This window comes from Podarcis gaigeae, assembly GCF_964106915.1.
Source record: "Podarcis gaigeae genome assembly, chromosome: 13".
NCBI classification, from domain to species: Eukaryota; Metazoa; Chordata; class Lepidosauria; order Squamata; family Lacertidae; genus Podarcis; species Podarcis gaigeae.
The window spans coordinates 17,637,402-17,886,089 of record NC_139689.1 but is presented as its reverse complement, the minus strand read 5'-3'; the positions used below and the strand labels follow the sequence as shown (position 1 = coordinate 17,886,089).

Below are 248,688 nucleotides of genomic sequence, written 5' to 3'. Positions count from 1 at the left end.
CTTGTTAGTCTGTTGCAGCAAATACAACAGAAGAGGTCTGTGGCCCCTTAAGAGAATAATGGTGTCTTGTGGCTTACGCTGTCATGTACAGATGAATCAAGTGATAACCTGAGTTTGCAGGCTCATCTAAATGGCGGGGTGAGGAGTGAGGTCAGAGCGAAACATAATGCAAAAATTTCAGATTATGACAATGACAGAAAATGTAGGTAAACTAGTTGGCAAGCCAAATGTAGGTAAACTAGTTGGTAAGCCAATTAATACACGTAGCTTACCAATGCCAGGATGCAGGTGTTACCATCAACACAGCTTTGATGATGCATTTATATGGGAATTGACAGCTGTCACAGTCTGTACTTTTTCAGCAGATTTCCCTCCAATCTTGCTCATCTTTGTCCACCCTGTCCTGTCTCCCAATTATGTATACTCCATTCATCTGATAAGGTAGACTCTAGTCTACAGAAGCTTATGCAGCAATAAATGAGTCTTCAAGGTGAGACAATGCTCAGCTGTGTTTACATTTTCAGAGAAGCGGGGATGCCTACACATGGCATTTTGAAGTGAATTTGATACACCATGGGCATGGGCATGGTTTTTGTGTGATTTTCATGATGCCCTTATCCAATGGGCATCCTGTTTGTCCCTAGCCCCCATTCCCTGTGTTTCTTCTCAAACCCACCTTAACGTGGTAAAAGAAAAAAGCACCATAAATAATAAAGTTGTTTTGTTGCTTTTGCTGCAAAAGACTAAGGGCCTTGTGGCACCTTAAAGGCCATCAAATGTCATGGCATAAACTCCCACGAACTACATTTATGCCATAATACATTGGTTAGTCTTTAAGCTATTTTGGTGTTTGTCATGTTGGGATATGTGGCTTTTAAGGGGAAGCGAAGTTTGGCCGAACACAGATTAAGAGAAACTGAAAGTATCCGGTTGGGGTGGGAGTCAGCTGAGACGTTTGCTTATTTATATCCTGCCTTTATCCCAAGTTGGCATGGATTTAGGGCAGCAACAGGGCAGACTGGAGCACACACAAGAGGCAATGTAGGCAATTAGGAGGGCATAGAAAGCTGTTTAGGCCAAGCCCTTTGGCATTAAGTTCCCTGGCCACACCAGGAAATCTGAATGTGTTTGCTCAGTTCTGGCACGAGGCCATTTTTGAAAGGCAGAATGGATAGGGGAGGTCAGCAATCGCACACTCGTGACAAAAGAAACAGAGCAGGAACTAAGGAGTGAGAAAACACTGAGGCCAGGAAGAGAGGTTCAAAGCAGAAACGTGTGAGTGAGAGAGAGACTGAGAGAGATGTGTGATAAGACAACCCCTCCCCCCGAAAACAAGTTGAAAAACTGCTTTATAGGGAAAGTTATATACAAAGAATTACAGAATGAAAGGCTAATGAATGAGATCAACTGGTGGTGCGAGAGAGAGTGTGGAATGGGCAAAGGAAGCACCGAAGGCTACAAACTCCCTCTGGATGTGAAAATGATGACCCAGGCCAGTTTAAAATCCACTGGAAGAGGAACTCTGTGTGTGTTGGGTGTCCTGCGAAGGGGAGCAGATAAGAGCAAGCCCTGCGGAGCGAAAGGCTGGAGAAGAGTGTTAAGATCACACTGGAAAGCGGAGCAACAGAACACGAAAGGGGCACCGGTAGAGGAGAGTCAAACTGTACTTCACTAACGGAGGAATACACAAGAGAGCATACACTCCATACCAAACAACAACAACAACAACTATTTTTAAAGGGCCTGATGGACAACTGTGTATGCTACTGGACAGAGACAACTGGGTGGGTGGGGTGGGGTGGGGGAAGGGCACCAGCAAAGAATTGTGTGTGTGTCAGACACGAATTTTCACCCGGCACAATGTGACTAATTTTTTGCTTTGTTTCTCAGACTGTTATTCAATGGGGCTGGGGAGGGGGGAGGGAATATGGGGGAAGGGGTGGTATAATGGCCTCCTCCTTTAAAATCTGTGCTCGGAGGATGTCACAGGGCTTTATTTAGGGTGAGGGGGTGACCTTAAACTCCCCCCTGTTAATCCCATCTGCACGAATTATTAACCTCTGACCTTCCCTCAACTATCCCTCAGAAAAATAATAATTTTGCTCTCCCTTTGAAGGGTGCATGGTGTAGAAGGCAGGGCAATTTTGTTGTTTTTCTCCCGCTTCCTGGAGACTGTAACTCTCTAAGGTGGGAAGGGATGGCAGGGGAAAGCTGTTGTATTTTGATGTTGAAATGCAAGTATTCTAATCTGCATGTTTTTATATGCTTATATTTGGGGGGAGGGAAAGTTGAGGGGTGAATCAGAAACTTGGAAGGGAGGAGAGAGCTCAGAGTGTATTATGGTGTGAAAGTCAATAGGAAGCACGGCTTTGAGGGGGAAAGGGGTCAGGAAAGTGGTGAGGGGGCTGACAGGTGAATGGCGGTCTCTTAGAGGAGGGGAAATAGGGTTCGGTTTGGTGGGAGATGGAATACCAGCGGGACCAAAATGGAAGGAGAGGCGGGTTCAGCGGTATTCAGGAAACCCAAATCTCAAACAGGACAGGGTCAGGAACAAGGAATTGTTTTGGGATGGATTGCAAATAACAGTGAGGGAAGAATTAGAACTTCTCACAGGGATCAGTAACTGGGGCCTGTTTAGTTATAGCCAGCCCACCGAGAGGGAGGTATCCAGTCCTCTCTTTAGCAAGAAGGGCAGTGGATTGGCCCACAGTCCATTTGGAGAGAAGGACCATCATCCTGCAACCGCCATCCTGTAGCAGCTAACTCCAAATGACCTGCTAAGTAGAATCGACTGCTGATCTGAGACTTCAAGTCAAAGTTGGGGTCCACGATGCAATCTGAAAGGAGAGGTTCCATTGCAGCAGATGTTCTCTCAAAGCTACCTTACCCGTTGCCCCTTCCCACCCACCCACCCCCGGTCTACAAAATAATCTGTTGCCTTGTTTTACACTCAAAACCATGCTTTAAACCACCACCAGACCCTGGGGGGCAGGAGAGGGTGGGGCACGAAGGGGGGTTAAAAACAGAATTTGAGGAGGCGCCTATGGAACGATAGGAGAGACTGTTTGTTGGGGGAGAGGGGTTTTACATTTACACGTATCCGTTATTGAATGAAAAACCACATAACCTATATCTTTGACATGATGCTTGATAGATGTTTTCATATTTGGGGTGGGGCAAAATTTTGGATGCTGAAGAATGAAGTTTGCTTTACTATTATAAAATTCAGGGCAGGGTGAGGTTTTTAGGGGGGAAAGAACAAGAGGGAGATTTTATTTTGTATTTCCTTTCCCCCCCTGTTTTTGAGACGTAGTTTAGTTTTTCACTTTGTGGAGCACTAAGCGTGCCTTCATATGTAGCGGCGTTGAGGAGGGAACAGGAAATGTCACAGCCTGACACTTCCTATCCCTCTGCAACACTGTCTCAGTGAAAATATAAATTTCCACCATCTTTCCTGATGGGGAGATGTGGAAACAGGTCTATTTCCGCCAGGAGAACCGATTTCTATCATGCCATCATTCCAAAAAAACAAATCACATATTGTTTTCCATATAGCGCTCGTAACATAATGTTGAGCAAAAATGGGTAAGCACTTTTATTCACTAGATTTGCTTATTTTGTAACTTATTTGTTCCTGTTCATTTTTCTGCTCGGTTCTGCATTATTTGTGCCTGCTAATTAAAATTATTATATTAAAAACAGGAAAGGGTGGGGTCTTCCTGAGTCTGGGACCAATCAAATCCTTTCATAAGATTCAGAATTTTGTTTTGGTTTTTTTGTGTGTGGGGTGGGGGTGGGGAGTTCCAAGAAATATTACAAATCCTATTATGAGTTTGTATAAAGAAATGGTGGGTGGGGTGGGGCGGGAGAAGGTCAAATTATAAACTGCTACAGATTTTTGTATCAACGCATGAATCGAGTAAATAAACTCAGATGCATGAAGGCCGTGTCTGTCCCTGTTTCCTGCAAAGCTTTTGTGTCTGTGCCAATTCTCTACCCAACAGGAAAACTCACAAGGAAAACTGAATTTAATTCAGGGTGGTCCAACACATAGTCCTCAGTGTATTTTCTGGTGGCCCTCTGCAACATTTGCACACACACACACCCTGCCACAAACCCTTGCATTGCCTTCCCAAAGCCAGGTAAGGCGGCATGAGACTCTGGCAGCATCCTAGAGCCTCTTGCCTCCTTCCCAAAGACTCAAACTGCCCACATAATGAAGATTGTGCAGTTTGATCAACCTCATCCATGAGATTAGGATCCAGGACCAAATCTAAGCATACAGAGCACTGTGAGCACTTGACCATATTGACTTTCTCAACCCTTTCAGAATGCAGTTAAATTCAGAGCTGGGAACTGTGGCTGAGCAACCCGCCCCCAACAATCCAGTTATTCTTCAAGATCCTTATATAAAACCTCCCACCAAATTAAAAACACACACAATCAGATGGTTACACAGTTGTCTTTATTACAGCAACTCCCACTCCGTTGAGAGAGGGGGTGTCTTATTGCACCACGTCTTAATTTTTAAAAACCTACATACAAATTACACACCACTGGGGGTTGTGAGGGTGTGGCAGTGACGCTGCGAAGGAGAGGAGAGGACATGGCAAGGTAACAACTGCTCCCCCTCTGGCAGGAGACAGCGCGCGACAATCCACAGAAGCAATAATTACCCTCAGCACCTGTGCGTCCCTCTGCCCCCACCGCACCATTTGGATGAGGGAAGTTTCTAGCAAATAATAATCTAATTTGGCTCAAAATATGAAGACATGGGGCAGGTTTCCTGAAGTTGGTTTGCTCCAATACAGCTGCCAAGTCCTTAGTGTCACTTCAGGTCCTTAAGGTGGTTTTTCTAAGATGGCCGCCAAATCCCATCTCCACAGTCCCCTTCACCAGACACCTCTATCTCCTCTTGTCAAAAGAAGAACTGGCTTTTGTGGGGAGCTGAGAGAAGGAAGCTTTAAAGTGGACCTTTAGCCCTCTAGATCAGTGTTTCCCAACCTTGTGCCTCCAGATGTTTTTGGCCTACAACTCCCATCATCCCTGACCACTGGTCTTGCTAGCTAGGGATGATGGGAGTTGTAGGCCAAAAACATCTGGAGGCACAAGGTTGGGAAACACTGCTCTAGATGATGCTGAACTACAACTCCCATAATCCCAGGCCATGCTTGCTGGGGCTGATGGGAGTTGCAGTTCAGCAACATCTGGAGGGCCAAAGGCCCTACTTAGTCTTAGGAGTGGCTAGGATGGCTACCATGTCACTGTAAACCTAGCCATCACTGATAACAACAACAACAACAAAAATCACATGGAGGAAAACAGAACTGTGGTGTGATATGGCAACTTATGTTCATGCACAAATGATTGAGGAAAGGGAAAAGAGGAAGACAGGTGTGCAAGGACAGGACCCAGAATATCTCAGGGAACTACCAAGAGCTCAGAAATAGGGGGAGAAACCCACAAATAATTGCCCTGCCTTCAGAAGAAGAAAGGACAGAGAAGCCAGACTGGGCAAGATGGCTGCTAAACTGCCCAATGTTTACCTCACATTCGAATTCTACTGCACTCTTTCAAAATTGCACATGCATGATTGAGGGGGAAAGAACAGCCAATCTCAACTATGGTCAGTCCGAAACTGTGTGCAAAAAAGGTGGGGAAAGTTGTGTGAAGAAACAGCGGGCCAAGGTAATGTTCAATAGAAATGCTACAAAATGGCTCCTCTATGCCCTGTGCTCCTCCAGGGTATTTAGAAGCCTACAGCTCCATGTAGCAAAAACAGCCAAGAACAGCAGAAAAAGGAATGCAGATGCTCTCACAAGCAAAGCATTGTGAGAAGAAAAGAGAATCTGGGAGCAGGATCCAAATGGCTGTTTACGGCCAAGCATGTCTAAGCAACATGGACCATTGGCTAAAGTAGATGCAGAAATTTACAGCCAGAGATAATCTTAAAATGGATAATACTGCACACAGAACTCAAGCCTCAATGGGGCTTCTTTCCTAAGAACCTAGGATAGTCATTTTCAAATGCTCTTCTTAGTATAATCCAAATCAAATGGCCACCAACTGGCCAATTCATTCACTGCCCAGGCCTAGATATATTTGGGGATTTTGGGAATGATATGGCCTCCTAACTCAAGAGCAATACTTCCACGCACTTTTGGGAAACGAAAAGGTACTTCTTTTGTGGCTGAATTTTGTCCTGCCCCACCCAAATATACAGCAAGTTTTGAAGCACAGAACCAAAAAGCTGGAAACGAAGGTCTATTTAGCTGCCCTCAAAATGGTTGATCCAATCCCTCCATTTCAGCCCACAGGCGAAGTCAATATTCCGCCCTACCAGCCAATCTTCTCCTAAGTGCAAAGCATCATGGGAATGCAGGAGGGAGCCGGCAGGAGCAGGACGTATTCCCATCATCCTATACATTCGTGGGAAGGTGGGGTCATCGCATCAGGCAAGAGCTGTGCAAGTGGAGTGGCTAACCCTGTCACGGCGAGGGATGGTAAGCTGGTCCCACTGCAAGCGTGAAAGGGAGTGATGCTCCTGCCCCTCCGCTGGGGTCGTTTGACGCTACTTCCTCTTTGCGCGTTCCGCGACATCCAGAGCAGCCATATTGCACGAGGCGCAGATCAGGTGGACCAGGCTGATGAGGCTCTTGGTGATGGCGATGGGGGCAGAAACCCACAGGACTAGGCGGTAGAGACCAGCCTGTCCGGGCAGGACTGGAAAAAGAAAAAATGGGGTTGGGGTAAGGAAGGAGTCCTTTGAAATGCCCTTTGACCCCTAGGCATCGTCCCTCTGGCTTAGGATACTCACTTTCTGGTCCTTCCCCAAAACACAGCAAATAGAGCATGCAGTAGAAGAGCTCATTCCCAGCGCACATGATGAAGAGGACAGTCTGGAAGGAGGAAGAGGAGGAGAAAGCATGTCAAACCAGGCCAGAGAAAAAAGAGCAAAGAGAAGCTACCTGAGTTGTCCCCTGCACACATAAGAATGTCAGCTCTGTTTGGCTGCTAGCTTATTCAAAAACGTATGCAGACTGCAATCGCCACTAAATCAGCTTACAAGCATGCAGTACAGCATCATGTATGTATTGTATTTTTTGCTCTATAAGACTCACTTTTTCCCTCCTAAAAAGTAAGGGGAAATGTGTGCGTCTTATGGAGCGAATGCAGGCTGTGCAGCTATCCCAGAAGCCAGAACAGCAAGAGGGATTGCTGCTTTCACTGCACAGTGATCCCTCTTGCTGTTCTGGCTTCTGAGATTCAGAATATTTTTTTTTCTTGTTTTCCTCCTCCAAAAACTAGGTGCGTCTTGTGGTCTGGTGCATCTTATAGAGCGAAAAATACGGTAAGTACCACTGGTACTACTAATACTACAATCCAAGAGGGCATAGCTGTCAACTTTTCCCTTTTCTTGCAAGGAATCCTATTCAGAATAAGGGATTTCCCTTAAAAAAAGGGAAACTATGTCAAGAGGGAAACAAAGTTAATATAAGTAGCAGGCACATTATCCCAGTGGTCGGATACTCCCAACACTTTGCAGAAAAGGGCAGCCTTGGCCTGCCGTCTGATGACCAACAATGAAGGAGTCAGGTGGGTTCTCTAGGAAGAGAGCTCTATTGCTTTGATGCCATCATAGAGAAGTCCCGAGGGGGATCTTAAGATACAGACAACCTCATATGGGAAGCTGGACTTGGAGGTGCATGACAACTACTGCCCAGCTGCAAATATCCCCTTTCTGCGCAAATTTCAAGATGCTCAGGAGGGGGATGATCATGCAGCTCCAGATGTTTCAGGAGGAAATGGATTATCTAGACATCTTCCAGCTTGGTTTCAGGCCTCATTTGGGGAATGAAGCTGCGTTTGGTCAACTTCTGTTGTTTTTCCAGCTACAGCCATTTCTGGGTAGAGATAACCTGGCTACAGCAACACTAATAACCTTCTGACTGGATTACTGTAATGCACTCTATGTGGGGCTGCTGTTGAAGACTACTCAGAAACAACTTTGATTTTGTTTTTGCACTAGCTTAAGACCTGGTTAATTTGCTCAGGCATTCTGGAATTGTTACCCTTATCAACTTAATAGTGTAGCAACTGGCCCCTGTGTTTTAATTTTATTTACTGTCTTTATCCACTCTTGATTTGCAACTGGGATTGCTTTAATGATCCGCATATCCCGTCCTGAGATCATTTGATATAAAGTGCATTGCAAACAATCCTGGAACCAGATGACTTAGGGCTTTAAAAGATCCAAAAGAGCCCTTTAAAAAAATCAGGCCTTGAAACTGACTGGAAGCCAATGGAGACACTGCAGAAGTGAAATATGAAACACTCTCCCAAACACTTTCCAGACTTTTAAAATATGATATAATGGCCACAAACCCTCTTCGAGCAGACAGCTAAATCTGCAGGCGACCGAGTGGAAACTAAATCCCCCATAGTTCATTGCGTACTCCGGTATATTTTTTAATGACAATGAATGGACCCTCCCTTTCTGTTCATACTTTTCAAGAAGGCTTCCAAATACAAGATTTGGAGTGGAGAGTGGGGCAGAACTAGGAGAGAGGGAGGGATCTCCCAATATTGCGAGACTCTCTGATGGTGGAGGGGAATGAATGGGGCAGTATTTTGCCTTTGAGGAAATGGGATAGCAAGCAATATTTCTATTTTGATTCCAAGGGGAAAGGGCCCGTAGGAAGCAGTGAAAATAGAAAATTATTCAATTACACCAGCCTTGCACCAACAATTCTGATTTCTTTTGCCTTTACTGAAAGATCTGGGTGGGGTTTTTCCGCAGCTTATCACACTACGCCCCCCCCAATCTTCTTGCTTTATTTGTTTTGTCATTTGTTCAATAAAGCTTTTGAACATACTTTTTTTTAAAAGGGATGGAAGCCTGGAGAAATGTAGTAGGAACAGTTCAGAGAGAGGGAGAGGGAGTTCAGAGAGAGGGAGCGGGAGAGAGAGAGACAGTTCAGAGAGAAGGAGAGAGAGCTCAGAGAGAGGGAGAGTTCTAAATAAATTATCACTCACCCGGGAGCTGTAATACACCCGCAGGATTGGATTCCCTGACAAGTCGATGGTCTTGTGGCTCTCCCCACCTTTTACCACAGTGCTGGTGGGAGCAGAGAAGGTAGTTAAAATGGGAGCCAGGAGTGCTCAGCCCCTCTTGCCTTCCACGCCTCTCTATCCCAGCAGGGGAGGCACCATAGCTGAGCGGCAGAGGATCTGGGTTGTCTGCAGAAGACCCCAGGTTTGGTCTCCGGCACCTCCAGTTAAAAGAAATAGGCAGATGGGCGATACAAAAGGCTCCCTTTCAGCCCGAGACCCTGCCGCGAGTCACAGCAGGCGAGGCTGAGCCAGACCTGGACATCATTGTCCAATATTGTACAAGGCAACTTCTGATGCCGCCATCGAGGGCAGAGTCCCTCCTTTCCCCAGCTGGTACCTGTGGAGATGGAGCCAGTGGGAGGCGATGTCAAGGCTCATGCTGAGTTGGAACCAAAGGGCAGATTCAGGGTAGAGCATAGCAAGGTTCACCAGCAGGCACATGGTGGCACAGCGGTCCGTCAGCATGTCCAGCATGGCGCCAAAGCGGGTGCCTGGGAAGAAGAGCGCACATTAGAAAGGCAAGGGCACTGTAAACCAATGGGGAGGAAGCTATGCATACAGTAGAGACTGCATCCACACGTCACCCATCAAAGTTTTAAGGCATATATTCCCTGTTTAGGGAAGTTTTTAATATTAAATGCTGTATTGTTTTTAACACTTGATTGGAAGCTGCCCAGAGTGGCTGGGGAAACTCAACCAGATGGGCGGGGTATAAATAATAATTTATTTATTATTATTATTATTATTATTATTATTATTATTATTATTATTACTACTATTTTGTGGCTTGCTATGTGCTTGACAAGTTTTTGCTGCCCCAGGCAGGTGACGGGCACAGGTGGCTGTGCTTCTGCTGTGAGGCCAAGAGTTGTGTAGTCCAGGCAGGCACACTTGAAAACAACAGGTTTCAGTGTGCAGCTTACACAGACGGAAAGTACCGAGAGCCTTGTGAAACCTTTCCAACTCAGCAAGAAAAGCTCAGTCTATTTGGACACGCTTCCTTTTGGCTACAGTTGCGGATCTGGAGGGTTTTACCCAGAGCCAGGCATTATTCCTGTAGATTTCTGGAAGGGAGGGTGAGGCAAAGAGTAGCACTGCGTTGCAAGAGGAAGTGGGGTGGAGCACATTGCACAAAGGAGCCGGGGCACAGACCCTCTCTCTTTGTGGCTGCTACTGGCAGGGGCAGGGGAGGTTCAGGCAGGCGGTGCCTTGTTGCAGCAGCAGCAGAGTACAGATCTGAGGATGGGTGAGACTGAGTGATAGCTCCTTGCCTGCTGCCACCCAGTGAGCTCAAACCTGAACCAAGCTTTGAGCCAGGGACCTTGTAGCTCATACTCTTAAGCAACACGGCAACCTCAGTCATCTTCTGAGGACGGAATGCAGCTCAGCAGTGGGAGACATGCTGCCCACACAGGAGGCCTCAGGTGCATCCTCCAGCATCTTCAACTAATAAAGGGACAGTTAGCCAGGCTTCTGCCTGAGACTGTAGAGAGCTGCTGTCACCATTCAAAGCAGACAGGACTGAAATAGATGGACCAGTGATCTAACTCTATGTGGGACAGCTTCATCTCCTCATATATGTGCTCCTTGACTCTCTCTCTCTCTCTTCAAACTGACTGCACTACACCACAACAAATTGTTACATACCATACAGAATGCATACATGCCATGCATTTAAAAGCACCCCAAAAGAATCCTGGGAACTATAGTTTGCTGCTCACAAAGCCATGTGCTTTCAGTGCATGGCTTGTATGAGCCACCCTGCAGTCCTCTCTGCCTTGAGGCGAGCAAGCCTTACCTTGGTCCAGGGCCCGAGCCGCATAGCCATCGAAGGCATCAAGGAAACCACTTAGGAGGTAAAAGAAGGATGCTATTATGTGGGAGGTTGGCATAAAATAGAACGCGATAAAAGCGAAGATTATGCGGGCGTAACCTGCAAAGGACAAGGAAGCAAAATGAGACTTTGTCCTGGAATCTTTTAACCCCCAAGCCCTGCAGCCCTCAGAAAACTGGGGAAATGGGCCATGCAAATTCTAGTTGGTTCCCCTCCTTTGCTACCCACAACCCCACCTCCCCAGATATCTACGCAAGAGTCACTAAAAGATCAGTAACGTTTGCTTCAGGAGTGTTGAAGAGAAGGAGAAACAGACTCCCTATTTTAGAAACACCCTTTTCCTCTCTTGTTTTTGGCACTGAAAGCTACAATCAACTGTAAGAAATGAAAGGGTCCAGACTGAGCCTACAAGACACAGGTGAGTCACTTGCTTGCTTGTCACATCTGATCTGGAGGAGACAGTCCAGATGCTGCTGCTGCCGCTGCCTTCAGCTGCAGATTAACACTTGTGAAAATAACAGGGCAGGAAATAGACGGGAGTGTTGAAGCAGAAGGCCCGGAGGCAAGGCAAAGGAGGCGGGGAAGAGGCCGGAGCACCATGAACTTCTCAGCTTTTCCCAAGCGAGATCAGACCAAAGGTCGATCTAGTCCGGCATCGGCACCCGGTTTTCCAGGCTGCATTCGGGAAGTCTGTAAACGAAGCATGAAGGCAAGGAGCCTTCACCCACCTGTGTCTGTCTCCCAGCACCGGGCTTTGGAGCTCTTACTGCTTCTGAACGTCTCGAGAGGCCCAGAACTAGGTCAGGTCTCCTGGGCCAGGCCTGTCCTCCCTGGAAGAGCATCGCAGCACCCCACCCCAAGCACGTTTACACAGAAGCGACTCCCCCTGTGCAGTTCAGCTGGGTTGATGAGGCTCTTCCCGGGGCTCATGGATTAATTACACCATTTGCCACAGCAGGGCTGCCTCATCGAGATTAATGGGCGTGACTAACGAGGCCCCCATTCATTCCAGCCGGTCTACTCATTCAGGATGCGAACACACACCCCCCACCCATTTAAAGCATCCTTAAAGCACATATGAATCCTGGGAACGGTGGTTTGCAAGGGCTAAAAAGTCCGTGCCGGGTAAACTCCACTTCCCAGCATTTCGGGGAGGAGAAGCACAGCGCTTTTAAGTGGATGGGGCGCGCGCAGCCCGACGTGTTTCAGGATCGCAGCCTCCTCCTCTCCCCCGCCCGGCACCCCGGGGAACGTACCGATGAGGTTGGGGACGAAGAGGAAGATGTTTTCTTGCTTCATCTCGCGGCCAGCTGTTGCTCCGGCGGCGGAACCTCCTTGCAAACCCCGCTCCAGCCCCGATGCAACGCTCGGACCACGCAGCGCCCACCCGCTGCAGGAGCCCCTCGTATTCCGCTCTTTCTCTTCCTCACGATGGACTCGGAGACTCCCGCTCCCCGCTTTCTGCCTTCCTGCTTTGGCCCAATGCACGCAGCTTCCCCCGGTTTCCGCAACCTTCAGCTACTCTGTTCAGGTTCGGAAAGGAAAATGTCTGCCTGTCTCTTTAAAAACTGCGCTCCCGCCCCTTCCCCGGGGAAGAGGGACATTTCGGAACGCCAATGGTTTCGTCTCCGTACGCTCCCCTGCCGGCTTTCGTTTTGGTGTAGCCCCACCACCAAGAAGCCGGGCTAGAAGGGCCACTTCTCCTCGTCTTCTTCCTGTGATTTATGGTTACTCCGCTCCTAGAGCGTTCGGAGGACCGAGGCTTCAGAAAAGCTCCATTTAGTAGATAGAGAGAGTCGGGCGAACAGCCGCCGACATGGAGGTTGGCTTTGGAGCGCTTCCGGCTTCCCTTGGGGCGGCTCCTTCGCACCCTCCTGTTTTCTTATTGGCCAGTCAGAAAGTATGGAAAGAGAACTGTTATTTCCCCACGCTAAAAGACTCGCCAGATCCAGTGCTTTTGTATAGTCTTGATAGTAAGAATTGCTGTGCAAAAGTCTTTAGCAAGAAAGTGGCCGCCTTTAATAATATATCTTGCAATTGAAAGCAGAACTTTTACCTCGAGAGATCATATTTTTTCCTGTTTTGACAACAAACGTGTTTTTTAATGAGTGGTATTTCTTAACGGGAATATGAAATAAATTTCGAAAACATGACTTGGTGGTCTTTCTAAACATTTCTTCTTTGGTTGATTTACAAGCTGCTGGGCGACTGAAGATGCCACATGAAGGGATAAAGAATCTTCAGATAAAATATGTCTGATTTTCAAATTCTATAGTTTTTGCTTTAATGGAGTTAATAGTGGCTACTGGCACGCTTTGGTATTGTTACAGATTATGGGTAAGCACCTAGTATTTATATCAGTGTGCTGACCTTTCACCAGGGCTATGTATAAATTTAACAGTAAATTGCCCGTTGGTGGCACTACGTATACAGTGGTACCTCGGTTTTCGAACGTAATCCGTTCCGGAAGACCATTCGAGTTCTGAAACGTTCAAAAACAAAAAAATCAGTAGTCAACAGCCAGGCCTCAGGATCTTGCACTCAGTGGAAGCCGTGTGGCATGTTCAACTTCCGAGGCGTATTCGAAAACCGAAGCATTTATTTGCAGGTTTACAGTGTTCAAAAACTGAAATGCTCGTCAACAGAGATGTTCGAAAACAGAGGTACCACTGTGTGTGTGTGTATATATATCAAAATCACAAGCATGGGTCCAGCTGGGATTTGAACTCAAGACTCCTTGGCCAAGTCCAGCACTCCGTCCATTACACCACACCACCTCTTGCTTGCTAATCTGTGAACAGATATGCAGGCTGTACAGTATATGAATTCACTCATGTATATGCACTGGTCAGGGTTTTCACTTGTTTGTTCATTTGCATTTTATTTAAATATATTTTGGAAGAGGTGGCAGTGCCAGCTGCTTTGAGTGGTTCTTCAATCCCTTCATGGACAGAACCTGATGTTTACCCAGAATGCATCCTATGGCAATTAACCCAGCATGCTTTGCAGCTCCCCCCCCCTTCCCAATTCTGCTTGCTGTGTTTATTGCAAGGATAGCCAACCTGGTGCCCTTCAGATTATAACTCCCAACAGCCCCAGCCAGCATGGCCAATGGCCAGGGATGGTGGGAACCATAGCTGACCAACATCGGGAGGGTGCCATTTTGGCTCTCTCCGATGGAATGGGTGAGAGATGCACTGTCCTTTTCCCCTCCAGATCCTGGAGGGAAATGGGAGAGGGGTTCAAGCGGAGTGTTTATTATTCTCTCTTGTGAATACAGTGGGTCTGGAGGCAGGTTGATCAGGTGTCCTCAGGCAAAGCCTCTGGCTGGTCGGGGTCGCTGTCCGAATTCTCTGGCTGAGGCGGATCCTTGCGCCGAGACACTTTGCTCAGGAACTTGCCTGGCCCACCCTGGCGGGACGGGCAGCAGATCAGGGGCTGTAGAGCAGGGAAGGAAGAAAATGAGAAGTAAAACACAGTTTCCAAGCACCTCCACCACCCTGACACGGAAAAAGTCTGTTTCCTACTTGGCATAGAATGTGGCTATGATTATACCAAGGAACGTGATGATTTATGGTCAAAAGTTCCCCAGCTCTGGACTTGGTCCTGCTGGAAGTGTGGGGTTAGGGTTGCCACCCTCCCAGACGGAAACAGACCCTGCTCTTTTACACGTTTCATATATTCACTGAAAGACATCCAAAATTAAAGTTATCCCTGGCAACACAATTTCCCCCAAAGTTGGCAGTCCACCCCCCGCCATGCTAGTATAAAACCCGTGACTGGAGTGTGGTGATGCTAAACGTTTCAGAATTTCTGAAAATAAGAAAAATGGAGTGTTCTATAGTCCCACGCATGAGGGAAATCCTCTTCTTTCTCCCTCCTCCCTCAGCCTGGATGTGGGCAGGAGTCACAGCTGATACCTGGGTGCATTCTGCACAAGTTGGGCTGAGGACAGGAAAAAGAGAGGGAGGCTCCATAGAAGAAGAGATTGTGGCTTGCCGGAATGCAAAGACCCACATCTGCTGAAATTCTTGCTTTTGCCTAACTATGAAGTATGGCAACCAGTGTGTTGGACTAGGGAGAGCTGGGTTCACATCCACAACAAGGCATGATGCTTGCAGGATGACCTGGAGGCCAGTAACAGTTGCTGTCGGCATAGCCTACTTCGCAGGGTTGTTCCGGGGATAAAATGGGAAAACCCTAGATTTGCATCTACAAATGCAACATTCCGCAGCTTGCAGAAAAGATCCACTGGTGTCACTATGTGTTGCCTCGCAAACTGTCAAGCAATTATTCACAGCTTTAAGGACTCCAGTTAAAAGTCTGTTTGCTTTGTGGTATAATCAATGTAACCCTAGGGGCACCCTACTTCTTGTCTGGAGTTGTGACTCACAAGTTGTGGATGGGGCCTGGCAGGCTGTCCTCCCTCCCTCCCTTCCACATGGTCTCCTGTCCAGTCTCTCTTTGTCTGCTTAGAAAAGCAGAGATCAGCTGATGACAATGTTCCCATCAGTGCATTCCTATGCCAGGAAAAGCAGTACCAGTAGATTTGTAAGTCCTTGTAGTATAACTGTTAGACTTTAAAGTGTTGGGAGACCAAGGTTCAAATCCCGACTCAGCCAATGAAGCTCACTGGGTGATCTTGGGCCAGTCACTGCCTCTCAGTCTAGCCTACCTCACAGGGTTGCTGTGAGGGGGGGAAATGGGAGAGAAGAACCAAGTACACCACCTTGAGCTGCTTGGGGGGGGGGAAAGATTGTACATAAATGTAATAAATAAACATTAAACAAACAAATCCTGCTCCTCTTGCCTCTACCACCTGTCCTCTCCAATTTTCCCTGGTGCCTTATGCCCAGAGAGTCAATACCTGAATGGTGTTGAGGTCCTGCTCAGATACTAGGGGGGAAAGCCCCTCCACGCCAGCCGAGGGGGACCGTCGGGGCCGGCGCTGGGTCACATACCCCATCTGATCTTCCAGAAGCACAGTCTCCACCTGGTAAGGGAAGAAAGCATCTTCAAAGCCATTTTTCAGTCTTGGGAGTCAAAGCCCACACTTCCAACACACATACTACTACTAGCATTAACAAATACGAGAGATGACCTGTGTTAGGGTTTGCAGCAAAAACAACAGATGGGCTTGTGGCACTTTGAAGACAGACAGATTCATTACCACATCAGTTTTCACAGACTAGCACAAGAGGAGCTGTCCTCAGCTGGCAGATTAGGCACACACAAGTACAGAGGGGAAGACAACCCCCGCCCCATATTTAGGGGTGGGACCCAAAAGCTATTAAATGGAAGAGGTAGGGCCTGTCACATTGTCACAGTATATTTCTATCTGCCTACTGAGGATACATTTCCTGCATTTGGTATAGTGGCGGCTAGTTCACAAAAGCTTATGCCACAAAATTCAGGCTTTAAAGTACCACACAAGACCCCTCTGGTTCTTTAGCGGGAGCCACAGAAGGGCAGTGCCACTGAGCACATGCAGAATCTCTCGCTCACAAGTTAGCGACCACAGGCAGCTTCTCAAATGCCAGATTCCTTAGGAAAAATAGGTTCCCAGGCCAGAACTCCAGCACCTTCTAGTTTAGAAATGAAAGGGGGGCAGACGAGCCATGCTTGGTCCATATCGGCCCCTGCTGGCAGCCACCTCTAGCCAAGAAACTTGCAAACTCCTCAGTGGGCTGCAGCATGGCATAAATCTGCAGTTTGGGTGGCTTGTCAATAGAAGCTGAGACCTGTCAAATGGAGGTCTTTTGAGTATCAAAGTGGGGAGGTTTGAGCAGGGGCAAGAATAATGTGTCCCGGAGGGGAAAGGAGACAGGGTAGTTACAATATCTAAAGAGATGGTTAAATGTGTCAGGATTATGAATGACAGAATGGAGACAAGCAATTCACAAAGTGTCATGACTGATAAATTAGAAACCGTGCAAATTACACACGCCCCACTTTCACTCAGCAGCCCCTCCTTCTACGACGTTTTGTGTCTTTCTTGCCATGGTGGCTGGACACAAGTTTCAAAAGTAGCTCCCACTTTGTTTGGGGCCCTTCTTCTTCTCTCTGTTGTGGGAGGGGGAGATCCTGTTGCAACTGATCCATAAGGATCAGGCTCAGCATTCAGCCTTGCTTTCTTGTATGTGATTAATGTCTCCATTTATTTCTCTGACCAATAGCGGACCTCAAGGGATCCAAAGTCGCTTGGTGGGGAGCCGGGCTGCAAAAGCCAACCCCGATTTCTATAATGATACGAAACAGCGGTTCGAGGTCACGTACTTGCTTATGGCGTGAGGGGTTTCGCCCTCGAATCTGCAGAGGCAGACCCTCCTCTTCCTCTGTGCAGTCCACATCCTGCTGTGGGAGAAAAGGGAAGGATGGAAGGGGGGGACCCAGAAGCAACCCCTCTCCCCCCCTCTTATTGGGCCCCTCCTCACTATTTCATAGGATCTCCATAGTGCTTCCTGATATTTCCATTAAAAAATATATTTGGTTTTACAAGTGTAAAGATACAACAGTACCAAGTACGTATTCATATTTAGAGATTTCTCAGAATCTCCAGACTTCCCACCATCCCCTCCCTGGGTCCTACTGTAAACATTTTCAACTTTGTATTATTTCACAATCAATGTTGTCCATAGTGTTTGCTACTTTACAAGTGTTATTAAAACCCTGCTAATGTTTTCATCTGCTTACAGTGGTCTCCTAAATATATTAATTTTTTTGCTTCCTGTTACTTCCTGATTCCCCTTAGCCCCTCCTACTTCAGATTAAGCCCCACCCACCCACCTCACCCACCTCACTCAGCTGTCAGGCCTGAGGCCAGCTGTGCCGGGCTCAGAGCCCACAGCTGGCGTTGCCCTTTATTATTAACAGTGATAATTAATATAATTATATAATGATATACCACCCTCCATCCAAAGATCACAGGGCAGTTTACAGCATAAAATACAAAAGGAAACACAAAATACATATCACAACAAAAGGCGGGAAAGCCAGTCACCCTATCCCGCAAACACATTAAAAAGGCCATAGATTGTTTGCTCAGCCAAATGCCTGTTTATACAGAGTTATTACATGACACAGGTGAGAGACGCATACGCTCTGCTGCCACCTGGCCCCTGGCACTTTTCTGGTCTCTGGATCTGGTGGTCTCTGGATCTGGAAATCTCTGTTTAAATTTGAGAGTACCAACAACTGCTCTGTGGGGAGGGTTTTTAGGAAGGCAGACAGCGAAAAAAGAGAACCCAGAGCTTGCTCCTGTGGCACCTGGACTGTCCTCTCCCGTCACAGAGACATCAAACATCCTCTTTTTTATCACTAATTTCTGTCGAGAACACAGTGGAGGAGCAAATGGTTAAATTGCACCTCCCCATGTGCTGTGGTCATAATATATAACCACCTCCGAGCACTACATTTAAAAAATATTCTGACGTGGCTGCAAGCATGGGCATAGCTAGGGTTTTTGTTAGGGAGGGGCAGACCTCCTGTTAGGTGGGGGGGCAGAACCTCAGTTTGCTGTGTATTTTTATTGATTTTTATTGATTATGGGGGGCAGCTGCCCCTCCCTGCCGCCCCTCGGCTATGCCCATGGCTGCAAGCCTAGACCCTTGGCTTCGAAGCTGTAATGCATCTCAGCATGTGCCGAATGCCTTCCTCTCGTCAGAGGGCAGATTACAACCAGCCCCTGCTCATCAAAACTTTTAGGTTGAAGACGCACAGGGGACGCATATCACTCACTCTTTCACAGGCACAAGAGGATATGAAGCACCGGAAGTCATGACCCCCTCCTTGAAGGCCATCATCACTAAGATCTGGTCTGGAAAGAGGAGCATGGAAATAAAAGCATATTTATATATAAAGTGTGGAACTGTAGAGTTGGAAAAGACCCTGAGGATCATCATCTAGTCCAACCCGCTGCAATGCGGGAATATTCAGCCATCCCATAAGGGAATGAACCTGCAACCTTGGCGTTATCAGCACCACGCTCTCCCCAACGTTAAAATGATGGGTTTGCCCCACAAGGGCCTCCCACAAGGTCACTCACGGACAGGTGAATTCAGAGCCTGGGCTGGGTTCTCGTCTGGCTGGGAATCCTGGCTTGCACTTCAGAACAGGGTGCAGGAGTGCTGCAGGGCAGGAGGAAGGAGTGGGGTGGCTTTCTTTAATGATTTATATATCCTGCACCTTCAACACAAATTTACATGTGCAGAGCTGCTGGCAAGGCGGTAAGAAGCAAAAGTAAGAAAATAAATAAAGATAGCAATTTATTATTATTATTATTATTGCCCACAAGTTATTACAGCAAACTAAAACAGCAGCAGTCCATTGAAGGAGAGAGTAAAAACTGAACTGCACTAAATTAAACATGGTAACATTAGCAGCTCTTTAAAAAGAAACCTGGGAAAACAGAAATAAGACTTCTGCTAGGCCCTAAATGGTAGGGCCCACCATATTCGCTTGACTGTAATTAATTTTAACATTTTAATATTGTACTTCTAAAGCTCTTGTAACCTGCCTTGGAATAGCATGGTGAAGTGCAGAAATACGGTGAGCAATAATAATTCTAGCAGCAAGAGCTCCAGGCAGGCCTCTTCGGGGAAGTACAGTGGTACCTTGGTTTACGAACTTAATCCGTTCCGGAAATCCGTTCTTAAACTGAGGCGCGCTTTCTCTAATGAGGCCTCCCGCCGCCAGTGCCCTTCCACCGTTCGGATTCCATTCTCAGACTGAGGTAAAGTTCTCAAACTGGGACACTACTTCCGGTTTTCAAGAGTTCGTAAACCGAATTGTTCAAAAACAGGACTGTTCTTAAACCGAGGTACCACTGTATATGCCACAGTTGAGGGGCCACCCACAAAAAGGCTCTGTTGCTCCATTCACTGTGCCACACGTCATCTGAACCCTGCCTACTCTCTCTCAGTAGCCCCGCCCATTCTTATGGAGGCCACACCCACTGAATTCTTAGCTTCACGCAGAACCTGAAGTAGATGAAGATATGGGGGTCAGTGGGTGTGACCCCCATAAGAATGGGCGGGGCTACTGAGGGAGTAGGCAAGACCCAGATGGACAGCAACAGAGACGACGGGTGTCCAGGCAGAAAACAAATTCCCAGCAACAGGGATATTGATACTGACCATTTTCTGTACGTCGGATGATGGTGCAGAATTCAGAATAGGGTAGCGGAGGTTCTGTCAGGAGCTGGAAGAGCCCTTGGTAGTCAGGGGGGTTCAGGAACCCTAAAAGTCGCTCGGCCAGCCCCCGTGCTGCCATGTAGCTCAGCCGGGCCTGGGCCAGGGACTGCTCTGCATGGAAACAAGCAAGCTGGAGAGAAGGCAGAGGGGGACAAGTCACGGCTATGCAGGCTTTGAGCCCCACACAATTGTCTCTAGAAGCCATGCCAGGCCCCAGATACAAGAGATTCCTGCATAAAACTGCTATAAAAAGAGCTCATTTTTATCACTCTTAACCATGCCATGGGTCTTTTATAAATGACAACAATTTTATTCATTTATTTTTAAATCCTACATACTGATTTATTTACAAATTTTACATATCTTTTCATTTATAAGCTGACAAATCTCAAAGAAGTCCACAATACGCAAAAACAATTAAAACCCACAAATAACCACTGAAACGTCAACATACTCGTATAATTGCAGCAACTCCAACAGCCTGAACAACAACAACAAAAACAGTCAGGAAATGCCCAAGAAAAAGGAAACGTCTTTAACTGTCTGTGAAAGCACCGTATTGTTGGGTGCTTGCCTGATCTCCTTCCACAAAATGGGTGACAGTGTAAAAGCCCCCCTCCTTTGACACTGGCAGCAAAAGTGTTATAGGTTGGTTGTTACACACCTGTCACAGTGGCTGTGTACACACACCTTACATTTAAAGCGCATTACTTCCCCCAATGAACCCTGAAGTGTTCAGGGCATTGGATGGAGCCAATGTTAGAATGGGGTGGGGGGGAGAGAGATCAGGGTTCAAATCATCCCTCAGCCCAAGGTTGGGTAACTTGGGCTAGAAACGATCCTTCAGCCAGGCTTCCTCAAACATGGCCCTCCAGATGTTTTTGGCCTACAACTCCCATGATCCCTAGCTAGCAGGACCAGTGGCCAGGGATGATGGGAATTGTAGTCTCCAAACATCTGGAGGGGCGAGTTTGAGGAAGCCTGCTTCAGCCTAACTCCAAGTGTACTCTCTGTGTGCAAAGGCTGAGAAATGATATTGGGAGTTTTGAGCAAGAGAATTATTTCTCTCATTCAGTCTCTCTTATACTGGTCATTCCTAGAGCCTGGGCTCAGGTACCTGAGCAGACTTTTGCGCTTCCACAGAAGCCTGGACCATTTTGGCAGTGCCGGCCACAGTGTTCACCAAGTACTCAGCCATGGCTTCCGATATTCTGGGTGCAAAGCCTGTTGGAGCAGCCTTATCGTCCTGAGGAGGGCTGTTCCTGGGGGTGCGATAACTCTCTTCCATTTCGGATCTAAGAGAGAGAGAGAAAGATGGACACTGGGCAGAGAAAGGAATATGTAATTGGCGTTAAAAAGAAGTAGGAGCAAACAGCGGCTGAAAGAATCCATTTCAGAAGCAGTTTTTGGGCCATGAGGCTTGACTCTTCTATCCAGAGCACCCTAAACTGGAGCCATTTCTCTTTCTGGGCCTGAAGAAGATGATTCTGAGCTAGAGTATCTTTTATCCTTCACTGAATTGCCAGAACACATGATTTTGAACTCGAGACATGTATCCACAACATGCATCTTTAATGCTAATACTATGAGAAGATCAGAACAGTGTTAGTGGTTAGAAGGTTGGGCTAGGACCTGGGTTCAAATCTCCACTCAGCCATGAAGGTCACTGGGTAACTTGAGGCCAACCACTGCCTCTCAGCCTAACTTGCCTTACAATATTGTTGTGGGGATTAAATGGGGTCAGGGGAAACCATGTACACTACCTTGAGTTCCTTGGAGAAGAAAGTGAGATATAAATGCAATGAACTAAATAAAAAAAAAAGATGAGCCCATTGCTTGCCATTTATTCTCACATGAATCTCTCCAGTGACTGAGATCATTTCAGGAGGCCCAAGGCTGAGGACTTTCATCTTACCAGCAATGGGGGCTTTCTGACTAGAGACATTTCAATGATGTAAATCTCCGCTTTTCTGCTTGCCTCTTGCTGAAAAATTTAACACCAAGTAAAGATTAGCTTGTTTCCTCAGGCACTTCATGGCTTTTGAAATGGCTTTGAGAAATTCACCCTTGCAAGTGCACTCCATTGTCTTTTGAGATGGATGGATGCCAGCCACAACCGTGAGAGAACCAGCCACTCTAAACTGTTTCCATCTACAGCTGGTTGAGGACACATTTGTCATTTAGCTATCATGTATTTTAGATTGAGGACACATTTGTCGTTTAGCTATCATGTATTTTAGACTGACTTTTTAGAACGTACACTTAGATTCCTTTTTAATTATCAAAGGATGGGATAAAAAACTTTAAATATATTGGGGAGAAAGATCATAAGTCTTCATTTCTGATGTCCCCATAAAAAAGTAAGTTAGCATAAGTTCATATTTGCAATAAGTGCGGCTTCTGGACCTGTCTCTGAAGCAATTTGTTGTTGCTTTGTTTCTTAATATTATTTTCTTACATTTGTATCCCATCACGGAACACAAGGTGGCATAAGGGTGGTCACCTATGACCAGGCCTAAACCTTCTCAGCTTCAGGACTCAAAAAATACCCATCACTGAAATTTTGCAGGCAACACAGAGCTCCTTGGGAAAACACAAGATTTGCCCTCCCTTTAACCAGCAGGTGCAGACTATTGTATTGGGAGAAAGCAGAGTTACAGAAAGACATTACAGACTTCTGCCTTCCCTGAGGGCAATTTTTGCTCTTAAAGCAGCGACCACAAGCTTCTCTCTTGTTTATGACTAGTGCTGTGAATTAAGATGTAAGTCCACATACCTCTTTACTCCCCGCCGCCCTTGCTTGCAAATGTGATATGAGCAGAGTACGGCCACTTTTCTGCTTGCTTTGTGTGTGCATGTGTCCACGACTAAAAATGCAGAAACAGGGTAAGAGGGACTGACTGATGGGAGGAGGCACTCTCAGGGGAAATCGCAAACTTGATGTAGCCCCTGGTGCACTTCTGGAAACCATGTAGCCTGCAACTAATCCAGGACTGTATGGTAAGCGGGAGAATGGCCGGGTACCAGTGAGTGAACTGCTAAAACTGGGAAAGGTAGACAACGCTCCCTTCCATTCCACATCCCTACACAGATAAAGTAATTCTAAGGTGCTGGATTTTGTCAGCTGATTCCACTGTGCCCAACATTAAGTGAGAGTCTGATGTACGAAGAAGGGTGTTTGCTAGGTGGCTTAGGAAGCTGCTCTTGTGAGTCAGGTCTACTTAGTTCAGTACTGTTTACACTGATTGACAGCATGGCTTGCAGGGTTTCAGGCAGGGCATAACTTCTGCAAGTCCTACCTGGATTTGTGAGGGATTGAACCCGCGACCTCGTATGCTCAGCCAGGTAGCTACAGCCCAATGACACAAATTCTCAGATGCTACTACAAAGTACTGCCTCTGAGCAAATTAAAAAGAGGGCAAGTGCCTGGGGTCTTACCAATGCTATACTTTACACCATTCCCAGCTGCCCTGTAAACAAAGTTGTTTTTTAAAAAAAAGGAATAGGGAAATTTTTTTTGGGAGGCACCCTCTATCAATGCCTCTGCAGCCCACACTTAATGGACAGGACTCTCTCACTGAGTACGAAGGTGGTGGCCTGGAAATTGAGCAACTGGGAACACAATGTGGCTTAGTGGCAAGTGCCCTTCCTATTCAGGGGCCTTCACCTTCACACCTCCCATTTTCTATGCATAAAAGGCCCTTGAGCTCTGTTAAGATACAAACCATCAGCCCCTTCCTTCCCTTTCAAGCCCCGTCCTGTGGGGGTAGGATGCAACCAAGATGCTCCTTCAATTGGTAGCCAACTGCCAGGGATGCAGTTGCCATGGGAATGCTTCCAGAGCCCAGTTGCTAGGCGATGGAATTCCTTGTAATGTAAGAGGGTTGAATGTTTCAGAGGCAGAACAGGGCAGACCTGCAGAGGCTGAGATGGAGCACATATACAACTGCAGGTTTGTGAGTAGAGGAAAGAGGGTCTTCCAGAAGGAAATGCATCCTTCTGTTATTATCAGATAAGTGAATACATACACATATATATTTAGATACGGCTAGTGGTCACTTGAATTCAACTTGCTTCTGAGCCCAAGAATATTTTTTTTTCAAGTCTGAGAAGGAAGGAATATAGATTTAGGGAACTCAAGCACCGTAATTGTTGTTCAACATCTTTATAAATGACTTTGACGAAGGTATTGAGAGGATGCTAATCAAAACTGCCGATGACGCCAAACTGGGACAGGTAGCCATGCCGCTGAAGACAGAATCAGGATTCCAGATGACTGTAACAAACTAACAAAATTGATTTCAATAGGGACAAATGTCAGGTTCTACACTTGGGGAAGAACAACCAGCCGCAAAAAATATAAAATGGAGGACACCTGGCTTGCCAATAGTACATGTGAAAAGTATCTAGGGGCCTTAGTAGACTGCTCAACATGTGTCAACAGCCTGATACTGCAGGAATAAAAGCTAATGTTATTCTAGGCTGCATCAACAGGAGGATACTGTTCTGATCAAGAGAAGTCGTCTCCACGCTCTATTCTGCTCTGGTCAGACCACACCTGTGTCCAGTTCTGGGCACTACAATTTAAGGATATTGACAAATTGGAACATGTGCAGAGGAGGTTGACCAAGATGATAAAGGGTCTGGAAACCAAGCCTTATGAATTCCACATGGTAGGAGACATATAGACAAAAGTACCCGTTATTCCAGATTAATTCAACTGAGTGACCACTACACTCATGGTTGTGTATACAATAATGACGTTAATATGTTTCAGGAACTCCATCCCACATGTAAACATGGCTTGAAAGGAGTCAGAATCCTTTAACCTCCCTGTATGTGTATAAAATGGGGACAACTGACGTGTTAATCAGTTATCCAGACGTAAAAAAAAAAAAACCCTTTAGGATCTTGTCCCATGGGAACCTGGGTTGGACAAGATATTGATGCCTTGACCCCATTCCCTCTCAAAACCCCAAAGAGACAGAATACTTTTTTTTTTAATAGTCAACATTTTTATTAAAAGATTTCTCACCCCACCCCAAAACCTCTCAGACTGGTAGCCCTCTAGAGAGCAACCAGTTCCATCTTTGTGTTCTCTTTCCAGTTTTTGCTCTCCCAAGTAAGATTCAAGATCACCCACCCCATTCCTGTTTGTTTTTAAAAAGTGTTTTATTTTCTAATACATTCCATAGGACACATATGTCTAAGTTCCCCCCCGCCAACATTTTTTCTTCATATATAAAAAAAGACATACACACATACATACACACACTCACATTAGTTTTTAATCACCCACACAGAGGGAGACAGGAAAAAAACTGGGGAGGGGGGGAGGGGAGGAAAGCGCAAAAAGAGAAAAGAAAAAGACTGGAAGAGGTAAACTGTACATGGGGAAAGTTATGGCACCAAAAAACAGAAATATTTTTTTTAAAGCAAAAGGATTAATTATTATAATACATCAAGCCCCTCCAGCCCACCCAAAACCCCATTTCCCAATCCCAGGCAGGCAGAAATCACTAACTGAACACCTTGAAGTAACAAAAGATCCCATTCAGTTCTCCCCTCCCACCCACCCCCATCCCCTCTGGTTTAAAACAGTGGCCTTGTTCAATCACAAAATTAGCTTGAGGAACTTGAAGAGGGTTCTGGGAGAAGTCTGAGAAGTTTAGATAGGATAATTTTATGGTTGTAGCCAAACCAGTGCCCTTGGGGTTGGGGGGGGGGACAGGTGTGGGCAGCAGCGTTGGTAAGGAAAGAGGGGGGATTTTAATAGGGTTGTGTGTTGTAAAGGACAAGACTTACTTCAGCTGCTTACAATGGAAAAAAATGATTCAGTTCCTGGCCCAAATATGAGGGCGGGAATCTAAGAAACTACAATGTCTTCCACAGATAAAGAAGGACTACACCACATTTCCTGCCAACAGATGGAAAATTTCTACTTCCAGATCTTCCCTGGCTCATTTTACTACTTGTGATAATTCCGTAACCCATTTCTGGTTCCTGGAACATGTGGCTCTCCTTCACTTCCACACACAACCCTTCGGACTTTCCTTCCATCACTAGTGAGAAATGGTTTCCAGAGCTGCGTGCTCTACCTATGAGATTAAAAAAAAGTTCCCCCTGGTCTCTAGGAGGGATTTGTGAGATGTGGAAGTTTTGTTTCACGTTTCAAAAGAAGAAAGCTTGGATTTCCCCAATCTTCCTGGAAAAAGGGGTTTATGTGGCTCCTTTTGCACAGTCAATGTAATGCCAACACTGCTGGCTGATCGTTGGCCTTAATTCACACAAACAGCTGGTAGAACTTCTTACACTGTCCCACTTCAGAGAGCCAACATGGCCAAATGCTTCCAAAAGGGAAACAAGAAACAGCTATGCATTTAACAAAGCCAGTGTGCCGGGAGGAGGCTACCCTAGAGATCATCTTCCCAGCTTCCAATTTTCATGTAAGCAGCAGGGGTCTTTTTTAAAATATGGGTTCAAATGTTACAGTTTGATCAGAGCTCTTCACTTGCTGTGGCCAAGAATCTAGTATTCCTCCCTAGATAGTGAAAACTTTGAGAGATGGTTCAGAACAAAATGAAAAGGGGAAGACTAACCTCTGAAAGCTGACTTTGCACAAGAGTTATAATACATGATTTCAACATGATGCCGCCCCTCCCAATTGGGCTCCCAACTCAGAGGAGTTTTGAACATGCAAAATGTCCCATGTCCCCCCAAAGGTTCTCCTTTAGCTGGACAGAGTTGAAACAGCCCACTTGCAAAACTCCCCTCCCTCTTAGCTGGGGCAAACCACCCCGGTGGCTTCAGGAAGTGTTCTTTATTGACTGGTGGGATATGTGGGTCTGACTCAGATAAATTATAGCTCTAGAGCAGTGTTTCCCAACCTTGTGCCTCCAGCTGTTTTTGAACTACAACTCCCATCATCCCTGACTAGCAAGACCAGTGGCAAGGGAGGATGGGAATTGTAGTCCAAAAACAGCTGGAGGCACAAGGTTGGGAAACACTGCTCTAGAGGAACTAGGGGCCCATTTTCCACCAGAGGTTTGGTTCTTAAGTACAGGAGGAGGAGAGGAGGGCAACTGGCCACAGATATATAGTTTGCCGATTCTGACAGGCTGACCCTGATCCCAAACCCTGGGTAGCCGGCCTTGGGGTTTGTTCATACTGGGTATTATGTAACCAAATAAGTTTTTCCAGGGGGTAGGAACGGTTCTGGGGGTGGGGAAAATGTATAGGAAGGAGATGGGTTGAAGGTGGCTTCTGAACTGACAGGTGTCCTTCATTCTGCTGGGCGCTCAGATTCTGCAGCCGATCTCCTGCATGCAAATACGAACTCAGGGCTGCAGATCTGGCGAGTCTAAACTGGGCAGGTGGGGTGCATGGGAGCGATGCTGAAAAGTGGCTGGAGGACAACGGGAATGACAGGAGGCGAATTTGCAGGGGGGCACGGTGGTTTCTGGGAGGAGGAGGTGGCTTAAGGGAGCAACCGGGGGCAACGGAAGCAAGTGACCCTCGGCCAGGGAGGGAGCCTGACCTTCCAGAGGTTTTGGCTGGGCCAGGAAACTAAATTTAATGCTCAGGACTGGGTGGCAGAGGGAGGCCTGCCATTCAAAGTCCCACTGGGTGGCAAGAGTGGTGGGGCGGTCTTTCCTTCAGAGGGGGGAAAGAGACGTAACCCGTGTGGGTAAGGTGGTGAGTATTAACACAAAAACACATCCCTGGGCTGGCATGGGCTAAAATCCGCGTCTCAAAACAGACATATGGGACGGGTATGTAGAGGGCACCGTTTAAAATCTACATTCTGGTTCATGACAGGAACGCGAGGCCTGGTTCCGGAACCTCAATCCCCGCTCCATCCTGTGGAACCAGCCTGGCGCCGTGACAGGAGGAGCTGGAGGAGGCCGCCTCTGTGAGAAATGGGGCGATGCAGATAAAGAGCCCAGAGCAGCTTGCAATTTACAATTCCTTCTCCAGCCACAGACTGTGGTGAGGTAAGGAAGGTTCTGGGAGCTGAGAACGGTCCAGAAACAATGGATTTCGGTAATGGTCGCCTGTGAACTCAGGATCAGAAGCCACTGTCCAGGCCTCAGGAAGGAGGCAAAGTTCTTTCACTGTCAATCTGGTAATTCTATGCATGCACCGATCGGCCGCCACCAATGGCAATCCAGGGTTCTCCCAAAATCCACTCCCGTTAATTTAATTTCTCTCTCTCTCACTGCCTGAACTGATTGAAAGGAACCATGACGCAGGAGACACAGAACAGGCTCTCCCGAGCGCATCAGCTCCGATTGCAGCGCGTGGGGCAAGCTATGGATGCACAATCAAGAATTCTGGATTTGCTGCGATGTGGGAGGCCTTTCGCCCCACCCGCCCCTCGTCCTGGGAATATTCAGCCACATCCTGAAGACACAATTTAGCCTCCGCTGCCGGGGCACCGCTCTCTGCCTCTCTCCATCTACAGATTGTGGCAACGCTGGGGGAAGCGGCTGACAACCACCAGGGACGCAAAAAAACGATTGCCAACGTCACGTTCACAAGCTTCGGTGTCTCCATCCATTTGGCGGGGGATAGGAAACCACGATCTGAGGAGGAGGCCCCAGCCATGCTCCAGAGGGCATGAGTGCAACCTTCCGCCGCACAGTCCAATCTTCTGTGTCTCTGCGCTTGCAAGGTGGGTGGCAAGTCAAAGGCCACAGATGACGACTGAGGAGCCTTCACACTGCGGTTCGGTTTCTCCCAGTTCTAGCTTGCTGAGCCCCGGCAAACGCGCCGCCCCCCTGCCTCCTCCTCCTCCCCTCCCCCTTTCCACCAGCCAATTCCCCCGTCTCCCTCCAGCAAAGTTTCCCTGTTCTCTCCCCATCGCCTCAAGAGTAGGAGAAGTGCGACCCGTTGAGGATGTGGGAGGTGACGCTGGCCGAGCGGCTGATGCCCTGGTCCGACTGGCCTCCAGAAGCTGTGCGCCGCAGCGGCTGGGGGCTGTTCCTCAGCATGACCACATTGGAGCGGCCCCCAGGGGCGGATGACGTGGAGGAGGAGGAGGAGGAAGGGGAGGAGGAAGGAGGGTGGAGCCAAGCCGAAGGGGGCGGGGCAAGCATGGGGGGCTGCCGCCACGCGTGGGGGGCCCCGGCTGTGTTCTGGACGCCGTGGCTCCAGTGGGAGCCGCTGCGGGGGACGGGGCGGGAGGGCCAGGGCTGAGGGGGGGCAGTGTAGCCTTGGTTGAAGGCTTCAGCTGGAATGCCTGTGAGCGCCATGTTGCTGAAGCCCAGGCGCATGCTCTCTGAGTCGAAGGCCTCAATCTCCCGGGCTTGGCGCTCCAAGAGGCTCCGGATGCGGTCAGATCGCTCGTTCTGCAAGGCCAACATCTCCTCCTCGATCTAGAGGGTGACAAAGGCAAAAAATTTAAATAAACACATACACACATAGAGTTTAGAAGGGAAATGGGGAACCGTTAGCCATGCAGGTTGTTGCTGGACTACGTCTTCCATGCTAGCAGCTTAAAACCCTTAGCACAGAGCAAGCATTTTGGCAAGTTCTTTTTGTAAGACTCTGCCATGCTGAGAGCCCAGAAGAGCTCTCTGAGCAAATGCTCAGAATGCGATCTGACGCCTGCTGCATCAGAAGTAGACCCCAGTGAGCTCCATGGAGCTTGCTCTCCAGTAAGCGCGTATAAGATCGACTTCCTTGCCAGTACTCTAAGGCTGCAACGTCTGTGGTCAGGAGTACCTGGGAGGCAGGTCGTATAATAATGGGAACACAGCTTTCTTTTTTTAAAAAATGTGTTGTATAAATATTGCTATTGTGACAGTGGGGTTGGACTTCCCAGTTAGCTAAAGAAAATGGCTTCTGAGGCTTAGAGAAGCAACAGCAGGGACTCCTGGGTTTGGTTAAGGAGGAAGAGAGTGTTAACCCAGGATGGGACAAACCAGGTCTCAAAACCAGGGGTGAGGAAATCAGACACTGCTGGACTCTGACCCTTCCTGGCCACTGTGCATGCTGGCTGTAGTTATTGGGAGTCCAAAGCATCTGTAGGGTTGCAGAATCCTCATCCTCGCTGAGGAGCCTTATGGCTGGCTAAGGCTAGGTGATATATCATCCAAAACCGGTTTGAAGTCTGTATCGCGCAATCAGTTTCATAATTTTTGACTTGGCAATGTTTTGCAAATCATGATGTGCGTGTGCGCATGCTATACAAAAATCACAATGCTGGAAAAAACCGTGAGGCCGGGCAATGTATCATCTACATAGTTCTACCCTTATTTCAGACATTGTGATATATCTGTATATTGCAAAGTGATATACTGCGGCATTGAAAACCAGGTATCGCCTAGCCCTACCGCCGGCCACCACCACACCCTTCGGACTAACCTACACAGGAGGACCCCAATACCTCATCTCTTCCTAATGAACGTGTAATGGGCTTTCGACTGTAGCTCTCGATCCCTCTCCATTATTCACCTTACAGCAAGCCCATCAAGTCTGCCCTTCCCCGAGCTTTTAAGGGGGCTGACTTGCATCGCAATCAATAGGAAAGCTGTTTAAACCATCACGGCTCTCCCTTTCCCAGAGTGCACTTTCATGAGGAGCTCCGGGAATTCCATTAACAAAGCCCAGCGCAGTTCACACAAGAACTCTGGTTCTCTTTTGCGGGTGGGTGGGGAGAGAGAGAAATAGAGAAGGCAGCCGTGAAGGCTTTCAATCCCAATTAAAAGATCTGGTGCAAGGCGGCCTCAGAAGGATGGATGCCTTTTGGGATCGTGGGTTAGTATTTTGGGAGCTTGGAACCAGGGGGAAACTAACACTTCTAGCCATCTGGGTGAGACAGGCAAGAGGGGAGAGGTGTGTAGGTCTGAGAGGTTGGTGCTGTGGGTTAAGGGACCAGGACCGTGGGTTTTCCAAGAGGAGGAGGAGGAAGGCTGTTTGCACGTACTCTTTGCTCCAGCAGTGCCCGGCGGATGGATACCCTCTGCTCAAGCTCCTTGATCTCCCGTTCATGCTGTGCCTCGGTGTGGATCTTGATTTTGCTCTGATAGGCGTTGAGCAGCTCCAGTTCTTGCTGCAGCTGCATCCGCAGGACCTGGTATTCCGCCTCCTGCGTCTCGTCCAGCCGCAGCTGGGAGGGGGGAGAAAAGGAAGAGATAAAGAAGGGGCACACAGCAGGCTCAGGGCTGACTGAGGGAGAGGGTGGCCGTTTCTGCAGAGAAAGGCTGACGCTCTTCACCCAACACGGCCACAAGGCCTCTCCCAGAGTTGCAGCAGCAGCAGCTTCTGAAGCAGGGCTCAGACACTTTGGCTTTGTCCCTGAACAGTAAAAAATAAAACACCGGTCCCCCACCCTGCTTTGTAATGCTGTCACGGGGGAGAACCCATGGGCACCAGGTTGATTACTGTTATTGTTGTTATTATTTAGTAATAAGTTAACCAATATACTGTTTTTTCATCCAAGGACCACAGGGCAGTTCATAGATCAAAATGGAGCTTCTGCGTGGCAGGTTGGTAAGACGAGGGGGGTGGGTGGAGAATCAATAGGTGAAGAAGAGCCTTCTCACTTCTAAAGAGAAGCAACACCTGTGGAACTTCTGCCTAGCAGGTGTGAGAGTCACATGAGACACACCTGGGAAAAGGGGGCACACCTTACTGTTGCATAACAGGTGGCATATTGATCCTTGGGCCCTTTGTACTCAAGAGGTCAAGCTCTACCTTGGCTGTCACCACTCTCACTAGGTAGCTTTGCTTAAGTGGGTCTCGATCAGCCTCAGTAAATAAAAAACTAAGACAGACCAATCTCAAAAGGATGCTTTTGAGTGAGGAAGAAATATGAGATGGTGAAGCACCACCAGGAGCATTGTATGACCTAGGACACATCCATACTACAAACTCAGTGTTTTAGCGATCCATCCCCCTTCTCATGGAACCCTGGGAATTGTAGTTTGGCAAGGTGAGCTTGAGCTCTCAGAGTACTTCTGGCATCCCTCACCAAACTCTTCTTCTCAGGATTCTTTTTTGGTGGCGGTGAAGGAAGCATGACAGTTAAGTGGCCTAAAACCAACACCATCTTTTGGGTGGGATCCCTCACTACTAGCTAGAGCTGCATAAACTGCACTAAGGAAGCCCAAATTCTGTGCCCTCCGCAAAAGTACAGTCAAACCTTGGTTCCCGAACGGCTTAGTCGCCGAACAAATCGGCTCCTGAACACCGCAAATCCGGAAGCAAGTGTTCTGGTTTGTGAACGTTTTTCGGAAGCCGAACATACGGCGTCGCTTCCGCTTGAGTGCAGGAAGTTCCTGCAGCCAACTGGAAGCCGTGCCTTGGTTTTCTAATGGTTCTGGAAGTCGAGTGGACTCCCGGAATGGATTAAGTTCGAGAACTAAGGTACCACTGTAGATGGAACAAGTTAATTCACCCAGAAGGGCTCTATTTGCAAAATACTCTCACAGATTGGAATGAAGGGAACAAGAATGGGGGGTACTCTCACTGGAAGGGCACAAAACTCAAGTTTTGCTGCATGATTTTTAAGAGCATAATGAGACCACAACTCTCCCCTCACTGATGGAGAAAGGGGTCCGTTCCCTCCTTCTCCCCGGGGGCAGGGGGTCATAGTGGGGGTACCTACGGCCTGGGTGGAGAGCATTTCATTGATGCTGTGGTCGTACTGCTCAGCTAGGATGGCCAGCTTGCGGGTCTGCTCGTCTTTCAGGCGCTTGAGGATGCCTTTGTGCTCGCTCTTCGGGGTGGTCTCCAAGAGGTGGTTGCGGAGGGCCTTGTATTGTCGTGTCTGGATCTTGCAGGTGTCCTGGAACTGCTTTTTAATTTGCAGCTCCTTGGACTGGGGTAGGAGGAGGAGAGAGGAGGAGAACAGGGGAGAAGAACCGAAAAGAAAAGGCAAGCCCAAGCAACCAAAGGAGGAAGGGGAAGAATGGTGAACAAAGGATGAGAGTGCGAAAGAAAAAAACGGGTGGGGGAAGAGAAGAACGACGGAGAGAAAGAGAGAGAGAGAGAGAGAGAGAGAGAGAGAGAGAGAGAGAGAGAGAGAGAGACAGGAGCATGTGTTAGACAAACAACTCCCACCAGTAGGGTTTTGGTGGGGAGACCCTGTCCTTCACTTAACCAAGCGACAATTCCCGCCGAAGACAAAGCCACTTAAATGTGACGTGTTTCCTAGAGGCTCCCGTGCAGAATGTCCCAGGTTCAAAATCTCGGGCATCTCCAGTTAAAGGATCTATATGGTGAGGATGTGCTGGGCCCAAGCCTGCAGAGCCCAGAGTATGCCAGCCAAGAATATGCAGCACTCAGCTGAGCAGACCAGCAGCCTGACTTGGAAACAGACAGCTTCATACATTCATTATAGGAGAAAGGCAGGATATACAGGGAATTATCGGTGATTATGACAAAGCAGCAGTCCTGGTGCAACTAATTTCCAAGGAGGACCATGCTGAGAGTTGACTGAAGGGCCAGCAGTCTTGGCTCTGTTCACTCCCATTCTAGTATGAGCTCCAACAGTGGCAAAAGGACTTTTCAACCCCCCACTCCACCCCCAAGTAGGATCAAATATTGACTAAGTTTGAATTCTCCCCTTCCGCTCTTCAAGGTCCTAGCTGCTTGCGTCTTGGGCTCACACCCACAACCAAGATGCTCAGGGGGAGAAATTTCTAAGCTGAGCCTCTGCTGCTGTTCATGCCAAGTAAGGAAGGGGTTTACCTCAGAGAGAGTGTGTGCATGTGTGTATTTTCCCCTGTGGCTGCACTAGGGAGCAGGCTGAGCCTTCCGAGCCCCCAAGTAGCTCAGTCCTGTGCTAAAAAGACACAAACTCCACACAAGGTAAGGCCAACAACCAAATTAGTGTTTAACTGAAAGGCAAGGTATATATATTTTTTAAATTGTTCAAAACCCGCCCCCATTTTTGTCTCCAGCATTTGTTTTACTGAATGGTCACTGTACCCCAGGCAACACTTTTCAGAGCTGTCCTTTATCTGAGACTCTCATTGGGATGCCTTCCAGTTGATCCCATTTGGGTTAGTGAGTGGGGAGGGCTCAAACCCCGCCACCCCTTTGAAAAAGATACTTCTCTGCCCTCTCCTTATCTAAGTAGTGTTCAGGTTCTTTAAGGAACGCACTGGGGCTGGGGGGGGGGAGTGTATGGGGTGCACCACAAACATTTAAAACTTCCCAGTTAGGAGCCAGAGGTTAGGAGAAGGCAAAGTTGAGTTTCTATTTCTGTGTCACCTCCTCGTTAGGAGGTGGTCTACAAAAATGTTATCAAACACACAGCGAATACCAAAGTCCCTTGTGTTATGAATGGGATGAATGAGGGCGAGCGCCTTACACGGGCGCCAAGAATGGGCAGGGAGTGGCGTTGTGGGGAGGATGGAAGGTAACTCTTGTGCCTCAGAAGGAAAACTGAGCCTCACAGCTGGGAGGTCAGGGAGGAAGATGCTTAAAGATTAAGCAGAAGGATGCTTTTTGAACTGAGACTAATGTAAGGCAGGTGGAACACGCACACTTTTGTCACTGCCGTGGCTGACCTCTGGGAACCTTTGACATATGATGCAGCAGGAACCCACCTCAATGTGGGTCTGTGTTTATTTCGGAGCCCACATGTGTTATTTTTTGCTTGGAAGCTGTGTGTGCAATTATTTTGCGGTACTCCGGATTGCAGAGAATGAAGGCTGGCACAAGTCAAGCCACCCCCTATGTATTCACACAGGGCACAAACCACCAGGAAAAATTCTAGAGTGATCCTCACAGAGATGTTTGCAGAGGTTTGCACTACATGCATAAAATCAGCCTCCCAAAGCAACCTCCCAAATGGCACCCAAAAACCGATTGCGTGAGGCAGCTGCCTCACCCAGATGCACATTTTCATGACTCAAATGTATTGCTTTCCAATGTCCCTTAGAAACAAGTGCATTAGCTACCAAGCTGATTGGGCTGTTGTTCATTTTGGGCGGTGGGGGTTGCAGGAGCGTGGGGCACGGCCCTCAAAGGTTGCAGTTCCACTTTTGAACATATAGCAGCAAATGGAAATGATGTAAAACAGGCAGGCTAATAAAATCGCCCAGATTCATTCCCCCCCTTTCTCCTTGAGTATTTTAAATAATTTCAGGAACATTCCCACCACCCCTGAGTGTAGAAAGTTATGGACAGTTACAGCTTCTCAGAGTTAATGAGAAACAAAGGTAATAGTGGGGTGCAGAGAGGAAATGCATAGATCCCCTCTGATTCAGGTTTTGAATAATACTCCAAACTTTTACAAACACACTGCAAAATTTCAGGGAGAGGAAAGCTTAAAAACAAGGTGTTTGGGGGGCAACAGAGGTGTGAAAACAGACTCGTAGCCCAGCTCCTAAGCTTAAAGTGCCTCATTTTATTTTTTAAAAAAATTGAGAAATAAATAAAACCAAACTCAAAACTCACAATACAGAGGTGGTGAAGTGTGGTGCAGAATTATTTTTATTTTTCCTTCAAAGTTTCACATGCATCCACAACAGGGAAGGGAGAAATAAATAAACCACAGATGAATACCTTCCCCGCACAAAATGGGAGAAATAAATAAAAAATATTTAACAGAGAAAAAAAATGCAAGGAGGATAAGGGGGAAACCACAGCTCAAACGCACACACACAAAATAGGAAGAAATACAAGTACACTATTAAAATGGACAAAACAGAATCTGGATTAATGAAAATAAGTTTGGCCAAAAAATGGAGGAATGCTAAAAAATAAATCCATGATTTGAACAAAATAGGAAATAAATTAAAAAAGACCACAGATGAACCAAAAAAGGGAGAAACAGAGGACAAGCACTTGATGTACAAAATGGGACCAAAATTAGATAGATAAATGCAGAATTAAGACAAAGTTGGGGATAATCTCAACTTGGGGTTTTTTGGTGTGTTTTTTAAAGGCTGTAGTAACAGAATCAGACCACAAGCTGGGGGAAATATGTAAAAATGCACGAAGGAAACAATTTAAAAATGAGGCACCAATTAAACTAGAACTGTAGGCTGTTAGTTACAAAATGATTTAACAGCATAAAACACGGCTGGCGTGTCATGGGAATGTGAAAAATCCTTGCTTTGTCTGGGAATCTAAATTTACTAGCTGTAAAAACAAACAACAAAAATGGGATTTACTCTTAGATTTGGTGTGTTCAGGATTACTCTCTAAAGATATTCAAGTTCAACCACCCCAGTTTGGCATTTTAAAAAATGGTTAATTTAGTGCCTATTTGGCTGCCAAAGATCGACTTTTAAATAAATCAGGTTTTGTTTCAAAAAACAAAGAAACCACATCTATCTGCAACGCTCTTCATATACGAACTTGATTGAGATATTGTAGCGTCTGGGTGATTACCTGATTAGAGCATCCTTTCCCAACTTTGTGCTCTCCAGATGTTTAGGGCCCATCAGCCCAGCCAGCATGGCCTGGAGTTGTAGTCCAAAACATCTGGTGGGCACAAGGCATGGTAAGGGCTGGGATAGAGAGTTAAAATAGGCAAGGTAATCATTTTTTTAATGACACGAGTAATCACTGCAAGACTATGGGAGCTTCTGCAAATTCCTGGAATTCTTCAACACGGTTGTTACTTGTGTTACAAAAGGCAAGCATCTCATCCAGGTGTGAAAGGGCCAGGCACTCTGATGCCATTGCCACAGCAATTGCCACAGCTCAAGCTGTGGGTGACTGAGGACAGAGATCCCAGAGTAATGAGGGCATTCAGATCCTGGAGTAGGAAAGGTGGAATAGTTGGCTCCCTGGGAAAGGGGAAAGCTTGAGGCACTGCTATCCCTGGAATGGTCCCTGTGCTTCAGCAAGCTGCAAGGAGCCAACAAAAAGGTTGGTTCACCACCTGAAAAACTACCAACCACCCCAGCATTTGGGGAGGTGCTCAATGGCAAACTTAATTTTCCATTCTTACATAGGTCCTCTAAAGCAAACTGGTTAAAACCCTAACCATTACTTCAAAGCCCTGGCTTGTGGTATTTTAAGATTTCTTTTATAAGGGCAAGAGAGAAAGAAAGAGAGTGAGAACTGCTTGATTGACCCATTGTGCTTTCAAATGAAAAACCTGTAGCAATAAATTGGATTAAAAAAAAAAATTTCTCCCGTTTTCAGTCATTTTTTTATATAAAAAAATCTCACATTAGCTCTTTGTCCCTCCCCACAAAAACTGGTTTTATATAAAACTTAGCAAAAAAAAATCACAAACATACACAAACATAAAATTAAAAGTCAGCTTGAAATATGTACATTCAAGTAAAAAAAAAAAATGAAGTGAAGGGAGGTTGTTACAATTAGGGTGGAAAATGATAAATATATATATATATATTTGTAAAACGGTGGAAATATATATATTAACGGCGAAAGAATCACCTAAAATTAGTTAAGCCCTTAGGAGCTGGGAGGAGTCTGATTTCTTGAAAAACGGTACACCCCTTTAGGTTTGTAAGTTCCCAGATCAATTGAAACAAGGTTCAGCGGGGAAGAGGGAGGGAGAATGATAAAATTTAAGGTGATATGGATCCTGACTATTTAAGGAGCTGATAATGAACAGAAGCCTATTTATTTTGATGACTGCATATTCAGCCCCAGAACCCGCTACCTTCTTTGGGGGTTCTATGTTTGAAGGAAATGGAGGACCGTACTTATCCCCTCATTGCTCAAAGTAGGTTAAAGATGGAAACAAGAGTGCCTGGACTTTTAAAAAAGTTGTTACTGGAAAATGGTTGCAAGAGTAGAGTATTCTGCAAACTGCAGCCCCTGCCCCCTTAGCAAACTCCTCTTTTCATTGGGGAACATTGAACAGGACCTTTCGACCTCAGACACTAGCACACATGCACCTCACACCTCAGTTCTAAGGGGCTTGGAAATCTCTTCAGCTTAACCCACATCTCCACATCTTCTCTGGCTGGAACGGGCGCCAAAAATACCCAACCCACCCAAACAGCCAGCTCAAAAGGGCGTCATCAGGTGATTCTTTCCTCGTTAGGGTAATGAACACTCAACAACGCTCCGCCCCACCCCCATTGTGTAAACCAATAAGGAGCTAGCATAAACTTCTGGTCCTCCCGCAACTTCAAAACTCCGTTTATCAAAGGCTCAGAGGGGTCCCTGGCCTTAAGACATTAAATTTTCTCCCCTTGCTGTTGGGTTCTATATACCAATACCACATTGGATGGAAAGTAGGTTTTCAGAGTAAATACTGTCACTTGCTCTCCCTGGTCTCCCATAAGTCCAGAGACTGGCCAACCTCCCGGAATTCTGTGTGTGAGACCAGAGGACCAGGATGCCGGAGTCCCACTGGAATGGACTGTTTCACCGTTTTAGAACAGGATGTGGGGCCCTTGAAGGGCTCCTTATCTCCAGGGTCTCCTGGCAGGCTGGCTTCCTTGCACACTTCTCCTCCTACTAATGCGCCTCGCTGACCCTACAGAATGCCCCCGGGGCCTGGCTGTCAGGCGGGGGATGCGGGAAGGCCTTTCCTCTCGCAGGACATGCAGCCCCTTGAGGCAATGCAGGGCCGAAGGAGGCAGCTGAGCGCAAATCACCTCCGTGAGGATCTTGTTGATGCTGCAAATCGGCTTGGCAAGAAGGGCCGCAGCCTTGCGGTGCCAGGGCAGGGACGGCTGGGGCTGGCGGGACAGCACCGGGATGCGGCTGCGGAAGCCGCCTTTGTTGGTTTTGGGGAAGAGGCGGAACAGCCCCTGCTCGGTGACCAGCCCCAGGCGCTGGAGGATGCGGAAAGCCGGGCGTGGGAGACGGAGCAGGGCCAGGAGCCAGAAGCGGCGGGCGCGGCGGGGGAATCCCCTCAGGCTGTGCCGGGCGAGTGCCCCCAAGAGGTAAAGGGGCAGGAACAGCCAGGGAGAAGCTAACAGGTAGGAAGCCAGGAGGATGACAGGAACGTACAGGCGCTCCCTACTGGCACTCAGCCCCACCACACCCACGGCCCCCGCCATCTTGGCCAGGAGGAGAAAAGACGCTCCGGAAAGGAGGAAGACGGAGTGCAACAAGGTGTACGTAACCCCCAGGCCCACTAGAGCCCCTTCAAGGGCCAGGAGGATATCCTGAAACCCGCCACCCTGCGCCCACAGTGCAGCGAGGAGCAGCAAGAGAGTTGGCGCACATGGGTAGGCAGAGACTAACAGTGCCAAGACCACGCAGAGAGCATGGGGCAGCATGGCTGCCACGGGAGGTGGGACAGGGCGGGCTTTGCTGCTGGCCTGCTGGCTGTAGGGGTCTTCAGGGGCTGGGCAGCCATCTCCCGGGCCTCGCAGGGCCCCCTCTTCGAGGACAGTGGGTAAGGCATGAGAGTATAAATTGCCTTCACATGTGAACGGATCCAGCTTATCAGCCTCTTGCCCATCAGGCTCTGGAACGCCTGGCCGCCCCCGAACAGACAACAGAACCCCAGAGCCCTCTCCAAAGTGATCCCGCACTCCAAAAAACCTCTGGCTTACGTCTAGATCAGCAACTCCCTCTCCACAGTGTTCTTGCTGTTTCAAGCTCGTTTCACCGAAATCTGGAATCCAACCTTCTTTTCTGTCTGGATCTAGGACTCCCTCGTCCTTCCCATTGAGCCAAAGACACTCCTGTCTCTGCTCTAAAGCAGCAGCTTCCTGCCCATCTGGAATTTTGCTTGCCAGGCATTGCCAACCAGGCTTTACGCCCCCAGCATGCTTTGATTCAGGCACCAAGGCCTCCAAACCCTGCTCATCCAGATCTCCAACCCCCTTTTGCGACCAGTCCTGTACAAGACCCCCAATATGCACTGCATCCAGTTCTAGATCCTCCTCCTCCTCATACTCTAAAACCACATGCCCATGGCAGTCTAGCTCTGGCTCCAGAACCCCCATTTCATGGCTACACTTCCCTAAAAGGTTGGGACATTTTATTCCTGTGTCTACAACAACACCCTGAGTTGGCTCCAGAACCTCTCCAGTAGGTTTGCATCGGCCTAGATCATCATGACAAGGGCTACCAGACTCCGAAACAGCCGATTCACATCCTCTTGAGTCTAGTGGCCCAAAGTGTGGGCATTTAGATTCTGCATCTGCCGGGCATTTCTGAACCCTGGCTGCACAGTCCCAGGGACTAGGCCCACACAAGTGGTCCTGCATGGGCTCTAGACTTCCGTCCTCATTTGTGTCCATTTCCACAACCCCTGGGTGCCCCTGCCCTGGCTCCAGACCCCTTGCATCCTGCCCGTCAGGGCACCACTGGCAGCAAGGCGGGGTGTAGGTAGCACCTACTTTGAGGCTCTTAGGCTGCTGCCGGACCTCCATGGCGTGTTTCTGGCGCAGCTCCTGCTCCCGGCGCTTGTTGTACTCCAGCTGGTTGGAGAGCTCTGTTTGGTGCTGCAGGCGGGTGAGCTCCGTGCGGGTGCGCTGGACGGTGTGCAGGTGCCGGAACTCCAGTTCCTGCGTGGATTCGTGCTGGCGCAGAAGCATGGCGCACTCCAGGTCCTTCTGGGTCTGCTTTTTGTTCAGCTCCTGAGGGAGGAAGCAAGGGAGAGGCGTTAGAACTGCACCTCCCACGGAGACTCGCTTCTTCCTGGCATCAAGGCTCTTAAAAGGGTCAGCATTCTTTCTTACATCCAGGTTTCCAATGGCCACATTCTTCTCCCAAGGGCCCGAGAATAACAATTGTCTCATTCCCCCTTGCTCTAATGTCAAGGGCTGCAGGCACTCTCCCTCCAAGCCCATGAAAATACAGAATTTGGGACTGGAGGCAAAAGCCAGCATCTTGAGGAACACCCAGCTCTCTTCTATTTTAAAGAACACTATTTTCTAGCAAAGCTTCCGGATGATGCTGGAATGCAGGTGTTGGTGGTTAGGCTCTATGATTGGTATAAAAAGGAGATGTTCAGCAAATCGAGGAAATAGTTTTTAACAGTTTATATAATGAGGTTTTGCAGAATTTTGCATGTGCACACATAGAATTCATTGTTTTGGAGTAAAGATCAACTTGCTGACACCTTAGCAGAGGTGGCCAGCAGCCACAACTGCATTAGTGCTTAACATGCTCGGCCCTATATACCTGAAGGAGAGTCTCTGCTCCCATCGCTCAGCCCAGACGCTGAGATCTAGTTCCGAGGGCCTTCTGGCAGTTCCCTCATTGCGAGAAGAGAAGTTACTGGGAAACATTCAGAAGACCTTCTCAGCAGTGGCACCCTGCCTGTGAAACACCCTCCCATCAGATGTCAAGAAGATAAAGAACTACACAACTTTTAGAAGACACCTGAAGGCAGCCCTGGTTTATTGTGTTGGCAGCTGCCCAGAGTGGCTGGGGCACAAATATTATTAGCTCCTGTTCTTGTGCTGCTCCCCATCATGCTGCATCGTACTTGCTGGCTCCCTGGGGCAGATACCCAGACATCCCCTGTCAATGTCTGTTCTTCTGGGACAGTAGTGGTGACACCTACTTACCAAAACAACCCCTCATGAAGCCCTGTGAAACCATCCCTTCCCCACAGCCAACGCCAGACTCTCACCTCCCGCAACAGGTCCTGGTCCAAGTTGTGGCGGGCCAGCAGCATCTTGCGCTTGTACTGGCGGCACTGCAGCTCAAAGTACTGCCGCTGGCGGCGCAGAAGGTTGGCCTCTTCCTCTGCTTGGTAGTGCTGCATGTTCTCCTTCTGCCTCAGCAGCCACTCTTGCTTCTCCCGCTTGGGTGTGCTCTGATTCTCCTGCAGCTCCTGAGAGGGGAAAACAAAAAGTCATGAGAAATGGGACACAATGAAGTATGATAGCATCTCCTCCTATACAGCATGGGTGGAGAAGAGGATCTGGCTGGCGGAAAGGAGCTTGAGCTCTCCCACCGTGGGCCACCTTGACGGGTCCAACCACCTGTCAATCATCTGATGCCACCATGGTGACCTAGCTGCATAGAAAGCGGGGTGCATTCTAAGCATGCTCCTGTTTCTTTCCTGAACTCTTTGGTAGCCCAGCCTGGGATTCAAGCCACCAGTGCAGAAGATCTATGTTCCTCAAACTGGGCTGCAAAGGAAGATCCCTGCAGCCAATCCCAGCACGGGTTTCAGTCAGTGCTGGTCAACTGATTGGTCCTGGTTACAACCCTCTGTTTGGGCAAGGATCAGCTGTGCTTGGTGGCTCCTGACTGCGAACTCCAGAGCACAACTGATGGATGTTCAAATCAGTGTTGGTTGGTGCCAATTGCAATGCTCACTTTTGGCAAGGATGGGCCAAATTTGGAATGTGGGCCAAGGAACAGCCAGAAGAGCATTTTAGGGCTCTTGGTTGTACCTTTGCAACGACATCTTTACCTGCCCAATACCTGACATCAAATGTGGGCCAGGTGGCTCTGGTTTAGGAAGAATGGCATTATGGGCCAGCTAAGGCCTCCAGCCAGGCTTGATGTAGCCCACAGGCCAGAGGTTCCCCACCACTGCCCTACACCCAGGCATAAAACTGCGTAAAGAACATCTGGGTGCAGCTGGCGAATATATGGATGGAGAGTGAGGGTGCAGACCAGCTGCAGAGTCCCAAAGGAACTTCCACAGAATACGCTCTTGCTAAACTTTCTCTAACTGCTCCTTCATTTGAGTGGATCACTCATTCCTCTTGTTCTCACTGAATGAGGAGTGCAGGCACTGCCGGAAGTCCAGCCTTTGCCAAACATTTCCCATGGTGGGCTTCTGCCCACCAAAGAGAGAGAAGAGCCACTCATTCAGTCTCAAGGAAACAGCTCTAGGGCACGAGCTCACTCTTCATAAGCAGGAAGTCGGCCATGGCTTGCAGGGAACTATGAGAATTTTCAGCACTGAGGCAACTCTTGAGTATTCCCTGACGCAGGGCGGGCCATGTGATGCCCCTGACATTTCAAAATTTATATTTTATATGCATCCCCCCTAAAGATTGTACGATCGACTCCTGAATAAGCTACTTTCAGGTCACTGAATTATCAGGCGGTAGTACCACAGACTGAACCGGAAATTAGCAGTGCCAGATTCAGAGGCTGCACATCCCTCACCCATCCATGACAGGATTCCCAGTTAAAGATGGAATCGGAAGACAGCACGGGGGGGGGGGGGGGAGACACAGAGGCTGAGATGAGAGACCAGGAACTTTCCAAAAGGAGGCTGCCAAGCTGGTGTGACCCCTCCCCCTCCCCTCCTGCCTGCTTTGCTCCTCTTAAAAGCAGGTACCTCTTTAAGTTGCTCCTTGCGTAGCTTATACTGCCGCTTCTGCGACTCCAGCAAGTTGCCCAACTCCTTTTTCTGCTGGCCCAAGATATGTTGCTGAAACTTCTTCTCCTCAGCCAGGGCTGCCTTTGCCTGTAGAGGGGATGGGTGAGTGAGAGAGAAAGAAAGAAAGAAAGAAAGAAAGGCTATTCACCCACAAAGAAAGGATGAAGACAGTTTGGCCACGCTCATGGCTGCGTGTGTAGTAGCACAGGGAAGTATTTTAAGTGTGGGAGAAAGAAAAGGGAATTGCCATTATGGGGGTGTGAGCAAACTGGCAGAACGTGCAAAGCCAGAGTGGGAAACTGAGTTGGAGGCTCAAAGAGCCTGCCTATGTCTAGCAGAAATAGGCAAATTTGCGCCGTTAGCATGGTTTTCAACTCACCATTTTTAATGTGTTTGGGTGGAGGGAGGGGAGCAGGGCTTAGTATTCAGACCTGGCTACTGTCGAAGGTGGGTGTCCTCTGATACCAACACAGCAGCATAAGAAGCTACCTTGTACTGAGTCAAGACCATTGGCCCATCTAGCTCAGTACTGTCTACACTGGCTCTCTGGGGTTTCAGGCAGGGGTCTCGACCAAGGATTGAACCTGGGACCTTCTGCATGCAAGGCAAGCTCCACCAATGAGCTATGGCCCTTCCCCATAAGCAAAAGTATCTGCTTTTAAAAATGATCCCAGCAGCAGCAGCAGCAGCAGCAGCAGCAGCAGCAGCAGCAGCAGCTGCTCACTGAAAGATCCCAAAGCACTGAGCTACCCGGTCACAGCTGATCTGGCCAGAAGGGAAGGGAAGAGCCACAGCTACAACAGGAGCCAAAGAAGAGACCCTCTCAGCAACAAGCCTGGACCACCCCAAGTAATCTGGTCAGAATGGAAGGGAAACCAACAAGGAGGAGCTTCACTCTTTTTATTGTGGCTGGTTTTTAGCACACCCCTCCAGCACACACAGGGCCAGTGTCAAGAGGCCAGGCATTTGCGGAGGGTCTAGGCACCGTTCCAGGGGGTCCGCTGACAAGAACCCCCTGCGCCTGCTCTTCCTACTGCCTCTCAGCCTGGCCCAGGCAACGGGGCAGCAGTAGGCAAAGGAGGATCCACAAATGAACTGCCTACTTGCTCTCCCTGGCCCACTGCCTGGCAGTCAAGCAAGCGGCAGCAAAGATGAAGAGGAGGAGCAAGAGCAGCAGTTGGTGATGATGGTGGCGGCAAGGAGCAAGGCTCGCTGCTGCAAGAACACCCCACCTATCCTGGGTAATGGCTCCCTAAAACCAGGAGCTGGTGCTGAGCATGTGGTTATTCAACAGCCTGAGGAACTCCACTTTCCTACGGGAGCTCCTCCACTAGGGAGGCCACAAGCTCTCTGCCTTCCTCCTGCCACCTGGAGCCATCGTAACTGTCTCCAACAGAATCTCCCCCGCTCTGGCAAGGCAACCCCACACTAGCACTCACCTCCTTCTCAAATATAGCTTGGTGCTTCTTGGCCAGTTTCTCAGCCTCAGCAGAGAAGTTGCTGCGATGGGCCTCCAGCTCCTTGTCGAGCCGCAGCTGGTGCTCGTCCAGCTCTGCCCGGAGCTTGTTCTCCAGAGCCAGCAGCTGCTTCTGGTGCTGGCGCCGCATCCGCTTGTAGCCGCTCATCTGGTCCCGCAGCGCCGAGTCTTGCTCGTGCTCCTGGATCTGGCGAGTCACCTGGGGAAGGGCGGCAGGAGGTCAAAGTTAGGCAACCCTGAGTCTCACAGGCCCCAGTGCTTGTGTGCTGAATTAGAGCTGCATCCTGTTAAGGGGGAAGCACAGCACCACCCTTTCCTGGGCCATCCTCAACACCCTGCCTACAAGAGCCTGTTATCTGAGAACTAGGCCTGCCACATCTTGTCAATTAATCCATTTTTATCAAGCACCAACCATTAAATCTGGAACTTTTAAATTATTATAGGTACTGATAAAGTTGCAGGTAGCAGGCACCACCCTATTTTTACTTTATTACATTGACACCCCTCTTTTTACCATGAGACTCCAAGGTTTGGCACACAGCTGCACCCCACTCCCTCTCTGGGACTTCCCCCTTCTAACACGGTGCCTGTTGCACTGTGTGCATGCATCATCAAAAATGGTGTGGCTCTCTGGAGCTACTTTTTTGTTCATATATTAGATTTATTAGTCAATTAAGGAATCAATCCATTGCTTAAGTTTCGGCAGCCCAACACAGAAACAGAGCTTCCTTTTTTTCTCTCCAACAGAACATTCCTAGCCTCCCTTGGTTACAAAGTGTGTTGGGGAAATGCCCAAAAGGCAAGAGTATTGAACATGGGACTTCCAGGTCTCCATGATTCTCCCTCTGCTCCTTTCCTACAATAGGAAGCTGTACCTAAGAACAACAATAGATGTTACTAGTCCATGACAATTCTTTCCCCACGGAATCTGTCCGTTCCTTTTCTAAATGGGTCACTTTGGGGCCAGTTTCCCTCCATCCTGGCACCCTCTGGGGCTGCTGGGAGTTGTAGCATGAAATATGTGAAAGGTGCAGGACATGAATTCTCATTTTTTATACAGCTAGCAAGAATCCCATCTCATCTTAAGAAATGAGGATTCAGGAAGAAGCAGAACCTACTACTTGGGAAGAAGTTGTGTAAACCCTGCAGTTTCTGCAGCCTCCGCATAAAAACAAGGTGCTGGGCCATGAACAATGAAGAGACTGAACTTGGTTTGGAGGGGGGGAAATCATGCTTTGTCCAAACATGACTTCACCTTCCACTCACCAGAGAAGCAGTACGGATGGTCGCAAAGTGGTCTCGGTTGCGGCAGTAGGCACGGCGCCGGGCAGCTGATGATGAGCTCTGGGGCTCCATCTCAGGCTGGTACGGGTCATCGTACAGGTTGTCGTGGCCCTGAGAAGCCCCAAAACAGGCCTGTGAGAAATGCAAAACCTACACTGTTCTAACACCTTCTCTTTATGCTGGATGACCTGGGTCAACAGAAAGCGCCACAGCTGGGTGAGGATGGGTGGGACACTGGCATCCAGTGAGGAGGGAAGTGGCTCCATTGGGCTTAAATTTGCCTTGGTGAGGCAGAAATTAATGTTTTATTCTTCCATGGAAATTTTTCTGTTCTACAGGTTTACTACTAACAATGAATGGATGCCAGTTGCCAATACAACTATTAGGCAAGCAAGCTTGGCAATTTCAAAGCATTGTGCACAGTAAATACAAATAAAATAAGCGTATGGAAATAGATCACTGGGCAGATCACTCTCTATGGCAGGGGTAGACAACAAGGTGCCCTCCAGATATTCTTGGACTACAACTCCCATCAGCCTCAGCCAGCATGGCTAATGGTCAGGGATCATGGGAGTTGGTCCAACGACATGTGGAGGGCATCAGGTTGCCTACCCCTGCTCTAGGGCATCACAACATTTTCTGATGATGCAAACTGAACGATGTCCAAAGGAATATGAGCCTATGCAAATTAGCCTAATACGTACAGGAAAATTTCCCCAAAATCCCACGTTGTCAGGTGTGTCCTTTACAACCATTGGTTTCTGGGCAGAGTGGGGAGGTGGGATAAATTTATGCTTAAGATGCGGTTAGCTGTGAAGCAATGGGTCTAATAGGCTTTCAGAGCTAAGGATGCTTTAGCTGCAGACCCAAACTCTTTGGTCTCTACTGCCTTGCTCCCCACCACCATTCCTATCATATTGTGCGAATCCAACCCACATTCAGAGGTGGGCCACTCCCACAATTCACCCACCTGGGCAGGACCAACCTGCGATTCCCGCATCTTTACCATCTCCTGCTGCCACTCACCAGCATGGGAGAGCTTGAGGAAGGCCAGGGCAACTGAGGCTTCCTACCCAACCGGAGCTGCTCCCTAAATTTTGCCCTTCACTACGGCAGCAACTCAGCGTGCCTGCTTCCGTGCTTCTCTGGGCTCTGACCATGGAAAGGCACAAGTGACTGTTTCCCAAGCCCACTCAATCCTGCTCCCTCCTGTTACCGTTCAGATGTTCCCACTCCCAAAGCACATGTATCCTGTACCGGAAGGCGATGGATGACGGAGCTGTTGGAGGTGACTGTGTGCTCGCCTTCCTGCATCATGGCAATCTCAGCCCCATCGTCGTCATCGGAGGCATCCGCCAGGCTGTTGACGCTGCTGCTCTGGCTGCTAGCGCTGATGGACATGCTGGGCACCGAATGGCTACTCTCCATGCTGTTGATGGTGCCTGTACGGTGGAGAAACTGCTCCACCTCCTAGAGTAACAAAGAGAGGGTAAGAGGTTGGGGAGGAAGCTGGAGCGGGGAAGAAGTTGCCTTGGGTAACCAGGTAGAACCACTAACCTCCTCCTCTTCTGGTGCCTCTGCATTTGGGCCATTCTGTGCCTCCTGGAAAAGGATTTTCTTCATCTTGCGGTACTGCAGGTTGTCCAGCTCCCGCACAGCATCCTTGGTTCGCTGGATCAGGTCCATGATAACTGTCTGGGGACGTTCCCTCAAGAGGAAGCGATGCTGGAGAAGAATGAGCATGAGGTTGGTTGAAAATGGTTCTCCAGAGCAAGTTTTTCACAAATCCACTTTAACTGGATTAATTCTGTTCCACTAACGACTCAAACTAATCTACACAGTGCACTCTCAGCTTGTCTGGGAGGTGAATCAAAGTGATGAGGAACCGCAAATACTTTGACCAAAACATTTAAACATTGTTTTTCACAGGTGGAGCATCTTTTTAACAATGAAAAACAATGGGGAAGATTTGTATAGTTGTATCTTGGGGAACAATGTTGAAGGGAGTTACTTAGGAATGTTGATCCCACGTGACAACTCTCCACCTACCCCCCCCCCCCAATGTTACCTAGCTAATTTTACATCTTGGCAGTCCCCGGCATCTGTTTTCCTCTCAATGAAATTTCTAATAGAAAAACAGCTTTCTTCCTCTGCCCTCAGCCTCACTTTCACTGTCCCACAGACAGGGCTGTGTTGTGACCAAAGTTTCAGAGACATAAGTGGACTATGGCTAGAGGAGACAGAAGGCCCCTATTCAGGGGTGCAGCTAAGCTGAGCAGTACCTTGAGCAGCACATCAGAGGTTGGGCGGTCCTGGGGGATCTTCTGCAGGCACGAATCCACAAAGTTCCGGAAATATTCAGACCTGAAAGGAGTAAAGAAAGAGCAATCCAGGAGGCCTGCCTTCTTTCGAACTCCAACCTCAGCTTCTGTCACCGGTCCCAGCTCTAAACCCATCAATCCCTATTTCCAAGGTCCTAGAATTCCCTTCATTTTCATAAGCACATGAACTGGGGGCCTTTCTTACCAGTGACTGGACTGGAGCAGCGGAGAATCATTCTGGGCGATGTGGTATAAGGCACTCATAGCATTCATGTTAAAGAGGGGTGGTTTGCGCTCCGCTGGGGATACAGGGACACTGATGTTAACAGCGACATTTCACTTTCCCCCAAAACATTTCCCCTCCTGCCTCCCCCACCTTAAGAACTCTGGCAGCTCCAAGCTTGCCAGGGCAAGGAGGTCCTTGGAGCACGCCACCTTCTCTATTCCTAAGAGCGCATCCCATACCAAGTTCGATGCACGTGATGCCAAGTGACCAGACATCCACCTTGCCGTCGTACTGCCCCTCGTCCATGGCTAGGATCACCTCGGGAGCCATCCTGGAAAGAGCACAGTGCACAGTGGCCTGAGATCATGATTCACAGCTTGTTAAGAATCTATAGCTGGCTGGTAGAGAATGTAGTGTCCCCAAATGTTATGGGGCTACAACTCCCATTGGCACCAGCCAGCCAGGTCAACGGTCAGGGATGATGGGAGCTGGAGAGCAGCAACGTCTACAGAGCCACCCCGATATACGGCATTTTATCTTCAAAAAAGGGCAACCTTCCGCTTCCACGCAATACCACTTTGCTTTTCTACTTCTCAACATCTCCAACTCTTCCCTCCAGAAAATGCAGGCCCTATCAAATCCACTAAATTCTCTTTGCTTTTCTAGGAACCAAGTTCATGCACATTGAACCTCACTCCCAATTTGCCCTGCCCCATTTTCATGCAAACACTTTTCTCCTAAAGAAGGCGAGGCCTACAATTGCTTCTTGCCACAGATCTTCCCGCTTGTCTCCCGGGTCACACAAACATCCAGTTCTTGCTCTCTTACCAGTATGGGGTGCCAACAAAGGAGTTAGCGGGAGCAATGATGGAGGCCGAGCCAAAGTCCCCCAGTTTCACTTGTCCTGGCTCAGTCAGCAGGATATTCCCAGCTTTCACATCTCTGGAAAAGGCAAAGCTTAGTGGTTAAGAACTGCACGTGGGAGCAGAGATAATCATGGACTGGAAGGTGGGCAGAGAGGGGGAAAACAAGTGTGAGAAGCGGGGGGGGGCGGGGGGAGCAGGAGGATGGAATGCACTGAGAACTGCATGCCGGGGGGGGGGCTAGATGGAGATGGTTAGGGTGAACTGCTTAGCCTTATTCAAGTGGCCAACCTCTTACACAATTATAACCAGATCGCACATGGTTCTAAGTCACAGAGGGGGGCCTACGTGTAAACAGAAGGCTTTCTGCTTCCCTCCTAAAGCAGAGCCAGAGGGGTTTTGTGGTTAGAGTATTGGACCAGGACCAGGGAAAACAGGTGTAAAATCCTCATTCAGGCATACCACTCGCTAGGTGACTTTTGACCAGTCACTGTCTCTCAGCCTAACCTACCTTCAGAGGGTTCTTATGAGGATAACATGGGGAGAGGGAGAACCATCTACGCCACATTGAGTGCCTTGGAGGAAAAGTGGGATGTAAATGCAATAAATAAATGTGTGCAAGGATGGGGCATTGGAGATGTGGCAGAGGGGCCTGATGGTATGCATGGTCCCGCTCTCCCAACACATGCCAATGTATTCATGTGGACCCTGACATGTGCTAGAACCCAATAAACAACGGCTTGCAAATTATACTGTGGGAGCTTTGTCATCCTGTCTGTGGATCATGCAAAGGGCATGAGCAGCTAAATATACAAGTTAGGGTAGAGATAGAGAAACACGAGCCACAGAGACCTGGCTTGCAATCAACACTAAGCCTTTGATTGTTTAGCCAAAGTGTGGTGTCCAAACCCACACCAGCAGACTAACGATGGCTTGTTTTCTGGCAACAAAACATGATGTGAAACCATGGCTAATTATGGTTTGGTGTTATCTCCTTGCTCAACCATGGGTTGTCTAGTGAGCATTGAGGGTTGAGTGGTCAACCTATGGAGGCAGGAGGTAAGAACAGCTGGAAAACAAAGCAAGTTTCAGAGAAAGAAGCTCTTGGCTTATTTGCTTGCCTGAAAGATAACCCATGGTTTGTTCAATAAATCTTAGCTAAAACAAAGCATGGCTTACCATTATATATGAACACAGCCAGACTGTCTGGCCTTGCAGTTTTAAACCAAAAGCTGCCATTTGCCACGATTTCTCTAGATGTAAAGTGGGAGGAAGGGAGGAAGCATACAGATTTTATGGTGCAGCAGCTTCAAGGCCATATTGTGCCCTTACAATGCAGGAGGTTTCAAGCAGCTTTCTCTGAAGTTTGCATTCAGCTCATACATAAAGTTTATTTTCGGTCTCTGTGATGAAAACCCCACAGGAATCGCTTGCATGAATCAAATGCAAATATGCCTTGATATGGCAGTTAAAAGTAGCAAATAATTCAATTTAAAATCAGAAGGGTCCATAAGGACTGCACCCTCATGGTAAGATAGGGACATGGCCATTCTGCCATCCAGGTTCCTGTGGACTATGCCTAAAAACAGCATGGGAAGATGTGGGCACACAGGGCAGGACTGCTCATCTCACCTGTGGATCATGTTGTGCGAATGCAGGTATGCAAGCCCCTGCAGGGCACCATGTGTTATGGCTGCAATCTCTACTTCCTGCAGCGGTTTCTTGTGCACTAGGAAACATGGGAGGGAGGAGAGAGCATCACATATAAGTGTAGGAAAAAGGGATACAGAATATCTACCCATCTCACATGGTCTTGGGGACTCACCTTCCAGCAAGTCCGAGGCAGAGCCCAGGCAGTACTCCATCACCAGCTGATGGGGTAAGAAGGCAGGGAAGGAAGTTAGCTCAGGGCAGAACATTCCTCTGAACCCCACCTGCCAACCAGTCCCCCAAACCATTACATACCTGGGACTTCCGATTCACTTAAGAACATAGGAAGAGCCCCTGCTAAATCAGACCAAAGGTCCATTTAGTCCAGCATCCTGTTCCCCATAGCAGCCAACAAGATGCCTTCAGGAAACCCATAAGCAGGCCAGAAGGCAACTACCCTCCCATCCTGTTACCCTCCTGTCAACTGGTATTCAGAGGTATACTGCTTCTACACATGGAGGTTCCATTTAGCTATCATGGTTAACAACCACAGATAGTCTTATTCTCCATGCATTTGCCTAGCTCCCCCCAAGCCATCTTAAAGCAGCAGCCACAACCACATCATGTGGCTGTCACTTCCATGAATGAATTTTGTTTTGTCTGTAAAAATCTCTCTCTCTCTCTCTCTCTCTCTCTCTCTCTCTCTCTCTCTCTCTCTCTCTTGTAAGATCCATGCTTGCTCTTTAACCTAAGCAAGAAACCCAACCACCACTCAGACCCCTCCTGCACCCATCCAAAACCTCCATTGTTCAAAGATCAGAAAATCTTCCCGGAGCCCAAAAGGTTAATGTGAGCAGCTTCCCCTTTCATCTTACCCATGCTGTATGTTCCCGTAGATAGCAGCCCTTGTATTCAATGGTGTTCGGGTGCCGCAGCTTTTGCAGAAACTTCACCTCTTTGATAATATCCTGCCATTTCTGGAAGATACACAAAAGGGGCCTGAGCACGGAGAAGCCTGAATTCCAGATGAAGGAGAGAATGGGACGGAGCCCAATGGACCCAGGACACTCTCAGTCGGTCTAGAGACCAAGGGAACTTAATCGCCAAGGTCCGCTGGCAGGGCAGCTGCGACTAGTGTTGTCAGAAGAGGGGTGAAGCACAAACCTCGTTAGACTGCTTCCCACTGTAGGACATTTTCTTGATGGCCACCACTTCATTGTTACGTATGTCTCGGGCCTGTGGAAGGAACAGAGTGTCAGGAAGCTGTTGGGGGGGGGGTAGCAATGGCCAGATTCAGAGGCTGTCAATTCAGAGGGCTGAGCAGAAGCTGGCTTCTCTGCCTTGAAAAAGTAACGCAGATCAAGAGGGAATTCTCACACTCAGAGATGTCCACCGGTCAGAGGCATTTTGGGAGTAACAGGAACCCATTTCATAAGAACGAGAAAGGAAGCCTGGATGAATCTGACCAAGAGTCAGTTCACCCCAGGTCCTGTTTCCCACAGTGGTCAACTAGCCCATAAGGGGTTGGGGGGAGAGGCAACAGCCCTCTCCAGTTGTTGTTCCCCAGCAGCTGAAATTCAGGAGCATACTGTTTCCGAACCTGGGGCATACATGCAGAGGTTATAGCTAGTAATCTTCTCCACAGGGAGGGCAAAGAGGTGTGATACTAATGAGTAAGAAAGGAGCTGGAGGGCATGCTTTAAGTGAGCCTAGAGGGGTGTGTTCAATTTCAACAATATCGCCCCACCCCACTCCTTCAACACTCACAAAGTAGACTGCTCCGAAGCTGCCATGACCAATCTCCCGCAGGTCAACAAAGAGCTTTTCGGGGTCATCCTTGAAGAACAGTTCAGCCACTTCAGGGTCCTTCAAGCTGCCAGCCCGGGCATTAGACGGCATGGCGGCCGTGGAGGAGGCTGGGCTTCACCTTTGCCCTTCTCCTAAGGTGGGGAAACAGAGGTTAGCAAGGTCACCAAGCGTAAGACATGGTCTGATAGGACACACAATGAGGCTACCTTCCTGAAGCTAAACATATCTAGGCCTGATCAGTAAGGGGACTGGACCTGGGGAAGGGCATTTAAGGACCTCATGTAGGTTGCCTTGAGTTCCTTAGTGGAAGAAAGGCAGGTTATAAAAATATATCAGACTCCCTACAAAAGGGCCCTTCTTTTGCTAAATCAGCCAGGATGGGGAATCCTCCACAGCTGCATCCAATCTAGTCACTGCTCATACAGGACATCCTTCACAAGAGAATCCAGGAGTCGCAAGTTCCCACCCACAAAAATAAGAGAAGTGGTGTAGAATGGTAATCAAGGAGAAGAATTTGGAGGGGGGGCACCAATGCCAACAAATGGGGTAAGATTTCATAGAGATCAGAGAAGATATAGCTGTTTCTCCTCTCCATGTTGTGCTCCTGCTGCACTAGCAGCAGCATTCAATTGGGAACTGAAAATGTACTGAATTGAGGAACTGCATGCACCCGAAACTTTGCTGATCGCTAAGTTTTCCAACTTTTCTGCTCTAACCACAACAATATACCCTAAATTTCTTTTAGAAAATAAATTACAGGCTCCAATTCTTCCTAAGCAAACTCAGGAGTATCTCCCTGAGATACAATACACTCTGACTCAGAGCACATTTGTCCCTGCTGCTTTCCCAACTAAAATAACCTCCATGACTTGCTCTTTCTATGACAGGATGAAGGTTCTTGCTGGGTTTTCCCTCTTCAGTGTGGAAGGACTGAACATGCTTCAGCTCCATGGTCTTGCATGCACAGTGCCACCTTTCCCTTGCAGTGGGCAAAGACCTGCATGTACAACAGCCACATTCTCACAAAGAATTGCCTCAGCTTAATAAACTTCTTTCTTGCTATAGTTTCCCTTCTGTTCTCGTTGAAAGTCAAGTTAGGGAGGAGGAAGAAATTAACAAGATCTTCTTTAAAGACTACTTCTTCGATGGCATTTACTCCCAAGGATGTATAAACAAAACCAAAAAGAAATAATCAAGCCCAACCCTTCCACGGTTGCTTTTGTGATTTGGATATCTTGTGCTGCTTTCCTTAACAATTCTTCCTAAAGCAGGGATGTATGGGGAACATGTCGACTTCCAGAGGTTGTTGGCACTCAAACCCCTATCAGAATAAGCCAAAGGTTAGAAATAATGAAAGTTAAATAGTCCACCACCATCTTGAAGGCCACAGGTTCCCCATTCCTTTTCTTGGGTAAACTGAGGTCAGTCAGTTGTGAGGGGCTGAAGGGAATTATGGGGACATGTAGCAAATGAGACTTTTGAGAGGCTTGCCTTGGATTTTACTGGGCTTGGTACAGGAGAAGTGGACTAGGTATTTTTTTTATTTCTAAGATTTTATACCTGCCCTTCTCCAACAGGTTCCAGGGTGGGTTACAGTCTTACAATATACAGTTATAAAAACAGTTAAGACCACTGCAATGATAACAACGTAGTAAATCCTCTCTGAACGGAACAGAACAGTATAAATCCAACAAAAGTTCAGTCCCCAAAAAACAAAGGCCAGGGCAAAGAGGCGTGTCTTTTACATACAGTGAAAGCTGTCCAATGAAGATGTTGCACACAACTCTAGAGGCTGCCACAAAGAAAGGCCTCTCCTGGGCCACTCTTCCCCACACTTCTGAGGAAGAGGATACCAAGGAAGCCCCCTCAGTCAATCTTAACACCCAACAACTTTGGAAGGGGTGGAGGCAGTCTTTCAGATATTTGGGGCCTGAGCTTTTTAGGGCTCACTAATGTGATCACCCTGAACTGGGCCCAGAGACCAATAACCCTGTACACAGGAAGCATGGACAGTACAGAAGTTGCTTACTCCTTATTAGTCCTCAAAGAGGTGCTCAGAGCTGTTCACCACCTGGAAGATATCACCTCCATCATACAATTTTACGTTAAAAGCTTCCCATCCACATATGAAACAGCTGTATGTCACTACGTTGAAATGTTTTACCTGCAACACACTGCCCCAATTGGTACATCTATGGAGTTTATTTTAACCAAGGTCTTTAAGATTAAAAGATGCAGGTGGCATAGAAGTAAAAAAAAAAAGGGGGGGGGGAGAGCAGAAATACATTTCAGATTGTAAGTCTGCAGGCAGGGGCTGTCTTGCAAACTATGTATGCAAGCCACTCCAGCAGACTTTTAGGTTGAAGAGTTGGGTACAAGTGCTCTAAATCAATCAATAAATTCTATGGCAAGATGACCCATACTTCTTGATGTGCCTTTATAGTGTACAAGAGGCTGAAGTTTCTAAAAGAGAACACAGAAAAATCCAGGCAGCCTAGACTTTAGCTCTGAACCCTACATCAAACAACTCACATTTCCAGACATACCAACCTAAATTCCCTGGGAGAGATCCTTCAGCAGGAGAATGTGTTTGCCACTTGCAGTAGCTGCAACCTATGACCCTACACTAAATGGGAAGAGGGGTGGACAGCCATGCTGCCTCCCACCCTGGCCCAAGGGAGACACTCCCCACATGGGTACCCTGCTTCCTAGAGGGGGAACCTCACTATTTTGGAGGCTATGCTTAATGCAGGTATAAGCCACTATTCTGACCTTATTGCTAATCACACCCTGGCAGGCTGGGCACTCTTCATCTTTGCTCAACACAGAAGGCAAGAAAGAGGTCTGTAAAAGTTGGCACCAGCTACTCCCCCCCCCCCCCAGATACCACCTCTGAAGGCTGCAAAACTCCACAGTGATCCTTTGCACGCCTCCATCAGCTGAATGAACCAGCATGGTATTCATATAGGCTAAAACATCTTGTATGTCTGGACTGCGGATCCATTCCTTGCCCTTGACATTAGTCAGCTGGATGTAACCCCCTGGAGTCTTTGCCTATGGGAATGGGTCAGGCCAGGCTGGCTAGATGAATATTAGAAAAACAAAGCCCATGGCCTTTGCCTTTTGAGGGGCACCAACCTGCATCTAAACTCCGTTTGCCAAAACAAGTTTCTTGGGGTACCTCTTCACCTTCTGGGATGGGCAGAGCTCATCGAACCAATTCCCCTCCTCCACCCAATGAACAGAAAAACAAGGAAATCAAGGGCCTGCAGGCAGGCCATGTCAGCGAGAGGAAATCCTTGCATTGTTCAGTTGCTTCCCAGGGAACAATCCAAAGCAAAAAGGCAAATCACAAGGCCAGCCTGGCAGCAGTAATGCGGGTGGGAAGGCATCCTTCTGCTGTACCTCACTTCACTAAGCAGCGCACAGAATTTAACCTCTCAGGTTTGGTTTTGAGGTTCCAGGTTAAAGTCAATGGAAAAGGTTATACAATGAATTCAGAGAAGTCATCTAGGGCTACTCCTTACACAGAAAGAAATGCCCCCTGCAGCGTAAGCTGTATCGTCTGCAAAATGGAGAGCAAAAGTAGATCAGGCTCTCACCCAACATGGAACAGTAGACCTGCTTTCAGGTCATCACCAGCAGGTCTGGATGTCACATTTGACCCAAGATGTGCAGACTAAAAGTGGAACCAGTTTATAGGCCTGTGACTCTTAAGAGTCATGCAAGATTTTGCTGCTTCTGCTGAAGCTTTGGGAGGCTGCAATTAGATAAAGAAAGCAGCAGTTACCATTTGCCAGCATACTTCTATGCCACTTTTCCAGGAGTTCTTATGGCACTTACCATCAATGCACAAAACACTTCCAATAAACACAAAAAGAATATATAATCTTTAATAATCTACTGTAATATAACTATTAAAAAGGACCTGTGCTAGAGGGTTAAGAGCACTCCTGAAGGCACGGCTTAAGGATTTCTTCTCAACTGCAGAGTGTAACACAGGGGTGGGGAACCTCAGGCCCCTCTATCTGGCCCTCAGAACTTTCCCCAGGCATTCCCCTCTCCCCAGGCAACTGCTCTCACTGGCCCTGCTTGACTGCCTGTGTTTCTGCCTGGCTGGAAGGTGTCTTTGAACTCTGATAATGCCTCTTGCTTGCCTGGATGGCAGAAAGAGAAAGGGGAGTGTAAGTTTTTCATAGAAACTAACCTACTGTTCAAAGGTCGCTCTGCCCACTTTTGCCTCCATCCCTGTGCACCACCAGCATGTTACCCTCAGAAGGCTGCCTAGAAAGGAAAGCAACCATTGGGCTAAAAAAAGGTCCCTCATCCCTGCTGATAAGCACATTTGGAAAGGAGTTAACCACCCAGGACAAACAATACACCTTGCTTTTTCTATAGCATGTGCTTTGGCTCACTTGCTCAATCCAGCTACAGTGAGTTATGAAAATTAGTCAGGAAGCTCTGACACAGGACCTGCTGCCAGTTTCAACAATCAGCTTGCAGAACACACTACCCAGAATGACATTTGCCAAGGGTGGGTGGACGGACATATTGTAAAAAATTAAGTGTCTATCCAAAGTCTGGGAGATGGACCCTTGACTTTAATGTCTTTCCAGCTCCTACAATTTAGAGAACTGGAGATACTGATCCTGAATTCTTCTGTTTATTTTCACAAACTGAGGATGTAACTTGAGGTTCTCCTGAAGAAAATGCACCTCATATGCCTGGATGGCAAAGAGGGGTACCAGATTTCTGACAGGGAGTAGCGACCAGCTTATTTATTTAGCTGGGGATGCCAACATGCTAAGTAGGTTGACAATGATGGGCTCAACTGTGCAGGAAAAAGGAACAAAAATGCATTACCTAGTATATGATTGTTATGTGTGCTTGGAAAGCCAAAATTGGTGAGGTTGCCTCTACTCTATTTTACCACCTGAAATATATCAAGCATTGAGCTGTTTACACTGCATTCTTTAAGATACAGAGAGTAAAGAAAACAGAAGAACTAAAAGAACAGCCTGATTATTCTGGGTTTAATCAGTGAAACTATATACAGTGAAAGCTGGTTAGGAGAAAGTCTTAAGAGAAGTGGTCATGAGGCCTCAGGCCTAACTTGGCAATTAAAGCTAGGTAACTTATGACTGCAGACACTTGCCAACAGTGAAATGTAAAATCCTAAGGCAGATTTTCCACAAACATAAAGTCATTAAATCGCAGGTGAAAACAGATACACTAGGAGACGGTAGCATTAGGCTGCTGAAGTCCCACTGAAAAGTGAAGAACACATAAACTCCATCAGGTTCTCCCTAATGCAAAACATCATCAGTGGTGGGGATATGGAGCAAGGAAGAGCCATCTGAACCTATAGAGGAAGGGGGCAGAATTATTCAATACCCACAGGTGGGCTTTAAGTATTTGAAAGCAGGATAATGCCACAGTTGTGGCACGTGTGGATCTTTCCACACACCCAAAATCAAGAGGCCTAAAGATCACCTGCCTGCAACACTGGAAGCCACAATGTCTGGTCTGCTCCCAATCTCCAAATGTTAGCCACTGTCCTTTGTGGTAGTGGCAGAGAAGCAAGTTGTGGGTTTTCTTTCTTTCTTCACTGGCCCAGTAAATGCTTTTAGACAGCACCTTGTGCCAAATACCACCAATGGGCAAGAAAGGACAGACTCTGGTCCAGTTTGTTGAACTTACTCAAGGGAGGCCGCTGCACCTCCACAAAGGGCTTCTGATCCCTTCGCCTTACTTAAGCCTCCAAAATATTCACACGTCGCCCATCTGGATACCCTCTTGATAGAAACCTAGGAAACGCATTAAAGATCCAGCCACAAAACAGCAGAAGAGCTGCCCCTTCACCTGTTGCTGCCCTCTTCATATTTGCTGGCTTTGCACTGCAGCTACAAGGATTATAAAATGCTTATTAAAAATTATGGCAGCAATTTCTATATTAAATAGATGTATATGTCTTTTTTCCATCATGGAACTCAAGTTCCCAGGCACTCTTGCCATCCAGGAACTAACCAGGCCCAGACCTGCTTAGCTTCAGCAAAGCTACAGCATCCTGGGTCCACAGAAGCACATCTCTGTTCTGTTATGCTTCCTAGTCCTTCCTTCCCAGGCAGCACAATCCTTTGACTGTTTACTCAGAAGCAACTCCTACAGTGCTCAATGGGGTTCATCTCAATTAACTATACAGGGTTACAAATCATACAGTGCCATCCTACACGCCTACTTAGATCTAAGCCCTTCTGAATTCAATGGGACTTACTCCAGGTAAATGGACTCCGGCCTTAAAGTCTCTTTCCTAAATATTCTGAAATACCCTGTCCTGGCCTCTTTCCTTTCAGAGTCTAGGATGCTTTCATTCCAGGGGGTCTTCTCCCCCGCACTACCAATTCCTTCTGTGCTGGAAGAATACAGGGCTTACTGAGTAACCTGTGGGTAACTCAGAAGCAAGCCCTAGGGGTTGTATTCTACTACAACAGCATGACAGAAAATAATGCTTTGAGAACACAATGCAGTCATTTCCAGAGATTTTGCTGCAACCATTAGAAAACTATTTTAAGAAAGAATTGGAAGGAGTTCAGTTACCTTAACAAATGCCCTTCGCCGGCCGAAAGAAAATATTGCATTCGTCCAGACTAGTGAGGCGATTTAGTTTTGCATACCCTGTCACATATGTTAAGCCTGTAGTCATGAGATGTATATATGACAGACTCTCACCAAACCAGATTCAACTGAAAACTAAAGGCAGAAAACAAGACTAGTGTAGGATGTTATAGAAAGCACTTCCACTTTTCGCAAGTCCTCCATAATGTCTAAAGGGGAACTTTTGTATGTGTCGAGGAGGTGGGATGTGCGTGTGTGAAAGAGAGAAGTTCTAATCGTATCTCAAGCTTCTACATGTGTCCTTTCAGACATTATACTGGAACTCTCATTCATTCCTCTGCTTGCCAGCTCTTAACAACGTATTCTCTGACAAAGGACAAGATCAAAGTTAGAAACTTTGGGCTGTTAAATTTATCTGACCAAAGAGTGTTACCAATTATTATTTTATGTCACATCGTGGTGAGATGTGCAAAAAGAGGCAGCCTCTTAACACAGAATCAGCAGCCACAAATATAGAAACAACTCCACCTCCCCTAAGTAGCGCCTGGGCAAGAGGGGTAGGATGCTTTTATTCTTGGTCTGGGTTGGCTTGTTTGCAGTCCTTTGGCTCAAAGCAACACTTTTGTTACACCATCATAGTCATCTTTTTTTTTAAAAAAATCTGAATATTCCAGGATAAAACTTCTCTCATGACGACATGTCCAGCTGAAAGGAGGCTCATGATTCTGTTTTAGATTACTGGAAGTAAGTAGTGTATTATAATCAAGAACATAGGTGGGGGAAATCCAGCAAAGGAAAAATCCTAAATGCTCATTGAGAAGTCATGCTCTTTGTAGCAACAGGGGCAGAACCAGGGTTTTAAATGGACATGTGTATTAGGGGAATGGGGCTGCAATTCTAACCTCACTCACATGGGAATAAGCCCCATTGAACTCAATAGGACATGTTTCCAACTTGTCACAGAACTGTGCTGTAAGTCAGAGAAACTGGAAAAAGTGTTGGTTCTTTTCCTTTCTTTTGGGCTCTTGATATAATTGAAATGATTGAATAAGCATATGTGGACAGATTAGTAACTTTGGGGGATTCATTTGCAAGGCTGTACCCAACTAAACAGACAAAATAAGAGTGTTACTTGTCACAAGAGAGAATCAGCTGGGTTAAAAGTCTGAGGAGCTCCTGTCAACAAAAGAAAAGCAATTTATCCCATTATCTCGGTGGCCAAGCACTTCAGAAAGAGCCTTCAAAAAAATATCACAGGAAAAGCTTTGTCAAAAAGCAACCAAGTAGATACTGGGCCCCATCTTGCATGATAAAACTACTGCCTATAAGGACAGCGGATGGAGGAGCCCCAAAAGCAACATAGCTCTCAAGGACTCTTACTCATCCTTGATAGAGGCATGCCACACAAAGCCTTTCCTGAAACCTTCTGGAATGATGTTCAAGCTACAATGAAAATTGTTGGATGCACACAACAAGAAACACCCCTTATTCTCAGATTCATTTTAAATTCCTACCTTGAACTGGTATGTCCCAGAGAAATGTGCAGTCCCTTGAGGTGGTAAATATTCCCAACTCCCATTTTTTGACCCAAGTCAAGCAGTAATACAATCCATGAAAGTGGAGGTCTTGAAACTTGTGTGCTTTGTGTTAATGGGCTTGATAGACATGCCATCATTCATTAATTGATCTTCTGAGACAAGACATGCACAGAAATCTAGACTGCTGAAGACCTCTTCTTTAAAGGTACTAGCCCCCATGTTTCTAGAGAGATATCTGAAAACAATCCTGGTCCACAGGGTGGGCGGGGGTGGGGGGAGAGAAACAGACAACTGCCATTGCTCAAGGAACACACTACTGGTTTTCTTATACCCCACTGTTTATAGATACTGCCTCCTAACAGCACCTTCACATCACCAAGTACTAAATAATGCTCAATTTACCTAAAACTCTGAATTAAATGTGAAACTCCTGCATACTAACAGAATTGATATTTTTTGTACAATGTTATATTGACATTAAATCTTTTTCTGGTTGCCCCTCAGAATACAAAAAGAGCAGGACCAGTGGGAAGTGGTCCCTGTAGCTTAAAAGGATGTCAAATTGAACACCATCCAGCATTTAGGACAAGCCATTCATCCTCTTTCCTTCCAAGTGGTCATGTTAAACCTCATTACTCTGCAGTATCTGTGTGAAGCACCCCTGCAACCAAATACAGTTTCACCATGTCTTCCTCCTAACCCATTATAAACACACATACAAAACTTTTGGTAGCGTGCTACGTTAAAATCCAACCCCAGACCACAAGCCAAGGGCAATCATCCCATTTCCCCAAAATTCACTCCTGGTTGCATGCTCAATATTTACAACAAAGTTTCAGCCTGAATGATGATTCCTAGGGAAGCCAACAGTAGTCCATCATGTTAACCTACCTTGATAACACCTACACCCCCAACCTTGTCATCAAATATTTAAGGGCATAACAACAGGCCTCTAGGTTTTCTTAAAAGCTGAACAAGACCTAATGGAGAGGAACAGGACTAGGAGCCAGGGGCTTTTAGTTGCATAGTCAAGAAATGAGTCTAGCAGTCATAGTGAGATGCAATTGCTAGGTTGCAAAGGAGGTTTTTGGGAGGGATGGGGGTGGTGGTGTCAGCTTTTATTCTCAATAAAAAGAAGACAAGGATTTGAGGTGGCAGAATGGAAACCCAGGATCCATGTTCTGGTGAACAGAACTCCTGGCTTCTTCAGAAGAGAGAAGTGGGGCCCAGATGTGGCAGGGGAAAGCTGCAAGTTGCTACTCCTTCATTAAGCCTTTAGAAGAAAATGAGTTGGGGTGGGGTGGGAGGGCGTGTGCTTCTCAACATAGGAGGGATGATTGTTGGGGGAAGGCAGGGGAAGCAGACAGAAAGAAAATCGGATTTCCACAAAATTGGTGCATACAACCTCTTTGTTCTGCAAACGTTCACCTTCTGTTATCTTCCCAGCCTCCCCATCACCACCACCAAAACACACATCCCTTCACCTCTCCCCTGTATCAGTACGTTCAGGTCTCACCTGTAAGTCTCGGCAGCTGCCTTGATACTGTTCCCCTTGCGGCTCCAGCTCCAGGATATTGGGGGTGGGGAGTACACCCCCGACCTCCTCCTCCTCTTCCCCAACTCCTCCAATCAAGGAAGAGGGTTTAGAGGGAACTGTCACTGGCTCCCCTGGACGAGCGAGGCCTCTGCGTAGGAGACATAGGGCACCTAGAGTATCTCCCTCTCTCTGGCTTGGCTAGGGAAGAAAGGATCCGCAGAAGCGAAGACGTGCAGGGGGCTCTACTTAAAGGGGAAGGATGGGGGGCATCCCTTTGAAAAGGTGAATGAGGAGTCTCCCAGCAGACCCAATTCTATGGAGACTCTTCAGGGCGGTGGGGGGGGGGAGGGAGGAGAGAATATCCCAATTTAGAGGAGGGGAAATCTCTATCAGACAAGAGGCCCTACCGACAGACGACTCTTTGGGAAGCCTATTAAGGGATGGAAGACGCGGGCTAAGTGGGACGTTGCAGCCCCTGCCATATATTTCAGGTGGGGTGAGCTATAAAGGACCCACAGGTAATGGATGCGGAGGGGACTCAGGCTTGCACCTCCGAAGCGGAACGTGCCACCGCCCTCACGGGGAAACTGGGGCGGGGGGTCAGGAGGGGCCGGGGCGGGGTGGGCGGACTGGTCCTCCAGGAGCCCCAGAAATCCTCCAACGTCCAAGGAGCCCTGCGGGGCGGGGGGCCGGGGGAAGGGAGGGGCTACCTCTCTACGGCAGAGGGTGGGGTCGGTGATGTGGAGTACTGTGGGGATGGGGGGCCTGGCGCTATCCGGCCCCCCCTCCCCTCTCTCGCCTCCTCGGGCTCCTCTGCCTTCTCACTCACTCACTCACTCCAGTTGTCCCCAAATCCAAGATGGCGCCCAAGGCAGGAGCCAGACCGGAACCAAGGCAGAGAGAAGCCCGGGCGCATGCGCATAGGCGGCGCGCGGCGGAGGAGAGGGCGCACGCGCAGTGAGCCGTGGGAGGGAGCCGGGAGAAAGCCGCATGCGCCGCGGACTGGACACGCGCCGAACGCCTTTCCGAAGCCAAGGAACGGCCGCATGCGTAGAGCGGAGCAGAGACGTAGCGTACGACTTGCGCCTTGGTAAGGGCGTTCTGGAGAGAGAGAGAGTTAACCGAGCATGAGCTGTGATGAAACAAGGTGTTGCTGAATGAGACAAAGCGCATGTACACTAATATAAAGGGTGCGAGCGAGCGAGCCGAGTCGCTCGCGAGGGCGCTGCGTTCATTGGGTTGCTGCGGCGTCGATGGGCGGGACCGTGGCTTCCCTCGACAATACGAAAAGAGTGCGGGCGGATGTCTGGAACCGGGCCTAGGGGCGAGGAAGCCGCGGCGGGCTTGGAGGAGGCGGGGCTTCGGGAAGGGCGAGGGCAAACAAGGAGGTCGGCGCCCTGGTTGGCTGATAGGGGAAAGAGCTGTTCAATGAAAGGAGTCAGATTGGGACGGCACAAGCCCTCCAGCCAGTTTTGATTGGGACATACGGTGGAGGCGGAATGTGATTGGTAGGTTGGCGTTGTTGGGGGCGGAGCTTCTAGCGCTCAGCTGTTACTGGGGCAGGATTCCGAAAAAACAGGCGCGCGCGCGCATAGGAAACGGGCGAAGGGACGCCAGCTGTTGAAGGGGAGGGGGAGGAATAAAGGACGCTTTGGCGACCGTTAAAGCGTCACGAGCGCGCGGCCACTCGCCCGAACCACTCTGGAGGAGGGCGGGGTCAGGCTCCCCTCACTCGACGGAATGTTCAGGTGCCGCGCGGTCTCCCTAGTGTGACCTTTCCCTCGCCTTATATGGGAACAGCAGCACCTTGGCACCTGCGCAGTTGGGACGAAGGCGAGCTATAACCGCCCTTTCTCAAGGGGGCGGCGGCGGCGGAATAAATCGTACGCCCTTTTCGCCGTAAATTTTAAACCCTCAAAACCAAGCAAAAATGAAAAGGCGGCAAAATAGAAACACTCCCAAAAAATCGAAAGGCTCTACCTGCTTCGGAACAACCCCCTCCCCACAGTGTCACGTGATTTGGCCTCGCTTGTTGACTCCGCGGATGCTAATGCAGCACAGCCTGTACATTGTTGAGCCCGGTGACGTATCGGACACAGATTGGCTGGGCTGGTGCATTGGCTGGGACACTTCAGAGCAGATCGTGGTCCACCTTCTGTGAGGAAAAGAGGGTTGGTTGGTTGGTGTTCATTAAAACATCTCAGGGGAATGGTTGAATATTGTGATGGCCCAGAGAGGAGGTAGAGAAGCTAATGGACAGGGAGCCCCAAGGCAAGGAAGCTGAATGAAGGGGCAGAGTGGAGAAAGTGGCTGCTTCTTTTAACTCAGATTTTTTTAAAAAATACAGATTTGTATTGTTACAATAGCCCGGTGCCTGCCCTCAGAGCCAAAGGCACACACACAGGGTCTGTCTCCCTTTGGAGAATAGAAGACACATTGGAGACTGTTTTAAGAAATAGGGTTTATTTGCCTATTTACACCTTTCAGTCTGCATGAGGGGAGTCCAGATCTTACAGCATGGTCCACAGCAGTGCAGGAGACCCTTTCGTCTCCCTCTCCAAGATGGATCGCAGCCTTACTTCCTCCTCCTTCTCTGGGGAACCCCCCCCCCCAAAAAAAAGATTATAACACCATGTATTTGTTTTTTGATTAAAATATTGTAAGTCACTTTGCGTTCCCATAGCAAAAAAGTAACTAGTTGATTTAATAAATAAGAAAAAGGAGGAGGAGGAACCTGGAGGTAGGGTAAGAAAGAGGGAATTGAGACCTGAAAGGGCAACAAGGATAAATTACATCTCAAAAGGAATTTCAAAGCATTTAAGACGAGTAGAATTTTATGTGGCAGATGGAAGGAGAAATAGGAAGAGTGATCTAGAACAGTGGTTTCCAAACTTCACATCCGTGGTCCACTTGAAAACTGCTTAGCATCTTGGTGAACCACTTAATGGTTTTTCTGCCTGTTTAGTAACTGTAATACACTGTGCATTACAATTTTATAGAATTCAAACTGTAAAACAATATAATACAATACAGAAGAAATACAATTAAAATCAGTATGAGTATTTATGCAATGGATATGCCATCTCTTGTCTTCAGTAGCCACAGATCATGTCATGGATCACCTGAATGAAGTGTGTGTGTGTGTGTGTCCCGTTAAGTGCAGTTTGGGAACCCCTGATCTAGAAACATGGTAGAGAAAGGAAGGGGAACAAAGTAGGCAGTGGCCTGACAAGCTGTGGCCTGAGGAAGCAATGGATGGTAGGGTCATGGAGTTGGAAAAAGAGGGCTAGAGACGGGAGGGTCTGGGTCCTTGAAACCTGGGTTGAATTACCTATCAGTAACCCATAAATTGGAATCAGTGATATGAAAATTGTGATTTTATGTACAAAAGGATGGCATCTCGTGATCCCTTTAATATTAATGAAAGATTACTGTCATTACTGTCAAAGGAATGCCCTGGAAGATCCCTTCCTTTCCAGTGGGTGACTCATGTAAAGAGTTAAGGCGTACCCAGCACTCCGCTAGCGTCGCTGTGCAATGATCACTGAATGTTTCAGGCTCAAAGGAATGAGGCCTGTAAGCCAGCTCCAGTTAGGAAGTAGGATGCAAAATTGCACACATTTCAGACCCTCCTCCACCTTACATTAGGGAGGTGCTTATAAACAAGGATCTTCTCCCTCTAACCCTGACTCACCAAAGTCCTTGCCTGTGAATCTTCCGAACTTTTGACGTAAGATGTATTTATCAAAACGGTCTTGATGGGACAGAGATAAGGTAAAGTCTTTGGGATGGGGTAGGCTATATGTCAACTTCAGATGCTCTGCTCTTGAACCTTGGGTGGGTATTTGAGATAAAACTTCAGTGGTTATCCCATAATGGTGGAATGGCCTTCCTGTTGAGATCTGCTGGGCTGCTTTCCTTTTCTCCTTCAAGCAGTCGTAGAAGACTCCACTGAGTTTTTAATATTTCTATTCTAATTACTGTTCTCTGCTTTCAATCTGACTGTTGATTTTAAACTGCTTTTATTATGGTTCTGGTAAGCTTTGTCATAGAGTCCTATCTAACTTTATCATTTAAAAAAATGTTGTAAGGTGTTTTGTGCATCTTTTGATTAAAAAGTGGAAAATAAATACATAAAACACAAGCAATAAACAAGCAAACCAGCAAGAAATAACATTGGGTTTCTTATGAACACATTCCCTGACTCCACTGATCAGTGATACTATGTTATATACTGGTTTTTTAATTTTAATTCATTTTTTTAAAAAATGAAATTATGTTAATCTGTAGCCAAAGCTCCTAATTCTAACAGAATATTTACTGGCAAAGGCATGGTAATCCCATTTAGAATAATGTTACGGTAGTCATTAACCTACTCAACCACATCTGAAGCTCCTCCAGTAACTACCTGAGAAATATTACATGATTCAATTTGTGTCACTGGTACAGCCACTTACAATACAAAAACCAAATACTCCTATCATTTGTATGTTATTTATTGCACCATCCGCTCTCATAGGGGTTCATACAGTCACCCCACAGTTAACCAAGATAAACTTTTATTCACAGCTCAGCTGTCACAACAGTACATGGGCTAATTTCAGATCTGAAAAATGGTATCGTTGCATGATCCAGGTACTTGGAGAAAGCAGGGCAAATGAGCAGGCTACCTGGCTTCGCTGCAATATAGGTCCGGCATTTGCTGGACCCGCTTAGATTTGCCCCCACTTGTCTCTGGGGTTAGGATAGCACAGGCCAGCTGCACAACATAGCATGGCACAGAGGCAGAGAAGGAAAGCACTGGTCATCAGGAGCCGCTGGCTGCAGAGGGCACGATCCGCCTGAGAGTGAAAGGAGTGCAACAGTGAATGCTCCTCCCCTTATAATCCAGCTTGCATCCTGAAGAAGCCCAGAATCCCCAGGTCCAGATACTGTCACTGCCCACATTCATCTTACCTGATCCAGCATGCTGGACAGGGCAGGATTAGCCTGGTAATGTGGCTGGTAACAAATTCCTGTCTCTTCTTGGTGCATGTCCCATTCCTCTATCACACATTTAGGTGGTTGTCTGGGGACAAGATGGGAGTATTGCATTAATGGGTTAAGAACTCCTTGAAACTAAATCTCTTGGCTCACCTGGTCTTGGGGAGAAGGGATGAAGGTGCAGTGATGCTAAGGCAGTTCTCATGGGAGACTGAGTTCGTGATGATAGTCAGGAAGTGGATTGATTCCTGGGCATCTGGACCTGTGGTTGGAAGTTGATGGAAGGAAAGGTCAAGGGGAGACGGACACGGAACCAGAGTTTCTGAAATCTTTGGGAGGATGTTGCAATTGGTCAGGAGTGAGAAATCACTCACCTTTGAGACCCAGTTTTTCCCCAGTGACTGTCAGACCTAGACGTGTACCATTGGGAGGATCTGTGCCATTGTGGAGGTCAAAGGTCAAGCCAACCATGACAGAGACTGTTGTAGGGGTCTCAGCAGTGGTTGTGGAAGGAGCTGGTGTCAAGGCACTTTCCTGCGTCTTATTTGGGATACAGAACATTAAGTGTGCCAGAGACTTTAGCAGAGAATTCCAGTCCTTAGAGATGAGGGAGGGAAAGGAATGAGAATTGACTCTTAGTTGATTCTATTCTCTTGATTGCATTTTTTTCATTTGCTTCTGCCTTTTAAAGTACCTTTCCAATTTCACCCAATCTTGCCTCTAAAAATTCCCTTTTGCTCTTAACAGCTAGAAAATTGAAAGATGGGAACTGTATTTTAAAAGTACCATAAAACATCTCAGAACAGCCGGATCGTTGAATATTTCAGATATAGCTGCACCTACTAATTTAAAATTTTGTACTGTTGAATATCCTATTCTTTTGCTCCCCACTTCTTGTGATAGTATCCATTCAGGACTATTTTTTCAATGACAGTTTCTTATAGCGTATTTGTAAAAACCAACAACACCCAACCCTCTGTAATTCATGAATGTTTAGCTTGGGTCATTATGGTATGATAACAGCAGCCAACACAGGCAACACTATTTTTGAGAGCAAATCAATGCAGCTGTTCAAATTTGGGTAAATCTCTCAAGTCTGTTAGAAAATGGTAATAAATAAAAACAATTGCCAAAAGATAAATCACACAAGTCTGCCTCTACCTCCTAACATGCCTCCTAAAGTCTCTCATGCGTGCTTTACAACCACAACCCAATTCCACCCCCAGCATTTTGGTCTGATTTTCTACTTAAGGTGATCATCTCTAGCTCACCTCTTTGACATCGGGATTCTGAACATCATGTGACTGGATGTAGGCAGCAAAACCAACAAAGGCAACAGCCAACGAAAGGAGGCAAAAGAAGAAGGTGACCAGAGGTGGGTGTCGCTCCAGGCAGACACGCAGGGAGCCCAGCAGGGAGCAGGTGACCATGGTCAACCCTAGGAATGAGGGTAAGAAGGTTGCAGTGTCATCCCAGCACTAGAAGAAGCTGAAACGTCTGCTGGAACAGCCAGAATCAAGGGTAAGGAAAAGGCAGGCGGTGTGCTACCTATTCCCCTTTGCATTTTGTGTGGTACAATCATAAGCTTTGCTTTATTAAATAAATAAATTTTAAAAAGTCAAATCGTGTCCCAGAAATGTGAATGGAAATAACACCAAAAGATATTAATTGAATCTCATAAATTGCTCAGTGATTATTTAAATATTTAGCGTGCATGCAGTCTGGTTGTCTAAAGGGACTAAACTTGCTGAAAATAAAGTGGGAATTGGTTTCCTTGAGATTGCCCCTGCCTCAAGATCGCCACGTAAATGGAAAGGTGATCTACTGCTACTTCATATTCATTTTTTATGTGCTTTCCAAAAAAACCTGAAGACATTTTGTTTCAACAAACATTTCCATCTGGATGAAAAGGTCTCCATCTTGTATTGCTTTTAAAAGTATGTTAGTTGCTTATATTGTAATTCAGATTGAGACATGTGAAAGGCAATTCAAAAATTAATAAAATGAATATATTTTGACTGGGGTGTTTTTAGACAAGTAACCACCGCCCATGTGTATCTTGACATAGTAAGGCCCTCAGGGAAAACTCCACTACATACACCTCATTGTTTAAATCAGCTCTAAATCTATGCATTGCGGGGGGGGGGGGGACTTAGAAGTTAGCAACCACTAGATTCTTGATCATCGCAACTGGCTGGATGACTCTGCTTGTATGAAAGAAGGTCGCACTCAAGGATATACAGGTAAGGTTTTCCTACTTGACAGGTTTTCCTACTTCTCTATATTTCTGATGAAGGTGGCAAATTTCAACACGATTAAGTTGGAAAGAAAGAGCTGGAATTATAGGTGAAAGTTGGATAATTGCAACCCATAGTTGCTTCATTTGCTCCACCCAACATGGCAATCTCATCATTGCCAAGTCTTCTCGCAGTGTGGTGTTATTTGTAGGGGATGAGGAAGGGGAAAAACTTTATAAGGAGGTTACTTTTAACAATCTCTGTCAAATCTTAAAGTATAATGTGCCACATGATGCACTGTTGTTGATCACATTGTTTTTCCTTTGTTAAATAAAGTTTTTTAAAAAAGAATATGGGGATGCTGATCTTTGTGTGTGCCCTCAAAATTCACCAACAGAGAGAACCCCCCACAAAATGAATAAGCAGCATAAACAATGGTAAACTGAATGCCACATTTGTTTGATGTTTTAGTTTTGTTCCATTCCTTTGTTATATAAGGCTTCCCTCCTTTGAGTCTTCTGGTCTTGTGAGAGTTTCTCCCCATATTTCTTAAGAATTGCATGTGAGTGCGTAGTTTCATAGTAGACTTGTTTTGTGCTATATATCACAAATGTTGGTGTGTTTACATCACACAAACAACTTGCTAGCAGATACTGCAGTGAACTGCTAGCAAGATCATTGTGCAGTATGTGATCTCCTGTACCTTTGCTGAATTGTATGTGAGGACAGGGCTGTTGTGCTCAGATCCTGCTTGCAGACTTTTGACAGGCGTTTGGCTGGCTGCAAAGAGAACTGGATGGGCCATTGGCCTGATCCAGCATTCATACATTCTTAACATACAGATTAGCCCTTGGCTGTGCCCACGCGATCATCATGAGCTCTTTTTAAGCCCACAAATGGTTCCCTGCCACACTGCAAGATGTGGTGATGGGCACTAGCATAGATGGATTAAACACACTTTCATGGAGAATTAATGTGTTTTACCATTAGCTATTAATCATGACAAGTGGAACCTGCAACAAAAAGTTGCAGTATGGAGGCTCCTATTTGGAATTCCTGCCAGCCAGCCATGCCCTTTTCCTGGATATTCCATTTTCCCTCCTCCCGCTTATCCATTCTTCCCTCCATTCAACTGAGAGTCAATATTCTATAGCCACTGAGCATGTTCAGTTCTTCCTGAATATCTCTTCCACGTGCACTCATCATGCACTTTTAGCTGCACAAGGATCCACACCTGGGAGAATGAATTTGCTATTAGTGTAAGGGAAGGCTACATACAACCTCCAAACTTAAGAGGTAACATGCCTGATAATACTGTCACTAGGGAGTAATAACAGGTGACAGCTATTGCTTCTATGCCTATTTTATGAGCTTCCCAGAAGCATATAGTTTACCACTGTGGGAAAGGAGATACCAGACTAGATGGACCTTTCGCCTGATTCAGCAAAACTGTTGTTATGTTCTCCAACACTGAAAGTTCCGCTAAGGCCATTTTGCCTGGTGATCCTCACAACCAACTTCTCCAACACCCTCCTAAGTGTCCCAAGGTAACTGCTAAATACAGAACAATCAACTTATACACTTTCAAAAATAGAGTGCTGGACAACTGAGGGACACTTGGTCCTTTTTGATTTCTCACATCCCACTATGATCCCCATAGCAGCCACCATGTCCTCAAAAGGCTAAGACAATCTGTATGTTGCCTCCTTCCCCCCACCCCACTGTTTCATGTCCACCTCCTAGCATCTTTCTTCTAAATCGCAGATTAAATGAAAAGGCATTGGCTGGAGGAGAGTTGAAGGCTGCCTTGACGCCCTGATCTTAGATATGTATTGCTTTATTGAGTGATTGTGGTGCTGCTGAGGGGGAATAGTTGTGGTTTTTCTGGATTGCTTCCTACATTACACAACACACAGGAGGCAAGTCCTCTGTAAAAAAACAACACGGTAAGCACATAAAGATTATCACATGTGGCAAGTACACTCCTCGTGGTCTTCAAAGCCTGTTTATTCAGCAACTATTCTACACATGTGATTGTTGCCCACCATTTTCTAGTGTGGGTTGTACATTTCCAGCACTTGTAACAGGGGAAGTGTCCTTCAGTGGTGAGGGAGAGGATTGTCTCCAGTGGTAGCTGTACTCGGAACAGACCCAATGAACTGAATGGACAAGACTATCTTAGGTTCAATAAGATAGAACTTAGCTGGATACAACCCAGAGACTCTCTTGAGCAACCTGTGCACTCTAGTGCTAAGCTTAGGTGAGTTCTGCTACAAATTCAATCTTGGCGACACTAGACTGCTGCCCATGGAAGCAAAGGAAATGCAACAAATCCTCTTTTTACTTTGAAGTGGAGGAACATGCTACAGTTTTTGCTTAAAGCCATTTTGTTAAAATGATCCCACTAACTGTTCAACGTTGCAGTTGTGGCAAATGGCACGTAATTGTCAAAAGCTACTTTCTACACGTTCTGTGTGTGCACAATATTGCATTGTGAAAGAAAGGATCAGCAGAACATGTTTGCAGCCAAAGTACACTGGTTACGGCTTTGCACTATCACTTCAGAAGTCTCCCCTTGAAGACCATCCCTAGCAATTAGCAAGCAGGGCATTAAGCACAATGACCATCAGCATTTATTCTGTGTTTTGCTTCCCTGTTAATTGAAAAAAATATACTTTCCTAGAAAAATCTTAAATATGGAAGGACAAGTGTTTTTGTTGTTTCCTTTCGTAAAACAGCTCAGTGATTTTTATTTTTTTAAGAGCAGGAGCGAACCACGAGTATGGGTGCCTCCTCTCTCATGTGCCCCATAGGAGGGGAAGATTCCCAGTTTGTTAAATCAGCTTCACTTGACATCTGAACTGAGAAACAGTGGTTTCAATGTTACTGACATTTCTGGTTTGCAAGGCAGGATAAAACCATGTCTGCCTAGATATGGAAAGTGGGAGTTATCACATGCATTCAGACAGTCGTATCTTATTAGTAATATCTTATTAGACTTATTAGGCTGAAAAATGCATAAGCTTTTTGCCCCTGAACACAGCCCCTGCACTTTTCCCTGAAAGCTGCAATTAAACCAGTTAAGCCAGCAGTGTCGATTTCCCTTAAAAAAATAGCCATTTTTGCAATTTTGCAAAAAAACAAAATAAAACTTAGTGTTTTCACTTTTTGAAACATGGCAACCCTACCAAACCAGGAAATTATGATTAGAAGATTCCTGGTTTTAGTGTGAACAAAAGTATTGTTCGTATCTTAGCTTAAGAAGACGGTCTAAACTGTTTCATTATGTGGATCCATGGTTGCTGGTTCATATAAATCTCACGTCTGCCATTCCCCTTGAAATACATGTGTCTCATCTTTAAAATCCCTGGGTGTCTAGATGAACCTGCAACACTGAAACAGCTTTTGGATGACACGCAGAAGACGATAGCTTCATGTAGCAAAGTAGCATAAAACCTGCATTTAGTATTGGAGAGGCTGGAGTAGCATGCATCTTCATGATCTTTGTTGATTTCCCCCACAAGCATCTGGATACTGGACTAGCCAACTGAAACATCTTGAGATATTTCTGGGCATAGCTGTCAACCTTCCCTTTTTTTGCGGGAAATTCCCTTATTCCAGTGCCATTTTCCGCTGCTTCCCACTGCTATCCCAGATTGTTAGATATTCTGTAGACTGTCCCTGGGACAGGTGAGGCTGATCCCTTATTTTTGAGGCTGCTGATCCCTTATTTTCAAATATGAAAGTTGACAGCTATGTTTCTGGGTGAACATGATAGGATTACACAGAAAGTCCCAGAGGGTTCAGTAAAACGTAGTCCCAGGTAAGTGTACATAGGATTGCATCCAGAGTGTACTTTCTAACAGGCTAGAAAATTTGTCCATGAACTTCCATTTTCATTAGGCAGGTATACCATGTCTTTTTGTTAATGTTTTACAGATACGAGTGGTAGGTATATAAATCCTCTTTAAGAAAAACTGTTCACTCTTCTATTTTACACCATCATTGGTTCAAGTCCCACCCTATGCTTTTACCATAGCAATTACCTTTTAAAAAATCCTATCTCTTAGAAAATATAGCAGCAGACCACTCAAAATCATAGCCTTTTTATTTGACATGTAGAAAACTACCACATACTAGGCATCAGCAATACAGGGTCTGTATACTACAACCAGGTCATACACACCCATGAAATTACATGGACAAACGAGCCTGCTTTGTTTCCCCCCACCCCCACCCCACTTTACACAGGGCTCTTTTCAAAATAGGAGCAATAAGCAGCCCTGATCTGGCAAGCTCTCTTGGTCAGTCCAGCCTCTGACAAGGGCACCCTTGGCCTGGCTGAAGCATTCTGGCTTTCAGCCACTGCGGGGCTTTCCAACGGCTCCAGCAACTCATCCCCTTTGATCTCGCAGATATTGTGCAGGATACAGCAGGTGGCTATGACCACCGGAATGAGCTTCTCCCTCACATCCAGCCTCATCTGCAGGCACCTCCAGCGAGCTCTCAGGACCCCAAAAGCTCTCTCCACACACGCTCGGCACTTAGCGAGCCGCTCGTTGAATTTTTCCTGGGCCCCGGTTTTTGGCGCTGGGTACGGCTTCATGAGCCAGGGCCGAAGCGGATAGGCAGGATCCCCAATTATGACAGGGGTCATCGAAACGCCTTCCAGCACCGTTGGCGTCTGTGGCCCAAAAGTGCCTTCGTCCATGCTGTTGAAGAACGGAGAGTTGTGCAAGATGCGGGAGTCGTGGGACCTCTCCGGAAAGCCGACGTAGATATCGGTGAACCGGGATTTGCTGTCCACCAGGGCCTGCAGCACCATAGAATAGAAACCCTTGCAATTAATGTAGGAGTCAGCAGAGAACGGGGGGCAGAGGATGGAGATGTGGATTGCATCGATTGCGCCAAGGCAGTTGGGGAAACCCATCTCCTTGAAGCCCTCAATGATCTCCTGCGGGTCTCCCAGCTTAATGATTTGGGCCAGCAGCCTGCTGTTTATTTCCTCGCACACCTCTTCAAATATCGAGCAGGCTGACGAAATCCCCACCCCGAAGAGCTCTGAGACGGTCTTGTAGCTGTCGTGGTGCGCCAGCTTCCAGATAGTCATGGCGACTCTTTTCTCCACAGGGATGTGAGAGCGCATGCCCGTGTCCCGGCGCTGCAGGGCAGGGCGCAGCTCCTCGGCGATGTACATCAGTGTGGACCGCGACATCCTGAACAAGGAAATCCAGCACTTGTCGTCCTGCTCAGAGTTGATCATCCGCTCCCACCATTCGCTGCACCTGGGAAGCATCCAGTGGGAGCGCTCAGACAAGGCCATCAGCTCGTGCTCGTAGTGCAGCGCGGGGGAAGACGAGTACACCATGGTGACCACGGAGACGATGGCGTTCCGGTGAAGCCGCAGCAGGGCTCTCTTGCGGCGGACGCTGGCTGAGAGGATGCGCCTCAGCACCGCGGCTGACCTGCGGAAGCGCCTCCTCTGCAGAATCCTCGCTATGGCGAAAATCACCGTGCGCCTGTTGAGCATCCATTGCTGCACCAGCAACTGGGAGGTTTGGACGCAGGCAGCAACCAGAGCCAGGCACTCCTGCTCCATTTATTCGGCCGCTCTTGAAGAAGCTTGCAGAAGGCTCGGAAGGAAGTGGCGTGAAGGTGCTACGAGAAAAACCTTCCCCTTGCTACACCCTTAGCCAAGGCAGGGATGATGTCGCTGGGCAGGGACGAGACATCACCAGTCCTTCTGCTTCAGCCGGAAAGGTGCTGTTGAGCTGAAGGGCAATATATTGTAACAGAATCATATTTGTATTTCAACCGTGAAGGGCTCTTCTAAACAGCAAAATAGATTGAGCATAAGAAATTTATTCCACCACACTTGGGAAAGGTCCAATCTCTGCACGTTCTACATTTCAAAATTCTTAAAGGTTTCAGAGTTGCATATGTCTTCCCCATACCAGCTTACCTCCAGCGCCCATAAACAGTCTTCCAGCTGACCACCCCTCAATCACATTGCTATATTACTCCCATAATGTTTGTCTTACATCAACCCACACCCACCTCCAGTAACTGCCTACTCTCTGAAGCTAGGACTCTAACTCAAAACTGGTCAACCACCTGATATCTGATTTGTAACTTAATTGGCTTCAGAGGCTCAGCATCCCTGCTTGTTTCAGGTGTGCTCAGCCCAACAGGAGTTACTCAGCAGTGATGGGAAAGTGCTCTATACATGCTCAGAGGCAATTAGGCTGAGTCTTGCAAATCAGGTTCTGAGGTAAATCCTGTGAGATTTAAAATCTTACCACTTTTCCACAGCTCCACCTCTGCGCAAGTTAGTGAGACAGCTGTACTTTATTTCCCCCCAAATATTCCATTTGAACCATGACTACAGCGAAATGAACAGTTTTAAATCCTCTTTTCTGTGAAATGAGCAGAATGCTAATGTGTTCTCAGTGGTTAAAGCTCACGGAATCAGAGCAGTTCTGTTGGCCTACTGACCCAAATAATTCAGTTCAGTTGCTCTTCCACCATCCTTAGCAAAACGCCCAGAAGTCATTTAATGCCCAACTTTGACTTACTACAAAAACAATGAAGAACATTGGGAACTGATCTACATGTTCTCTGCTACAATAACTCCCCCACTCCCCCTTCCACAGGGAATATTGATTTTTCTCATGCAACACAGTTTTCCGTGTGTCCTCAGTACATTAGAGCTGCAACCCTGCACATCCTTGGTTGGAAGCAAATCGCACTGAACTCAGTGGTACTTACTTTTAAATAATAACATGGTTAGGGCTGGATGCAAACCACATAGACCAGTGTTTCCCAACCGGTGTTCCGCGGCACACTAGTGTGCCGCGAGAAGTTGCCGGGTGTGCCGTGGGAGGGAGGCGGGTGAGTCGGGCTGCTTTAGCCCCGTGCGTGCTCTCCCAGCTGGAGAGGTGACGCGCGCCTATGGAGGCTCCTGCCATAGGCGCGCGTCACCTCTCGAGCTGGGAGAGCACGCACGGGGCTAAAGCAGCCCCCCGCGACCCTCTCCCCGCTGGAGAGGTGACGCGCGCCTATGGCAGGAGCCTCCATAGGCGCGCGTCACCTCTCCAGCTGGGAGAGCACGCACGGGGCTAAAGCAGCCCCCCGCGACCCTCTCCCCGCTGGAGAGGTGACGCGCGCCTATGGCAGGAGCCTCCATAGGCGCGCGTCACCTCTCCAGCTGGGAGAGCACGCACGGGGCTAAAGCGCGACCGTCTCCCGGCTGGAGACGCGGGGCTGGGGCGGGGGAAGCCCGAGCTTTCCCCTCCCCCAGAACGGGACCCAGAGCTCTGGGAGCTTGCGGGGCTGGGGGAGGAGGAAGCCCTCCGCCAGCCTCCAAACCATGTCGGGAGACAGCGGGTGGGCGCGCTACGCCTCTCCCGCTGTCTCCCGAGTTTGCGGGGCTGGCGACGGGGAGGAGCAGGCTTCTCCCCCCGCCAGCCTTCTAACCAAGTCGGGGGACAGCGGGATGGCGGCGTTCCTTCGGAGGACGCCCCGTGCTCCGCGCTGGTGTTGGCCAGCCTTGCGCACCCAGGGGATCTCCCCCCAGGAGCGCAAGGCTTGCGGGCGGCGCAGAGCACGGGGCGCCCTTCGGAGGACGCCCCGTGCTCCGCGCTCGTGTTGGCAAGCCTTGCGCACCCGGGGGGGGGTGCGTGGGGCGCCCTGAAACAGAGGGTTCCCCATGCTGCGGACTGTAGCCTGCCGCCCGATGCGCGGGGCGCCCTGAAGCAGAGCGCCCCTCGCGCCAGGCAGACATGGGCCAGCCCCACAAGCTCGGGGGACAGCAGGGAGGCGCAGCACCGCCATCCTACTGTTCCCCGACCTGGTTTTGGGGGGGGAAATAAAGGAAAAAAATTTTTCCTTTATTTCCCCCCCCCAAAAAAAGTAGGTGCGTCCTATGGGACGGAGCGTCCTAAAAATACGGTACTTACTATTTCATAATAAAGTAATTATAAAATACCGGTACTTTCTTTGTGTTTATTTGATGCCTATTAAAGAGAGTTACTTTATATATAGTCAATATAGGCACAGAGTTAATTTTTTAAACATTTTCTAATGGTGGTGTGCCTCGAGATTTTTTTCATGAAACAAGTGTGCCTTTGCCCAAAAAAGGTTGGGAAACACTGACATAGACACACAGAGAGAGCTTTGGGACCCTATTACTGATAGAGGTACCAGCTTCAATTGCAGCCTGGGTTCCTACGTAGTTCTGTACAAGCCACTATCTTCTAAATACTTATTTGAAAGGCAGAAGAGCCCTTCATTTAATCTGATCATCATCCCATACTCAGTTGCCAAAGACAAGGAAGAGATGAGAGAGCAGTGACTGGGTATAGGGAAGAGGGGAAGGGTGGCCAAGATAGTGGCATGGAAAGACAGATAGTCTGGAGACAGAAAGTGGTTTGGTTTAAACTCTAACAAAGGATCTACTGGGAAACTCCTTATCCGTCCCTATTTCTAGTTGTGGCCCTGCCTTTGGGAATTTGTTACCAAAATCACATTAGCAATCACGTACTAGAGCTCTCATTCTCCAGCATTCATCTCTCACACACAAACACACACAGTTGAATCTATAGGTGTGTTTCATCTCAAGTGCACCTACATGTGCAGGCATCCCCAAACTTGGCCCTCCAGATGCTTTGGGACTACAATCCCTACCATCCCTGACCACTGCTCTTGTTAGCTAGGGATGATGGGAGTTGTAGTCCCAAAGCAGCTGGCGGGCCGAGTTTGGGGGTGCCTGCACGTGTGAATGCACAGACACTAATGTGCAATGGGAGCACACAGCCTGCTCACATTACAACTGTAGAGGCGTCTTTTGTCCTGTTAATAACAATACCTCATATTCCTAGACTGCTTTCAAGTGCTCACAGTAGTTCACATGCATCATCCAGTTGTAAGTCTGTAAATCTGCATTATCCCCCAATACGGCAACAGGGGTGAGGTTGAAGGAGAATTGCTTCCCCAAGGCACCTTGTGAGCTCAGGGCAGAGGTAAGATCCAAACCAGTCCTGACTTCTGACTTATAGCTCAGTCTCTCAGGCACTACACTACACCAGCTTTCTCTTATTAAATTACTGAGGGACAATTGTGATTTAAAAAACAACCACCATGGGTGGAATTCTGGCTAGCGCTAAGGAGATTGTTCTGTCTGCTGCTTGCTTGATGGAACAATTTCCCCTCTCCTCCCTGTGATCTGTTCTGTGGGTTCTCATGATCCTTCAGAGCAGATTTGGGAGAGGCGTAAGGTGGGTGAAGCCCCATTAGGCTAGTAGAAGTCTTTGTCTGCTAGTGAAATAGGATAACTGAATCCTGCCCTATCTTTACGAAAACTGCCTGCTCAGCTATTGAGTCTGGGGAGGGAAGGCCAAAAGGCAGCATGCCATGTGCAAACCACAGCCCTCTTGCCAGATGAGAACCAACAGCATGGCTTACTGTTATTTCATGGTTCAGTGGTAGCACTCAAAACAGGTTCCCGGCAGGTTAAGCTCCCAGCTCAAAATAAGCTTTTGGGTTAGAGAGAAATATGAGTAAGTACATGTGAAGATGGTTAGTGTGGTACAGCAGTGTTATTCGTTTAATACATAATAGCCCACCTTTCCTCCAAGGAGCTCAAAGAGGCATACGTCGCTGTCCCTGCATTTTATCTTCACAACAACCCTGTGGGTGAGGTAAGGCTGAGAGACAGTGACTGACCACCCTGTGAGCTTCATAGTTGAATGGGGGGTTTGGATCTTGGTCTCCCCGGTCCTAGTCTGGCACATCACCCGCAGCACCACATTAGGGTTAGGAGATCCAGGTAGAAACTTTCTTAATTGCAAAAGTCCATCAAGCATGGTGAGAAACAATGATGTGGCTGACTGACTTCCATAGTGACAAGAAGAGCACTGAAAACCAAGATTGCTTGCTAAGAAGTGCTTTAGGAATACCGTAATTAATGATCATGGGGAATTTCGCAGATTTCACATGGAAGGTAGACATATAACTTCTTTTTCAGCTGTGCACTGAGAAAAAAATGCATTCACTTGTAAATAGTCTAAGCCCCAGAAATACGGGAGTGTATTAATCTCTCTCAATTGCAATTCTATGCATACTTACTAAGAAATAAACTCCACTGTAGAATTCACTTCTGGGCATATATATGCAAAGGATTGCGGCATGTATAGGATACCAATTGTGACTTTCTCTGACTGAGAGGTGCCATCGTTCAGAGGCAAAGTCAATATTTGGCATTCAGAAAATGCAAGTTCGACCTCTGGCCATGCAGCTAGAAGCGTTCAGCTTGAGAAAGACCCTGGAGAGCAGCTACCAGTCAGAGTAAACAATACAAGATGGACCAATGGGCTGACTTGGTGTGAGGCAGCAAACGAGGGCAAAAAAACCCCCTATTTTATCCCCCAAGGGGCTACATTCTTCGAAACCTAAATCCTTGCTCCAAAATAGCTGAACAAAAGGATTTAGATGAGAATAACCAGATGGAGAACAGACCCGGGGGGGGGGGGGGAGAAATGCAAGAATGGCACACAGTTAAGAAAGGTGCAACCTTATCTTACCTCCGTCCTGTTCTCTACTGCCCTCCAGGCTGGCGCTCAGGCGACTTCCCCTTTTACTCGAGGATTCTGCCTCTTTAAGAGGCAGCTGCGCACACCCATTTCCTAACTCCTGCAAAGGAATCCTATCAGGTATTACTCTCGCGCGCAGGCGAGACTCCTCCGCGCCGCTCTCAATCCGCGGGCGAATGGGCGCTTTGGAGTGACGCACAGGCGCGCACGCGCCTCGCGCTACGCTCCCGCCATAGAAACAGTGCTGCTCCCTACACTGTAAATCACGTCATCGACTTAGGCCTCGGAAGAGAGGAGGCCGTGCGCCTTCCCGTATAACGGCTGTTCGGAACCATAGAGGAGAGTCTTCCGAAGAGCATAGAGCTACCACAACTACTGGAAGCTTTGAGAGCCATTTTGGTCGAGGGCAAAGAGTACTTATTTATAGATCATTAATATATTGTATCGTCAAAAACGGTTTTAGCTACATTTAGGTCAACTCTTATGAAATAGTCACCTTTTAAAAGAGGCAAACCAACAAAGAGCGCATTTTCTCCTCCCCCTCCCCCAGTGCAGGTCAGGAACAGTGAGTTATATGGCTCATTTTTTGTTACTTGTCTACTTGTGTTTTTAAGCCCAGAAAAGAGTAACTGCAAAGCAACCCAGGCTCAGGTTTGTATAAAAGGAGGCTCAGGTTCAAATAAGCAAGCAATTCAGACCGTGCAATGTTTACATGGACCCATCCCATTGATTTTAATACCATTTCAGGGGGCAGGGGGAGATTGGGCTCATAGCTTTCTGTATTTTTCTACAAAACAGCTGGGCTAAGAAAATGTTTTGCCCCTATGAAGGCTATCAACACTGCACTCTTACCCAACAGGACACAGATGGCTCCTTCCTTTGGCTTTCATGATAAATTGTGGTGGGGATTTATTTCACACACTTCCTCATTACCACTGCAACTAAGCATCTTTACTGAGAAGCCCCATTGTGCTCTGTAGGCTTTACTCTTCAGTAAATTGGCCGCATCAGTTTACTGGCTTTTAAGATGGCAATCTTATTTTTAAAAGTGAGGAGCTTTTTTACAGTGGCAACCAGCTTAGAAGCTCAGCACATGAGAATAGAAATAAAGAGTATCGAACCATTAATTAGCATTTAGGTAAACTAGCACTGTACATCTAAAAGATACCTAGAAGTAAAGTTATGCTTGGCATAATCTCGTCACTATGCTGGCAGAAGACACACTGAGCAAATATTTTATTCCTATTAAATCAAGTTGATCAAGTCACAATTTCAGTAGAAATCACCCCTGCCTTCTTTAAGACATCTTCTGAAAACTGTTTATAGACAGGCCTTCACATTTCTTTCCTTTGTGGTAACTAGTATTTACTGATGTTTTTAATGATGCCTTTGGTGGTTTTATCTTGTATGTTGCATACCACCTTGTCAATACTTATGAGAATGCAGCTTATAAATTCTTCAGTGGATAAACAAATAAAACTATTTCTTTGCCCTATATTAATAGTTCCTTGTGGTAAACTTCCCAAAGCTTCTCCTTTGTGCTTTCAAAAATCATGTTTTTCACGTTTTTCCATCTCTATCCCTTAAAATAATTTCCCTCCCAAACCATTTTCAGTGCCTTGAGCCACATCACTACCTACCCCATGCTGATAACACACCTGTGTAGCAATGAATAATGAGACACTGACAAGGCAAGAGAAGTGAATTTAAATAAATTCTTTTTTTGCCTTTATTTTCAGGGGAATCCAGAGAAATTAAAAACCATGTGAAGAAATTAAAAACCAGAGCATTAAATCAGAGAGAAAGAGAGAGAGAGCAAGAGAGAAAAAGAGAGGTGAGGCGTTAGCCCCACTGAGACAATTTGAGCTATAACAGCAAAGGGAGGGAGGTAGGCAGGTGGCAGAGCTTCCCCTTTCAAGATGCTTGGGCTTCTCCAGTCTTCAAGGGGGGTGGGGTGGGCATCTTGCCTCTGCCCATGTGCCCCCCCTCATGTCTTAGCGGTGCTTCCCCTGGGAATTATTGAAGTTAACCCTTCCCATCGAAGGTGTCTGTGTAGACCGTCACTCTGCTAGGATCTAGATGGAAAAAGAAAAAGTGATGGCAACAGGAACAATGCCTTGAAGGGAGATGTGCCATAGATAATGTGTGTATACACACACACACACACACACACACCCCTGCCCGAAGCCCCACTATTCTCCCCGCTATCCTCAATGGCTGGCCACAGAACAGACCCTTCATTAATCTGTTCCCACATATGCAGCTCTTTTGTGATTTGGTTGAATTGTTTAAGGCAGCTCCACATCCAACATCAGATAGTTGTGGATTTCCGCAGCTGTACTTCTCTTTCCTATCTCCCATCACACAACTTCATAAGGCCCAGTTTATTCACTTCCCCATACTGCACAGAACCAATCACCCCAGTTTTTTAGATAGCATCTACCTGCTCCTGCCTGATACTACATGAATAGAAAACCTGCCTGGCTGCCTGGCTCATGGGCCCAGGCTGGCAGTGGCACTTGTCTTCAGTGTCACCGACTCAAGTTCTCCAGGCAAATGATGTGGGGTCAGAAGCATTTTCAAAATGTAATTTTAAACTTGTGTTAGATGATCAAAAGCCAGCACCTCCTACCAGTTAGGGCTTCAAAGCTATGGAGCACATGCACTCAAACACATCCAGGGCACAACATTAAAAAGCAAACCACGAAAAGACACAGTCTTAAAATGTAGAATCAGTGCCCCTCAGCTTCTGAAAGCAATCCTCACAAAAGGCTGGATTTTTTCAAAATACGAGTGGTCAGATTAAATTTGTGGGTTTTTGTTTGTTTTTTGCATGTGTGGTACAGTAGAGAGGGAGACGCAACTGAATATATGGCAAGGATTGGAAAGTATGAATTACACACCCACAATTCTTAGAGTCACATCCCTGTCCTAGGACTCTGCTCCCTTCCACTTCACATTGTTGTACATTACTGCAAATCTTCATACCCCCTTTAATATGAAGCTATCCAGCCCACTGTTGAGCCCTAAAGGTCTTATTTATGAAGCCACTGATTTAGGCCCAGGCACCTCCATTTGCTTACCTTGACTGTGTAGCTCCCATATATGTCTCCACTCTGTATTAGAAGAGGGGGAAAGGGAAAAGGGAAATTAGAAGAAGCCAAGCACTGTTTGTAAATAAGCCCCAGTGCCCTAAAACCCCCTAGCACAGCTGAAGCTGCTCACTTCTCAAGACAATGCCCCGAAAGTTCAGCCACACTGAGAAAAGTTGGGGTCTCAGTGCACTGAAGGTCACATGCCCATCCAAACCTTTTCCCAAGCTACATAAAACTGGATGTGGGAATCTGTGCTCTCTGGAGCAATGTTTAAAATTATGAGGGAGCTAAATGATATCCATCTATAACTACCTCTTTAGCCTTCTAAAAACAATAGCTGACAAAGTAATCAGAAAAGGTAGGGATAGGCTATTTGATCATCTTCTACCCAAAGTAATTCATGCCCTAGTCTGTAGAGCAAATGTAAACTATAGTAGAAATCAACCTCAGAGCAGGGAAGAGATTGTCCTTTATTTCTTCTGACAGCCAATACTACCCAACACCTCTCCACTTTCATGAACTGCAAAAGTTCTTTGTGCTGTGTGACTGCCCCTTCACTCACCATCTTCACAAACATCCCTAGCTTTCCAAGTGAAGCATTTCCTTGTGTCTTCCATCCCTTCTCTCTTGACTATGTTCAGCTACCTATGGAACAGCTCCCAAGCCTCAACACACATGCATTGGTTCTCCTCCCTTTCCCTCATGCCCAATGACTGGGCTCCTTCCAGCACCTTACCGTCCAGATGGTAATTTTTTGCAGCCTGCCAGTCGCTAACTTCCATTTTCTCCCAGGATGCTCCAGCATCTGCATCTCGTTCATCCACGTCTGGTGCCGTCCCGCCACCCCCTCCATGCCCAGCCCCCGGCTCGTTGATAAAGGAGAGGCCCCACTCATTCTGAAAGATGGCTCCCAGGTGCTGTCGCCGACTGCTGTCAGATGGCGGGGGGCTACTTGGGGGTGGCGCCAAGACACAGTTGGGGAGGCTATTGGTGGTGCGGACGGCTGAGGCAGGAACATGGCAGGCTTTCCCCGGTTGATCCAGGTTCTCTTTCAGCTTGCTGGCATAAGAGATCTTGGGGATGATCCGGGCACTGCTGCTATCGACAGGGAAAGCGGGAAGTGGCCGGAAGAGCGACCATGTTTCCTTCCCAGAATCCTCGTTGGCTGTGTTGGCGGCACTAGATGTGGCGGCAGGCTTCTCACTGGCTTTGATGGTGCTGCCTCGTTCGGATTCGGGAGACGACGACGGGGAGGGTGGGTCGGAATAGCCGCGGCGCCGGTGCTGCCACCGCCCGTTGGAGATGCTCTCAGGAGCACAGTGATGGCCGTTTGTGCTAGGTCCCCATTCCTTGCGGTCTGAGGGGCTGCCTCGGTAGGTCTTGCGGTATGCTGTAGCATGGAAGGGGCGGGCATGGTAAAAGCGATGAGGGTAGCGGTGGGGATGGTGGGCAACAGGAGGGTCCCGCTCAGACAACTGGAGATTGCGGATGTTGAGGCTGTTGGAAGGGCTCAGGGGAACACTGGGTTCGTCAGCTATCTCAGAGGGAGCAGTATACCCGTTGGACTCCCAGGCACCTGAAGAGGAAGAAGAGGAAGGGTGAAGACCATGCCTGTCTCACGTCCCTTTGTCACCCTCTCACACCTAGAATGTAAGCACCTCAGAGCAGCAACCCCATTTTTTATTTCGGCAGGTAGGGAGCTTATGTTAAGTGCACCATCAACAAAAATGGTGCCTCAGCGCAGTTCATTCCAACCCTCCCAAAATACCAGACTGCTCAGTTAGTGTTTGGAGTTTGGGTAAGAAAATTGGGGGATTAAAAGGTACTTGAATATGATATCTAAATATTTGAACGTATTTCTGGTTTTCATTTATCTGGAATGCAGACACATTCACCTCTCTCAGTTTGGGGTCAACAGGTCATAGATAAGGCAGATAGCCCATGGGGTTAAAATACCCTCGAGATCGTTTATCTGGGGTGTGCAGGTGGCTAAAATCTTCACATCACTTAAGTGATTTCAATACCCCTCTCCGTGCTGCTAACTCAGTCAATTCCAAAACAGTGATCTTTAGTCAATAAAATGGCGGGGGGGGGGGGATTCCTCTTCTGATATTTATTAATGAATTATAAACTCTAAGACAAGTACAAGGAACCTTTTGCCCTCCAGAAACTGCTGAACCATATTTTGCATCTTTATGGCCATACTGACAGGGGCTGACGGAAGTTGTAGTTCAGCAACATCAGGAGATCATATGAAAATACCACTTCGGAGGTTGGTTTAGCCCACTCCCCGCTTTTCTGGTTATTTAGCATTCAAAACATGCTGTCTTCAAGTTTCCAAGCTTCTCTACATTGTGATTAGCAAAGGGGGGGGGGGAATGGAATCAGAGGTGTTCATGCTGAAGAGCTCAAACCTATGAGATCCCTTCTCTCAAGCCCTAACCAATTTCAGGTTCCTCAAACCCTTTCCCAATAATTCTAGGATCCCTTCCTGTAAGCCACTGAGCTCTGGCCTTGCTGCCCAGAGAATTAAAGAGTCCTCGTTTTCCCATCTGTAGGCCTTCATTCCTCTCCTAAGTATACCCCAGGAGTGGAACAGGAGGAGGAAAGGGATATGAAGAACATGCTACTTTTCCCACATGGGTATCTAGTAAAGAAGCACAGTGGCAGATAATCACTTCTCCACATCTTTTCAACAGGGAAGAGAAGATGGGGAGCATAGAGGGTGGGCATTCAGGGCTCTAGGTTCTCAGGATGAATGTACCTCACCCAGCACTGAGGTGCAGCCACCTCTGGAACAGAAAAACATGCAGAAAAAGCATGACAGAAAGGAAAAGGGGAACGGCCAATCCCAGTTCAGTACAACACACCTTCTCTGGAGACCCGGCTTGGCCTGTAGCCCAGCTCTGCTCCACCCCCTGCGTGACAGAAAGAAGGTTTTATTTTCAACATTTAGATGCATTAAGGACAGCTAGAACTTAGATGCATGCTACAAAAGGCAGTTAATCAAACCAGAGCCACTGAATTAATAGCCAAATAGGACCCGCCCCAGTAAGGAAAAGGAAACAAACTCTGGGAAGGGAGTGCGATCCAGTAAGTTGAGATTTACCAGGTAAGGGGCACGTCTGCATGATTCTGTGGAGATGCAGCAGCTGATGGTTTAGGGTAGGATTCCCAACATGGGCTGTCTGAAACTTTTTTTGGGGGGGGGGGAGCAGGAAACTTAGCTTGGGGGATGGGGGTTCACAGCTCCACAAATCAGATAGACACTATAGGGCTGAGGTAAAGGAAATTGAAATAAGGATGCGCTCTAGTGGTGAAAAAAGCTTGCTTGTCCCAAGAATTCAGTTTAGGATTAAATGGATAACAGATGTATGCAAGGAGTTTGGGGTGTGTGTGAATGGATTGATAAGGGCAAGGATCTGCTGAGGTCGTTGGGAACTAAAGGAAATGCTTCAAAATGCTAAGCACCAACACCAAAGCTCTGGGTGCGCAAGAAGCTGGGTTTTTAGTAGCCAGTCTTGAGTTGGCGATGGTGAAGGGTTGGGGTACTTGTGGCTCTCCAGATGTTGCTGGACTACAACTTCCATCATCCCTGACCAATGGTCATGCTGACTTAGTGCTCATGGGAGTTGGAGTCCAACATTTCTGGAGGACCAGAAGTGACTTAGAAGAAGATAAAATACTGGATGCAGTTTAAGTTACCTGTCCGGATGCGGTTGCTGAGGTTGTGGCATTTTTCCTTCTTTCCACCGAGGAGACGCAGCTCCTCCTCTGGGTTGCGATTTTCATCCATTCCCAGCTCCTCCTTCTGCATGGCCTCTGACTGTGTGTGATGCAGATCTCAACAGCAATAGAGCTTCGAGGGTGTGGAAGGTATTCCTATACCCCAGAGTCCTGACTACAGTCTTGCTCTCAGCCTCCTTTTCAAGCAAAACACCACAGCGTGCCCAGGGACTCTATTCTTCCTCTGTTTCCCTGCACTGCAAATTAGTAGCCTGTTCCTAAGGCAAAAGTTACCTCAGTGGCAGAGAAAGTTGCCAGATACCCCGCAGAGCTCCCCAACTTCTGAAATGCTACAGCAGCTTGAAGGACCAAAGGAAACTACTTCTATTTGTACCTACACTCCTTTCCACCTCTGCAGCTTAGGCTTCAACACCCTACGCTGTATACAAACACCTGTTTTAGCTGTCTGTCTGCCCTACGGTACCCCACCCACCCCAGTTAGCGCTTCTCGGCTGAAAAACCAATCAACCCAAGGATCCAGCCCCAAACGCGGCACCTCCCTACAACCGTAACAGAAGCTTTCTTCCTTAACGAGCAGCAAAAAAAGCTTTTTCCTTTGCTTACACCCCCACACTCGAGGCGACTCCCACCCACCCCGCAACCTTTACTAACAGCTTTGCTGCCCGGCAGTCTTTGCTGCTTTTTTTTATTAAAAAAACCCCACCAGCCCAGATCTACCGCCCCCGCTTCTGGGGGTCGCAAACTTCCTCCGCAGCCTTTTCCAACCTTTTCGGCCTCCCTTTCCCAGTTCCGTCAATTGGGGCACTTGTTTCGTCAGAGCTCAGATAACTCTAGGCCCAGCCTGACGCTCTCAAAATCACAGCCAGGAACCCTCCGCCTGAAGGGGGATCCTTTTTCCTTTTTTAAAATTAAAAAAAGAGAACCTCCCCGGGAAGGCCCTGACTCAAGGAGCCCCGTCGCTTCCGCCCCAAGCCCCGGCTGCCCGCTTTGCCTCTGGCCGGCTGCCCCCCAACTACAAGGCGGCCCCCCTGCGCTCCAGCCCCGCTCTCCTCCCTTCACCTTCCTCAGGCCCAGGCGATTCAGCCAAGCCCGCCCGGCACATTCACCCAGCCAGCCCCCGCCACGTGACCGGTTTCCCCCTTTGGCCTCCTCTGGTCACCTGATCCTCAAAGCGCCGTAGCTTCCGGGGAGGTAACCGTGCCGCGTGACCAGCCCTCTGTCATGTGATCGCTTCGTCTATCACGTGACTAGAGGGAGTTGCTTTCCCCCCCCCTCCTCTCTCTTCTTTGCTTTGCTTCTCCACTCCTTGACCCGCCCATTTTCTTTCGTACAATTGGGTTGGTTGCGTTTTTCTTGTGGAGCTTAAAAGCACCGTGTGCTTTCCCACCCCACCGCCATATAATTTTATGTATTTTCTCATATATAGGCTGCTCCCCGTGCCGCCCTCGAAGAACATTATGGAAAGGGTGAGACCTACCTGGCCCCATCCATAAAGTAAAGTGACTAGCAGCCACAGGACTCTTGCTTCGGCCCCGCAGCTGTAAGGATTTCGCAACTAAAGCTGCAAACCCTGCCATGTCTGCTCAGAACTAAACGCCATTAAATTCAGTGGGGCTTACTCCCAGGTCAGAATCGCAGCCCTAATGCTCCCCACCTTCCAATCTCGTTTCCTTTTGCCAGGTGTTTTAGATTGTAAAGGAGGGGACCATATTACTCATTACTGTAAACTGCTTTGGGTGGCTTGGTCGGCTGAAGGGTAGGGTAAAAATATTTTAAATGCCATCATAAATAATATACTTGGTGGTGACTCACATAGAGCTCAGTGGGGCTTGCTTTTATATAGAAAAAATATGTAGAGGTTCTTTGCAGATTGATTGCAAACTACAGTGTACATATAAGGGTTAAAAGTTTATCATCACTTAACTGCAACACTAGGTATTTCATGTTTAAATAATATAGTAATACAAAAAAAACTGCAGATACTGTGCAGCACTAGTAGGGTAGGCATTGGGTCATTTTGTAAATTTGTTTCAGTTTTTTATACTGTTGGGCAATTGCTATTAACAAAGTTAAGCACAGCCTAATTGCAGCTGAGAGAAGACTAATTTCCAGCATAGTAATCTAAGGTTTGTTAACTTCATTCCCTCAAGGCCAATATGGTTTTGCTACTTTAACCCTTGACAACTTGAAAGGTGTAGATCATTGTTGAGGATTAAGTTTTTGTATCATAGCTGCTTATATTTGGAAGAATCAACCACACGTGGAAGGAAGCTACATAAGATGTTCTTGCACAGGAGGATGCAGTTAAAATGCAGAAACTAGTGTAAGGCTCAGCTGCCTATTAGATTGAGATACATTGTAAACAGTGGGTTCTGCTCTGAATGGGCCAAAGCCTTTGTTTAATCCTAGTATGGGAATCTATACTAGCAATGTACCTCTGCCTGACTCTTCTTCCCTGGGTACGAGACGAGATAGGAAACTACCAAGATATGGAAGCAGGAATACCAACTTCCCAAAATATGGTTTCTTAAAATTAAAACACTCATCCAGCCACTGCATTGTAGCCCCTCAAGCCTGCCCAGCCCTTCTGCTTCTTCTCCAAGGCCCCAGTTACAGCAGCAGCTGCTATCAACTAGTATGAATCAAGGCATACTATAATGTTCTCCAATTAAATACCAGCAGTCTGGATAATGTCAGTAGATCTTCCATTTCCTCTGGCCTGAGGCACTCAACATGCAGATCCCCTTCCCCATAAGCATCTCTCTTCACAAAATCCAAGGCATCCACCAGACTGCTGAAACACTCTCCATTGCTACAATCCAGAAGGGGAGAATTCGAGAAAACCTGCACCCACCTTAAATTTTAGGTTTCTAAAAATCCAGAAGGAAGCTCACCTTATTTTCTTCCACTACTGGAGCAAGCCACAGGCAGCAGATGAACAGGGAAGCTGCCCAAGTGTTAACAAGGTAAGATTTCACACATGTGCTGCCAACTATGCCAAAAACTCCTTCCTCTTTAACAATTGTAATTGTCCAATAAACACAACCCCCTGGGTTAGAAAAAAGGATGATCCAGCTCACTAAAGTCACTAATATTCTTTGGGAAATGTGCCTGTCTAGGCATGGAAAAGCCCTGGAGATACAGATTCTTATCCAGTTAAAACACACACACACCAGGAAACTTCCCCATTTTTAAGCAGGTACCTTTATTACAATAATTTAATAGAAAAAAAACATTTTTAAAATAAATTATGCAAATACAAAAAATTACAATAATTAATTCAAGAAAGTTACCTCCTCCAGGGAGGGGAGGATATAGAGATGGGAAAAGAAGAATGGAGGAAAATAATACCTTCTCTCCAGTAAAGTTACCTGCACCAGATTGCATTTACAGAATGCAATTTCACCCTCCCTCTCCATCCACCACCATTAATATCCAAACCCTGTTCCATGAGACAGTTGACTGAAAGGGCTGTTGAAATGTCCCATATTACACTTTGCTGAAGTTTGTATGAAGCGGCATCCCTGTGGCAGGATGGGGAAATGGTGGCCCTCCAGTTATGGATGGACTAAAACTTCCATCAAACCTGATCACTGGCTATGCTGGCTGGGGCTGATGGGAGTTGGCAAGCCAATGTATTCTGGAGGACCCCTGATTCCCCCTCCGCCCAACCTTATGGAAAACAAGGGGGTGAAGGTATTCCAGGGGCAGAGTGCAAGTGCTCAAACTCTGCAGGAAGAAGTAAGACTTCTGTACCTACACAGATCTATGTCACTTGACCATGTTCCACTGTTTTGTAATGGTGTGTAGATGCCTATGAAGTGTGGGATTGAAGCATCTAACATATTTTGATATAAGTCGTACCGGTAAGTGGGACAGAATAGTTTGGATGGAATCAGGGTCCAGGTCACACAACACTTAAGGAGACAGTCAAACTGTGTTTTTGACCCAGACAAAAAAAATTAAAATAGCAGCTGTTATCTGACTGACATCTTTCCCAGAAGGACAATAAGTAATACGAACCAATTTCACGACTGTTACCTCCTGCTCTAATGCAAAGGTTAAAGGTCCCAAGTTTGTATGCATGAATTTTTTAAGTGGCTGATTAACACTGGATTTAATCTCCTTTGCTCACAGGAGGCTAAATGTAATGGAAATTATTCCAGAAAAAAAGACACTAATAAATATGTTGTATAATCCCAGTTATGTCAATGCCATTATTAAAAAATTTAAATGGAGTGTAGCCAGTTTTTGTCTGAACAATTTATGCATTCTCTTAACTCCAGGCAGTTGTCTTCAGCAGAGAAGTTAAAAGTAGGTGAACAGAAACCAAGGGTGGGTTGGGGGTTGACCAATAAAAAAACAACTATGTACCATAAAGCGAAGGGCAGAAGACTCCAGAATGGAGAGATCAAAGTTGGTAAATATGTAAGAACTGACACACCCCTGTCTAGGTAGCACCTCGTCTGTGACCTTTGAAAGAGGCTAATAACAGTGTTACAAAATGGAAGTCACCAGAGGCCCAGTATTAAACTGAGATGGAATGTAGGCTCCCCTGATTCATATGCTTTGCTCACATATAGCTCTCTCAGTTATAATGTTGTTGTTCCATGGATCCTAAGTTTAGAGGACAGTTAAGAGTCAGTCGGTCTCAGGTTGGAAAGGTTCAGGGTCAAGAGGTTTTGAATAAAGGACCACAAACCAGGTTTCAGTGGTGTCTTGCAGATTATGAGACAGGTGGGGTGGTGAGGGGAAGTGGGAAGTTGGGTGTTTAAGACTGAAGCATTAGGGAAAATTAACAGCTGGAAAGAGCATGCCAGTAAAATGAAGGGGCAGACCAAGAGGTCAATTGTCACAATAAAAAGGAGGGCTTAATAAAGTCAAGGGATAGCAAGAGGGCAGAAAAGCAGCCCAGAGGGAGAGAGAGGTTAGAAAAGGATGCAAACATCAATGAGAAGACCTTGAGGTGAAAGATCAAAAGGAGAAAACAGGTCCTCCTTTGGCACTAAATGGATGGAGTAATGAGGACATTGCGAGCGAGGCAGGATCAGTCTTTGAAAACAGCTTGGTGGCCGTGAGGACGTTCATCATGCATGATGTGCCTACGGACATGTATGCGCCGGACACGGTGCTCCCGCCCATCTTCATCGTCACCTGCACGGAGGGGGCCTCCACCCCCACCTGCCACCCCACCAGTTGCCTCCAAGAGGGCCTTGTCTGGCACTCGTGGCGTCTCGTAGATCAGGATGTTCAGGGTTTCCTCAAAGATCCGTGCCTCTGGGAACTCCACCTGTGCACAGCAAAACAAGACCATACTGAGCAACACCAGTTCTGTCCACAATGTGGTGTAAGTGTTTGGTTTCAATATGGAATCCTGGGTTCAAATCCTTGCTTGGTGAACTTGAGCTTTACAGTTTTTTCCAGTTTAACTTAATTCACATAGTGCAAGGCTAAAACTCAACAGCTGCTCTGAACTCCTTGATGCATAAAAATGTAAGCAGAGCTGCAGTTTTGCTAGGTGGGAAAAACTGGAACTGGGAGAGTTGACCTGAAGTAGCACTTTATCCAGAGAGTCACTTGAGTGGCCTACGGGAAAACTACTTCTTTCTCTCAGGTTCTGTTCTCCCATGTATGGGACCACTCCCTCCCCCAAATGCCACCAGAGGGCTACCTAAGGACCACCATGCCCTGAAGGAAGGAGAGGCCTCGCTTTCAAAAAGTTTCCTTCCCTGTGGCTCTCTCTTTATTGCTTTATAATATAGTATTAATTTATATTGTTTTTTCAAAGAAAATATGTGATGTTTGCCTGAAAAGCAGTACACACAGGTTCTGTGATCCACACGCTTGCTATCTAAAAATTCACTTATCAGCACATAAAGGACATTCACTTATCCAAACAGCCAACTTCCTTACTTCCTTGTTTGTTTCTGCTTTGCTGGTTGGCAGTAGCCATTTTCAGGCAGAAACCACAGAGAGAGAGGGAGGGAAGGAGCAAGATCAGACATATTGGAGAGCAGGTACAATTTATCCTGAAGGGGAAAGCTTGTATCTGAAGCTCAGGGGTCTGCATATTACCTTGGTCTGCTTCTTCTCAGTGGCATACACAATGGAGGTGCAGCAGACTTCGGCAATCTTGCGGCCCTGCCCATAAAACGACCAGCAGCAGATTTCATCCCCAAGAACATCTTTGATGAAGAGTACTCGGCCATTGAACCGCAGAGCCAGCTTGTCAAACAGTTCAATATTCTTCAGCAAGTTGTCATCGGAGTTACTGGAGGGGAGGGAAAGGGAGAAATGGTGGTGTGATCTCTCTTAAGACATCTCTATTAGCCAGGAGGTGGGAGTCAAGAATGGGTGACATGGGAGTCAAGAAACAATACCAAGTTACGCCCAATTCCAGCAGTTGTGTGTGTGTGTTGCATCTTACCTTGTATATGAATACTTGTTATTACTTCGGTTATGCAGCAATTTCACCACAGGCTAAGAAAGGAGGAAAAGAAGGATAAATATGGTGGAAACTATCTTTTTAACCTGCATAAGAGAAACTGTCACCTTTGCCATTGGACGAGCTACAGTGATTTCATGAAATGTTCTAACTTCTGGTATGTGTGTGCTCACATCAGGCCCATTTTATGCTGTGTCAACAATATGGAAGGTGCTAAATTATTTCCATGTGTTAAACTGTGTCACATGGCAAGTCTTCATGACTTGAATGGGTCATGAGACTGAAGTTCCAATGTACATCTTATAGTAGGCAGTGCTTGATTTTAGCTAGAAGGCTAAGAAGCTTTGCAACTTAGGACTTCACTAATGGGGGCAGACGCCATCTGCACTCATGAGTATCACCTCATGGCCCTAAACAAGCAAGAAGACATCTAAGTCAAGCAGTCTAAAATGGCGCAAATCTACACGATCTTCTTGGACTTGAGCCTTATGTGACTTCACAGCCTCTTTACCTTGGAACAGCTTGAGATGATCTGCTGCTCCTCCTTGGGAGATGTCACCATGGGGATATGGCAGAGGGGGTCATAGGCCTCACTCTTTTGCTAGGCAGAAAAAGATACATACAAATATATTACAACCTTATTAGAAGCCCTAGAACATGCCACATATTACTAACGTACCACACTTATTTTTACCACCACGCCTTTTTACCAGTGCACTCATGGAAATTTATAAATTAAAACAAATGACATACAGTTTATTGAACACATGTAACAAAATAAGGGTGGAAGGATGGGGAGGAAGAAGAAAAATATGCAAATTGTGGAATCAGTTTTTAGATAATGTTGCATGATGGTTACAACCACCAGATGGAACAATCACTGCGGGAGACAGTTCTGAGAGGGAGAGGCCAAGTAGCAGGTCGTCCAAATCAGGCTAAGGCAAGTGGGCCTTGCTAACTCACCTCTTTGTCTCCCCAGTTCCTTCAAACTGCTTGAGGCTCAGAGGAGTCTGCCTGCCTCCTAACTGCTCAGCAGGTGACCAGCTCACCTGCAGGGCAAGCTGACAGTCCTCAACCAAGCCTTGGATCAAGTAGTACCGGGCCTCAGATAGCACTTCCTCCAGCTCCCGCTGGGATTCAGGGAGAGAGACAGAGCCATCGCGCAAGTAGTTCAGGATGGTTCCAAAATGGCGCCCACTTCGGTCAATCAAGATCCAGCCTGGAAAGGAAGAACAGAATTTTAGTCTCTGAACAAAAGGTCTTTGGGGGGCAGAAGCAGAGAACAGGAGAGAAGGATCTCTTGCACATAAAATTAAAAGTAGCTCTGTTCTGGAGAACACTTTAAAACATTTAGAGGGAAATCCAAATGTTGCTGTCTTCGTATATAATTTTGCTAAAGAAGCTACAATATTTTATTTTCTATTAAATTTGTATACTGCCCTATACAAGCCGGTCTCAGGGCGGTTCACAGGATAAAATCATGATATAGAAACACAGAATACATAATCAAAGTAAAAGCAGTAATAACCCAATAACCCCACCAACACATTTTAAAAGGGCACTGAATGTCAGTCAACCAAAGGCCTGGTAAAAAGCAACGTTTCTGCCTGGCACCTAAAGGTGTATAATGAAGGCGACAGGCAAGCCTCCCTGGGGAGAGCATTTCACAAGTGGGGAGCCACTACAGAAAAGGCCTGCTCTCGTGTTGCCACCCTGCAGACCTCTTGTGGAGGAGGCACACAAAGAAGGGCCTCAGAGAATGATCTCAGGGTCTGAGTAGGTTCATATGGAAGGAGGTGGTCCTTGAGGTATTTAAGATAGGTCCTTGAGGAAACGTACAAAAAAAATGTAAGCATCTAGCTGTAACAGATCCTTGATATCAAATTATCTTGTCTTTGACTAGAAAGCTGCTCATATCTTTTAAAAACATGAACCTGAATTTCCCCCCTGGGGTTCACTGTTCATCCTATCAGAAGCAGTTGTGAGGTAGTTCTGACAATTTCTTTGTGTCTGCAAAGAAGCCATATAGAATGACAGATTTCTGTCACCTCTAAAGTGCCACACTTATTGGTAATTAGTTCCTATTACATAATTTATATTCTTGACTGAATTTGCATGCTATTTTTTAATATCACTTTGATTGATCTATTACATGCATTGCACTTTTCCTGTATATTTCTTTTGTAATATGCAGTAGTGCTGTTCACGGCTTTGGGGGCTTTTGGTCCAAAAAGTATTAAAGTTTATTTATTTTACTATACCATATAATCTCAGCTGAGCAGGAAACCTGGATTGGGAGAAGGGTTGAGTGGGGAAACAGACTATGTGATGCCGGGACACTTACCTTCACTATCTGTGAGCACCTCCATCCTGCCACTGAACATAGCCTTGAGCATGGTGTCTTGCTTGGTGAGGGTTTGCACTGTGGTGTAATGCAGTGACCCTCCCACGTTCAGCTTGACATACTTGCTGCTGGGGTTAAGGGGTTTGAGATCAAAGGTCACACCGGCTACCCCTCCGCCGCCATCCCGTCGCTGCTGGATTGGGACTAGCGGGGCACAATTCTCCAGGGGTGGGACCTGGTCTGCCGTGGCCTCAGCTGACATAACCACCTGCAGAAACAGAAATTGAGCAGGGAGGCCTTCCCAAACCACGTTACCTGCAAAGGGGCTTGGATTAGATGGAGTAGGGCAGAGTTTTCCAAACTGTGTGTCACAACACGTTAGTGTGTCAGCTGCAGTGTGTAAGAATGTCCCACAAATGCTCCCCTGGAATGGGTTGGTTTAACCTCCAATTTGCCAGTAAAACTGAATTACTGTATCATGAAACGATGCATGTCTAAAAACCGTGTCATCAACTTGAAAAGTTTGGAAAGCTCTGGAGTAGGGCCTGTGGAACCTCTTGTCTCAACCCCCCACTCCTTGCACACACTTCTAACTTTCTTAGCAGAGCGCAGCCTCCATCGATCAGATACTCAGCAGATGTTTTGGACTACAACTTACATCAGGGGCATCCGCTCCTTGGACTAGCCTAGTATATGTTTACTATGTTTTTATTTATCTGCAAGCTACCCAGAGTGGCTGGGGAAACCCAGCCAGATGAGCAGTTTAAATAATAAAATTATTATTATTATTATTATTATTATTATTATTAGTGCAACAACCCTGTAAGGCTGACCAGTATTGTTATCCCCACACTACTGGTTGCAAGGTATGTGCAGGGACTCACAGAACTTAGAATCATAGAGGTGGAAAGGGTCACAAGGGTCATCTAGTCCAATCCCCTGCAATGCAGGAATCTAACTGTTCCGTATGAAAAATGTCACTGCAGGCCACTGACTCACATCAATAGCCCCATTAGCTGGGGCTAATGGGAGTGGTAGCCCAGAACATACGGAGGGTGCCAGATTGGCGAAGGGTGCTCTGCACAATATTGTAAAACGTTTAGGCCAGTTTCAGACCCACCTGTCTTGCTGCTGTTTGACACATACCTCTCCCCACACTACCACCACACACTATCTTCCCATCCCATTCTTGCCCATTACTTGTCAACTCTCTGGGAAGAAACTAGATCATTTGCGGCTTCATTACAGTTGAGGCTCAGTTGGTGGAAATCAAGGGAAGACTCGTCTTTGTCCGTACCTACCTCTCTCTTAGAGCATTTCACCATAGAGCAAAAACCTTCCTGTTTAGGCAGGCACTTACTTTATCAGATGAATAATTATTTATCTAATGCTTGGTTTGTTATTTTTGGGGGGGCTGGGGAGATTTATTTTATTTAGTTGTGGTTCTAGTTGTTAGCCACCCTAAAAGGTGCATGGGCATTAGAAGGGCAGGGTGCTGGTTTGTAAATGAAAATATATAAACCAAACCTCTGACCAAACTGCGGGAGGTAGTGGAAGACAGGAGTGCCTGGCGTGCTCTGGTCCATGGGATCACGAAGAGTCGGACACGACTAAACGATTAAACAACAATAAACCAAACCAGCTCCGTGTCCTGTGAGTCACGTCAGTAGGAAACAACAAGAGAGTGTCCCGTGTTTTGCACTCCTCTTTTTGCCCCTTGGGCTCTTCTTTCCGCCTCCTGCCCGCCCTACCCCAGCCACCTTCAGCTCCTCAGCACTGATTTGCCGGCGATCTTCCTGCCAGCCCACCCGCAACCTGCCTTCCCATTTATTGCTGCCTGGGCTGCTTCCATTTTGCTGTTCTGCGGGGCCTTCAGGGCCTGAGCAGACGAAGCCAATGAAGAGGCGCTGGACGGGCCTCTTCCCAACCCTGGCTCGTCTCCGTTTGGGCCTTTTCCCTTCAGTCCCGCTCTGTCCCCGGAGGCCTGCAACCCCCGGCCCTTCCGCCGCCCCCAGCCACTCACCTCCCGAGGGAGAGCGGGGTGGGCTCAGCCCAGGCGCCTCCCCTTCAGCCCCGCCCGGACTCAGGGCCCAACGGCCGGCCAAGACGCCTAAGCCCGGGAGCAAGGGGGCGCAGGGACAGCGACTGCGCATGCACTTCGGAGCCCTCGCTCGCAACTCTGGTCGCTTCGCCTGGCAGTTAGCCTCTACATCCGGGTACCCGCTCGCATTGAGCAACACACAGAGGCCGGGACGGTACTTCCCTCCCAGGGGCGGAGGAGCAGAAGTGCGCCTGCGCCAGAAGGCGAGCCGTTGAGGCTCAAGGAGGGAGGGCGCTGAGCGTGCGCGTGCGCATATACAAGCAACCGTGAGCCCCACTGAGCGTTTGGTTTACGCAGAAAGGGGGCTCACGCGCCTCGGAAGATGCTCCGTACTGTCTTTTGCGCACGCGCGCTACTGGAGGAAAAAAATCCGTTAACTAGCGCGCGCAGCAACTGGAGCATGCGCTGTTCTTCCAGCCGGGGCAGCTAAAGCGCCTTATATCGGCTTGTTTGTGCCGGTAGCGTCGCAGGGGCTGAAGGCGCTTTAGCTGAGATTCCTGCATTGCAGGGTTTGGACTAGATGACCCTCGGACCCCTTCCAGCTCCATGATTCTACACGCCCCTCCAGCAGTTCCCATGGCTTCGTCCGGCTTCACATCTTTCCCTCTTGAAGGGGTATGTTCCTTAGGTAAAGGGTAAAGGGACCCCTGACCTTTAGGTCCAGTCGTGACCGACTCTGGGGTTGCAGCACTCATCTCGCTTTATTGGCCAAAGGAGCCGTAGTACAGCTTCTGGGTCATGTGGCCAGCATGACTAAACCACTTCTGCCAAACCAGAGCAGCACACGGAAATGCTGTTTACCTTCCCGCTGGAGCGGTACCTATTTATCTACTTGCACTTTGACGTGCTTTCGAACTGCTAGGTTGGCAGGAACAGGGACTGAGCAACGCGAGATCACCCCATCATGGGGATTCGAACCGCTGACCTTCTGATTGGCAAGTCCTAGGCTCTGTGGTTTAACCCACAGCACCACCCGCGTCCCTTAAAATGTTCATAAACTGCACTTTCGGAACGTGAGTGCGTGTAAGCGAAGACAGAGGCTTCAGCAATGCAAATAGAAAAGCTTCAATAGCATATCCATAAACTTGACTGGTAAAACAAAATGGAAGTTCCTAAGGACCATCCAAACACCTCCCACCAGTCTTCTGTTGGCAGGGAGTTCCACAGGGCAACGTTGGCTCACACTAAAGGCTCAGTGCCCTGGTGAAGGACAATCCCAGGGGCATGGGCAACTGCCACATGGTATGCTGCCATCTTTGGCAATCACTTGTAGCCGGGTAAGATTGACTTCCATGAACACAGTCTTGACAGTGAGGCCGTAAATGACCATGGAGGCCGATTCTGGATCCACCCATCCTTCCACGGTGGGGACGTTTCCAGGTGAGAGTTAATCACGGTTTGCCAAACATGCTGCCATATGCAGGACAATAAACAGCATCCTGCCCCACAACTCTTAATGAGGCACTGGCCTATTTTGTTTGCAGTTGTTGCCCTGTTCAAGACGAAGCAAGAAGTATTCATATGGGAAATATAAACACCCCAGATTGATCAGACTTCCCCCTTGGCAGGGGTGCCATTGAGACTCCCAGTGTGTGTTTATGTGTGGAGGAGGTGCCAGAAAGGGTCTTTTGACTCATGTGAAATAAAGCCTAGTTTCGCCCCTGCCCTTCGGCATTTGGGGCTTTTCTAGGCTTCAGCAGTCAGGTAAGGTTTTATAAATGCTTTGTGCTTTTTCTCTCTCTTAAGGCTTCAATTTTCAGAGTCAAGTAATATTTTTGTGCCTCTCCCTATTGCTGCTGTTGATCTTTTCTGATTTAAAAAAACCCACACATTTTTATTGTTTTTAAACAAATACAATTATCCAGCAGTACAGCTTATCCCACAGTACAGCTAATGGTGTTTGTTCTAGCCATTGTCTCTAGACATACACATTCAATATTCAAACATATTAATGTAACTTCTCCACTAAGACTACTGAGCAGTTGGTATAAGGAGATCTTGATTTTGGTCATTAACATGATATTTTCTTATCTTTTGTCACTCATCATTTAACACTTTTGTTCTCATCAACTTCGGGTCACATGTATTTGCTCTGAAACAAATTCAAGAGTAAGCACCTTTGGGGTCAAAGCCATAATTGTGTTGAGAGCATTCTGCATGAAACTAAGTGGCCAAATAGATTTATTCAGAAACTAAGAAAATTGCTCAAGGCTCTTGTAAACCCAGATGCCCATAGGGGAGAGTGCCAGGGAAGCTAATCCTGCAGTGAGCCTCTGCAGGAGAAAGGCTTTTTTCTTTCAGTTGGCGTGAGGATCAATTAAGGCACTCCTGGCAAAGACAAAGCAGAAATGCATAGTCACAGTTGCTTATTGCATCTCTGCCTCTGTCAGCACTCTGCATTTGCCTCCCAGTGAGATAGGATGTTGCAAACAGTACCTCATGCAAAAACATGATGTGATGGGCTGAGCATTTCACCCCGCTAGAAGTAAACTGTTACAGCTGGGTCTGTCCCCTTAAATCAGCTCTGGGAAGATAAACCCTCATCCAACAGAATCACTGGCTTAAAAAAGAAGTTTAAAGTCATCACACAAGTTTTAAGACCAGAACTTCTGACCACTTACAGTGGAACAAAAATCTTAATCTGTGTCAACCACTATGCTGTGGAATTCCCACCTGACAGGTGTGTCTAGCACCTTTACTATACAGCTTTCAACAGATGCTAAAGACAAACCTCTCCCCTGGCCCTTGGCACCTTAGATATGTGTTTTTAGGACCCCACCCCTGCCAGATTTGAAGTTATATTATGAAGCATCCTGCCTCTGCTGGTTGTGGGGATGGATCTTGTTAAAAAACACAGATTTATTAGATCTGGAGGGTCATGATAATAGATTTGGGTGGCACGCGTATTTGTGGTATGATAAAACAAAAGTACATAAAGGATTCCTGAACCATTTGATAAGAAAATCAATCTATGAGGTATGGGATAGGTACAAGAATCTACAGTCATACCTTGGGTTGTGAATGCTGCGGGTTGCGCGTTTTTGGGTTATGGACCGCGCCAAACCCGGAGGTACCAGAACGAGTTACTTCTGGGTTTCAGCGCATGCGCAGAAGCACTAAATTGCGCTATGCACAGAAGCGCCGAATCACGTCACGTGTGCACAGACGCGGCACTGCGGGTTGTGACCATGCCGCCAGCACAGATCATGTTCACAACCTGAGGTATGACTGTATTTGAACGAAGAACACCATGGTGGCTCTCTCCATTGGAAGCAATTTCAGTTAAAAAAGTAAATATGAGAGGCAAGTGGGTCACCTATTATGGTTTGTTAAAAGAGATGTGAGACCAATTAAAATTGAAAAAAATTGAGAATATTAGAGAACGGTTAACGGATTGGTTACAGTATCACCAATTAAATGTTTTTAAAGTTGACAAAATAACGGTTTTGATACAATGAGATCGAGGTTTGAAACAGATCTGTTCGAAAATAATGTGAAAGTGCTATCAAAAATGTACAAATTACTTTTAGAATGGCATACAAAAGACGAAGTTAAAGCAATGGTGCTACATTGGGCTAGAGACTTTGGATATAATATCTAACTTTCATCCTGGGAAAAGTTATGGAAAGAGAAAATAAAATTTACTGCATGCTGTTCATTGAAAGAAAATTATATGAGAATGATTTATCGTTGGTATCTAACACCGAGTAAAATTGCTAAAATGTACAAAACAAGTTCTAAACTGTGTTGGAAATGTAAAGAAAAAGAGGGCACTTTTGTGGTGGACATGTAAAGGCTTTCTGGGAAATGATATATAATGAGTTAAAGAAAATGTTTAAGAATACATTTGTTAAAAAACCAGAAGCCATCTTATTAGGCATTGTAGGTGAAGAGTTTTCAAGGTAATATAAAATACTTTTTATGTTTGCAACAAGAATGCTACTAGCCCAGAGATGGAAGGAAGAAGTACCAACAAAAGAAGAATGGCAGATGAAATTGATGGAGTCTGCGGAAATGGCAAAACTGACTGGGAAGATCCGTAACCAGGAAGATCAAGTATTTTCTAAAGAGTGGAGTAAGTTTGTAAACAGTTAAAATCTTTAGCAGGGATGTGAAGACATTTGTAATGTGGAATTGTTTTAATGGTAATTATGGTTATATAATAGATAGATAAGGGTAACTCTGCATTTTAATGTTTGGAAATTATTTAAAAAATAAAATAAACTGCTTTTAATACAGACATTTAATTGTTGGGAGCCTGATGGCGAAGAGTGGGTAATACATTTAAATAGCAATCCTAAGTATCTCCAACACTATTTCTTTTTTATCTATCCTAATATATTTCCCCTCACATGAGGTTTCCTCCTCACTTTGATTTGGGCATCTTTTATGCACTGATTTCATACAAAAGAAGGTACTTCTTCATATAAGGAGTTTCCCTGGGAATTTGTTCCCAGAGGATAGTGAAAGCAGTCAACGTGGATGATTTTAAATGGAATTTGACAAATTCATGGAGGATAAGGCTATCAGTGACTACTAGCCACAAGGGCTATCTACTACTTCCAGTGTCAAAAGGAAGCATGCCTCTGACTATTATTTGCTGGGAATCAAGGTGCAGACAGTTGCTGTTGCAGGCATCTCACAGCCCTCTGAATGCCCGCTGCAAGAAGAGGACACCACTTGATGGGCTTTTGTTACAATCCAGCAGGGCTTCTTTTTCTTACTTTTTGTAACCAAAAGTAGGAAGTTGGTGGCGGCAATATAAAATAACCATTTGAGATGTACAAGTTTTCTGTACTATTTTTATATTCTTAATATATTTAAATGCACCAAAGCTAAAATAGATTAAAAACCCAAGTCATTTTTAATAAAAATCAATGTAGGGAGAAGATGCTTTCCAGTTACTGAAGATTTCCAATGTTGGTCAGGATATTTACCTAGGAAAGGGGGTAGGGGAGAGAGAAGAGCAAGAATTTTAATTCCTCCATTATTTGTAACATTAGCACTTTTTAAATCCAGTGCATACTAGATTACAGTGCATACATTTAAGCTTTACAAAGAATAATCACAACCTGTATCTCGGCCTTGTGTTTTAAATACTCACTTGGACACCACAGGCCAGCTTTCACCAGCCTGGTGCCTATTTGGGACAGCTGGAGGGCGTGAGGTAGGCAAAAAGCTGTCACAGGCAATAAGAAATTCCATTCAGTCTAGCAAGCTGGCTGGTGGAGAAGGTAGGGACCCACTAATCTGCATTCTATGTTGGCTGCAGAGAATGAACTTTCTTTCTTTTGTGGCCAGTATAATAATGTAGGCAGGCTGATATGAGGGGCATGAAGCAAATCATCCCCCACCAGCCTACTTGATTTCTATGCTGGCGGAGAGACGGAGGGAAATGAAGAAGGGAGACAGAGAGACTGATCCCACACCTGCCAGTCTGCCAAGCTCAAAAGAGGCAGGATGTTTTTTTACTTGTTTCCCAAGGGACAGGTAGAAATGTCGCTGTACATTAAGCTGCTAGGCTGCTGTGCCCCTTGCATTTCATGACAAACTTACACTTCTGTTTACAGCTTCCCCCTCTCTACCTATTCATCTGCCATCCGAGGATAACACTCCATTCATCTAATGTGATGGACTCTACTCCAGATAAGCTTATAGCCACAGTGACAGAACTGAATTAAATACACACCTTCAGAAAAGAAGCTACTTGTTTGGCGGAGATGCCTTCGACTTTCCCAAGGTCCTCTACCTGAGAAAAGGAGGAAGGAAATGTGTAGGTTACACAAAGTTGCAAAGTTATGGAGATACTTAAGTATTGAATTTGTATACCACCCCTCATCCATAGATCTCAGGGCCACAGCAAAAAAAAAATATTCTGAGGGACGAGCAATACTACAGTAGTAGAGCATTTTGCTTTGCTCAGCATCTGGCATTTCCAGTCTCTGTCAACAATTGGCCACAGTATCTAAATGAAACTTCCACATTCAAAGGTAATATAATTATATGTTTTATAAAATTTATACACCACTTGATTTTTTAAAAATTGCAACCTCAAAGTGGTTTACAAAAAGATAAAATGGAGAAATATTCACAACCCTACTGTAAAGCATACAAAAGTTAAAATACTAAAACAGATTAACATTACCTCAACTTTCCAAGCATCTGGGTAAGCTTGCCTAAACAAGAATGTTTTTAGCAAGCGCCAAAGAATACAGTGAAGGCACTTCTTGATCTCAGAAGGCAGGGAGTTCCAAAGTGCAGATGCTGCCACATTAAACAATCGGGTTCTTACAAATGCAGAACGGGTATTATGTGGCAGCTTAGTACTGCCAATTCTGCCAACTGAACCGGGTTGAGTGGAAATATGTGGGGCAAGACGATCTTGTAGGTAAACTGGTCCCAAGTTGTTAAGGGCCTTTATATACTAATATAGTAGCACTTTGAGCTTGGCCCAGTAGGAAATCGGCAACCAGTGCAGATCTCCAAGCACAGGCTTTACCCACTGACAAGGCCACACTCCTGTCAGCAGTCACACTGCAGCATTCTGCAGAGGGCCTTCTCGGTAGTGGTGCCCGCCCTGTGGAACGCCCTCCCTTCAGATGTCAAGGAAATAAACAACTACCTGACTTATAGAGAACATATGAAGGCAGCCCTGTTTAGGGAAGTTTTTAATGTTTGATGTCTTGTCATGTTTTTAATATTCTATTGTGAACCGCCCAGAGTGGCTGGGGAACAAATAATAATTTATTATTATTATTATTATTATTATTATTATTATTATTATTATTATTAGCCTCCCAATTCTAACTGTTGGAGGGGAAATAATGCTTTCATGCCATGCTGGTGGGCTTCCCAGGAGCTTCTGGCTTGCTACAAAAACGTTAAGACTAGATGGACCTTTATTCTGACCCAGCTCTTACAAGAATAGGGAGCTGCTCCCTTCCCCTCCCAGATTTGAGAATGAGCCAGTATTCCAAACTACAAGGCTCCGTGCTAAGCTAAAGGCTGAAGCAGGAGTCCTCCAAGACTTAATGCTCTGCCCACTAGGCTTCAATGCTCTGAACTTGAGCCAGGTCTGAATGTGTTAAAGCCTTGCACGGCCTACCTCCTACCTGAAGATTAATTTCCTCTGCACAGTAGCTGCACCTGCACACACCTCAAACGATGGAAGAGCAGCTCTGCCCACTTACCTTTTCAAAGGACCCGTGCTCTCCTCTCCAGGCCACAATGCGATTTGCCTTCTTCTTGCCAATCTGGTGCAGGGCCATGAGATCCTTCACAGAGCCTGTGTTCAGGATGGCCAGGATGTTCTCCTTGGTGCGGGCCATCAGTTCAGGCTGAAGCACCATCTCCCACTCAGAGGGAACCTTGTTTTCAGAGCCAGGGGACGAATCCTGGATATAGCATGCATCATAAAAAGAAGTGGTGTGGTGTCGCACCCGCCTGTTTCCTGACTGGCCCTCATCTCATATTCTTTCACTGAATCCACCAATCACAAACATACCCTGGCTTCTCCTCAGATCGTATAAATCTTTCGCCTTTTACTTCTCAGGGGTTCTTCAATGAGATATCAGGCATGCAGAATAAAGTTCTCCAGAAGATAAGACAGACAACTGCCACTGCTGAGTTTACCTTCTCTTGTTTCACAGGCCTGTGTCAGGGTTTTTGGAATCTGCTGACAGCCATGTCCCTGAAGCAGGCCCACTGGAAACTGCCGGAGGCACCTTATTTATAGTATTTATAACCCTGCCTTTAGCTGAATGCACTCAGAGAGGCTTACAAAAATCACTTCTCTCAGGCTGATGATCTAGACCAGGGGTAGGCAACCTAAGGCCCATGGGCCGGAAGCAGCCCACAAGCCGCCCTGAACCGAGCTGCCTGCTTGGCGAGTCCCTGCGTGCTGCGCTAAACCAGCACAGCGCGCCGACTCTCTTTCGTGGCTCTGGAAAACGTTTCTGCACATGCCCAGACACTGAAAATTGCTTCTGCGAGCGGCAGAGGCTGTTGGCGGTGATGGAGGAGGAACGAGCAGCTCGAAAGCAGCCCTTTTGGGCTGCTCGTTCCTCCGCCGCCACTGCCGCCGCCACCAGCCTCTGCCTCTCGCAGAAGCAATTTTCAGTGTCTGGGCGTGTGCAGAAACGTTTTCTGGGCCTAACAGCTGAGAGAGAGACTGCTGGTCTGAGGCAGTGAGTCCAGAACTTTGATCTGGCTCCCTCAAGACACTTGCAAAGCTACTTTCTTTCTGCTCCTGGAATAAACCATTTCAGGCTGCTTTCCACCAACCTTACCCATAAGAATTTAAATTTGCTTAAAACAGGGAAGAGGAGGAAAAACATGTGGTCAGCAGGAACAGCCCTGATTTTTCTCATCTGGCTACTGCTACCTGTTCCACTCCCAGATTTGATTCAGAAACATGGTGTGTGGGTGAGGGCAGATGTGTATCCTTCTGGGTAAGGCTTGATCTTTGCCACACTGCTAAGACTGAGTCAGTCTGAACATGAACCAACAACAGGCAATAGGTAAGGGAATCTGTTCTTTGTTCTCAGGCAGAAGATCTATGGGGGGAAGCCTGCCCCGGCGGAATCCATATATAACTTTATTAAACCATGTTTGTAACAACTCTGCTTCCCACCATCACCAGCCCCAAGTTCAACAAAGCCCCCCACCCCCTTACGCACCTTCTTCTTTCGACCTCCCTTCTTTTGCTTTACAATGATGATGCTATCTTCGTTCTCAGAGTTCTCCAGGTGCTGCACTGGAGAGGTAAGGAAGGAGAGCTGTGATGTCATAGGAGGGAGGAGCATAAAAGGGGAGTCCCGCTTTCCAAACCCAGTGCCCTTTTACCTTGCTGGAAGGGCAATACCACTGCTGTTCCTTGGCGTTTGGCGGGCACCCATGAACCACGTCCATGCTCTTTGTCCTGCAGAACCTTGGTTTCCATTTCTAGCTGCTTCTTCTTAAGCCTCTGTAGGGAGAGGGAGAACAGAATAAGCAGATTCAGATGGAGGGAACAGGGTGTGCATTCGGTGGCCTCCAAGAATGCGTGGGGCTGCCATCAGGTTCCCAGCCCAACAAGGATCGTATTGCCAACTGTATAAACTGCCAGGGCCATAATGAAGCAGGTTCTCAGTGCAAGATGGACACAGTCCAATTTATATAAGAATCCCCTCCTACAGGACTTACTTAGTGCTACATCTCTTTCTTCCTTCAAAGCTGGCCTTTACATTGGAGCCATTGGCTTAACCACAGTTGCCCTGGCAAAGGCTTCACTGGCACCCCAGGCAGGGCCTCCTGAGTTTAAAACAACCACAGCAACAACAAATAGCCCTCCTAAAAAAAAAGCTAAGAAGCAAAATGTGCAGGTAACTGTGACTTGAACCAGCTTGGCTGCTCTCGCCCGTCATTGTTTGTAGCCAATGAATGAAGTTGGAGCTGTGATTGATAAGCGAGTTGTTTGGACACAAGGCAAAAGGAATCCCTGGAGTCCTAAAAAAAGAGCTGCTGTTCCCTCACTTTCCCTTTAGTGCACTTTTCCTGCCCCTTTCATATTTTTCAGTCCTTGGATCCACCCATTAACTGCTCTGTTTACTGCTTGCCACTCACTTCAGAAGCTTTTTTTTAAAAAAGTGTGTTGCTGTAAGGGAAGAAAAATAGTAACCACACATAGAAATTAAAAAACTTGATGAAACACCGCAGACCTCGCAATAAACAAGGCATTGTTTTTGTTTACGGGAGGTAGCCCATTGCAGTCTTTGAGGGATGACGATGGGACATAAAGAGCAAACCCTTCACCTGCAGCTCACGCCGAGTCTCCTCCAGCAGCCTCCGGAATTCCAGCCGCTCGCTGCGTGGGGTGTTGAGGAGGGGCAACGCACAACTCTCTGCCCCAGCCTGCTGTGTTTCCAAGGCCTCCAAGTGCAGCAGCTTTTCAGCCAAGGCCGGCTCAAGATTCTCCATCGGCAGCAAGGAACTGGTGGGGAAAGAGACCAGAAAGTAGGGCCTGCCTTTTCAAACAAGCCAGAGGGAGCTGCTCAGCGCTTTAAGGGTGGAGTGACCATCCTCATGAAGTGGCAGGAGAGAATTTGACTGCACCACAGAAGCACTGCTTGCCCCTTCACCAAAGCCTATAAAATGTTTGGTGTCTCACCTGAATGGCTTCTCTTCAACCAAGCTGCGCTGTTCCTCCTCTGGACAAGGTCTCTTGGCTTCAGGGCCTGCATCACTGGAAGATGGGCATGGTCTTTTTGATGCTTCTGTGTGGGGAGGATGTTTTTAATTTATTTTATGTGTTTATTGGACATTGGAGCCTGCTCCACCTGGACTGTCCTCCTTCACTACCACTGGGCCACCTACCACCAACTGGGCTGCAGAAAGGATCCTGTTTTGTTTAGATAGTCTTCATTGTAATTTTATTACAAAGTAACTGGTAAAGTGCCGTGGAATGATTTGTAACCTCAGTAGTGGGATATCAACAAAGAACAAATTGTGACAAATATCCCGGCCTTATCAAAAGCATTTCAAGTCACCTTACAAACCATCAGCTTACAAGCTACACATCAGAATAACTTACCGTATTTTTCGCCCTATAGGACACACCTTTTCCCCTCCAAAAATGAAGGGGAAATGTGTGTGCGTCCTATGGGGCGAATGCAGGCTTTCGCTGAAGCCTGGAGAGCGAGAGGCGTTGGTGCGCACCGACACCTCTCGCGCTCCAGGCTCCAGGAAGCTATCCGCAAGCCTTGCACACCCGGGGGGGAGTTCCCCCAGGCGCGCAAGGCTTGCAGGCGGTAGCCTGCAGTGTGGAGCACGGGGCACCCTCCAGAGGACGCCCCGTGCTTCGCACAGGTGTCAGCAAGCCTTGCGCACCCGGGGGATCTCCCCCCGGACGCTGAAGGCTTGCGGGCGGCAGCCTGCAGCGCAGAGCATGGGGTGCCCTCCGGAGGACGCCCCGTGCTTCGCGCAGGTGTCCGCAGTCTGCCACCCGGCACGTGGGGCGCCCTGAAGCAGAGCGCCCCCACGCCGGGCAGACATCCTCAGCGTGGGGAGCCGTGCGGGAGTTCCCACAGGGATCCCCACGCTGCGGATAGTAGCCTGCTGCCCGGCGCGCAAGGCGCCCTGAAGCATAGCACCCCGCGCTTCGGGCAGACATTGGCCAGCTCCACAAGCTCGGGGGACAGCGGGGAGGCGCAACGCCGCCATCCCGCTATTCCCCGACCTCGGTTTTTTTTGGGAAATTTCCTTTATTTCCCCCCCAAAAAACTAGGTGCGTCCTATGGGACGAAAAATACGGTAATTGATATTAAAATGTTTTTTCAATCCCCCCCCCCGGGGGGGGGGAGCCACAATCACAAAACAGAACTAAAAACACAACCTAAGTGTAAACATACCCACCCTTTAAAGCAGCTTAAGATAAAGACAGCAAGGGCAAAAATGTTTTTACATGATACCTAGACCATGGACATGGGGAAGGTGTTCCAAAATCTGGGTGCCACCACTGAAGAGGCCCAAACCATTGACACCACTCACATAATCTCAGTAGGCACAGGAATCCAAAGCAGACCCTCCTCCCCAGACGACTGCAAGGCACAGACTGGTTCTGACAGGAGTCAGCTGGTCATTGATGAAAAGGACAGACCATGAATGGTTCTAGTGTATATGTATTTGAACCGTGATGAAGAAATCTGGGGCAGTGAATCTGTATACTACACCCCACTCGACTCCGGGGCAGCCCAAGAATCCTGCCCTTCCTTTCTACCCAGAAAACCTTGTTTTGCCCCACTTCTGCTGAATTTCAGGCCGGCCCCCTTCCTCACCAACATCCAGCAGAGTTTCTTGCGTGAAAGGTTTGTTCATCACTTGCTTGGATTTGGCAGCAAAGTTGAGGCTTGTGAGCGTTTCAAAGTAGTACTTCCTCTCAGGGGCGATATTTGCAATGATCAGGCTGTGAGCACTACCACCCAAAGAATCCTTTAAGGAAAGAGAAATATGCTCAGTAAAATAAAACGCAGCTCTTCCCAAATCCACAGCCCCACCAATGAACCCAGGCACCCCAATGACCTGCAGCAGGCGAGTGAGTTTGCTGTCTCTGTAGGGTACACGAGGCAGCCCCTTGTTGAGGGCATCCACCACCTTGCTAAGCACAAAGAGTGACGTGTTGATGGCCCCGCTCTCCTTCAGGCGCACTCCTCTGTTGCCTGTCCGCCGGTTGTCCTCCGAGCCGGCCAAGTCGATAAGGCAAAGCTTGGCGGCCCGCTGGGCATATGGCGGCCAGCCCCGGGTCTGGCTCACGTACACCAGCAGGACAGCGTGACTGCGGCTCGAGCGATTATTCAGCTGTGTGGATGCCACTGTACGGTTGCTGCTGGCGGGCAAGAAATGTTTCTCAAAGTCTGAGAAGCTGGTTATCTCTCTCTCCGTCAGACCAGGCACCAGAATGTGGTGGTTTTGATCCTCCCGGATTGGCAAGTCACGGAGGGAGGGCTCTAGAAGGTCCAAGACCTGGGGAACAAGCAGACTAGTGTTGGTCCAGGTGGCACTTCAAACCCCACCTCACTTAAATCCCCTGGCTTCTCAGAGAACAACCTGTTTACTTGAACAGATTGTGTGGTTTGATCAAGTAGAATGCAAATCCAGCCTTCTGTAAACACTGAATAAGTTCTCTTGCACTCATCTGTAAGAGACCTCCTTTCTCCTGGGCAGTTCTGGCTCATCATCTTTAGTATCCATTTAACTTCCATGCCATGCTCTGTTCACTCCTCCAAATTTCCCCCTCCTCCCTGTCCTTTCTCCACTTGCATTCAATCATTCTCCTCCTTCCCAGGCTCCAGTCTGTCTGCTTCCCTCAAGGATAAATAACTTAAGGCCCTCCAGAGCTTGTAGGACTCCAACTTTCCTCAGCATGCCCAATGGTCAGGGAAGATGGAAGCTACAGTCTGGCAATATCCTGCCTTACTCCATCTCTCTTCCCTGCCCTTCTACTGCTCTTTCCTTTCTTCTCTCCCCCTTTGCAGCCATTTCGGCTTGCTTTTGAAGCAGCTGCCCAGTCTCTTTCCCCATTCCCATCAGCAACGCCTCAGTTCTTCACCAATCTTCAAGCAGGGCCAGAGCACACATGTGACAGCATCAGCAGGCATTGAGACGGGACCCTCTCCAGATCAGACTAGCAGCAGATGACACACTGATCTTCTAAATACCAACTGGGAACAGGATGGAGTTCTGGTCACATTAACGAACTTTCCAGGGCTCAAAACACTGCCAGTCTTCAATACAACAAAAAAGGAGGCCAGTGTGTGTGCAAATCTGTTTCCAGTATCACTAGCTGTAGTCTAATTAGGTCATGCTCTCCCCAATACATCTGGCTCCTCAGCCCTATCTTGTTCTAAGCTGCTTTCTTCCCCAAAGATCCCACCACTCTTATATACTAGGGCTCGGTTTCCCCCTCTTACGCATTTTGTCCAGCACCCGTTACCTTCTCTTGGTAGATTTCCAGGTATGACATAGAGACCGAGTACTTCCGCTGATCCCCCGAAGCATCCCTTGTCATCTGCAAGAGATTCTGAACTGCTCTTGGAATCACCCCCGGTTGCTCCGGACTCCCCAACATGGTGTACGTCTTCCCTGCCATTTTAGGGAACAAAAGAGATATGGAGAGAGGAAAAACCTTCGCGTCCTCCCTCAGCCCAATTCCAAGCCCTAGCCCACCTGCCGACCCCCAGCAACTCTAGGTTGGGTTCATCCCTTTGTGCACTGTTTTATAGTCACCTGCTCCGGTAGGCCCATACGCCAAGATGCTGGCATTCTGCCCTTCCAGCAGATGGTGCAAGATAGGCTGAACTGACCCCATGTAGACATCATACTGCGTGGCCGTTGCACTGTAATAAGCGTCAAATCTGTTGGGAATAGAGAAGTGGGATTAAGGCCTAATGTCTTCTCCGAAAGTTCAGCAATTTCTACAGCAAGGATAAGTAACAAGAGGCTTTGCAGAAGGAGTGGCAGATATCCCTTAGGAGCTTTTTCCCCTAGCATACCCCCATTCTTCATGTAGTACAGACTATTATCAACATAAGAATGGCCCTGCTGGATCAGGGCAATGACACAGCATCCTGTTCTCACAGTGGCCAACCAGATGCCTGTTGGAAACCAGAGTGCTATTTAGGGCTGTGCAATAAATTGCTATACTGTCCAAAGCCTGTTCTTGAAGCCACAAACATGAGTCTGACCAAACTGCGGGAGGCAGTGGAAGACAGGAGTGCCTGGCGTGCTCTGGTCCATGGGGTCACGAAGAGTCGGACACGACTAAACAACAACAACATCCAAAGCCAGTTTTGAAATAACATCAATTGTTTCAACCAAGCACGAGGGAAATGTGAACCTGCTCTTTTTCCCATATGGGGTACCCAAGAGCCCATATAGAGTCCTTTTGTAAGTTCTCTATCAGTAGGAGAAAGTAACAGAGACCAACCAGAGAATATTGAGAAGCAAAGCAACTAGTAAGCCTAATCTTTATTAACTGTTGCAACAGGGTGCTCCCCCACACACAGGAGAGAGGAGGACCTCGAACAATGGCGCACAAGGCCTTATATATCCATTTTGAAATTCCCTGCCCTGGAGCTCCAGACCACCCCTCCATACATCATACCTACATCACAGAAGGGGTGTAGCCCAATACCACCCCCCAGATACATCATACCTACATCACAGAAAAGGCGGTCTACAACAGAAATTTGAATGTTGTTTTTCCTGTCTGCCAGGTTATCTGATAATGTCTTATCTGATTGCCTTTTCTGGTAGTCTGGCCATTCCTTTGAGATGATGCAAATTACTTAATTCCTGAGACACTGGGAAGGTTTTTTTCATTTCCTCCCTCCTTGCAGAGAAACATTTGGTCAGTTTGGGTGTTAAAATGGTTTCAGGACTGTCTTCCTGTGCTGCTTCAGACATGTGGTTTATATATTTATGTACGTCCCTCCCCCTCTTTCTTTTTTCCTTTCTCCTGCGATGAGACTGCATTTTAATGTTTTAATGTTGTAATTAACCTAGCTTTTTAAGTTGTATTCCAACCAACTTGTTTTTATTATTGGCTGTTAGCCACCCTGAGCCTGGCCTTGGCTGGGGAGGGTGGGGTATTAATACTACTACTACTACTACTACTAATAATAATAATAATAATAATACATGTTTGCTTGGTACATTTATGAACATTTATTATATATCTAAGACCTAAAAATTCTTATAGCATCAGGATGGGATGAAGAAGAAGAAGAAGAAGAAGAAGAAGAAGAAGAAGAAGAAGAAGAAGAAGAAGAGTTTGGATTTGATATCCCGCCTTTCACTCCCTTTAAGGAGTCTCAAAGCGGCTAACATTCTCCTTTCCCTTCCTCCCCCACAACAAACACTCTGTGGGGTGAGTGGGGCTGAGAGACTTCAAAGAAGTGTGACTGGCCCAAGGTCACCCAGCAGCTGCATGTGGAGGAGCGGAGACACGAACCCGATTCCCCAGATTACAAGACTACCGCTCTTAACCAGTAGACCATACTGGCTCTCGATGGGATGGGGTCTCAACTGAACAATACTTTCCCCAGCAGGAAGACAGGCACCATCTCTCCCTCCTTTGTTCATATGCAGAGCCTGCTAACAATCCAGTAGCAACCCGTCATGCCTAGACAATCAAAGAACAGCAGTGGCAAAACAGGCAGAAGCAGTCACTTTAAGCCAGTGGTTTTAAGCCAGTTTCCCTTACCTATCCTGTCAGTTGCAAGGAGGCAAATGACAGCGAGGGGCCGAGAGGAAGGCCTCTGTTGCTTCTCATACTGGAGAAGGGCTGCTATTCCTCCAGACTCTGCTCAGTTCCAACTAATGCCCCTGTTAAAAACCATAACAGGGGTACCATAGGGCCACAACCTACACGAAGCCTGGTTCTTCCCAACTCTCTCTGCCCAACTCACTTGTATTTCATTGTCTCCATATTATTTCTCACGTTCAGGATCTCCAGGGAGCAGGAGTCCACGCCACGTACACAAGGGGCTTCCTTTCCCTCTCCTGTCCCCACGCTTGGCCGCAATCGCACACAAACCCGAACTCGAGCCGGTGCATTGCTGGGGGTTCGCTGGGCTTCATAACGGCTTAATCGTTGACAAGATTTCATTGATATCTAAGAAGAGAAAAAGTGCATGGTGAGATACAAGTACCAAACTCCGCACCAGCTCATCTGTGAACTGAGATCATTATTGAAGGTCCCCTTTGGGGTGGTTCTAATTATAAAATTTTAGGATGCACACACACTCCACAGAAAACCAATCCTTTGTCTTTCAAATTTTAAGAAATATTCCCTGAAATTTTAAGAAATATTCCCTGAAAAAATCACACATTATTTTAGCACACAAAACAATCCCCAAAAAACCATCTTGGCTTCCCTAATGTCTCTAAATATTTCCTCTATTTCCTTGTAAGTCCTTACAAATCCTGTCTTAAGGGCATATTTGTGCAGGAAAGGGTGGCCTGTGACCTGGATTCTAGAACTAAAGCATATCCCATCTCAAAAGAATGGCAGACTGCCCAGGTAATGCAATCAGTAAAACATTATCAGGTATCCTGGCCACTCTGTCAAATTTCTGTGGTAGAAGTATGCTGAGTATGTTTAGCCTGGAAAAGAGACTGAGGGGAGATAAGATAGCCATTTTTAAATATCTCAAGGGCTGTCCCATGGAAGAGGGAACAAGCTAGAATACTATTAGCCCAGAAATGGAAGCAAGAAGAATTGCCAACGATTGAAGAATGGAGGATGAAGTTGATGGACTATGCAGAATTAGACAAATTTAACAGGAAAGACCCAAAACCGGTGGGACCAGAAATTCACCAAAGACTGGAGTAAATTTACGAACGATATGAAAAGTATTTGTGATGATCAGACGATGTTTGTAGGTTTGCAAGAAGTTCTGGGAGGAGTATTGTTGGAAATATTGTAAAAATGGAAAAGGGGAGATGATAAGTTAAGAGAGGTAAAGACAATATAAAATTAAGTAATGCATAAAAAGAGGTTAAGACGGAAGATCATCGGAGGTGCTGATGGAAGTAAAAAAAAAGTGTATTTGTAATAAGTTTTGTGGAATGTTTTATAATATGTATCTTAAAATTAATAAAAATGTATTTTTTAAAAAAGGAAGAGGGAACAAGCTCCTTCTCTCCTGCTCTGCAGGGCAGGACTCGAACCAGTGGCTTCAAGTTACACTAAAGGAGGTTCCGACTAAACCGCAGGAAGAACTTTCCGACAGTAAGAGCTCTTCGACAGCGGAAAGGTCTCCTTCGGGAGCTGGTGGATTCTCCTTCCCTTGGAGATTTTTAAGCCATCTGCCATGGATGCTTTAGCTGAGATCCCTGCATTGCAGGGGTTGGACTAGATGACCGCGGGGTCCCTTCCAGCTCTTCAGATTCTATGCACAAAGGTTCTCGCGGTGACCAGCCGCGTGACCACAACGGGAAGCCCCAAAGCAGGCCGCGGACACAGCGGCGACCCCGCTCCGCCCGCTCGCCACAACCGGCAACTGAGGCGCAGCCGGGGGGGCCACTTACCCCTCTCCCGCCTTCCCAGGCGGCTCCTTCACTCGCTCCCCAAATCGCCTCAGAGCAACTCCCGGACTTCGTTTGTATTTGGCGCTAATCCCGCCCCAGGAAGGAGAAAGCGGCCAATCGGAGAGAGGGAAGGACCCAGCCGTTGGTCACTGCGCCTGCGCGTAGGACAAGTTCCGCCGGAGAAAAAGCGGCCGCTTCCCTCCCCCTTCCCTTTTAAGCGGCGCGTGCGCAGTTGAGAAAGTGACCGGTACTTTTGAGTACCCCCCCCTCTCCAGGAAGCAGCAGCAGCAGTAGCCATCGATTGTTCTTACAGTCGGCTTTTGTGGGCTGGTTATGGGTGATCGGTTGTGCGCCGCTCAGCTTTTGATCCTTGGTTGGTCCGGGGCGAAGGAAAACGACATGGCAGGGAAGCGCGCGAGCTTCGAGGTCCGGATAAGACCCGCGGCGGGTGGGTGAACGAGTCTCCTCCCTTCCTTCCCTCCCTGGCCACCCGCCGTGATGAAGCCCCGCAAGACTTAATCGGCCATCGTGGTTCGTGTTTAGTGCCGAGCCGTGGAACAAATGATCCGATGAAGTGTCTTTGAGCATGTGCAGAGTGACTTTTTAAACAAATTAAAAGGGGAGGGGGGCAGGATCCTAAGATAATAGATCTTCTTTTAGTTGACTTTGAGCATGATCCAGCCGAAGTTAAGCATTTTAGGAGTGCCGTGGATTGATTGATTTCAGTAGCAAAAGTATAAAACCTCGTGCAATGTCCTCTTTTACTTATTAATACAAGGGAGCAAGATGCCTTGCTCAGTGGGGTGACTTACTTACGGGTAGCTGTTCGGGCTTAACTCCGCCATTGAACTCAATGGGCCGTGAGAAATGCATAACTTTGGGTCATGGTCATACTTAACTAAAAGAAGGATATAGCTTTGGAGTTAGCTGCACAGCTCTTCTCCAGAGTGGATGGTCAAGACACTTCTCTTAAAAAATAATAATAATTAGCATAGGCCGAATGCCAAGCCCTGATTGCTCTTGACTGGAGTAAAAAAATAAAAGCAACGGAAGAAAGGAATGTTAGTTTAATATTATAGCTGCTATCAGGTATGTTGGCAGTCCAGAATACCAGTAGAAGTTTTCTCCCAACCATTAACTTTCTGTAAGAAAATTTAAGAGGCTGTGGAAAGTGGCATGTATGGCAACTCCTAGTTCTGAGTTGGGGTGGGGTTCCTGCTTGAAACTGTGATGAAATGACAGCTTTCTGAAAACAGTGGGAGAAAGGTGTAGAAGCTTCTGCTCACTGGACAACTGATTTAAGGTCCTTGCCTGGCAGCAGTGGTTATATTGTTTGCCTCCATCTTCTATCCTCTACCTCAATATTTGGGAATAAACCAAATATTTAAAAAACGGCACTGGTCTCCAGCAATCTCTACTCCGAAAGAAAGCTAAAGCAGGGATCATTGCCCATGAAACTTCTATCTGCTTTCCTTGGAATGTCCAAGCTGATGTGTGTGTAACTTTATTTGCTTGCTGCATTTTCAACAATATTGTCCTTGTATTTGGTTTATGCTTTGGTGTGGTAGCTGAGAGTGGTTTACTTAAATTAAATCAGAGATGGGAAACCTGTTGCCGTGTAGAGTAGATGATGTTGGCTTCCCATCAGCCTCAGCCTGCAGAGCCATTAGTGAGGGATGATGGGAGCCATAATCCAGCAACATCTGGAAGGTCGCAAATTCCCCATCCCTGCATTAAAGGATATTGCTTTAAATACCTGCATTACGCTTTCAAGTACTTCACATACAGTCATTTAGTTATTCTAGTAGCAATCCTTATGTAGTCCAGTAAGGTAACTCAGTATCGTCTTCATCCACTTTGCAGGAGGGAAGGACTGAGCTGAGAAAGAGAGGGAGAGCCTGTGGCTCGGGCAAAGCACCTGCTTTACATGCATAATATAAAGTGATATAGAAATGAAATGAAGAATAATAATAACAAATTTCATTGGGGGGATGGCGCCTAGACATTCCGCTGTGGCGACCGTAACCCATGTTTAAGGCGCCATTTGGCGCTGAGCTTATATGTCTGAGTTTCTTAAGGGGCTTTTGTGAAAAGTAATATTTTGCCTTCTAAATCACTGCAGGGTTGGGCTGAGACCATCCTCTTTAGGAAGCCGCAGTTGTGAAGACATTACTTCTCTGCATATCGATTTTGATCTCCAGTGGAAGGGACTTTCTGCAGGGTCTTCCTGCTGATCTTTGCCCCTGCTTGGGCTCCTAATAAAAGGTATTTTTTTGTTGTTGTGGCCAGTGTGATGTTTGGGTCTGCGGGGCCATCTAGAAACAAAAACCCACAATGGAGGTCCTTATGAGCAGCTGTGAGGAACAAGCCCAAGGACTAAATGTTTGCGGAATATAGCTTTACTGCAGTGGGAGAACTTCCTGGATCATATTGATTGCCTAAGTGCAGTGAGAGCGAGGAAGAGGGAAAACTGAGTTTCCTGGCAAGAGAACTGTTCTTTGGCTGCTGGCCTATTCTCAGTCTTCTGGGCTTGGCAGTAGAGCTGTCTAGCGAGGTCTGTGGCTTGACAGCCAATGTACTGAGCAGCAAGGAAGCTGTCTAATGATGCCAGTCAGGGTTTTCAAAAGCCTGAAGATTGACGCTGAAGAGCAAGTGAGCTGCTTACCAGGTTGCTGGGAGAAAAGGATATGTTAAATTTGGGGACAATAGACATGTATATTTGGGGCCCTTTATAAAACTGCCACCCAGCTGATCCCCAAAATAGGGTCACACTACCTCAGGGGACTGTTAATCTAAAGCAGGGGTCGGCAAGGTTTACCTCGCCTGGGCTGGTTCACTCCAGCGGAGATCCCTCCATGGGCCGGATCATGCCTGCGATTTCCAGCATCTGCGCAGATGGATTTCCGGTGTCTGTGGATGTGCAGACATGATTTCTGGCGTCTGTGTCTGCACAGACGCAATTTCCGGTTCCACGGAAGCGAATGCCTGCACCATGCTGCGCCACTTTAGCACAGCGCGCGGGGACTTGCCAAGCAGACGACTTCGTTCCGGGGTGGCTCGTGGGCCGGTTAAATAACCCCTTTGGGGTTATTTTGGCCTTAGGCTACCCATCCCTGATCTAAAGTGAGTCAAGTGGAACTGAAAATGTGACCAGTGAGAAGGAACCAGCATGAGGGTCAGAAAGACGATTGGGTAAAATGAGAGAGCTTCTAGGGATTGGGAGATTGGGCAGGTAGTCAAATCAAGGATGTCTCATCTGGAAGTTAACCTGGGGGAATGGCCTTCCTGAATGGATTTACCTGTTGAGAACACTGACTATGGCTTGACGCTATCTGACTCATCTTGCTAGTGTCGTCCTATCTAGTATATGTATGTATTTGCAGTTTCATGGCATTCAGAGTTGATTGTAAGGAGCTTGTCTCTGGAGTCTAAAGCAGAGACTTCAGGACTTCAAAACCCCACCCCTAGTGCTTTTTGTAATCAATTCTCCCATTACCATTACTGCAACATAGCTCCCTCAGGAGGAGTTAAATTTTTGGATCCTCAGAACTGAGTAAAGCTCTGGACTGGCTTATGCTGCTCTTAATGAAGTTATAAGACCACAAAGTCAGGGTGTCTGCGTCCAGATCTGGGGTGTGGGGTGGATCCTGTAGGGCTTTTGGGGTTCCCTGATTCTACAGGTTCTCTGGATGGAGCATCTCTGAGTTACGGTCTTAGAGGGAAGGGGGTTGTTCCTCATGGCATCATGTCTCCCCCCTGACCAGGAATACACTGGGAGCTGTGGGAGGGTCTTCTCCAAAATGAAGGTTGCAAGGATGGGCCAGCAGAACCTTGATTCATCTCTCAGTGGACTGGAGTCTGATATAAGGTCTGGTTGGTGTATCCTGAGACACCTTCCCCTTTTGGGCCTCTGTCTCCTTGTTCTTACCCTGGCATGAGCCACAGGCTTCCTGGTTTTTCTTGCAGCAGAATGGCAGAATGAATAACAATAGGCAACTTCAAAGAGATCTTTATCTGGGCGCTTCCTCTGAACAGGGGCGAATTCCACTTCATCATTTATGGGAAGGCTGGTGCACATCAAGGGATTATTGATCTGAAAGGTGTTAAGAGACAGAGCTAAGATGTCTCTGAATTTGCTGGCAGAGGTAGCAAGAAAGAGGAGGCCTAAAAAGTCTTCCCAGGACATACAATTTTTCTCTACACTTTTCATGACAGCTAACCTTACTCCCTCAACAACAGGCAACTATGAGAGGTGTATCTAAGGAGTTAGTTTGGAAACACTGGCAATTCATCTTTTTGAGCCCCATCTCTGCGCTCCCAAGAAAACTTTCATTGGAGGATGTGAAAGTTTGGAGAGGAGTCTCTGATGCTAAAAGAGAAAGATAATCTTGCCGGCGAGGGACAACCAGCCACCCACACTCCTGCACCACACTAGCTCACATTTTGCTGTAGGGGTTTCCCAAGATGGCCGCCGTCTTGTACCAGGCAGGTCCTTGCCCGGTTATGTTAGGGTCCTGTTTGCCCTGCCTCTCTCAGTTCTGTGGCCTCTGTCTCTCCAGCAGCCATGGAGGAGGCCAGCACTGTGGAGGAAGGTGAAGTCACCTCAGGGATGCAGTCCTTGGCAGTGGAAGATGAGCCTGCCTCAGAGCTACCTCCGACCACTGAGGAACAAGATGACGCAGCCGGGGAGAGAGATGGGGAGCAGTCGGCGAAGGGAGACGAATCGGCCGAGGAGGATTGGTGCGTCCCCTGCAGCGATGAGGAACTGGAGTCCCCAGACAGCTGGATGCCTCCCCCTGAGGAGATCCGGCGCCTCTATGAGCTCATTGCTGCCCAGGGGACCTTAGAGATCCAGGCAGAGATCCTACCCCGGCGCAACCCTACCCCCGAGCCTGACAGCGAAGATGAGGATAAATCTGATGGGCAGCTGGAGAACCAGGAAGAAGAGGAGGAAGAGAAGTGAGAGCCCATGTATTTCTTTTTGCGGGGAGAGGGGTAATATTTGACTTGAAAAGGGAGTTTGGGGAAGCATCCAAAATCTGAGATGGTGCTGGTGACGGGAAAGGAGGGAGGGGCTACAGGCTCTGGTGCTGGGCGGATTCCCATTTTTCTCTCTTCGCTGCAGGCCCCACGTGCCAACGGAGTTTGACTTCGATGATGAGCCTGCCTCCCCTAAGAGCTCCTTGATCAATCGTCGAAGAACTCCTGGTATGTTGAAAGCCACCCGCCCACCCTGGCTGTATTGGGACGACTGGATTTCTCCCTAAACACACACACTTTCCAGAGAAAACTGGAGTCATGCTTGATTGTCCTTGTTCTCTTTTGAGGAGCCCCATTTGCAACCTCAGAATTTAGATCATGCTCTCATGCACCCTGTTCTGGCTTGCTTCTGTCACAATTCTGACACCCCTCTCTCAAACCAAGAGGTAGGGAACCTTCCTCCCACTTCAATCAGGGACCGTTGGCCCACCCACTAATCCACCACCACCTCAAAAAAGTTAAGGTCGCCTCTCCTTCTTGTAGTGTTTTGAAAGTTTGGATCAGGCCTGCTGACATCTGACCTTTGAAGGTTGTCTGTCAGCTGGCCTGAATGTGCTTTCAAAAGGGCCCCTCTCTGAAAAGGAAGTCAGCTTCTCACTTGGGGAAAGCTTTGAAGGTGCTCACAAGGCCCAGGTGTCAGGCAATCTGATCCACAAATATAAAGCTCTCTTCAGGCATGCTGGAAGAAATGCCACAATGTTCTGGATCCAGCTCACAGGCTGCAGATTCTCCATCCCTATTTAAATGCCAGGACTCCAGAATATTGCTCTGAGAATCCTGCCTGAAGTCCCTTACGTCTGCCCAAGAGGTTTAACATGTGAGACTCCCCTACAAAAGTTAAGGCAAATTGGCTGACAGTTTTCTGTTGTCTAGACCAGGAGTGGGGAGAACCAGTGGCCCTCCAGATTTTGCTGGATGGAGTACAACTCCCATCAGCCCCATCAAACATGGCCAGTGGCCAGGGATAATGGGAGCTGTAGTTCAGCATCATCTGAAGGGCCAAAGGTTCTCCACACCTGGTCTAGACAGGAACCTAGGAAAGGGAGAAGGGCATGGACAGGAAGACCTACGTAGCATGCTTATATATTTATTGGGTAAAATTTATACACCACTTAATTAGAGAGAAAAAATCTCAAAGCTGTTTACAAAATACTTTAAAGTTCCTCAAAGAAGAGACGGGAAAACTTTAAACCTATGCAAAATGTAGGGACATGCAGACCCTCTTACTGCTGGGAAAACAGAGTGTAGATTTGGATCTAGTTAGGCAAGAACAAGGGTGGCGCTGTGGTCTAAACCACTGAGCCTAGGGCTTGCCGATTAGAAGGTCGGCAGTTCGAGGCCCTGTGACAGGGTGAACTCCTGTTGCTTGGTCCCTGCTCCTGCCAACCTAGCAGCTCGAAAGCACGTCAAAGTACAAGTAGATAAATAGGTACTGCTCCAGCGGGAAGGTAAACGGCGTTTCCGTGCACTGCCTTGGTTTCGCCAGAAGCGGCTTAGTCATGCTGGCCACATGAACCGGAAAAAACTGTCGGCGGAAGCAGACAAACGCTGGCTCCCTCAGCCTGCAAAGTGAGATGAGCACTGCAACTCCAGAGTCGTTCGCGACTGGACTTAACTGTCAGGTCCCTTTACCTTTATATTTACCTTTAGGGACGAACAATGGTTTCCTGGCACCTTGTATTTGAAACCTACCTCTCATTTTTTTTAAAAAAAAAAACCTGGACCCAACTTACACTTCCCACTGAGTCCACAGATCCTAACGGGTGTTTATTTTATTTTCAGGGACCTCTGCTAAGAGCCAGAAGAGGGAGGCTCGCATGGACAAGGTGCTGTCAGATATGAAGCGCCACAAAGTCTTAGAGGAACAGATAATGAAGACGGGCCGAGACCTCTTTGACCTTGACTCAGATGATGTACCCACTCCAAAACGGCCACCAGGTCTCTTCCTGCGCCAGCGCAAATACTGAGTGCAGTGGAGGCGACGGGACCTTTTAAAATCATTTCAGGCCAAGTGGAACTGTGGACTCATGGATTCAATGCGAGGGGAAGGAAATTGCTGGACGGACCCACTGGGTCAGACAATGTACTTTGGTTTGCATCTTGCACTGACTGGCAGGAAGCACTTGCTTTGGGTTATTTGAGTGTAAATAAAAGCTAGCGAGTTTGTTTTTACTTGTTAAATTCTCTTGTTTTTGTTCTTAGGACCTTAAGAGTTTGGTGAGGGTACGGAGTGTCTTCCCCACAGTGGTGCTCTGCTTTCGAAGGCCTTGGAGGGCCTTTGAAGCACAGGGCACCTGCAGCGATAAACCTCCACCCCCTCACCTCTCTGCCCCACGCTTGGACCTGGAGAGGGAGAGCAGCGGATTGTTCCTTAACTCATGCTGTCTTTAGGGATGCAAGGTCAGGGACAGCAACACCAGACAGTATTGCTTGGAGAAGCTCCTGGTACATACACATTGTGACTATCAAGGCCAGCCAAAATTTGCGGACTGCTACCCAGGAAAGCAGCATGAGCAGGTGTGTGTGGGGCAAGCTGTTATCTCTTCCCACCTCCTGTGGCAGGTTGAGGACGCAATGAAACTCTTGCTCCTGGAGCTGTATGTGCCGGGAAGCAAATGTCTTTGTTAGATGTTTTCTGGCAGGTGCAGAAAAAGCTTGTTCAGGAGGAACAGGGAAGAAAACTGGGTATGTCAGACTCTGACAGATCAAGTCAAAGTCTTGTTTTTTTTAAAGGGAATGCGATGCGATTTTTCTTTCTAATCCTGTAGCAGATTTTTGCCACTTTTCATTATTAAAAAAACAATTTTTTAAGAAGCTGGTATTGAAATCTAATAAGCCTGCCCCAAGTCACTTACAATGCATGTTTACTTGGAAGTCTATCCGTGTCCATAAAATCATAGAATTGTGGAGCTGGAAAGGGACCCCGAGGGTCAACTAGTCTAACCCCCGGCAATGCAGGAATCTCAGCTAAAGCATCCATGACAGATGGCCATCCAACCTCTGCTTAAAAAAACACAGTGACCCTCCCGAGGGAGTCTGTTCCACTGTGGAACAGCTCTTTCTGTCAGAAAGTTCTTGATGTTTAGTCGGAATCTCCTTTCTTGTAACTTGAAGCCATTGGTTTGAATCCTGCCCTCAGTGGGGTAAAGGCTGCATTCCTAACCCCACTTATGTGGGAGCAAGCCCCATGGAATTCAAAGGGACTTACTTTTGAGTAGATGTGGTTAGGATTGCATCCCTCAAGTGTGTTTTGGGTTACAGCCACAAACCGGGTGGATGGCTGTCGAGACTGATTCCAAGTCGCAGCCGGCAAGATAGGGATGCAGGCAAAACATATGGATGTAAAAGGCAGGCAGAAGGACTTGTCTTCTTCTGTGTGTCAGTATTCTGGTCATGGTGGAGGCCTGCGCCAATAATTCTCTCCCCGCCCCTCCCATGCATACAGTCATACCCATTATTTTAATAACTCGCATGCAGATCCGCAGTGACATATTGCTCCCTCAGGCTATTGACGTCCTTGATCCAATTAGTAGATTTTCCCCTGACTGGATTTTGTCAAAGTTTCTGAGCAGTGCCGTCCCAGTCTGAGGCATTTATTAAATGTTGGGGTGACAGCAATACTTCAGGCCACGGTTTGCTTCCTTCATGGCCTGTGGCTCTGCCACGCCTCACAACTCACATTGAGCCAATAGTAAAGAGGATTCTGAATTTTTTACCCCTCACAGTAGAGAAAAATTGAGACAAGAGGCAGAGGGTTCTAATTATTTTATTGGGGGTGCAGGTTAATTAGCAAGGCTTTTTTGGATTAAATCCTGCCACACAAACGTCGCGGTAACAGATGCGGGGTGGGAATTAATAAATGACCACAGACAGGTGGAAATAGTGCTCACTTTGGCTTGCTTCTCTTCCCCAACCCACCCGTTTCCAAAAAAACTGGAGAAGTCCATGCTACTAAAATCAGGATTGTTGAACTTCAGTAGATCTCAGAGGCCTTCTGGTCCTGGACTGTAGACAGCAGCACTTGCGCTTGAATAACCCCAGACTCACAGGAGATGAGAACAAGCCACAAGAATCTGTCCAGATCAGCGTCTACCACCAACAGAATGGCAAGAAGAGGAACCAACGTATACCATGTCACAAAGGTCTCTAGAACAAGTATTTTAGGTCACAGCATCACACTGAGAGAGAGAAAAGGAGCCCCGCCGCCCCATCTGTGATACATCCCTGCGTAGATTTTAGTTCAGATGCAGAACTCCAAAGTTGGAAGGGGGGGCCATCCCCCCCAGTACAGTCTGCACAATGGTAAAATAAGAGTTTCCGTTCCAAGGCAATATTGTGGGAGGCTTTGATGATTGTGAAGAGCAGCAAACACTATTGGTGGCATTATGGGGTTCCCCCCCCTCTTGGCTACAATACCTGATCCTGAGCAGACACCTACCGACCAGGGGCAAAGATATAGTCTAGCGCCTGTCGCTCAGGTCCTGCCACATTGGGATGCCAGAGATCAACAATAAATATCACCCGTGGGCCATCAGTGGGAGAACCTGCAACAAATAGGGTTAGAGTTATCTGTAACCCTCAAATTGTGAAAGATCCTTAATCTTGTGAGGGCGTCACAGAATCCTGACAAGGCAGCTCAGCTGCATAAATTCACACACCGTTGGTTGCCCATGGTGAGTAAAGATTGACCATAGGTGATCAGCCATCAATGTGTCAAGCAGGATGGCATTATGTCAGCTCCCTACTATTTTTAAAGAGGTTATATCTCTTTAAGGGACGCGGGTGGCGCTGTGGGTTAAACCACAGAGCCTAGGCCTTGCCGATCAAAAGGTCGGCGGTTCTAATCCCCGCGACGGGCTGAGCTCCCGTTGTTCGGTTCCTGCTTCTGCCAACCTAACAGTTTGAAAGCACATCAAAGTGCAAGTAGATAAGTAGGTACCATACACTGCTCTGGTTCGCCAGAAGCGGCTTAGTCATGCTGGCCACATGACCCAGAAGCTGTATGCCGGCTCCCTCGGCCAATAAAGCGAGATGAGCGCCGCAACCCCAGAGTCGGTCACGACTGGACCTAATGGTCAGGGGTCCCTTTACCTTTACCTCTTTAAGAGAAGTCATATGGGTGAGCGGAGCAGGCAGTAAGGCAGGCCACCCCCTGACAAACAGATTGCCAAATCTGCAGTGACATGAATGTTTCCCCTCCCATTTCACAGACTGGGAAACTGAGGCTGAGTGTATAATTTCCCCAGGCCCAACCCCTGCTACGATTTCTAAAAAAGAGTGGGGGGGGGGAGCAAACTCAGTTTAATGCCCCCATATACTTTGGACTACAACTCCCAGCATCCCTGATTATTGGCCATGCTGGCTGGAGCTGGTAGGAGTTGTAGTTCAAAACATCTGGAGGGCATCAGATGTGTAGCCTTAGCCCGTAAAGCCATTCTCTTACCGTTGTGAGCCGTGGTATGTAGGAAGGAGTCGTCTACTAGGAGGCAGTATCCTTCGGACCAGCACTGAGGCTCACCCCCCACAACCAACTCACAACCAGGAGGTACTTTTAGCCCTAGAAATGGAAGAAAGAGGTGGCTGTAACAAGGAAGCTTCCTAAGTTTGTGTATTTATTCAGCAGATTTAGAGCTCACTTTTTGACTAGCACCTCAAAGCACTGAAAAAAATTAAGATATGTTTAAAAAGCAACCAGCGCTAATGGTGCAGGAGATGGCATCAGATGTTCCTTCCAACAGGGCAGTTGCTGGTTACTGGCTTTCTTTGGGTTGGGAAGCGGACGACACTCTTATCCGAAGAAGGCCCTGCTGTTGCCTTTGCAGGCCCACCTCGCTGCTTTCTTCCTTCCCAGGAGGAAATGCTGCTTCTCTCCTGAAAGGTGTGGATAAAATGCTCATATGCAGAGCTCCTTCTAGAAAAGACTTCATGGCGGGTGGGTGAGAGAGAAAGAAAGAGAGAGAGGATGGGCACAAAAAGCAAAGCACTTACATAATTTTTTTGACAGTCTTGATCTGAGTCTTCGCGGGAAATTGGGGGCGTTGTCTGCCTGATTTTACTTGCAAATGACAGAGCAAGACGGAAATATGTGGGTGAGACGTAGCAGAAGGTTTCTGGGGAGGAGTGACGCATAGGCTGCATTCACACGTCACAGAAGGCCAAACCATAGCTTGGGGCAAACAGAGGAGGAGGAGGAGATGGCAGCCATTTTGCTCCCTGTAGCCCACTGGCTTTTTCAGTTATCACAGCATGGCAAGTAAGCGTAGCGTGCCGTCCAAATCCATGGTCAGGGTGTCTCACCTTTAACCATGATTTGTAGGCAAGGTAGGCCCTACGGTTAGAGGTAGTGGCTAAAGAGAAGAGACCTGAAGCATGACCCCAGGTTTGAACAACACAAACCTTGGCTGAGCTCTTGTCTGGTTTGACCCAAAAAAAGTTCAGGGAAGAGCACAGCAGGTGCAAGTTCCTGTTCCTTCTGTGACGTGTTCGGAAGCCAATGTTTTTGTGCCACAGTCAGGCTTACTATGACAGGCAAACCAGGCCATTACCGGAGATCAGAATGGGTGCAACAGGACTTGGTCTATTTATTTGTCTCATTTATTATTCCTATGAGCCTTGCTTGTTAAACCCAATAAAAGGTTATGGAAGGAAGGAAGGAAGGAAGGAAGGAAGGAAGGAACCAGGGGCAATGAGGGCATACAAATTTGCCTTATGCATACTAGAGCTCTTTGACAATATCACATATTTTCAAATATACCTGAGAGCTAGAAACTTGCTTTTTTAAAATAAATAAATGAATGAATGACACTCAAGGTCTGAACAGCTGTGTGATACCATTACATTTTCTTGTTGAAGGCAACTTCAAGTCTACTGTTATTCCACTTCCACATATCCAACTAATCTACTACTAATCTACTACTACTACATGCTTTACAATGGTTAATGTTTGAACCTAACAACGACCCTGCAAGATAGATGATTATTTCTGTTTTCATACGAGGAAATTAAAGTGAGGAAGCAGCCAGTGACTCATCGAAAGTCACCAGAGTTTCCCAGACTGAAGGCCAACTCTCAACTAAAAAGGTCTTATGAGATTCCTTTGCCATAAAGTGATTAGGGCTGTTGCTCTGTTTAAAGAAATATTGTTAATTAACTGTATGAGCTTTAGCAGATTAATTGATGTGTAAATCATCATACATTTCAGCATATAAAAACAATAGTTCTAAAGAGAAAGAAAGCATTCTTTTGATTTCTAGAAGTGTCTTACGGCAGAGCCAAAATCTTACTGGAAGAAGCATTCCCACGCACAGGAAGAAATGCCTCTTCTATGATGCCACTTTCCACCTGCATGTTTTTTGGAAAGTATTTGCATTATTCCAAACAATTTAACAGATTTTCTAGTTGGCTGATTGCTCTAGGGCACCGATTCCCTATATATTGCAGCCCTAAAATGACCCCTAAGGGGTACTTATTTCTGATGCTTATAAACAACAGAAGTCCTCTGCCTCCTGTTTAGGGACTCAAGAATTTCCAGCTAGTGGACAACACATGCATGGTGGAAGACTCTGGCCTTGCAAGCTTCCCCACACACTGAAGCCCCCATATCTTGCCCGCCTTGCTGTTCTTCCAGCATTTGCTCACCTAAATGGCATCGCACCCGGGTGTTGGTTGGCCCGTAGGTCCCGGGCAGCACAGTTCCAGGCTGCAAGACGCTGAAGCAAGCGTTTCCAAAGCGGTTGGCATTGACGAAGGTGCGCAGCGCACTGAGTGCCCGGTACGTCCACGGGCAGCTGCGACAGTTCTGCGCCACGCACTCCCCTTGCCGGTAGAGGTAATAGCTATGGCAGCCAGGGTTGGCATTGGCCGTCCACCCCCGCGGGGTTGGCGCTCCAGGCGCAAAGTCCCACGCGATGCCCTCGAACTCTCGCAAGATGGCCGGGAAGCTGAGTTCGAGGATCTCCACGTCGTGGCGCTGGGACTCGCGGGGGAAGTAGGGGGCAGAAGGCAAGTCCGGGAGGTAGAAGGCGCTGGGCTTCTGGATCGCCAGGCGCTCGCCCAGCTGGTAATGGGCCTGGTCTCGGATGCCTTTGTGCAGCCGGTTCATGCCCGACCAAGAGTAGCGCTTGGCGTAGTCTCGCAGGCTGCGGTACAGGCGCTGGTTGGCAGCGTCGCTCCCGAGGGCACGGCGAGGGCATCGCTCCTCCGTGGGCATGCCCTGCTGGTGAGAGGCGGGGGCCGCTTGCCCGCTCCCCACGCGGTAGCAGTACCAAACAAACAGCAAGGCCAGGGAGCCCAGCACGGCTATGGTGGGCTCTGGCCGAGGGCGCCAAGACGAGGTGTCAGGGAGGAGTGGTGAGAGAAGGCCATGGAGACCCCAGTCGGCCATGATAGAGGGCATCTTCAGGTGGGCTTAGCGCACCCTATCACCACAGGCAGCTCCTTGCAGCCTTCCCATTCTTCAACGTATGACCCCTGCCCTATTGGTCGGGTGCCCTTTTAACCCCTTGCTCTTAACCAGGTGCACCTCATTCAGGATTTGGCTCGGCCGCGGCTACACAGACCTAGCCATTCCTCTGCCGCTTCGCTTTGTTTTCTGAGGGCGGCTGGCTTCAAGCCCCATTGACTCAGTCATTTCCACTGCTACATTTCTCATTTCCTCCTCCCGCCACCCCAGAAATTAAGGTCTTAGCTCTGTTTTGCTGTATTCTGGGCCAGTAAATCTCTCCACATTCGCAGCCCACCCACAATATTTCTGGGCATCTGTCTCCAACCATGTATTTACCCCCTCCTCATCCTCAACGACCCCCCTTAATCGCTCCTCCCTACTTGAGCCTATTCCCCCAATATTCTTCTCCCTCCCTCCCCGCCTTTCATCCCCTCCATCCCTCTCTCACCCCCCTCCTCATCTCTACCTGACGGCTTGCAGTCCCTCCAGTCCTCTGAGCTTGCTGCCTGCTCTTCCAGTTTCCCCAGTCACTTGTGGTCCCTCCTCTGCCTCAGCCCGGTTCCCTGTGCAGCCTCCTCTATTGCTGTTTTCCTAATTCCTCCCCGTGCACGTAGGCTGCCGGAGACATCCGGGAAAATATTAGGGTGCCCCCCCTTCCCTTTCCCCGCGCACCCGTCGGGCACACCCTTCCACCCGGCCCGGGATGCCTCCCTCCCTTTGACGTCTGTCTCCTTCCTCGTATCAGCACCAGGCCAGGCATCGCTGCATAAAGAGACGCCCCCCCCCCCCCCCTCCACCCCCGGCTGATGCATCTATCTCGGCAATGGGCAACGGGGCCCTGTATAAACAGCCGCCCCCCACCGCCCGCCCCACTCTCGGGAGCGAGTGCATTACAGCACAAGGGGAAGGGAGCCAGGGTCCCTCCCTGAGTCCCACGGGGGCCACACGTGCACTGCAGAAGGCGCCCCAGCCAGGCGCAGGTTTGCAGTAAAAGGAGGGGGGCAGCGTCACTGGGGCCGAGCTCATCAACACCTCTCCCCCCCCCCCCGCTGCAGCATGGGCTCGCCCACCGGGACCACCCCTACGAGATCACCCCTGCCCCGGTGCCCGTAGCAACCTCCTTCCCTAGCAACGGGCCTAGCAACTGCTCCTCCCTAGCATTCACCTTGACCTTTCCTGCGTCTCCATTGGTTACGCCAGCATTTCCTTCCTCACCCCATCCATGAACCATGCTAAGACTCCTCTGCAGCAGAGGTGGAGGGCCTGTGGTGTGGTTGGGGGTCCCAACACACATCATTAGGGGTGCCAACTTGAATAAATTATTGAATAAATACAGTGGTACCTCACGTTACATACTCTTCAGGTTCCATACGCTTCAGCTTACACACTCCGCTAACCCAGAAATAGTGCTTCAGGTTAAGAACTTTGCTTCAGGATGAGAACAGAAATCGGGCTCCGGCAGCGCGGAGGCACCAGGAGGCCCCATTAGCTAAAGTGGTACCTCAGGTTAAGAACAGTTTCAGCTTAAGTATGGACCTCCGGAACGAATTAAGTACTTAACCCGAGGTACCACTGTACTGCCAACTTGAATTAGATACTGGGGGGGGGCATTATAGATCATAAGATACAGCACGCACGCACACAGAGACCAATTTAATGACAATGCCCATCAACTTGGGGGCTGGGAGCTGACACCCTCAAATATTTTATTGAGGAGGCAGAACTTGGGACCTTGGCCCCAGGAGTTGGCTCCTACACCCATCACCCTGACCACTCGCCATCCGCTGGATGGGAGTTGGGAGTCCAACCCCATCTGGAGGGCCAGAGGGTTGTTCCCTTTCCCTGCTCCATCAGTCCAGTAGAGCATGAGCCTCTTAATCCCAAGGTCATGGGTTGGAGCCCCACATTGGGCAAAAGATTCCTGCATTGCAGGGGGTTGGGCTAGATGACCCTCTCTGCGTTTCTATGCTCTTCAGGAATAAACTGCTCCACGAGCAACTGCCATATTTAGCCCCTTGCTGGCAGCTACTTCCTCAGCCGTTCCCATGGCAACCGACCCCCAAGGAAACTTCATGGACCACCCAACTCTAGAAAGCAGAGCCTGCCAAAAAATCTGCTCAAGTACTGTCTCCTCTGGTGGGCAGCAGCTCTCCAGGGCCTGAGGCAGAACTTCTTATGTCGCCTGCTACTGGAGATTTTTAGAGTGGTGGGCAATTAAGAGTTGGCGGTTCATTGTGTTTCTGGGGTTGTTCAGCTCCTTGAGGTGAAACAACAAGTGGAAACACACACAGAGACACACATGCCAGTGTGCATAATGCCCAAGGCTGACGAGGATAATTTGTAACCCAATAAGATCCCACAAACACCCTCTTCCCGGGAATAAAAAAATGCAGTAATAATTAGTAAATAACAATTTGTGTCTTCTCAAAGCACCCAAAATCAGCTGCTTGGGGTGGAGACCTCATTCTGCCTAGTGGTAGGGCAACACAGTCCTGTGAGAAACCCCACAAATATGTTTTGCCTCTCTTGGAGTGCCCAATGGATCTGCCAGGAAGCATCTTTTTACGGGCTACACTCAGCAACACATACCCCCCCCCCCCAACAACAACACCTTAACTTCTTGTTTAGCGTTGGGAATCCATTTTCAGCTCAAGGGCCACGTTCCCTTCTGGGGGCCACATGGCAGTGGTGGGTGGGGCCAGATGCAAAAGTGGAAAGACCAATAAATGTGAAATTCATCTCCATACAGTAGCCTAGCTTCTACACATGTCCACCCCTTTCTATCCTCAATCCGGTAAAGTAAGAGGCATTATCACAATTCAAGGATGCATTCCAGCTGGGCAAAGCCACTCTGTGAGGGTGCAAAGCAAAGGCAGGAATGGATGTAGCCTGCAGAGTGGGGGCCTGGCTGGGGATGGTGTGTGCCCCAGGGAGAATCCCGAGGGTCAAACAGAGAGCCCTAGAAGGCTGTATTGAGCTCCCAGGCCTGAGGTTTCTCAGTCTTGTTACAGTTCATAATCACCATCCCTCTAGACATCATTTTAAATATTTATTTCTTCATTTTATTATTTTATTTAAGGTTAAGGTAAAACCGGGACGCGGGTGGTGCTGTGGTCTAAACCACCGAGCCCATTGGTCTTGCCGATCAGGTCGGCGGTTCGAATCCCCACAACAGGTTGAGCTTCTGTTGCTCTGTCCCAGCTCCTGCCCACCTATCGGTTCGAAAGCATGCCAGTGCAAGTAGATAAATAGGTACCACTGCAGCAGGAAGGTAAAAGGTGTTTCGGTGCGCTCTGGTTTCTGTTACAGTGTCCTGTTGCGCCAGAAGTGGTATAGTCATTCTGGCCACATGACCCAGAAAGTTGTCTGTGGACAAACGCCAGCTCCCTTGACCTGAAGCAAAATGAGTGCCACATCCCATAGTCGCCTTTGACTGGGCTTAACTATCAAGGTGACATTTACCATTTTACCTTTTATTTTATTTATACCCCATCTTTCCTCCTAAGGGGTCTCAGGGTGGCAATATATTCAGTAGGAGGTGATGAAAAGGCCCTCTGCATGAGACTCTGGAAAACTTGCCAGTCAGAGTAAGCAATATTGCACTAGATGGGCAAATTGTTTTGATATAAAGCATTTTTCTATGTTCAACATTTGTTTGCAAAGGAACTCTTGTAGATTGCAAAGGACTGGGGTGTGTGGGGGTATGTGTTTAGGATGCACACACACTTCTTGGTCCTCAGAACTGCCCCACATGATGAATAGAGAACCTGCCCTATAATATTAATATTTATGCTCTATTTGCACTATAAATATACATGGCACTCTTACAAACTACAGGAATGCTGGTCCCTACCCTGCAAAGCTTACGGTCTAAAATTTGACAACCAGGGCAGGGGCAAGACAAGAAAGATGGCGATAAAGACAAAGAATATGTGTTCAGTGCGGTTACGCATGTTTCGGGTTCGTTTCAGAAGCCTAGGACTCACCCATCACTCCCTTTGGGTTGCATAGGGCAGGTGCAAGGGTGCTTGTGACAGACAACATGTTTTTCAAATAAGCTTGTGTGTCATGGCGGATTTTCTCATTGAGAAATCCAAGGGTGATCCAGAACACAGCTTGAAAACTAGCAGAATAAGACCCTTGGCTTATTTCCGGCTGTCCAGCCCCCTCTCATATTGCAACCAAGCCCTGAAACTGCACATCCGTCATCCTTGGTATTGCCCTTAGCAACTTCCCTACCAGTCTCTGGTACCTATCTTAGCAACTGCCTGGCAACCACAGTGCCTCCCTTAGCAACTGCTCTCCCACTGCAACTCCCATAGCAACCATTGTGAGGGAAGATTAAGTTGAAGCTGCCAAGGAAGGGAGATTCCCCTCCTTTCTGCTGTTCCCCCCAACAGCCACCCCACCCTATTTGAATGTCTCTCCATCCCACATAACTCCTCTTGGCCCCCACATTCATTCATTTCAGGAACTTCCACACACCCACCTTGATTCTCTCTCTCTCTCTCTCTCTCTCTCCCTCCCACAGTCTCTGATGAAAGGGGACAGGGTTGTTGTTGTTGCTGCTGCTGCTTTTGCCTTGCTGAAGAGGTTTATGGGAGTGATATATTTGATGGCAGAGGTTGTTGGGAGCGGTACCCAGATATGGGTACAGGAGCTTGCAAATTAAGCAACATCTAATTTTGGGAGAAAGGGAGGTAAAATGATCAACTTACTAAAGGACAGGGATTAACTGTAACCCCCTGCCCCCAATAATTATGGAACATTGCAAAAAAAAGAAGAAAGGAAATAAAGGCAACATTGCTGAATACAGAATGATGAGGTATATAAGAATTTGAGGACAATTAACTACATTTGTGAGAAAACTGAGGCCTGTAGTTTGCAAAAACCCATAGAGAGCTAAGATGCTGAAGGTGGCATAAAATACAGAGAAACTGATGTACTAAATACTGTAGATGCAAATCCAATGTCTCTGCCTGGATACCTGAGTTGAATTTGCAAGAACTGCATAAAAGCTTCTCTTCTTTTGCAAAATGGACTAAGCTACTTAGGCACCTTGTTGTGGTATGTTTTAAAGTGCTACCACCTGCATCTCTCAAAAGGAAGTACAGTATCTAACTGTGACCCATGTTTAGTGGACAGTCATATACTGTAATAGTCAACATGGGTTTTTTTTTCTTCTAAAATTCCAGCCCACTGCCTATTAAAGAAGCATAGTTTTGCCTTTGCATTTCCCCCCTCCCATGTATTTATTTCCAGTCTCAAAGAAAAAGAGATCTGCTTATCTGTAGGTATTATTTTGCAGATCCAAAGGCTGCATTTTAGTTAAGGCCTCCGTGCTGCTTGCGAACAAGCATTGCATTATCTTCATATTATTATTATTTTTTAAAAAGGTCAGGTAGTTATTTTTCCTTTATTGCATTTGTAAGTCATTTACCTATACTATAGGCACCCTCTGGGGTGGGAGCGGAGGATCCGGATCCCACATTCTGCAAAAGGCTACCCTAGGACCCAGAATAATCTGTAGCTACCGGCTGCATTTCTGTTGCAAATGCACAGGCTGCCATCCATTGCGTTTCATTGTCAAGGACAGAGAGAGAGAGAGAGAGAGAGAGAGAGAGCTACTTGATTTGCCAAACGAATTGATAGGCACCCAAGGTTTTACTATTTTTTTTTAAAGGGGAGATTACTGCATCCATCTGATCTCTCTTTTTTGGCAACTGAATCTGAATTGCTTTGGCAAGATTGGGAGGGGAGGGGGGGGAACAATGTGCCATGGGTAATAAATGTAAAGTCTCTGAAATAACAGGAATCTAGATGTGCCTTTTCAGATAGGTGTGTAGGTGGGCTTGTTCAAAGGTTTTGCTGAAGGGTTTATAAGGTGTCATATGGGTTTGTGGAAAGACAGGACGATCCACTTCATTCATCCTGCCGAGAAACCAGGGAGCCAGTGCCTTTGCATATGAAAAGAAATGCATCTCTGCATCCTGCCTTTTCTCTGTTAAAAGTGGGCTTAGGTAACTGTTATATTCTGTGGGCAAAAACCACAAGAGAGACAGAGGGAGGTATTATTTGTCAAAGAGGCCTGGAACTGAAAATGAAAAGGTGTTACACTGCTTCACCTTTAAAGTATGTATGTATATTTCTCTAAAGGAAGGTATCTATATGATTTATCTGGTTTAAAAAAAAAAAAGTGTTGTACGTTTTCAAAAGAACAACTAATGAGCAGCAAAAATATTTCAGAAATAGCCAACTATTTTTGAAACACAAATCCTAGATTGCTTTTGAAAGGGAGAGAGAAAAGAGGAAGGAAGAAAATAACACAGGAATAGCCTTTGCAAGGAAATCTACTGCATTTTCATTTGCTAAGCAGGCTCCTGGCTCCACGGCTCCCTTGCCTGGTAGGAGAAGGAAATAGCTAGACTAGGTATTCTGCAGGTCTGAAGAAATCCAAAATGGGCTGTTCGGAAAAAGCAGCGTCCAAAATGCTGTTTCTTCTGCTGCTTAGCTCTGTGCCTCTTCTACAAGGTAAGGGGGGCCGGCTTTGTCGGGAGAGGGGTTTGGGGGTATGTGTACCAAAACGGAATGGGCTTGTTGCATTTTGACAGTGTTTTGTACCAAAGGAAAGGGTTTTGAAAATGCATCCTCATCTTCCCCACCCCCCCAGGGTGCAAATGGCAGGTGGGTATGTTGTGAACGCGGTGTTGTAGGCATATGAGCAATATTTCCAAACGCACCTTTAAAAACAACAACCTGAAATATTTTTTCTGCCTTGCATGGAAACACATGGATATTAAAACAGCTTTGGGTATGAGATTGTGATGGGAGGGTACAGGAAGGCTGCCAGGGTTATTATAAGCGCTTGCAAAATGAAACGAGGGATGGGGAAATTGTTGCACAGAGCTGGGAGGTTCTGTGCCTCCTTGCAAAAAAAGAAAGGAAAAAGGGGGTATCCTCTTTGGGGTTTGTAGAGGCGGAATACAGAGATCTGAGGAGTAGCATGCATCAGGAGCAAACGAATGATAATCAAGGGTGTTCTAGGGGAAATGGAAAGGGAAATATTCTGTTTAAAAAGATTACAAAATATAGTACAAAGGGGTCCATAAACCGCCTTTGCTTTTGATTATTAGTATGCCCCCCGCAACATTGTAAAGGGGAGCACAGGCTTCAAGGGAACCAATTATTAATAACGGGGGAGGGTGTCAGGTTGTCGCAGAACATTGCAAGTGAAGCAGAAATTTGGGGCTGACCCTTGATTGAGACGAGTCCAGACAGGACATTTGGGGTTGGGAGTGGAGTTGAATTTTGAAACGTGGAGGTCAAAGAATTGGGGTACAAATAGATGCTGATGTGTGTAAGAAAAAAAGAAAGTGGGGTGTTACATACAACACTGCAAAGAAAAACAGATTCAGGATTCCTGCATTGCTAAAAGGAGACAGGATTTTTCATGCAACGTAGAAACAAAACAGGTTTATAAGGTCTCTCTTAATAAAAATGGATCTCTTTGCAAAATCAGAAAAGGGGTGCCCAAATATAAGGGTTGTGTTTCTTCTTCGTTGTCATTCAGTTCTGGGGTGTACAGCAGGCGGGGTTGTAAAGAGCTGAAGAGATTTGGGGAACTGTGGCATAATGGAAAGGGGGGGGGGCAGGCTGGCTTGGGCAATGCATTTCCAAACAGGACCAGCGATCATGCAGCTTTGCAATGCAGTTAAGGTGGGGAAGAGCCTTGGTGTTGCTGAATGTATGTGGGGTGTTCAGCTGGGGCAGCAGGCTGCTGCATTTTCAAGGCCTTAAAGTACCATGGCAGCAAGGAAACTAGATGTGGGAGGGCAGAAGGGTTGTGAGGTAGAATGGTGAAAGATGAGGCTAGGCCCAGGACTCCATGAAGGTTGGGGTTATTACTGATGCACTGCAGGAACTAAGGATTTGGGAAGCATAGATTTTCCCATTTGGGTGTGGAGACTAGATGTTTATCTGGATTCCAGCTAACTGTGTTCCTTCCTATACTATCTTGAAATCACAGGTGTCACCCACCTTTGTTGATTTTTTTTATGGCAGGGGGAGGTTATATGTGCACAATCACTCACTTAGGAGATGCTGAGTGTGTGATGTGCCACAAATTAATGTGGCCTTCCACAGAAGGTTATCTTTTCCTGCCTAACAACCGTTCTCTTTGCCACCCCAGAGACAGCTGCTTTTTTATTTTTGACATCTGTCTCGTTGAGGGGGTGGCTGGCTGGCTAGGAGTGGCTGACGGATCCCTAAATGGGATGGGCGAGGCAAGCCTTCCCACTCCGTGGGGGTCTCTCTGCCACTTTACTGTGGGGTGGCGAATGACTGGGCCCACAAGGCCTGCCAGGCAGCTGGCCTTCTTAATGGAGCGAGTTCAGAGCAATTAATGGCTCGCCAGCAGCTGCCAGGATCTCACATGCTGTCAGACGCCTACGGCGGCGGCGGCTGTCACTGCCGAACTTGTCACATCAAGGCAGCAAGAGTGATGTGCGGGGCTCATCATTCAAGGCCCTTCAGCCCGTGATCTGCAAACCCCCCTGCTATCCCATCCCTGAGCTGCCTCTTAGAGCCTGCCAACCACCTTTCAATCAGCACCCTGCCCTGCGTCCTAGCTTACAGGCTCTTTCCCCTTCTATTTTCCCAGCACCAAGGCCAAACTTAATGTGTAAAATATGGAGCTAAATGACGCAGCCTTCTGCAGTAAAATGGGAGGAGGGAGGCAGACAGGCAAGCATTCACAAGAGCACTTAACACACATTAGTTACCTCCCAGTTTGCATTTTAGCTACTGTTTCACTGTCACAAGATCACGTCTCTACAATTCACTTGCCTTCTTATCACACTTCGGCTGCGCAGTTTGCCAACAGTGCCACTTTATCACAGATAGATTACTCCACCTTAAACACACACTAGTCACCCATTTTGTTCACAAGGCCTAACTTCTAAATGAACGGCCTCTTTGTCCTTTTTTAACCAGTATGTTCATCCAACCAGCATTGATAAAAACAATAAGAGTTCTTCCAATAAGAGTTCGTCCAATAAGAGTAGATTTAGACCCTCTAATGAGAACACCCCTGCTTCCATCTGGATCATGCCACATAGGATTATAGAAACAGACTGAATCAGTGAGGGGGAAATATCTCATTTCTACCACTCTTAAAGAAAAAGAAAAGTGTAGTTTGGGCTGCAATCCTAGAACACTTTTCTAGTTTAGTGAGTAAGCCCCATTGAACTGTACGTTAATGACCGCATAAAACAATTCTTTTTTGTCTGGATTAATTAACAACTGAGAAAGCAAGATAACCAGGGTGGGTGGGGAGGCAGGAGTAAGAAATATTTCCACTTTTTTTAAATGGGCCAGCATCAAATTCTTCGCATGGTCTCATACAGAACAAAGGCTTCAGAAGTCTTCCCAGGATGAGGGGGCAGTGTGAAGACCCCTAGGTGCCTGTATCAAACACAGATGCATGGGAAGTCTGAGAACTGGAATTTATTTCCATTTGGGGCAATAAGCAGGCATGTGGCCCAGTGCTCCAGTTAGGGAAGGGAAGTTTGTGTGGAGGGATCCTTGCAGTCTATAAGAAGCACCTCTGCTTTAGCCAAAGCATCACCCTCCTGTAGCTTTCTTTAAAAAAAATCCAAAAGAGGTCTACATGAATGCCAAGAGGACTAGGGGTACATCTTTTCCCTCAAGTTAAAGCACAGAGGTGGCCAAATGTTATAACAGAAGTGGTGGAGCAATGGAAGCGGTGGCCAATGTTGTGCATGCCTTTCCCCCCACCACCAAGCCCAGGCCATATTTTAGGGATGGACAGTTGACCAATGGGTGGGAGTGGCTGGGCTTCCATCACCACCGGTCAGTGGCCAAGTGACTTATTCCTCCTCAGCAGACCTTATGCCCACTCAGACCCACCTTTTCCTCCTTCCTAGACAAGGACAAGGGGCATGACTTTGGACAGAGGCGGATTGTCAGGCCTAAGTCCGTGCTGCCACAAGGCCTGCAGCCATTTCCATATTCCGCCAGGCGGGCCTTGCTTAAATTATGAAGCCTCGTTTCAGTCAAGTATTGCCAAGTCCATTATGTGGCCAGGCCACACTGCTTCCTCTCTCCTACTCAGGGTAGACCCACTGAAACGAAGGAACCTAAGTTGGTCATGTCTACTAACGTCAATGGGTCTACTCTGAGCAGGACTGGCATTGGCTGCAACCCACTGTGCAGGGCACATGGACCTGGTAGGGTTAGTTTTGTTCTGTGCTGAGGGACGTAAGGAGGACATTGCAAGATCTGGATTGTGGTAGACGGAGATGTGGAGGCCTGTATCGTTTGTCGACTTCTTCATTTATTGCATGTCCTCCCCAGTCTTCTTCTGGGGAAGCTCAAAAGCTGATAGGTTTCCATTCACCCTTCCTTCACTGCAGGCCTGCCCCTCTGGGAAAATGATGATGTGGTCCCGGCTACCCCATCCCCACAGCTGGAGGCCCTGTCATCGGAGTCCATGGGTGGACCCAAGGAGGAGGAACTTGGGGTCTCAGCTGAGGTCAGGGGGTCCTCAGCCCCCAGCCCCGAAGGCCTCTCTGAGTTGCTGCAGGGGGCACTGCTGAGGAAGGAGTTTCTGGGGGGCGAGCTGATGGAGGAGCCCATCCCTGGTGAGAAAAATAAATAAATAATCTGGAGGAGGGTGGGAGAGGAAGGGAAAGGTTGTGGTGCCCTCTTTGGGCATGGCTGAAGTAAAATGGGGTGGCTTGTGTGGGAAAGTGTGGCTGGAAGACTATGGATAAAGTAGGTTTGATTATTAACTGGAATAAACATTCCAGTTTGGTAAATATTGGTAATAAATACAATGGCAGCTGGTCCATTGGGGCGTTGGGGCACAGACCCACAAACCTCAGCCTTCTTACTTAACAACCAGTCAAGGGTGTGTGTGGCTGTGCTCTAGCGCCACCTACTGCTAGCCTCCCAGCCTTCTGCCCTACCAGTCCCATTGAGCACCAGCCACCAACTATTTCTAATAGATAGTCATTGGTTTACTGCCAGAAAAGCGATATGCATTTTTCAGAGTGGCTATTGGAAGGGTGTGGTGGGGGGCTACAAATGTACATGTTGCCCTGTCATCCGTTCTGATTTCCCTTCCCCTGTTCTTTCCTTCTCTCCCACCCTCGCCATTGTGCTGTCTTAGGAGGTAGCCCTTCCACGCTGCCCCCATTCCACCCACCTGTCCAGCACTTGGATGGTGGGATGGTCCCCGAAGCCTCTGAAGCTGCAGCCACGGGTCCTTCCCCTTTGACCACTGCTGCACCGCCCACTGGCTTCCTCCTTACGACCCCTCCGGCTTCCACAGCAGCTGCGCCCCCCCGCCTTCCACCTCCACCTGATGAGACCGGGTCTGCCGGCCAACACATCTCAGCCACGACCACGGCCTTCATCCCCGAAGGCGACGAGGAGACCACCACCACACTTATCACGACGACAACCATCACGACGGTGCACACGCCAGGTGAGGGATGAGGATGTGGAGTGTGGACAGATTCCAGAGTTGGGGGACTTGCTTTAAAGTGTGCTTCCTTAAGGCAGGGCGAAGCCATTTTGATTTTCATTGTTTGTCTCTTCTTTCCCAAGTACTGTGCAACAACAACATCACTGACGTGGAAGGCTACGTGGAATCTCCGGACTACGCGGGCGCTACTTTCTATGGGGGCCTGGATTGCACCTACACAATCTCTGTTTATATGGGCTACGGGATAGAAGTGCAGGTAAGCTACAAGAAAAAGTGCCAGTCTGAAGCTGAAAGATATTCGCTGTTCATTGTTCTAAGTGTTTTTTAAAAGAAGATGAGCAGGTAGCATAAAACTTGGCCTTTTCTGGTTACCTTTGGTTCTTGTCCTTCAGATTTGTCTCATTTTTCTGTCTGCAAGACAGAAAGAAAAATTTGCTTGTTTGCTGCCAACTGCTTCTAGGTGTTGGAGACTTGAAAATACCTTCTCTCAACATAGGGATGCTGACAGTGACTGAAATTTATTTGCTGCCTTCAGAGAAATAACAACATCTTGTGTTACAGCCTTTCTCACAAATAGGTTTACATTTTGCATCCCCAGTCAAAATTCTCAGACTAGAGGAAAATAATGGTGTTCTTAATTTTTAATTCTCAGACAAAAAGTCGTGGTTGTGTTTGGAGGGCGACTAAGCTTAGACGTATCCTTGTAAATCATTTGTTCTGGGTTTCAGTCCAAGAGAGGGAGAGCTCTTTTTTCTTCCATTCTTTGTCCTGACTTTGTCCACCTTCCACCCCCAGGTGCAGAGTCTGAACCTATCCAAGGAGGATTCGCTGACCGTAGAGGGCCTGGGAGGGGAGAAGCCTGTTGTCTTGGCCAATGAGTCCCTGATGGTTGAGGGGCAGGTGATCCGCAGCCCAACCAATCAGGTGTTGATCCACTTTCAGAGCTACCACACCACCACCCCTGGAATCTTCAAATTTCACTACCAAGGTAAGAAATGGACATTTCAGTCACCCCTTGAAATATGTGAAGGAGCAATTTGCCAACCATGTTTAAAGTAAGTGGTTTTTAACACTTTAAAAACAGGCCAGTGGTTTTGTGAAGTTTTGAAGTTTTGAAGACCAGGCTATAGGCTATAAGACGTGCCACCCTGACCTTCTTTAGGAGGAAGAGCAGGATATAAATCAAATAAATAATAAAATCAGACCTGTTGGGAACCAATCCTTAGTTGGAGTAACTCAGGACCAAACTGGATCTTACAATGTGATGATTATTTATATGCAGCACGACAACAATTGTTGTGATTGCGGTAGATCTGTTTGTCTAAATGCAGGGCTCTCCAAATCGCATGTAAATCCTGTTTGCTTAAAGTCACATATAAGATGAGATGCAGCTCTCATTTTTAGATCCAAAGGTGAATGTGGGTGAGGGGTCCTAGCCATTTGCTTCTGATAGTGAAAGTTCTGGTAGTAGAATTGAGAGAAAGGTTCTTGGGGAGTGAAGCTACTGCAGACAGTAACCGGTGGACACAATATAATTGAGGCAAAGTGTAGAATATCATTAGTCCATGACAATGAAGAATGTGAAAATGTGGTATTTAACTGTTAAGCCTAAATTGACTAAGAGTGACTAAGAATGATGACTAAAAAATAGTAGACTTTTGTTGTGTTGGGAAACCATGACTTGAATACTGGCAGAGTGAAGCACACCCCTCTACAGAGATATCTCATTTATTAATATGGTGCAAGAGCACATTTAGATGTAATCCATTTGTTACATGATTTGTTTTTGTCATTAGTATGGGATTTTTAATGTCTGTGTCAGTGAAATGTTAACAACAACAAGAAGTGATGGGGCAGACTCAGGTTTAAACAAACGGGTCTGCTGCCATTTGGGTCTAGTTGAACCACGTTATTATCCGATCTAAGAGTCACAGAAGCCGGGTCAGGGTGCTCTGCAAGACCTGAGAGAAATCCCAGAGATGGTACACGGTCCTTGCTTGAGAGTTAGAGATTGATGAGCCAAGAACAGAAGGAGGATCTCTGGGACTTGGGCAACAACTTGGAGAGGACCTAAACTGTTTATTTGGGCTGCCTCTGAAACAAAGGCCCTCATGCTTAAAGTGGCACATTTCCCCCCTGGCAGAAATGTTGTGGTTCATCATGTGATCAACATCATCTCTTTCCTTTACGTTGCAATGTGGGCTGACAATCCAAGAAACCTGGATCAGTGATTTGGACTGGAGCCTAAGGTTTACCAGTTGCTGGAAACCACGGGAGGCAAGAGTGCTGTTGTGATCAGGTCCTTGTGAGACTAGGATGCTGGAATAGGCGACTGGCCGGATCCTGCATGGCTCCTCTTGCATTCTTATTATGCCTGCCAGTTACAAATCCTTGGTTTCGTTATTTAGCTTCTCCACCAACAGATGGGGCTGCAGACTTTTATCCTTCTTCAGCTGCTGTCCTTCATGTTACCATATTGTTGTTCTTTTGACAAAGTTTCAGCCATGTTTTGGGCAGAAGGTTTCTTGTTTCCGTAACTAAGAATCAGTGCCCTCCCAACACACACTCACTTATGGAAGTAGAGGCTTGGGAGTTTGGGAGAAACATGCAAATTTCAACTTTTGTTTTGTAAAGCTAAGTTTCCAGCCCTCGTGTTTATGGAAATAAACCTGAAAATGTGTTGGCAGAAAGGGTTAAAAGCAAGGAATCCAGAGTATAGCCAAATGTGTTTTTTAAAAAAACCATCTCTATTTTCTAATGCTTATATTAAAATTTTTCAACTGACTGCCGAGCAGCATACAATTTCACAATAAAAACATTGTAGCAAAAGTGAAATGCGCCAATCCTCTGTCATCCAGCATCTTCCCCCTTTAGAAAAAACTATGCAAATTCAGCCTTGGTTTTGATGGACGTCATTAAATCAGTCGCTGAATGCTTCAAATTTCCTCTTCCTCGATCCTTCCCAGTTCTCAGTTCTTTTGGCCTTGGGCCATGTGCTTCTTTTTGACACCGCATTCCTTCGCTGCCCCCACCCTGTCCCCCAATTCTAGCTTTCCTCCTGAGCTGCGGCTTCCCCAGCCGACCTGAGAATGGCGATGTCATGGTGACTGACCTCCACCCAGGTGGTTCTGCCACTTTTAAGTGCGAGTCAGGCTTCCACCTGCGAGGGGAAGAAACGCTCATCTGCCTCAACGTCAGCCGCCCTCGCTGGAGTGGCACGAGCCCTGCATGTGTGGGTGAGTGAGTGGCCAAAGAAATGTGGGGTTGTGGCTTATTTGGCTAGAGCATGGTGCTGAAGTTGCCAAGGGTTGCGGGTTTGATCCCCGTATTGGCCAGCTGCATATTCCTTCATTGCATGGGGTTGGATGAGATGATCCTCTAGGCCCCTTACAACTCTATGATTCTAGAATGGAACAGGGTAGCCTTGGGGAAAGGCAGAAGAGGGGTAGACTGCTGACCAAAGAAAGGTCTTTTGGTCCATCGTTCAGCCTGGAAATTGAGGTCCTCCTCTGAGGGTCTTCTGCTGGTTCCCTCACTGTGAGAAGCGAAGTTACAGGGCACCAGGCAGAGGGCCTTCTCGGCAGTGTTGCCCACCTTGTGGAACACCCTCCCATCAGATGTCAAGGAAATAAACAACTATCTGACTTTTAGAAGACATCTGAAGGCAGCTCTCTTTAGGGAAGTTTTTAACGTTTGATCTTTTATCGCTGTTATTATTATTATTATTCTGGGAGCCGCCCAGAGTGGCTGGGGAAACCCAGCCAGATGGGCGAGGTATAAATAATAAAATTATTATTATTATTATTATTATTATTATTATTATTATTATTATTATACTTTGGCCATGCAGGTTAGAGTGTGGCACTCCTTCTTGTGTTTCGTAATTCATAACACAGAGAAGAACCTTGTGACTGTTTAATAGGGGTTTATAAAAGGATAAGTGGTGCAGAGAGGAAATAAATAGAAAAGATTCTCTCTTTCGCAAAACAGTGGAAGTCAAGTTTGTTCAGTGAGTTGATCATTAGGTTTTGGGATATATAACACTGCTATTACTAATACAGCAATATCTGGCCTTTTCCCCGCGCTAGCTTCCTGTGGAGGGACAGTCCACAATGCCACTCGTGGGCGCATCGTGGCTCCTGAGGCTCCAGGAGGGCCTCATGGCCGGAACCTCACCTGCCGCTGGTTGGTGGAGGCGCCCGAAGGCCAGAGGCTTCACCTGCACTTTGAGAGAGTGGCCCTGGATGAAGACAACGACAAGTGAGGAAATATCGATACACGGGTGCTGCTGGAGAAGGAGATGAAGGAGCAGGGAGCAGAGAGGAAGTATTTGCAGCTGGAGGGGAGAACGGGGCAGAGGAGAGAAAGGACAAGAAATGGTTGAGGGGAGGCATGAGAAGATGATGGCGAGGAAAGGAAACATCAAGGGAAGGAAATGTGGGAACAGGGAGAGCAGGAGGTAAGCACATTGGAGAAGATGTTGGTTCAACTAATTAAGGGGAGCTGGATGGAAGCAGTCAAGATCTCTAGGGCTTGGGGGGGGAAGCAGTGGGAGACAGAGGTTTGGAGCAGTCCTCTTAAGTTAGATTGAAGCTCTCAGGAGGTTTGAGGTGAAAGAATACATTGCTTTGAGGAGGAGCAGGCCCAGTCACGCAGGGTTTTTCCCCCCTGCTTCCCAGACTGATGATCCGCAGTGGGAGCAGCGCCTTTTCCCCGATCATCTACGATTCGGATATGGATGATGTCCCAGAACGGGGGTTGCTGAGCGATGCCCAGTCTCTCATTGTGGAGCTCACCAGTGAGGGCCCGGCCACACCTCTCATCCTTAGCCTGCGCTATGAAGGTGAGAACAGAGACCTCCCCACTTAGGTGCCCTCAGAAATGGCAGGAGCAGGCCAGCCTGGAAACCGGCATCTGGTATTGGTTGCTTCTGAGTTGTTATTCTGGGTGACCGATTAAATCGCAGTAAGTATAATCAAGTGTATGTATTCACCACATAGAAACTATTTTCTTGGAGCAAATCCAGAATATTGCATTTCGTGGACTCATAAGGTAAAGGTAAAGGACCCCTGACAGTTAAGTCCAGTTGTGAACGACTCTGGGGCTGTGGCACTCATCTCACTTTATTGGCCAAGGGAGCCGACTTTGTCCGCAGACAGTTTTTCCAGGTCATGTGGCCAGCATGACTAAGCCGCTTCTGGCGAACCAGAGCAGCGCACAGAAATGCCGTTTACCTTCCTGCTGGAGTGGTACCTATTTATCTACTTGCACTTTGATGTGCTTTCGAACTACTAGATTGGCAGGAGCTGGGACTGAGCAATGGGAGCTCACACTGTTGCGGGGATTCGAACCGCTAACCTTCTGATTGGCAAGCCCTAGGCTCTGTGGTTTAGACCACAGCGCCACCCGCGTCCCTACAGCTCCACCCTCATATAATCCTATAAATACACATTATATTAGAATTTGGGAGAATGGCTTAATCTGCAAATAGCAACAGGTTCCTAACATTTGAAGTTTGTCTTAGTAAGTCCAATTATGATTTAACTTTTTGGGTATAAGTGTGGCACTGCAGCAAAGTATTGCAGACTGAAGTACTTCTGCTCAGGATTGCAAAAAATGAATTCTTTCCCACCTGTTTTGCCTTTTTTTCCCCTCAACTGTGAGTCAGCATTTCATTCTCACTGAACGTGCTCAGTCCTCATTAGGCTATTTTGTTTGGGTTGTTGTTGTTTTTCTTCCCATTTTCTGGCAACCAGAATCACTTGGTGCTGGTACGGCTGAATGTCACCAGCCAACTAACCACCACCAAGGCCTTTGCCTGCAGATTCCTAGTCAGCAATGGACTACTGCCACCTACTGGCTAGTACTGAAACAGCAAAGGGAGGGGCCAGAAATTGGTGCGTACCTGGGAAGCTTTCCTGACTCTCTTGCTCCTCCTCCTGGCAGCTTTTGATGAAGACCGTTGTTATGAACCATTCCTGGCACATGGAAATTTCAGCACCTCAGACCCACTGTATCGCATGGGGACTGTGGTTGAATTTGCCTGCAGTGCTGGATACATGCTTGAACAGGGGCCTTCTGCCATCGAGTGCATTGATTCAAGAGACCCCCGCTGGAATGAGAGCGAGCCCACCTGCAAAGGTAATCTCTCAGCCTACTCAGCCGTGCCGTTTGACGCCAACTCTTTCCATTTTGTTCTTGAATTTCTTTATAACTCTGCCTTATGAATGTGTACAATGCAGTGCACCAAGATTCATTTTTCCGTGGTGCTTATCAGTTCACATAACTGCTTAGGGAGATGGGCAAGACGAAAGGGGGCAGGTTGAGAATGACTGGAAGGAGATTTAAGTCACGAGAGATTGCACTGGTGGCACCAGGAAGAGAAAAAAGCAATTCTGGGAGGACAGAAGGGGCAAAGTCTATTTGTAGGTGAGTGCGTTGGGTCCAACATGTTAAGATCTCTGAAATAAAAAATAACAGTATTTGTTAATAATGGGTCCATAAATCAGGAGGGGGTCTCCTTGTTGGGATGGGGGGCCTGCTTGCCCTTGGTGCAGCTCTTGTCTTTATGAAGTCTGAAAACCAAATGGGAAAATGGCAGTCTCCTAAGGTTTTGATGCCACTCCACATGCAAGGCCAGGTAATTTGGAACCCCACTGTTGAAGAAGGATTTAGACAGAGAAAATTACTCCTCAGACTGAAGCCTCCTATTCTACAGGTTGGCCCAGGAAAACGTAATACATTTTCAAGTTAACGAGTGTATTTAGTGCTAATCCTACAGGCACTTATCTGTCTGCAGGCGCCATTGGAATGAATGGGTCTTGCTTCCAAGTACGCCAGAATTAGTGTAGAGTCACAGTCTTCAGGGCAATGAGGTCTGGGGCCTGGGTTTATCTTCCCACAATTCCACAGAAGGATCTAGTTTAAAACTGGCTTAGGTTGGCAGTGCCGATGCACCTTCTGGTTCAACATGTGGCCTCTTCCTGACTATGTGTGGTGGTGTGGTTAAGAGCAGTAGACTTGTAATCTGGGGAACCGGGTTCGCGTCTCCGCTCCTCCACCTGCAGCTGCTGGGTGACCTTGGGCCAGTCACACTTCTCTGAAGTCTCTCAGCCCCACTCACCTCACAGAGGGTTTGTTGTGGGGGAGGAAGGGAAAGGAGAATGTTAGCTGCTTTGAGACTCCTTCGAGTAGTGATAAAGTGGGATATCAAATCCAAACTCTTCTTCTTCTATTATGTTATTTCCCCCTCCAGCCTTATGTGGGGGGGAGCTCTCTGAGTCAACAGGCGTCGTCCTTTCCCCTGATTGGCCCCAGTCCTATGGGAAAGGCCAGGACTGCGTCTGGGGCATCCGGGTGCAAGAGGAGAAGCGAGTGCTGCTGGACATCGAGATGTAGGTTCCACCTTCCGCCGTCACCATCAGCACCACCACCCCTTTTGAGGGGGGGCGGATCCTCATGATTCAGGCATCGACATCCCACATTGTCCTCCCATGGTCTTCCGAAAACACCATCCATCATTAGATTGATTGTTCAAGTCATTCATCTCACCCATTTAATATGGTAAGGTCCTTGCATAAGATTTGGAGATGTCTCATCTGACAAAATAGGATGCCTTTTGTGACACAGACAGTGCCTGATCAAACCAGACTCTGTGGCAAGTTCTTGGTATTTTTAGGAGCAAATTTCTACATTTTAGGAGGAGGGTGTTGAAGGGAAGTGGTGTTCTTAATCATCAACACAAGCAGGAAAATTATTTAAACAATAATTATGCTGCTACTCCTGGTGATTTATTTTTTTTGCCACTGGCACTGTACTAGGACTTGACGGGAAATGGCAATGACAAGGTCTTTCCCCCATGAAGTTTGCTATCATGATTAAATATATATAGGAGTAAAGTGATGAGAGAAAATAATCGCTTGGTTTAAATGTTGCAAAAAAGTACGGTTATTTATTTATAATTTCATTTTTAATCCTATCTTTCTCCCCAAACCCACATAAAAATCTGGAGGCCTGAGGAAATGGATCAAACCTCACACCAAGCAGAAAACAACAGCAACCCCTATGTATGCAGTTACAAGTCACATAGCGATGAAATAACTGTGTACACCCATTCTTTTTTATAAAAAAAACAACCCCAACAACCTCACAATAATTTGAACACTGTCTCTGAACAGGAAGAAACCACAGTGAAGTAATTATTTATATTAAAAAAGAATAGCTGTCTGCATGGCTGGATTCTGCTATCCATTAGCCTGATGGCTGCCACACTGCTTTTGCAAATGCACTCTCAAGTGCTCACTTTGAGGTTACCTGATTGAGCATCTCCGCATTGTAAAACATGTCCCTGTTTCTGCATGCTAAAAAGAAACTTCCTTTAAAGAACCTCATTTTCCTTAATGGTCCTAGAAAGCCTGTGGTTCTCTAACCATCCGTTCATCCATTTATTCACCTGTCTATGCATCCTTCCATTAGTCTGGGAGGGAGAAATGTTGGAGCAGGTTAAGCGACCTAATCCTGCCACTTTGCTCTTCCTCTTTCCTTTCTAACGATGGTTCCTGTTTGTGTGTCTCTCTTCCCCTCCACCCCAATTCTCTTTCTAGCCTCAACATCCGCAAATCCGATGTGCTGACCATCTTTGATGGGGGCGACCTGACAGCCCGGATCCTCGGCCAGTACTTGGGTCCCCATCCCCGCTTCAGCCTTTACTCTTCAGGCCCAGCTGTCACCCTCCAGTTTCAGTCGGATCCTGGGGACCCCCTTTTTGGCCTCAGCCAGGGATTCCTCGTGCGGTACAAGGGTATGAGAAAGAAGCCCTGAGCGATGGGTGGAAAATGATGGAAACGCCATAGAAAACAAATGTATTTCTGACACATCCTGCAAATATAGTATATCATGCCAGACCCCAAAGTTGTTTGGAAACATCATAGGGGATGATGGTGGAGTGGGGTGGGGAGGATGTTCTCATATGCTCTGCTTGTCTGAGATTCCCCACTGAAAGAGAAAGGAAGGCCGAAAGAACAGGCTGGGAGGAAGGAAAAGAAAAGCACAGGGAAGAAGAAGGGACCATTCTTGCCCATTTTTAGTTTTGGGGAGAGATAGATTGGGAAAACATGGTTATCCCACTGCTGACACCAATCCTGCTTCCATTCCAGCCTGGATTGCTACATAGATTTTAAATACCCAGTGTAGGTTCAATTTTTGTTATCTTTACAGTGTTATTGCAGGGGTCTTTTCCTGTGAGATAATCATTAACCAGAAGAACAAGATATTCTATAATGTTTCCTTCCCTCTCTCTCTCTCTCTCTCTCACACACACACACACACACACACACCCCTTGCTGTCGCTATCAAGTCATTCTATTTGTTCATAGAACAATGGACTTCACTCACCAAACAGAAAGCCCCATAGTGTTGTGTGCAGAATCCCTGATCTGGGATTTCCCTTCAGCTTGTTGCCATCTCACTGTTATCCTAGGAGAGTTGTTTGGGAGGACGGGCCTGTAGAACTCCCCGCGTACCACGGGAAATTGGGAGAAGGAGAAGCATAGGTGGTGGTGGTGGGGAACATGGCCTGAGGGAAGGCAGCCCCTAACTCCTTCCTCTCCTCCCTGCTCTGGCAGAGGTTCCACGAAACGACACTTGCCCCGAGCTGCCCGAGGTGGAGTTTGGCTGGCGCACAGCTTCTCACGCTGCCGTCATCCGCGGCACAGTGGTGACGTACCAATGCGAGCCAGGCTACGACATAGTGGGATCCGACATCCTCACCTGCCAGTGGGACCTGTCGTGGAGCAACAGCCCTCCCACTTGCCAGAAGAGTAAGTCTTCCTAGGGCCAGCAGTGGGGTGGTTTTCACCCCAGGAAAGGCATCCTTTTTTCTTTTACCACCCGGACTCAGAATATACCAGCAGGGACTTGGGTAGCAGGAGGGTGAAGTAAGAGGGTAAGCAAAACCTGCTGGAGGAAGAGCTGTTGTGGTGCAAAAAACATTGGGTCCCGAGGGATGGAAACAGGGCCCCTACCAGGAGTCATGAAATAGCCATGGACTACTGAAAGCCTTGCTCAAGATCCATGTTTAGTTTCTGAGCTTTCAGACAGACAGAGCCTATACAGCAAAGGTGGGAAACCTCCAAGGCCCAACAAGCTTCCTCAAGGCTGTTTTGGGCAAGCCATGCTAAATCTGCCACCACTCTGGTTGCTGGGAGCCTCTCAAGCAATGTGTAAAGTAGGATTGGATTCCCAAGCATCAGCTGACAAGGCAGCCCTGCTCACTTTGGGTGTGCAAGGAAGTTCACTGCCGTGCTAAGCAGGATTGACCTCCCAACGCATTGGCAAGGAGAGGCCAAGCCTGCTGGATTCAGATGCTCAAGAGCTCCCTGCAGGGAACTCTCTCACTCAGCAGAATGGAAACCCCTGCGTCCATGAAGGTTCTGCCCTCTGCTTTGTTTTAGCTGCAGTTTTGGTGCAACTTCCTTTCTGAACCAGGAAGGGGTTTGTGCTGAATCTTGCCTGTTTGGGACTTGCAGGCAGCATTGCCTTTGAAGGGGTTTGCGCTGAAACATCTGCTATTCCCCTTCGTTTGAACTGTGCCATGCTTCCACCAAATGATGTCATATGTGACGTCAGGCGATTGGTATTTGGGCAGCTCCACTCACCTATCAGATTTGCAGAGTTCCTGATAAACATTTGGCCTGTGGAGCCAGAAAGGTTCTCCATCGCTGCCATGCAGGATTTTGACCGCAACGCAAAGAACTAGAAACTTGTTTCACTTAAGAATGGAAGATAAGAGCAGCCACAGACCCCATGTCCCATGTCCACACCGTATCAGGAAGAATATTAGTTCCCACATTGTGAGGCATAGCACCCTCAACAGGGAAGGAAGGGGAGATCCACAGGGCCTACTTCTCAAACCTGTTTTCCTTCCTCTTCCTCTGCTTCTTCCCAAAGTTGTGAACTGCGCTGACCCTGGGGAGATCAGCAACGGCAAGCGCAGCATCTCAGACCAACGTTTCTCCATTGGCTCCCACGTCCAGTATTTCTGCCATGAGGGCTACGTGGTGGAAGGGAGCAGCACACTGACCTGCTACAACCGGGACACGGGCACCCCCAAGTGGAGCGACCGGGTGCCCAAATGCGTCTGTGAGTAAAGAAGCTGTGTTGGCAGAGCTGGCAGGGGGAAACCCGTTCTGGGCAAGGGAGAACCTGGAGCCCAGAAGGGAAGATTATAGGACTGCGGGAAGTTGAGCAGGGGAAGAGAACCATAGCTGCTGCGTCGGGATTTTTAAGGGAACGTGTGCAGGGTGGCCAAGTTGGCCTTCTAGTTTGGAACCGAAAGCCCCTCGGTCTCTCTCGCAGTGAAATATGAGCCCTGCCTGAACCCTGGCGTCCCAGAGAACGGGTACCAAACGCTTTACAAGCACCACTACCAGGCGGGAGAATCCCTGCGCTTTTTCTGCTACGAAGGCTTTGAGCTCATTGGCGAAGTGACGATCACCTGCATACCTGGCCACCCGTCCCAGTGGACCAGCCAGCCTCCTTTGTGCAAAGGTATGGCATTCTCCCTGCTCCAGTCGCCGCCGCACGTGGCCTGCCCACTCCCCATCCCTCCCACCCCCCTCTGTCGTGATTGCCTCTTGCTGCTCTCTAAACGCCCCCCTTGGACTCTTTCCCTCCCCCAGTGGCCTATGAGGAGTTGCTGGATGGCCGGAAGCTAGAAGGTGAGTATGGGATTGTGATGGGGAGCTTGGGAGGGGAGGGCCGGGGCAGGAGGTGGGTGAATTTGCCACTGGGTCTGCTGCTGAGGTCACTCGCACGTTCTGGTCGCGCCTTTTGTTTTGCAGTCACCCAAACAACAGATCCTTCCCACCAGATGGAAGGTGGCAACATCGCCCTGGCCATCTTCCTGCCCATCCTCCTCGTTATCCTACTGATTGGTGGCATCTATGTCTACTATACCAAGTGAGCTGAGCCTCCACAGATCTTGGGGGGCGGAGGGTGGAGTTGGGCCTTGGCCAATGGGTGGGCAAGGGCCGAGTGGCAATGGATGTAATAGGTTGCGATGGAGCAACTTGCACCTGCCCTACGAAGGCAGAAGGCTGCGGTTCTTTGGTGCTGTTAGAATCTTATATTGGAATGGAGAGGTATTGTGTGACGTCACTGCAGGATATTGAGGGTGCTCAGCCCCCTTCTTAAAAAGGGGGGGTGCTGGGGCCCCGGCAGCCCGACTGGCTTGCTTTGTTCTATCTTCTCCTTCTCCTCCTCCTTTCCCCCACCCCCAGGTTCCAAGGAAAGACCCTTTTTGGCTTCTCCTTCTCCAGCTCCCACAGCTACAGCCCCATCACTGTGGAGTCCGACTTCAACAACCCTCTCTACGAGGCTGGGGTGAGATGCTCTTAGTCCTGCGGCAGGTGGGGGGATGGGGAAGAAGGTTGCTAAATGGGACGTGAATGTCTGTGAAAACCCCACTTTTTTTTTTTAGTCATTTTGGAAAATAATAATAGGTGGAAGAAGTAGTATAGTAGTATTTCTTAAAATTATATACTGCCCTTCATCTGAAGAGCTCAGGGTAGTCCACAAGATAAAAAATACAGGATAAAAACACAAAATAAATAGTTAGAGCAGAACAAAACCATAAGCACCACCCCTTCCCACAAACACATTTAAAAGGGCATTAATCAGGCAAAGGCCCAGTTGGGTAGGAATGTTTTTGCCCGGTGCCTGCCTGGCGTGCTCTGGTCCATGGGGTCACAAAGAGTCGGACACGACTAAACAACAACAACAAAGATGCGTAATGAAGGTGCCAGATGAACCTCCCTGGGGAGAGCATTCCACAAACGGGGAGCCACTGCAGAAAAGGCCCGCCACGCTTTATTGCAAGGGTGAGGAATGTTTTTCAGCCCAAGGACCACATTCCCTTCCAGGGACCACAGGCTAATAGTGGATGTGGCCAGAGACAGAAGTGGCCAGAGCAATCGAGGGCCAGTTGGAGGGCCACATTTGGACCTTGGTTCTCTATCTCTGCTCCGCATGGTGTGTGTTTTAAAATAAATATCAGGGAGATTGGAATCCAATACATCTTATAGCAGTTTCTGGAGCATGAGAAGCTCCAGGGGCTGCATTCTTGTTTTGTTTCCTTAGGGGTGATTTTTTTTAAAAAAAAACAACTCTGAAAAATCACCCTGATTTTGTAAAATTTCTGTTATGCTCTGCATGTGTAAGTGGAGGCTGATCTGCTACCCCACATCCAATCCCCAGAGAGAGACTATCCACAACTCTCTTTTGTCTTCGGGGGCTATAAACCAGAATATGAGCATGCTGAGGAACAAACTGGGATGCCAGAAAAATCACTCTGTAGCTTTTGAAAGCTAATGTTCTTTAACAGGGATGGGGAATATTTTTCTTCCCTTCTGGGGAAGCCAGTCTTCTCGGGGCCGCATGCCAGGAGTGGGAGAGCCAGGGGCAAAATTGGCAGAGCAAGAAGTGGGAGTTTTACCTTTCTGCAGTCGACTAGCCTCTTCCCACCCGCACAGCCTTCTCTGTCCTCAAGGCAAGCAAGCAAGCCTTATCAGAGTTCAAGGGCAAGATGTAGCAGCAGCCACAAATGTGGATGGCTTAAAAAGAGTATTAAACTAATTCAGGGAGGACGAGGCTGCCTGCGGCTATGTTCCCCCTTTGGAGGCAGTATCAAGGGAGGAGAGTGCTGTTGCATTCTGGTCCTGCTTCCATGGCCCTCTGGATGGCCACTGGGTGAACAGGATGCTGGGTTAAGATGATCCAGCAGCACTCTGCTTATATTCTGATGCTTTTCCAAACACAGTAGTTCTGGTTGGGGCTGGGGGTGCTCCCAATGCACATTCAGTTTTCAGAGGAGGAATTTTCCTCAGGATCAAACCAAAGGAAGAAAAGCTCTGGTCACCCCAATGATGATCAACCCCACAAACTGATGCTAGTTGACACATTTTACATCACGCCCGGTCGAGTTCTGAGTGATGTCTTGGACTAAAATTGGCTTCCCAGAAGCAATTTGTAAATCAACCGGCATTAACTTCCTAGCTGCCCAATTCCTCTGATGTTTGGGGTGGTTCGGGACGGGGAGAGCGTTGGCAAAACTCCACCCGGATGCTAACGCGCCCTTTCCCTCCTCTCAACTTCTCTCCGCTGGCAGGACACCAGAGAATACGAAGTTTCCATCTAGAAGATGTCGGAGGATTCGTGTTCTCCCCCCCCCCCCAACCTGAGCGGGTTTGAGGAGCAGCGACTGAGAACGATTCCTATTTAAGGAGGGAATAGTGGAAGGTGGTTTCGGGGGAGTTTAGGGGAAACGGCCGGGAAGAAGGGGAGCTTCTCCTCTCTGCCCCACAGATTCACCTTCCTCCCTTCCTCCCCATGTTGCTGCCTCACTGTCCACTCTCCCAGCTTTGGACGCCGTCCACTCCCCCCCCCCCACTCCTTGTAAATACCCTCTTCAATGTGCCAAACGCGTTTCACACACAGACAACACACACACGCACACAGGTTTTTTTTTCCTGCTTTACCTGTTTCTTTACTTCTTTGTTTATTTGTTTGTTTGTTTACTAACTCACTTCCCTCCTCCCCGCCTGTTGTTTATTATTTCCTTAGTGGTTGAGAAAGGAGGGGTTGCGCCTCATCCCTTTCTTCCCTTGTCTTGTCCCCCACGTCTTTTCTAAGGAGGTGGATATCAGTTTTAGGTGCTGCCATTAAAATAACAACAACACCACCACACACTTTGGAAAGTAGATTGTACAGTAACATCACTCGAAACCAGCATTTTGTGGCGCTTGTAGAAGACCTTGCCGTAAGCAAGCTGTACTTGGTGCCAAAGGGAATGGCATAGAACAGTAGAATAACACAACTGAAAACTGATAGATGCTGTAAATCTGGGGTGGTGGCTAACCTTTTTTTTTTTTTTTTTTTTGCTGCTCCTCTGCTGATCCATGCAGATTATCTGAGGATGGAGGGATGGGGGAGGCTATTGCTCCCTCCCTACTCATCAAATGATCAATCTGGTGACCTGGGAGGGGGGCAATTGGCATCCCCATTGGGGGCTGGGCTGGGCAGAGAGACTGAAAGCTCTCTGCCCAGCCCAGCACCATATCTATTTAATCCCACAGCTGCCAAAAATCAGTGGAGGGCAAGAAAAAAATGGAGGAGCCACATCAGGCTCCTGGGCCTGGGGGTTAGCCACCCCTGCTAAATGAAGAAACCCTAATTCTAAACACTTTATATGGGAGTGAGTCCTGTTGAGTTCAGCAGAACATATTTCTGCTATGTTCTTGTGCAACCAAGAAAAAACATTTACACCCCCTGAAATAAAACCAACACCTCCTGTCATTTGAGAGGGGGAAGAGCAGGGTCACAGAATATTGTACTTCCACCTGACCATACCATAGCATAGATGGGTTTTGCAAAGGCCCCACATGGTGAACTGAGGTGGCCTTACGAGAAAGAAACCAGCAACAGGTTCGTGGAGATATTAAGGTGACGCACTCTGCTTAGATGGCACCTTTGTAATTAAGCAGTATATTGAGGGGGCTCTTGGTAGATCCTGCAAAAAGAAGGCACTGTTAATAGCAGCTTTATAGTGCAACTCTTGCGTATGTTTACTTGGCATGAAATCCTGCTGCGTTCAGTGGGGCTTCCTAGTAAGGGCTTTCTGATTACATCTTGCCATTCTTCCTCTAATCCTGCTACCAACCCCCCTAAAAGCAAGAAAAACCACCCCCTGCCCCCTGTCGAACAGGTCCTGCAAAATACAGATCCCACTATAAGAATTTTTGGCATGGTGAAGTGGCCCGGCCTCAGGCAGCAACTTCTCAGTCATTTCGTTTGTTATCACACTGGAGAGGGAATCGTTTTTGATTTTCTGTCTGAGGCAAGAAAACATTTTGGGATGTCTGCCCCCCAAATGAAAATAAGACTTATATGCTCTCATCTTTGAATAAATATTCCACTGGGGAAAACAATCCCTGAGTCTTCATTCGTTGCGGAGACTCTTAAAACTTGAAATCTGGTGGTCCATAGACTTTTAGGGCATGAGCCTCTGGGAAGTTCTCATGAACAAGCCCCATTGATTGGCTTATGTGCTTACGTTCTTTGTTTTAATGGAGCTCCCAAAGGAGAACTTCCTACTGCGTTGTAACCTCATATAAGCTGCCCATAATTTCCCTCAATTTCTGCCTTTTCAGATTAACACGCAGGTGGAAAATGAATCACAGATTTGTCTTTTAAGGAATGAAGCGGAGTGGTTATTTCCCTAGTGAGCAAGTTCCCTTAAAAACAAAACGTTGGGCTGTAGTGATTTGGGGGCAAAGGAATTTCTAAGGCTATAGCATAGGCAAGTATTTTTTATGACTCAATTAAAAAAACCACACCATTGAAAGCCATTAATCTTACACCTGCTTATAAGAACAATTGTGCCAATTTTTTATTTTAGTTTGCTGCCTTTTAAAATGAAAAAAAAAACACTGTATATTTCTCTAGCTTGCTTATAAAAATAATAAAAATAACGAGGCTTTCTAGCCTCTAGTTCTCCAAAGTATCCCTTGAATGATAGAACAGAGATGAATATTTACATTTGAAAAATCGTTTTAATCCTTTTAAAGGCTGGTTTTCTTATTAAAAGGTGCCATACCCATTTTCCAGGAAAATTACATGTGCACTAGGTGTTAGTGTTTGCTTTCTGAGCAGAAGGGCATTTACTCTTTCAGAATACATACCGCAAGCAAGGGAGAGGTTTTCCCCTTTAATCATTGGAACAGAAAGTCATTAACTGTCACTTGACACCCACTTTAAGGATGCTGAGAAAGCATTTTGTGTGACTCTCCCAGCTTAGGTGTTTGCAAAGAAAAGAAAAAAGGCAAGATCCACAGTGCCAAAATGTATGAAAATAATGTTTTAAGAAATCAAGTGCTAGGAAGAGACCTCATCCCCTTAGGACATTCTCTGCAAGCTTATGGGAGAATCCCGATGGGGAGTGCCAAATCACACACCCTAGAGGGAATGAAATCTCAAGTTCCCCAAGGGTTATATGGGGCAGGGGAGGCGTTTGCCCCCTTTAATAACTACATCCGTCCACCTACCTCCAATATGGGGCTGGATATAGGTATATCACTTCCCCATCTGTCCATTTCTCATCTCCCGTATTATCAAACTTGTTGGATCGACTCTTCTCCCCCTGCCCCCGTGACCGTTCTCTTGCATTTTGAAAAAGGGCAAAAGGCATCACGTTTTTCCAGGTTCTCCCTACCCTCTGTGGGCATCATGATTCTCCTCATAGTTCCATTCATGTTGGGGAAAGGGCCAGTGGGTTGTAACCCACCCACCCCCGTCCGCAAGGGAGATGGGATTTCTGGGGAATGCTTCCTTTTGCATCCATAACCCCTTACACCCCTATTTTTCAGCCCTTAGGTATTCCCCTTCCCACCCTCATTTGCTTTTATTTTGGAGCAATAAATAAAACGCACCATTTGTAAAAGCCGCGGTGTCTGTACCTCTATGCTGCAAAAGGGAGGAGATGAGTGTTTGTGTGCAAGAGGGGGAATAATTGGGAATAAGATAAAAGCTTTGCCATCCAACCCAACAACAACAGGTGCACAAAGGTACACTGTGCAGTGCAGGTGGGTTTTAAAGCAGATTTTCCAGCTCCACATGTTTCCTGTCGGGCACCCCACACTAAAGAAAAGCAAAAAAACATGCTCATTGCTTAAACCCAGTATCGGTGGTCATTTCTCCATAGGACTCAGTAGCTTTTATACAGTAAGAGGACAAAGTTAACGAACCAAAGTTGCTTGTGTCCATTAACTTCAGCAGGCCTACTCTGAGTAAGACTAGCATGGACTTAATCCGTTTTCACCAAGATTTCCTGATAAGCACAAGTCAGCGGGTGGCTTAAAGTGATCCATTTTGAATGAACAGTCCACCGGACCTGCTGTGCAGATGTCCAGTACCGACCCCATATGGCGTTATTGTTGGCTCACAGGAGAGAGGCATACATTCTGGTAAAACAAAGCAGGATAACAGCTCCCCTCCCATTCCCAACCAAAAGTCTCGTGTGGCAGTCTGGCTTGTGCTTGTCCTTGGCAGTGAGGAACTCCACCAGCAATCCAGCTGCTGCACTTGTCCTCTGCCTTCTTGCTTATCCCTTTAGCGAAAGCTAGCCCTGGTTCTGCTAAGTTCTTGCAGCGGTGATTCAGTGCACATTCTCTCTCAGTTTAGAAAGGGAACACAGGGCAGGCCTCAGCTCCTCTTCTTTTGCCAAACCTTCTCTCAATTTATAGCAGCTGGAGCATAAGCTCAGAAAGATTCCCAGACAAACAGCTACTAGGTTCACTTGGTAAGCAAACTGAAGGACAGCAAGCATGGGCATAGCCAGGCTTTTTGTTGGGGGGGCCCAGGTTTTTGTTGGGGGGGTGATAACCTAATATTTGTATGGATTTGGGGGGGGGCAGCTGCCCTCCTGGTTATGCCGATGACAGCAAGGTGTGAGTCTGCCTAGGGTTCCCATATTTCCAAGTAAAAACCAGGATACCCCGAAAGCTGTTGAGCTGTTTTTTAAGGAAACCCCCAAGAGATGCCAAGAGACTGACACATTTCAGAAATTCCTCTCCCCCTTCCCCCAGATGTCAATTCTGCCTTTGAAATCCGGACATATGGCAGCCCGTCTGTGTCCTGAACCTATTTCAACACTGCTAGGTTCATGGGTGTAGGCAGCCCCCCCCCCAATATCAAGTAAAATAACAGAAATACTTAACTAACTGACCAATCACATCGGTTATGCCTCCCCAACAAAAGTCCTGCTCCCCCTAACCAAGTCCTAGCCCCCTCCTAACAAAAAGCCTGGGTGCACCCATGTCTAGGTTTAGTCAAATCTCAATAGATCTACTGAAATAGATGCTGATCTACTGATTGTCTGAAAAATACTTTCGAGGCCTATGATTGTTCTGGACCATCTGAAAGGACTGAAGAGGAGATGGAGGAATTTAGTGAGCAAAGGGATGAAGACATTATTATGTCGTAGTTCTCTGGATTGGTTCAGTATTTCTCTTGTGTTGGGGAAAGGGGGAGGTGGGTGTAGGGTTGCCAAACCCCATATTGCACTGCGTACAGCGCTGCCACTGCCAGCTGTGCAGAATATGAGCCTTCGGAATATGAGCCAGAATATGAGCCATCTTCCTGATCCTTTATCAGAGGCCAGCCTTTTCAAAACATGGAGGTAAACCTGGTCACGTGTAAATAAAAATGCTGTTAGGGGGATGGCAACCTGCCCAGTTCTGTGAGCTGCTGCCCTACTTTTCCTTCTTTGACACCTACCACACATCTTCATAGTCTTGCAGACTCCTTTCTCTCATTAACAGATCATACACAATTCGTTGCCTACACTTTAGAAAGCCTTGACAGTGTATTAAGAAGTGACCAGACACTTCACTCACATATAGCACTGGTGTCTGTGGTTGCCACCCTCCTAGGAAGGGCACTTTAGCAAGGGAGGCTTTTCAATCTGGTTTGTCTCCCATGTCAAGGAAAGCTCCTGCAAATTATTGGTTTGTCAGCTACTTAAGGGTGCTTATATAAATACTGGCACTCAGCCTGATGTCCCATAACTTCTTAGGCAGGCCACCAACTCCTCACAGAAGAAATACAACCTTAGGGGAAGGATTGTGTCTAGTGCACTGATTAATATTTTGCGGAGTATCTCTCTTTTTTTAAAAAAAGCTGTATTGCTTTAATTTATTTAGTAAATGTCGTGTTTTACATTCAGAGGTCTTTATCCAGACTTATACAAATAAAAGCCTGTTGATTCCTGGCACATTTAACTCAGCAAAGTAGAGCCCATCCTTTCCAAGGTACATGCTGTACAATGCAAGTGGAAGAATTTGAAAAATGAGAGCTACGTCAACAATGGCTTTGAGGAGGGGTGAATGTATGCCAGTGTTTTGCCCTTTACCTTTTTGGGTATTGGACTGCTGACAGGCTCTCCCACCCCTTCCTTACATGCCAGGAAAAGTGTTACTTGGTATGCTGGGGCCGTTAAAAAACATGGATGTCCTGCTGGACAAAACATGACCACAGTCCTTCGCTATGGGCAAACAGCAAGCAGGTTAACAAGACCGGGAGGCCAGCTTTTGCTGCTATGACAACTAAGCCTTTTCACTCCAGGACACCTGGCAGTTACGAAAGAGCTGGATTTCTAAACAAACAAGTGCTTGGTCTCCAACTGTGCTCATAATCCCAGACATATGAGATTGGGCTGTGGTAATTTAGTGTTGAAGGAACCTGCCTTCTGTACGTGGTCAAGTCCATTTTCTTATTATTTCCTGGCATTTTCTAGTCTGAAGGACCAAAAAACACCGAAGCACTGAAAAACACTGAATTAACAGTTTTCTGTGGTTTTGCTCTGCTGCAGGGTGACCAATTGCAGAATAAACATTTCCCTTTGCATTTCATGCATTAATTAGTTGAACAGCCATTTCTTCTCCACAGGAGACCCTGAGAACTGTGGTCCTCTGAGGTAATTTAGGCATCACTGGCAGACCCCTAATCAAACGACATTCCCCGGGATTACTGGGCGATGAAATGTGGGGAAGAGGGGACAGGGCATGTATTTTTCATACTGAATGCCTTTCTACCCCCTTTTTATCCACAGAGCTGAACATTGTCCTTCCCCACTCCTCATTTAATCCCCACACCAACCCTGTGTGGTAGGCTAGGCTGAGAGACAGTGACTGGCCCAAGGTCACCTAGCGAGCTTCATGGCTAAGTGGAGATTTGAACCCTGGCCCAACCCTGAGTCTAACCACTACACTACACCACACTGGCTTATATATCTATATATCTATAAACTCATAAGTTTGTAAAGCAGCTGCAGCTGCGTAAAAGAGGGAATTTTAGCCGGCATGTGCAATTGGTCGTGAAGGGATGAGAAAAGCCACTCTTGCTGCAATGTCCCCATCTACACATGGGAGCGGTCCTGTCATTTAGGCAGTGAGAGATGGGCAGATGATGGTGTCTCTGGTCTTCCTTTCCTCCCCCACGGTCCTTGGCTGGAGAACAGAGTTGTGTGTGACAGGCAGCCTGCCTGCACAGTGCCCCCAAAGCTGTTGGTTCATAGTTGCTCCCCCTTTCACCTTTTCACTCTGGTGTTTGCCTCACCAAGGGTCCTTCCGGATTCTTTTATTGTGTGTCCCTGATTATTTCTGCTCTCATGAGGTATTGGGTGGCTATTCCCTATCCTGCTTCCAATATTGTTTGTGCCTGCAAAAGTTTTGGTGCGGATATACTGCTCCCTTCCCAATCAGTGCGTGGGCTGTGATTTCCTCCTGAAATCCTGTAGCTTTTTAGAACGCAAATCTTCCACTTTTTGAAAAAATCTTACTTTTGTTGTGCTACAGAGCAAAACAAGTGCAATGATGCAGTAACACTGAGGAAGCATCACAGAACAGCTAATAAAGTTGATGATGTATGGACAGTCCAGTATAAAATCCACAACCAATGACTATCAGGCAGTTACTTTAACTAATGCACTAATAATGTGTCAATGACATGTCACAGAATACAGCCATAAAAAACCCCCAGCCTTAGAATGTTGATGTCCTAGATACATATTTTACAGTATTCCTCTCTTAAGCACTTACAGTACTGTATATCCTTTTTCACATTGAGCTATATATGCCCGCAATTGTGGCACAGTACTGTTTTCATATCTCCAGGGAATCTGTTTACTCCATTGCATCCTGCAATGTTTCGAATCCTTTACTATGGCAGCATCTTATGCGTTATTTACAAAGTGGCACACAACTCAGTAGTTACGGTAATGCGCACTATTATTTTGAGGCGAGGCGGGCTTTAACCCGCTAAATACGGTAACGCTTTGACGATTTCCGCATAGGGGGAGAGACGAAGAAAGCGATTCGCTGAGTCACGCTTACCGTAATAAGCTAGATACAAGGACATGATTTTTCCCTCCGTTTGGGTATACAGTACTGTATTGTATTCCCTTGTGTTCACTAAAGCGGGCGATGCAAACTTTAGGATTACTATCCGTGACGTTTGAGCACGTAACAGAACTGCAGGCGGATCCCTATTGATCTTTTAAGATCATTGTGGCTCTCAGATGTTTTAAATATGTTTTGCACTGCTTGACGATGGGGCAATTTTGTATTTGCACATTGTTTCCTGAAGCGTTTCCCCTGGAAAAGCGGTTTATAAATGTATTAAATAAAGGCAAGGAATCCTTACTCAGCATCGAACGCGAACCTGCCTGCAACGCACCAGCTTCTAGGGTAATGGAACCAAGCCTCTTGCACATTGTTAAGCAGGGACAGATTGGCTTCTTCCCGTCACAAAGTGTGCCTGGAGGAGGCGTGGCTTAAAAAGAGAAACGCAGCTGAACATTAAAAACGGCCCTGCTGGGTCAGAGCAAAGTCCTTCTGGTTTTGCGTCCCGTCTCCTACAGCGACGGGCCAGATGTCTCCCGGAAGCCCACGACCAAGGTACGAAGGCAAGCGCCCTCGATTGCTGTTGCACGCTGCCAAGGGCTGCAATTTGCAGATACAATGCCCCTGAACACGGAGCTTTAAAGGCCTCCTTTTTCCTTCAAGGAAAATAAATCCCTGGGGCGGAAGGATATTAATTTTAAGGCGGCAGCACCTTTCCATACCTGTCCTCAGTGTCCCACATCCACGGAGTTAATTTATTGCCGTGTCCTGGCACAGGATGCCGCTCGATCCTAACTTGTAGCCTTCCCCAACAACACCTCCCCCGCCGCCGCCACCCCTGGGCCTTTCTTATCCCACCTCTGGAGCCCGCGCCCTCCCTTTCTCCCAACAGCTTTGCAATCGCTTCTCCTCCAGAGACGGGAACCTCGGTTGGCACCTTCCCTGTGACTCACGCGTGTTCCCCGCACCTTCCTCGCTCACAGGAACGTGGAAGCGTGAGAGTGGGGCGAGGATGATGGGCTGATTGTGACGCACAGAACTGGGGTGGTGGTGGAGGGAGGCTCTCCGCAGTGGCGTGAGCTTCCCCAAAAACGGTGACCCGAAGACGAGTTCCCAATTGGTATTTCTATGTGTACGTGTGAATGCCGCAGCCCGTGATTAGAGAGAGGACAGTGTCCCATCCTGCTGCTTGAATATTTTTCCACGCACAGAAAATAGTGGGGGAGATAATGTTGCCCTCCTCTTATTTCCTGGAATGGAGCCTTTTTGGACTTCCTGATAAGGCTCCCCCTTATCAGTAACCTTGCCTAATCTTGAGGTTAATTTTGTAACACTGAAGTCTCCAAGGAGGAGGGGGTTTAACCTCCACAGTTTGCAGCGGAGGGAGTAGAATCTACCCCGGAAGCGGAGGCGGGAAGGGAAAATCCGTGGGTTTTCAGTCCCTCCTCCTCCTCCTCCTCCTCCTCTCCTCCCCCTTCGCGAGCCCCGGCTTGTGTCACTGGCTCTGACGACGGCATCCTCCCCCGCATCCCGTCGCCATGGCAACCTTTTGTTACCTCCAACGCTTGAGTGGTCCAGGAGGGGAGGGGGCTGGCAAGGGTGGTATATAGGCAATGCTGGGGGGGAGCCAGGGAAGGAAACTCCTGATCCCCAGAAGGAAAGAGGCGCTGGGAGAGAAGAAGCAAGGCCAGGGGAGAAAAAGAGATATATAGTATTTATTAAAATAGATTATAGATACACCTGTAAAGGGAGATCTGTTTGGAAGCAGAGAAGAAGGGGATTGCGAGATCGATCGGAAACAGAGACATTCAGACGTCTTCTCGCCTGTTAGCCTCCTTCCTCAAAACCATTTAGGTGGGCCAGAGAGGGTTTCTTGCGTGGGGAGAGTTTTTGAGAGCTGTTCTCAGAGCTTCCATTGAAAGACAGCACTGCCTGGTAATTAAAAAAACATACATTTCCTTTTTCAAAGTTTGGGGTTGTTTGGAGTAGAGGGGACAACTGATTTTGGTGTTGCTATTTGTGCAGAAGGGTCATGATTTCTGAAGTTGAGCGGGTGGGGAGGGAAGGTCGAATGGCAGCTGGGGATGTTCTTAGATGTGTGTTTTATTTGAATAACGGGAGCGGTTGGGGAGTTTGAGGCAAATAATTTGGGGTACTGAGAGGAGGAGCACATGGGATCAGCTTTGGTGGTGACATGGGAGCAAGATAAATGTAAGATTTAAAGCGAGTCGACCCACAATAACTACCACACCCTTATTGAGAGGCATGACTCCACACACACAAGAACAGGGCAGCTGTGCTGTGCTCTCCAGTATGATTCTGAAGGATGGGCTGAACTGAGGACGAACATTTGCAGGGAGTGGTATTGACATAATCAGTGTTAGATGCTGCAATGCTTAATTTCAAAATCAATATTAGGTACCTTTATTGGGCCAGCAAAAGACAATGATCACAAAATAGGGTGCTAGCATTCACATTTCCCAGAACTCTTAATCAGTTTAGGTATTAAACAATACTGGGGTTTGCTAGTGGTAAAGCCATTCATGTCTGCCTGCGTTAGCTAAAAGAGTTAAAACACTAGGCTAAGGGATTAGATACAGACATGGAAATTGTGCATTTTATGGGTTGCAGAGCCAGAGGTTAAGGGCCCAGGGGTGTGGGTTTATTGGTGGCAGGCAATAGGGAGAGGGGGCTAGAGGTTTAGGCATTTTGAGGTTTGAAAGGAATGTGATTCAATATCATAGTCATGTCTAAAAACAAAGGAGGTTGAGAATGAGAGATTTTTAGGTGAGTGGACCTCATAGGATGAAGAGATAAAATAGATGGAGACTGTCATCCAAAGTGAGGATCCCTCAAGAGCTGTTCGGACTGGACTCGTGTTACATCTAAACAGGGAGCAAAGCTGGTTGCGGGGGAACTCACAACTTGAGTGAAGAGGAAGCAGGCATAGAACACATTCTGCTTGTTAATTCAAAAGACCTCCTTACCTTTCCCCCTCAGCATTAACACACAAATACATGACCTGCTACCTAAGAAGATGGAAGCGGGGGGGGGAGGGGGTAGCCTTTCAAAATCCAGGATTTCTCTTGATTTTGATCATTGAAGATCAGTTTAAAACATGAGTTCCAACTGATCTGTGTTAAAAGATCTTGAGTATATGCCCTCCCTGGACCCATATCCTCATCTAGTTTTCAAGGGTAGTGGCATCTGAAAGCACCCCACAAGAACGGTTGAATGAACTCTACTTAAATTAGGAAGTGAAATAGAACGAGAACCTCTCTGAGTTAAAGTAAATTGGAGTGACAAGTTATAATTGTGCTTGGTGGCATATCTGAACTATGTGTTGAGCCCTATAATAGGAAAATTTGTATATTTTTGAATTCCCCAGCAAGACCCAGCATTATTCTCCAGGATGTAGTGTTCCAAATGGACCCACTACAATCCTTGCAGAATACATCAATGAAGCATTTTGTATACTCACAGCCTAGTAGACCCCGTGATGTCAAATATATGTTGCCCAGACATCTCAAATTTCAGGACAAACCAGAAATATCTAGTTAGGACCACAATGCCCTGCTATTTAAACAAAAAAAATAGTGAGGTAGTGGTCTTTCAGTTGGATCTTGGTAGTAGTTACTGTGGAGGTGAGATGGGGCCAGATTGTTGAACAGAGGATGAACATTTGGGGGAAGAAGCAAAAACTATGGGGGATTATTACAAACATGCCCCACCTCCTATACAGGAGGAGGGAACCTCTGATGCAAAACTGTCACCCTCCCTTTGCACCAATAATCATTGAGTATGAGTCACGCTTTGAGCCCATGGCTGTGATGGCAAAGAGGGTGGGGTGCAGATAGCCAATTAGGAATGGGCATGGGTTAGGCAGGGTGGGTCGAATGGGGAGGGGCTGGTAAAGAGTCCGCTGGCCCTTTAAGAAGCTGTCCACTCCTACTCCCTATTCCTCCATTTTCCCACCATCGTCGCATCATTCCTGCAGCATCACAGTTTCTAGCTCCTTCCCTTTCTCCCTCCCCACAACCTAACCCTGAGATGAGAACAGCAGCTACTACGGAATGACCGAGGTAGGTACGCTATTGGGAGACATTTGGCTTTGCACGGAAGCAGAACTCTTTGATCTCTCTCCCTCCACATCCCATCTTTGCATCCCGTTCACTCCCTTTGCTCCCCTTACCACCTCACTTTGCTCTGTCTGCTCATCCACCCACCTTTCTCTCCTGTTTCAGTGCCACAAATAACCTATCTATCTCTCCCACCTGCTTAAAAAAATTGCAAGTTCATTTCCCACCTCTGCCTCACCCCACGCCTCCCCAAATCCCATGCTTGTTCCTGTATTTGTTAGAATAGGGGCGATAGCAGAAAAGGAGGAGGCAGAATCAGGGCATGGGGACTTTTGCTCTCTGGGAGCTTGCCAGACTCAGTAGCAGCTGCTCAGTGAAAGAATGGAATCATGTATCTTTTAACTTCTTTGTTTGTTTAAGTGCACCAGTCCTTTGAAGTTTATCACCTCTTTCTTCCCCCCTAGCTGTTATGTACGCTGAACCATCCGCCATGAATTTCCGGAATCACGGCTTCTTCCGCCGTTCTCCGCCTCCTTCTGTGGCCAAGCCTGCCCCTGCTGCTGGGAACACTCTGTCCGTCTTAGGAGGCATCGCTCAGATCTCCCCTTGCCTCTACCTCTCCTCCGGCAATGCTGCGTCCAACAGGCACATGGTCTACTCCAGGGCAGTGACTTGCGTCGTGAACGCCACCATGGAAATCCCCAACGCCAACTGGCCAGATATTGACTACGTCAAGGTGCCTGTCCCCGACCTCCCTCACGCTCCACTGTCCTTGTACTTTGACTCTGTGGCCGACAGGATACACCAGACGGGGAAGAAGAATGGAAGAACCCTTGTCCATTGTGTGGCAGGGGTCAGTAGATCCGCCTCCCTCTGCATCGCCTACTTGATGAAATACCACCGGTTGAGTCTCTTGGATGCCCACGAGTGGGTGAAGAGCAGGCGACCCGTCGTAAGGCCCAATGTCGGCTTCTGGAGACAACTCATTGAGTATGAACGCAAGCTGTTTGGCAAGAACACCGTCAAGATGGTACCGTCACCCATTGGCTTGGTCCCAGATATCTACGAGAAAGAGACCCGGGGGCTGGTCCCCCTGTGGAACTTAAGATAGACGCTGGGCAACTTTGGGAATGTGGTTGGGTGACGCGGGCTGCTTGAATTTAGGATCAAAACATTCCACCATGTTCGGACCACTCCTAAGAACTTCCGGCATGGTGGACTTTGGTAAGAAAATGCTGTTACGATAGTCTTTTTTTGTGAGACCTTGCAATATGATTAGATCATGAAAAAGACCTTGAGTTGCTTGGCCATTTCAGTGTGATTGACTGGTTCCGCCATGTCAAATGTTACTAAGAACTTATATAGTTTTGCTTGTATTAAGAGAAGATGGTTAATAGCAGAATATAGGCAGTAAATATATTTATCTAAAGCAGAGCTTCGAGATCTGAATAAATTGACCCTCCCTTTGTGAGGAGGAAAGGGAGAAAAATAATTTATTGAAGACAGCTTCAGAATTACTTCCCGGCAGTAGGGCCTGGGTTTGCTTTGGTTTTAACAAACACAATAAACTCCCTCCCCCCGCCCCCCCCCCCGAGAGTGAAATCTTAGCAGTAATGACAGGCGTTAATGTTAACATTGCTCCCAAGGCACACATTGTTTAAGAACTGCTTTGCCAATAGAAGGCAGAAGTGAAGAAGCTGAAGATGATCAAACTTCCAAGGGCAGATGGTACATTTCAGCTCCAGAAAGCAGAAGGAGTCCAGTACAATAATTTTCACTGTGCAGGCTACAACCCAGCAGCCCATGGGTATAATGAATACTGCTGTTTCAGTATAATACTGTTCCAACCCAGGAAAATCCACTCGTGTGGGGAACAGAGGATTAATGCTCATATTACCTCAGTACAGGGCTAACTGTGGAGGGCAAAAAGCACAAAGAAAGGTAAATTGACCAGTTTGGAGGGGACAAAGTAAAAAATGATATCTATTTCTGACACTGGGGAATTACCTACCGTTCAGCATTAAAAGCCTGTTACCTCGCTTCCTCAGGAATAATGAACAATATGGTAGGGCTCTGGCATTGTGTGGGAAAGGGCAAACCATTTTCTAATCACAAGTTGAGAGCAACGTTTTCTGGACAAAAAATCCCTCTCAGTAGAATTTGTGCATATGTTTTTAAAAGCTTTTAATGCCACAGAGAGGACAAAATGATAGGATAACAATAGTTATAGGGGTAAATTTAACATCTTAGTTAAGTATTGTAGCGAAGGGGAAACTGGGTTCTATTTGGCGATTTTCTGACTATACAAGAGAGTGAAAGGCAGAGGTGAATCCAGAGTCAAGTGTTCAGTTAAAATTCAGCCGTTTTATTTCAAGTTAATTTGAATATTTGAAAGTCAAGGGAACAGCTTGGGATGTTCAAGGCCTAGAGTTACCCAGACTACAATAAGGAGCTGTGAGGTAGCGGGGAGTAAAATATTCCAAATGGAATAGGTTTTAGAAGTTACATAGGGTGTTCTGCCATATAAATTAGCTTTGGAGGTACAGGTTTCCAAGTGCTTTAAATAAATTATTGGAAAGCCCAAATTGTGTCATTTTAAATCTTCACCAAATAAGGATGTTCCAGATAGAGAGACCCCTTTAAAGAAGTTTCCTTAGCAAAGTTATTGCCCTGTTGGATGGATGCGCTTAACACTCAGCAACCCCTTGGTTGTTGTTTCGTTTCTATTAGTACTGGTTTTTATTATAGTATTGTAAAAAGTGTGGTTAACTAGGACTTCCACAGCAGTGCTTTTCTCTCCAGAACAAGGAACTTATTTCACCCTCACTTTTGGAAGTTTTAGCCTGCACTGACTTTTCAGAGCGATTTCCCCCCAGAACCTTGCTTGTCAGTCAAGCCTGGCTAGAAAGTTCTAGAAGCTCATAGCTAAAGTAGGCCTGTGTGGTATCTGAGAAAAGGATGGCTTACTGGCTGAATATTTCAAGGCTAATTTATAAAGTGTGTGTGTGTGTGTGTGTGTGTGTGTGTGTGGAGGTGGGGGTTTTGAATTCCTCTTTTCTCACTGCAAAATTTCTACTACATTCGAAATGTCTTGAAGCATAGATAAGCAACTGGCAACTCAGACCCTCTCTCATATTTGAAGGTGGACGACTGTCCCACACATACCACACTCACCATGAATAAATTGAAGTGGACAATGTATTCATTTGTGTCAACATTGTTATCTATTATAGACAATGAAAATGTAGGAGTGTAATTCTTTTGGTTAAGGAATTCTAAACATATACAGGTCATATTAGGTTTTCTTTTGTAGACTAACGCTAGTACAGTGGTTCCTTATGTCAAACCTCTTAGCAGCTGAACATTCATCTATCGAAAAGACTGAGGGAAAACTACGTTGCTTTTGAGCAAAACTCAAACACCCCTCACTCTGTATGTTTTCAAGTACAGGTGTCAAAGCCCAAAGGTTTGGGCTATTTAAGGATAGTCTTGCATGAAAGAGGAAGGATTTTGAGCTGAAAGTGACTCTGGAAAGATAACTTTTTACCCATACAACTACATATTCCTGCTTCAAAATTAGTCACTGAACCCCCAAGTTAGAGAAGAGCATTAAAATCTCCCCGAAGGCCTGGCATCTTAATAGGTGAATTTACACAAAAGAAAGAGTCCTATCTTCTAAGACTGAGCACAGGACTGGTCAATGTAGAGACATCTAGCGTATATTGTCCTCCGATCTCTGAATTGGGCTCAGAAACAGAACTACTGCTGTCTGAGGAGGAAATTGTTACAGAGGATGGAGCATAAGCTGGTCTTCCTTTCAAGTGGTGAATATGTACATAAAACCTCTGCAGTTCTGTATACTTTGTAAATACTAGAGGATTAAAAGAAAAAAAATCTATATTAATTAAAGTTAGGGTTTCTTATTGCTTCAGTTCAATGACAAAAGATCTTAATAAATATAAAAATGTAAATGAGCTGCTCCCTGCAGTGTTATTGCCTATTGGTTTTAGAGTTTCATAAAATGGTGTTTTGTTTTGTTTTTGCATTCATGTGAGGGAGAGGGACCACACAGCTCCATGATAGAGCATATGTTTCGTATGCATAAGAGCCTAATTTTAATCCTTGGCTAGTTAAAAGGATCTGGTGATGGGAAAGAATCCTCCCTAAGAGCCAGTGCACAACCCTGGGCCAAATGCACCAACTTTCTGCAGGGCTAGCTGCCCTGCTATAAAGCTGGTTCCTAGGAGGCACAGACAAGGAAATAGAGAGGGGATTTTGGTAGGCTTCCTTTCAAAATAATCCAAACTGGACTGAATGATGAACGATCTCACTTTGTGTAAGGCACCAAAAGATGCTGTCCTAGGAAACCCCAATCTTGCAGAGTATTTCATCAGCACATGCCACACCCATATACTTTATTAGGACCTTGCTATTTTTAAAGTTTTTGTAGCTATTGCAACAAACTCTCCACTGCCATTTTTTGTATGCATTCAAAGCATGTTGCCGTGACGGGATGAGAAGTCTGGGTAAGTGAGGCAACGTTAAAGGATCTGGAGCAACTTCCCTGTGGCGGATTCCTAGACTGTAGAGGTGTATCGGTGTGAATAAGCCAAGTCTGTAGCCAAATAGGTGAAGTCACTGCAGCCCACAGCACCCGCACTCCCCAGCAGTGTGGGATCATGTCACAGGGGGAAGAGCTACGCAGCCACAGAAGCTCCATTCCCAATATGCTAGAGCAGGGGTAGGCAACCTAAGGCCCATGGGCCGGTTCCAGCCCAATCGCCTTCTCAATCTGGCCCACGGATGGTCGGGGAATCAGCGTGTTTTTACATGAGTAGAATGTGTGCTTTTATTTAAAATGCATCTCTGGGTTATTTGTGGGGCATAGGAATTCGTTCATCTCCCCCCCCCCCCCCAAGTATAGTCCGGCCCACCACATGGTCTGAGGGACGGTGGACCAGCCAACGGCTGAAAAGGGATGTTGACCCCTGTGCCAGAGCCTCTGGTTCTACGAGATCTAGAAGTTTGCCCTTTTAGGAAAAGCTGCAATAATTTAGACACTTTGATGGATTCTGCATCAGTTGTTGGATTATGGTGAATTACTCAGCCTATACGTTCATGAAAAGAGCTAACGGGAGCGTGTATGAAGTCTCACTTAGAAAGTCCAACATTTATTAACAAATATAAAACATTTTAGCTGTAAAATCTCCAGAACAAACATCCATAATTAAATGTGATCCACATTGCAAAGGCACATCTGTCCTCTAACCAAGTGAATCAATTTCGTTCTCATTTAGGAGGCGCCCAGAGGGAAGAGAAATGCCACAAAATATGAAAAGAGGCAAGGTACCAGACCACATGGGAAATGAAGCCCCACATCCACTCCTTTGCAATATACTCTTGCATGTGTTCTTGTTTAGGATTCTTGTTTACTCTTGGAAAGAAGGGTCATAGGGGAAAGGTGGCCATACCTCAACTATAACACAGCTATTTGAAGGAACTGGTGCTCTCTTTCTGCCCATCTCCCTTAGGAGTACAAATGTTTTTGGGAAGGGATGAACCTTTGCCCTCAGCAGAGACATTTCTGCCCCGCCTTTCATGCTGGTGATGGGGAAACAGCAACAAAAATATTAACATTATCTTTGTTTTGTCATGCATGTCGAGTGGGGTAAAATGGGCCATAAACACCACGAAGCCCTCTCTTGGTTGTAAGGGCCAGACCAACTTGTGCTTTCCCTCAAAATTAGGGCAACAAGCAATCCACGAATGCCTACGCTTCCCTCCAACCCTGGAGTCAATTGCTTTCCCCATCTGAACTGATGACACCTTTAAGGTGGGACCAGTCCCTAATAGGACTGTGGACGGGTGAATCCTCTGGGGAGCTGGGCTGCTTAGGCTTGCTGTAGAGACTCCAGACGTTCTGACGCCTTGGGCGGCCTGTGTGAATAAAAGGGCAGAGAGAGAGACAGAAAAGAGTTTCACATGAAGAGGCAACAGCTGCAGCTCTAAGGACACTTGTAGGGCTCCATGGACCAAGCCCACTTACTCTGTGCTCACAACCACAAGATGTGAAGCACATGCCTTCAAGCAAAAACCCCTCTAGGCTTCTCCCCTCTTACAGCATTCACTCCCCCCGCATCTAAACGACACCCCTAGAAGTCTACCATCATTTTTCTTACACCTGTGCCCTTTTTCCCTCCCTGCCCCTGCATGCATGCATGCATGCATGCATGCAAAAGAAAAAGAAAAAAGAAACTGGAATATCTGTAGTATTTACTTGATAACCAAAAGGAATGGTTGCCATGCATCCTTTGGTCAGAAATAAGACGCAAAAACAAGACTGGAAGAAAACGACCATCAGTTAGAAAAGTAGAATATCCAAGATTGGGAACAAGCATATCACAAGCCCCACGTCTGATTTCCAGTTTTCCCATCAGACGATGCGCGATATTAAATGTTAATCGCACAGTGGGAGCGCTGAAATCAAATGGGCTTTAGTACAGTGGTGCCCCGCAAGACGAACGCCTCGCAAGACGAAAAACCCGCTGGACGAAAGGGTTTTCCGTTTTGGAGGCGCTTCGCAAAACGAATTTCCCTATGGGCTTGCTTCGCAAGAAGAAAGCCCATAGGGAAATCTCTGGGGACCTCTTTTAAATGCTAGTGGTGGGGAGCAAAGCCTCCCCCCCCCCTCCGGCCTTCAGAAGAGGTCCAGGAAGGCCGGCGGGGGCCGAAAGGCTTTGCTCCCCACCGCCAGCATTTTAAAAGCAGTCCGGGATAGAAGGGAAGCGCTTCCCGCTATCCCGGATGGCTTTTGAAGGCAGGCGGGGGGGAGCAAAGACTTTTGCCCCCCGCCCGCCTTCAGAAGAGGTCCAGGACCAGCTCTGCGTTTCTCCGCTCTCCCGGGAAGGCAGGCGGGGGGGAAGCAAAGACTTTCGCCCCCCGCCGGCCTTCAGAAGAGGTCGGGGGACAGACTGTCCCCGGACCTGGTCTGAAGGCGGTTTCCATAGGAACGCATTAATTGATTTTTAATGCATTCCTATGGGAAACCGCGCTTCGCAAGACGAAAAACTCGCAAGACGAAAAGACTTGCGGAACGAATTAATTTCGTCTTGCGAGACACCACTGTATCTTAAATCCACGGATGTCAGTGGGCCTGCTCTCAGTGTGACTTAACTGGATATCACCCTGCGTGGGGCAGGTAGGCTCAAATACATGCAAAACAAAGGCAGAAATCAGTAAGTTCAAGTTTCCAGGTTTCTTCCTATCTACCACTAGCTATGCCCCTTCTCTTTGGCTCCTCCCACCTTTACCTTGTGTGGCGATGATGTTGCAGACATCGAGCGAAGCAATTTCGGCGGCCACTTCCCGCTTCTTCTTCAAGGCCTTGCACTTGGCCAGAGATGGTGCCCCTGAGAAAAGGGGAGGGAAAACACAGGCCAAGAAGTGAGACACGTGGGCAAGCGTCCCCCTGTGCTCAGAAGGGGAAGACTGAAAAATAGCCACACTCTGAAAAAAATGTTGCTGTAGTTTCCTCCCTGAGGTACGGTGCCTTTAAAAGAGCCTGATGGGTACAAATTCAAACAGGGGCAGCTTTTCATTCACGTGGGGATGTAGCAGTGAGGAAAGCAAGTTCTCTTCAAGTCTCACAAACCAAAGAAACCTTGATGGATGGGAGAAACTAGAGAAGGGCTTTAGTGCAGTGACAGAACATATGCTCTGCATGCAGAAGGTCCACGCTTCAACCCTTGGCATCGCCAGTTAGGGCTGGAAAAGTGCTCCGCCTAAAGTGCGGGAGAGTCACTGGCAGCCAATTCTGAGCCAGAAGGATCATGCAAAGAATCATGCAAAGAATCTGGCTTTTAAGGCTGTAAAAGATAGTCTCCAGAGACACCTGTTTAAATTTCTGAACCAGAGGACCCCTAAGTAGGAATTACAGTAGTGAAGGCAGTGTGTGGTCACGGGACTCCCAACAGCTCTTTCCATAATCGCACAAGATCAGCCATTGACTTTGAAAATGGGTTGTGTGTGTGTAACTCCTACAGGCTGGTTGCAGCATCCACAACTTCCTTGGTCTGAACATGGGGTTTGGAAGCAAGCACACACAGTGCTGCGCTGACCCCTAGTTCCCTCCCTCCCTCCTCCCCTTGAAAATAGGCTTTCCCTGCCCTTCCCAGTTTCTGCCTAAAGCATGCAACTTGCACCTACCCTTCAGACCGAGGTTTTCCAGCTCCTCTTTGAGCACCTTCAACTGAGCTTTGCGGGAGTGACAACCGCTAAGCAGCTTCTTGTAATTCCGATGAGCACCGCACTCCCGGATGTAGCGTTTCAGACGTCGGATTGAAGAGTGCTCCTCATTCTTCCTGGAGGGATGTTCTTTGTCCTGCAGCAGGTGGGGAATGGGGAAGAGATCGCAAAAAAGGAATGCAGCCATTCCTTTAAAATAACGTGCTGTGCCTTATTGCAAGGGAGGGGAAACTTTTCCAGCCACATTCCCTTTTGGGTGCCGCATGCTAGTGGAAGAGCCTTAGCTTTTTGCGTAGAAGATTCCCAGGCTCAATCCCCAGCTTCTCCACGCAGATGCTGCTGCTGCCAGTCAATGTAGACAACAATGAGATAGATGGGCCACTGGTCTGAGACTCTGTTCCTATGGTCTTAAGTTAAATGCCTGGGAAGGATGTGTATCCTGAAAGGCTGGATGCATAGTTAAAATACACGCACAAATTTGATTTGTGATATAGAAGCAAAAGGAAAGAGTAAAGGTGGGCAGACTGCTTAGACTGAGGGCCCCCACTGGCCATTAATCCCCAAACTCTGTGCTCCCTGCGTGCCTGACATTCGCACAATGATTCAGGTTACTTTCGAGAGCAAAAGCTCATGCCAGGCTACACTCCACGGCCAGGCTGAATATACACTGACCAGCACATTATGGTGCTGGAACTGCCACCCAGAACACAAAAGACTTGAGTAAATATCAATCTTGGGAATATCTTAACATGCTGGGGGGGAGGGAGAGAGGGGACAAACTGTGCCCGCAATTGTACTGAGCTATAAGTGTTTGGCATTGCCAAGAAAAGATCTCCTTACCTTTCCTTTGCGTTTGGAAGAACGGGGGTCATCTTCATCTCCTGAGCTTGAACTCGCTTCCCTCCTTTGGGGCTTCTGCATCCCAGTCTTCTGCAGGCCTTTTTTCCTTCCCACCAATTCACTTCCACTGTCCTCTGAATCCGTCTCCAGATCTTTTTCAGCGACGGTATGCTTTCTCTGGGACTTCTCTCCTTTCTTTCTCAGCGATTCTTCCTCTGAGCTATATTCACTCCCAGACACACTCTTGCCCTTCTTTTTAAGCTCTCTTTTCTTTCTCCACTTTCCACTTTCCCGCTCTTCCGACCCATCCTCTGATTTGTCACTGCTCCCAGACATCTTGGATTTGCTTTTGCCCCTTTCCATCTCCTCTGTCTCACTGCACGATTCATCTTCACTACTGCTGGGCTCCTTGGTCCCTTTTCTTTTTCGCTCTGAGCTCTTACGCTCATTTCTCTCGCTTTCTGATTCTTCCCTGCTTGTGCTTTGCTTGGGAGGCTTATGCTCTCCCTGCTTTTTCTCCTCCAGTTCCTTCCTCTTCTGCGTCTTTTTCATTCCTTTGCTGGCCTGCCTCTTGAACTCCCCATCATCTTCAGAATCGCTCTCTGAGTTATGGCTCCATGTCTCATTTGTCCTCCTAGCTGCCTTGTGCATTTCCTTCTTCGCCCAACTTTTGCCTCCGGCACTGTCTGAATCCCTCTCCAGCTCCTCTGCCCTAACACTTTCCCTGCTTCGTTTACTATTTCTCTTCATCTTGTTTTGCCTGCTGGGCTTCTCATCCTCTGAATCGCTCTGTGATTCATCCTCATCCTCACCCTCACTCTCCTCTTGAGCCTTCAAACATCTTTGTCTTGGCCTGTTCTGAGCCTTTTTGGAACCACTGCCCTTCATCTCCTCTTCACTCTCACTTCCATCAATTCTTACCCCCTTGCACATTTTTCGTGCCTTGGGCAGCTCCATGTCCTCTTCCGACTCTTCTTCCATTTTTCTCCCTTGCTCATCCATATTTCTGTTCTTTCCTTTGCCCGCTGTCTCAGTCAGCTTCTGTTCTTTGCCAAACCCTTTCTTTTTCTGGGTCTTGTAGTTGCTCAGCTCTTGTTCAGAGTCACTCTCTGATTCGATTCTTTGGCCTTTTGCTGCCTTATGTTTTCTGATCTCTTCAAGGTCGCTCTGTTCCTCTTCTGTTGTCTCCTTCGACTCACTCCCTGATCGTTCTCTCTGTCTCCTGCTCTGCTGCCCCCTGTTTGGTTTGCTACCTTTCCCCCTCTGGGGTCGTTTCCTCCTTCTCTTCTTTGCACTTTGCCCATCGCTCTCAGATCCGCCAGCCTGCCCTTCTGCTCCGGAATCTTGTTGGTCGGAGCAGCTAGAAGATTTCCCAGCTCCAACATGCTTAGGTATCTTCTTGGAATCAATCCCAGAATCTTTATCATCAGAACTGACTTCTGGAAGTTAAAAAGTGAGCAACATGACAGATATTGAGAAGGGGCACTAATCAATTTACCTGGCTGGAAATTTACCTGGTCACCTGTGGCAAGTTAACAACTGTCTGCAGGCGACCAGGCATCCCCAGTGTTGTCGCAACTGCTGCTGCTGGAGCCAATAGGGTCACGTGTGCCCCCTCCATAATAGCATAGCCCTGTAATGCATAGCAACCCACTATGAGGAATATACCCTTGTCCGACTTTAATTCAAATTATTTCCCACCCTGTTTCTTTTCAACGTTTGTTTGAATTTTTTTTTAAAAGCAAAGAATAAAAAACCCATTATTTTTTTTTGCCAACTCAGTAGAATTAATTTAGCAAACAGTAGAGAAGAGAAAACACCACAGAGGAAAGCGAGTAGGAATTGTTACGGTGATCAGAGGTAAAAATCCATCTAATAACAAGCAAAAAACAACCTGCTGAGGAAAAAACCCTCAAAAAAGGGCAAACCAAACACACACAAAGTAACTGCACTCACAAGAAAACAGTAGCTAAAGGCCAGAAGAACACCAGTGATTAAACTGGCCTGCTTCAAGCAAGGGCAGAAAAAACGAATTGCTGCTTGCAGAGGGGCAACTTAGAAGCCTCCGAGAAGGATGGTGTTTTTACTGCCTTCAAGAAAGTGGAGCATAACAATATCCCACTGTCCTATTTTCTACTGGTGAGAGAAGAATTACAAACCTGAAATATCATAAATAAAGGAAAAATAGTAACATTACTTTTTTAAAAAGGATAAGTGTTTATTAAAAGTGCTTAGAGACTCAGTATTTATTATTTATTTATTTCATAAAATTTATGCACTACTTGACTGTAAAAAACAAACAAACCTCAAACCTCAAAAAGATAAAACAATAAAGTAGGTTCACAGCCCTACTTTAAAACGTACAAGAGTTAAAATACTAAAACAGATCAAAATTACCTCAGCTTTCCAAGCATCTGGGTAAGCTCGTCTAAAAAAAAGAATGTTTTTAGCAGGCGCCAAAAAGCGTACAGTGAAGACGTCGGCCTGATCTCAAGAGGCAGGGAGTTCCAAAGTGCAGGTGCTGCCCCACTAAACAATTGACTTCGCACCAATGCAGAGTGGGTATGACATGGCACTGTAGTAGTGCCAAGGTGAGTTCCAGGCAAATATTCCAGAAATGTTCCACCGCCTCAGGCCACCATAATCTACACTCAGAAGATGTGGTGCTTCCCTTATGGCCTCCTCCTCCCCGCGAGGCCTGTTTTTAGGCTCAAGCCAGGACAGGGATCTACCTATGGAGGAGAAAGCTGACAGTGGCGGAGGTAATGTGTGTTCAGAAAACACAAATGAATGCTCCCTCTTACATGAAAAACTCGCTGCAATTTGATAATTAAGAGACATGCTAGTGTTCCATGGGCATATAGCTTTTTCATTCTTTTATACATTAAAAAATGTGTTCTGAAAGTGGCAGAGATCCTATAAAGGAGGCAACCACGTGCTTTCTGTGAAAGCCCTTTTTCTCTACACATAAAAATGCAGCTGACACAGACCTCCATTAAGGTTATTCTCAACATAACTAACAGAATCCTTCCAACTCTACAATTCTATGATGCAGGAATCTGGCTGAAGCTAAGCAAGCCATCAGTGATGGATGCAAGGGCTTCAGTGTGGGATAAAAGACAAAACAAAGTGGATTTTTAAAACAAGAGAAGCTGATTTCAATTATGTGCTGCTATCAGCCCGTTATCTGGACTGCATGTCCCTCAGAGGAAGGTCCCAGCAATTTCCTGCCAGAAAGCAAACTGAAAGCAGTGCATACTGGACAGACAAGAAGCAGCACTTCCTCATGGACTGTGCAATTGCTTTAAACAATCACAGAACCATAGCTGTCAACTTTAAGATTTGAAAATAAGGGATCAGGAGCCTTGAAAATAAGGGATCAGCAGCCTCACCTGTCCTGGGGACAGTCTACGGGATATCTAACAATCTGGGATAGAAGCAGGAAACTGTGCTGGAATAAGGGAATTTCCCACAAAAAAAGGGAAGGCTGACCACTATGCACAGAACACACACACACGCTCCAAGAGTCTCAGATACACCCCTGTAGCTGCATATCACAAGGAAAGGATAGTAAACAGGTGGGAAAAGTCATCTTTCCCAAAAAACTGTCAGCCTGCTATTTACAAATAATTGTGAAAACCAACCTTAAGAAAGACCCTTCCACAAGCGAGAGACCAAGACTATGCCAGGGAGCATTTGCATACAGGACAGCATTTTGCAACCTTGTCATGTACCTGGTATGCATCCAGTTCGCTGCTTCTTGAGCTCTTGGATTTCTAACTCCTCGCCAGGGGTATCAGAGTCACAGCGAGGTCGCTTCTGGATGATGGACTTGATGTGAGTCTTGAATTTTGCCATGAACTCTACGGCATTCATGGAATCATCCTCCTGTAGAATGACATCAAAATGAAAAGTTTCCAGCTTTAACCATTTGGACCCCTTTCACTGCCTCTGGCGGCACAGCACACCTTTCCTCTCCTCCGGCTGGCTCTCCCAGCGAAAGTGCTGCCCTGCCCTGCCCTTTGCCCGCTAACATTGCCCGCACCTCCATCCGGTTCAACTCTACTTCCACCAGCTGCCTGAGTTGCTCCTTTTGCTCTTCAGCCATACTCTCCCGCCCGGCATGGAGGAGATATTTCTTCCGGATTATAGCATTCGTGAGGGTGCTGCAAGAAACAGCAATAATGGTGAGGAATGAGGCTTTTGTTGAATAGCCACACATTCACTGTTAATTTCATTTCCAGTTCAAGTTCCATCTACAGTTCCAACGCATATAAAAACAATACAATAATAAAATATCAACAGCCACCAAGTCACAAGGAACCAGCAAGACAAGCATGCCCATCTCCAGCACCAATGAACGGATTAACAAAAATCTGGGACAAATAAACACATTTTTATTTGGCATCAAAAGCCCAACAGGGTTGGCACCTGTTAAATCTAAGAAAGGAGGGCATTCCATTATTGATCTGCCAGTCCTGAGAGCACCCTCTTGTGTGTTTCCACGATGACACTCAGCTCTATCTGCTGATGGATGGCCACACTGACTCGGCCCCGAACACACTGACCAGATGCTTGGAAGCTGTGGCTGGATGGTTTCGTGGGAGCCGATTGAAACTAAATCCTTCGAAGACAGAGGTCCTATGGCTAGGTTGGGATGGCATGGGGATGAGGGACCAACTCCCTTCTCTTGCGGGGGCCCAATTAGTGCCATTGCCTTCCGTTAAGAGTTTGGGTGTAATTCTTGACGCCTCCCTTTCCATGGAAGCGCAAGTTACAGCAACAGCCAAGGCAACATTTTTCCACCTTCGCCGCATCAAGCAGTTGGTCCCTTACCTTTCCCGCCCCGACCTGGCCACAGTGATCCATGCGACGGTCATCCCCAGGCTTGACTACTGTAATTCGCTGTATGCGGGGCTGCCCTTGAAGCTGTCCCAGAAACTCCAGCGGGTACAGAATGCTGCAGCGAGGCTCCTCACGGGGTCTCTGCCATGGGAGCATATTCACCCAGTGCTTTTCAAGCTGCACTGTCTCCCGGTGGAGTACAGGGTCAGATTTAAGGTGCTGCTTTTGACCTTTAAAGCCCTTCACGGCCTAGGACCCTCGTACCTACGGGACCGCCTCTCCTGGTATGCCCCACGGAGAACCTCAAGGTCCATAAATAACATCACCCTAGTGGTCCCAGGCCCTAAGGAAGTTAGATTGGCTTCAACCAGAGCCAGGGCCTTTTCAACTCTGGCTCCGGCCTGGTGGAACGCTCTGCCTCATGAGACCAGGGCCCTGCAGGATCTGATTTCTTTCCGCAGGGCCTGTAAGACAGAGTTGTTCCACCTGGCCTTTGGCTTGGAGCCAATTTGATTCCCTCCCTCTCTTTTTTCCCCTTTCTTTTCCTTCTCCTCCTGCAATGAGGCTACATTTTAATATTTTAATGTTCAATTATTTTAATGTTGTATTTTATTTTTGTTTTTAAGTTGTAATCATTCATCTTGTTTTTATTATTGCTTGTAAGCCGCTCTGAGCCCGGCCTTGGCTGGGGAGGGCGGGGTATAAATAAAAAATTATTATTATTATTATTATTATTATTATTATTATTATAGCAAGTGCTTGATAAATACAACAGACGGGCAGGCTTAAATGGGAGCAGGCAATGCACAGAGTATGTACAGTAGGTCCTAAGCCACGTAGGGTTTTACATGTCCACAACCTCCCGATGGGAGACAGACGCAACATGCACTTAAAGGTACCTCAGCAAAATGGTCACAGCTGGTGTCTGTGGGCTCCCTCATCCTAGACATTGGGCTTGTTACCAGAGAACTGGCCTATGTTGTGAAAGGTAAAAAGGTAAAGGACCCCTGGACAGTTAAGTCCAATCAAAGGCGGCTATTGAATTGCGGCACTCATCTTGTTTTCAGGCCGAGGGACCCAGCGTTTGCCCACAGAACACCGTGACAGGAGCCAGAGGGCAAGGAAACACCGTTTACCTTCTCGCCGCAGCAGTACCTATTTATCTACTTGCACTGGCGTGCTTTTGAGCTGCTAGGTTGGCAGGAGCTGGGACAGAGCAAAAGGGACTCACCCCGTTGCGGGGATTCGAACCACCAACCTTCTGATTGGCAAGCTCAAGAGACTCAGTGGTTTAGACCACAGCGCCACCCTGTGTGTGTATACGCGCCCCCCCCAACTCTAAGATGTCAAAACAATAAATGTTCAAAATACGCAGGGTGGATGCACATACATAGGTATATAAACCATATTCTGAAAAGATGTAGTGAGCAATTCTGAAGCCATTTCGAGTCTCTTAAATAACCTCAAGTATTTCTCTGCAGTAGAAGGAAGGAGATGAGGGAGAATACCTCCCCCAAAATAGTTCACCTGTAAATTCTGCTAATAGATAAAATTGCTTGGCATGTAGGGGCCTTACCCCTCCCTGGAAAACTGGTCTGACATGTATCTGTTAAGATGTCAATAGAGCATCTGTGTATCAATAGGTGCAAGTTTGTAAAAGAGATTCAGGATCCATCGTCCTTACCAGTTCAGAGGGACATCCTGGACCCCCACCCACCCCCCGGCCAGCGACTGACCACGACCTTCTCCTCCCAGGGAGGCCAGATCTTCATGGCAAAAGGTGCCAGCAGGTGTGCGCTCAGCGGTTCAGTCTTTCCTCGCGTCACACCCATTCCCGAGGAAGAGCCTTTCCCCCACCGCCCTCCCCGACGCGAAAGGGGCCGGCTGTGCGGTTTATTTCTGCGGCGAGGCAAACGCACTCTGCAGATGCTCAGGGGCACCCCAGTCTTCCTTAGTCCCGAGCGCCAAAAGCAGGGCCAAAGGCCGCCGGCCCCGGCTTCAGCCTTGCAGGCGCCCCCTCAGCCGGAAGCCTTGAGCAGCTCCGGACTCTCACCTGAGGTCGGGCTTTTCCTGGAAAATTGCCCTGACGAAGGCTTCCATCCTCTGCAGCTCCGCGGGATCCGCTGCCATCCTTTCCCGCCAACGGGCTTCTGCGAGCTGAAGCGGTCCTTCTCCCCGCAAGGCCTTCTGGGAAGTGTAGTCCCGGGTAACAGCGACCGCAGCAGCAGCAACCGGAGGAGCCTCTCACGGAGGCGGGTGGAGAAATAGGGGAGCGACGCAGGGCACGGGAGGCGTGGTTCGCATGGGTTAGCAAATGAGCCAATTGGAGCGGATTCGACGGCGTCGCCGGGCCTGACGGGAAACGTAGTCCTAGCAACGCGTACGTGCCCGTAGCAACGGGGCGGCAGCGGGTACTTCCGGGTGTGACAAGCGAACGCGCGTCCAATGGGGGAAACGTTGTCTTTATATTACGCAGCGCTGCCCTTTGTTTAATTCCCTGAATTTGGGCATCTCAAAAGCTCCCATGACGTGTCTGAATAATAGGGACTTCACATAATAAAAAAAAAATTGGGGGTTGGTTGTTGTGGAAAGAGCCTCCCGCCGCGAGGCATGCTGGGAGTCGTAGTCCTGCCTATCCGCTTTGCTGAAGTTTCTTTCCGGAGCATACCGGGAAATGTAGTTCTTCCACTGTAACCTTTCCCCCGCCCCCCCTCCTTGCTCTCCCTCTTCCCAGTCTCAGTTCCTGCCTCCAGTTGCTCCCCCAGGTGGGCATGAACGGGGCGGGGGAGCCTGATCCTGGCAGCGGGGGCTACAAAAGGCGCTACAGGGCCTTGAAGAGGAGGCTGAAGTTCCTGATCTATGTGAGGAGCTGGGGGGGGCGGTGAGGAGAGGGGAGGCACCGGAGGGAAGGACTTTTGGGGGAGCAGGTCATGTTATTTTTGAAGGAGGGGGCAATATTTACGTTTGCAGGCGGAGCGAGTTAAGAATGAGTGAGAAACAGGGTGGGAGCCGAGGGTTATGCCGTGTCAACATGTTTCCGATTCCATGTGTCCAAAACATTGTGGGCATCCTGGTCTCGTGGGGGGGGGGGAGAGCACGTGGGGCGCCCCGGGTTAAGATCTGTTGAATCAACCCACGCTTTGGTTTTTATAGGGAGATCCGAGTAGATCTTAAAACCTTGATTGGATCGAGACTGGATAGCCTGCTCACTTGTAAGAGAGCTGAGAGCGGGGTTGGTTTCAGTGGGGTTTGTTCCCTAAAAAAAACATGCCTAGGATTTCATCTTTCGAAACCTAGTGTGACGTGGAGGGGTGTGTGCTAGGTTTGGGAGTCTTTTCTGGGGATTATCTTTACCATGAGCGCTGTGATAGGCAGCTGTAGATTAAGAGTGAGCAATATGTGGGAGCTTATAGTGCTAACCTACTTTGCAGGGTTATTGTTTGAGCATTAAAAAAAAGATAAATGTGTGAGAAGAGCTTTCTTATAGCCATTTAATATCCTGCTCTTCAGTCTGGGGAGCAACTCACCACAGTTAAAACATTTACAGTACAGTACATTCAATGAATAATAATAATAAAGATAATACAGTAATGGTAATAATTTGTTATTTATACCCCGCCCGTCTGGCTGAGTTTCCCCAGCCACTCTGGCGGCTCCCAATCAAGTGTTAAAAACAGTACAGCATTAAACAATACAGCCTAGGACCCTCATACCTACGGGACTGCCTCTCCTGGTATGCCCCGCGGAGGACCTTAAGGTCCATAAATAGCAATACTCTAGAGGTCCCAGGCCCTAAGGAAGTTAGATTAGCTTTAACCAGGCCTCCAGCCTGGTGGAATGCTCTGTCTCATGAGACCAGGGCCCTGCGGGATTTGATTTCTTTCCGTAGGACCTGTAAGGCAGAATTGTTCCACCTGGCCTTTGGTTTGGAATCAGCCTGATCCCCTTCCCCTCTTTCCTTTTCCTTCTGTGATGGAACCCCTATTTGAGGACTTCCCTGGCTTTTTTCTGGCCCACGTAGGACCAGTCTGGATGGTTGGCCTTGGTGAAGATTTGACGTTTTCTCCCCGCAAACAGTTTTTGATCTGGGCTTCCACTGAAATGAGGCTGCATTTTAAGTTGTATTTTAATCATTGGTTTTTATACTTGATGTTAGCCACCCTGAGCCCGGTCTTGGCTAGGGAGGGCGGGGTATAAATAAAATAAAATTAAAATTAAAAACTTCCCTAAACAGGGCTGCCTTCAGGTGTCTTTTAAAAATAGGATAGCTGCTTATTTCCTTGACATCTGATGGGAGGGTGTTCCACAGGGCAGGTGCCACTACCGAGAAGGCCCTCTGTCTGGTTCCCTGTAACCTCACTTCTCACAATGAGGGAACTGCAAGAAGGTCCTCAGCGCTGGATCTTAGTGTCCGGGCTGAACGATGTGGGTGGAGACGCTCCTTCAGGTATACAGGACCGAGGCCGTTTAGGGATTTAAAGGTTAGCACCAGTACTTTGAATTGTGCTCGGAAACGTACTGGGAGCCAATGCAGATCTCTCGGGACCGGTGTTATATAGTCCCGACGGCCACTTCTAGTCATCAGTCTAGCTGCTGCATTCTGGATTAATTGCAGTTTCCGGGTCACCTTCAAAGGTGGCCCCACGTAGAGCGCATTGCAGTAGTCCAAGCGGGAGATAACTAGAGCATGCAACACTCTGCCAAGACAGTCTGCGGGCAGGTAGGGCCTCAGCCGGCGTACCAGATGGAGCTGGTAGACAGCTGCCCTGGACACAGAATTGACCTGCGCCTCCATGGACAGCTGTGAGTCCAAAATGACTCCCAGGCTGCGCACCTGGTCCTTTAGTGAAGGCATTTTAAAACCAGCAGAACAGCAAGGAATCTCTATGAAACAAAGGAATATAAGACTAGTGTGAAACGTGATGATTTTTGGGAGCTGACCCTTTGGTAGAAATCCAAAAAGCACCCCTTCCCTCTGGTATATAAATATTATTTGATTAAGCGATTTGATAGTTTGAAAAAGGAAAGAAAAAGAAAAACACTGTCAGCTCACATTAATGATACAGTAGCTGTCAATACATTTTAGTTTAGACGTATAGCTCAATATATGCCCAAAATATATCCAAGCGAGATTTGCATTTCTAAAAAGTGTGTTCAAATGTAGCAAGAGTTTTAGGGTCTTTGGACCATTCCGTAATAGATGGTGGGTATTTATCCTTTCAGGTTCAAAATAAAAGTCTCTTAGTTATCACAAGAGCTTGCAAAAATCACACTTTGTTGTCCTGCAATTAATTCCAGAATGGCTGACTAACGGGTTGGCATTCTTTTCTTTTTTTCAAGAACATTTTATTAATTTTCCAAAAACAACCAAAATAAAAAACAATAATAATATTCACATTCAAAAATTTAGACCATAATCTTAATAGACTTCCTTCCACTTCCTCTCCCGGTTCCATTATTTTACCCTTATTCAAGCACGTCCTTAAAATCTTAGATTCTTAACAATCCAATTTTTAAACTTTACTCATCTTATTACAAGTGACTTTTAAAAGTTCAACTAATGTAAAAGCCTATCCACAAAGCTTACAAGGTTATGCTTTAAACATTTCCCTTATTTAAAAGAGAAAACCAATGTCCTTTGGGTTTCAAGTTGTCTAATATGTCCTATAGTTCATTACTGTAATTTATTTTACCAATCTTCTTTGGCCGTGACTTCTTCCTTCTATGGGGATGGGCTGGTCTTGGCCTGGTGTCCACTCTCAGATGCAGTAACAAAGTATTTTGCCTAGTAAATCCATTAAGTCCTGTACCTTTCAGAATCATAGCTTCTATTTTTTTAAACAAAGGTCATTTTCAACATTCTCTTCAGATCTTTATATGTTCCCTCCCAGGCCTTCTTAATAACTTTACATTGCCACCACATATAGTAGCCTCTCATACCTTTCCCCCTTCCTTTCTGTTTTGTCTCCATCAAAGTAAAATCTTCCCAGATCAATTCACACGAGGTGCCATTTTGACTGTGGATCACCTTTACTTTCCCTTTTCCTTGAGCCTACCACCTCAACCTTTCCCACCTCAGTGGTTTGTATGTTCACCTCCTTAAGTTGTCCCACAGCCTCTGAAAGTAAATTAGTACTTTCCCGGATTTGAGAAGCTGTTATATCAACACTTTCCTTTATCTCGCACAATTCTCTTTTAAATTCTGAAATCAAATCGTCAAATTCATATTTTACAGTATATTCTTTTGACTTACGACCTTGCTGGTTTCTTTCAACTTTGGAATTTTTTCTTCTACCATTTCTAATTTCAGGTGAAGGGGGGTGGAATCTCTCCCCTTTCCCCAGCTTCCTCCCTAAGATTTTTTTTTTAAAAAAAATATTTATTGAAATATTATTTCAATAAATAGTTTTTATCTTAATTACAATACCAAAGAAACAATATAATATGACACATCTTTTAACATAATTTTCTCAACTTCTTGGACTCCCTCACATCTCCCGCTCCTGCATTCCTGACAATAAATTTCTATCCAGCAAATATATCCCCTTTTTTCTGTTCTTATTATCTATTTTCCGATGTTGTTTCTCTAATTTAGATAACTTTAATTCAAATCTCAAAAATTAAAATATAACCTAAAATTTCCCAAACTTTGCCTTTTCTTAAATTTAGCTTCTCTTCATATTTCACTTCACCTAGCTTAATGGTGCCAAGTTTTTTATACTCTGGCATCCTTCTCAGCATTCATACAGTTTACAATATTTTTGTAAATAAGTCTTAAATTTCTTCCAGTCTTCCTCCACCGTCTCTTCTCCCAGGTCTCGGATTCTGCCAGTCATCTCGGCCAGTTCCATATAGTCTATTAGTTGCATCTGCCATTCTTCCAGTGTGGGTAGATCTTGAGTTTTCCAATGCTTAGCGACAAGTATCCTTGCTGCTGTTGTTGCATACATAAAGAATGTTCGGTCCTTCTTTAACACCTTCTGGCCGACAATGCCCAGAAGGAAGGCCTCTGGTTTCTTAGGAAAGGTATATTTAAACACCTTTTTCAGCTCATTATATATCATTTCCCAGAAAGCCTTCACTCTAGGGCAAGTCCACCAGAGGTGAAAGAATGTTCCTTCATTTTCTTTACATTTCCAACATTTGTTATCAGACAAGCGGTACATTTTTGCAAGTTTGACTGGGTTCATATACCATCTATATATCATTTTCATAACATTCTCTTTCAAAGCATTACATGCAGTAAAATTCAGCCCCATAGTCCACAACCTCTCCCAGTCCTCAAACATGATGTTATATCCAATGTCCTGTGCCCACTTTATCATAGCCGATTTAACCGTTTCATCTTGTGTATTCCATTTTAACAGGAAGTTAGGCTCTAACAATTCCGTTTCTAGCCTCGATTTTTCCACCTGGAATCCTAACTTTTTGTCAAGTTTAAAAACTTCTTTAATCTGAGCATAATGTAACCAGTCTCGCACTTTGTCTTTCATTTTCTCCTGACTCTGCAATTTCCAATTATCTCCATCTTTTTCTATTATTTCCCAATACTTCGGCCATTTGGCCTCCATATTGAGTTTTTTTTCGGGCCTTAGCTTCCAATGGTGACAGCCACCTTGGAGTTTTATTTTCCAATAAGTCTTTGTATTTTGTCCAGACATTAAACACTGCTTTCCTGACAATATGGTTCTTGAAAGTCTTGTTAATTTTAACCTTGTCATACCATAAATATGCATGCCAACCAAAAGCATTATTAAAACCTTCCAAATCTAATACATCAGTGTTCTCGAGAAGCAGCCAGTCTTTTAACCAGCAGAAAGCTGCTGATTCATAGTACAACTTTAAGTCTGGCAGGGCAAAGCCCCCTCTTTCTTTCGCATCCGTTAATATCTTAAACTTAATTCTGGGCTTTTTGCCCTGCCAGACAAATTTGGAGATATCTCTCTGCCACTTCCGAAAGCACTCAGTTTTGTCCACAATCTGCAAAGTTTGAAACAAAAATAACATTTTTGGCAATACATTCATCTTTATCGCGGCGATTCGGCCTAACAAGGAAAGCTTCAGTCTTGTCCAACTTTCTAAGTCTCTCTTAATTTCTGACCAACATTTCTCATAATTGTCCTTAAATAGACTCAAATTTTTTGCTGTTATATTCACCCCTAGGTATTTTACCTTTTTAACCACGTTTAACTCTGTCTCCTTCTGAAACCTTTCTGACTCTGTAACTGTCAAGTTCTTTTCCAATACCTTAGTTTTTTGCTTATTTAATTTAAAACCCGCCACCCGACCAAACTCTTGAATCAATTGTAATACTCTTTTCGTACTAGATTCTGGCTCCTGTAGGGTCAAAACTAGGTCATCTGCAAAGGCTTTAAGTTTGTACTGTTTCGCTCCGACCTGCATTCCTTCAACCAACTGGTCTCCTCTCTTCCTCCCTAAGATTAAATTCCAAAACAAAAATTTTAACAAATTATATTTTCCCACCTTTACATCTATTCACAACAAAATAATTTTTGTTCAGTATGAATAAAACTGTAATATTAATATTGTTTTAAAGTCTCCTTCTGACTTGCATGGTCTCTCTTGTTATTTCTCAGGAACAAGAATGTTTCCAGGAAGAACTGAGAAAAGCGCAAAGGAAACTCTTAAAAGTTTCACGGGATAAAAGGTGAGCTGATGCGATAGAGAAGGGCAGAGGGGGTGCAGAATGGGGAGATGATGGGGGAGGCTGTGGCGCTGACACTGAGAGATGCCTATGGACCTGGTGCAGGAGAAGTGAAATATTTTAGTGATGAAGGGTGGGATATCAATTCTACAAACAAATAAATAATAGATAGGGTTGCCATCTTTTTTGGGAAGGGTTCCTGGGTCCTTAAAAGCCATGTGACAGGGGGAAATCAATGCATCTCATGATAGGGAAAACTGCACCTGTTTGGTTTCTGCCTGAAAAACTGCTAATAATGTTGCAGGCGAGCCTTGCCTTGAAAAGGTGACTGTTCCATAAATGGTGGGGAGGGAGCAGGAACAGGATATCTGAGGTAGCAGCAGGACTTAGTTTATGTCAAAGATGTCTAGCATTGAGATCCATACTTTGTTTTCAATACCAGAGCAGAATTTGAGACTTTGAGCCCTAAAAATAGAGAAAAGTGCCTCAGTGTATGTGCAGAATGCCTTTCTTCTGCTGCTGAATTTTCTGGCGCAATCTCTGTGCCACTTGGGTTTGAAGAGCAGGGCTTCTGAGGCAGGTGGCAGAGTGCTGGCCTCAGACATTCTCCACTTAGAAATTAAGTGTTGCATTTGAGATTGTGGCTTCATCTCCTCCTGGTCGTTTCCTGTTTTCCAGTTTTCTGCTTGATCGCCTGCTCCAGTATGAGAACGTGGATGAAGAATCCTCAGGTAATTCAAGGCTCACGACTTTCTTCTGGTTGTGTGCTTTGGGGAGGGTAGCCCACCCACACTGTCTTGGACATGTGCAAAGAAGTGGAAGAAAATGAAATGTTGTTTCCACAGCAGCAGTAACAGCCTTGTGCAAAATAACAAAGCAGTATCATGATTATGTCATGGTAGCGTATAATTCAATAAATGTGGTGGTAGAAAGACTGGTAGCTAAAAGTCATTTGAAAGGACATTATAGCTTAATCCTAAATGTCTGCAGTTTGAGGCCCAAAATGAGGAGGATCTGGGGCAAGAGCTCTTGCGCTAGGAGATGGTCACATGAATCAGTGAAGCAGCATGAGTTTAGGCTGGGAAGACACGAATTCAAATCCACCACTCAGCCTTGAAGGTTATGGGATAATCTTGCCCAAATTGTGTCTCTTGGCCTAACCTGCCTCGCAAGGGCGTTGTATGGATAAAATTACCCCCATGTACGTTAGGTACCTGAGTTCCTCAGCCGAACGTTGGTATTCAGATTGACTGAAACTAATTTTTCATTTCAGACTCAGAGGCAACAGCCTCCTCTGACAATAGTGATGGGGAGGTCCCCAAGGGGGCAGAGCCACAGTCCCTAAAGAGGTGAGTGTGTGAGCCCTGGTCTCCAAGATGAAGGGTGAGGATCAGTGCCACAAACTACGGGATGATATATCCTGTGGGCTTCCCCAATGGGCAGAATCCTTCTGTTTGGCCAAGTTCAGCCAGTTTTCAAAATGCTCTCCCTTTTTAGGAAGCAAAAAAGAGTACATGTTGTTTTCCTACATGACCTTGCAGGGCCATTTTTATGTACAGTGGTACCTCGGGTTAAGAACTTAATTCGTTCTGGAGGTCTGTTCTTAACCTGAAGCACCACTTTAGCTAATGGGGCCTCCCACTGCTGCTGTGCCGCCAATGCACAATTTCTGTTCTCATCCTGAAGCAAAGTTCTTAACCCAAGGTACTATTTCTGGGTTAGCAGAGTCTGTAACCTGAAGCGTCTGTAACCTGAGGTACCACTGTATATGCTAGGGGGTGATCTTTACAGGAAGCAAAGATGTCTGTTTTGCTGATCGTCCATTGTATGCCACAGTAAGCCATAAACCACACATTACGGTGCATGAGCAAATCACCCCTGCTTTCCCCTACCCCAGACATGCTGGGAGGAAACATAAACAATGATTCCTGGCTTTGTGTTATTCCTGAACCGTGGACAGTAGTTTTCTTCGCTCCCAACTAAACCACGGTCGAGCCAAGTTTTGTTGTTCTTGGCTTACTGGTGGTGGTTTTTTTTGGAGCAAAACAAACCATAATCCCAAGGTTGGACTGAACCCTGTGCCAGCTATTATGGCTTTTGTTTTTTTCAAGTTCATTTATTTCATTTATATCCCGTCCTCCATCCGAAGATTGCAGGGAGGTTTACAGCATAAAAATTCAAAATGAGAACACAAAATACGTAACAAACCAAACCAAACCAATATTTATTTCTGTCTTGGTTCCTCCCAGTACAAGTGGAGAACAGACATGATCAGCAGATATAGCCGTGGTGGTGCTGGTGCTTTCACTGGGGGCTGCCTGGTTGGTGTTGACCCATGATGGGTCTTTCTAGAGGCCATTCCCAGTCTGTGAAATGCCCTCTCTGGTGAGGTGTGTCTCCCTCCCTCAGTATTGACTTCCAGAAGAAATTTTACCTGAACATTTGATAGCTGAAAGACACTGTTCGTGGCAACTCTGAATTTTATTTTATTTTTTAGAATACAAAAAAGTATTCACTATTTTGACACCCTGGGCTTCTTTAAAGGGAAAGGTGGGATATAAATCCAGTTGTAATTGAGTAATGATAGGCATGTTTGACGTGTAAACTGAGCCACTCAGTATGATTTCTTTGGCACCATGCGCAAGCCATGCCCGTAGGTGCTCTGGCCTTGTGGCTTGCGCTCGTGTCAACTTTTCATCCGCATGGCAACTCCTTTCTCCTTCTACTCATAGAAAACAAAGTCCGCAGCTTGGCAGCGCTTCATCCCCTTCGTCTTCAGGCCTTTCCCTCCAGCCAACTTCCGGCTTTGGGCTCCCGGCTTCAGGGACGCCATCTCCCTACTTGACCTCTGTGAGTAACTCCATTTCTGTCTGGGTAAAAGGACTGGGTAGGATAGGGCTGCTCAAGTCAAACCTTGCAGGCACTGCCTTCAAATGTTGTGAACTAGGAAAAGACTTGGGCCACCTTTGCCCCGTAGGTTTAAAGCACTGAGAGATAGGGATAGAGATCCCTGGAAAGAGGGATTGACTGTTAAACCACCCTGGGAATTGTAGCTCTGAGGGGGGAATAGGGGGCTCCCTAAGAACTCTCGGCACCCTTAACAAAACTCCCAGAATCCTTTGGGGGAAGAAGCCATGACTATTCCAAGTGTCATCCTAGAGCTTTAAACGTGTGGGGTAAATATGGCCTTGGATAAGGTCCCTTTCAAACATCAGAGATGGTTTGGCTAGGTTTTAGTTGAGCTAACCAGACCTTTAACATGGCCTACCATAGAGATGAGGCAATGGTGTCAGGGATTAGAGTGGCAATGAAGTTCCCATTGCTTTCCTAGGCCAAGACAAAACAAAGGCGCTCATCTTGTGTACTGTCCACCATGGCTGCGCTGACAGACGCTTGAATGCCATTGCCCACTCTGGCTAAGATTCTTGGGCAGCATTCAAAATGGCCACTCTGGTGTCTTTGGTACTACTGCTGAGTTTGGCAGGATAACAATGTCTCATTATGGCCACAAGTACTCTGGGCCTCTCTCTCAAAATGGCTTCCCTAACTTCAAGGACAGAACTGACATTGGATATGGATGTCAGAACGCCCAAGGCTGTTCCTCACCCTCTCCTCCCCATACCACCTCCATTTCGCTTCATTATTTTCTATTACAGCATTTATTTGTGGCTGCTAACATGCTATATAGACATGAAATGGAACCTCTCTCTGCCTTGGCCAGAGATAGCATAATATGGTGGGAGAAGTGAGTTTGTCATACTGGTCTGCGGGGTGGGGGTGGGGTGATGTTTAGTTACCTACACCTTGTATAATAATGCACACCCATGCAGTGTTTGGGTCTGAGCTATGTGTTTGGGTAGTCAGTCATGTTTTGTATGCACATCTGGTCCCCTCAAAGAGGAGAAGGCCCATTTCAACAAAGGCTTGACGTTTGCTTGAAAAGGGTAGCCAAAATGATCAAGAAACTGGGAACCCCTCCTCTACCAAGGAAGGGCTAAAATTTTATGCCTTTTAGGGGGGTGGGTGGAGGGGGGTGACTAACCAAGTCTGGGGCTGATGGGACTTGTCATCTGAAACTTCCGGCAGGCACCAATATAGGGAAGGCTGTGGTAAGAGATTTATAAAATGACACGTGGAGTGGAGAAAGTGGAGAGAGACTTTCCCCTCCCCTTTCATAATACTACAACTTGGGCTCACCCAGTAAAAATGATGGAGAGGAGATTCAGCATCGACCCAAGAAAATATTACTTCACAAAACGTGCCATGGCTTATGGAGTCCCCTGCCGCTGGGGTGTGATGGCAACTAGCTCAGGTGGCTTTCAGAAAAGTTTAGACAAATCTGCAGAGGGGGGAGAGGTCTGCCAAAAGCTACTTAGCTGCTATGGCTATGTAGAACCTCCAGATTCAGAGGCACGCTATCTCTGAACATGAGTTGCTGGGAGGGGGCTGGATTGGGTGACCTTCTGGTCTGATCTTAAGACGATCGGTGGTGATGCTTGGTCAGCTCAAGCTTCCAGGCATAGATTTCTCAAATTATATGTGTGTGGCTTCTTACTCAGAACCCCTTTCTGGGGCTTGCATGCTCATCATTCATACTTTGATTTCTTATTCCATCTCCCCACCCCGCCTCCACCCCTTTGCCACCCAGCTGGCCTCACCCCCTTATGCTCCCTTCCCCTCTGACTACCTGGCACTAGAGCCTGAGCCTGGGCCCCCCCAACCTGATGCCAACGCCACCCGCTCTGCCAGGCGGCCCCAAAGGCCCCGCAAGCTCAAGGTACCATCTAGATTGTGTCGGGGGTGGGTGGGGGGTGGAGGGTGTCTGCAATCCACTAAGTGGACAGATTGAAGTCTGAATGTAGGGGACTGAATTAAATTTGGGGCTCATATTGCTGTATTTCAATATAATCTGGGGGTGGGGAGAATAGAATGTAATTTTGGGTGTGTTTCTCTCTATATATACACGTAAACACATTGTGATGTTTTCTATGCACATGTAGATTGAATTATTCTCATTGAACACAGTAGGGCATAATAACATAGAAAAGCAATGAAGCTGCAACTACACTGCCAACTTAAAACTCATTTTGAACCTCTGTGGTATCATGGCTTCTCTTCAGGGAACCCTGAGAATTGTAGAGGGTTCTTCTGAGCGAGCCGCTGGGAAATTTCACTGTCTCTCACAGAACAGTTTTTGTTTGTTCTGGGGGATTGTTTGAACCCATCAATACGGCACCTTTTAGCCAAAAGACACAGAGGCATTTTAAGAAGAAAACGATGTGGGGCATGGCAGAAGGGGGAGGTTCTTTTGGATGGGTCTCAGTGCTACGTACAACATTGTGAATTATTGGAAGGCTCGCTCATCCTGTCCTTACACATCCTGGATAAACGCTAAGCTCTCGGTAGCAAGCCTGGAAAGTTCTAGAAGAGAGGTCAAGTGTTATGGGCTTGGGCAGGCTAAAATAAGTACAGTGTTACTCTGTGTGGAAGGAAATTTCCGCAAAATTCTGCCATTTCATACGGGGGCTGCTCCTTTTTGTGTGGGACTAGAGAGTGCAATGCAGGAGGAAAAGGTTTGGCGCTGCCTGGCTCACTCTCCCACCCACAATTTCTTGTTCTTTTCCCCACTGCAGCTCCCGCTGCCCCCCACCTCCCACTCTGACTGTTCATCTGTGGTGGTGGGGTTGCCCTTCCCTTCGCCCCGCGGGACCCCCAAGCTGCCGCCGCCCACCATCCTCAGTACGGTGCCCCACCAGATGTTCAGTGACACCGGGGAGGGAAGTGGCGAAGACCCCCTGGATGGTGATGATGAATTGGTAATCGACATTCCCGAGTGACAGTGGCAAGCGGTTCTCTCTGCTCAAAGGACACAGGCCTCGCAGTGGTGTGCGTGGGGATTGCGCCCCACAATTTTTATTTTTATTTGTTTACAGACTCCAAAAAACATGCAAACCAGTCAATAAATGGGATTTTTTATATATATAAAAAATTCCAGTTGCAGTTTCTACACATACCCTCCCCCAAACCCCCAACCCAAACTTCCCTCTTCTCCTAAACCCCACAAGCCCTTAGAAGAAGTTGCCTCCTGCTGAGGCCAGAGGTTTCTTGATTCTCTTCAGTCATGTACCTTCATCTACAAACTGTATTGATTAAGAAAAATCTTTGTGAAAAAGTGCATCCCTTTACGAGGTGGGAAGGATCTTCTTCTTCTTTTTTTTAAACTACAAAAGAAAAAATCCCTTTAAAGGCAGGGAACTCTGAAAAAGTGCTGGAAATCTCCTGAGGGGAGAAAAAAGTGAACGTTTTTAAGGACTAGGAGAGGTTTTCGCTGCACATGTAAACATTTGAAGTCAATCTGCTTATGAAATTTTTTTGTGGAGAAGTTTATCCTTCAAAACCCACTTGGGGATTGTTTTGCATAAAATAGAAAGATCACCAGTGTTTTAAAATATATATATTTTACTAGATGGTTTCTAGTAAGCACCCAAATTTTGCTACTTGTTGCGATGTTATTATTATTATTTTTGCTACAGATATTTTAAAGTGGTAGTAGGATGTATATAAGAAACCATCCCGTCGTTACAAATATAAGTGCGCGCACACACAGTAATCTTTAGAAACTGGACAAAAAATGTTGTGATTCATGCCTCGGTGACAGGACTTTTAAGGTAAGAGCAAATGCCAAATTTTTGCCTAGCTGCAAACATTTGCTCAAAAGGATAGATGGAAGACTCTGCCTTTCTAAGAGCTGATTCACATTTTACCCATCAAATGGGTACTGAATGTCTTCTGATGAACAACTGAAATGTTTGACGGGGAAATAAGTGTGTCTAGCTGAGATGGATACAGATGGTTTTGTGCCTGGTGTGGAAAGGTCAAATGGGCCCCCCAAATATGTTACTAAAAGAACATTAAGTTAAATACATAACAATGTGCTGCCCTTAATGGTACCACAAACACAGTTGCTTGTGGCAGGCCTTCCTATCCTGTCTAAAAGTATGGCCAGGCCAGGCCTGGAAGTGTGTGATGGGCACATAAGTTTCCCTGGCTTATGCCCACTGCCTGTTCCCATGACTCTCCATCAGAATTTGCAGCATTGACCAGGATAAATCCCGAAAGGAGGAGTTACTAAAGGCACTATTCCAATGAGAGAAGAAAACGGGAGCCATCTCAAACAAGCCAGCGAGAGAAGAAAATGGGACCTTTTCCCCCCTAAAGCCAGAGCAGCTGTAGAAAAGCCTAATGAGCTGAAGATTTAAAAAAGGCATGTATTGTATAAGAAATGGATGGAAGGGCAGGCCACTAGGATTGTGTTGGGAAAGCAGAAGATCAGAATAAGCTGGGGCTGGAGTGAGTGCTACCAAGAACAATAAAAAGGTGTGTTTGGAGGAAGCGGAAGGACACTAGGCCTGTTTCTCAGTAAGGATGGTGAAATATTAACAGGTGGCACAGAAGGCTGGATTGCTCAGTTGCTATTTTGCCTCTTGTCTTGCCCCCACAAAGGGGAATTGTGTTCCATCTTCCATAAGTAGCATACTCAGCACATGAGCAGCGTGGCCAGAGCTTCTGTTTGAGATTGGTAAGAACTTTCATCAGGAAATGCCTCACTACCTGAAATTGCTTCGCCTCAAGGACCAGATGAATTGCATCCTAGAGGGTACTAAAAGGAACTCACTGGTGTACTCTCATAACTTCTGTCTTAATCATCTTTGGGAGATCCTGGAGAACAGGTGAAGTGCCACAGGGCTGAAGGCTATTGTTCGAGATCTTGGAAAGGAGGATTTGTGAAATGAGTCTATCTGACTTCAGTGCTAGGGAGGATAACTAGATTTCTAGGGAGTCAATTTGCAAGCACCTTGATAGCAATGCAATGGTCAGCAGAAGCCTGCACGGATTACAAATAATAAATGTGTGTCTATATATACTGTGTGTGTGAGGGAGGGTGAGAGGGAGAGAGAGAGAAATATAAAATCAAGTTACTAGTTTAGTGGATTGAAGAACGACTGTGAACGCAATGATCTTGGTTTCAGCAAAACACCTAATAGTGTCCCCCCATGATAATGTGATTTGCAAGCTGATTAAATGCTATGAACTAGGAAAAGATAGCATGGGAAACTGGACGGAAGCAAAATGAGATTCAACAGAAACAAATGCAGAGTTTTGCATTTAGGCAAAATAATCATGGCCGTAATCAAGTGCACAGGTATAGGGTGGAAGCAGCAGTAAAAATGAAGTTGATTTTGAGCTGAACATGAGCCAGTAGTACTGCGTAAGACTCATACAATTTTAGGTGGCATTAATACAGCCGTCATTTCCAAGACATGAGAAGTAATAGTTCCACTTTATTCTGTGCTAGTTGGACTTCATCCGGGGTACTTTGTCCATTTGTGGATGCTACACTATAAGAATGATATAGACAAGCTGGAATGGGTTCAGAGAAAGGCAGTGAAGGTGGTTAAAGGTATGGAAAACAATCCCTATGAGGAAAGGTTGAAGGAACTGGGTATGTTTAGCCTGGAGAAGAAAGCACCTTTCAAATACCTAAAGGGTTCTTACATAGAAGACTTGATCTGCTGCACCAGAGTGCAGGACTGTTACTGGATGTAATGGGCTTAAGTTACAGGAAGAGCAGGTGTTGGCTGAAGATTAGGAGAAACATTTTCATAGAAATAGCAGTTCCACAATGGGGACCCCAGTTGCCCAGAGATGAGGTGCTTTCCCTTCCTGGAAGCCTTTTAAGAAGAGGCCGGGCAGCCCGCTGTTAAGATTGCTCTCTCCCTGGATCGCCTCCAGTGATTTCAGCTTTCTGACGGAAGCAAGAATTAACAACACAATAATTTCCTGCAACCTTGTTTTTAAAACTGCTTGGGTGGTGGTGGGGTCAGCCTTGTTTGTAACAAGAGAGACTGCAGAGTCTCTTAACAAGGGATAAACAGTTTTGTCAGGCCTCTAAAAATGAGTTAGCAGGAAGAAGTGTGCCAGATGAATGCCGCTATAATCCATGCAGGAAGTTCCAGAGACAATAAACAAGAGTCCGTCCCCCCCAGCAGTTCAGGAGTATAAATTCTATTTGGCACTCTGAGGTTAAGTTGAGCAGGGAAAGGAGCTGGTGTGGAAAGCAGAGTGAAATATATTTTGGACCGCTGAAAGAAATTCCATATGGGGAAGTGGGTTTTTAACATGCTTTAAAAAAGAAAAAGAACTCAAAACCGATGCTTCAAATTTTGTGTGCCAGCAAATATCTTGTCCTTTAAAATCCAAGCTAAGCCTTGGTTTGAAAGTAGTGGGATTTCAGAGCGATGGACAGCTTGGAAAGACAGGTGTTAAGAGAGGAAGAGGACGGATAATTATTTCTGTGACTTTTCATTGATTCAAATTCTTTTTCTACAAGTGTCTTCCTGGGCTGCTCCTGTTCTTCCTGGGCTCCTCCACTCGGCTATGACCACCTCCCACTTCCCAACGCCTTAAAACACACAGAGCCAGAAGAGGCGATTCATTCCATTTAAGCCCTTCCCTAGAGCGTAATATAAATGGACACCAACGACAAGTAATTTTCAAAACGTGCAAACATCCTCGTGCAAAGGAGGGGCCCCTGGTGCTGTGCCCCTCCCTTTTTTTTTGGCAGGCAGGCAAGGTGGGAGGATGCAACTCTATATAGGCAATTGAGGTGGCTTCTCAGGGGCCGAAAGTGGAGGATTCTGGGAGCTCGTTGGTGAGCGTGTGCCAGTGCTCAAGGCGGCAGTCGGGGGTCTGAAGGCATGAGAGCCAGTGCTGTCGGCATTCTCCAGGGGCCCCTAGACCGAGAGTCACCCCACCTGTAAAAGAAAGATAAATTGGTTCTTGATGTTTGCAAATATCGCCTTCTACCCTGAAGCACAGGGTTCCCCCTCATGGGACATCCTGTGAAATAGTGGGCATGCCTCTGTTTTATACCAGTTTTGGTGTTGTGACTTCTCTAGCAAAGAATTTTGGGAGCTTTAATTTGGCGAGGCATCTGCAAATCTTATCATAGAGATAGCCGCCCACAACAAATGGCACTTTATAAATCTATGGCGTTGGTTGAGGGTCCCAGAAGGCATATCCACATTTTGTAACCCGGCCACCACCTCCTCTCGCTCTTCTCACCGATGAAGTCGTTAGATTTCCCAATGTCGTAATCCCAAACTGTTATCTCCAGGGATTTCTGACCAAGCTCTGACTGTTCGATCTCGTAGAAAAAGTCCTGTTGGGCACAGAAAAGAGACAGAATTAGAATTATTGAAGCATGTTGGCTCTTCAACCTCTCCTCGCTCTGACTGCCTCCCAAGTCTCAGAACATGCAGTTACTTCACTCGTCCTTCTTTCATCACCTCATTATATTCTGGGTTCAGCGTCTTCTTCTTCACGGTTGTTTTATGCTTTGACTTCTTCTCTACGTCTGGCCTCAGGTACCTGCCAAAACAGCAACGGGGACTGAGCCTGTTTGTCTAGACTATTTGTCGTCTTCCTTTCTGTCTCCTTCCCCCAAAAGGCTGCGAGCCACCCTTAAAATTCTGCATGCAAGTGCTAAAAACCACCACCGTACAGCTGCAGAACATTATACACTCAAAATGCCGGAAATACAGAAGAAAATGCAAAATGATTACATAGACACAGCATTGTAATGAAGTTAATTCCAGGGTCATTAAAAGCAATCCCTGAAAGCTTTCCTAAAAATGGGGTGTCCTTTTTCTTTTAGTCTTCTGAATATGCCTGCAGGCTAAGGAAAGGGTAGGCCTCTCTCTTAGGGCCAAGTGTAAGCGCAATTCCTCACGTTTTTACATAAGGGTCTGAGTATCCACACACATCCATGGCAGCTAAGTGGGCACAGCGAAGAATAGACACCAGCAATCCACGATGCTCGGAGATGTACGTGAGGGCGAGCAGGATACGACCCCTTTCCTCCAGGGCCCAGCCGGCTGGGGGTTCTAGCTATGGAGCAAGGAAAAGGAAAGAGCATGGAGCGCTTTTGTGCAAAATATCCACCCAGCAGCCTCCCAAAAACAAACCTTGGCAGCCTGTCAGGTCTGGCCCTGGGCATTTTGACACCCCAGGTTAAGGCTTCAGAAGGCCTCTTGGGTCTCTTTCACCCATCCTTGGCAGGCAGCTCTCCCTGGCATTTCCCTGGCACATTGCCTGTTAACATTGAATTGATCCTCTATCCTGTCAGGCCCACTATCCACTTCGCTTGCCCGAAATTTCAGCCTGGCAACTTATTTCTGACTCGACCTTATTTATGTCACAAAATGAATATACCACTTGACTGTAGTAGTAGTAGTGGTAGTAGTAGTAGTAGTGGTAGTAGTAATAATTAATAAACCTCTGAAGTAGTTTGGAAGAAAGATGTGTCTGAGGGTGAGCATGATAGCAGGGTAAAATACTAAAAATAACCAAAGTACATGTTTACCCTCCCCCCCCCCCGCTTTTTCTCCTCACAACAACCTTGTGAGGTAGCTTAGATTGAGAGGTGTTGACTGGAAGTCTCCATGATAATTTTTTAAAATGGTTGAAATTGGAATTAAAAAAAACGGGGCCCTCCACTCCTAGTCCAACATTGTAATCACTTTGCTGCAGTGGACCATACAGCTTTTCTTCACAATATTTGGGGGAAAGAGCCTGCTTGACAGGCTTAAGTTCTGGGCCCTAATTATATAAATAAATTGTACCAAGAGATACATCACGGTGGGGACCAAATGTGGGTCTCCAAGCTTCTGTATCTGGTCTTTGGGACCCTTATCCAGGGTCAAACACCACCCCTGATTTGCATCTTCCTTGGGTGTTTTTGCCCGGCTGGAATAAGTCCTTGAACTTGGATAATGGTTCCTGCTTGGGTTGAGGGTAAAAAGGGTGTGTAAAGTGTGTGTGTGTTGAATGTGTGTTGAAACTGTACAGAGGTAAAATTCATATTTGTTGCTCTGTCCACTTTTAGCTCTGGCATGTAACCCCCTCAAAGGTTGTCTAGAAGAGATTGTGGCCCTCATGTTCCTCACTCTTAAGCTACAGGTTTTATAATGCTAGGAATAGGAAGGGGGTGGGAATACGCTCTCACCTCTCTCAGGTAACAGGAGATGCCACGCAGAGCTGCTGTCATGGAAGAAGGGGATGCCAGCTGTTGAGGGAAGTGAGGATTGAGAAAAAAAAATCTGTTTTCCCTGCTCTTCCAAACAGAAACATGAGCAAAGTTGGAGGAGTCAAGGGACAGAGTGAGTGAGCTAGTGCACAGAGGAGGGAGAGGAAAAACTCCCTTGACATTTGGAAGTACAGACTGGTACACAAGTATGATGACTTGTAGGCATAAGGGATTAACCCAATAGAATCAAAATGCAATATATCCTGTGCATGGGGGTGGGTGGGTGGAATCAGTGACAAGATAAGAGATGTGTTAATTTACTACACCCATAAAATCTGAATTCTGTGAACAGTATTAAATTGTAGAATGGAACTGCACACTTGCTGGTAAGGTGACGTATTTTGCTTTTGTTGGTCACTGGGGAGCAGCAAGGAGACCCACCCTCACCACTCAAAATCCCGAGTTATATCCCCTCCTTGCCCCTTCTGAGACACCTTCTAGCCCACTGGAGGATCACAAAAAATCATGTGCATAAAATATGCTACAGGCAGGTTGCTGCCTGCAAGTCTTTTCACCTCCACTCGTCGTGAGTTAGCTGGGCTTTTTACACCACAACTATTCCAACTGCTGGCGAAGAAGAATCACTTGTGAGATGCTGGTGACTGGCAGAAAGCTCTGAGTTTGGCAGAGCAGGGGAGTAACTCAGGCAGGTCCCAGGGAGAGGAAGGCCTGCGAGCTGTTAGTGGGGATTGGTACAGGGGGACAAGGGACTGGGCAGCCAAGCAGCTAGAGGATGTGCTTGAGGATCCTTATCAATTCATAAAAGAAACCAATAGATCCTGATTCCTGACTCATTTTGAGATATGCAACCCGCTTGTGCCCGACTCTCACTGGTTGTTGTCTTTCCAAGCACAGATTGAAGTGTCTCTTCTGGCCAGGCTGGAGGCGCCTCAGGGGCACCCGGGTCTCTCCAATGAACTCATTGTGGGTCAGTTTGTCCTCATCGCAGACGGAGATTCTGGGAAGCAGAGAGAGAGAAAAAGGATCCAAGGGTGTGAATGCCAAAGGGAGCATGGGAATGAAAGAGGACCCTGTAGATTGGGATTTTAAGTCAGCGGGGCAGGGGGTGGGTCTTACCGCAGAGTTTTTCGGGCCATATCCTCAGCTGTTATTCCAATGTAAGTCAGAGCCTCATTCCACACAGGGTTGAGAGTGTTGTGCTGGGTTCGTGTTTTCAGTTTGTTCGCCTGGAGAGGAGAAGGTTTTTTGGGGGGCGGGGAGGCATTGGAATGGAAGAGCAGAATATTCTAGTAAGACCAGAGGCTGGAAGCAGGAGAATGGTGGCATGGAATTATCAATGTCTTTCTATTTATTCTCTCCTGATAATTACTGATAGCCCCTTTTCCAAACTGTGCTTTATTGAATGTCTTTAAAAGAGTCTGCAATAGAATCGTCTGGTTTCCCATATTTGCCTGATGTGGCCTAGTCTACTGAGGTGCATGGCTCTGGCTTGCTCCATCTTTTTCTCCCTGGATGTTGGAGTGAGTGGCCGGATGCATGAGCTACTCTGCTTAGCTACAAAGAAATGAGGGAACTGTCCTTCAACCTATTTGTCACTGCTCAGTGTTGACCTTGGAGCAGAACCTACCGGAGGTATAGATGCATGGGTTAAGTGAACTCTGGAAATTGTAGCTCTGGGGGGGGGGGGGACAGGGGTCACCTAACAACGCTCGGTACCTTTAACTACAGTTCTCAGGATTCTGTGGAGGAAGTGAAGTCTGTATAAAATGGTATGATACTGCTTTAAATGTTTGGCACTGATGGGGCTTGAGAAACACTGCCTTCCTCCTGTTCTACAGGGACACAATATCTCCAGCTTGGTTAAACACCTCATCTTTTCTCTGCATGGCTTGTTGGTGGTGGTAGCTGTTCATGTGTATATTGGATAGTGCTAGGCCCAGGAACTGTGAGACAGTGAAAGTGGAGGCGAATCTGAAGCCATGTTTACCTTGCAGGCTCCGGGAAGAAGGTGCAGTTTGACATAGGGGTCAGCCAGGCCATTGAAATCCATCGGTTTCAGACCCTGAGAATAAGAAGACAGTGATCAGCTCCCCTTTAAACAAAATATTGTCCTTATACATTTCATTAACATATCAAGAGAATGCTTCATGCTTTTTTCTCAGACACGCAGTCCTTCGACTGTTGCACACATGACCACACGCCTACACAAGAAGCAGGAAGAAGTGTGACAGTTGTCTTGACCTTATGCACAGTGTTTCTACTGCATATCTTGACTTGCAGTGTAAATGTTTTGAATGTCATGGCTAACACCCCACTTTTCCATGGACAGACCTCTGAGGTCGTTAACATAACGAAGAAATAGAAACAACCAAAGCAACAGCAAAGCAAACCTGCAACAGATACAGATAGGTAGCTGTGTTGGTCTGCCATAGTCAAAACAAAAAAAATTCCTTCCAGTAGCACCTTAAAGACCAACTAAGTTAGTTCTTGGTATGAGCTTTCGTGTGCATGCACACTTCTTCAGATACACTGATGGACTTCAATTGTGTATCTGAAGAAGTGTGCATGCACACGAAAGCTCATACCAAGAACTAACTTAGTTGGTCTTTAAGGTGCTACTGGAAGGAATTTTTTTGCTGCAACAGATAGATAGAGTTTTTTTAAAAAAAGCTGATAGCTCAAGCTGAAGCAAAATCAGTAATGCAAAGGATTATTCCCTTCCATACAAATGCTTAAGAAGCCAGGTCTCTGTTGCTTGACTAAAAGCAAGCAATGAGGTGGTCTTATGGGCTGCCCAAAACTTAGCTTTGCCTGGTGTTCCTTCTCTTCCACTGTATTTCAGATGCCAGGGTAAGGGACAGAGATCAGGGTTTCAGCTGCTGAGCCACATGTCCAAGCAGCAGGAGGGGAGGAGGGAGTCCCAACTGCAGGTTCAGCAGAGAAGGGGCTATCTGTGCCCTCACCCCAATGCTGAAGGACCAACTCCTATCATCCCTGATGACTAGCCATGTTGGCTGGGTGTGATGGGAGCTGAACAACAACATCTGGTAGGCCACTGTTTCCCCATCCCTGATTTAGGGACTTAAAGGTTAAGACTTGCACTCTAAATCAGGTCTGCAAATGAATAGGGAGCCAGTGATATGGATATAGCACTGGTATAATAATATTATGCTCTGGGCACCTCAACCTAGATCAGGCATAGGCAAACTCGGCCCTCCAGTTGTTTTGGGACTACAACTCCCACTATCCCTGACCACTGATCCTGTTAACTAGGGATGATAGGAGTTGTAGTCCCAAAACATCTGGAGGGCCGAGTTTGCCTATGCCTGCCCTAGATAATAAGCTAGTTGCTGCCTTCTGAGCCAATTGAAGTTTTTAGACACTCTTCAAAAGCAGCCCTGTGTAGTAGTTATTCTATGTATGAAGCCAGAATTAGAGTGAGGTTGTTTATGGGGCATAAGAAACATAGGAGAACTCTGGGGAGGGCCTCAGTGAGCTTTGCAGAATCTGTGGGACGAGACAAGTGTTCGGGCAGAGAAGCCTTCTTGAATAATCCTCATAAAAGTGTCGGCTTGCCTTTGTTGAAGGGAACACAGACTCAACGCCACTCGTGGCTAAAATAAATTATTCTGAGTCTTGGAATGCTTCGTGCTGTGATTTCTTAAACACTGTTCAGAGCCGCTGCTAAAGCATCAAGCTAAATTGGTTTCGTTGAAGGATTGCCACAGGGAAAATGGCACTTCCAGTTATATAGAAGGCAGGAAAAACAAAAAACACATCATGTTAACACACCCAGAATAGTTTGGGAGGAAGCCCCTGCAACGTGGGGGAGCAAAGAGAGAAGAGAATGGTATGTGGATTAATGGTCATCAGTCGTGGGGGGGAATGGGAGCCTGAGGTGTGGTGCTGGGGCTCTGGGTAATGAAGATGGAGGGCAAGCGTTACTTTTGCTGTGGTTCTGAACTGCCGCATTGTTTCCCTTGCTTTCCCCATCCCTTCTCTGTTGCCACGGCAACCCCAGATGCCTGCGGATACCCGGTTGCCTGGCGCGTCGCCGAGGTGCTTGAAGATGCTGCAAGCCCACCAGCTGGCAGGGGAGAGGGGGCTTGTGTTTGTTGGCATGTATGTGAGGGTAGGGGTTGTGCAAACAGAGCCGGCTGAAGTCCGCGGGGGGTTTGTGTGAGAGAGGTGGGCCTTTGAGTGAACCTCTCTGCTTTCCAGAGGCTTGGAGGAGAAGGAACGGGTTGAGATGCAGGCGAGAGAAAGGAAACAGACTGAAAATGAGCAGCGCTGGCTCCCTAATGAGATTTCCCCTCCTTGTGTGGCCTCTCTTATTAAATCATGTCCCTCTGTTGTGAAAACGAGACACAGAATGCAGAAAGCCTGCGGGTCGGAACAAAAAAGCATCATCCATTTGCAGGAGAGCAGTTGTTTCTGGGGCACTTTGCCAGATTGCCATCATTACCTTGGCCCGTAGGATGGTGCAGTCAAGGGTGCAGTTTTCGGGATCATAGAGAATGTCAAATTCAAGAGTCCCAAGCGATGCTGGTAAAGGAATCGGGTGCCAAACAGAATGAAGAAAAGGAATCAGTCAGTCGCATCTGAATTTTCTTTTTCCTCTCTCTTCCTTGTAATCATACAATCTGCCTGCATACTGAGCTCCCTCCATCTGCCTATATTACCTGTCTACCTTTCTGCACTGCTCACCACTATAGGTTTGCGTAGAAGTCATCTGTCAGCCAGCTGGCATTATAGATGCAGCTATTTTCTCTGAGATCGAAAAAATAATAATCAAACCCCCACCTCTCCCAGATAACCCAGGCACTAATAAAACTGGGATGTTATGCTGCGACCTGCATAAATCATGCCAGTTAGGCCAATTCACCTAAGTATGCATAATTTATTTTGCTTCTGCTCAGGGGAGGGGAGAATCAAAGGGGCTGAGCGGTGCATCAGAGCCCTATATCCTGAGTACAGTAAACCCTGCTGAACTCCCTTCCCATTGGTATACATAACCCATATCAGACATAACCCATATAGTTCTGATTCCGTCTTTACAACCACCAAGTCTAGGAAAATTGTGTGTGTGTGTGTGTGTGTGTGTGTGTGTGTGTACGCATGTTTTTTTTTTACAGCAATGGAAGGTTCTTAGCATTTATGTATTTATTTAATAAAATGTATATAGTACTTGTACGAAAAAACAACAACAACCCTCAAAGCAGTCTACAAAAAGATAAAACAATAAAATGGAGAAAAATTCACAGCCCTGCTTTAAAACATACAAAAGTTAAAATACTGAAACAGATTAAAATTACCTCAGCTCTCTAAGTGTCTGGGTAGGCTCGTCTAAGCAAAAATGTTTTTAGCAGGTGCCGAAAAGTGTACAGTGAAGGCACTTGCTTGATCTCAATAGATGGGGAGTTCCAAAGTGCATTAAACAATCAAATTCTTACCCCTGCTGAATGGGTATTCTGTGGCACCTGTAGCTGTGCCAATTCCACCAACTGAAGTGGCTGAGTGGGAATATGTGGGGTAAGGCGATCTCATAGGTAAAGCAAGTTGTTAAGGCCTTTGTATACTAATAATAACACCTTGAACCTGGCCTGGTATCAAATCAGCAACCAGAGCAGATCTCTGAGCACAGAGTTGGACCTTGCTGGGAGTCGCGTGATCACACCCTTTGAACCTGCATGGCCTACCTTCTGATCTCAGGTGAAAAGGGAGCAGCTGTAGTACTCAAGGTTCTGTGCTCTGCACATGCTCAAAGGCATTGTTACCACTCCATATATTTTAGGGTAGAAACCTGGTGTGACAAAAAAGTAGGCTTCTACCTACTCCATGCATCTTACTTACATTATTGGTCTTTAGCTGCAGATCCCTTTCGCACACAGTTTTCCACCCGCAAAGTCGAAATGAGGACCATGCTTGTGTCTGCATCTCCAGCCGCTGTATACCTCTGTTCTGGGTACACAGAACAGCCTACATGCGTGCAAGTCATACATGCACAGGTGTTCCCCGCACAGTCAGAGAGAAGCAGGCTGCATGGACAGAGAGCCTGTGGTGTGCAAGTGGTACACTTGTAGCTCTGTGCACAAAGAGCTGGGGAACAGGGAGAGTGGTGCAATCCTGCTGCTCCTCCACTTAACGCAGCCAGGCTGCATGGTTGGAAGACTGTGTGAAATGAGCTTATGTGTCAGTCCACCTACAGATTTGTCCCTGCTGCTTTCCATCTGGGTGCATCTTTACATGCACTGGTTCATAAATTGCTTTCTGTGCATCCAAATCCATCCATCCATCCTCTGGCGTGGACATTTTACCTTTCTGCCTTTCTGCCCTTCTGTCTCTTCCCATCCATCCATCCATCCATCCATCCCTCTGCCTTGATCTATCCATCTTCCTTTCTTCCTCCACTCTGGCTCTCCCTTACCACCAACACCACCCCATTCCATTCATCCTTCCACCCCTCCGCCTTTCCTTCCCTCCCTCCTTACTGGTGTGTGTAACTACACATGCAACTCTACCAGCTTGCTTGCGTGCAAGTGTGTTGTGTGCACATGCGTAGACGAGAATACGAAACCGTCTCTCTCTTAAAGGCAAGCTGTTGTGTCAGTGAGGGTGTCAGTTTGTGTGGGTTTGTTTTCGTTAGGGAAGGTGGCTGAGCGAGCCATTTGTTATGTGTGAGCTTGTCCCCAGAAGTGTGTGACTGTGTTCCTTCATGCATCTCTGTGTGCGTCTCTTGTGAATCGGCACCATATGGGAGCAAAAAGCTTCTGCTCTCTGCACCAGAGTGCTTCTCGATGACTGCTGGGGCTGTGGTGTGTACAACGTGGTTTGCCTGTCATGCTAAGCCAAGTCACGGCTTAGTGCAAACGGACAACTGTGCTGCCGACTGAGAGAGGAGATTGCAGCTGCTTGGCTCCGCCCAGCTCTTTCTGCTATTCTGCTGCACCGAGCTAAGCTTTGGTTTCGCTCGGATGCTGTCCCAACCTGGGCTCGTGGTGTAGATCTCTTCTGACTCAGCAGAGTTGGAACCAAGGTTTGCCCCATGGTTTATGGCCCACGATTCACAGCTTTAACACTGCAATGGATCTTGCTCCCCCATCAAGACTTCTAGGGACTGGATGCACACAAAATGTTCTTACAGAGCCGCGGAAGGCTCTCCAACCGTTAATTCCTATGGCAACACATCACCTGTGCCTGTTACTTAAACAAAGCCAAATCTGTCTGGCAGGTTTAACCACTAAGTCAGGGGCTGGGGAATCTCAGGTGTAGGTGCATGGGGGGGGGGTGTTATTGGTTTGTGTTGTTGTTTGTTCTTGTTTTTTTATTATGTATTGTGTTTTTACTTTGTTTTTTTTATGTTGCGAACCTCCCTGAAATCTACGGATGAAGGACAGCACACAAATTCAGTAAATAAACAAATGGCGGTCCTTCAGGCTGTGCTGTCTGGCCCTTAGCACACTTCCCAGGCTAAGCCCCGTCTTCCCAGACCACACCTTCCCCATTCCATCCTGCTTTTGCCTGGCTGGAATGTATCCTTGAACTGAGGTAGCAACTCAGGAGCCAGGATGGAGAGATATATGTGTTTTGTGTGATGTGGCTGGAACAGCCAAACTGTTGCCCCATGTAGCCCCTGGCACACAGCCCCTGGTAGGCTGCTTACAGGCGAATGTGGCCCTCAGGCTGAAGAAAGATTGCCAGCCCTTGACTTGAGCATTACTTCTGTTGTCCAGACCCCAACCTTACCACCCTAGGATCTTTGCGATGGATGGGGACTCCTATAATGACATGAAGGCAAATATTTGGAAGCTTTGCCTGTGTGTGAACTGAGAAAAGTTGTTTGTTGTAAATAGTTGTGGGGAGGTGTACGTATGAGAGAGAGAGAGAGAGAACACAAACCTGTGTGTGAAGAAGAGCACAGGTGTGTACCTATGTGAGTGTACCAAGAGTGTACCTATGTAAGCACTGAAGTATCTCAAACGCTGGCCTGAATCTCAGCACATTGACTAAAGTAAGTCATGTTGGCCTCAGTCATTTTTCCGACTTCCAAAGGAGTCCTCTTAAGTTGGCAGCCTTGTTGCACAACTTGTATTACTAAGACAGGAGATATGCAGCACAATCCTATCCATGCTTCTTCAGAGGTAAAAAGTAAAGGTAAATGACCTCTGGATGGTTAAGTCCAGTCAAAGGCGACTATGGGGTGCGGCGCTCATCTCGCTTTCAGGCCGAGGGAGCCGGCGTTTGTCCACAGACAGCTTTCCAGGTCATGTGGCCAGCATGACTAAACCACTTCTGGTGCAACGGGACACTATGACAGAAGCCAGAGTGCATGGAAACGCCTTTTACCTTCCTGCCGCGGTGGTACCTATTTATCTACTTGCACTGGCATGCTTTCAAACTGCTAGGTTGGCAGGAGCTGGGACAGAGCAATGGGAGCTTACTCCGTTGCAGGGATTCAAACTGCCAACCTTCTGATCAGCAAGCCCAAGAGGCTCAGTGGATTAGACCACAGCACCACCTGCATCCCTATCTTCAGAGGTAAGTCGAGAAGTAAGGTCAGTGGGGCTTCCTTTCACAGGTCAGTGTGTCAGGAATGCCTTGATGTGTGTATACAAGAAGGCAGAGAGGGAGAATGAGGGTCTGCATGCAAGGCTGTGAGTGAGAGTGCAAGGGAGAACTTTCCCACCAGGTGATGTGATTCCTGAGTCATTGTGTGGTGAAAACAGGGCTGGTCACAAGAGCCCTCTCAATATATTAACTCTACATGTAAAGGAGGTTCTAGGGGGCACCCCTTCCGAGTGGGAATTCTTGTGTAAAATTTAGGCAAGCGTGTGTTTGTGATATGGGAGGGCTGGGAGGCATAGATCATCTGAAAGGCTTGGTGTTTCTGAGAACCGCTGCATGAAATGCATTGTGACAAAATGCAAGACTTACGTTCTCAGATGCAGGTAAGAGATAGTGTCTAAGGAAGTACCATAAGTGTGTGGGAGAGAAAATATAGGTATAAAAAAGTGGCTGGCAGGACTCTTGTAGTGAAGCCCTGGGTGACAGTATGTGAAAAATTTATGGACATTTATATGTATGAAAATGTCTCGAATTTGTGCCTGTTTTGGTTTGAGACTCTTCTGTACGTATGCACATAAGACACAGCTACTAGCTGCACATTCACTCAACATTTAAAGCACATGGCTTTCCCCCAAAGAATCCTGGGTAAATGTGCTTTCAGTGAAATTAGGCAGGTGGTGTGTATGCAGCCACTCTCTCTTGTTCACATGTGTGGCTGTAAAAATGTGCAAAGGCAAGCGAGCTGGTGTGTAAGATGACAGCCAGTGTGAGTGAGTGAGAGAGAGTCTGCATGTGTGAACATGCATGCATCAGATATGTGGTTCAGGCCGCCTATACCCCTCTCCACCCCCCATGGAATGAAGAGATGGTTTGATCCAGAACACCTGGGTCCTCTCCCCTTCAAAGGCATGGAAGAGAGGGCTCATACTCACTGCTGTCATCAGAATCGTCTCCGTCCGCCGAGTCTCCTTCCCCGGTTCCAGGGGGCATGGCCGCAGCCCCTTGACCCCTCATTCTGTCTCGTGTCGCCAATACTCCCTCCAGCCCAGGATGTGGGAAATAGGCAGAGATTTGGGCAATGGGCCGGATTGGCCCTGGGGACACATCAATGGCCATATGTTCCCGGATAGGGACTGGAGCACGTTCTCCACGTCGGACGGTCATTGGAGGTGCAGTCAGCTGTGGAGGATGGAAAGAGATGTTTATTTTGATTCATTATTCCACCGTGAGCACCAGATGTAGGCTGATGTGGAACACAATTCTATGTCTAATTACTCAGAAGTACGGTAAGTTTCATGGGGCCGTCGCTCTCAGGTAAGTGTGCCCAGGTTTGTGCAGCGGTTGAAGGATGCGCACACACCATGTATTTAAAGCACATTACTTCCCCCACAGAATCCTGGGAACTGTGGTTCACCCACCACAGAGCTACAATTCCCAGCACCCTTAGCAAACTCCTAGCAGGTAGTAGTCAGGGGCATAGTTCCTCTTCTGACTATTGTGGTTCCATTTAGCCCACCTTGGGACGCGGGTGGTACTATGGGTTAAACCACAGAGCCTAGGACATGCCAATCAGAATGTTGGTGGCTTGAATCCCCGCGATGGGGTGAGCTCCCTGCTCCTGCCAACCTAGCAGTTCAAAAGCACGTCAAAGTGCAAGTAGATAAATAGGTACCGCTCCGGCAGGAAGGTAAACAGCATTTCTGTGCGCTGCTCTGGTTTGCCAGAAGCGGCTTAGTCATGCTGGCCACTTGACCCGGAAGCTGTAGGCTGGCTCCCTCAGCCAATAAAGCGAGATGAGCGCCGCAACCCCAGAGTCAGTCACGACTGGACCTAATGGTCACGGGTCCCTTTACCTTTTCAGCCCACCTTGACTGACAGCCATCAATGAGTGGGACATACAGCAAAGTGTTCCAGTGAATCTTCACCTAGCAAGAGTACTCCTGCTTAGAGTGCTAGCCAGCCATGCCTCCCACCAGGGCACTCCATTCCACCCTCTGATTTTCTCAACCTGGGAAGGTAGCCCATCTAGAAGAAGAAAAGCTCCGATCCCAAACCTCTGCTGCTTTGCAGGATGTCTTCAGGAGACGAAAAGGCTAGGGAGTAAACCCTACACAAATCCAGAGAGGAATCCCTAAGACAGTTGGGTGGTGCCTTGTACACCTTCCGGCATCTCCTGCAGCCAAGCTGGTGCCAAACCTATTGCCCTGCTTTCCTTTTCTTGCCGTCTAGGGCAGCCCAGGACCTCCATATGCCCTGCTCAGGCTTGTTTCCTGGGAGGTCACTTTGGTGCTGCTAGCGCAACGGTTTGAAGGCACACTCCATTGTCTCTCGAGACAGAAGGATGCCAGCAGCAACAATTCCATGGTTACTGAGCATGCTCAGCCTTTAATGGATTGTTTTAAGCCTTCCCCACCCTCCCTCTAGGGATTTATTTATTTTTACAAAAGTTTTTTTGTGGGGGTACTTCTGCAAGCATGTGAAAATCCCCCCTCTATCCTCAATGGCTCCATTCCCAAGTTAACTATTAGAGGGAACAATCAACACCCCCCACAAAATTTTCTCATCCTCCTTTAAAGCGGTCTAAGCCCCAGACCACAACCACTACATCCTGTGACAACAAATGCCATAAACCAATTACACATCGTGTTAAGAAATGTTTCCTGTACCCTGATCTTTTCCACATCAATTTTACTGCATAATCCCAAATTCACGTGTTATGAGGGAGAGAGAATTTTTCTCTGTCCACACCAAGTGTAAATTTATGCTCTTTGACTGTGACCCTTCCCCAGTCATCGTTTTCCTAAGAGAGAGCCCTTAAAGGTGTTGGCCTTTTCTAACCAGGCAGGCTGATTTTTGATTCCTTACAGCTGGTTCCTGAGTCCAATGTTTGTTTCGCCTTCCTTGTTTCGCCTGATTCCAATGTTTGTTTCGCCTTCCGACACATTTCGCCTTCCTTCACACGTTATGGGTGTAAACTGAGCACCACAAAGACCTGGGCTGGTTCCCATTTTCTATATGCTTCCCGTTCTCTAAAGAAGGGAAACTTTCCCAGTAAAACCGAAAAGAATGTTTTGGCTTAATTGTGGATTTCTCTCTCTCTTTTGCTGGAAAATACCAAGGAAGAACTTTCAGCTGCATCTGTTCACATTATGCAGGAAATCTGCTCTCTCCTGTCCATCTTTTTAAAAATGAGTTTTATGTTCCTTTATCGAAAGTCAAAAGTTACAGAGTGAGGAGCAACGGGCAAAACTGGTGGCTCTCCCCCCCCCCCCTCTGAAGCATCAGAACTGAGTTCTTCAGAGGTCCATCCATGCACTGAGGCTGAAATCCTGCACATACTTACCTGGGAGTAAGTCTCACTGAACTCAGTGGGGCTTACTCCTGAGTAGGCAATATAGGCTCGCATGGCGAGTGACTTCTGTTTTTTGTTTGTTTTTATGAAACCCCACAGTGTGTTAGAAGTGACATTAAATGAAGCATTGACAAATCGATGTCATGTTGTAATGGAACGTAGATGGGCCAAGCGGCAAGATTTACAACTCCGTAGACACGCAGGCAAAAGCTGTAGAATTCATTTACTGTGCTGGGTTTTGTGTGTGTGTGTGTGTGGTAGTGAGCCGATTCTAATTGAATAAGGAAATTGCATCGCCAGAAGCATAATGGCATTTTGATATGACAGTTTCTTTAGAGACCGGCGTTCCTGCGAGGGTTATTTTTAATTAATTGGTATTGGATTATTAACCGATATTAATAGAATGAGTTTGCTAAATTGAGTTGTCTTTTTATTATTATTTCTTTTATGTCTGTGGATTTTTTTCTCTCTTCACTCGTCAATTCTCAATCAGTTTCACCTACTCTCAGAATTGCCCTCTGATCTTCCTGCCCAGAATCTGCCCCACACATATGTAAATCAATGCAAATAACCTGTAATTACCTAACATCTTGCTCTCCCCCCTGACTTATTCCCTTCTCCCACACCGTCCACCCCACTTCTAAGCAATTTACCCCTTCACTTCTCCCCCCATACTTTCCAAATACATTCTAAATTCCCCACCGGACTCCAAGAGAGATGCCTGAATAGCCCTTTCCCTGTGATTCCATCTTGCACCAGCCCCACACCCAAAAAACTGCCCCTAGGAGCTGCCTTTTCTACCCCCCACCAACCTCCCCCCAAATTGCACTAGCCCCCCCATGCACAAAAAGACCTCGCAAGCAACTCTTCCAACTCCCCCACTTCTTCAGAAACTCCTCCAGAACCTGAAACCCCACATCCCACCCCCTTTCCCCCCAACTTGCCCCCCACAACTGTCTTCCCACCTTCCCCCAAAGTAGTGCCTGCACCTTATCCTCGCACCCACGGGACCCCAACCTCCCCCCCACCCTCTGCCCCCATCCTACCTGGGTGCTGCTCCTGTCAACAGGTAACGGTGGGGAGGGGGATAGCGCAGCGAATGAGAGGCGGTCGATTGGGGGATCCCACAGACTTAGAGAGAGAGGGAGGGAGGGAGAGAGAGAGAGGGAGGGAGGGAGAGAGAGAGCTCAAGGGAAGAGGGGGGCTTGCAGGCAGGGAGGTGGAGACAATGGAGAACCGGGGAAGGGAGGTGCAGGGTGCAGAGATCTGATATGCAATACATATATTAGATCCGATAGACGATGAAGGATGGACTTGATCTGTTTGGGCTGAACGCCTGTGTCTAGCAAGAGAAAACTGGTTGCACAGTCTGTGCATCTATTTACACCCAGAGAGAGTGATCTGGCATCTGATAATCAGATCTAAAGATTGAGGCTTGATAACATAGGAATAGAGGGTGATACAAGCATTTCTGATCTGCAATATCTAAGTAGAAAGTTGGATAGAATATACATCTCCTAAATCTCCCTCTAAGTGTGTACATAGTGAATAGGGGGAAGGAAAGATAGCAGGTTGAAGAATTTTGCATTTTTTTAAAAAAAGCCCTGGTCCCATCATATGCATTAGTCTTAGGGTAGGTGGGGATTTTTGTTTTTTTTAAAAAAACAAGCTTTGCAAAACGACATGGGAAATGCAGTTTAAAACACCTACCAATGCAATGGATTGTCAAAGGGAAGGAATGGGCTATAGGCAGGAGAAGGGGTCTGATGTGACAGACTGGATGGGAATTGTGTGTTTGTGGGGGTTTTGTGTGTGTGTGTGTGTGTGTGTGTGTGTGTGTGTAAGATAAAGAAGAGTATTTGCAAGTATGGAGAATGGATGGAAGGGGGGGGCACCCTGCCCACCTTGCAGCAAGACACTGTATAGGGAAAAGTAAAGAAAAAAGTGGTGTGTTTGTAGATGTGGGTGATTCAGTGGGGAGATGGCTCAAGGGGTTTGGGGCCAGGGTAAAAGGATGAAAAGTCATTGGCTTAATTCCAAGGGTGGATGGGGAAGGAGGGGGTGTTGCGTGCCCCATGGCGGGGCAGTTTGTACAAGTTGTGTGTGTGTATTGAACATGGGCATGGAGAAAATCGTGCCAGAGTTGGGCAAAAGGCAAGCAGGCATAGGAGCTGTATGGGCACGCTAGTGACGGGAAGTCTATGGCAGCAATTCTGTGGGTTTCTCTGAAGAAACCATGGTCCTGCCATCTCAACCCACAAGTTCTTGCCCACCCCACAGGGGTGGGGGTGCCTCCCCCCCCTCCCAAGACTGTGAATTCTACCCAGCTTGCCACTCCGTTTTCGTTTTATGTGGGTTGAGTCGTGAGGTTGCAAATGCAGCCCAGAGGACCTTTAAAATATCTGAAGCTGCGTGGCATTATTGCGTCCCTTGAGTTTTGGGGGACTGAAGTTTTTTCGCTCTCCCCCCTGCCTCCTCCCCTCCCCTCTGTTACTATGGCAACCCTGTCCTGGACCTACTCCAGACCAGGAAATATTTGTGATGCTGCATATGCTGTTGAATGACATTTTAAGTGTGTTAGTCAAATAGATAAACCTGCATTTTAGGCAGGGGAGCCCGGCCAGAATTCCTGAATTTCTTGGAAAGTGGGGCTTAATCAGAGTCATTGTTTGTGAGGGCCTGCCTGGAAGATGTGGAACAGAATAAGGCCCCCACTCCAGACTGGAGGATGTATTCCGCAACATCTTTGTGACACAGCATGGTGGATTTATTCTGCTTTATCGGCTGTTCTGCAATGCCTCCCCAGTGCTGCCACATTATTGCTCTCCGGAGCGGGTATAGCATAACAAAAGCAGGACAACCCTACCCCGCCCTCCACAAATCTGTGTTATCAAAAGTCAGCAAGAGGTTACAGGATATGCACTGATTGGAAATAAAGCAGTAGGACTGCCTCTAAACCTTTTGCACATGCAGATTGTGTATCGAAAGCAAGGTTGCGTCTGACCTCCCTGATAGCATCCTGTGCACAAATGATCATGAATAAAACGGATGTCTGGGGTGACCCAAAATATGGAGGTTCAGAGTGCCTTCTGTCCCAAAGTCTCCTAGGTTTGGAGTAGGAGAGCAGGGGAAAATGAGATCCACAACTCTTAGGATCCCAGGAGGTGTATAGATGCTTAATTAACACATCTAGACTTATGATAAGATTTTAACTGGGGCTGGAAGCTGCGAAATCAATTAACCAGGGCAATTCATCAACTGGAGTTTTAATCACAGATTCAAAAAGCATACTGATTAACCAAATAAACTAACCTTGAGAAAGAAAGCTCTTTATTGTGCTTCAGAAACGACCTTGGGTTGAGCAAAGGACTGTGAAGCACAGGTTTTTTAAAAAACCCCTGTATATTTCATAGTCACGTTTGGGCCTTGCAGCAAGTGTTCAGCATTGCTACCATTGCGAAGAAGAGCCACACATATTTCTTGCTTCTGCTCGGCTTTAAAAGTCTGAGCCCCAAACGTCTGACTGATTGGAAGAACATTTACAGTGTCAGCTTGTGTTATCTCTGAACTTGACAGTTAAATTCATAACTCAAAGAAAGGCAGCGAGGTACCTGCCTTCGCAAAACTGTCAGAAATAAGAAAGCGAGCGGTGGCATTTTGTTTTGTCTTTTTAAAAAATGTCATATTTGAAAAACTGCCATTTTCATTCATCAGGATGTTCCTTTAGTGATTGCATGTAGATTTAATTCATTCTGCATTCAAATTCATAATCCTTAAGCTAGGAGCACATTACTTCCACACTGGCAGCTTTTTATATACAGTGGTACCTCGGGTTACATACGCTTCAGGTTACATACGCTTCAGGTTACAGACTCTGCTAACCCAGAAATAGTGCTTCAGGTTAAGAACTTTGCTTCAGGGTGAGAACAGAAATCGTGCTCTGGCGGCACGGCGGCAGCAGGAGGCCCCATTAGCTAAAGTGGTGCTTCAGGTTAAGAACAGTTTCAGGTTACGTACGAACCTCTGGAACGAATTAAGTACTTAACCCGAGGTACCACTGTATATAAAAAAACCATCTCTACATAGTGGGGTTTGCACACGATTCTAAATACCTTTCCTACCTCTTTTTATGTGAATGCAAAAGGTGCATTGGCTAGAATGTACATTGAACACCTATTTTTTCACTTCCCCTCTTGCATTAACCGCATTCACACATGCACTGGCATGAATGGTGCTCAGGCCACGTGCAAAAAATGCTACGAGAAACTTGGATTTTGGGGGTGGTGTCTTTCCCCTCTAGGGGGCACTGGAACTTATTCCTGGACAATCCGTCTGCTGGTGGCTGCGTTGGTGTTAACATCACAGGCCCCAGTATCTGGCCTTTATGGGTTTATTTCCCTCTGAACCACAGTGAGAAAAAGGATCAATTTAATTCCCTTTGCAGCCATTAATTTTCTCCGCTATCTGTCACTTTCTGAAGCAAGAGGGGCCGAGAGACTGGAGAACAGAGAGTTTAATTAAGCAGATAAACAGCAGGGGGATGGGATACGGACCACTTTTGCCCATTGCCCCTCCCAACCCCAATTCTCATTGCCACCTGAAAGGCAGTCCCAGGCTCCCCGCTGCGAAGCAGGATGGGCCTGCGAAAAGGAATTATAATAGTTTTATGTGATATCTCTCTTTCTTATTAATTGGCTGCCTGATTATAATGCCGTTGCCGTCCAACTGGCGAGTGACATTTTGTCTCCGTCCCAGCCGCTGTACACGCCATGCCTCTGGCATTTGGGAAAGGTAGAGTGGTTGGCAGGGTGGCATCGAGAAGCAAGGAAGGGGGACCTCTGGAAATGGTGGATTCCTCTCCCCCACCCCGTGCCACAACTCTGCTCTCCCCACCTCACCCGCTTCCCTCTTCCCAAGCCCCCTGATCATCCTAGCACAGTCTGTCCAGATTTTGCTTGGCACGTTTCTTTCTTCAGCTGCTATTCCTGGAAACATTTTCACTCCCGCCTCCGGGGCTGTATTGGGGGGCATCTTGAACAGAAGCTTCTGTTTGTGTGTGTGTGTGTGCATGTGTGTGTGTGTGTAGGTGTGATATTTTGGTTTGAGGATCTGGGCGCTGACACCTGTCTCTGGAGGCGTTGAGGGAGCTGAACAAAGGCGGGAGTTGGAAGCTTGCATTTCTGCTAGGACCTCGTCCAAACTCCCCTCACTCCCCCCCCCCAAACAACAACTCATCAACAATACCTGATCCCTCCAGATTTCCAGATGTGCCTCAAATCTTAGGGTTTTCTCAGTGCTCTTTTTAACTTCCTCCTGTATGATATCCAACATGCTGTGGTTGCTAGAGGGCTGCCTTCCGATGCTTCTCTGTTATGGAGGTTGTCTTGATGGGTGGGTGAGGCTGGCGCTGATTGCATGCCCCCCACTTTGCCCCATGGGCTCACGGTCCTTTCCACCTGTGTGCTCCTCAATAACGGGGAGAGAAAGAACCATTACACTGGTGATGCTATGGAAGAGCACAAAGACTAAGAAGATTTGACCAATCGTAGCTTTGCATCCTGGGACATGGGTGGCACTGTGGGTTAAACCACAGAGCCTAGGACTTGCTGATCAAAAGGTTGGTGGTTCGAATCCCCATGACGGGGTGAGCTTCTGTTGCTCAGTCCCTGCTCCTGCCAAGCTAGCAGTTCAAAAGCACGTCAAAGTGCAAGTAGATAAATAGGTACCGCTCCCGCGGGAAGGTAAACAGCATTTCCGTGCACTGCCCTGGTTTGCCAGAAGCGGCTTAGTCATGCTGTACACCGGCTCCCTCAGCCAATAAAGTGAAATGAGCGCCCCAACCCCAGAGTTGGTCACGACTGGACCTAAGGGTCAGGGATCCCTTTACCTTTACCTAGCTTTGCATCCTATATCCTGTGACCTCTGGTACGATCATCACACCTGTCAGTCCACGTACGGGGCCCTATTCCTCCCTGTATAAAAGCCCCTTTTGTATATGAACCGTGGGAACATGAGATATCTCCCTAGAGGATCAGTGACCTGCCACCCCAGTGAACTTCATGGCTGGCTGGGTCACTGGTGGATGGTGGGCTTTCAAATTTCAGCAGTGCTCTGTGTGACACCAAAATTTGGCGCCCACTGGCTTCTCACCTTCCCTTCTAAGTCATTGTGGCATGGGTGGTAGCCTCTCTTGTTGCTTGGCTAATATCCAGGGCAGAAATATCTCGGTGACAACGGAAGATTTCAGAGACAGGAGAGGACCTAAGAGGTCTGTGCATGCTGGTCTGTCTGTCTGTGTTTGTTTCAGGCTAGCCCCAATGTGTAAGTGCTGGCAGAAAATAAAGTGTGATTTATGGGTCACCGGTAAATGGGATCTCCAGAATACAGCTGGCTTTACAGAACTCCGGTGTCCTGAATCTGATCCTCCCTATTTTCTACTTTTGGTAACAGGCAGTTTCACTTTCAGGGGTTGATTTATAACGAGAAGGGTCTGCTTTTATGACAGGATAAATGATTAACAGGAGGGTGGATGTGTCTGTTGGTAATGGAAAAGGCTGGGCCCTTTTCCCATTTGTAGTTTGGGGAGGGGAGAAATGCATCCTTGACAGTTGCAGTTAGTCTGTCATCTGGGGGACAATTTAAGCCGCAGGAGACAGGAATGTAGCCAAGATGGGATAAAAGTCTGGATAATAGTCTGGGAGATAACAGGAAGAACACATCCGAAATGAGGTTTGGAAAGCATCTAGTAAAGTTGAGGTTTGTGTTAAGAGGGAGTATAGAGATTGCTCCAGAACAGCTGGGAGAGAGTATCTCAAAATAGATTCCAAAAAAAATTAGTCAAACATGGCTGTAAATTGTCCAACAAATTAATCAAGTACCAACTTGCCTCTAGAAGGTACTATGGAAAAGCACACATTTTGAAACTTCCAGAAGAAAACCAGAAGAAAGAAAGGAGTGTGCCTGAAAGACACCTAAAGGGGAGGAAAGCTCTTTTCAGATCAGATGATTGGTTTTAAATTATGTTCCGAGTGCCCTTCATGCAAAAGATTTTATAATTATTATTGAGCCCGATGCATTTTGAACTGAGCTCTTTCTCAGGGGCACTCTTAAACAACCAATTCCATTCAGTTTCAATGATTTTGCAACAGTGTGGAGAGACTAGGATTGAAAGTGGTTGCTTAAGTGTGTCCTGGAGGAAGAACTGAGTTCGTGTGGCACCATATTATTTTCACATACCTGGAGGTTCCCTAGAGTGACCTTAATAGTTGTGAAGAAGAGGGGATTTCAACAGGTGTTGCTTGCATGATAACGGTGCTGGAGTCCTATTCTCTTTTTCATGCTTCTCCCAATAAGGTGCCCTTCTTTCCTTCCGATTGGTTCCTTGCTATTTTTCCTTTCCTTCTCAGGTCATTAGCATACCCATTTTACAGACGGGAGCAACTGAGACCAAGACACAGGTGCTTGACTCCCATGGCCAATCCGGCGGAGTTTGTGGTGGCTCTCTCATTGATGGGCCCATCAAACCCTTCACTCTCTTCAAACACCTGCCTGGCTTCCAGTACCCTCTCCGTCTAACCAGTAGCTCCTCCGCTTTCCTGTGTGGAATCCTGACTCCTCTGCCTTTCTCACTGTGTCCCATTAGGCCCTACTTTCCTCCCACAAAACCCAGGAGTCCTGTCATAAAGCAAAGGCAGGGAAGTAATGAGTGACGCATCTGCTTGCTTGTGTCCCAGCAGAGACCTAATTAAGTGGCAGGTTCCGTGGTGAGAAAGCAAGTCACACTGTGCTAATGAGATCCTAAAACATCGCCTTGTTAACCCTCCCTCCTCCGCCGAGGCTGACGCATTTCCCTTTGTCCCCACCTGCCACCCCCTGTCCGATGCCAACCTTTTCTGGACTGGCGCCAAGGCCCTCCTCAACAAAGCAAAGATTCCCCCCGCACACCCGAAACACACACTGATACCCTGATAACCCTCCCTGCCTTTTTGGACCAGCCAATTCAATCTCTCTATCCTTTTCCAGCTGAGGCTCCATTCTCTGAGTGACACCTGTCATTTTGGTCTCACCTCACCAGCTGGGCCCCATTTCTTAATTATATCCCAACGGGGGCGGCCATTTGACAGGCAGTAGGGGAATTTTATGGGGAGCTGAGGAGAATCTCTAACCTTTAAATCCATAGTCTCGTTTGGCGGCTTCATGCTGGCCCAATTAGTCTTTTCCCCCCCTCGCACTCCTTTTGTTTCCTTCCCTGTCTAGATCTGTTCTTCGATCAATGGCAGCTCTGGCCTCAACCAAGGCTTTCTAAAACTCTTTGTTGTAACACTTGCCAGCCTGCTGATAAAACCTTCAGCTTCATTTCAGGAAAGTGTGAGTGAGTGAGTGCGCGCACACACACACACACACAAAAACACACACACTGTCTCTCACACACGGAGATCAATGTGAAATAAAATATAAAACGGACATGCAGCAATTTATTCCACCTTCTGAATACTCCTGCTGATTGACGAAGCGTGCTGTGATACCTGAAAGCTTGCACTCCCCTTAAAACTGCTGGCCGGCCCAGTAACAGTGTGCTGTTACTCTTCCTATACAATAGGAGCTAGACGTGGGTGTCTTTGGCTTTAGGGATCCTCTGCAAGGTGCTGACAGTGCCTCTGAATTTGACTGTGTGGATATAGGCGGGGCTAGCTCAAGTCATTTTTTTGTGGCCTGAGGCAAAAACAGCTCATTGCTCCCTGTATCTCCAAGTCCTAAAGCAGAGTACCCAGGACTAGCCAAGTTATTTTGGCACCTGAAGCAGAAAATCTCACCCACATTTCCCTTCCCTGGTAGTACAAGTACGGTATCTATAAATTAGCTGCCTGAGGCAGCTGCCTCCCTCTGCCTATTAGCTGGGTCAGCCCTGTATGTAGAGGATCCTCTCCTGCCTCCCTGGTCTGTGATACTGCTGTGCCCTCTGTGTGTGTGTGTGTGTGTAATGGCAGCCAGACACAGGCTAAAAGGGTGACTGTCCTAAGGAGGGTGAAATCCCTCGACCATAGCTGCAATACAGCCGCAGCTGGGGGGGGGGGTGGCGGCGTAGGTGGTGTTTTGTACAGGAATCCCTCCGTCAGCTCCAAGCCGCCGACACCTCCGTCTCTAACCTTTCCCGACTCTTTGTCTGACTGCCGCAGTCTCTACCTGAGATGCCTTTATTAATTATAAGCCATCTCGCCTTGCTTTCTGTGTCTCCCTCGCGGCGTTCACACCCCCACATCCTGCCAACCCGTTTACTTGTGCACCTTGTCCATCCATCCATTATCCCTCCCTCCCTCCTTCCCCTCTTCTCTCCTGCTTTGTTATCCCCACACCTGCCCTCCCACTCTCTGTTTGTGTGTCTTGGTGAGGGTACCTGAGGGTGAAGTTTGTGTGCGGTTATTTCTGCTGTTTATGCACCCTTTGGGATAATTAGCGCTTTCTGTAAGATTGCTCTCCTATCTGTGCGTCCTGTGACGATTTCTTCAGGTGCATGCATTTGTAATAAAAGTGTGTGTGTATGAGTGAGTGAGAGAAAATCCGTATGTGCAGGGATTGCTTCATGTGTTATATAACTCCTTTCCCTATCTGTGTGTGGCTTCGCTTCGCACACCTCCTTTCAACTCCTTTTTTTACCTGGCTATAAAAAATTTGATCTTAGGTGTCTATAATTGTCGCTGGCACCTTTGCTGATCGTTTGTCAATGTGTTTCTGTGAGCCATTAGCATTTTGAGGTTCAGCATAATCCCTTGCAGTTTGTGGTGTGTGTGAGGAAGGGATTGGGGGGGATGAGTTTGGGGGCTGACAATTTCTGCTTTGTGTGAGTTTGTGATGGCGACAAATGTTATTTCAAGACGTTAGCATACTTCTTTCGCTGGTTTTATGGCTTGCTTGGGAATGTTGTAATTATTTTCTGATGCCTGAGCATGACTTCCCCTCTCCCTGGAGAATAGAGGAACCTGTGCCTATGTAGTAATAAGCTGAGGTGCTTACATTTGACTAAGCTTGAGTTATTGCCAGGAGGTTTTATCATCACTTTAGAGCATTTCTAATTGTGCAAGCACTGATGGTTCTGATTCGTTACCCGCCTTCACCCTCATTTCTAATATTTATGAGTCATAATAAAACAGGCCTTTGAGGAAGGCTGCAACGTCTCCCATTTTACAGGCTAGAAAACCGAGCACAGAACGGCATGGTTTTAAACAAGCCGTTGCCCAAGTCATTTCCCTCTTCTTGCACTGCAGTTTTGTTACTTTGGCAGTACTGTACCTTGTCTTGTGTTTTTATTTTATGATTTTAATGCACTTTTCCCTTAATAGTCATCGTAACATTAAAGTGATTCCAGTCTGAGTTTTACCAGTTCACCGTCTTGGAGGAACTCCAGCCCAGGTTTTGTGCAAGAGCTCAGGTGTCCTAGAGATTAATTAGGCCCTGAGGCACTTTGAGGAGAATGAGATTTGTGGTGGGCTTTTCCTCCTGCCTCATGTGTGTTGGAGGTTGTTCTTGTAAAAGTGACCTCTTACCATTGTGACAGTTTTGTAAGCTGCCCTGGGGCCACTTCCGGTGGTGCCTGTAAGCACAAATAATAAAGGATAAATCTATAATAAACAAGTACTGGGCATAAACTTGCATTGGCTGCCAGTAGTCAGCTGTAGGGTATGTGAAGTAAGGAAGAAATATGAGAGCACCTTTAAGCATGCACGGAATGCCTTTCCTTCATTAGCGAAGAGACGCCAAAATCTGCCACACATCTAGGATGAAAAGGCAAGATTTCCAGAGTGTGGGATGTTTCAGAAAGTAGGCACAGTAATGTGCGGGTTGCACCTTTTCGTGATACGATGAGTCGCTGTATTATTCACAACCTATCTCTTCCTCTCTCTTTGTACTGGCATGAATGCAGCAGCAGCAGCATAACTGAATGTGAAATATTCGAGGTGAAAAACAGTCAATACCTGCTTAATGTCTTGAATCAACCATGGAGAGGAACACAGTGTCTGAAAAGGCTATTTCACCCCGTTATTTCCGTGTCAGGGAGGCCTGAAGGCTTGATACTTTCTTATAAAAGGTAAAGGTAAAGGGACCCCTGACCATTAGGTCCAGTCGTGACCGACTCTGGGGTTGCGGCGCTCATCTCGCTTTACTGGCCGAGGGAGCCGGCGTACAGCTTCCGGGTCATGTGGCCAGCATGACTAAGCCGCTTCTGGCGAACCAGAGCAGCACACGGAAACGCCGTTTACCTTCCTACCAAAGTGGTACCTATTTATCTACTTGCTTTTGAACTGCTAGGTTGGCAGGAGCAGGGACTGAGCAATGGGAGCTCACCCCGTTGTGGGGATTCGAACTGCTGACCTTCTGATCGGCAAGTCCTAGGCTCTGTGGTTTAGACCACAGCGCCACCCGCATCCCTTATAGAGCTGTCTAAATGGCCTCTTTCAACCATCAAGATGGGCAGGCGGAGGGACACAGAGGTAGACTACAACCACTGGATCATAGAATCTCAGAACTGTAGAGCTGGAAGGGACCCCAAGGGTCATCTAGTCCAACGCCCTGCAATGCGGGAATCTCAGCTACACATCCAAGACAAATGGTCATCCAGCCTCTGCTTAAAACCCACCAAGGAAGGAGAGTCCACAACCTCCTGAGGGAGACCATTCCACTCTGGAACAGCTCTTACTGTCAGAGAGTTCTTTCCCTGATGTTTAATTGGAATCTCCTTTCTTGAAACTTGAAGCCATTGGTTCGAGAGAGTCCTACCCTCCAGAGCGGGAGAGAACAAGCTTGCTCCATCTTTCATGTGACAGCCCTTAAGATATCGAAGATAGCCATCATGATCTCCTCTCTGTTGCCTCTTTTCCAGGCTAGACATAGCCAGCTCCTTCAACCGTTCCTCATAAGGCTTGGTTTCTGGACCCTTGATCACCTTGGTTGCCCTCCTCTGCACACATTCCAGCTTGTCAATATCCTTCCTAAATAGCAAGTTAATGTCAAAGTGCCGCTGGCTTAATGAGTGAACTCAACAACAGTGTTGGTTTGTCTCGGTAAATTCTGTGGTAAATTGCTGCTGGGAATACATTTGCAGCTCTCTTGGGAATCCTAGTCATAAGAAATCTTATCCATCCATCCGTCTCCACCCTTGTCTCCCCTTCTTCCATCTTAGCAACAGCACATTGATCTCGATCTTGTATAAACAGCTGGGTTACCTTAAGGGCAAAAGAAATATTGGCAGATGCTGACAAAAACAAAGAGTTCTGCACGTAGGGTTATTTCCACCCCTCAAGTGGATGAAAACTTCTCAGCAATAAAGACTGAAGAATAACAGGTTGTTCTGAAGCAAAAAGGCTGTCAGCCAAGATCCCATGGGGTTCTGGGAGAGGAATAGGGCTTAGCAGATTTGAGAGGTGGGGGTACATGTGCAGGCTGGGGTGGTAGGGAAAGTTGTAGAAACTTTCTATTCTGCCTTTTCTATTGCAAAGGGACCCCCAGACCAGCTTTCAGATTGAAAGTGGAAACTTTCAATAAAACAATCACAGATCCTCCAAGTGTCCCTGTTTTCCAGGGATGTCTCTGATTTAGAGCAGCAGTCTTGGTTTCTGATTTGATCCCGGAATGTCTTACTTTTCCTTAGGATGTCCCTATTTTCATTGGAGAAATGTTGGAGGTATGGAGTTATCTGACCCCGAGCTACCTGAAGGCAATCTGATATGGGGAAGTTTTAAAAATGTTTATTATTGTGGTTTTATATATGTTGGAAGCTGCCCAGAGTGTCTGGGCCAACCGAATAAGATGTGTGTGTGGGAGGGGGGTATAAATAGTAAAATTATCATTATGGAATGAGACGTCCCTATTTTCATCGGAGAAATGTTGGAGGGTATGCAATCATAGAATTGTAGAGTTGGTAGGGATCCCAGGGTCATCTAGCCCAACCCCCTGCAATTCAGGGATCTCAGCTAGATCATACATGACAGATGGTCACCCAACCTCTGCTTAAAACCTCCAAGGAAGGAGTCTATCACCTTCTGCGGGAGTCTGCTCTACTGTCAAACAGCTTCCTGATGTTTAATGTGATGAAAACAACTAATATGCACCAATTAAATAATCCTATTCCTTGATGTGCTGAACTAATGAATGACGTGAGGAAATAAGAGAGATACTGGGTCCTATCTACCCTCCCAGTTCTATATATGAGGAGATGGACAGACTTTGGTTACTGAGGAAGTGCACTCTGCACAAGCTCCAAGCTATTAAGTAGTGGGTGGACATAGCAGACGACATAGAGATTTCTCCAAGTAGTTCTTTATAAGTAAGCTGGAACTGAACTGAACTGCAAACAGCTCAGCCGGCCTGCTTTTATAGGCAGCCGGCTGTCAACATTGTAACAACAACAACCCAGGGTTTCCCGCCTAAATTAACTGACGTGGACCTGAGTGAAAACTTTCTATACGATACCCCTGGTGGCCAGGGTGAGAACGTCAACACATAACACCGCGACTCTTTTATTCCTTGTCCGCTTAACTTTTCTCTGGCCTGTTGCATGCTGACGTGAGCCCCATCTCAGATGAACTCGTGGAATGAAGGCTTCAAAGCAGAGAGGGGAAAGGAAAGAACGGTAGTAATTAATAATAAAATATCCAGCTCCTTAGAAGACAGCTGGGATATAAGTGTTATACAGTATGAAGAGATCTATTCAACCTGCCTCCAAGGAGCTGAAAGTGGCAAACGTGGTTCTCCTTATCTCCATTTTGTCCCCACAACAAGCCTGTGAGGTAGTTAAGCTGAGAGACAGTAAGTGGGCCAAAGTTACTCAGGGAGAAGGGATGTGAACCGTGGTCTCTCAGGTCCTAGAGCAATGCTCTGACTAGCCCACCTCCTGGGTCATCAGTGCTATAAAGTGTACTTCACCATGATCATTTTTTTGAGAGGCCCCCGGTTTAAAGAACATGTTCAGCTTTAGACAAACCAAAAAGGAATCTTGTGGCATCTTACATATTAATGGACTTATAAATATTAACAGGTTTGCACAGAGAGGGCTCTAGTCCAAGGAAGCTGATGCCATAATAAATCCATTTGTCTTCCAAGGGGATGTTCACATTAATGGCATAAATTGCAATGAGGTCAGCCCCCTTCTGCTGCGTTTCAAGCTGCATTTTGCAGGGATGTCTTCCCTTGATGGTGCATGAACATTCTGGTTTCCCTGGCCCTGCAATCCCACTTCCTCCGCCCTTGGAACTGCTATTCATGAGGCTGCCACATCCAGATTTTGTTGTTGGATTGAATCTGGATGGAGTAAGAAACTCGCCACAGAGCAGTATTTAACAAAAAACAACAGGATCCATATGGATTGTGGCTAACATCCTGTGAATGCGGCTTCAAAAACCAGCAGTGGCAGCGCATTGCATGCACAGTAAGCAGTAACGTGAACATAACCTAAGTTACCACAAGACGCATTTTTCTCCCTTCCGATTTAAGGATATCAGACAAAACAGAATTTTTCCAGAGGATGGCAATGAAGACACTGGAGGCAGGTATAAACAAGGGAAGAGTATGTGTTTATTTCAGTGACAGAAATAGAGGATTTCTTTTAAACTCTGGTTTTCAGCTGGCGGGTCTGTGTACCCCAGAGTGGGTTGTGTCCTGGCCTCACACCATTTATTCAATCAGTATTTTCTTCTTTTATTATTTGTTTTAAACATGGTAACGGGGACGAGCAAGCCCTAAGAAGGAAAGCATAGGAGAAAGAAGAAGAAGGTGTATATACACTATATACATTATACACACAAACAAACCAGAGAAGATCTGATTTATATGGTGGGAAATGAAAGCTGGAATCCTGTGCTCCACTGAACTCATTGGGACTTTCCCCCAAGTAAACTTGTATCAGGCTGAATCGGTTGGTCCCATGGTCTGAGCAAGTTCAATACTGTACAGTGGTACCTCAGGTTACATACGCTTCAGGTTACATACGCTTCAGGTTACAGACTCCGCTAACCCAGAAATAGTACCTCAGGTTAAGAACTTTGCTTCAGGATGAGAACAGAAATTGTGCTCCAGTGGCGCGGTGGCAGCAGGAGACCTCATTAGCTAAAGTGGTGCTTCAGGTTAAGAACAGTTTCAGGTTAAGAACGGACCTCCGGAACGAATTAAGTACTTAACTAGAGGTACCACTGTATTTTTGTCTAAAGAGATGGGCTTTTCTTTTTGCCTCCCTTTCTCCTTTTCCTGCAGAGTAGCAAAGGTCTGGCACTTGGCACCGACTACGTGGCTCATAGCGCACCGCAAGTTGGATGCTGTGTGGCAAAAAGGTGTGGGTGGGAGATCAAGCAGCTCAGCCCTTGGGTATGTCACGAAATGCAAAACATCGCAGCTGGGATTGTGCAGACAGCTGTGTTTTCGCTGGTGGCAGATGGTGGGGGACCCAGGCTGGTGGCAAAGAGTGGGAGTGAGGAGAGGGAGAAATATACCTTTCCCAAACAACTGGTCCAGCCATGTTTGCAGTCATGTACAACTGTACGGATGGGGGCCGTGCATTATTCTGTGCCTTGATGCAAGCAAAAGAAAAGTTCAAAATGTAGTATCCCGAGAAGTGTCTCTTTCATTAAAAATAAATCAAGTTTCTAGCCTTTTTAAGGCTTCAAAGGGTGACTTCAAAGTGTGTGGTGATGTCAGGGATTGGGGCTGATTTGGGGCTGGTTTTCAATGCCAAAGTACATTCAAGATGGGAATGCCTCTGAGTGTGTTCAGACTGCCTTCCCCTCACACCTTCTTGGTTAAAAAAACCAGCATTTTCTCAGAATTTCTCAGAATGCTGTCAAGAGAACGCAGGGCAAAAGCTTTCTGCTGCTCCCTCTGATTATCAGAAGAAGATGAAATTATGCCCTCATGTCCTGCATATGTTTGTTTATTCCATAATAAACATTATTCCATAATGCCCCAGAATGACTGAGGCAGCCCAGTCAGATGGGCGGACAACAACAGCAGCAGCAGCAACAGCAGCAGCAGCAGCAGCAACAACAACATATAGATTTGAGAAATCCAGACTTCTATACCATAGAAACTGCACATAAAGCTGTGCCTATAGAGAAGGATGGGCAAGGACAGACAGACTGCAAGAAGGTATATAAATCTGTGAGCAGCACAACATACATTCTACTCCTTTTGAGTTTGTGAATCCCTACATAAATTTGAAGATATGAAGCTGCCTTATACTGGATCAGGCCGCTTGCCCATCTAGCCCTGTCTGCTTTGATTGCCAGTTGTTCTCTAGGTCATCTGACATCCCCACCACCTGCTGCTGGACCCTTTTAACCTTTATATCCCAAAGCATCTGGGAGCAGCGGTGGAATGAAGGTCAATACACGAAAGGTTACTCCTGACAAGATGGAGGCGTTGTTGGTGTCTGGCTTTCGTGGAATGGTCAGCTGGCGTTTGCCCTCCCCAAGGTGGGGTTGCGGCCCGACTTTGATCACATCCACAATTTAGGAGTTCTCATAAATCCAGCTTTGTCCCTGAAAGCCTAAATAGCCTCAGTAGTTAAGTCTGGTGTGCCGAGTTCCGCCTGTCCTAGACACAGATAATCCAGCCAGGGCCATCCATGCTCTGATAAGTTAGACATCTGCAACACAATTCACTCTTTTTGGGAAGCTCTTTTGTCAGAGGGCATTTGGGGACTTGCGGCTGTTCCTGGTATTTGAAGGTATCAGTTTTTCTGGCTTTTGTCAGCCTCATGATTTTGCTTGTGTGTTTTGTCTGGTTGTTGCCCGTGTGATAATGCAGTTCTTGGGCTGAAAAGGCTTCCTTGGCCCCTGCTCAAGATATCGTAATGACAGACCAGTGGCAGACTCGCTCAAACCAATGGTGCTCAGTTCTTGCCTGCCTGGCTGCTGTCAGGGACTCGCCTCACCTTTTAACATTACAGCACAGCTCTGGGATGAACCCACCAAAGTTTCTCCCAAGCCACAGCTTCTGCATCCGAGAAGGCTTTCTGAAAAGATTGGACAAATTCATGGCGGACCAGTCAAACCAAGGCTATTAGCAGTGGCACAGGTGTGTGGGGCTACAACAAAATATTAAAGTGTGAAGTGCAGTGCTGTCATTTGGGATCTCTGCTGTTTTATTCAACTGTCAGTCAGTATTGTGGGGCTGCTGATCATGCTCTGCACTTGGCTGTTTGACCCCTTCCTTGTGTGTGTTTGTGTGGCGCCATTTTGGGTACATAAGCAACAACGTCTCTCTGTCTCTCTCCTTCCTTGGAATCTTTTTGTGTTACTGGCTTTATTGCTGTGTGAGTGTAACCAGCAGGTCCGTATTGTTGTGTGGTGTACGGTGGGCAAGAAAACAATTGTTGCTCTGTGCTCATAGCTGGATTCTGACCCTTTCTTCTCTCACTCTTCGATTTGCTCACTTTCCTTGTCAACTGGTAGCCAGGAAACTAGTCAAGTGTCAAAAGAATTGCATTTATTTTGGAAGGTGTGCCAGTCATTCTGCCCCTCTGGGACTTCCGAGGAAACAGGTTTTCTGTTTGAAGGTGAAGCTGTCTCAAAGTCAGGATATGGCCCATATCCCAGAACCTTTTCAATTATAGCTTGAACTTTCTGTTTCTTCCCTCTTTCTGGGCTTCTGTGCCACAAGTCCAGTAATTGGGGAAAAAGGCCTAACAATCCCTCACTGTCTTTGAATCACCAAAGCCTATTATTCCCTTCCCCTTTTGAAAACATTTGTCTTTCATTAGTATACTGTCTTAAGAAGCTGAAAGCAAAATCCATATTTTATTTTTGCTTCTGAGAATGTTGTGGAATCAGATGAGCTTTCCAGCTTGTTTTCTCATCCTTTTAAATTATCTCATATTTCTTATGCACACGCACAACCTTGGGGGATTCTTTTTTCCTAGTTGCTTTTCTTTTGTAACCATGATTACATTTTTAATTGCACTGCTTTCTTAGTCCGTGGCTCCTTAGTCCCTCAAATGTTCTTAGGTGGGGGTTTTTTGTTTCCCTTTCTTCAGGAGCACAGATTCTGTTGAGGGATTTATTGGGCATGGCACGGTGGGGGATGACTGGATAAACGGACCATGTTGTTCCCCAGAGTTGCCAGATCAGGAGCACCCCAGACCCTGAGAGTTCAGGGTTCAAATCTGAGACCTTAGACTAAACCCTGGTAATGTGCTGATTTTTCCCTCTACATTTCTTCTCACCACTAAGCTCAGGAGACGGAGGTTAATTGGGAGAGGAAAGGAGGGATCTGAGGAAGGTAGACCCTCTAGAGCAGACTTTCTCAACCCAGATGTTCTCTGGGTTCCCTCTACAACTCCCATCACTAAGCCCTGCTGCCTCTTCAGCTTCCAACACCTCCTCCTCTCAGTCTGCTCCATCTTCTCCCTCCGACCACTCATTCTCATCCCACTACTACTCCTGGGCTCTGAACCTTCTTCCCTTGGGGTTCCCCAGCTGGCAAGAGGGCAACGCCTCCCCCCTCCCACATACAGCCTAAAGACTGAGCATGCTCTGTAGAATGCCAACTGGAAAATAGTAATGGAGCACGGAAGGTTGGGGGTGGAACAGGAGTGGAATGCGCTGCTTAGATTCTGACAAAATCCTGAACAGGAGCATTCCTTTTAGCATTACAATTTTGTTGCTGGCCCTACTTGTATGTCTGGTTTCCACACCTCTGAAACAAACAGCAGGGGATGTCTGCCTATTGTGATCTACTTGTGATCTTCCATGGAGACAAATTATTAGTGAGGTGGTGCTGCAGTAGAGAGAGTTTTGATCCAATCCAGCCAAGATGAAGGGCATTTTTGGATAGTGCTGTTTCTTTCCTCCACACACACAATTTTCCTATCCCATGGTGAGCACTAACCAACCACAACAAACAACCGTTCTGCAGGTTCTCAGCATGGTCCAGTTGGAACTGGATAAAGGACAGCTGTAGTAAGTGTCTGTTGTCTGGTTCCATTGATATTGCCCTGAACACTTTCAGCCCTCTAATACCTTAAGCAATTTTGCAACTGTTCTTAAAATATTTGCACTTTCTTTCTTCAGTAAACTGAAGGCTCAGTCTATATATAAATCAAAATTCATGTGCCAGTCTGCAGAAGAAAATAAAAAGACAGCCTGCCTGATTCATGAGATGTTAATACAAGGTTGACAACCTCTTTGATAAGGAACTGTCTCGCTGATCCAGCATTTGACTTACTGATATGCATGCTTGTAACACAGAGTTTGAAGCAGGGTTCACGTTGTGGGCGAAGAAACTGTCTTAGTGCTTATCTTGACCCCAAGAGAGTTCTTACACTTTGTGGCGCTATGGCGGTGGGTGAGGGGTCCCTGATACAGAGACATGACTTAAACATTTGAGGGATAAGAACCAGTCTTGAAGCCACCCTTTGAGATAAAGAGTGCTTGCATTCTGTGAGGCTGTGATCTGGCAATAAGAGATTATTAGAAAGGAAGCACATGTCGTAGTCACTAGCAAAATACTTCCAATCCCTAAAGCAATGGATCTGAAACATAATTTACTCATTTCAAGCAAAAAAGAAGAAGACCCCTTGTTGTTTATTTGTTTGATAGGTAGGTTGACAATGATTAGCTGTTGGGTAACTGTCCTGGCCAGTGGAGTTCCTCCATCTACCAGATTTCCAGTGACCCTTGAATTCATCCCAGAGAAGGCCAATTTCTGTGAGGCCTTCAAGTATCTTGAATATATATGTGTATATTTAGGTATTTGTGCTTCTTGAATTTTTATATTTCAGGTTGTATGAAACTTTGTGCCCCAATAACACAGATTCCTCAATGGGACAATTTTCTGCTGCTGCCGTCTCTTAGAATGCCTTTAAAGCCTTCTTGTGGCCTACTAGGATAGGCTTAGGCATGGATTTGACAACAGAATGAACTAGTAACTGTGCTTGTTTATTAAATGGATATAATGCATATTAAGGGATTCTGATATTTACCCTGGGTTCTTATGTGTGCTTGATAACAGTTCCCCAAAACTCTGATCCCAAAGTTCCTCCACTTGTACTTCCGGCTGCTTGAGCAGTTTAGCTGGGGTTTTTTTGTTTAACTTTGTGCAAGTTTCTTCGGGTGAAGCCTTTACAGCAGGCAGCTTCTTTGCCTAATCCAGCCACAGGCTCCCTTCTTCTGATCTTCACCATCAAAGCAATGTGAATGCAGTGGGGACGAATAGTTTAATATTCAGGCCTCAGCTATTCACTTTCACCTCTGCTTCCTCTGGTCTTTGCCTCACCCCTCCTTGATCAAACTGCCTTTCCCCCAATCTCTACGGACAGTTATTTCTCTTCGCGGATCTTTCTTCACTGACTAGACCTTCCAGCCCAATACCCTCTGTTGTTTCCCAGAACAAACACAACTTTAGTCTCTGGCCCTTATTTCAGCTCTGGAGATGGGAGAGTACCTTCCTAAGTCTCGATTAGTGGGCATGGAGCAGGCTGCATGGCACACGGCTCTGCCGCTCTCTCCTACCCATGCACCTGCTGCCTGACAGAGCCGCCTCATTCTGCCTAATGGTAGAGCCGGCTCTGATAATGTCCAATGCTTGTTGGAAGCTATTCACTTTAGCTTTCTGACTGTGGGATTGTTGCTACAGCAGTCAAGTACAGCATTTCCCTGTTCCCTATTATGGATACACAGGGGAATGGGGCTCCAGAAAGGGAGGACTTTCTTGTTGGAATTTCCGTTCGACTGAGCTGACAAAGCTCATCCTCCAACGTTAATTAACGACCTGAGCCTTTGATGAGGCCTCAGGCACATTCCTGTTCAGCAGAGTTTCCAGCACAGGGAAGTGATGAGATTTATGGCTACATGGCTAAAGAGTTTTATTTCTCGCTACGCAGACAGCAAAGAAAAATACATCTTCTCTCTATGAAAGCAGAGAGCAACTGAACAACAAAGGAACAGGAAACCACTAACGTCACATCCGTCTCCCTTCTCCCGTGAGACTTCCAACAGCCTGGACTGTCTCTGGAATGTAAACAGAGTCCTGTGACTCTAAGCAGCTGCACAGTGGCAAAACAGAAACTAACATTTCTGTCATATCTGCTCTGGAGCTTCCTCCCCCTGTGTGTGACCAGGTAGATGGGCATGACCCTAGCTGACCAGATAAAAGGGCTGGCCACACCACCATCTTTCTCTTGGACTCTTACCCTCTTGCTCTTGGACTCTTGTTCTCCTGGCTCTCAGCCAGTGCATGGCTCAACCTTCACACAGGATGGAGCCCACAAGCAGAAAGTCTGAGATTTCTTTTCACCGTAGCTCAGACTTCTTTTCACTGTAACCACAAGATAAAGCCTGCCTTCAGATTACTGCTGTGAACTGAATGTGAGTAAAACTTTATTCTTACTTTTAAAGAAGACTGTGCTGTGTTATTATTATTTTAAGAAGGAAATAAAGGGGAAACTTACCAGGAACAAGCCAGACTGGACAAGCCAGACTGGACTGCTTAATTAAAGGATTCATCAACTTGCTTCCAATAAGTTGCAAAGGGAATGTGCTCTGCTGTTTACTCAGTAGCACAAATGAGGAGGGATAATATCAAAACAATATATCCTCCCCTACCTTCCTTAATGGGACACGGGTGGCACTATGGGTTAAACCACAGAGCCTAGGGCTTGCCGATCAGAAGGTTGGCAGTTCGAAACCCTGCAACGGGGTGAGCTCCCGTTCCTCGGTCCCTGCTCCTGCCAACCTAGCAGTTTGAAAGCATGTCAAGTGCAAGTAGATAAATAGGTACCGCTCCAGCGGGAAGGTAAACGGCATTTCCGTGTGCTGCTCTGGTTCGCCGGAAGCGGCTTAGTCATGCTGGCCACATGACCCGGAAGCTGTACGCCAGCTCCCTCGGCCAGTAAAGCGAGATGAGCACCACAACCCCAGAGTCGTCCATGACTGGACCGAACAGTCAGGGGTCCCTTTACCTTCTACTTTTCTTAACATCCCCACACTAAGAAGGATTTGCGTGGGGTTAAACAGGGAAGGGAGCCTCCCAATTCCTAAACTGGCTCATTGTTTTTTTATCTCTGTGCTGACCTTAAACTAATATTCTTCGGTTGCAGCTCTCACTTCCGGTCTCCCTCTTCACTTCTCCTTTGGACCTTTTGAAGAAGAGTCAGCCTTGGGTCTATCTCTGCTGAGATCGAATAGCAGGCACAGCTCTTTGTATCTCCAACTTAGCTTGCTAGAACTAGGAATGCTTTGCTATCCAATAATGCATTTCCAGTAATAAACCTAAGCTCTCTTATTTTTCCTATCAAGTGCCTCTCTGTGTGATTGCAGACAGCTGAGCCAGCTATCTCACAGAAAAGGGATTCAATATGCAGTCAGCTTCAAGCTGCGTGTTAATTTAGCAAGTAAAACAACAGCCCTCACAGGGATGTACAATGACAGAAGAAGATGAGATCTGTCCTGATGCTGGCTTCCAGCCGTGACACACAGGGAGAGGAGGCAGCAAGCAACTTTGGGAATTTTGGGATTTACACTTTTTGAAATATGGCATCCCTACCATACACAAGGTGAAAAAATCATGGAGAGGTCACTGCGTGTGAGGCTCTAGGCCCAATTGTTTGTGTATTAAAGCACTATGCGCCTCAGCAGGGACACAGAGCCTCAAAAGTATGGTTAGACCCAGGGAATATAAAAGGGCTCAGATTGTGTACACTCTTCTGTTTGCGTGTTCAGACCCAGAGACCTCCCCCCTAAATAAAGACACATTTGACTCAAATTTTAGTTTTGGTTTCTGGCAGAATTTAGGCCATCACTTTATTGATTACAGAAAGTGAGTGATTGAATAGGCTCTGGTTTGACTAGCTCCCTGCACTGGTAGCACTGACCCAGAGCTCTATCATAGGTCAGCCAAGGGTGAACACCTGAGGTAGGTGGAAAGCCCAGGAACTGACTATGTCCACTCCCCAGATGCTCCCCTGGACTCAGGCATGGGCACAACCCCCTCTCGGGGGTTGACCAAACCAAGTTGAGTCCCTGGAATACCCTTCACATAGGAATACCCTTTAACGGAATACCCTTCACATAGGGATGGTGAGACCGTTCTCCCATCCCTATCACCTGAACTAGTGTCTATCTGCAACCTTACAAGTTGTGATGAATTGCTATGCGGCAGGTGAAACCCAAATGGCAACAGCTAATCAGCCAAGTGGGGAAAATTCCTGCCGTGCCCCTGTCCCAATGACAGATGACACACGACGGCATAGCAAGGTCAATCACAACATACCCTAAATATAGGGAGAGGTGGGCGGGTGTTCCGATGCACGAGCCGAAAGAGGAAGCTCTGGGTTATGTGCATAGGCATATATGGTAGGTCCCTCAATCCATTTAGACTGCACCCCATTGGCCAGATTAAACCCAGCAACGAGGGACCTACCAATCGGGTGTTGTGGCTTGTCCAAAATACCCACCCACAACACAGGAGGTCAGTCTCCAGGTGTCACCGCAACACGTGCCCTCTTTGAAGGAGGACACGCTTTGCTCCCATGTGCTCCCACTGCTGGTTTGGGAACACAAAATGGCCACACACACCATACATTTGAAGCACCACAATGCCACTTCAAATAGTCTTGGCTTCCCCCAAAGAATTATGGGAGCTGTACTTTGTCCTGTGTGCTAAGAGAGATGTTAGGAGGCCCCCTATTCCCTGTACAGAGCTACAGTTCCCAGAGTTCCCTGGGAAGAAGAGTTGACTGTTAAACCAATTCTGGGAATTTTAGCATTATAAGGAAAATAGAGGTCTCCTAACAACTTTCAGCACCCAAAACAAACTACAGCTCCCAGAATCTGAGGGAAGCCATGGCATTCAAATGTACGGTGTAGATGTGGGCGATGTTAGCCACAATCCATATCTATTCCCTGCCCTGAATTGAGCCTGTCATTTCTTATGAAATGCCGAGTTTTGATGTGTTCATCCCTGAACCAGCTTCGATCCAAACTGAGAAAAGGATGCCCTAACTGCATTTTAAATCACTAATGCAGTCAGCCTCGGCTGAGACAGCTCTCCTCAAAACAAGTCACCCATTAGCTGATTTCTCTGCGGGGTTTTGCCTCAGAACAGCTTCGTTTTGTACTAGAGTCCAGATGGATCCACAATGAGCGACCTGGCCTGTCGGTATCTTCTCCCTCTGCCCCAGATCGCTTGCTGGACCTACATCCTTCTGACCCGTTCAGGGCTGCACCTGATCTGGGGAAAAATTTTGTCATATCTCTCTCTCTTCTGGAATGAAGTTTCAGGAATATAAACCAGACTTTGGCGGAAGATGCACATTTACAGCTGGGGAGCACTGAGAATGACCAACAACAGAGAGTTCTTAAGTACACACACACAAAGCCACTGCTTCTTGAGTCTAGCTGCTCTTGAGAATAAATCCATATAGCTAGGGAGCTTAAAACTCCCTCCCAAGCCGCCACAGGGCTCCGCAAATCAGCAAGCCAACCAACTCCGGAGTCTTTGTTGCTCCTTACAGCACCTTGGGGAAAGACCTATTTGCAAAAGAATAATAATGGTTCCTGTACAATGCTTTTGTCCTATGGCCCTTTCTGCCACAGGTTCTGTCTCTAGGTGGAGCTGGCAATTCCAGCTGTGCTCTGCATTAACACTTTTCATCGGTAAATAAATGTGTTTCTACGCAGAGCTTCCCCAGAGTCCGTGTTCTTCTAGCACTGTCTGCAGTTTAGGGTACTTTGTGCCATCCAAACCCCTGGTGGGCAATTGTTGTTTTTTATAATCTATGCTCCGTATGAATCTTTTAACATGTTTGCATAAAATTCACACTGCTGGGAATGTTTCCTGGCACAGTTTGGGGCAAGCGCAACCCCCAGCCGCCCGCAAGGTCCTGTGCTTTGGCTAATCTTTTCTGGCTTCCCCCATGGCTGCTTGTCTGTAATGGACTTCTCCAGAATGCCTCGATATTCAGCATTCATCTTGATTTCCTTGCACAAAGCTTACGCAGTGAAGCAGATCAGAAGCTGCGTCTCACTGAGCCAGGCCAGTTGGTCCATTAAGCTCAGGATTATCTGCACCGACCAGCAGAGATTCAGACAACGATCTCTTCCAGTCCTACTGGGAGATGCTGGGGACATGTGAATCAGATGCTGTATCACGGAGCCACTCCCGATTTCTAGACTTCATTGAGCATTTGTTCCGATTTGTTTACAGGGAGGTTACATGACAATGAGCATTCACCCGTGTTTGCTTGCGGGTTTTGTTTACGCCTTTTCCACTTAATCCTTTGTTCATCTCATTTGCATTTCCACACTGCAAAAAAATCTTTTTTTAAAAAAGTAGATTTGTTGCAATAGGGTGCCAGAGAGCTTTAAGCCACTCTTAACTGTTTCGGAAGGGCTCGTGCTTTATTCATTTCTTATTTTATTCATTTATTAAATTTATATACTGCCCTTCACCCAAAGGTCTCAGGGCGGTTCACAGACTTCAGGTGTTTCTATCCAGAGAAGCACATATAAAAGGACAACTTACAGTTATCCATAATCTATCACTCTTTGTGTAATGGCTGCCCAAGAACGTTGTGGTATTTGCCGAGTGAAGCCCAAGCCTGCAACTCTGAGCTCATTGGAGGAAAGATGAACTGCACATGAAAAATAAAGAAATAAATGAATTGGGAGGAATCTAGGTGTTACAGACTCCGTTGTTCCTCAGACTACTTGTGCAGAAAGGCTAGTTGTTCTCAGTACAATTTCCACACAAGCTGTTCTCAATACAAGTATAATAATACTTCCTCTTTATTATTTATAGAAAGCTTTATATTACCTTCTGATTCTCATCACTTTCCCTATAATCTGCCAGGAAAGCTGATCTACAGGAAATTAAATATGGGATCAGCAGAGCTGGTTTATTGAATCTTGGTTTTTGGCCCAGGAACTCGGGAACTGCTGATCGTGTCTTCTTCCACTGCCAGGTAGTGAGTTTTCAAGAAGCCAAAGTAGACTCCTAATGTATTCTCCAAAATGACTGACATTGTCTTTTCACAACAGTAGCCAACTCTGGGCTGCTTTGAGGGCAGGCCCAGGATTTATTTATTTTTTAAATATATTTTTTTATTAAGATTTTTAAACATAAATGCAAATATAATGATCAATGTAACATATATCATAACATAGTTTCTTAACTTCTTTGGACTCCCTCACGTCTCCCGCTCCCACTTGCATCATTGTCAATTCTTGCCCGCAATTTATCAACTTGTTTACATTATTGTGTCTCATTCATTTAGAGTATAATCTAATAATTCTCCCAAAGGTTTATGGTTTTTCCTCAATCACATTTATCATCCTAATTGCATCTAATTTAGTGGTGGCCAATTATTTATGATCTAGCCTCCATCTTAACATTCAACCAAATTACAATGCTTTTTTAAATAAATCTTAAATTTCTTCCAATCTTCTTCAACCTTCTCTTCTCTCAGGTCTCGGATTCTGCCGGTCATCTCGGCTAGTTCCATATAGTCTATCAGTTGCATCTGCCACTCTTCCAGTGTGGGTAGATCTTGAGTTTTCCAGTGCTTAGCAATGAGTATCCTTGCTGCCGTTGTTGCATACATAAAAAATGTTCGGTCCTTCTTTAACACCTTCTGGCCGACAATACCCAAAAGGAAGGCCTCTGGTTTCTTAGTGAAGGTATACTTAAATACCTTTTTCAGCTCATTATATATCATTTCCCAGAAGGCCTTCACTCTAGGGCAGGTCCACCAGAGGTGAAAGAATGTTCCCTCATTTTCTTTACATTTCCAACATTTGTTATCAGACAAATGGTATATTTTGGCAAGTTTAACTGGGGTCATGTACCATCTATATATCATTTTCATTACATTTTCCTTCAAAGCATTACATGCAGTGAAGTTCAGCCCGTTGGTCCACAACCTTTCCCAGTCCTCAAACATGATGTTATGCCCAATGTCCTGTGCCCACTTTATCATAGCCGATTTAACCATTTCATCTTGTGTATTCCATTTTAACAGCAAGTTATACATTCTTGAAAGTACCTTAGTCTTAGGTTCTAACAGTTCTGTTTCCAATTTCAATTTCTCCACCTGGAACCCTAACTTTTTATCATTTTTAAAAACTTCATTAATCTGAGCGTAATGTAACCAGTCTCGCACTTTATCCTTCATTTTCTCCAAACTCTGCAATTTCCAATTGTCTCCATCTTTTTCTAATATTTCCCAATATTTTGGCGAGGGCAGGCCCAGGATTACCCAGCCATAACTTGAAGTTTAAGTCTTCTCACAGGTCATTTCCATGGTTTCCCAAAAAATGCTAGTGTTGACTTCTATAAATCTGCATACGTTTGTACTGATATGCGTACAGTATAAAATAATGACACAGAACTGAAATTGTTACAACCTTGCAAAAGTATTTGACTACTTCTGCAACTGTATTTAATGGATCATATGTCTGACCATAATGTCCCCAGAAATAAATGAAAGAGCATCTTTTGTTCTAAACTATAAACACAAGCATAAAATGTTATGTAAATATATTTCAAATTGGTACACTTGTTTCATCCTTTTTACAATCGTGCTGTTTCTCTTTTCTGTTCTCTCCACAGGCTTCCACTTTTCTTACATCTTCTGCTGAAGGTCTTCTACAGCAGCTTTTGCCAACCAGGTGCCCTCTTGATGTTTTGAACTACAACTCCCATCAGCCGCAGTCAGCATGGGAACTGTAGTCCAAAACATCAGGAGGTCTGGAGAAGGCTGCTCGAGTGGACTAACTAGCCTTCCTGGTCTGTTGCAGTGAAAACAACAAAGAATCTTGATGCAGCTTAAAAACAAATTTGTTGCAAAAGAATAGGGTACTAAATAAGCCTCGTGTATTTTTATGGGTATGAAGAGTTCTTACAGCTTTACAAGGAACGAGTCTGTGGCTTATAGAATATGCAGTAATAACCATAGAATCATAGAATCATAGAGTTGGAAGAGACCACAAGGGCCATCGAGTCCAACCCCCTGCCAAGCAGGAAACACCATCAGAGCACTCCTGACATATGGCTGTCAAGCCTCTGCTTAAAGACCTCCAAAGAAGGAGACTCCACCACACTCCTTGGCAGCAAATTCCACTGTCGAACAGCTCTTACTATCAGGAAGTTCTTCCTAATGTTTAGGTGGAATCTTCTTTCTTGTAGTTTGGATCCATTGCTCCGTGTCCGCTTCTCTGGAGCAGCAGAAAACAACCTTTCTCCCTCCTCTATGTGACATCCTTTTATATATTTGAACATGGCTATCATATGACCCCTTAACCTCCTCTTCTCCAGGCTAAACATGCCCAGCTCCCTTAGCCATTCCTCATAAGGCATCGTTTCAAGGCCTTTGACCATTTTGGTTGCCCTCCTCTGGACACGTTCCAGTTTGTCAGTGTCCTTCTTGAACTGTGGTGCCCACAACTGGACACAGTACTCCAGGTGAGGTCTGACCAGAGCAGAATACAGTGGCACTATTACTTCCCTTGATCTAGATGCTATACTCCTATTGATGCAGCCCAGAATTGCATTGGCTTTTTTAGGTGCCACGTCACACTGCTGGCTCATGTCAAGTTTGTGGTCAACCAAGACTCCTAGATCCTTTTCACATGTACTGCTCTCAAGCCAGGTGTCACCCATCTTGTATTTGTGCCTCTCATTTTTTTTTGCCCAAGTGCAATACTTTACATTTCTCCCTGTTAAAATTCATCTTGTTTGTTTTGGCCCAGTTCTCTAATCTGTCAAGGTCATTTTGAAGTGTGATCCTGTCCTCTGGGGTGTTAGCCACCCCTCCCAGTTTGGTGTCATCTGCAAATTTGATCAGGGTGCCCTTGAGTCCATCATCCAAGTCGTTGATAAAGATGTTGAATAAGACCGGGCCCAAGACAGAACCCTGTGGCACCCCACTAGTCACTCTTCTCCTAAAGCCAATCTAATGTGGCTTTATGGAGACACTTTGCCTGTGTATGCACTAAGCCTAATGTAGCAGGGCAAGGCAGAATTAATCTGCAATGAGCTTTCGTTTTGGGACTGAAACCAATTTCTCAAGAAGCACTTTTCCAGGGGCAAAAAAAAAAAAAGTACACTAGATATAGATGGTGTGTGGACTACTGTGTATAGGGGGAAAAACCTGGTCCTCCATCTCCATTGATTCTAGAATTAAAACATGGGTACACGAGCTGTGTATGGTATCACATGAATATATTCTAAAATATCACAACTGTGTTGGCTGAATATATCTTTCAAATGCTGGCTGCCCCACAGCAATGAAAAACAGAAACAGCTGCCCAGGTGTAACACATGTGTTTCACTCTATAAAGTCTTCTTCAGTGGCATTTGGTTGTAAAAGTGCATCTCTTTGTTTTGTGAGCTCAGAGGACAAATTCATAGACACACAATTTTTAATAACATACATTTTTTGGGGGGGGAGAATTAATAATTCGATTTTTTTCAGTAAAGAAAACTCATTATGTGATATATATTATGCTGTTTCAGACTTTTGTAGTTCAAGGAAAAATCGTCTGAGGCTCTTCTGCAGCCAGTACGGCACTGTTTTATGTCCCTGTGGAAAATAATCTCTCCAAGTTATAATTATACAACTCATTTAAAAAAACCAAACACCTCTTATTAAAAAGCAATGTTAAGTGAAGTGTTAAATTAGCAGTTTCACACTGAAGTTTCTTTCCCCCCAGTATGGCTACCTTAAAGTCAACAACAGATTATCCGGGGAGTTTTAAACCATCTCCCACTGGTTTCTGAATATAGCAAAACTTATGTCAGAGTCGTGTCCATTTATTCCTACACAAAAGAATAAAGGCACTCCAATCTGACACAGGTTTTCCTTGCTCAAGGGCAAGAGCTAGAGCATTCTCTGAAGCTCATTTTTGGAACGTTGTTCTGCACCTCCATATATGTATTTATGCAGATGAATACATAAATATCCACTAGTCATCCACTCTTAAGTAAAATGTGTAGTGGTTTTTTTATGCTTGGTCATTTATTCCACTCTTTCTACAAATGACACCATCCCACCACCACCAAATATCTCAGCTGAGAAGTTAGGCATATGAAATTTGACCGGCTGCTAACACCTCGTTGTGCCATTTCCTCTGTTTTACATGCCAGTTGCTCATTACTGAGTGATTAGTGAAGTTTGTAGAAGGGATGGAAATTTGACTGACACACTAAACGAAACAGCAGTAAAAATAACATGTTGTCCTGGGAGAGATTCCTTGCTACAATTGAACAAAAGGATTTGTATTGTAAAACCTGCCACCTTAGGTTTTAATGTTGTTTCTGGGATTACTTCACCAAACCGTCAGGAGTGCTGGTTTCCTTCAGCCCATCCCCTCCAACCACTAGGCAGTATTTCCTTCCTAGAAGCCTTAATATCTGTCTCCCAGCCCCTTCATGACACAGAAATCAGATCCCACCTTTCTCCCAGTGAACAAGAATTCAGAGATCACGGTTGCACACACACCACATTCGTTTAAATGTGTGCATGAAGATTCCTGGGAACTATAGTTTGCTAAGGGTGCTGGGAACTGTAGGAGTAAACTACAGTTCCCATGATTCTTGGGTGGTGGGGATGTGCTTTAAATATATGGCATAGATGCAGCCTGCGGCCATTATTCCTCTTTCTATCATACCATTCGCCACTTCCGGATAAGCCAAGCGTCCCGGTTTCCATCTGATTTTGCCTTCCATTTAAGAAAGGTATTGGGTTCTTATTAATCACTGATCTCTTGTGGTGCAGCTGGCTTCTTGCAGCCAAATGTCTCCACCTGAAGGCTAAAGCTGCACATTGCAACCAGGTATTAACTTTTGATTGTTGTTAGGACCCTCCCCGAAGGAGAGAGGGATTCTAGAGGTCTCCTTCAAGGCATAAACTCACGGGGCGACTGCAAAAAAGCGAGCAATCAGGTTCTGCTTAAAAAAAAAACAAAACAAAACCCGAAGGTTAGCTAGGCTTCCCCATGACACAGAAAACCAATCTCTCCCATTTCAAGCATCTTCCCTGCACAAGGGGAATACAGGCTAAATTTGAAGAGGTGAGTGACATTCTTATCTAAGTAGCAACCTTTCCCACTTCACACTTTTTATTTCTGCCTTCCTGAGCAGTGGAAGATTGCTAATGGCCCTTCTCCCTCAGCAGTCATGGAATCATAGAATCATTGATTTAGAAGGGACCCTAAGGATCATCTAGTCCCACCCCTCAGTGCAGGAATATGCAGCTGTCCTGTACAGGGATTGAACCTGCAACCTTGGTTTTTATCAGCGCCACACACTAACCAACTGAGCTATCCAGGTGGTTCAGTTTTTGGAGCCCTACCTGTTGAGCTGTGCCATTTCCCTTTGCAGTTTACCCAAACCCACATGGCAATATCCAGATTGGAGCGTCCTCCTTCCCCACATCACCCCCCTGCTCTGATTCTACAGTGTTTTAAATGGGGACTATTTTCCCCTTGAAAAAATTGTCACCATGGGTTAGCCTTGCTCCTCTCACTGGTGAGTTTGAGATTTCTCTTTTAAGATTGTCTCGTGTAGGCTATTTAGACTCCAGAGTGTAGGCTGTTTGTTTATTTTTATGCTACCAAACTGTTTTCTCCCTCATCCCACATCTTAATCAAGCGTCTTAATTTGGAAATGAGGGTTTAACTGGATGCTGTTGCCTTCAGCTCCATCCTCCGCATCTCAGCCTTTTAGATATTTGAAGATGGCTATCATACCTCCTCTCTGTCTCTCCATGTTTTCTTGAAAATGAAATAAATACAAATACAATGGGTTTTATTCCCAGGTAAGTGTGGATACTGGAAAGCAGCTGTCGGGAAGTTTTGGATACCGTGGTACCTCGGGTTAAGAACTTAATCCATTCTGGAGGTCCGTTCTTAACCTGAAACTGTTCTTAACCTGAAGCACCACTTTAGCTAATGGGGCCTCCCGCTGACGCCGTGCGATTTCTGTTCTCATCCTGAAGCAAAGTTCTTAACCTGAGGTACTATTTCTGGGTTAGCGGAGTCTGTAACCTGAAGCGTATGTAAGCTGAGGTACCACTGTACTGTAAAGCAGCCTTTCAGAAGTTTTGGAGTACAACACTGGAGGGTGGAAGGGTCACAGCATTAACATCCCAATAGATCTTGCTTCCCCATTAGGTTTCCAGGGGAGCTCCAAGTGCACCACAGAGTAAGTTGTGCCTCTGTGTACCCGCTTCCAGCATCAGCCCAGCACACTCTCTTACAGCCCTCTACCCAGCCTGTTGTTCTTCCTCCTTGGATAACAAGGTACCCAGCCAGGTGGGGTAGGAAAAGACCCACTCCTTTGTCTCTAGGGCAACCTATTTGAATTTGTAAATCGCAGTACATTTGTACCTTGGAAGTCGAACGGAATCTGTTCTAGAAGTCCCTTTGACTTCCAAAGTGAGGCTTCTGATTGGCTGCAAGCTCCTGCAGCCAAGCAGAAGCTGTGCCAGATGTTCAAAAATCGTTTGAAAACCAAAACACTCACTTCCGGGTTTTGATCGTTCGGGAGCTGATTTCTTTGGGACATCTTTCCAAAGGAAAATCTTGAAATTATGTGAGAGCTTTTTATGGTGGTGCTCAACATGGGTGTTAAGTTGTGGGTGAACATATCAGACGACACAGTGATTCTTCAAACAGCTCTTGTTTATTCACAGGCCAGAACAGAACTGACTGAAGGGTTCAGCCAGCCTGCTTATATAGCGCTCCACTACAATGCAACAGTAACCATTTTCTGAAACTATCCAATCACTGAATGTCACTTTCAATCCCTTATTTGCATATGTGGACCTGAGTGAAAACTATCTACAGTATCCCCCTGCTGGTCCAGGGTGAGAACTTCAGTACATAAGAATGGGCCTTTCCCCTTTCATGCTTTTAGTTACTTTTTTTAAAATAAAAAAAAATCAAGATCTCTGTAGCATCATCCCACAATGTGCCTGTCTTTTGGGTTTGTAGTTCATCCTTGCCTGGACAGGGTGTGTGCAGATCTGTGGTGAGCTGGTGTGGAAGAGTGGTCCTTGCGGCTGGAGGTTTGCCTCGATCACTGTTGTAACATGTTATATATTTCAGCTCAGTTCAATAAGTTTACTGTGCTAGCCGAAGGCCATGACAAAACCAACACAGTCAACAAAAATATAGAACAAACCCTCTGTTTAAACTAACAGAACCATGCAATGCAAGCGAGACTATAAATGGGGAGCCCCAATGACTATATACAGTGTATTTCAAATTATACCTCCGAATCTCCCTTACAATTTACTACTATTTTGTCCAATTCTTTCTTGCCACCAGCATGAAATAGGCCACTTTATGAGTCACTGAGGCGTTTGAGTCACTCAGCAGCTACAGAACCCTCTCCGCCAAGGAGAGATTGCTTTCTCTAACAAACCGGGGATTTAGAAGGTGTCTCCTAGGTTCTGTGTATAATGGGCAATGTAACACATAATGAAGAATGTCTTCTATTTGCGGTTGCCTGCATATACAGAGTCTATCTGTGTATGGAATCTTGTTATAAGGCCCATCCAGCACAGCTGAGGGCATTGCTTGGAAACGCACCTCAATAAAAGAAAATCTTAAGGGAACAAGCAAGAAATGGCTCCAAAATGCTCTGTTTTTAAGAGTGGAAACCACAGAGAACTTTGGGAAGATTTAGCCACTTGTCCCTTCTGGATTCTGTCCAGTAGAGCCCATCTTCAAAATCTCAATAATAATCTGAATAATAATACAGGCAATGTTGAATGTTTGATTTCCACCAGTAACTGTTCCCCAGTTCCATATAGCACATGGCAGGAAATCGCTCGAAGGGTAAGGAAGTAATCTTTCCAGGTAGTTGAATCGAGAGCAGTCTACTCTTTTCTTGACCGTTGTCCATCCGGCTTCTGTACGTAGAAGTGCTGCTGGTGTTTCATTGGGTAAAGAGAATAGTCTCCAAAGAAATTTATTTTGAACGATTTCTAACCCTCACCTCAAATTTCAGCTCCACACAATATTTGCAGGATCACTCTACTACCATTTTACTGCCCTATGTTCCAAGACAAGGATTCACTATAAGGACTCCAAGATATCTGAATCAGGGTTGCCATATTTCAAAAGTTGTTGAGGTTTTTTTTTTAGTTTTGCCCAAAGTTGTTGAGATTTTTTAAAACTAGTTTTTGAGCTATTTCTTTTTAAATTAGTCAAAATCTACACTACCGACATGGCCTGTCATAAGTCTGGATTTTCCCGGACATTTAAGCAATTTCCGCCCAGACAGAGTTTACTGGCTATGTCTGGAAAATTCTTCACATATGACAACCCTATCTGAAGGAGCAAGAATGCTCTAATTCATGTTGACCCAAACTCCATCTATGTCTAGGGCTGTGTTTTCCAAAGACCATCAGCTCAGTCTTGGAATAGTTTACAGAGAGGCTTTCTTGTTTATAATATGAACTAAAAACCACCAATAGATTTTTAAGTCCCAAGTGGGAGACTGAAAGGAGCCCTATGTCATCTGCATACATCTAATTGCCAGAGAACATGGACTAGTTGAAGAACTGCATCATTAATATAAAGATTAAAAAGCATAGGGGCCAAAATACAGCTCTGTTTCACTCCTTCGGTCGATTTAAAGGCCTCAGGCAAGCCAGCATTAAAACCAACTCTGACCCTCATTTCTGTGCCACAGTACAGTCTCAAATGAGTAGGAGAAGCCTTTGGTCAATGTTAGCATTGAGAAGTTTCTCCCCCCATCTGCTGTGATTAACAGACTCAAAAGCAGCAGAGAGATCAATAAAGGCTGCAAAACGATTGTTTTTACTGTTTTTGGTGTATTTTCTAATGACGTGATTCAACATAAAACACTGGTTGTTGTTACTGAATCCCTCTCTGAAGCCTGCTTGTCCTTCACAGAATATATAATTTGTATGGACCCTGTCTAATAACTTATTAAATAGATATTGAGCATAAAGCTTGGAAAGGAATATCTAAATAAAAGGACAACGGGGAGATAGGTTTTGAGGAACGGCTCTGTGTGCTATTTTTATAGAAAAAGAGGTGCTGGAACCCATTCTCTCAGAATGGCAATGGCACCCACCTGAGAGGTGCCGGAATTGAGTTCTGGCTGAAAAAAAGCCCTGGTTCTAGTCTTAATGGACAAGCTTGGCTGAAGGCACACCCCAAAATGGTGTGTGCATGTGTGAAGGGTAATAAAGACAGAAGTTGCCGCCTCTTATTTCTTCTCGCCAAACATCCACACCTAGAGACTACAGTATTACG

General features: G+C 46.8%; 14 protein-coding genes and 2 long non-coding RNA genes across 37 annotated transcripts; 6 read left to right on the top strand and 10 right to left on the bottom strand.

Moving 5' to 3' along the window:
* Positions 1–4,447: 4,447 nt before the first annotated feature.
* CDIPT (CDP-diacylglycerol--inositol 3-phosphatidyltransferase) lies at positions 4,448–12,656 on the bottom strand. Of its 2 annotated transcripts, none has more exons than XM_083707633.1 (7): positions 12,205–12,656; positions 10,913–11,047; positions 9,452–9,605; positions 9,037–9,118; positions 6,818–6,899; positions 5,110–6,723; positions 4,448–4,974 (listed from the first exon to the last, which is right to left on the bottom strand). In XM_083707633.1, the coding sequence occupies exons 1-6, from the start codon at positions 12,245–12,247 to the stop codon at positions 6,572–6,574; spliced, it is 648 nt and encodes a 215-aa protein (XP_083563759.1). In that variant the 5' UTR covers positions 12,248–12,656; the 3' UTR covers positions 4,448–4,974; positions 5,110–6,571. The 2 variants fall into 2 exon arrangements, with proteins under 2 accessions (XP_083563759.1, XP_083563760.1); XM_083707634.1 differs by having other exon boundaries at positions 4,448–4,984; positions 5,125–6,723.
* A 1,533-nt stretch (positions 12,657–14,189) lies between these two features.
* On the bottom strand, positions 14,190–23,969 carry LOC310829336 (uncharacterized protein). Of its 5 annotated transcripts, none has more exons than XM_083707630.1 (9): positions 23,865–23,969; positions 21,257–21,434; positions 20,594–20,620; positions 20,083–20,269; positions 18,993–19,074; positions 18,686–18,764; positions 17,225–17,299; positions 15,816–15,941; positions 14,190–14,386 (listed from the first exon to the last, which is right to left on the bottom strand). In XM_083707630.1, the coding sequence occupies exons 2-9, from the start codon at positions 21,425–21,427 to the stop codon at positions 14,249–14,251; spliced, it is 885 nt and encodes a 294-aa protein (XP_083563756.1). In that variant the 5' UTR covers positions 21,428–21,434; positions 23,865–23,969; the 3' UTR covers positions 14,190–14,248. The 5 variants fall into 5 exon arrangements, with proteins under 5 accessions (XP_083563756.1, XP_083563754.1, XP_083563755.1 ...); XM_083707628.1 differs by having other exon boundaries at positions 17,225–17,302; positions 23,865–23,968; XM_083707629.1 differs by having other exon boundaries at positions 17,225–17,302; positions 23,807–23,917.
* A 1,162-nt stretch (positions 23,970–25,131) lies between these two features.
* TAOK2 (TAO kinase 2) lies at positions 25,132–64,722 on the bottom strand. Of its 3 annotated transcripts, XM_083707623.1 has the most exons (21): positions 62,645–64,575; positions 52,934–53,106; positions 52,331–52,402; positions 52,042–52,143; positions 51,342–51,387; positions 51,149–51,245; positions 49,482–49,595; positions 48,893–48,984; positions 48,633–48,726; positions 48,389–48,470; positions 47,664–47,831; positions 47,364–47,576; positions 46,089–46,217; positions 44,785–45,021; positions 43,304–43,432; positions 41,630–41,833; positions 40,389–40,628; positions 32,753–32,965; positions 31,070–31,252; positions 27,147–29,516; positions 25,132–27,006 (listed from the first exon to the last, which is right to left on the bottom strand). In XM_083707623.1, the coding sequence occupies exons 2-20, from the start codon at positions 53,063–53,065 to the stop codon at positions 29,007–29,009; spliced, it is 3,057 nt and encodes a 1,018-aa protein (XP_083563749.1). In that variant the 5' UTR covers positions 53,066–53,106; positions 62,645–64,575; the 3' UTR covers positions 25,132–27,006; positions 27,147–29,006. The 3 variants fall into 3 exon arrangements, with proteins under 3 accessions (XP_083563749.1, XP_083563748.1, XP_083563747.1); XM_083707622.1 differs by lacking the exons at positions 25,132–27,006; positions 27,147–29,516; positions 31,070–31,252; positions 32,753–32,965 and adding an exon at positions 64,646–64,722 and having other exon boundaries at positions 35,572–40,628; positions 62,645–63,766; XM_083707621.1 differs by lacking the exons at positions 25,132–27,006; positions 27,147–29,516; positions 31,070–31,252; positions 32,753–32,965 and having other exon boundaries at positions 35,572–40,628; positions 62,645–64,600.
* On the top strand, positions 32,972–35,921 carry LOC310829338. The gene is made up of 2 exons (XR_014557237.1): positions 32,972–33,094; positions 33,130–35,921. It is a non-coding gene; the product is annotated as an uncharacterized lncRNA (long non-coding RNA).
* Positions 64,723–67,145: 2,423 nt separating the features above from the next.
* Positions 67,146–80,678, bottom strand: TMEM219 (transmembrane protein 219). 4 transcript variants are annotated; one of them, XM_083707625.1, is made up of 6 exons: positions 80,466–80,655; positions 68,920–69,086; positions 68,023–68,245; positions 67,802–67,910; positions 67,622–67,733; positions 67,146–67,506 (listed from the first exon to the last, which is right to left on the bottom strand). In XM_083707625.1, exons 2-6 carry the CDS (start codon positions 69,076–69,078, stop codon positions 67,378–67,380), a joined length of 732 nt encoding a protein of 243 aa, XP_083563751.1. In that variant the 5' UTR covers positions 69,079–69,086; positions 80,466–80,655; the 3' UTR covers positions 67,146–67,377. The 4 variants fall into 4 exon arrangements, 2 of the variants coding, with proteins under 2 accessions (XP_083563751.1, XP_083563750.1); XR_014557235.1 differs by lacking the exons at positions 67,622–67,733; positions 68,023–68,245; positions 68,920–69,086 and having other exon boundaries at positions 67,370–67,506; positions 80,466–80,678; XR_014557236.1 differs by lacking the exons at positions 68,023–68,245; positions 68,920–69,086 and having other exon boundaries at positions 67,469–67,506; positions 67,622–67,910; positions 80,466–80,671.
* A 1,497-nt stretch (positions 80,679–82,175) lies between these two features.
* On the bottom strand, positions 82,176–88,472 carry LOC310829238 (uncharacterized protein). 2 transcript variants are annotated; one of them, XM_083707499.1, is made up of 5 exons: positions 87,275–88,458; positions 86,440–86,487; positions 84,306–85,145; positions 83,558–83,590; positions 82,176–82,549 (listed from the first exon to the last, which is right to left on the bottom strand). In XM_083707499.1, the coding sequence occupies exons 1-5, from the start codon at positions 87,384–87,386 to the stop codon at positions 82,500–82,502; spliced, it is 1,083 nt and encodes a 360-aa protein (XP_083563625.1). In that variant the 5' UTR covers positions 87,387–88,458; the 3' UTR covers positions 82,176–82,499. The 2 variants fall into 2 exon arrangements, with proteins under 2 accessions (XP_083563625.1, XP_083563626.1); XM_083707500.1 differs by lacking the exon at positions 86,440–86,487 and having other exon boundaries at positions 87,275–88,472.
* Positions 88,473–90,502: 2,030 nt separating this feature from the next.
* Positions 90,503–98,499, bottom strand: KCTD13 (potassium channel tetramerization domain containing 13). Of its 2 annotated transcripts, none has more exons than XM_083710421.1 (7): positions 98,129–98,499; positions 96,106–96,373; positions 94,811–94,980; positions 94,273–94,362; positions 93,744–93,796; positions 93,392–93,587; positions 90,503–92,606 (listed from the first exon to the last, which is right to left on the bottom strand). In XM_083710421.1, the coding sequence occupies exons 2-7, from the start codon at positions 96,365–96,367 to the stop codon at positions 92,364–92,366; spliced, it is 1,014 nt and encodes a 337-aa protein (XP_083566547.1). In that variant the 5' UTR covers positions 96,368–96,373; positions 98,129–98,499; the 3' UTR covers positions 90,503–92,363. The 2 variants fall into 2 exon arrangements, with proteins under 2 accessions (XP_083566547.1, XP_083566548.1); XM_083710422.1 differs by having other exon boundaries at positions 96,106–97,632; positions 97,745–98,484.
* Positions 98,500–100,356: 1,857 nt separating this feature from the next.
* On the top strand, positions 100,357–104,039 carry LOC310830629. Its single transcript, XR_014557661.1, has 2 exons — positions 100,357–102,281; positions 103,777–104,039. It is a non-coding gene; the product is annotated as an uncharacterized lncRNA (long non-coding RNA).
* KIF22 (kinesin family member 22) lies at positions 102,995–115,939 on the bottom strand. The gene is made up of 13 exons (XM_083710420.1): positions 115,775–115,939; positions 114,151–114,356; positions 111,968–112,095; positions 111,675–111,823; positions 110,264–110,704; positions 110,020–110,173; positions 108,354–108,459; positions 107,999–108,176; positions 107,051–107,171; positions 106,885–106,961; positions 105,397–105,600; positions 103,896–103,955; positions 102,995–103,143 (listed from the first exon to the last, which is right to left on the bottom strand). The coding sequence occupies exons 2-13, from the start codon at positions 114,348–114,350 to the stop codon at positions 103,108–103,110; spliced, it is 1,854 nt and encodes a 617-aa protein (XP_083566546.1). The 5' UTR covers positions 114,351–114,356; positions 115,775–115,939; the 3' UTR covers positions 102,995–103,107.
* Positions 115,940–116,051: 112 nt separating this feature from the next.
* On the top strand, positions 116,052–122,986 carry PAGR1 (PAXIP1 associated glutamate rich protein 1). Of its 4 annotated transcripts, none has more exons than XM_083710425.1 (5): positions 116,052–116,222; positions 117,897–118,039; positions 120,337–120,733; positions 120,900–120,982; positions 122,597–122,986. In XM_083710425.1, exons 3-5 carry the CDS (start codon positions 120,339–120,341, stop codon positions 122,779–122,781), a joined length of 663 nt encoding a protein of 220 aa, XP_083566551.1. In that variant the 5' UTR covers positions 116,052–116,222; positions 117,897–118,039; positions 120,337–120,338; the 3' UTR covers positions 122,782–122,986. The 4 variants fall into 4 exon arrangements, with proteins under 4 accessions (XP_083566551.1, XP_083566550.1, XP_083566549.1 ...); XM_083710424.1 differs by having other exon boundaries at positions 116,052–116,305; positions 120,334–120,733; XM_083710423.1 differs by having other exon boundaries at positions 116,085–116,222; positions 120,334–120,733.
* Positions 122,987–124,564: 1,578 nt separating this feature from the next.
* On the bottom strand, positions 124,565–130,541 carry ASPHD1 (aspartate beta-hydroxylase domain containing 1). The gene is made up of 3 exons (XM_083707514.1): positions 128,453–130,541; positions 126,258–126,371; positions 124,565–125,358 (listed from the first exon to the last, which is right to left on the bottom strand). The coding sequence occupies exons 1-3, from the start codon at positions 129,207–129,209 to the stop codon at positions 125,249–125,251; spliced, it is 981 nt and encodes a 326-aa protein (XP_083563640.1). The 5' UTR covers positions 129,210–130,541; the 3' UTR covers positions 124,565–125,248.
* A 4,244-nt stretch (positions 130,542–134,785) lies between these two features.
* On the top strand, positions 134,786–158,260 carry SEZ6L2 (seizure related 6 homolog like 2). 2 transcript variants are annotated; one of them, XM_083707341.1, is made up of 18 exons: positions 134,786–135,788; positions 139,691–139,918; positions 140,449–140,766; positions 140,889–141,022; positions 141,562–141,754; positions 143,817–144,002; positions 144,855–145,026; positions 145,446–145,609; positions 146,713–146,907; positions 148,022–148,160; positions 149,370–149,566; positions 150,390–150,584; positions 151,714–151,905; positions 152,122–152,313; positions 152,445–152,483; positions 152,607–152,724; positions 153,045–153,147; positions 154,931–158,260. In XM_083707341.1, exons 1-18 carry the CDS (start codon positions 135,716–135,718, stop codon positions 154,958–154,960), a joined length of 2,868 nt encoding a protein of 955 aa, XP_083563467.1. In that variant the 5' UTR covers positions 134,786–135,715; the 3' UTR covers positions 154,961–158,260. The 2 variants fall into 2 exon arrangements, with proteins under 2 accessions (XP_083563467.1, XP_083563468.1); XM_083707342.1 differs by lacking the exon at positions 139,691–139,918.
* A 4,758-nt stretch (positions 158,261–163,018) lies between these two features.
* Positions 163,019–170,769, top strand: LOC310830601 (dual specificity protein phosphatase 14-like). Of its 5 annotated transcripts, none has more exons than XM_083710387.1 (2): positions 163,019–163,274; positions 167,263–170,769. In XM_083710387.1, exon 2 carries the CDS (start codon positions 167,268–167,270, stop codon positions 167,907–167,909), a length of 642 nt encoding a protein of 213 aa, XP_083566513.1. In that variant the 5' UTR covers positions 163,019–163,274; positions 167,263–167,267; the 3' UTR covers positions 167,910–170,769. The 5 variants fall into 5 exon arrangements, with proteins under 5 accessions (XP_083566513.1, XP_083566511.1, XP_083566510.1 ...); XM_083710385.1 differs by having other exon boundaries at positions 163,258–166,801; XM_083710384.1 differs by lacking the exon at positions 163,019–163,274 and adding an exon at positions 163,324–164,654.
* A 1,178-nt stretch (positions 170,770–171,947) lies between these two features.
* HIRIP3 (HIRA interacting protein 3) lies at positions 171,948–182,986 on the bottom strand. The gene is made up of 7 exons (XM_083707398.1): positions 182,781–182,986; positions 179,928–180,048; positions 179,617–179,770; positions 175,883–177,321; positions 175,004–175,178; positions 174,109–174,207; positions 171,948–172,735 (listed from the first exon to the last, which is right to left on the bottom strand). The coding sequence occupies exons 1-7, from the start codon at positions 182,855–182,857 to the stop codon at positions 172,593–172,595; spliced, it is 2,208 nt and encodes a 735-aa protein (XP_083563524.1). The 5' UTR covers positions 182,858–182,986; the 3' UTR covers positions 171,948–172,592.
* Positions 182,987–183,368: 382 nt separating this feature from the next.
* INO80E (INO80 complex subunit E) lies at positions 183,369–195,381 on the top strand. 2 transcript variants are annotated; one of them, XM_083707557.1, is made up of 7 exons: positions 183,374–183,588; positions 189,325–189,395; positions 190,071–190,123; positions 190,666–190,741; positions 192,125–192,242; positions 194,041–194,169; positions 195,026–195,381. In XM_083707557.1, exons 1-7 carry the CDS (start codon positions 183,499–183,501, stop codon positions 195,227–195,229), a joined length of 741 nt encoding a protein of 246 aa, XP_083563683.1. In that variant the 5' UTR covers positions 183,374–183,498; the 3' UTR covers positions 195,230–195,381. The 2 variants fall into 2 exon arrangements, with proteins under 2 accessions (XP_083563684.1, XP_083563683.1); XM_083707558.1 differs by lacking the exon at positions 194,041–194,169 and having other exon boundaries at positions 183,369–183,588.
* Positions 195,382–198,433: 3,052 nt separating this feature from the next.
* DOC2A (double C2 domain alpha) lies at positions 198,434–214,724 on the bottom strand. Its single transcript, XM_083707459.1, is given in 12 exon segments — positions 198,434–199,207; positions 199,518–199,614; positions 199,742–199,823; positions 200,185–200,342; positions 201,460–201,519; positions 202,372–202,498; positions 202,618–202,727; positions 203,489–203,563; positions 205,967–206,046; positions 210,999–211,245; positions 214,465–214,589; positions 214,592–214,724. Coding segments are annotated over 12 exon segments (1,410 nt in total). The 5' UTR covers positions 214,701–214,724; the 3' UTR covers positions 198,434–199,067.
* Positions 214,725–248,688: the final 33,964 nt, after the last annotated feature.

Excerpts from the sequence above, each read along its gene's own strand:
- CDIPT (XM_083707633.1), bottom strand. The coding sequence starts at position 12,247 with ATGAAGCAAGAAAACATCTTCCTCTTCGTCCCCAACCTCATCG. Across the intron at positions 9,606-10,912 it reads GGCTCGGGCCCTGGACCAAG|GCACCCGCTTTGGCGCCATG; the intron begins GTAAGGCTTGCT and ends TCTTCTTCCCAG. Across the intron at positions 6,900-9,036 it reads GGGTGTATTACAGCTCCCGG|ACTGTCCTCTTCATCATGTG; the intron begins GTGAGTGATAAT and ends TCCTCCTTCCAG.
- LOC310829336 (XM_083707628.1), bottom strand. The coding sequence starts at position 21,427 with ATGGAAGAGAGTTATCGCACCCCCAGGAACAGCCCTCCTCAGGACGAT. Across the intron at positions 18,765-18,992 it reads GGCTCTGAATTCACCTGTCC|ACCAGATCTTAGTGATGATG; the intron begins GTGAGTGACCTT and ends TCCTCTTTCCAG. Across the intron at positions 14,387-15,815 it reads AGGACCTCAACACCATTCAG|CCCCTGATCTGCTGCCCGTC; the intron begins GTATTGACTCTC and ends CCTGCTCTACAG.
- TAOK2 (XM_083707622.1), bottom strand. The coding sequence starts at position 53,065 with ATGCCGTCTAATGCCCGGGCTGGCAGCTTGAAGGACCCTGAAGTGGCT. Across the intron at positions 51,246-51,341 it reads TGCCTCGGACTTGCTGGAAG|TGCACAAGAAACCGCTGCAG; the intron begins GTGAGTCCCCAA and ends CATGTTTCCTAG. Across the intron at positions 41,834-43,303 it reads GCAAGGAGCAACTTAAAGAG|GAGCTGCAGGAGAATCAGAG; the intron begins GTACCTGCTTTT and ends TTCCCCTCTCAG.
- TMEM219 (XM_083707624.1), bottom strand. The coding sequence starts at position 75,484 with ATGGAGCAGGAGTGCCTGGCTCTGGTTGCTGCCTGCGTCCAAACCTCC.
- LOC310829238 (XM_083707499.1), bottom strand. The coding sequence starts at position 87,386 with ATGCAGAAGGAGGAGCTGGGAATGGATGAAAATCGCAACCCAGAGGAG. Across the intron at positions 83,591-84,305 it reads AAAAAATTACCATCTGGACG|AGTGGAGACATATATGGGAG; the intron begins GTAAGGTGCTGG and ends CTTCTAATACAG. Across the intron at positions 82,550-83,557 it reads ATGGGAGCTACACAGTCAAG|ATCCTAGCAGAGTGACGGTC; the intron begins GTAAGCAAATGG and ends TTTTCCATCTAG.
- KCTD13 (XM_083710421.1), bottom strand. The coding sequence starts at position 96,367 with ATGTCAGCTGAGGCCACGGCAGACCAGGTCCCACCCCTGGAGAATTGT. Across the intron at positions 94,981-96,105 it reads GGTGCTCACAGATAGTGAAG|GCTGGATCTTGATTGACCGA; the intron begins GTAAGTGTCCCG and ends CTTCCTTTCCAG. Across the intron at positions 92,607-93,391 it reads CTGAGAAGAAGCAGACCAAG|GTGGAGTTCCCAGAGGCACG; the intron begins GTAATATGCAGA and ends TGCTGTGCACAG.
- KIF22 (XM_083710420.1), bottom strand. The coding sequence starts at position 114,350 with ATGAAATCTTGTCAACGATTAAGCCGTTATGAAGCCCAGCGAACCCCC. Across the intron at positions 110,174-110,263 it reads AACTCACTCGCCTGCTGCAG|GATTCTTTGGGTGGTAGTGC; the intron begins GTCATTGGGGTG and ends CTTTCCTTAAAG. Across the intron at positions 103,956-105,396 it reads AGCACGGGTCCTTTGAAAAG|GTAGAGGACCTTGGGAAAGT; the intron begins GTAAGTGGGCAG and ends TCCTTTTCTCAG.
- PAGR1 (XM_083710425.1), top strand. The coding sequence starts at position 120,339 with ATGGAGGAGGCCAGCACTGTGGAGGAAGGTGAAGTCACCTCAGGGATG. Across the intron at positions 120,734-120,899 it reads GAAGAAGAGGAGGAAGAGAA|GCCCCACGTGCCAACGGAGT; the intron begins GTGAGAGCCCAT and ends TCTTCGCTGCAG. Across the intron at positions 120,983-122,596 it reads CAATCGTCGAAGAACTCCTG|GGACCTCTGCTAAGAGCCAG; the intron begins GTATGTTGAAAG and ends TTTTATTTTCAG.
- ASPHD1 (XM_083707514.1), bottom strand. The coding sequence starts at position 129,209 with ATGCCCTCTATCATGGCCGACTGGGGTCTCCATGGCCTTCTCTCACCA. Across the intron at positions 126,372-128,452 it reads CCGGGTGCGATGCCATTTAG|GGCTAAAAGTACCTCCTGGT; the intron begins GTGAGCAAATGC and ends TTCCATTTCTAG. Across the intron at positions 125,359-126,257 it reads ACATACCACGGCTCACAACG|GTTCTCCCACTGATGGCCCA; the intron begins GTAAGAGAATGG and ends TATTTGTTGCAG.
- SEZ6L2 (XM_083707341.1), top strand. The coding sequence starts at position 135,716 with ATGGGCTGTTCGGAAAAAGCAGCGTCCAAAATGCTGTTTCTTCTGCTG. Across the intron at positions 135,789-139,690 it reads CTCTGTGCCTCTTCTACAAG|GCCTGCCCCTCTGGGAAAAT; the intron begins GTAAGGGGGGCC and ends CCTTCACTGCAG. Across the intron at positions 140,767-140,888 it reads CACGACGGTGCACACGCCAG|TACTGTGCAACAACAACATC; the intron begins GTGAGGGATGAG and ends TTCTTTCCCAAG.
- HIRIP3 (XM_083707398.1), bottom strand. The coding sequence starts at position 182,857 with ATGGCAGCGGATCCCGCGGAGCTGCAGAGGATGGAAGCCTTCGTCAGG. Across the intron at positions 179,771-179,927 it reads TAGAGTTGAACCGGATGGAG|GAGGATGATTCCATGAATGC; the intron begins GTGCGGGCAATG and ends GTCATTCTACAG. Across the intron at positions 177,322-179,616 it reads GCGAACTGGATGCATACCAG|AAGTCAGTTCTGATGATAAA; the intron begins GTACATGACAAG and ends TTTAACTTCCAG.
- INO80E (XM_083707557.1), top strand. The coding sequence starts at position 183,499 with ATGAACGGGGCGGGGGAGCCTGATCCTGGCAGCGGGGGCTACAAAAGG. Across the intron at positions 190,742-192,124 it reads GAGCCACAGTCCCTAAAGAG|AAAACAAAGTCCGCAGCTTG; the intron begins GTGAGTGTGTGA and ends TTCTACTCATAG. Across the intron at positions 194,170-195,025 it reads AAAGGCCCCGCAAGCTCAAG|CTCCCGCTGCCCCCCACCTC; the intron begins GTACCATCTAGA and ends TCCCCACTGCAG.